General features: G+C 43.5%; 3 protein-coding genes across 4 annotated transcripts; 2 read left to right on the forward strand and 1 right to left on the reverse strand.

The window, feature by feature from the left end:
• Window positions 1–14,494: 14,494 nt before the first annotated feature.
• WWTR1 (WW domain containing transcription regulator 1) lies at window positions 14,495–138,264 on the forward strand. 2 transcript variants are annotated; one of them, XM_058551126.1, is made up of 7 exons: window positions 14,495–14,760; window positions 15,191–15,624; window positions 91,199–91,335; window positions 116,988–117,190; window positions 129,133–129,266; window positions 130,719–130,831; window positions 134,826–138,264. In XM_058551126.1, the coding sequence occupies exons 2-7, from the start codon at window positions 15,194–15,196 to the stop codon at window positions 135,008–135,010; spliced, it is 1,203 nt and encodes a 400-aa protein (XP_058407109.1). In that variant the 5' UTR covers window positions 14,495–14,760; window positions 15,191–15,193; the 3' UTR covers window positions 135,011–138,264. The 2 variants fall into 2 exon arrangements, with proteins under 2 accessions (XP_058407109.1, XP_058407116.1); XM_058551133.1 differs by lacking the exon at window positions 14,495–14,760 and adding an exon at window positions 14,871–14,933.
• Window positions 138,265–157,032: 18,768 nt separating this feature from the next.
• Window positions 157,033–178,450, reverse strand: TM4SF4 (transmembrane 4 L six family member 4). The gene is made up of 5 exons (XM_058550197.1): window positions 178,277–178,450; window positions 177,492–177,581; window positions 165,726–165,862; window positions 157,442–157,631; window positions 157,033–157,044 (listed from the first exon to the last, which is right to left on the reverse strand). Exons 1-5 carry the CDS (start codon window positions 178,448–178,450, stop codon window positions 157,033–157,035), a joined length of 603 nt encoding a protein of 200 aa, XP_058406180.1.
• An 86,103-nt stretch (window positions 178,451–264,553) lies between these two features.
• On the forward strand, window positions 264,554–272,112 carry TM4SF1 (transmembrane 4 L six family member 1). The gene is made up of 5 exons (XM_058551145.1): window positions 264,554–264,828; window positions 266,260–266,349; window positions 266,437–266,582; window positions 269,192–269,372; window positions 271,229–272,112. Exons 1-5 carry the CDS (start codon window positions 264,652–264,654, stop codon window positions 271,241–271,243), a joined length of 609 nt encoding a protein of 202 aa, XP_058407128.1. The 5' UTR covers window positions 264,554–264,651; the 3' UTR covers window positions 271,244–272,112.
• Window positions 272,113–288,358: the final 16,246 nt, after the last annotated feature.

Raw genomic sequence — 288,358 nt, forward strand, 5'->3', positions numbered from 1 at the left:
GGAACCAGGACTCAGATCAAGAAGCAAAACATCCCCAGTACCCAGAAGCCCCCCTCCCTCACTTCCTCCTAGTCACTGGTCTCCTGCCAAATGATGACCCTCTTGACTTCAAACAGCACAGATTTGCTTTTCCTGCTTTTGTAATTTATATGACTGTAATTATACTGTGCACTCTTGAGTGTTTCTCTTCTTTCGCTCAGTGTTTTACATGTAAGGTTTATCCATACTGTGTTTGTGGTTGTAGCTCGTTCATTCCATATTCTGGTGCTGCAATAGTGCCTCATCGTTAATTTATTCAGTCTACACTCTAACGGTACTTGGGTACTTCCAATTTGGAGCTTTTACTGCTATAAACTATGAATATTCTAGCACATGTCTTTGGATGAACATATGTAAACATTTCTGTTTGGTTTGTACCTATAAGCGGAAGTTCATGGCTTTAAATATTTTGGGCTATTAAGTAAGATTGCCTTTTAAATGAGTCACCTTTGACATTTAATGATAGCATTTAAAATATTCCATAGTCTTCTTCACATTCTCAGTGTTGTTCATAACCTGAAGAGTGCTGCTTAACATCTACAATCAGAATAAGGCAAGAAGGAAGGAGTAGGAGGCTGAGACTGGTCGCCCCAATAAAAAGTTACCATCCCTTGCTCAGTTCCCGGGTCTGAGCCAATTATCAGTCAGGAAGCCATTGACTGAAGGGGTGGCCAGGTCCTCAGAAGTGGGGACTCTGGAACACCACGGCAAGTAATGCTGTCAGCGCTCTCAGTCATTTCCAAAGATATCTATGGCTGTTTTCTTGGGTGACTGTACAATGGAGGAGGGAGAATACTGACATTTCAAGGACTACCGGATACAGGTTCTGAGTTGCTATTGACATTTGGAGACCTGAAGCACTGTCATGTCCCTTTCCTACAGAGTGGGGGATATGCAGACCAGATAAATGAAATGGAGTTCTGGCTAAAGTCTGACTTAACGGTGAATTCCCTGAGTCTGCAGACCTATCTGGTGGCCTTTTCCTCAGTCTCTGGGTATATAATTAGGATTGACCCACTTCGCAGTTGGCCTAGTTCCCCCATTGGCCCTTGGCCTGTGGGGTGAGAGTTCTCACAGTGGGGAAGGTCAAGTAGAAGCCTCTGAAATGGCACCCTGCCAAACTGCCTGCCCCCAGCAAGATAGCAAATCTAAACCAATATTTCCTCCCGGGGAGAGGGTGTGAGTGGGGGCAGGAGAGATCAGTGCCGCCATTAAAGACCTGAAGGATGCAGGGGATTGATGGTCCCTATCATATTGCTGTTTAATTCACCAGTCTGGAACACAGAAAATGACTATAGACTACTGTGAGCCCAACCAAGTAGTAGTCACGATTACAGCTGCTGTGCCAGCCATGTCATCCTTGCCAGAGCAAATTAAGAAGGCCTCGGGTACTTGGTATGAGGTGGTTGATTTGGCAAATGAGTTATTTTCCATTCCAATTAGAAAATAGGATCAGAAACAGTTTGCATTCATGTGGAACGGACAATATTTATCTATAGTTTTGCCCCAGGGATACGTTGACTGTCCTACCCTCTGTTATATATAGTTCAGATATAGATCTGGACGATCTAAATGTCCCAGAGAACGTCCCCCTGATCCATTACATCCATGACACTGTGCTGGTCAGGCAGAATGAGCAAGATGTGGCTAGTGTACAGGAAGCCCTGGTAGGAGACATGCCCCCCAGAGGATGGAAGACAACCCCATGAAGATTCAGGGATCTGCCACTTCAGTAGGCAGGGCTATCCTGGGACAACCTCTCCGAAGTAAAATACCAAGTGCTGCATTTTGCATCTCCTGCTATAACGAGGGAAACACAATGTCTGGTGGCCTCTTCGGGTACTGGCGGCAACATATTCCATACTCAGGAATATTACTGTAGCCCAAATACCAGGTGACATTGAAGGCTGCTGTCTTGGAGTGAGGCCTAGAGCACAAAAGTTCTCTACAGCAAGTATAGATTATGGTGCAAGCAGCCCCGTTACCTGACCATACCACCTGGCAGAGCCTATAGTGTTGGAGGTGGGAAGAGATACAGTGTGGGATTTATAGCAAGCCCCAGTGGGAGAATCACAACACAGGGCCTAGGACTTCTAGAGCAAGGCCAAGCCATCTCTAGCAGAGAGTTATACCTCTTTGGGAAAGAGCTCCTGGTATGTTACCAGGCCCTGATAGAGATGGAGCACTTGGCTATAGGGTACCAAGTGAGCTTGCATTTAGAATTGCCTATTAGGAGTTGTGTTCTATTGGATCCACCACGTCACAAAGTCGGACAGGCCCAAGAGCAGTCCTTCATGAAAGGGAAATGGTACGTCCAGGATTGAGCCTCAGCAGGAGCAGAGGGCATAAGTAAGCTGCACGAGCAGGTATCCCAGACCCCCATGTCATCCACCATGGATACACCAGCTGCCTTCACTCTCTGTAGGCTCCTAACCAGCTGAGGGTGGGGGGGAGCCAAAGCTTGGTTTATGGATAGGTTGGCTCAGCATGTGGGTGAAAAGCAAAAATGGATGGTGCTCAGAAACTTCCCAGTGTGTTGAGTTTCAAGCACTGCAATGTCATTCACTTTGTGTGGAAGGAGAAGTGACTGCTTGAGTTGCAAATATATACACTTTCCTGTGCAGTGACCCTGAAAGGGAAAGGACTGGAAGACTGGAGACAAGGGGTCAGAAGCAGAGGCAGGTAGATGGATGTGAGTGGAGGCGAGTGGAGTGGAGGCGAAGCATGAAGATTTTGTGTTAGCTATTAATGCCCACCCAAAAGTACTCACCATTGAAGAGGCACTAAAAAACCAAGTAGACAAAATAGACTTGGCCAGTCGATGTTAGCCAGTCTTTGCCATCAACCACACCAGAACTGACACAACGGACAAAAGAAAGGTGACAGAGACAGAGGCTGTGCATGGGCCCAACATTCTAAAATTAGCTAAACTGATAGAGAAAAGGCACAGGTGGAGTGCCAGCTTGTAAGCAATACTCTGCAGGGAGGAGGTGCCGTCCTTCAGGGTGCAGTGTATACACCAAATCAGAGACCTATATGTATTATGTCACTTACAGGAAGAATGCATGGGTCCAAGAACAAAGGGGTGGATGCAAGAGTGGGCCCATTTCACATCACTCCTCTCATTGGGGAACTTTGTGCTTCTCATCCTCACAACTTTCGGCTTTGTAGGGGTAGAGGTCCAGGTCCCCAAAGGGAGTGCACTTGTGCTAGGGGACATAACCACGGTACCACTGAACTATAATCTATGAAATGCTGAGTAGGCACTTTAGACTCCTGTGTCCAGGGACCAACAGGTGAGATGAGTCATCATCATTCTGGCCAGAATTAATGACCCTGAGCAGTGGGAGGAGCTAAGGCTGCTATTGCACAAGGAGGGCAGGCAGGGAGGAATGTGCACAACCGGGTGATCTACTTGGTACCTCTGGGGATTCTCTCTCCCAGTTATAACTGTGGATGGACATACACAGCAGCCCCAGTCTGAGAAGGGTATGATTCCAAGGGCTTGGGTCCCTTTGGAGTGAAGGTTCGAGTTACACCATCAGGTAAGCAAGCCATCAACACCTGCGAGGTGATAGCGTAGGATGTGGAGACTCTAGAGTGGATGGTGGAGGAGAGAGAAGAGAAATACAAGTTGTGGCCTCGAGACCAACTGCAGCAACAGGGGCTGTGGTTTGTTCCACTAACCTCCCTCTTCTAAGTTTCCCCTCAGGAGGAGAGGTCCGTGGGAACCCTGGACGAACTGCACCCTGAAATGGATGGAGAAGTCAGTCTCTGTGATGCAGTCTGGATAGACTATGCTGGAAGCCATGTGGGTTCCCTGCCTAGGGCTCCCTGCCATAATGAATCCGCTGTGAGGAGAGCAGCAGGCTGACAGCCGCAGCTGCTGCGTCTGTGAAATTGACTGCACTGTTCACACAGAAGGCCACACTCTCTCGCGCTGCCAATGATGGAGCACAGCCGGGTGCTAAAGCTGAGCATTCCCGCCCACCCAGGACACCTCTACCAGTCAGTCATTGGACTTCCTCATCAGCCTGGCTAGGACCTTCTCAGAGCTGCACCGAAGTCTGAGGCTCCTCCTACCTGATCCTCCTTCCTTCTGTTCTCCTCTCCTAGGGTCCTGCCTGCGCTGCAATCTGAAGACTGCCCTGGCTGCCTGTTCTCTCTCCCCTTTATTCTTTACAGGCATCTCCTTCAGTATGTCTCTTGCTCATCTAATTCCATCTTGGTGGCATCTGCTTCCTGGTGGATCTGAACTACCCACAAACCATGCTTGCTAGTTCTTTTCCAAGTAACCATCTGTTTTTCTCAAATTTTTTTTTCTTCATGGAGAGTTTGAACACTGAAGGTTAAACAGACACCTACCTTATAAGTACAGGTATCTGTGCTGGCCAATGTACTATAATTTAACTCTGCAGAGGAGCTACAGGATGTGTTAGTGTCTTCTAGAGCTTGTACCAAGGAAACAGATGTCTATTTTGTGTGTTTGCAGAAGGGCAAGTTCACCTTCAAAGTCTTCCTGGATTTCTTTTCTGGTTCCCTCCCTCCCCTCCCACTGGACTCTAGTGGTAGGGACGCTGTTTGTCTCCTTTAAGCCACAGGACTGCAAATTCAAATGTAATGACATTTCCAGAAGAATAGAAATTCCTGATTTAAGTGAGGCCCTTTCTAGTTCAGATGGATGTGTGATAATGGAAAGAAAGAGCACTCTTGTCCCCAGACCCGCTCACACTGCTGCCCAAGCTGCGGATTAATGGAGCTGGCACAGGAGTAAACTGGGTTGGGATTTTCCTTGATGGAATTTTGTGGCCACCGAGGAGGTTCTGTTGCAAGCAAATAAGTCTTATAGGAAAACACCTGTATGTGGGGTTCTTACTGACTCTTCTACAAAAACAGACTCCTGGCAGTGGTGAAATAAAAAAGATTGACTGAAGGCAAAAACTCGGACTCTGTGCAAAGGCCTTGGGTGATTGGAGGTAAAATGGGCTGGGTCTCTCCCGTTCCATTGGCTTGATGTGGAGGCTGTAAAGTTTGGCCTCCAAACTCATTTGGCCGAGCTGCCCAGAAAGTCTAAGGGAGAATTCATTAGCGAGGATGAAACTTACCACCAGCTTACATCTGTCTTTCCAGCTAAACAGACCAAGACTTATTTCTTGGCAGTCTCTTTGTGGGGTCTTCAAATGCTAACACAAGAAGTTTTGGAACCCATGTGATGTTTTTTGTGAGTAGAGTGTCTAAGGGAACTTATGTGGAGGAATCGATATACCTATTGCTCCAGAGTTGTCACAGAATTCATCAAAAGGGTCCCCCTCTATTGGTGACTAATTTTGTTCTAAGAATGGGATCTATCAGTTCTAACTTAAGACCTCGGCTTCTGACGTGAAGTAAGGAAGCATCAGCTCTTGGACACCTCGATACCTATCCCCAGGGCAGATAGAAGAGAGAGATTTCTCACCCACGGTGTATTTAAATCAACATCAGACAGAGAACTTTGTCCTTCCTCATTGAATGGAACGAGTTGCCATATTTAATTGAATGAGGCAGTCTTTTAACAATTACAAGAGAAGTGGAAGACTAAAAATCTAGAAGATTTTTCTTTGAACCCGTTAATCAGTTTTATTTTTATAGGTGCAACGCCAACTAGCCAGACTGAATTACACGATCATCTCTGACACTGAACACCGGGCCGTGCAATCTCTGCCAGGAAGAGCCTTGACTGACACTTTCAGAGACAGTAGTTACAGTACTTTTAGTAATATTTTAGTAAGGCGGTAGCTACATCTCAGGGATCTTCTCATTCAGTTTTTCTTTGGCATTCCATCAAGGTGTTTTAAGTCTCTGTTCAAATTTCTTCAGATTCTTTTCCCTCCTGTGAAACACAAAAATGATGTCAGGTGGAAGGAAATTCACAGAATGAACAACAAAATGTCTCTTGCCTGAAATCTTTGCCCCCAAAATAGGAGATGATGATTTAGTAGAACTACAACGTGTAGCCCCTAGGTTAGTGCCCTTGTAGTCCTAAAATTGTTTGGTTGCCAAACAGCATCATGTGATACTTCCGAGTATGTTAATGATCTATTTCTAACAGGCAAATGGCTGAAAGACTTGTGTTCATTCTAAGAAATACCAAGCATATGAATATCAGTAGCTATTCCATCTCTGGGGTTCTCTGCCTGGGCCCTCTTCCCTGGAGATCCCTGCTCTTCAGGGCCACACTCATTGTGCTTATTCTTGACCTTGCTCTCCCTCCTCTCCCATCATCAAAGGTGATTAGTCCAAAGACGGACACCTGATTCAAGCTAAACCAATCAGAGACCTTTCCCTGGGAATTTAGACCTGAGGCAAAAGTCCCTTTCCTTTTAAGAGGAACTGCATATAATATGTGAAACTGTAAGGCGTAGACGACCATGTGCCACGTGGATTGAAGAGCAGAAAAAAACTGGATCCAGACGGAAGAATGAAGTAGATATGCAAAGAGAAGCAGAGAAAAGTGAGAGAGAGAGAGGGAGAGAGATGTGAGTGGAGACTCGCTTGGATTCCACGTAGTATCCTCATAACTGCTCCTTTTGCTTCAGTGAACGTAACTTTTTACCTGCAGCCAAGAGGAGTCGTAACCACTTTTCCTCCCTCTCCTCAAGAATGTATAACACAGCAAATGTGAATTTCCCAATCAAGTAGTCCTAGACTCACAGGAAACACTGTGATCCTACAGGAACCTCCTTTCGCTGCTAGTGTGGAAGAAATTTGCCTGCTCTCTGCACTCTCCTTCCCCACACCAGTCCTCTAAGGCTCTCCAAAGACTCAACCTGAGGATCAGGACAGACTGAGGTTTTGGGCTCCCAAGGATTTGGAGCTGTGTTAGAAGCCCTAGTTAGATGGCTAGGCTGGGGTGCCTAGCCATCATTTGTAATATATTTTTTCTCTAACAAAGCATGTTCTGAGTTCCAAATGACCAATTTACAAAATAACTTTAGGAATACAACCCTTAAAAAAAATAGAGACCGCTGTTCCATATTAATTAGCAGTGATTCACATCACTGAGGAGTTCTTTAATACACACAAGTGTTCCATTAATCAGGGTTTGATTGCATTTTAAGTACCTCTGACACATTTGAGTTTTCATTTATTTAATGAGAAGGAGGAGACAACTAAACTTCAATTTAAATTTTAGGAGCATCAGTGCACTGAATGGCCATTAGATGACAAAGAATTTGTGAAATGATACTGTCAGTGGAGAAAAAAACAACTTACACATCCTTTCTCTCTCCCGCTCTCTTTTTTTTTTGAGGAAGAGACAGAATTCTGTACCCTCACAAAGGAGGAAGCAATTAAGACTGACTCACTTAAGAAGTTGTAAGAGAAACATAATTTGAAAGCCTGGAGGCACTAAAGGGTCTGAGTTCTGGCTTTTTTGCTACAAGGGGATGACCTTTGGCCAGGCAGGAACTTCTCTGAACCTTTATTTTCTTATCTGTAAAATGGGAGTTCTAGTAAGCCTGCCAATTCTCAGAGTTCCTGTGAGATTCTGTGTGATTACACATGTGAAATGGTTTTGTAGTCTGTAGAATATTATGTAAATATTGTTTACTATCACTGTGATAACTGAAACCCTAACAACTTTTAATGACCATGACTCGGTGAATATGTCTACAGCCACAAGGTCAAATTAGGATTTTTTGTATGGCAGACATTGCCTGAGAATAAGTTCACCCTCCTATCTAAGATTATCTGCAAACATCTATTTTTAAAGGAAACTTGTTGTTCTTAAGCATGTTGAGTTGCACTCGCCCACAGCGTCAGCTCTCTTGTGGAGCAGAACTGGAGTCCCGGCCCTGTCTCCCCCCTATCTGCATGTGGCTGGTCCTCTCCTCTTCTCCTTGGCTCCAAACCACGAACTGACCTTTCTTGACCAGGCACAAATAGTGGCCTCACTTGAGGCTGGACAATGCTGAAACAGGGAGATAATAGAGGAGCTTGCATGTGCTTGACTCCTGTCAACATGACAAATAAGACAGGCGAAGAGGAGTGGCTTGAACAGCTGGTGTAACCAGATCTGGGACTTACTTGGGTAGAAGGAGGAGCTGAATGACATGTCAACCAATGAATGTCCTATCAGGTGGCAACCTCTTCCAAGCTCTGCTGGAAAGACCACTTCTGGTCTTGCACACAGTGGGCACTCAAAATATACATATAGTTCTTGAATGTATGGACAATACCGAGCACCTTGAAATTTCCCCCCAAACACCGCTAGTTAGTTCTCTCATCACACCCAAAATGATATTAATAATATGATTCAGGCTTCTGAGAGTGATGATTCAATTTCTCTATCATGTTAGACATTTATAGATTTACACAGATCTAAGTTCATAGAGAGAAACATTTATCTTTTTTATTTTTACATAGGTATTTTATTTTTTGGTATTATTTTAGCATCTTACTTTTCATTCATTTTTTCCCCCTGTTTTTGAACAAAGTTGTAGTTATGTTGTTCATAGATATCTGTTTCTGGATTTTTTTTCATCAAAAATATAAAAAATATCTTTTTCACAGTGGTACCTTGTCTTCATAAGTACTATTTCAGCTAGCTACCAAAAACTCCATTGGATATGTTAAACTGTCATATATATTTAGTCAATCTCTTGTTAAATGTTTAGGGAACTTCTAATCTTCCCCTACTATACATTACGCTGCAATTGACAACTTTGCAATACAGCCTGACAGCTAACCTCTAAACCACACTTTATGTTGTTAAGCATTTCCAAAAGTGTATTTTTCTTTTCTAAGAAAATATATATTAATTATTTATTTCCATTTAAAAATATTTTCCCTAGTCAAAAAAAAAATAGTGAAAATACTAAAGGGTAAACAACTTGCACACAGTACCCAAGTAAAGACTAAATCTCAGAAATTCCTTTTTCCTCTGGTCCAACTGCATTGCTGAAGCAATAGATAACGTTAGGCAAAACACAGTCCCATTCACCATCATCATCATCATCATTATCAAAATTATCTTCCTTATGATCACGCCAGTGGTGCATTTATTAGGAACACCAAAGTGAAGTCTGACAGTGAGATCTGCCCCTGAGGAGAGGAAATGCAAAAATGGGTGGCAGCACCAATTCATTCTGATTTAAGTATTTGTAAACTTGCTATATGCTAGACACTTGGGATACGGGAAATTATGAATTCACAAGTGTCATGTTTGATTGGTTAAGGAACTGGTCAACTCTTACCCTCCTGTGGAAATAAAGACTAATCTTATTCAACAGTTTTCTGGACTCTTCATTATTCAAACCCCTCTCTGTTCAAGGTCCTCGTCTGTTTTGCTCCTCTTCAGTTGCTAATGGTGATCCTGCCCTGGAAATTTTCTCCATACTGGCTCAGCAAGTTTAGGCAGGTTCTGCCCTAGGGGCTTCTGGGCCAGAGTCCTCTACAATTTACCTGCCCAGCCAAGTTTCCCACCATTCCACTTAGCTGGACGGGTCACTCAGACCAAGTCAGCAGTTCAAAGGGAGAGGGCTGAGAAAAGCAGCCTGTGGCTTACCTGAGGCAAAAATGGCAGATGACATAGTTGGGACCACAGCCACTGGGCTAGGCGACCACATGTACTGGACACTCCCCTGTGGAGAACACCTCGTTTGGCATGGGAAAAACAAAAAGAAAATGAAGTCCTTTTAGACTTGTCTTCAAAGAGCTTACAGTCCTGTTCAGGATTTGAGTCTGTATGTGCTGCCAAAATTGTAGTGAATTGTGGGAGGATACCTCACACACTGCTGAGAGGACAGCAGTGGGTGCCAGAAGAGGAACGGGCAAAATCCTGTCAGGGTCATCATGCCCTTAACACAGAGTTACGGCCCCAGAGGAGCAATTCTAGCCCTGCAGCTATTTACAATCCAACTGGGGAGGCCGGAGAGCTGAGGGAAAAGTTAAAATATAACATAACGCAGTGTTATGTATGATTACATGTTGAGGGAGTGAAAAAGACAAGAACAACCTGAATTTAGGGGAAAAGAGGGAGAGATTAATGAAGTTTTGACAATGCAGTGTGGAGGGCAGTTCTGCAAGAGACAGATGTGGTGAAGGAACAGGCCAAAGATGCTTGGGTCAGAGCCTGGCTAGAGGGGATGGCAGACACCTTTGTGTAGGAGTCACCGTCAGAAAGCTGTGAAGACGGCAGTTGGTTGGGAGTCTTGGGGGCTAGACGGATAGCTCTAACTTTATTCTCGTGGGCAGTTGTTAAAAGCTTGTGAGCTAGGGAATGGCCTCATGAAAAGGGGAGGCCAGGAATGGAGACTGCAGGCAGAGGAAGCAGTCAGGAGGCCCCTACCAGCATTTTGAGATAAGGTCCTGTTGTTGGAGTGGAAAGGAAGGATAGATCTGAGGGACACCAGAAGAAGGAATCAGTAGTTGGATATGGATGGAGAGGGAGAAGGAGCTGATGACTCAGGGAAGTTTTCTGTAGGAAGGAAGTTTGTGGAGGGGAGGATTTGGAAGCAGGCAGTCAACGTCCGGTGGAAAGTCTTTGCAAGTGGAGAGAAAGATTTCTTTATCAGCAGGAGTGTACTCTCAACTGATTAGCTTATAAAAACTATGGAGAGGCCAGCCTGGTGGTATAGTGGTCAAGTTTGTGCACTCTGCTTCGGCGGCCTGGGGTTCGCAGGCTCGAATCCCGGGTACGGACCTAGGCACCACTTATCAAGCCATGCTGTGGCGGCATTCCACATGCAAAGTAGCAGAAGATGGGCACGGATGTTAGCCCAGGGCCAATCTTCCTCAGCAAAAAGAGGAGGATTGTCAATAGATGTTAGCTCAGGGCTAATCTTCCTCACCAAAAATAAAAAAAATAAAAAATAACTGGCTGTTTATTTTTTTTATAATTTTATTTATTATTTTCCCCCCAAAGCCCCAGTAGATAGTTGTATGTCATAGCTGCACATCCTTCTAGTTGCTGTATGTGGGACGCGGCCTCAGCATGGCCGGAGAAGCGGTGCGTTGGTGCGCGCCCGGGATCCGAATCCTGGCCGCCAGCAGTGGAGCGCGCGCACTTAACCGCTAAGCCACGGGTCCGACCCAATAACTGGCTGTTTAAAAAACAAAACAAAAACTGTGGAGTTCTCTATGAGAAGGCAGGCAGGAGGTATCGCACTGATTTACAGTGAGGATACAGTACCAGGAGCAAGTTCTGGCTCACACAGGATGGGAGAGTGGAAAAAGCACTCTGACCTAGGATTACAAACCCTGGCTGAATCCCAGGTTTTTTCATGAATTCACTGCAGGTACTTGGACAAAATACTTTAAAACTCACTGGGCCAGTTTCCTTATCTGTAAAATGGGAATATATAATGTATCGTCTATTCTTTCGGTCTCCATGAGACTTCAACCACAGCCATTATTTGTTGAATGCTTTAGTTTGTAATGGGATTTGTGTTAAGAACTTTATTTGCATTTTCTTATTAAATCCTTAGAATGCCCATTCTGCATTAAAAAAAATTCCAAAATTTAGTGGCTTAAAACAATATCCATTTTATTTGCTCACAATGCACATGATCTGAGCTGGGCTAGGCTCTGTGGTCCTATTAGTCTTGATGGTGGTCCCTGATGTGTCTGCAGCCAGCTGGTGGCCCGGCTGGGCACTGGACTTCTCCCTCTCCCCACCTATCTCGGGGCCTCTCCCTCTCCATGTGGTTTCTCCAATATGGTGGTTGGACTGCTTTCCTAGTGGCTCAGATCTCCCCAAAGTACAAAAGCAGAAGCTTCCACACCTTCTTAGGAGTTGGGTGGGGAACTGGCCCAGCTCCACTGCTGCGTGTTCCTGGTTAAGGCAAGTCAGCGGCCCAGTCCAGATTTAAGTGGAAGGGACTCCATGAGGGTGTGACTAACAGGAGTGTGGTCCATTGAAGGGCAGCAGTGTCACAGACTATCACAATACTATCTCCTGTTTGTAAATGAACAATCTGTGATTTGGGGAGGCTAAGTTAGTTGCCCAATGCAGAGAGTAGAGCTAGGCACTTCAAAGCCTATGTTCTAAATCACGGGTCAACAGATAAAATCTGTACAGTCTTGTAACCTAGAATCCCATGAGGTGGCTACTGTCATTAATTTACAAAGGAGGAAACCCAGGAACAGAGAGTTTAAGTCTTGCCTCAGGAGACCCCGGCATTTTGCTCCCGAGACTACGCACCTACCCACCACGCTCTGCTGCCTCTACGGGCAGTGCCTGATCCACATGAGGCGCCTGTAAACGTTATTTAATCTGAAGCTATTGTTTGAAGGACTGAAGCAAATCTCTTCAAGCATCCACTACCACATCGTATAGGCTGCTTGGAACCGGGGGGTTTTCCCTGTGAGTTATCCCATGATCAGGGCAATTTCCATTTCAGGCATCAACTCCTCTGCCCTCCACGATCTATTTCTCGAAGCTTGACAAGGAATGAAGACGGCATCCTTGCCATCCAGTCCCAGCCCTGATTCTCATTGGCTGATTAGCGCCAGGGCTCCCTCGGCATTTTCTTCTTCTCTTGTAGCAGCCAGGTACTCTCTACAAAGCAGGACCTTCCTTCTTGGGTGAGGACCTTCCTGGACTAGGCTGGCCTCAAGTTTCCATCCTTCAATTATCAAGTCAGCCGTTTCGCCTCTGAATTAGTAACCGTTTGGTCCCAGTCACTCCCTGCAGTTCTATAGCTGATTTCCCCACTGTCGCAACTGTGGTGGCTTCTGATAACAGCTCACAAAGCTGCTCTTTCTCATGGAGTGAGCTGTGGTAGCTTCCCTCTCCCTCTGCTGGTCCTGTGGGCAGAGGACTTGCTGCGTGGGAAACACTGGGTTCCAGTCACCTGAAAGGAGTCCGGCTCTGCCTACTTTGAAGGCGATGCATGTGGCTGTCTTTCTAAGGCAGCCCTGATTTTTCCCAGTCTGTTGACAGTGTAGAAGCAGAGCCTATCCTCAAGTACAGATAATGGGGGGGGGGGGGGGCGGGCGGGGGCGGGGCTCACTTTGGTGGGCTCTGCTCTATTTTGGGCAGTGACAGGCACCCAGCCATTCCGGGAGTGGCCCCCTAATACTCCTGTCTTTCCGAAGGCAAAACTATGGGGTGGCCCTTCCGGTAAAGTTTTCTCCTTCAAGGCAACTCCAGATTTTAATTTTGACTTTATTTCACCCTTATAAAGATGTTGAGGCACAATACATGCACTTACTACAATTCTATTTTATTTAACAACCAGGTATGTAGGCGGGCTGGGTGCCGTTCAAAGTGTTTCACATGGACTGCCTCGTTGGACTTACTTCCTAAACTTCTTTTTGAATCAAACGGGGTGGGGTAGGGGCTTTCTGAAGCATGACTTATCTCGTAGCCACTCTCCCTTGTCCCGGGATGGAGAGGGAACAAGGGAAAGAAGGAATCGAGCTGCTCCGGAGGGCAAGGCCACCTCCTATTGCCCGCAGCTGTCTTTCCAGGCTGCAACTAGGGCCAGGGGGTCTCCACCCCTGCCCAGATCCAGCCGGTGGGAGGGTGGGCGGTTTTTTCCGGGTCACTGGCGCACCCTCCCTACTCCCAGCCACCTGCTCAGGCTCCGTCCCGGCTCCAGGCTCTCTGGAGGGCGTCAGGGACATTCCAATCCTCCCACTACCCGCGCGGATGTCGCGGGGGAGGGGGCGCGATTGCTCTCCTTTTCCAGCACCCAGCTTTGACCAGGTTTCTGCTCAATCCCTAGTGACCTGAGTCACCCCGGAGTGGACACTCAGGATTTACGAATGGTTTGAAGGTAGTGTGTTTACAACGCACCCGGTGGCGAAGCCGCATCTCTAGCGACAGAGGCACTTTCTGGGCACCGTCTGCGCTCCAGCAGACAATTGAAAGCCAAACAGCCAAGATGCCTCCTCGCCAGACCAAATATGGTCACAAGCGCTAAGCAGCCTCCCGTGGCAAGGCCGGCCCTGTCGGTGTCTCCCGCGCGCGGCGCACCCGGGCCCGCCCTCGGGCAGAACCGTGGACCAGCGCGGGGCCCCGGGCGCTCCCGGCCTCAGCACCCGGCACCACGGGAGGGCGCGGCGCCCAGAACCGGCCTGTCCTCGCCGAGGCCCCGCCGCCGCGCGCCCTCCGCCGCCCCCAGCCTTGGTTTCGGTCCACAAGCCCTTGATTAAACAGGCTCAGGCCACTTTCCCTTTGACCCCGCCCCGAGTCCGTGGTAAACCCAAAGGAATGCAGGGCCAGGGCTCCGCGGGAGAGGTCCGTGCGCGCCGGAGCGGGCGGGGGTCTCCCGTCTCCTCCGACCCCGCAAAGCAGCCAGCACGCCCAGGGGGTTCGGCAGCCGGGGTGGGGGCAGGAGGAGGAGGAGGAGGAAGGGGAGGGACGAGCGGGGGCAGGCAGGCCCGGGACTAGGAGGTCATGCATAATTCAACAGCTCAGCTTTCGGCCCGCCTCTTTCCTGGGAGTGGGAGTTTGCTCCAAACTTTGTTTATGGGACAGTCCGGGAGCCGCGGCGGCCGCGCTGTCTGCTTCTCCTCCGCCTCCTTCCCGCGGAGCGCGAGCGCCTGAGGCCGGTCCGGGGGATGTGAGAGCCGAAGCCCCTCGGCTGCCAGGCACCGCGTCGGCTCGGGATTTGCCAGCCGGGCCCCGGCTCCAGTCCTGCAAGCTCGGACGCACCCGAGCTACCCAGGCCCGACGGCGAGTTCCGGCGGGACGCGGCCGCCGCACGCCCAGACTCGGCTTCGCTGCGCGCCCAGGTAGTGCCCGCCGGCCGGCGCGCGCTCCCCCGCGCCTCCCCGGGGCGCCGCTCCTCGGGCCTCCGCAGGCGAGAGGTCGCGGAGCCGGCTCGGGTGGAGGCTTCTTTGGGGGGCAGCCTGCCCTGGAAAGCTGTGACCTGTCCTTTGCCACCAGCAGTTCAGCAACATCCCGAGTGCGGTTACTCCCCCTCCCCCGCCCTTCCTCCTCCTCCTCCTCCTCCTCCCGGTAACTCCTTGGCTTCAAGAAAGTTGCATAATTCTCGAGGCCAGGAGGGACCCCTCCCCCATCCGGCTGCTCTAACTGCTGAGTGTCTGGGATCCCGAAGCGGACACCTATCCATCTCCTCTTTTTGTTTTCTCTCTCGTCTCCCCCTGTCCCCCTCCTTCGACTCGAAGCAAAAGGCTGATCTGACCTCCTTTCTCCTTGCAGAAGATGAATCCGGCCTCGGCGCCCCCGCCGCTCCCGCCGCCCGGGCAGCAAGTGATCCACGTCACGCAGGACCTAGACACGGACCTCGAAGCCCTCTTCAACTCGGTCATGAACCCCAAGCCCAGCTCGTGGCGGAAGAAGATCCTGCCCGAGTCTTTCTTTAAGGAACCTGACTCCGGCTCGCACTCGCGCCAGTCGAGCACCGACTCGTCCGGGGGCCACCCGGGGCCCCGGCTGGCCGGCGGCGCCCAGCACGTCCGCTCGCACTCGTCGCCCGCGTCCCTGCAGCTGGGCACCGGCGCGGGCGCGGCCGCCAGCCCCGCGCAGCAGCACGCGCACCTCCGCCAGCAGTCCTACGACGTGACCGACGAGCTGCCGCTGCCCCCGGGCTGGGAGATGACCTTCACGGCCACTGGCCAGAGGTACTTCCTCAAGTAAGTCAGCCTGGAGCCAGGGGGGCACAGGGTCACGATGCCCAGGGCGCGCGCGCTGGTGCCTGTGCGTGTGCATGTGCATGAGTGAGATGGTGTGTGTCCTTCCAAGGTTCTTTCCCGGAGATCTGGGAGCTGGCAGTAGGAAGTGAGTCCCTGGGTGTTGGAATTGTGAGGGATCAGAAGCCGCGAGTCTGATGAGGTTCTTCCAGGGGACATGGAAACTCTTTAGAGGTGGGAGAAAAAAAGTAGTTTCGGGAGGATTCTCATGAACCACATAGGTGACTTTGCCCCGCATCTGGAGTATTGATACAGACTCCTGGGCAAAAAAGCCTTCCCCCCTTCCCTGCCCACTCTGTCAGATACCCCGGAGCCTGGTCCATTGGGATGTGACGCCAAGACACATGCAAGAAAAGTTCCGAGGCCGGGGGAGGAGAGGGACTCTCGGTAGTGTAGGTGGTCTGCAGGCTCTCTATTCTCGGGAAAAGCGAGCTGGAAAACTGCCTGGTAGGCCTTACTGCTCCCGCTGGGTGAGGTAATGACCACACAGCACAGTGATGTAATTAACAACTGCTTGTTGAGGTTGTGGGTTGGACAAATAATTGTGTGGAAATTGGGTCAGGAGTTGTATTATGTCGCACTTGGTAACCTGAAGTACCGTGGAATCAGGAGCCTGCTGGTCATTCTTCTTCCCTTCGCATTGTTCTGGCTTTCTGATGTAACGAATTTTACATTAGATTTGAGTTAGATGGTATAGGAAAATACATTCGCAGAGATAAAGAAAATTGTTTCAATTGTGGTACCTTAAGATAATTATATTCCGGAGGAGAAACCAAGCTGGAACTTGAAATGTAACCAGTGAGGTCACAGGGAGTCAGGCTACCAGTGGCCTAGATGGACATTGTGCTAGCTGGACCACTTGGTTCGGAACTGCCTGCACTGGCTGGCCGTTCACTGCCAGAGAGAGAACTCCTCTTCTAAGAACTTGCCTGAGAGTTTATTTTAAAGCCCATATTTCTTTGAGAGTAGCCTTAGTTTAGAAGTTACATTAAGACGTTATATGCTAGTTTTAAAATAAAATCCAGGCTTGCTTTCTTAGTGTTTGATACTTGGATTGCTCTGAGAGGGCCCTAATGAATACGCAGTGGTGGATCGCATTTATGATAGCCAGCTCTTTGACTCATAGTGGTGACCAGTGATTCCTTCCCCATCCCAAAGCTGTTGACATCTTGTGCAAGGAGGAGTTCTTGATTTTGTCTCTGGGGTTGGTGCAATGCTGAGAAGCGCCTATGCTGAAACAGACTCTATGGTCATTTTATCCCACGACTGGTCTTCTCTCGGTTATTGAGTGATAGTGTGGACACGTACTCAGTGCTTTGACTTCCACATGGCTGGTGGAACTCAAGTGTGTGATGTAATGATGTGACATTTTCCTCAACGTGGTGATATTGTTCTAAAGGATGACATTAGTTTCTATAGTACATAAAGGTCCAATAGCTATCATCTTGTATTAAGTTCACTTAGGTAAATGCAGTTTTGAATATTTTATTGTGGCTTTTATAGAGATAGACTTAGTAATAAATACAAATAGAAAAAGACCCAGTAATTTACAATTTGGGATCTTTTTTGTCCCAAAAGATTTTTGAAGTGTGTTTATGAATATACACACACAAATATATACATTTGATCAGGATACTGTGGTTATTAAAAATTTGAAACAAGAGCTGGACTTGCCTAATATCCAAGGAAAGCTAGGAAAAAAAGACCCCCAAACAAAAAAAATCCCTTTTATACCCATGTTTTGAATGATTGGAATAGCTCAGAACTATGGTCGTGAAACCAGGGCAAAAAAGGAAGTTAGCTTTGGGTTCAGAGAAAGTTGCTCTGAGCTGTTGGCCCATCCCCCAACCACAGCTACTGCCCAGCCTGAAGCAGAGCGCATCTTCATTTCGTGTGGGATCGTGTTGGATCTTCAGTGAAGAGGACAGCTGGACAAACCTGTAGATACTAGGCTAGCCTGATCTGATGCTGTCCCTGGAAATTTTTTGGCCAAGTAGCTAAGGGAATTTAAGAAATGAAGTCATGGTGCCTATTGTCTTGCAAGATAACTGATCAGGTGAGAGTCCTCTGAGTTTCTTTTGGAGCTTCGTTTAAAGCTGGGATAAGGTAATTGTTATGTGTCACACTTTGTTACACAGGCTCACAAGGCAGCGTATTTTGGTGGATTAAGAAGAAGCTTGAAAAATGGTGGCAACTGACCCTGAATTAACTTTCATAGAATCTACCCATTACTTTGCTCCACCGTCTGTGAAATGGGGCCAGTAATAGAATCCTGTTCTTGATTCTGTCAGGAGTTGAGGGCTTTACAAATCAGAAATGAAAGTATTTTATAATTGACAAGTGTCAATTTTTTCTTTTTTGGCTGGAAAACTGAGGCCAGGGAAGGGTGATGACATGAAAGTCGTGTGATTATTTAACGGTGGGCCCTGGATGGAACCTCGAATCTGTTGCCGTCTACTTAAGGAACAGTTTTCCGTTGTCACCACTCCCACCTTTATCCCCACGTCACTGCCCCAGCTGAACAATGAGCTTTGTGGGAAACAAAGCCTGGGCATCTAAGAAGCTTTAAAAAGCCTTTGTCATTGTCTCGGGTAAGATTGTTCCTAGGTGTATGAGGTAATCGCTTTCTGGTACCTCTGGAAGGTCACACCTCCCCTGGTGTTCAGGCATTGCTTCAGGGGAACGTGTAATGGAGGAGGGGTCCAATGGTGCAACAGATGGCGGAGGAGAACCACTGCCTCCTTCCTGCTTCCTCCAAAGCTTCTAACTCAGCAGGGGTGTAGGTGTGGGACTCTTAGTAACCTGGCACACCGACTTTGAACATTGATCACATTAAAATTTAAAAAAATTTCTGGTTATAAATGGAATACATGTTTCTTGTACATAAACCAGAAAATAGAGAATTGTAAGGAAGAAAATGATCTGGCTTCATTAGAATTTTCCATTTTTGTAGAAAAATTTTATTGGAATAACATGTTCTATGAGAAAAAATGTTTTAGCCCCACTCTTAAATACAATTCCAGTTGTAACATTCACCTGCCTCTCCCAATTTTTAGTAATAATTTAGTGTTTTGCCTTTTCTGAAATGTGTGGTAGAAAATTATTTTTGTCAAAGTGATCTATGCACTTGGTAACAAATCCAACAGTACAGAAGGACTTTTGTCAAAAAACAGCGGTTTCCTTTACTTCGTCAAGGCTCACAGAGGGAACCTTTTAATTTTTTTTTTAACTGTTTCTGTGTTTAACTCTTAGATTGTTACCTCCTTAACCCTATGTAATATGCTTTTACCACTATTTTTTGATTTATCAACTTTTACCTCCTGATATGAAATTGAGAATATAGCTCCTTAAACTGTTTTTTTCTTTCTCTCTCCAATTTGATATTTATATTATTTTTAGTTTGTCTGTTAGGCCACCTTTGTGATTTTTTGGTCAACTTGGACAGTATTTCTTGACTCTCCGTTTTGTGAGTCTGGGAGGTTCTGGTGGCTGCTGCTTCTGCAATTCACTTTTTGTCTATAACACCTTAACATTCCAAAGCCCTGAACCTATAACTAACAAAGGTTTTGTGCTTTGCCCCCAAATTGACCTTTTTATTCATAAATTATTCTTCAAGTTGAGAATCTGTAGGCAGCATTTACATTATTACAATTCTACAAATATAGTTCATTGCCTTGTTGTATTAAGATTGGATTTTACACTTGCACACTGGGCCTGGTGTCAGGGCTCCTGGGCCAATCAAGGGAGGATACTTCCAGCACCGAAGTCAAACAGATTCTTTTTACTCTCATCGGTTGTTTAAATTTGTCACCTTTTAGTTTCTTCATATTTGGGCCTTGACTTTTTTAAACATTTTTTTTCTAGTATTTCATTTTTTTTTTCTTTTGTGAGGAAGATCAGCCCTGAGCTAACATCCATGCCAGTCCTCCTCTCTTTTTGCTGAGGAAGGCTGGCCCTGAGCTAATATCTATTGCCAGTCCTTCTCCTTTTTTTCCCCAAGGCCCCATTAGATAGTTGTACGTCTTTCTAGTTGCTGTATGTGGGACTCGGCCTCAGCATGGCCGGACAAGCGGTGCGTCGGTGCGCGCCCGGATCCGATGACCCGGGCCGCCAGTAGCAGAGCGCACACACTTAACCGCTAAGCCACGGGGCTGGCCCCATTTTCTAGTATTTCTAATTGCCTTTTTATATGTTTATATATTATTTGCTTTTATTATGATCTCAAAATTTTCTAGGCTCTTAATCCCGTTGGTTCTATCAAGTCTCCTTTCCCTAAGGGTTTATGCCCAGATCCCTTCATCTTTCTGTGCCATTCTGGGTGCTGATTGCTCTCTAGGCCTACAGCAGAGCTGTCATCCTGGGACTTCTCTTGACTTCTTTCCACAGCTGGAAGTGCTGTTTCTTTTTCCCATATCTTCTTCTTTTTTGGTTTATGCCCTCATTTTGCTGGAGTACATACTTGAGTAACTTCTTAAGAAATGTTTGTGGGAGGTAAATTTTTCAAATCTTTTTCAATTTGAAAATATTTATTTTAAAAATTGTTTTAAATATATTTTAAAAAAATGACTGTGGCTTGTTTTTTCTATTTACCATTGGATGACAATATAGTGTAGTGGTTTTCGTGAGGAATCTTTCGTCATTCAAAAAATAGTGCCTGCTGCCTCAGTTTCCTCGTCTGTCAACTGAGGATAGTAATAACTATTTTGTAGTATTTTGAAAGGTTAGATGAGATAACATATTTGAAGTATCTAGCACATAGTAGACTTTCAGTACAAGTTCCTTCTTGCCTCCCCTTGCCACACACACACACACACACACACACACACACACACACACACGCTGTCTACCTGGCCAAAGTCAGATACAGAAACCCTGGCAGGAGAAGGGAGAAGTGATTTTGACTCTGGGTTATAGCTATGGCTCTGAGTGACAACCTAGATCTGGAATTGGAAGCCAGTTTTTAAAATTTAAAATAGGGACTGAGAGTCAATTTTCCTGTTAACAAACCTAAATAGGAATGCCCGCCGTGGGCGCCCTTTTGCTTCAGCATCTTGGGCAGAGGATACCCAACCACTTCTGAGGAGGATCTACTTTTTATTTTTTGGAATCTGGCTTATAGCTGCTGGTGGGGGCGAGTTTGTGTGTCAGCTGAGGGGTGGAGGGGAGATGTCAGCGCTTCCTGGAGAGGCAGCCCCAGAGTCACCGTGGAGCAGGCTCCCCACCCTTGTGTATGGAAACTCTTTTCATACCCCTAGGTGCTTTCGCATATAGTCTTTGTTACAACCCTCACAGTGACCCTGTGAACAGGTACATATTATTATCTCATTTTACTCTTGAGGAAACTGAGGCTGAATGAGGTTGAGTAAATAGCCCAGAGTCACATAGCAGGTGAGTGGCAGAGATGGGATTAGGATTGTGTGATTCTAAAATCTGTGCTCCTGCCCTTGCGCCATGCTGCTTCATGCCAATTACATGCCCATAATTAGCCTTGTGATTAGGTATCCTTGGTGACCCGATGACTCTGGAGTGGCGGATGGAGCAGTAGAGTTTGCTTCTGAACTCAGTCTGGGGGATCAGATTTGGAACTCTCAGTGCTGGAGAGAGAGATATGATGAGACAAACAAACAAACCAGAAATGGGTAGTATACCTAGTTTATATTTTATTCTCGAGATTTCCATCATTAATAAATCCATACCATTTTATGGGGAACACAGATGTGACATGGAGGGTGGATGACCTAATTTATGTCAGGATTAGGGATGTTGCTGAGGACTTGTTGAAAGGTTAATTAGATAATGTTAGTAAAGTAGTTTAAAGGAAAAAACGCCAGGTTGCTTCCCATTGCCCTTATAATTGTGGAAATTGATTAGAAATAAATTGCTTAGAGGTTTAAGGCAGCATTGGGTCTCAATTTTTTTTTTTTAATTGATGTTTTAATGGTTTTTAACATTGTGAAATTTTGGGTTGTGCATTTTTGTTTGTCCATCACCATATATATGACTCCCTTCACCCCTTGTGCCCACCCCCCACCCCCACTGCCCCTGGTAACCACAGTACAGTTTTCTCTGTCCGTGTGTTGGTTTATATTCCACATATGAGTGAGATCATACAGGGTTTGTCTTTCTCTTCCTGGCTTATTTCACTTAACATAATATGCTCCAGGCCCATCCATGTTGTTGCAAATGGGACGATTTTATCTTTTTTTATGGCTGAGTGGTATTCCATTGTATATATATACCACATTTTCTTAATCCAGTCGTCAGACGAGGGACACTTAGGTTGCTTCCACTTCTTGGCTATGGTGAATAATGCTGCAATGAACATAGGGGTGCATAAGCCTCTTTGGATTGTTGATTTCAGGTTCGTTGGATAGATTCCCAGTAGTGGGATGGCTGGGTCATAGGGCATCTCTATTTTTAATTCTTTGAGGAATCTCCATACCGTTTTCCATAGAGGCTGCACCAGTTTGCATTCCCACCAGCTGTGTATGAGGGTTCCTGTTTCTCTACATCCTCTCCAACACTTGTTGTTTTTTGTCTTGGTGATTATAGCCATTCTAACGGGCGTGAGGTGGTATCTTAGTGTTGTTTTGATTTGCATTTCCCTGATGATTAGTGATGTTGAACATCTTTTCATGTGCCTATTGGCCATCTGTATATCTTCCTTGGAGAAGTGTCTGTTCATTTCCTCTGCCCATTTTTTGATCGGGTTGTTTGTTTTTTTGTTGTTCAGTTGTGTGAGTTCTTTATATATTATGGAGATCAACCCCTTGTCCGATGTATGTTTTGCAAATATTCTCTCCCAGCTGGTTGGTTGTCTGTTCATCTTGATTCTGGTTTCATTTGTCTTATAAAAGCTCTTTAATCTGATAAAGTCCCACTTGTTTATTTTTTCTTTAGTTTCCCTAGTCTGGCTAGGCATGTCATCCGAAAAGATTCCTTTAAAACCAATGTCAAATAGTGTGTTGCCTATATTTTTTTCTATGAGTTTTATAGTTTCAGGTCTCACCTTCAGGTCTTTGATCCATTTTGAGTTAATTTTTGTGAATGGCGATAGCAGATGGTCCACTTTCATTCTTTTGCATGTGGCTGTCCAGTTTTCCCAACACCATTTATTGAAGAGACTTTCCTTTCTCCATTGTATGTTCTTAGCACCTTTGTCGAAAATTAGCTGTCCGTATATGTGTGGTTTTATTTTTGACCAGTTGAATCAAGTCTTGTAGGAATCACAGCCTTATATATCACCCCCTCTTTTCCCTTCCTCTGTCAGTTAAATATCTAACCACAGGAAGGGTTATGGAAGTAAAAGAATCAAGCAATCCAGGGGACCGTTTTTCTTTTAAAGGGTGATTGGGAAGATTGAGGCCTGAAGTATGATTAGCTTACTGTAGAAGGGCAAATTCTGAGGGGATGGCCCTCCTGCTGGTCTGTGGGGGACCATGATTGTTTTAGGGTATTGAGATATCAGTAAAGCAGTGTTTCCCAAAGTGTATTCTTTGGGACTCTCATCCATTCAGATCCTTTGTGAACAAAGTGTTCCTGGACCAATAGGTTTGGGATATGTTGCATGCTCTATCCCTTTCTTGGAATTTCATGATATACATTAAATACTACAAAGTGACTTATTAGAAAAACTAGTTTATTTTTGTTTAAGCCAATATTTCACAAACATTTGATTTTTGAACATTTTTATTCCATCTATCGTCTATTACCATCCACTCAGGAATGTTCTATAGACCACACTCTGGGAAACCTTTTTGTGACCTATTCTTAGAGTTCAGAGTTTCATGTTTGCATTAAGTTATAGTTTTTCTTTTCCATGTGCTTTGTGTATATGTGCTATATTTTTATTTATATTTCTTGATTTATTTATTTTTTAAATTTTATTTATTTATTTTCCCCCAAAGCCCCAGCAGATAGTTGTATGTCATAGTTGCACATCCTTCTAGTTGCTGTATGTGGGACGCGGCCTCAGCATGGCCGGAGAAGCGGTGTGTCGGTGCGCGCCCGGATCCGAACCCCGGTCGCCAGCAGCAGAGCGCGTGCACTTAACCTCTAAGCCACGGGGCCGGCCCTATATTTCTTACCAATGTCACTTACCAACGCTTAGAGAAAAGGAATGGCCCTGAATATCAGACAGGTGCGATATAGCACAAGAAATCCAACAATTACACTACAGTGTGATAGTTTCATACTCCTGATTTTATTTTAAAAAATGTGTGTGTGTGTGTGTGTGTGTGTCTGATAGAAGGATACATACCAAAATGTTTATAATGGTCGTTTCTGGGATTATGGATGATTTTTGTTGTCTACTTTCTGCCTTTCTGTATATTCCAAATGTCCTACGATAAACACATATATGTTTAGATACGTGGGGTGTTAACGGCAACTGCAGGAGAAGGCAAGCAAGGAAGCAAGTGGAGGTGGAGTGGCGGGTGGGGCGCATGGGGGAGCTCCTAGCCGTGGCTCAGCACCTGAAGCCTGGAGCTCACGTTACTAAAGGATGCTCTTTGGGAGCTGTTTGTGTTTTTCTTGTTTTGGGTTATTTTCTCTAGAAATGACCTGCCACAGTAATTGCTAAAATCTTAACCCGGAGTTCTCCGTAAAAGCCGCCTCGGGGTAAGCAGTAGGCTTTGGCAAATCTTAGGTCCTGTGGATTTCCTTAGCTTATTCTTTATTTGCGTGCTCCTTCCTGGACTTCTAGCTTTGCTTAATGTTCTGTCTGGACACAGCAGATGATAAGGAAGAAAGGAAAGAATGATGTTCACTTGTTCCGCGCTGTTAGATGAGGTGAAATTAGAAAATGTATGCAAAGTGCTTAGGGCTGTGCCTGGCACTTACCGTAAGCACCGTAGAATGTTCATTTATTACTGTTACTATTCCTGGTTTAGACGGCGATGGGGCTGCGACCTCCTGGGGCCCCTCCTTCGTGCCGCCTAAAGGATCTGTAGCTGTTGTTAGCATTTACAACTAAAAGTCCCTGAGCTCCTCCTGGGAGCTGGCCGAGGGTGGGCAGAGTGCCAGGGAGAAGCGCGATGTAGGTGTCCTGCCCTTGAGCAGCTGACCGTCCAGCTGGGGAGACAGGGAGAACACAAGCAGAACCGCGAAAGTAGCTGCCTTCTGACCCCGGTGGCGGTGCAGACGAGGGCAGCTGTGCTCCGGTGGTGGAGGCCCTTGAGAGGTGTGCATAGTAAGGCATCATTTCTGTACAGGTCTGAAACCTGCTGCCGTGCTGAACGGCTTTGGGTTTCTCCCATTGGCTACGCTCCTTCTGGCCTCAGGGACTCGGCACAAGCTGTTATCTGTGCCTGGATCATGATTTCTCTGCCATGTGCCTGGTTAACTCCTACGCTCCCCTCAGGCATAAGCTTAGATGGCAGCCCTGCAGGAGGACTTCCCTGACTCACAGCCCCGCACGCTGGCTTAGGTGGCCCTGCTGGGTCCTTCCCTAGCCCCTCTGTCATAGCACTACTGCCTACTGCCGTGTTTCTGTTTAAGTATTTCTCCTTCTCACTGCACTGTAACCTCCCTGAGGGCAAGATTGATGTTTGTCCTGCTTGTCATTTATTTATTTATTTATTTATTTTTAAAAGATTTTATTTGTTTATTTTTCCCCCCAAAGCCCCAGTAGATAGTTGTATGCCATAGCTGCACATCCTTCTAGTTGCTGTATGTGGGACGTGGCCTCAGCATGGCCGGAGAAGCGGTGTGTTGGTGCGTGCCTGGGATCCGAACCCGGGCCGCCAGCAGTGGAGCGTGCGCACCTAACCGCTAAGCCACAGGGCCGGCCCATGCTTGTCATTTAGAACCTGAGCACAGTGCCTGGCACGTAGGGGGTGCTTGATAAGGAAGGAATCCTGTCATCTTTTCTTTTAGCTATTTGCATCGCAAGCTCATGGACTGGAATTCCTCCTCATAGGAATCTGACATTCTTGGGAATGTAATTCTGTCATGTCTGTGCCCCTTGGATTGCAAGTTGAGAATCATAGCTCCACATACTAAATGCAGCGGAGAGGAAGATAGATGAAGGGTGGGTGTTCAGAGAAGTCTCTGTAGAGGTCGTTGGACATAAATGGAACCTTGAAAAAGGGAAAAATGTGGGTAGGTGAGCAAAGAGGCCTTCCAGGAAAGGATGCTAAGGATGTTTTAGAGGCCAGGAAGAACCTGGCTGGACTTGGGTTAAAAGATGAGTGTTGGTTGGTAGATGACTGGTTGTCCCATTGAGGCTTTGGAACCTCAGCTAGGATGGGCACACCGACCTTTCGCTAGTAAATGTCAACTTCCTCATCCCTTAATCTTGAGATATACCAGTCCTGGCTTTATTTGAATGTAGCATAAGACCCCACCGTTGTCCCCTATGTTGGGATCTTCCTAGTTGTACAGAAAATAAGCATTTTATGGGGCCGGCCCTGTGGCTTAGCGATTAAGTGTGCGCGCTCCGCTGCTGGTGGTCCGGGTTCGGATCCCGGGCATGCACTGACACACCGCTTCTCCGGCCTCATGGCCGCGTCCCACATACAGCAACTAGAAGGATGTGCAGCTATGACATACAACTATCTACTGGGGCTTTGGGGGAAAAAAATGTAAATAAATAAAATTATAAAGAAAAGAAAATAAGCATTTTATACTAAAAGAGTCTGAAATGATAGCGCCTTTCATAAGGCGCTGTCTATCCATCCATCTGTCTATCCGTGGATCCACCCATCTGTCATACATTCAATTCAGCATGTGTAGCTCCACAGTAGTGGGTGGTCTTCACTTTCTAAGTTAGTAGGACACAAGGCTACTCTTGACTCAGACCCACCCCCACTGAATCTGCCATTTCTGCTTGTAAATGAATAGCTTGTGGGTCTGGTTGTTCCCAGAATACTCCCTTGTGGTTTTGAATAGTTTCTCAGTTCCTCTTAGGCTGATCAACTGGGCACAGACAATACTGAGATTCTAGAACCACAGTCATCCCACCAAGGCCCACCTAGGCCCTGTCCTCTGAGGATGCCTGGCCCGAGAAGCCAGTGGCCTCCTTCTCAGGGAGTTTCTCAGACTTTCTAAACTCTCGGTGGAGCGCATTGAGAGCCTTTTCATACTAAGTCACAATGCTGAATCACATGTTAATGTTTTCAGAAGACTTCTTTAATTAAAAAAAAAAAGCTTTTGAATAAGTGATACATACATGTAAGTGACAAAAAATTCAAATAGTACCAGAGCATATACTACAAGAAGTCTCTCTTTCACCCTCCCCCAGTCATCCGGTCCCCTCTTTTGTCTTTCCAGAGAAACTCTGTGTGAGTACAAGCCTGCATATGTATATATAAATTAACTATCTGTACCCCCCTGGACTGTTTTCGCTACAGGACAAATGGTCCACTCTATTCTGCACCTGCATGTTTTCACTTAATATATCTTGGTGTTCGTTCCTCTTCTGTACATAAATATCTGCCTTATTTCTTTAAGGACAACGTACTCTAATTTTTTTTTAACTGATATCCTATTGATGGACATTTGGATTGTTTCTTTCTCTTTTTAATTATGAAAATAATATCTGATCAAACACTACTGGAGAGAGGGAAATGGAAAATAAATTCTTCTGATCTTCCCTGGATCCCTACATTGTTAATGCTTTGTCCAGAGATATTCTTCACACAAAGAGCAGCTCTCTGGCTCCAATCTAGCTGATTATCGATCTAGCTTGTCTGTTATCTAATTTATCTATCATCTACTGTTCTACCTATGAATCAATATTCCTACCCTTCTTATAGGGTGATACATGGTCTGGCAAATGCACTGGCCAGTTAGATGGATGCTCAGCCAATCCGAATGAATGGTATACCAGTGTGAAGTAGCTGATCACGTATCTCACTGTTACTCAAAGTGTAGTCCAACGACTGACACCAGTGTGCAAATGTAACTGGCACATGATGAGCTAGATATGGAAGTTGAGACTGTTTAGAAATTTTTATAGCAAAATGACATTGCTGTGACATCTAAGCACATGATCGGCGGGATCGTCTTGTGGAACAGGGTAGTTTGGGTGTGTCAAACTTGTGTGGTGAGTCACATGTGGTCCAAGCTACATACAAGCCATCCACAATAGGACCATGTACTGCTCTTGACAGAGTGAAAACCAAAAACACTGGTCCTTTACCACAGATAGTTTGAGAAGCACCGATCTATCTATTTTTCTCCCTCTCTTAATTCTGTCATCTCTCTATCTATCCATTTATCTCTTCACCCATCCATTTACCTACCTATCATTTTATTTTTCCATCTATCCTTATAACTGTCTTTTATGTATCAACCAACCAACCAATCAGTCATACCTCTCATTAACTTAACAAGAATAATCAATCTAAGATGTTGAATAATGAGCTTCAATATGGAAACAAATTCTATGGCACAAAGGTTGTATATAATCTGTTTTCCAGTACATAATATATTTTATGTCTTTGTGGGCCCCTCACTAACTGATTGTTTTAAAAATATGCTTTGGCACACTTCAATTCTGAACACTGTAGATAGATCCAAATTCTGTGCTTTTTTCGTGACTAATCTACCTTCAAGCATTGCCAGCTACAGACTCAGTAATCAAAACATGGTGACTAAAGAAAAATATGCATGCTGGATTGTTTATTAAAAATATATATTCCTTTGTGGTGGCTTTTCTGCAAATAGAAAGATACTGAATATTTGTCTTTCTCCCAATTTGTCCATAGAAAACATTTTTTGGCCTAGGTTTTCAAAGACTGAGGACGTGACTATGGTAACCCATCAAAAAGTAGAAACTGTAATTAAATGATACGTGTAATTAAGATGAACAGACATAACTTTTACTGATTTGATTTTACTTTGGGGTTTATTTTTAAAAGCTGACTTTTTAACATACTCTTCTCGAAAAATAAAAGGAGAACCAAAGGATATAGAGTGAAAAGTAAGCGTCCTGCACCCACTGGTCTGCTCCTCAGAGTAACCACTGTTCACCATGGCGTGGTATCTCCCCGGGGTTTGTTTTCCATCGACATGACTTGATTTATGGCGGCGTCTGTCAGTTGTGTTGGCCTCGTGTTGACCACAGCTGCGGTGGGCTTTGTTTCTGGTTGACCCTCACACAGCCTCGGGACTGAGCAGAGTACAGCTATGGATTGAATTTTGGAGAACTAGATGTCACCTGATGGGGACGTCTCAGCATGCAGAGCTTTGTTGGGGTAACTGTGGTTCAGAGACGAGGATTTGCCTGTGTGGTTCAGGAAATTGATGTCCTCGGTGCTCCAAAACTGATCTGGGCTTTGAGGACTGTCTGATGTGGGCCGGCCGGGATGAGGTGGGATAGAAATTTTAACTGCCGTTTCCGACTGCACAAGCAGTGACTTGATGTTCTGCCCCTCTGGAATGAAGGTATCATAGAGTGAGTTAATCGCGGGAAGTGGCTTTGCTGGGGCTGGAGAAGGGAAGGAGGGAAATCATTTGAGGGGGAGTGGAGTCATTTAAGGGATATTAAGGAGGTAAACTGGACAGGATTTGGTGATGGATTAGATAAGGGCAGTGAGGGAAAGAGGTGAAAGGGGAGATTTGCAGGTTGCTGGCTGTATAACGGCATGAACGGTGGTGACTGTAATGTAAGCAGTACTGGAAGGTTTAGAAGAGGTTGAGAGACTTTAACCTGTTGAGTTTGAGGTGACTTTAAGATATCCAAGGGGCCGGCCCCGGGGCTTAGCGGTTAAGTGTGCGCACTCTGCTGCTGGTGGCCTGGGTTCGGATCCCCGGCGCGCACTGACGCACCGCTTGTCAGGCCATGCTGTGGTGGCGTCCCATATAAAGTAGAGGAAGATGGGCACGGATGTTAGCCCAGGGCCAATCTTCCTCAGCAAAAAAGAGGAGGATTGGCATGGATGTTAGCTCAGGGCTGATCTTCCTCACCAAAAAAAAAAAAAGAAAGAAAAGATATCCAAGGGAGATATATATATATATTCCAGACAACTATATCTATATCTAACTGTATATCTCTGTATATAACTATAATAATCATATATATATGATTATTCAAATCCAGGTGTGGATAAGATCCCTTAGAGAGAGGTTCAGGCAGAGTGAGAAGAAAGGAGTGAAGTCCCAACAGAGCATGTAAAGGAGGTGAAGAAACAGCCGGATATATAGGAGGAAATCCAGAAAGTAGTGCATGAAACCCAGGGAAGAAAGTGTTTCCAAGAAGGAGGAATGGTTAATTCCATGGCATGTTTCTCAGAGGTCAAGGAAGAGGAGAACTGAAAAATGTCCAGTGAATGGTTTTTCCACCGAGGCCACTTTCTTTCCTCAGGGTAGGTCAGGGCAGGGGCCTGGGGTGCTACTTCATATAATCTAGTTTTTGAAGAGGGAAAAATGAAGAAAATAAGGATCTCAATTAGATAAGGTGTGCCCCACAAATTCCCATATGCTCTGTGGTGTTTCTGCCAAGGAGCCCGGTCCTCTCATTATGCAGAGCCAGAGCCCTATAAAAGGACCACACATTTGCTTATTTGAACATCCTGTTAAAACGAGGTCTGAAATCAGTGTTTTATGACTAATCGAGATACATTATAAGACTTGGGTAAAAAAATGACTCTAATTGGTATGACAGTCACTTGCAGTGAGGAAAATGACAGTTTCCGGTCCTCGCTGTGGTAAAACCCTTGTTACAGTTTGTGGCTCCCAGGACTGTTACTGCTGGGATGCGTCACACTTAATTGTAGCCATAAAAATAGCAGATTATGTTTGGAGAGTATCAGTTAAAAATTTATGGTTCAGAATATTATGTAACTGTAGTTTCAGATAAACGTGTATCTTTTTTCTATCTGTGTTTCTCCATTTGCCGGAACTGATTTTGATCCCCTGGCAAAGGGGATTCTGAAATTAATGCAGGTAAAGGCCCCAGGCCAGTTTACCCTTTCACAATATAAGGTAAATAAAACAAGCTTGGTTCTATCAAACTGGCTTGAGTTTGGATACATTTTGTAGTTACAGCAGTTTGCTAATTTGGGAGCACCTGGTTTGGGATTGCATCAACATGTGAATTTAGTAGGAGAGATTAAGAATCATAAAAGGAGCAGTCAACTTCAGTGCTGTTTATGCAATTACTTATGTTTCTGAAGATGCACTTTCTAGCGCAGTTGTACCCACTTTTATGGTTCTTTGTCTTATGTCCTATGTGAAATATAAACCTGTGCATATAGAACTTTCGGCAAATGTGGATTCTTACATAATTTTATCATCCAACATATGTTTGGCTATTTGTGCGTTTTAACATAAAATCCAACCATAAATATGTATTGTAGAAAACCCTGAAGGAAGGAAAGACAGGAAAGAAGAAAGGATCAGCTGTACCCAAGTGTGTTTTTAAAATATAATCTCCTTTTTCCTTAGGCTTTTAAAAATGTTTATCTATGTTCTGAAAAAAGTTAAACTTGAGTTTTTTGATCTTGTGTTTCTGTAAGTATGGAGATGGTAAGGGCTCTGCCTTGGGCTTCAGGAAGCTCAGTTCTCAAGGGAAAGTCCAGGGCTGTGGCCCGCACGGTGCACAGTGGAGCCATTCTTCTTTGCATTGTCTGTTGCTTACATTTTAATAACTATTGAGTGGCTGGTGATTATTAACAGGTGCCTCACAGTAGGAGCAGTGGAGACTGCAGGGTCAGGACGGACCATTTGGAGTGTCAGCATTAAAGACATGCTTTTGAACATTAGATCCGGAAGAGGTGAAGCTTTTGCCTGCAGCTTTGGCAGGTGAGCAGAGCAGCGGATGGACCAGCACAGCCTCTTTCAATTATTAGCCATGGTGAAGCGAGTCAAGTTTTGCCACAGTGCTTTTCATTTAACCTAATAATTGGCCGGCCGTAGGTAATTGGTTGAGAACCATTAAAGAACTCGGACTTCCCAGTTGCACATGCATTGGAATGTCCAGTGTATTACCTCAGGTGTGTGAATAGAGCGCCCACGGCCCGGCTAATTGAGCAAGTTGTCCAGACTCCCCGTAAAGCAAAGCGTCAGTAACAAGTTAAGTTTTAAGAGTTCTCGGCAGGTCCTGCTGAGCCTGGTAAACATCTTGGTGACTGGGACGTTATCTGTTCGGGGTCCAGTTTTGAGAGCTGCTGAAAAAGAGTATTATAAACTTCAAGTGAGCATGGAGGTGTAAGCTGATGCCATGGAGTTGCTTCAGCTGTAGTGAAAGATCAGATTTACTGACACTAATTACAAATGGGTTTTTAAAACATGTCTGTTTTGTACAGTGAGAGTAAAATCTACCGAGTCAAAATGAAAAAGTTATAGTATGGACCAAGGTAAAAGGACATTGCATAATAAATAATATCTAATACTATTAAAATATAAGGTTTCTTTTCCAGCCTGTAAATATGAGTTTCTAAATGAATGTTTTAAAAATCTGATTTTACTTTGATTTGTCCAGTGACTTGATACCTAAAGTGATTATGGCTCCAAATATATCCAGATCTGGACTACTACAATAAATAATTACATCTGTAGAGCTTGTAAAAGATAAATCAACCTCAAATAATGTGTGTTTTAGTGAGAGTGTAGAAATTGTTTTGTTTTTTTTTTTTTGGTGAGGGAAATTGGCCCTGAGCTAACATCTGTTGCCAATCTTCCTCGTTTTGCTTGAGGAAGATTGTCCCTGAGCTAACGTCTATGCTGATCTTCCACTGTTTGCTATGTGGGATGCCACCACAGCATGGCTTGATGAGCAGTGTGTAGGTCCACACCTGGGATCCAAACCCGTGAACCCCGGGCCACCTAAGCAGAGCACAGGAACTTAACCACTACACCACCGGGCTGGCCCCCAAATTGTTTTTTATTATAATAGATCAAAAGCGGGTCATTGGCAGTAAGCAAAATGTTTTCATCTGTTGGTTTCTAAGACTAGAATAATATACCTGATCCAGACTGTATTGATTCTAACCTTGATCCACAAACAAAATCGTTGGTCTGTGAAAATCAGCGAGGGAACCTAGGCCGAGGGCCAAGCTATGGGAACATTCGATAAGTCCTTCAAGGTGCGAGGGTGGGGGTCTGAAAAGTAGTTCAGGTTGTTTTGCTCTTGCCTTGAATGGATTTTGAACACGAGGAGAGATTGCATGGAGTTAAAAATTATTGTTTTTTTAAAAATTTCTGATCCTGGTGGAGAGGCATTTATCTGAATGCAGTGGGGAGGACCAAAAATGCTGCTTAAAGGGATTTTGTAAGAAAGGGAGGCACAGTTCTTGTGCGAAGTGGACTACCTGAAAAAGGGAGGTCCTCTTAGTGCCTTGTGCAGTTATAATATTTCAAAGGTGAACTTTGGGAGGTGGTTTGTTGAGAGGTGGGGGACGACAATGGGAGAAGTTGAACAGGTGTCCAGAAAGATAAGGGTTTATAAAAGACCTTGAGATATTTGTAGATGTCCTTTGCTATAGGGCAAGCCCAGAAATGTTGCCCGGGTTGTTTATAGGAAGACAGAAGAGGTAACTTTAGTCTACTCGGAATAACAAAGAATGAGTTATTCATTTTAAAGAGCAGCCTTTGGAGACCACCAGTAGCACTTTTGGAATGGGCTGACTTGAAAACAGAGAAAATTAACCTTTAAGCGACACTGGGTGGTGGCTTTTCACAGCAGCCCAAAGACGAAGTATCTGACCTCAGTCAGACCTGCTGGGCGTGCGGAGATGCCCAGATCTCATTCCAGCTAGTGCTCCAGGGTTTCTGCTCTCAGGCCTGCTGGTCGAGTGGCCGGCTTTGATTTGCTTCCTGCCCGAAGCCTGCTTTGGGTGAATTTAAAAACCTGTTTGTTTCGCCCGTCCTCTGGCTGAGCCTTACCCATAATTCCTGCACTTTGATTATGGGGGTTATTGTAGGACAAGAGCTTCTTTGTAAGAGCATCTGTTTAATACTCTGGGGTCTAGCGTGACTAGTGGATATAAATTGTATGGAAGCAATTAAACTCGAAGGAAATGTCATGTGGGCTGAATTTAAACATAAAAAGTTGTGGCATTGATTTTTTTTTTTTTTTAAACTTACACAGAGATGGGTGGGGAGAGAAGAATAAAGGAAGTGAGAAGAGAAATAGGCTAAGAGAGTGAGGGGAGCACACACAGAGACAAGAGAAAACGAGTCGTTTTTAACATTTGGTTAAAAATCCCAAGTCTGGAGCCAGTGTGATGCCCATGTCATTGCCCTTCACAGGAACTCGAAAAATACAAATGTCAGGGTTACCCCCAGCATGGGGGCTTGTATCCCTTTCCAGTCAGTCACCTTGTCTCAAGGCCTGTGTGTGTGTAACAGTGCAGTGATTGTTTTGGGTTGTGTTAATGAACAGGCCTGAAGGGAGCCCATAATAATGGTGAAGGTGCTTCTCTTTCCAGTTTTCTCTCCATTCTATGCTCACGGCCTCTGCCTCTTCCATACAGAATGGCTCGTCTTTGGGCTTCTGATTAAGAGGAGTGTATCATTTCTCTCAGTGGCCTGGAATGTCCTCCATTTCTCCTTTCGGATCTCGCCCGGGATCCGAACCCGGGCCGCCAGAAGCAGAGCGCAGACATGTAACCGCTAAGCCACGGGGCCGGCCCATTCCCATAGTAATTTGATCTGTATGAGTAATCTGGCAGTTGATCTTTCCTATTGTCCGTTAAAATGTCGTGTAAGGCTTGTTGTTAAATGAATGGGTTTATTTCATTTCCCCAACTTGTCAACTCTTAGAATATGGACCTGGTGCTGTATGTGTTGTCCTTCATGCCTGGCACATATTGGCACCCGGGAATGTTTGTTGAGATCAATGCTGATGTTGAACATGCTGTTGGAATAATCAGAATGTTACTGGGTGGTCAGAAGCAGAAAAGGATGCTTTTAGATTAGAGGTAATGGTACAACAGGTTTGATTTGAAACTGAGCGTTAGAAATAATAGACAACCTTGAGGGCTGGCCCGTGGCTTAGCGGTTAAGTGCGCGCGCTCCGCTGCTGGCGGCCCCGGTTCGGATCCCGGGCGCACAGCGACGCACCGCTTCTCCGGCCATGCTGAGGCCGCGTCCCACATACAGCAACTAGAAGGATGTGCAACTATGATGTACAACTATCTACTGGGGCTTTGGGGGAAAAACAATAAATAAATAAAATTATAAAAAAAAAGTAATAGACAACCTTGATTATTTGCTCCAATGGAGAGTGATTGTGCCTTATTTTCATTCTTATTACTGTGAACTCCGAAGGACGAAACCCAAATCTTAGCCCACTTGTACCTCTCAGTGCCAGGCCCAATGCCTGGCACGTAGGAGTTCATTTAATATTTGCTAAAAGAAATAGAAATGGTTTTTTATTCCTCCATTATTTAGATCATCTGGTGCTTCTTTCCTGTGCAATAAGCCAGGAGATATTTATTGAGTACATACAGTGTGCCAGGTACTGGTACTGTGCTTAGTGTAGGGCACACATGAAGTATATTACACTTAGGAGTATATTTTATTCTTTGTATTTAATTATTAATCTGACTATAAATTCTAAGAAATCACTTCCTCCAGTAGAACATTAGTGATCCAAGAGAGGAAAAGTTGGTGGGAATAATCCAGTATTTTTATCTATTCCCAGATTATTTGCACATTCCACTCCACTGGAAATACAGCACCCCCACTCTGCCCCCCAGCCCCAAATGATCCTAAGATTGTAACCTTTCCAAACAGAGCTGGAGAGGTAGTTGACTGTTTAGGTCTCAAAGGACTTTTCAGGATGCAAAGTAAATACGGGGAATTTCAGATATCAACAAAACTGTAATTAAGCAGATTAACTGTGTCAATAGTGAGTCCAGAGATGTCAGAGGAGCTAGGTAGTGGCAAGTGTTTAAACACAGCCTCAAGTTCATTCTCAGTGGTATCACCGTCATCCACAAACAAGCTTGAAGGGAAGTTTAGCTAGATAAACCCAGAAGAAATGATTCTCCTGGGAACATCACATTCTAAATCGTACATCCCTTATTAATAAATTTAGTTTAAATTTTGGCGTGGACTCTTTTATTCTTTACATGTCTGTCCCTTGAGGTCACACAGAACGAGGATTTAATGTTATCATCTTTTCAGATCTTCTTAGAGCGGGAACTGAGCCCCTTCCTGACCAGAATAAAGGGAAGAAGAATTTAAAGTTATAAACCAGATTTACTTTACTCGTAGATGGTCATATATTTAAATGCAACAGTATCTATTTTCTTTTTTTTTTTTAAGACTGCCCAAGTTATACATGAGTGCATTTTGTTTTGAGAAATCCAGCCAGAGACAGTCTCAGCCCCCAATCCTGCTCATCCCCAGAGGCTGAGCCCCTTCTCAGATCAGGGTCTGTCCCTCAGACATACAGACGTGTGTGTGTGGAAACCTGCGGTTCAGATTTTGTTTTAACACGTTATACTTTAATGTCCTTTTTTTCCCCACTTAAAAGTATGTTTTCCATGATGGTAGATCGAGATCTACTGTAATATATTATTCCATCGTTTGGCTGTACTACAGTTTATTTACTCATTCTCCTAATAATGGTACTGTAATGTTATTGAAACCTCATCTCAAAGACCCGGTATAAATTGAATTCTCACTCCATTAGAGTTTTTTGTCATTTTGTAGGGAAATTTTTAGTAATTATCCAAAGATATGAGACTCAAGTCCAATTACTAAATATACATTGCATTTACGTGATAGTTTAACTTTCTTTGAAATGTGGGCAGTGTACCTCCAGGAGTCTTGTGAGTTTGCACGATGGGGGTGGGCTGGGGTGGGGAGACACCACACTTGATCACAACCTTGTGAAGGTGAAGGTCGAGCAGAGCCCTGCTCTCCTGATTTCTGACCGTGCAGGGCTCTTTGGTCAAGATCACAGAATGGGTTCTGCCTCCCCTGCAGGACAGGCCAGGGTCCCTCCTCTCGTCTCTGGTCTACACGCCCTGCCCAGAGCTTTCTGGCCAGCATCGTTGATTCACGGTTTGGCCTCAGAGTCTTTGATTTAAGCTGTGAGGGGGCAGGCGTGGTAAGGAGCTGCTGTGGCGAGGCCCGGGGGCTGAGCAGGGCAGGGAAGAGGCTCAGTGGTCCCGGGTCTGAGGCAGTGCCTGGAAAGGGCAGTCTCGGGTGGAAGGGTGAAGACCGGCTGAGCGTTACCGCAGGGCTCCGCCGCCTGCAGGACACCAGACTGTCTGGTCCTGGGTCTTTCACTTGCTTCTTTGGCTGCTCACCAAGCATTTACTGTCACGGATCTTGGTTGAGAATACTCACTCTTCTTCTCTCTGGTCTATTTTCCCAGAAGGCCCACCCTCAAGGGCAGGGAGCATGTTTTATTCTTCCTAGAACTTAGAACCTAGGGGTAAATGAAGCAGGAAAAGAGAGTGAAACAGGAAGCTTGATTGGAGATAATGGGGCTTTTCCTCATTGCTGCTGTTGTCTCCAGAAGTGGGGCCACAGCGATCTTAAAATGCATCTACATGTATTTATTTACCCAACAGTGCACGGCACGTCCTCAGAGCCAGGCGTTGTCCTAAGCACTGTCCACATTTTTTTTTTTTTTTTTGAGGAGGATCGGCCCTGAGCTAGCATCTGCCAATCCTCCTCTTTTTGCTGAGGAAGACTGGCCCTGGGCTAACATCCATGCCCATCTTCCTCTGCTTTATGTGGGACGCCGCCACAGCATGTCTTGACAAGCGGTGCGTTGGTGTGCGCCCGGGATCCGAGCTGGCGAACCCCAGGCTGCCACAGCTGAGCGCTCGCACTTAACCGCTTGCGCCACCAGGCCGGCCCCAGCGCTGTCCACATTTCGTTCTCCCACCTGTTTGACAGAAACCATATTTTTATCTCTGCTTTACTCAGGAAACTGAGGCACAGAGCATTTAAGTAACTTGACCAAAGTCACACAGCTAGTAGGCGTCTCAACCCGGGTAGTCTGGGCCCTGGTTGTCCCTCTATTCCCTCCCACAGGTCCTGACATGGTTGAGTCTGATTGTTTTTCTCCTTCATGATCTTTCTTCCTTCCTTCTCTCCATTCCTTTGGCCCCAACCCTAGTGTGTGTCTTGAAACTGCATTTACAAATTACAACATGCTGGCCTCTGACCTCGGTCCCCTGCACACCATAGCCAGGCTAGTCTTCTGAAGGACAGCTCTCATCCTGTCCTTCCTGGCTTCAGAGCTCCCCCAGCACCGTGTCCTGCCGGGGCTGAACTCCGGCGTCTTTACCCATTCTCCTAGGAGTGGGGCTGTACTGTTATTTAGACCTCATCTGAAGACCGGGTGTAAATTGAATTCTCACTTGGCAGTGCCTGTCTCCCTTCCTGGGAGTGACCTCACATCTCTTCTCTGGCCGTCCACCCAGTTCATTCAGCCCCGAAGGCCCATCTCAGGCCTCATCTCCTGCCTGACTCCTCAGCTCCTATGGTCTTCGCCTCCTCTGAACTCAGGGCTACAGGCTGTTGGATAGAACTTCATTGTTTCAGGCTTGAAACAGCCCAACTACCTGTACACTCCTCTGGGGCTGGGACGAGGGTCTCCTGTGATCCATGGCCTGGCATGAGTCTCGCGCCCAGGGAACACTGAGTAGTGGTACTAGCAGGCAGAGCACATTGGGACACTGATTTAGACCCTAATGTTGGACTCATTGCTAGGTTTCCTCACCTTTAAAAGAGGAATTTGAAGGAGATAATAGCCAAAGTCTCTTTAATTTGCTTAACTGATGACACTTACTTTTCTCAACAGATTTATTGAGATACAATTTAATGCTGTACACGTCACCCATTTAAATTGTATGATTCAGTGGTTTTTAGTATATTCACAGATATGTGTAACCATCACCGCAGTCAATTTTAGAACATTTTCATCACCACAGAGAGAATCCCTTACTAGCTAGATAGCTGTTAGCTATCGCCCCCCGCCACCCTCCCATAACCCCCTACTCCCCAGCCTTAAGCAACCACTAATCTACTTTATGTCTCTCTAGGTTTGCCTATTCTGGATATTTCATATAAAAGGAGTCATATATCATATAGGCTTTTGTGACTGATTTCTTTTACTTGGCTTAGTGTTTTCAAGGTTCATCCATGTTGTGGCATGTATCAGTACTTCATTCCTTTTTATGGCTGAGTAATATTCCATTGTATAGATATACCATATTTTGTTTATCCATTTATCTGTTGATGCACCTTTGACTTGTTTCCACCTTTTGGCTAATTACACTTGTTTTTGAGGGGAAAATGGCCTTCCCTGCCTTGGTTTCTACAGCTGCCAAGAGCAGTTTCCCCCTGCTGCTTTTTTTTTTTTTTTTTTTTTTTGCTGAGGAACATTCACCCTGAGCTAACATCTGTTGCCAATCTTCCTCTTTTTGTATGTGAGCTGCTGCCACAGCATGACCACTGACAGATGAGTGGTGTAGGTCTGCGCCCGGGAACCAAACCCAGGCCGCTGAAGTGGAGCATGCCGAACTCAACCACTAGGCCACCAGGGCTGGCCCATCCCTCTGCTACTTTAAAGATGGGAATCTAGGCCTGATGGCTGTGTTTGTGCAGTATGGATGGACAGGTGCTTGGGTACTTGGTCATCACGGGCAAGGGGCAGTCAGAGGGGGGACTCGTGAGCTTTGTAGTCAGGCATGCTGGTTTGAATCACGGCTCTGCCACTTCCTGAGCTTGCGTGACTTCAGCAAGCTCTGGTCTCCTCGTTTGTGCAATGGAAACTACCTTGCCTGCTACCTTAGAGTCGGGGTCACGCAGGAAAGGGTGTGCAGCCTGGGGCAGCTCTGCCAGCGCAGAGGGACCTCATTATGGCGATAAAAATAAATAAGTGACAGTAAAAGTTATGAAAAATAAGTGCTTCAAGTTGTCAGTTTTGTAGGTGCGGTGTCTCGCTGCCTCCCTACCAAGCGTGGAGCCTGGGGCCATCATCGGCTGCAGTTGCTGGCATGGACCTGCTCAGTCTTGTTGGGGCAATTAGATGTCTTCTCTTGCATGTGTTAATGGCCTTTCTTGCTCTTGGGTGTAGTTTTGTGCTCTGGTCGCTGCTCCATCAGGCCGTTTGAGAAGAATGACTATAGAGGGTGAGAGATTTTCCGCTCTTTGAGAAGAAGATACAGAGGGAGTGAATTTCACTCTTTGTGGGATGGGCGAGGAAGATGGAGTGCTTCCTGTGGAGGCTTTACCTGAAGGTTGTTGTCAGAGTTTAGCTGTGTTTATGGTTGTTAAATATCTGTTGGCTCTTATATTTGGGGTTTGTACATAAAGACTGAAAATGCCTTTTTTTGGTAACTGGGTGAATAAGAGATGAAATGTTAGTATGATCCAAACTTTGTTTGGCAGAGGTGTTCATAACAGTATCACTGATTTGGCTAGTGTTGTTATTAAGAATCAGGGAACCCTACAGTTTTGGATTTTAGGCAAGGCCTGCCTCCACAGCTAGAATAACAAAAATATTTTTATTCTTTAAACTAAGTAGGTTTTAGAGACATACAACTCTTACTTTCACGACAATAGGTCTTTTGAGAGAGTGGAAAGTAAGTCATTTTTCTCATTCAAACTTGGCTTCTGCCCCTGTGAACTTGGTGGGAGGTGGAGAAACTCGACTGTAGGGCATGTATGAATCTTCACTTCCATCTTCTGTTCTGGCCCCAGGTGAGTGGGCACGGGTCTTGCCTGGCATCCTTGCCACGAGTCTGAGCTGTGCACAGCAGTTGTGAACAGGTCAACATTTCCAGGCCGACACAATGACCAGATTTTGTGTGGAAGATCTTGACAAAAGAATGTTTGTTTCCGGGGGACTGACACTCATTTTTTTTCCATTAAATCTGACCTTTCCGTCATTAGATCGTGACTCTTTTCAGAATTAAGTAGAGCTTAGAAACAAGGAAGGAATGAATAAAGGAAATGTAATTTGCTGCATCCAAATGCAAACTGTGCAATACCAAATGGATGAGGTAAGAATGGACATCATTCCTGGGGTGTGACCTCAGGGCCCACCACCCTGGAAAAGGAGCCTTTAAACATGTGCCTTACGAGCTCTTTTCATGGCCTTCGGCATTGTGACCCTGCTTCGTGTTGGTCCTGGGGCCAAGGTGCCCTGACTCACATGCTGACTTCTTCTGTTGGCCAGCCCAGGAGGCTGGGAGGGCGTGGACGTGTGACCTGGGGCTCACCTGAAGCGCGGGCCTTGGCTCTGTGTTTGTGGCTCACGGCTGCCTGGAAAATACAGTGAGCTGAGCAGGCTTGAGCTGGTCTGGAGGAAGAGCTAGAAGAAATTCTGATCACCTGTCTCCAAGTGGAGGCGCATCCCGTCTGTGAGGTGGCCAGACAGGAGTGTGAAGGCGGTAAATGACCTCTGAAGTTTGTAGATCTTTGTCTTCGTCTATTGGTCTGAGACAGTTGCTGATTTTCTTTTGTCCTGCGTAAAAAACCTTTTTTCTGTCTCTTCCTGTTCGTGCTAGAGCTGGAGGCAGAAGCAAAATGAAAGACTTTCATTTTATACAAGTCATCTTGGGACCTCCACTCATGACTATGGTTCACTTAAATATTAGAATATTGCTTATTGCAAAAATAATTTATAATGATAATTAGAAATTTTTACAGAAGAACGACTCATGGAAAATCTCATCACCCTAAGAACCTTACATTTTTTCCTCTATGCTTGTATATATGCTTTTCATATTGTTATATGCTTTCATAATCAGATATTCCAGAGCAGATGGGTTGGCTGACTTGAAAGGTTTTTTTTTTTGAATTCCTCTAATATGTGCTATTACCCTATTTAAAACTCATGGGGGCTTTTAATGCATTATTCAGGGTCAGTTATGTCTAAGACAAAAGATATTTATCCCAGATTATTGTGGTAGAGAAGGGTATCTTCATGGCTGTGTCAGACCTCACCAAGATACTGGACAAGTTACTGGTGTTTGGAAAATAGACGAGAGAGACTATTTTCTTCAAATTCAGAAATGACGAAGCACAGGAGTGAAGTTGGGGAAACCACAGGGTTCAATGGAAGGAGTCTTTGGAGGTTGGGGTTAGCTTGGCTTAGCGGGTTCCCTAACCTAAGAGGTATTGAACTAGTTCTTAGAAGATCTCTGAGGTCCTTCTCTGTAAGGGTATAAATATCCTAAATAAACAGGCCAGAAGTGCAAATATAAGTTCTTTTATGAGCCTGAGGGACTCTGCTGTTAAGATCAAAGACAGATATTTTAGTTTGATTGAGAAAGGAGTGAAACAGTTTTTGACAAACGGCATGACTTGTTTAAGTGGGGAGGCTCAGGCCTGCCCAGGCTTCAGGCTTTTGAAAGTGCTGCAGGAGCTGGGAAGAATTTTTTCTTTTAAACCTACATGCACAATTAAGGAAAAATGTTTTCTTTTAATCGTTCCTTAAAATATTTGGCAGAGATTACTGCTAGAAGAATGACCTGTACGACTTGTATCATCGGATTAGAATTTTTCCTTGTGCTAAAGTCTGAAATAGTTGGACTTGACTTAGATGGTCATTTTTCCAAACCTCTTAAAGCCCACCTTGCCGTTCCTGTTGGCAGGGGTACACACGCTCCGTCGTGTGGGAACAGAGACTCCTGGGGAGGAATTAGCTCGTCACACAAAGCAGTGGACAATACCGAGAACCAAAACTGGACTTCAGCGGGAGCTATTTGTTAGAGTAGTGTTTGTTCGTTTGGGTTTCCCTGTTGCAAAGCAGAGTGCCCAAACTGGCTTAATAATGAGAGTTTTTTATGCCTTCAGAATTGTTTTTAAAGCAATACTTTCTTAAAAAAAAAAAAAAAAAAAAGACCGTTCTAGGCTACACTATACAAAGAAAGGGGATGACCTATCTTAGAGAGCTTTGTAAACCTCATCAATGGATAAAGGACCCTGGAGTCTCATGGACCATACGGCATGGATGTCTCTGGTTGGTTTAGTACAGATTTTGGCCACTTTGATTTCGGAATGCCCGTTGTAGCCACAGCACACTCTCTTCAGCTCTCACCACCCATCCCTCCTTCGTGGTGTCTCTGGCATTTCAGAGAGGGGCAGGGAAGGGCTTGGTTGAAGGCAGCTGGCATACCTTCCTTTCTCTCAAGCTTCCTCACTCCTAAGAGAATAAAGTGTAGTCTTTTCCCATTAAAACTTGGTGTTCCTCTGCGTACTGCATTTCACTGCTCAGCATAAATTCAGGGTTAACTACTCTATGTGACACCCCACATGGCCGAAAATGGGGGCCGGTGTTTCCCAGGAAATTTAGATTATAATCAGGAAAGAACTGGGAATAGATGATGGGGGGTCCACAACAGATGTTTAGCCTGAGTAGGGCTGACAGATAAAATCCAAATGTCCAGTTAAATTTGAATTTCAGATAAATTTTTAGTATAAGCATATCTCAATATTGCATGAGATGTACCATACTAAAATTATTTGTTGTTTATCTAAAATTTAGATTTAACTGGGTACCTTGCCTTTTTATTTGCTAAATCTGGCAACCCTAAGTCTGTGAGATACTTCTCATGTCTCATTTCACGTTTTTTGTTGGCCTCTAGCTTGCCTGGCCTAGGATTTCTTTGCTGTAGAGAGGTGCTGGGAGTGTTAACTCGTGTGAGCTAAGCGAGGGTGGGGCAGGGCGTAAATAAAGTGTTGGCCAAGCAGCCGCTTGGTGGCCTCAGGACAGTGTGGGTGTTCAACTACCTATTTACTATATGCCAAGGTTGGGCAACACCTTGTTTTTGATACTATTCTTGGATGCACCCCTGTGGTCTAGGTATTTCATCACCCCATCTGCACACATGCAGTGTGGGCCATTTTCCAACTGTTGTCCTTTTGAAGTCTTCTTGGGCAAACACCTCCAGTACCTTCTCTTGAGATCTGGAAAAAGAGGAGTAGAATTTTGTCTCCAACCAGTAATACTGACTCTGCTTTTGGTGTTTTAATACAAATTATTTAAATAAGGTAAAAATTATTTTCATTTGTATGCTGAACATCACAGTGCTTCTGCTCAATGGGTTTTTTTTTTTTTTTTTCACATGCTAAAGGACATATATATGGTTGTACACAAATTTTAAATTCTGGTTCAAACAAGAGAAGTTATTATCTTTGTTTTGTATAGTGACTGATTTCAACTGGTTGGATTTTAAGAGAGAAAAAGAACCATAGGACATATGATCATGAGGCATAAAGGATGCTTATCCACGCGGCCGGCCCCATGGCTTAGCGGTTAAGTGCGCGCGCTCCGCTGCTGGCGGCCCGGGTTCGCATCCCGGGCGTGCACCGACGCACCGCTTCTCCGGCCATGCTGAGGCCGTGTCCCACATACAGCAACTAGAAAGATGTGTAGCTGTGACATACAACTATCTACTGGGGCTTGGGGGAAAAAAATAAATAAATAAAAAAAAAAAATTATAAAGGATGCTTATCCAACCTGGTCTGCCCCCAGATGTGGCATGACTGACTGTCTCTTGGGTTTTTGGGCACCCTTTTTGGAGGCTCTGTTGTTAGTGAGTAGATTCCAGTAATCAACATAGAGGATTGATAGCATGGGATTGACTTGTTTACAGCTGTTTCCTACTGAAATCCTCATATGCACAACTTCCCTAATTTAAGACCTGTCCCTGGTACCTTGGTTTGACTCAACACTATCTGTGATGTTTTTATTTCCTGGACCCTACAGGAAAACTCATGTGTCATGAGTGACAATTACTTTGCAGTCATCACTATGTGGTTGCAGCATATTCATTGCTAGGAATGGTTTATGAGTATCACCTTGATCCCTGAGCTTAACTGGGTGTCAGACATCTAGGAAGGGAGAGACTTGGGAGTTACTTAAATGGGGAACTCAAGGTGCTGCGTGGAGGTGTATTAGTGATTACAGAACGGTGGCATTTGGTTTGAGTCAGGGCTTTTAGTGCTGTGCTTAGAACAACTCATGTCTTCCTTATGAGAAAACACTTGTTTGCATGTGGTCCTAATTTCTGCTTCATTAAAAACAAACAAACAGAAAAACCGAGTCACTATAACTCTGTCAGAGAAGGCAGGGATTTAAAAAGGGCAGAGTGGTCTATTTCATCAACAGCAACTTTTCCTGAGAAGAGACTTCCTATGAAGATTGAGTGATTGAGATTTATTTTTCTAAATTTCGTAAGAAACAGAACGAACCAGTTCCTTCTCCTTAGCACAAGCACTCGTATTCTAGAAGGATGCAGCAAACTGGATCTTGTGTGACCCATACCTCCAAGGTGATAACCCGGTTACGCGGAGGGCTTGGAGAGCAGAGATTGGACCTTTTGGCCGTGAAGACAACACAGAATGTCGAGTCCTGTCTCTGGCTTGTGTGAGTGAGAATGGACCTTTCAGGACTGTTCCAGCTGAAAGTGACAGATGTCCAATTCACACTAGCTGGTGCATGTACCAAGTAGGGCCAAGGTTGACTCCAGATCCAGGGACTACATCAGTGTCGTTTGGACTCCTCTCTGTTTCCTTGGCATCTTTCTTCCCCTTGGCCACATCTCATCTCCTGTTGGCAGGAGTGTGGCCTCAGGCGGATCTGAGTTTCCCATATCCCAGGTGAGCAACGTCAGAGGGACGAGAGGGCTTCCTTCTACCCCCAGCCTCAGTGTAGGCCAGCATCTGCTTACTTGCCCTCAGAGCCCACCAAAGCAGGACACTGGATTGATCACTACCCTAGAAACACATAGTTGGAATGGAGAAAGGGCAGTTTCTCAATGGAAGTGGTCATGGTGGTGGTGGTGGGGTAGAAGGTTCTGTGGCAAGAGGAGGGGAAGAGATGCCAGTCAGACAAGAACCACATACTTTCACTACAGTGGGAGACAAGGACCCTAGCATTAACCATGTAGGCTGACTGGAGAGCTAACAGGCATACATGGGGAAGAGCATGGCATTGCCCAAACTACATAAAGGTAATGAGGAGATGCAGAGTTAAGTGTGATCAGCGTGAACTGAGGTCATTCAGAGAGGATTGTGAAATTTTAGCGTTGTGAGCAACTTCCCATACGTTGCATAAGTAGTAGCCCTACAGTTTGTTCATCAGGATTTTACATCTCTTTTCTCTATGGACACATAGTGGGTAATTAGTCCTGAAAGCAATTATATCATTTCTGCTTATGCAGATCTGTACTTCCGCATAGAAGTTATTTCTGCTGTGTTCAGGTAAGATGTCTGAATGCAAGTTCATGAAAGTGATGTCATCCAGGGGATGTAGGCTTTAATTCATAAAAAGGAAAGACCACATATTTTGCAAACTTAAATGATTTGGGATACCTTTCACAACTCTTGGTGTCATAGCATGACTTTTAGTGGCTTTCCAACATTACATTCATGGATGTATGTTCATTTATTCATCTGGCCCCCATTACTGCTTATTTAGATAGTTTCCTCTTTTCACACTTTAAATAAGGCATGTGATAAACATTATAGATTTTTTTTTTTTTTTTTTTGTGAGGAAGATCACCCCTGAGCTAACATCCATGCCAACCCTCCTCTTTTTGGTGAGCAAGACTGGCCCTGAGCTAACATCTATTGCCAATCCTCCTCCTTTTTTTTCCCTTTTTCTCCCCAAAGCCCCAGTAGATAGTTGTATGTCATAGTTGCACATCCTTCTAGTTGCTGTATGTGGGACGCTGCCTCAGCATGGCTGGACAAGCAGTGCGTTGGTGTGTGTCTGGATCCGAACCCGGGACGCCAGAAGCAGAGTGCGCGCACTTAACTGCTGAGCCACGGCATATATCTGTGATTGCTTCATTAGAATTAATTCTTAGAAACACAATTATTGGATCCAAGGTTATTACTGCCATGGATTTTAATGGGGATAGTGGGGAAGAATGATGATCAACTCCGAACTCTTGCAGTTGGTTATTGAATCAAGTACAGTAATTCTTTATTTTCTTTTACTATGTGGGAAAATAGAATTTGGTAGTAAATACCCAAAGATTATCGTTATTGTATATTATTCATATTTTATATTATATCATTAGTAAAAACTCATTAATTAATGTCCCTAATAAATTGACAATTGGTGGTATTTTCATGGTTTTTGAAAAGCAAGTCTATTATTCAAATAATAACAATGTGATAGAAGAAATACTAGCACTTGGGAAAATAACAACAACATCCTAAATTTGCTTTAATCAACCTGGCTGTAACTAAAACATCGTTGTCAGAGAAACATCTCATTGAAAGGCTGGGCTAAAACAAGCCCTTTGCTGTTTTTGAGATGAATGGTTTTATATTCATGAAGAAATAGTTATTACTAAATATGTCATAACGTGGGGGGTGCAGTGAGCAGTAGCAGATAGGCTTATTATTTTTGCAGGGGAAGGGTGTGGGATATGGATTCATGATTTCTACCAAAATGCTTTTTAGATAAAGGTGAGTGAGTGCGAGTTGAAAGAATAAAGATAAGGAAAGTTAAATGATTGATTGAGACATTTTGACTCTCTGGGACCCAGAGCACACATCCTTATAGCGCCAGAGAAAAACCTCATGCCCATTTTGAAACTGTGCCAGCAACATGTTGAAATGATAGTAGAGGAATTCAACGAGTTTAGCATTAGGTCACTGGTCTATCTTCCATGTAAAACTTTTTGAGAACTCCTGCAGTGCATAACATCAGACAACAGAACATATGTAGTTCTTTAAAAATAAATCTGTAACATAATTGGGCATGGGCCATACAGTATGACTTCTGTCTTCTACTGAATTGAGTGTTTGTTTGAATTTCTTCCACTCCTCCTTAGTTTTTGTTCCTCTTATATTTTTTCTTTCTATCATCTTTAGCAAAAGATTGCCAGTGAAAGGAGTTGCACCTGGTTCCTTTGGTTAACACATCAAGAGAGCTGGAAAACCTGGTTGCTAGTCCCCAGATAGTCCTGGCCATGGTGACACACAACAGGCTCCTGTGGTGCCATGGTTCTTTTTCTGTGGGGCCTTATTTCTCGCAGCACTTGCTACCAGCATTAGTCACTTCTGTTTGGGCGCTGTGGTTTTCTGCTTCCTTCCAATAACATTACTTGAGTTAAAAAAAAAAAAATCACGGAAATATAGTTTCACAAAGGCTTCTGTGATTAGAATTACCGTCTGGAATTTTTAAAAGTAGACAGCGAAGAAGCAAATTTAAGCTTGAAAAGTTTAAAAACAAGGACTGTTTCTTCATTAGAGAAACCTAGAAGCTGTTGGGTTAGTGTTTTTTGCCCTTTAAAATGCCATATTTAGTATACCTCAAAACGGTTCAAGCGAGGCGAAAGCCGGGGTAGAAAAGCTTGTCATTCTGTGACATTTTCAGGACCATAAAGTGAGAATGGCAGCAAATTTATTTTCAGGGATCTGTGGTTCATTCAGCAAAATTAATCCCAGTACAGAATTGTTCCTACCGAGGGTGACATGGACTCTTTTATGATGCTCCAGGTTTCTGGCAGTTTGCACTCTCTCCACTTGGGTCGTTCTGAGCAAAGAGAGTGTTGGGAGGCACTGCAGTAAAAAGCTGCCATTCTTACGTAAAGGGTGATGTGTGTGGTCTCCACAGCCTGGAGGTGTGGTTTATTCCTGGATGCATGCGGGGCAGACATAGTTGTAACTTTTTACAGTGGAAATGCTGTTAGTCGAATTAGACAGATGGAGTGTGAGCTGGAACTTGAGGTGTAGATAGATAGAATCTAGATAAAAATGATATAGACATTTGTTTCAGCTCCTATAGAAGCATTCTCTGTCACGTTGAGAGGATAAGTTACTCTGTGTGGTTTAAAAGAAGTCTTTGACAAAGGTAGATTGTGTGGGTGTGTGTATGTGGTGCAGGAAGTATGCAGGAGAACATGATAGATGGTTGCTTGAGATTCAGCTCCCCAAAGGGTCTTCTTTAAGGCACTTGGAACTGGATTTGAAGGCAGCTGATCCCTGAATACTCTCCTTCATCCAAACCCGTCAGTCCAGCTGAGCTCTGTGGTCGGACTCGCTATCATCTTGAAAGGTGAATTCTGTTGCTTCAATTTGAGGGCTGACCAAACAGGTTCATAGAAGACTCAGTTACATCCTTGGGACTCATACCACTGAGGTTAGGATGTCCACGCATGACCTTGTGCCTCTGTTTATGCCCCACATGCCATGCTTCCATTTGTGAGTACCTTATTTAAAATAGAAAGAAACTAAGTCGCCCTAAACCCTCTGTAGAGGAGGTGGTCTAGTGCAGCGGGTGGGAGTACAGGTTCTAGTGGCAGAATGTTTGGGTTCAGTTCTCGACTTTGCCTCTCAGGAACAGTGTAATCCTGGGCACATTACTTAATTTCTCTGTCTCAATTTCTTTGTGTCTCAGTTTCTTCATCTCTAAAGAGAGAGGATAACAAAAGCATCTATTCAACAAGGCTGTTTTCAGGATTAAGAGAGCCAGTTTATGTAAAATACTTAGGTAAGTGCTCAAGGGCGCCATGTGATGGAGGCCAGGACCAGAAAATTTAAAAAATCCAACTGTGTAGATGTTAAATGGAGCCAAGTCCCTAATCGGGCGCCTAAAGGAAGGTGTGATAGTGGAATCCCCAGTGCTTCCAAAGGACCACCAATTTGGAAAACAAAATTTAGAAATCAGCTCCCTGAGATCTTGAGAGAAGCAGACCATTGGTGTGATATGATCGTCAGGTTCAGCCTGTTTTTAGGATTAACCAGCAACCCAAGCGGGTGGTGTTGCCGGACCATCGCATCTTCGGCAATAGAGGTAAACTATGGTCCTCCCTTCGGCAGTCCAAGCCCAGAGTAAGAAGCTTGAACAGAAGTACCTTTGTTGTGCTCCAATAAAGAGAGTATGGGGATTGAAGAAGTCGTCAGCCAGTGCTATGTACCCGATTTCTTTGTTAATAATAGTGCTGACAAACCCGCCCTCATAGCAACTCTTGCCAATTAGCATGAGAGTTTGAGGAGAAGGGGTGCTGTTTTTCATTCTTTGAGAAGTTGCAGGGGCCCATAGGATTGCCCTCAGGAGAGTCCCTGCTCCCCAGCAGAGAGGTGTGACTGATGGTGAATTTCATCTCTTCCTGAAAGGTGCCATGGAAACAGAGCAGAGCTTTTCCTCTTTGCCATTGTTTCTGTCTGTCTCCCAGCAGGATGAGGTCATGGCAGAGTGGCAGGTTTATCTTGGATTTCCTTGTTTGGCCAGCAGCCTAAACATCTCTGGGTTGGATGTCTCTGGGTATCACGCAGATGTCAATGGCTGGGAGGTGATGTTGGCTGCTGCGTTGCCTCTTTTTGGAACCCAGGTGGTACTTGGGGGGAGGGGAGAGGGCGAGGGGACAGGTTTGCACTTGTCAGGTAACTGTCTCCTCAGTTGGCACTTCCTCTGCCTTTCCAGGCTCCTGCAGCTTGGAGAGGCAGCCTAATACAGTCCAAAGCGCAAAAACTTTAGGTCCAGATGGAACTAGTTCAAATCCCACCTCTGTCCTTTATCAGGTTTCTGTGCTCTACATTCTTGAATCCCTTGTCCTTAACCCTTCCCTAATGTTCCTCACACCTGACATCACGTATCCCTGGCTTTTTTCTCCATTGGTCTGTAAGCTCCACATATGTAGGGACCACATCTTTGCATTCCATTGGTTTACAGCACTTTCTGGAGCCTGACTTACCTGGCTTCAAACCCTGGCTCTGCCGTTTTCTGGCTGTGTGACCTTGGGCAAGTTATCTAGCTTCTTGCTTGCCTTGGGTGTCATTGTGAGGATTAGAGATAAGCATGTGTGGGGCCTCTGGCACCAAGACCGGCACAGATGGATGCTCAGAGATGTTGGTCCACCCACCCCAGCTTGGTACTAGCGCCTCAATGTCTGCCGACCCCACCAGCACGCCCGGACGTATCTGTTGGCTGCATGACATTGTAGCCCCAGGCTTGTGGCCAACTTGGGCAGGCAGCCTATTGGCTCGAGGAGCCCCTCATACCATTCTTCAGTGTACAAAAGAACATGCCTGCTGAGGCACAGACTTTGTCTTTGGAATCTCTTGTTTTAGTCCATCCCTAAGAACTTGATAGTAGCCTTTAGAAAGTAACTCTTAAAAATTATTTCAAAAGTAATTATAGTTCTTTGTTAACTAAAGGGGGAAAAACTCCCATAATCTTTCATTTGAATATCCACTGTCCACTGTGGTATATATCCTTCCAAGTTTTTCTATGTGCGTGTACCATAATAAGTTATTTTCTTTTATCCAATGGTGGAATATTCTGCATTTTATTTTTATATTCATGGGAGAGGTTTTTAGAGTTCATGAGTAGTGTTGATATGATTTATGGAATTTTAAAGGGCTCCAAGTAAATCCTTTGTTAGATTGAGGCCAGCTAGAAATAATGAAAGCAGCTAATTCATGGAACCCATAAGCCTCTAGTAGTAGTGAACGTGAAGAAGCACAGTGGAGTGGCATTGTGTGTGTTGGATGCACTCACTTGCAACTGTGTGAGCCTGGAGAGAGAGGGGCAGAGAGAAAGTGAAGATGGCTTGTGTAGTGCTCCACTCTGGCTCTGGCAGCGTATGCCTGGAATGAGTGTGAAATGAGATGTGAGTCTGTTTTTCCTTCTGCTCATCTTGGTTCCAAGGAGACTCTCAGAGTGTGACCACAGTATGGCACCTAAGTGCAAGCCAGTTATCTTCCCAGCTGTCTGTCCTAACTGGAGGGAACACTGGGTATGCTGATTTTATTAAGAGATAAAATGTCTAAAAATGGCACAGCAAACTTAATATTCAGTTAGATTTTCAAGACCAATTTTCCTACATCAGTTTTACCTTTGCTTGGTGACTTATATTAGACTCATCTCTGGCCTGTATGTATAAAGCAATATTTCCTCCCTCCCTCCTTCTTCCTTCTCCTTCCACATTGAGCTTCTACTGTGTGCTGGGACTGTGGGATGTAATAATGATAGATACATGGCCTTTGTTCTAAATAATCAACACTGAATTTTAGAGAGGAATATGAAAATTACTTATTGTAATACATGGCGATTGAAGGAAATTTGTTAAAGGAGACGACAGCCATTTTATTAGGCAGGTACAGAGGAAGAAACTTGTTCCAGCCAGGGGATTACATGGGGTCACAGAGGAGGGTGCTCCCTGAGCTGGGTTGTTATAGGTAGAGTAGAGTTTTGATAGGCAGAAGAGAGGGGCCTGGAGAGGGCATCTCAGTTAAGGGGAAAAATAAGAGACGTTTATGGAAGCTTTAAAGCCAGAGCCATTTGAGGGAATAGAGTTCATGGAACGAATCTGAGATGAGACAGGAAAAGCCTACACCAGCTGTCAGAATTCCAGTTCGTGAGTGCAGAGTAGCTTCACTGAACGGTGTGGGTGTTTATGCTTGTTTGAACCCCGTTGGAATATTCCTGGTTTGTTTTATGAAGGGATGTCTCTCACTGAGGATACTGACTCAGAGACGTTTCCTTTTACAGTCAGGATGGCCTCCATCAGACCAATATTGTTCTCGGGCCTTTTTGTTTTGTTTTGTTATCTTGGATAAACAGAGAGAGGCTGATTCATTTTTCTAGAAAAACAGGATGCACTAAAATACTGCAAGTGACAATGAAACAGACATGCTCACGTACAATAATACTTACAAAGGGACCAAACAATATGTGCAGCAGACACCTCCATGGTGTGGCTTTCTCCCTCCCCCGTCTCAACTGCCTTCAGTCCTTGGCTAAGTTGCCTCTTTCTTTGGGTCTCACTTTCCTCAGATATCATGTCAGGACCGACAACACCTACTGAGCAGGCATGTCATGAGGGACAGAAGAGTATAAAGTGCCAAGAACAGCGCTGGGCACAGAGTAGCCACTCCAGTAAAGCTTATTAATCTTTATGCTGGGTATGAAAGATTTATTCATGATAGGAGCAATATATTCACAGTGATTTAAAAAAAAAACTTTGTATTATGGAAATGTTCAAATATACATAAAAGTAGAGAGAATAGTGTAATAAATTCCCATGTACCCTTTATCACCCAGCTTCAACAGTTATCAACATTCTGCCGCTCTTGTTCATCGATCCGCTTCCTCTTTTAAAAATGTTTTAAAATTTGTAATGATTAATTGCTAGCTAAATTATTTTATTTTATTTTTTTGAATATTTATAGCATGTATTATTATTATTTTTTATTTATTTATTTATTTTTTGTGAGGAAGATCAGCCCTGAGCTAACATCCATGCCAATCCTCCTCTTTTTGCTGAGGAAGACCAGCTCTGAGCTAACATCTATTGCCAATCCTCCTCCTTTTTTTTCCCCAAAGCCCAATAGATAGTTGTATGTCATAGTTGTACATCCTTCTAGTTGCTGTATGTGGGGTGTGGCCTCAGCATGGCCGGAGAAGCGGTGCGTCGGTGCGCACCCGGAATCTGAACCCGGGCCGCCCCTAGCGGAGCGCGCACGCTTAACCACTAAGCCACGGGGCCGGCCCCTAGCTAAATTATTTTAAAGCATATTCCAGATAGCATATAATTTTGTGCATAGTTTATAAGAGTCTGAGAAATCAGTGGGCCGAAGAAGAAACTCTTAAAAATGGTAGAAATCAATATTTTAGGCCCAGTTTTCACAGCCGAGTTTTAGGGGTTTCTGCATTAAATGAGAAGGTGTTCACAAATATTTTATTGAAGAGTGGCACTTTGAAAGTACAAAGTATTGTTTGTTTCATTCAATAAGTACTACACATATTGGACTGCACATAAACCAACACTTGGGTGCATGTGCCAAGCATTTTTTATAGTGGACGATGTCAGACACGCCCCAACACTAGCAGAGTAGTATAGTCAACCCCCATACCCATCGCCTGAGCTGTCACTCTGATGTCTCCTTTTGAAAGATGTTCATGTTGTTTGTAAAAGACTTCTTGGGTCAAAATGGCCTTATTAATTTGGAAAAAGGGATAGAATCAAACATTTTTTTACACTAAATGGAAAGAAATCCTTAGTCATCAATGCTGTTGCCTTTGAGAATTTTGTCAGTGATAACTCTCAGAAGAACTGATTTTTTCCAGATGGAATAAAGTAAAATCAGATGTTGGAAAGCAGTTTAAGACCCCCTCAAAAGACATGTAAGCAAGAACAAGTTTGGAAGGCAATACTGAAATGTTAGCGATGGGTTCTCTGGGTTGGGAAATTATGGATTTTCTTCTCTTCTTTTTTTCCTTCCGTCCAACTCTCTCTCTCATTTTTGTGTATCTGTGTTTAATAGTTTTTTTCACCATGAGCCTAGATTATTTGATTGTGAAAAAAGGAATAAAAGAATATAAGTTACCAGAATAAATGAAGGCATGCAGGGAGTAGAGGGTGGCTATATTGAGGTGAAGATGTCTGGGGAAGCAGATACTTTTTCTTAACTACAAGTTTTTACCCTTAGTCTTGCTGCTTATCTTCAACTGTATCCTTGGTTTCTGGCTCTGGGCACTGTTTCCTTGTTACTGATGGTAGGGAGTGGTGCTCACCTTCATGACATCTCATTAGGCCAGGTGGGAAGACAGTTGACCATGCTTCCTAGGCCCCTAAGCTGTGTTTAGGTTTCATACTTGATTCTGTTCTGTTCTCTGCCTTTACGTTTCCTGATTTGCCTTCTGAGGCTGCCCCGGCTTCAAGAGATGGTATTGGAAAAGGCTAGGAGGTGGTGGATGCTGGGAGACAGGACATTAGCAGAATGACTGGGACAGGGACCTCAGAGAGCAGATGTAGTCCCTCTTCCAAGCCAGAAAGCATAAAAATGCCTCTTTGCTCCGCTGCCAGCCTACCCACCTCTACTTTGAAAGAAGAGTTATTATATTTCTCAAAATAATTTTCAGATCTGCTTTGGAACTATATCTGTTCTGAAGTTAACTATAATGGAAATAATTTAGTTATAGAGGTCTCTAGACAGGCTGTGTAAGGTAAGCAGTTAAAGGAATAAAACAATAAAAATTGTGCAGGAAGAGATGTTTTGAGGGATCAGTGGTGGGATGTGAGCGGAGAGACATGGGGATGGAGTTGCGAGGAGACAGCTTCCGTGGTTAAAGAAGCCGTTTGTACAAACTTGGTGACTGTGGAAACTCTGACCTCCGGAATGACAAATGGTGGGAGTAACTCCTGTTTTCCATGCTAATTTACTCATCACACTGAATATCCTGCTGGTGGAGAAATTCAGTGCCCCAGCCTCATATCCTCTGGCATAGGAAATACTTAGCGACCCAAGGTATTAGAATCTCTTTTATGGCACTTCCCTGAGAAGAAGATATTACTCAATTGGCAGGCAACTGAGGTTTCTCAGGGACTCATTCAAACCCTGTTTATTGTGTAGTTGCCAGTACAGAGGGGCAGGGGAATTCATTGCTAACAATGCCTTTCTCTTATGGATCCTGTTTTCCAGTGCAGAATAAAGATGATCCAACTGCCAAGATGTATATAGGTAGGTGGGTTTTGTTTTCGTCTGTCATGGATTCAAGTTAATCCATGCGAACGTTTACCTGGTGCCTGTTGTAACAAAACGGTGCGTATTCACCAGCGCTCGGGGAAGCAGAGTGAACTTACCTCAAGCTCTTGGTCTTTGATCTGGATTTTGAGTAGCACTAAGCTTTAGCTAATGGAGCGATCAGGCCACAGTTCATGTTTGGCAAAGATGTGTCAAAAAAAGCATTTCTGTTTGATTATTTGGTGTTTGATTATCGGAGTTTCTAGTCTTGAATGTAGTCTGTGTGGCAGCGCCTCCAGTCTGAGTGTCTTCCTAGAGTGAGTCATGGGATGGAGTGGAGAGTGCAGGGTTCCAGGCCAGCGGCTTGCCCCTAACTCCAGATGGGACATAAGGTAAGTCTCCCAGTTTTCCTTATTTGCCAAATGGAATTAATAATGTCTGCCATGATTGAGGATTAAATGTAAGTCTAGGCAATAATGTAAATAAGCGTTTTTGAAATTAAACTCACATGCAAATTTATGATTGAATATAGTAATCAATTGGTGAATAGACATTTTTTGAGCTCTCGTAATGCACCCTGGCCTTCGCTGGGTCCTGATGAGGTTTGCCGTAAATGTCAAGGGAACTAGAGGAAAGGCAGTAACGTTGCCAGTAAGTTAGCGAACACCGGGACTGTGTTATTAACAGTTAAAACGTGGGGTCTCAGTCAGCGCTGTCAGCCACTTGCCACAACTCCCCTCTCGTATACGGCACCCCGTTCAAATTGGGTCCATTCCTTGCTCAAACTCTTCTCATCTTGGCCGCTTTGTCCCTCACAATATTCTTTTCCCATTTCTTTTGAAACTCGCTATATTCCTCAAGGCTCAAACCAAATACCAGCCCTTTCCTGTAGTCTCTTCTCATTACCCCAGCTGGACGCAATCCCTCTGGCATATTCAGGGGTTGGCAAACTTTTTCTGAAAAGGGTCAGATAGTGGCTATTTCAGCTTCTCGGACTCCATGGTCTCTGTTGTAGCACGAGAGCATTCATAGACAATACGTAAATGAGTGGGGGTGGCCATATTCCAATAAAGCTTTATTTACAAAAACAAGCTGCCAGCTGGATTTGGCCCGCAGGCTCTAGTTAGCCACCCCTGGCATATGTCATTGTCCACTGTGTAGCTTTATTGGTTCTGCGCACATTTTTTCCTTCTTTGCATGTCAGTAGGCTCTTCAGGGCAGAGTCCAGGCCTTTTTGCTCTTTGGGATCCCCTGGACGTTGTACAGGTGGGAGGGTATTCAGCTGATGTTCAGCAGATGAGTGAACAGCGACTAAATGGCGGCTGATTTCAGGCGTTGGCTACTTCAGTGTCCTTGTGGACAGCTGAGGTCTTCCAGACTTCTGGCATCCTGTCCCCTCTCCCTGGTCTGGTGGAAAGGGAAGGGAGAGGCCCTCCGAGCTTTATGTCCATCTCGTCTCTGTTTTTCTCAGCCAGCTTTCCACCACTTTGAGCAACTACTATTTACAACTCAAAGAATTCTTTATTTATATAGTGTTGGAGACTGTTTACCCATGTTGAACTAACATTAGGTTTTTTTAAATGTGCTATTAAAACCAAGAGTGGCCATTTGTAACTTTGGGAGCATAACAGCTGGGGTCATGATGTAAGTGAACATAGACACCCTTACAGTTATTTCCAGAGGCCCCGGGAACAGGATTTTTCCTGGTTTATGCGTTATAAGGCAGTACTTTATATGCTGGTAGAGGAAAGTAATGTGAAACAAAATCAAACAAAAAACTTTATTACGTCTTAAAAATCATTCTGCAACACTGAGCAGATATGAATTTGGTACTTTGTTTTCATCTGGAAAACTGGGAAGTTGAAAATTTTAGTATGGATATTATGATTTTCAATTTTCAGAAGATGTGTATTATATAAGGACATTTTTCACATTTTGATATTAGAAGAATAGCATCTCAAAGGGAGAGAAAAATGCTTTCAGTTCTAGATAATAAACCTTCTTTCTTTTTCTTGGGGTAAATTCAATTTTGCTAACCTAGCTGTTTGTGTTTTTCTCTGCCTGAGCCCTTCACTGGAAAAGTGAACCGCTGGAGTCCTCTGAGTTCAGTTGGGGAAAATGACACAGACAAACTTGAGAGTGAAGTGTTGCTTTTAATTTCACTGGAAATGAGGCAGATGAGGACCTTGGAAAAGGAGGGTTATTATTTCCTTTGTGGAAACTTTTATCTTTGTTTTCTGAGTGACTGGTAAAAACAATAGTTTGCTGTGGAGTTTCAATAATCAAAGAAAAGGAAATAGCATGTGAGTGACTGCAGCTGGTTGGCAGGGATGGGGCTGGCTCTTTGGGGAAGGTGAAATTGACCAAAGTCACATTAACCATCTTCTGCTGCAGGGTGGGAGACATTTTCTGTAAAGGGCCAGATAAAATAAATATTTTAGACTTTGCAGGCTGTGTAGTCTCCTGTGGCGACTGTTCAGCTCTGCTGTTGGGGCAGGAAGGCAGACAGAGAATACATAAACCAAAGAGTGTGGCTGTGTTCCAATAAAACTTTATGTATGGACTTTGAATTTTCATGTGTCACAAAATATTATTCTTTTAGTTTGTTTCAATTATTTAACAATGTAAAAACCATTCTTAGCTTGCTGACTGTCCAGTGGTGGGTGGGAGTTGGCTGCAGGCTGTGATTTGCTGACCCCTATCCTAGTGAATTAGTATGATAATTTTCTTGGGGGCCGGGAGGGTGTAGTGGTGAACACATTGCATATGCAGTACTTTTTTAGATGATTGATTTACATTAGTTAATGCAAACTTGTGAAGAGAATCCCCAGTGGAGTATGGATGACTCCCCAGGATCTGGCGCCCTTGTGCTTGCCCCATTAGTACAGTTGAGTGGCATTTGGACCTTGGTTACCCATCTGCTGTATGATACGGTCGGAGGAGATGACTTCAAAGGCTTCATGTAGATCTTAACATTTTAGACCCTTCACCACTTGTGTGTCAGTTCTTTTTCTGATGATAATTCTTGCAATTTACCTTCCTACAAGTTATTTAGATATTTATTGAGAAACAAAAATGTTCTAACTGTACAAGACTTGGTAGTGATGATGGTTGTGTGTGTAGAGGGGGATGGTGGGGTAGTCAGAATACAAAAATGTACATTTCAGTGTTCCAAATGAAAATTTTTTATATATTGTGAAAAATAGAGAAATAGTCTTTCTTATAGTTATAAAAACAATATAATGGGTTACTATATATTTAAAATATATTTATTCAAAATAATAAAATTACCTGAATAATTCAAAATTCAGCAAGAATATCAGTTATCAATATTTGCATTGTTATGTAGTTCCTCAATTACTCATTCAGGCAACACATATTTATTGAGCACCTACTGTGTACTGGTCTAGGCATCGAGGACCAAAGAAAGCTTAGATTCTTTTATTTATTTATTTATTTATTTATTAGAATATCAAGCTTATATTCTAATGGGAACCTTTTGTTGAAGCTGAAGGGGGATGGTTTTATTTGTACTTTTCACAAGAGGTCTGCTTACTCACTACTTGTTTCTCATGTTTTTTGTTTCAGTTATCTCTTGGCAAATCTCTGAGTCATGTTTTTGAATTATCAGAGGAAATATTATAGTCACACGGGTCTTTGTTGACTCTCCCAGTCTCCTAAAGTTGTTAATCATTGAAGATAACTCTGATTCCTCCCTGACAGAGAATGAATTCACTTTTTTAAGTTATATGAGCTAGTTTGGAAAGCACTTCAGTCAACTTAAAACTTAAGGGAGGGTCAATCAAATCAGTAATTAGTAATTAGAAAATTACTGTGTCAGGTTCTTGAGGGACACTTAAGTTAATCCATACTGTCAGCCTTCTCAGCAATGATAGTGGGTTTATATTTGTGTTGACGTCATGTGCATATTCCACATGCATTTATTCATTGAATACTAACAAAAATTAGGGGCAAAGAAAAGCCACTGAAAATACTTAATAATACCTGTTAAAGCTGTCTCACGGCTTTGCCTTGATGTCACAAATTTTGTTTATTTTTGTAAGAGGGTGGCGTGCTTGGACTTTACAACTAGAAAAAAATCCCATTATAATAATAGTATTCTAACAGTAACAATGATACATAACCCAAGGATGGTGAAGGCTGGTGCTCCCATCCCTCCCCTACAGACCACTCCCCCTCTGCTCCCCTCTGGTCAGAGTGGTCACTACTCAATTTTTCTTTTTTTTTGTGAGGAAGATCAGCCCTGAGCTAACATCTATGCCAATCCTCCTCTTTTTGCTGAGAAAGACCGGCCCTCAGCTAACATCTATTGCCAATCTTCCTCCTTTTTTCCCCTTTTTCTCCCCAAAGCCCCAGTGGATAGTTGTATGCCATAGTTGCACATCCTGCTAGTTGCTGTATGTGGGACGCCGCCTCAGCATGGCCTGACAAGCAGTGCATCGGTGCGCGTCCGGATCAGAACCCGGGCTGCCAGTGGCCGAGTGCGCGCACTTAAGTGCTGATCCACGGGGCCGGCCCCCTCAGTTTTTCTAATAAAATAAAGTTAAATCTGGCCTCAGACGTGTCACACATTCATTTGATGCTCCTTGGGATCCCCCCCACCAACCCCACCACCTGGTTAATTCATGATAAATCTCGCCTTGAAAGGCCCCCTCTTCAGTGAAGTGTTCCCTGACCTTCCTGGGGACAGAAGGCTCCCCTTTATCTGCCCTGTAGTATCCTGCCCTTCTTCAGAGCAACTGTAATTGATTATTTGTGTCATTATCTGACGGTAAGCTGGGTGAAAGTGTAGTCTCCGCTGCCTGTCGCTCTATTCTAGCACTTGGTATGAATGGACTTGTTAGTTATCTGTGTCCATCCTCCCCTCACAGAGGAGGCTTTTGAGGCACAGAGAGGTCAAGTAACTTGCCTGAGGCGGAGCTGGGATGCCAGCCCAGGTGTGTGCGACCCCAGAGCCTGCCCCTCACCTGGGCACTTAAGTTAGAGAATTATCAGTGTCAGTTGCTGCTCATGTGATTCAGTGAGAAATCTTGATGTTTCCTCCTCCCGTGGTCCTGTGTGTCCTTTTTGGGCCTCAGTCTGTCATGACTTATATATTTAATTTTAATGTTTGCTGACTAGATTTTTTCAATTACTGTTTGAGGAGATGTTGGATTTTTTAAAGAAAATTTAATGGCACAAGAATGCATAGAGCCAGAATATTTGGAATCAGGACTGCCTTGGAAAAACCGGGGCATATCCCAGGCACCACTTTGTCTTTACACAGCTTAAAGGTGGGCAAGACAGGGAAATACATATGCCTGAAATAATTAGTATGCAGCCAATGACAGTGTCTTTCTGTCTGTCTGTCCACGTGCCTGATCTTTCCCCCACGGTATCCCAGTAATATTGTGCAGGCTGTTAAGTTCAGGAGAGGAGTTCAGAGCAGGAACTGGAAAGCAGCTTCGTGGAGTGGTTGGGGCTTTAGGGGGGTCTCAAAGGCCTGGCCACATTGCAGTAGCTAGAGAAAAGATTTCAGCAACTGTGTGCAGACAAGTCCTGGGTCTAAACCTCCAGCTGAAATCTCTCTTTTCAGTTCCAGACCCTTATAGCCATTTGTCCATTAGACACGTCGTCTCGTGTGTGCCATAGTCACCTCCAAGGCAGCGTGTCCAAAGGGAATTCATTATCTCACTCCCAAACATGCTTCTCTTCCATCGTTTTGGAACTAGGAAATGTTGCTCAACTGGAACCTCACCCATCATTTCTCCTCACCCATCGCATCCAGTCCTTCTCCAGGTCCTCTCAGGTCCAGCCCGTGAGTTTCCTTTCCCTGCGTCCCTGAGGCTGGGTCACCATCATGTCTTGCCCGGCCTCCTGCAGTAGTCTTCTGACTGGTCTCCCTCCTCATCTACCGCCTTACTCTCCTCTGAGTCATTGTCATGCTGAGACCGGAGTGATTTTCTTAAAAGACAAATGTCAATATCCTGCCATCTGCTGTAAAGCTTCTCATCTGGCTTTAGGATGAGGTTCAAGTGTCCTAGCTGAGCTTAGCAGGCCTTATGACCTAGCCCCGCTTCCAGCCGTTTGAGACTTCATACAGTGCCTCCTGCACACTGTGTTTTGTCCAGCCTCTGGACACAGGCCTGGAAGCCTTTCCATGAACCTCAATACCCTGAAATCCTGGAATAAGGAATAAGGCGACTGTGAACCTCAGCAACTCAAGCCTTCGTTGACGTTTCTCCCGCTTTGCTTGGTGGTACGAATGCGGAAAGTATGGCCTCAGTTTCTGCGTGGGCCTTTCTCTGTGCCTGGTTTCTCCTGGCACCCGTCCTCACACCTGTCTTCTGGCCTGCCAGTGTGTCTGATCTAGGAGACTGGGGAGGGTGAGGGTTGGTCAGCAGAGCCTCAGCAGGAGGCAGCACGTGGAGGACCGGGAGCCCTGGGCTTGCGCGACGTCTGCCCCCACACTCTCGCCACAGAAGTGCCGAGCAGCTGGTCAGCGTGTGGGCTGGGAGGAATGGGGCTGGGCTCAGCACTGGGGATTAAGGCAGCCCTTGTAGCAGCAGCTGTGACACAGGGAGCACCTGGCCCTCCTGGAAGTCCCAGGCTCTTTCTCTGACCTCCCTCCTTCACTTCCTGCATTTTCTGAATTGCAGCTAAACGTTGAGGAGACAGAACCTAGAAGTAAACCAGGCTTCAGGTGTGATTTCCTAGACTGGCCTCCCTTTTAGCTCAGCAGCTCCCCTGGGTGATGAGTAGAGGTGGAAGCCTACTTGGTGCTCTTGCAGAGCCCCTCGGCAAACCCCTCCCCAGGGTGCCCTGGGCCTTGCACGCTGTGAGCCCTGATGAGGGGTCCATCCCAGGGCTGGGTCTCAGCCATCGTCTAGCAGCATGATTTTAGGCAAATAGCTTCCAATTCTGTTTCTTCATCTGTAAAGTGAGGCTGATAATACTTATCTTCCAGGGCTAGAGCATGAAATAAATATTAGGAGAATCAAAAGCAAAAATGCTTTGCATATTATGAAATGTGAAAATACTTTGCATATGTTAGTTATTTATAGTGTTATTACTAGTAATAAATTATTATTACTGCTTGTGAAGTTTAGAGAAATTCTGCCCTTTGCATAGATTTCATGAATTCACAGCCTTTCTAGTTATCCCTGTGTATCATGAATGCAACATCAAATCCACGACTGTGGTGGAATACCACCACTGACCTTGGATGTGGGAAACGTGTGCCTCACTGAGATCTGTGTGCTTCACATGCTGGTTTTTTGTGTGACATTTACGTAGCACCAGTAAAGCATTTTACCGTGACAGCATTTTTTTTTTTCATTGACATTATCTCATAATCCAATCATAACTGGGAGAAAATGTCAGTTGATTTTCTGCAGTCCTAAGAACATGAACAAAGAGAACCGTGTAACACAAGACTTTCTATGTGGAAGGAGAAATCTAATCCCGCTCATGATTTCACCAGTGGGTAGTTCACAGCTTTAGGGCGGGCTGATGGGCCCCGCCACTTCAGAGGGCCCCTAGAAGGAAGAGATGGGCGGGTGCAGTGGGGGATGGGAACATAATTAGAGTAGAGAACAGGAAAAAAACCCTTCACAATTCAATTATTAGGATTGTTATGAAGGAACTGTCTTTTGAATTGTGTTTAAGCTAAAGAACTCATGAAACAGTATCTTATGGGGCCATTTCCCCTTGCATGGGAGGTTTATATGCCAAAAATTCTTCATAAATCTTCATTAAGATGTCAGAATTCCTTGTGAGGCCTGCCTTCATTTGCATTCCCCTGTACAGTTATTAACAAAAGACCCTTTATGTCTGCACCCAGCTTGATTTCAGTCATGAACTCCACTTTCCTTTCATTTTTTCGTAGAATCTGGTTACTTGACTGATCTTAGTAAATCGCTTCTTGAGGACTTGGTGGGAAGCCAGAGCGCGGTGGTGATGAGGGCAGTTTGTGAGCCCACGGCCGTGGGGACCAGAGGAGAGGTCACCATTGACACTGGCTCCTCGAAGTAAGAGGAGCCCCATTATTACCTCAGAATCTCTTCTTGTCAGATTTAAAAATTCTTGCCCAAAGTTAATATTTTTTGTAGTTTGAAAATAGATTTCTACAGTTGGAGCCTAGAGTTAGATGAAGCCTGGTTATTATGATTATTATTAGGCTTTAAAAGTAGGCTTTTCTTATAAGTTGTTTGAACATCAGCATGATCAGTTTGTAAACATGGATGAAAATATGAGCTGTTTAAGGGGTTTAGTGACCATTTAAAAGTTGTGTCCAGGGGCGGGCCCGGTGGCGCCAGCAAAGTGCGCGCGCTCTGCTGCGGTGGCCCGGGGTTTGCTGGTTCGGATCCTGCGCGCGCACCGACGCACCGCTTGTCGAGCCATGCTGTGGCGGCGTCCCATATAAAGTGGAGGAAGATGGGCATGGATGTTAGCCCAGGGCCAATCTTCCTCAGGAAAAAAAAAACAAGAGGAGGATTGGCATCAGATGTTAGCTCAGGGCTGATCTCCTCACCAAAAAATATATATATATATATATATCCTTTTATGCTGTGACTTTGGGGATGAAAAATTCTAACTGAACTTTACCTTGACTTTTCCTAACATTCCTTCTGAACCCTACATAGGTTCATTTTTCTCCTGTGGGAAAATTTTTTTCCTCATTCCACCTCCCCCCCACCCCCGCCACCTGCCAGGACTGTTTGAGTGCCTGCAAAATGCATGTTGATAGTTTTTCTAGTGGGGCCTGGTTTGTGGTTGTTAGAGGTGAATATGAAGATTAGATGTGGTCCAAGCTCAAAAGGAGTTTAAAATCTGATAGAAATAAGACCCACCACAACCATTAGCGTAAATCTCTGTGGATAAAAGTAACTGCAAGTGTAATGCCCCCGTCTTACATGTTGCTTCCATTGACTCCCTTCTATAGGGAGGCAGCCACTCCACCCCATATGATTCGTGCCTGCTCACTTGCTATACTGTCTTCAGGACTATTTTCTGGGTGTTATAAATATGCCCATCTTACTTCTCAAGGAGACTAGAGGATGCTTAAAAGGTGTGCAAGGAACAAGATCTTGAAAAAAAAAAATCTACAAAAAATTTTTTTTCGTATCTTAGGTCATGCTACTTTGTTTACGATGACATGGTAGGATGAAGAATTGGGAGATCTGTTGGGTTGGGGGTATTTGGGCTCGTCGTTAACTAGAGAAGTATTGGGTATTAACTATGGGAGGGCTCTCTGGAGCATTGAGCTTGCCGTTTCAAGGAAAGGAGAAATAGTCATGCCTGGTCATTTTTTGAACTTTGTTGCTTCTTTTGAAATGTGTACATACCTCTTAAAATTTGTGTATTTGGAGTTCAGAAATGTTGATTAATTAGAACCTGAGCATGGCTATAGTGCTTTACTGAAATGTGATTTTTAAAAATTTTTTTGTTTTGGCTTAAAACATCAGTCATGTATTTTGCTCTCAGATGTGCAAGTTAGACAGAACGTGGCAGGGACAGCTTCTCTCTGCTCCACTTTGTGTCGGTTGGAGTGGCTTGACAGGGGGCTAGGGGATCATTTTCAAGGCAGCTCACGCCCATCACTATCAAGTTGGTGTTGGCTGTCTGCTGGGCCTCAGCTTCTTTCCTTGTGGGTCTCCCTGTTGACTGCTCACGCTTCCTTACGGCGCGGCGGCTGGGTTTCAAGAAGGAGCATTCCAAGAGACAGAAAGTGGAAGCTGTAAGTTTCTTAAGATTTGAGCCTGGAAACGGGCACCATATTCTTTTGGTCGGGCAGCTGACAGTGTGAATTTTAAATAGGCAATTTCATGACTTCTGGAAATACTTTATTTGAACATCATTTAATGTATCAAATGGGTACCCCAGGGTGGCTCCTGCCTTGAGGAAGGTGGCCTTATTCCTACCAAAGAGTAAAGGGAGGTGCCAAGTCCCTGAGGTACAGTTAATGCCTATTATAAGGTGTGGTTTACTGTTCCCATTCAGGTGAGTGCAGTGTCAGGGACAGAGGACTGGATCCCAGCTTGAGCTTCTTGGAGGGATGAGGAGGGCACACCTGCATTAGGATCGGGTGAGGAGGTTGGCAGGCTTCTCTCTTCCCTCTTGGCCCTGTGACTTTAGTAGCTCAGCTAATACTTACATAGTGCTTACTCTGTACCAGGCACTTGACATGTAGTAACTCAATTATATTCCCATAGAGACTGTGTTACGGGTAGAATCTTAGCGTATTGATACTGATTCTTAATAATGACCTTGCCTTTGGAAGAGATTATTGCTAATGATCCCTGGCCCTGTTTGATTACTCTGTAGAATATACACCTTGCTGCTCTTTAAAGATATCCTAGGGCCGGCCCCGTGGCTTAGCGGTTAAGTGCGTGCGCTCCGCTACTGGCGGCCCGGGTTCGGATCCCGGGCGCGCACCAACGCACCGCTTCTCTGGCCATGCTGAGGCCGCGTCCCACATACAGCAACTAGAAGGACGTGCAACTATGACATACAACTATCTACTGGGGCTTTGGGGCGGGGGGGAAGGAGGAGGATTGGCAATAGATGTTAGCTCAGAGCCAGTCTTCCTCAGCAAAAAGAGGGGCATTAGCATGGATGTTAGCTCGGGGCTGATCTTCCTCACACACATACAAAAAAAGATATCCTAAAGATAGTCTGAAAATTCTTGGAATTTTGATGCTTTTGAACATGTACCTAAATCCTTCCTCATATTATTGTAGTTTCTCTTAACATTAGAATAGATACTATCTTGGTATGTGTTACTTTTAAGTTAAAAAAAATCTGATTGAATGAGAATCTGAGGGTTTTAGATTGGGATATTAGCACACTGTCAGAGCTGGCAGGGTCTTCTCTTGATTGAGTCTTATTTCCACTCAACACCATGTAGTAGTATTGAGATTGAATATAATGAGCACCAGTGCGGGACTGTCCCCTCTTTTCAGCCGAGGTCAGTTGGCAGCCGGCATACACTGTTTCTTTATTTTGGACAGGTTTTGCCTGGGCAAAGACTCACTTTTTTTAACCAAATCCTGCTTTTCATCTGTTTTTGATGGCAGTGGACCATATTTCCCAGCCATTTGCAAACAGTGCCTGTCTGGCGGGATTTCCTGGACACAGAGCCCTTGACGACCACTACCGGCCAACTTTTTTTGAACTTCAGTGATTAACCTGGTTATTTGTTCTGCATTTTCTGCCATGGGAAACCAATAAGCTTATCTTTTTGAAACTAGCACAGGATCCAAGAATAATCCATTTGCTAATTAGACCCATTGTTTTCCCCAGCCTGTTAACTTGGATGGATCAAATCTTCCTCCCAATATCCAGCTGTTAATCTGCAAGTCAGTACTGTGCAGAGTGATGTTAATTTCTGAACAAGCTTCCTGTGGTAGACCTTGGTCACTGCAGTTTTGGAATCCTTACCTTATAGACTGATGTAATCCAAATGTGGCAGGAACAGAATATAGTAGAGTATGATTAGAAATTGGTTGGTCAATTAAAGGTAATTTTATAGTGCAGATATCATTAAAAAGCTCTTATGCACAAATAATAATTTTAAAAGTCCATATGTAATGAGTTATCCTCAATAATAAGATGATCATTTTTTCACCCTGTAAAAATATGCAGAAGATCAAACTTGGTTGCTGCCACTGGTTGACTGTTGCGAGTGCCAGTCCTCAACAGGGGGAACGAAGCTCTCTAATAATGGAAGACTGGAGAGGCCCACTGGGCTAGGACCCAGAAAAATGACACCCATGCCCAAGTCATTTCTCTCTGCTCCGTGGGTGGGTTGAGATGGTCTGTGAGATGTGTGTGGTTCTAGTGCTTCTTGCTGTGACTTAGGAATGTGGCACAGTGAAGCAGAAGACAGATTAACAAGGAAGTTAGATTAGATGGTGTCTGTTTTTTCCATTTCTTACCATCCCAGGTGTGCATAGAGCGATGCATGCATTTTTGTCTCCTAGGAATAAGCTCTTTGATCCTAATGCACACGAAAGAAAAAAAGGTGCTTTGATTTAAAAAGTTGTGTCTGATAACAGCTTTTCAGAAGCACAGGCTTTCTGACAAGTGATGGATATATACATGTTACTGGATGCTGTTGATGATGAAACCATTTATTCAGTGAAGTGAGCCTGCCCTGAAGGTATCTGCAAACCTGGTCTGCTCTGTAGGCTGCCTGAGGGCTTATGTAACACAGGCAGCTTGAGGAACACAGGACTTCTATTTGGAAAAGTTACTTACATATTGTAGTAGATGCTGTATGATTTATGATCGTGGTAATCAGTGATTAGACCATTGCTAGAGATATCTGGGATGTAGTTGGGGTGAGTATTAAAGAATCCTGATGTTTCAATTATCAATATATTTACTCAGTTACACAAAACTTGATGGGAGTGGGGCAGGCTGATCTATTTTTGAACATGATAACACTGCATTTGGAGGTGTAACTGTTAGTCCTTATAGAAAAGTCTGTTTAAATGTGTTTTTCCCTCAAGGGCTCAAAAGTTAAGTATAGAAAGGCTGAGACTCTTGGCTTTGATGCTCATAAGTGTCACTAAAATGTCAAGAAATTTATCAACATTTTACTCATTTTTGTTTAGCGAGCCTACTTCTTGTCTGTACAAAACTATGGGGACAGTACAGGCAAAGGTGTCACGCAGCCTCACCCCTCTCGCCCCCTCCCTGAGAGGTTGCACCTGCCGCTGCAGGTCACAGTGGTTAAAAACACCACCTCTATTTATTTTGCTAAAAGCAATTCCTGGATGATTCTGCTCCTAGCAGTTTTCCTCTTTCAGTTGAGTTTTATCTCCTTGAAGAGATCTGGGAAGAAAGCCTACCAGTTGGGTGGTGAAAGAGAACAAAAATTTGGAAAACACAAATTTATCTAAATGCAGGTTTTAGAAATTCACAGAGGCTGCAGCTAAAAGCACGGATTACTTTTCTTGAACTGAAGCTCCACTTCCACTGCTTTTCTCCCCCTTGAAGCTCAGCGGTGGAATCACATTCTTCACTGAGAGGGGAGTGCTTCCCCCTGTTTCTACCCCCATGTCCCCCCTCCCTGTCTCTCTCTCTCTCTCTCTCTGTCTCTCTTTTAATACCTCATCAGCCTCCCCAGGTGTGATTGAACCTAAGAATGTTAATCTCCAAGTTATGAGCTGGCCCAGGACAGCCAGGAGGAGAGCAGAGCCCACGGTCACCATTGTGGTGCCTGCTGCGAACCAAGCAAGAGGTGACGTGCACAGAAGCCAGCCGCAGGGCCGGGGACTCCAGCGGCCTGCATTTGTTTGGAAAGTGATGTCTTGCTCTGCACAGAGCCCACGGGGGAATTCTTAAACTCGACTGGGCTTAATTCTTTAAAATATTTTATTTTCTTTTAATTTTGGATTCAGATTCTTAAGATTTTGAGTACCATCTTGTTTTTTCTTCCAAGGGACCCTAACAAGAAGATTAAAGAAAGTTTCAGGAGTGCCTGGCCTTCATGCCAGGCGGACCTGGGTCCAAATTCCTACACTATTTATGAGCTATGGGGCTTCAGGCAAATCTCTTAAACTTTTTGAACCTCCATTTCCTCATTCATAAAATGAAGATAATAATTTCTCTTTGCAGTATTATTGTGAGTATTAAATGAGGTAATGATGCAAGTCAAATTCTTGACATTCTTGAGGAGACCAGCAGCAGGGTGGTAGCCAGTACTAATAGCTTCAAGAAGGCGCCCTCCATTGTATTCTTGACTTGGGCATTGAACTGTGATTTTTGCACTGTTAGCTCCTCATATGACATGCTACTGAGAAACAGAGATGCTAGGAAACATCTACTGGGAGAATGTGCCTTTGTGGCTTTTCTGGTCCACTAGAGGTCGAGCACCAACACCTGTGCTAGGCACTGTCATATGGTCAGGGACCATCACTCTCTCCCTGAGAAGGACCAACACCACCCGCCTGTAGGCATGCGTGCTCTTGAATATAGATGCTAATTATTTTCAGTTAAACAGATACAAAAAAATCTGTATCTGCAATAACATTGATAAAGGGAGGGGGGCTTATTTAGGAAAAATATTGACTCACTTTTCAAAAAGATTTGCAACAAAATTATTTTTCACAGGGAGCTCTTTCTGTGCATTTAAAGTGTGGTGAAAACAAACTGAACGGAAAAGGATTTCAGCGTCAACTTTCAGTGAGTGGCACAGGGTGAAGTGCACTATGTCCAAGCTAGACGATTCCTTTTCTTCCAGGCATCTTTCTCAGGCCTGTCATCCATTGTTCCCATCACGTACTGTTTTATATTTTAGACTTAGCTGCAGAGTGCTTGCGCTCACACTCATGAGTACATCTTCAGATGCTGTTTTAGTTTTGCTCTCTCCTTCGTAGTGGATCTTGGAGGCATGGAGAATTCTAGAGGCGGTGTGGAGTAGAAGTCGTCGTCAGCACGCAGCAGAGGGAAAGTCATTGAGTCTTTTTGATCCTCTGTTTCCTCATTAGTAAAATACTACTATTGGCATTGCTTCCCTAACAGAGGTATTGTGAAGCCCAATAATAATAGTAGACATTTATAAACAGTTATGATGTGCCAGGCACTATGCTAAGAGCTTTACATGCCTTAGTAACTTTAGTTTCAAGATAACTTTATTGGGCAGGTAATTTTTTTTTTTTTTTTTTTTTGGTGAGGAAGGTTGACCCTGAGCTAACATCTGTGCCAGTCTTCCTCTACTTTATATGTGGGACGCTGCCGCAGCATAGCTTGATGAGCGGTGCCTAGATCTATGTCTGGGATCCAAACCACTGAACCCCGGGCTGCAGAAGTGGAGCGTGTGAACGTACCCACTATGCCACTGGGCCGGCCCCTGGGGCGGATGCTTTTGTCCTAATAATAATGATGGTAGCTAACGCTGGTTGACGGCTTTCCACCTGCCAGGCTTTGTTTTAAGATCTTCGTATGTCGTGGTTATTGGTGGAAAACTGAGACACAGAGATTAAGTAACTTGCCCGAGTTAATACACGTAGTAAGTGTAGGAGCTAGCTTTGGAACATAGTCTGGCACCACACCTTTTTTTTTTATAACAGTAAAAAATTTTTTTTAATTAAAAAATTTTTCCAGTTTTATTGAGATGTAATTGACATATATCATTGTATAAGTTTAAGGTGTACAACATAATGATTTGATATATGTAGAGATTGCAAAATGATTACCTCACTAAGTTTAGTTAACATCCATCACCTCACATAGTTGCAAATGTTTTTTCTCGTGATGAGAACTTTTAAGATTGACTCTTCTAGCAACTTTCACATACACAATACAGTATTGTTAACTATAGTCACCATGCTGTCCAGGACATCCCCAGGACTTATCTGTGTTATAACTGGAAATTTGTACCTTTTGACCCCCTTCACCCATTTCCCCCACCCCTCAGCCCTCCTGGCCTCTTAACACTTGATATCTCCATTTTATAGATAGAGAAACTGAGAAATAGAGAGAGGCTGAGTAACTTGTTGGAGGTCACACAGCTCGTAAGCGGCAGAGCTGCCCTTCACACTCGCTTCTTTCTGACTCTGCTGCCTACACTCTTGCGTGTTGTGCAGTACGGTCCCCGAGGCTGAGGCTCTGGGATCAGGGGCTTCTCTGAGGGCTTTGCCCTCTGCTGTCATCACAGCAGAGAAAATGCATATTAGGGGCAGGACCCCCTCAAAGGCCACTGCACTAGAGCTGTTGCCTTGTGTTTTAAAATCTAAAATTTCTTGCTTCCCGAGGTCAGAGAGCCATGGAGAAGTGGGCTCTCCTTTTCTAAGAAGTTACCCGGTGCACTGACCTGGCAGCAGGTTCCAAAGTGATTTTCTTGGAGAGCTGTGGTGCCAAGGCTTGCCTGGGGTCCAGCAAGGGCGTTAGAAGTGCCAGAGCTAATTCCACAGTGGGGAATGGTCCAGAAGAAGAAAATGAATTCCTGAAGGCTGTTGTGTTACCAGTGACAGCGTCTGAGAGCAGGGCAGGAATATGATGGCTTTGGAAAACAGCCCAATAAATTTCAGGTTTCAGAACAGATTTCAGTACTTCTCTTGGGACACTTGCCATCCCCTCCCCTAATTATTGTTCTAACTGGAGTGGAGAGGGAAGTGTGCCATTTGACTTTCTTTACAAACAATCAGAATTCTAGGTCCACTGAGCTAAGGATGTCTCCCCATGCTCTACCAATTTATGGAGAACTTTGAAAATTAATTGGGGAGAAATTCTATGGAAATTTATTTTGATAACTTGAGACCAGAAAGACTTGGGAAGGATTTTATTGTAAAAGAGAGATGAAATATTACAACACTTGCTATTTTTGACATTTTAGTATACAAAATTTCATACACTCAAGTAGAGAAAATAGTATAATGACCCGCCATATACCCCTCACCTAGATTTAAGAATGGTTAACATTTGCCATATGTTTCATATATTTTTTTAATGGAAGTATTTCAAGCGAGTAATAGATTTGATATTTTAACCCTAAACACTTCAATAGGTCTCTCTAAAACATAAGGATATTTTCCTACATAACAAAATTACCATTTTCTTACTAACAAAATTTAAAATAATTGATTTTTCTCTTCATTTTGAACATTTTTAAACCTGAAGTAGTATTGAAAAAGTGTACTCTTCATCTAGATTCGATAATTCTTGACATTTTGCCATATTTCTCTCTGTGTGTGTTCCTTTCTTTTTTTTCCTAAACCATTTGAAAGCAGGTTATAGGCACCATGAGATTCACCCGAAACACTTCAGCAGCCATCTCCTGAGAATAAGGACGTTCTTTTACGCAGTAACAAATACCATGATTGCACCCAAGGTTAACCTTAGTTAAATAATGGAACCTAACGTGCAGCCCTTCACATTCTCTCAGTTCTGAACCATCTTTTGCAGCCGTGTGTGTGTGTGTGTGTGTTTGGGTGTCTAAGGGTGTGTGTGTGTGTGTGTGTGTGTGTGTGTGTATGTCCGGGATCCAGTAAGGGTTCGCATATTGTACTTAGTTATGATGTCCCTCTTTTGATCCAAAACAGTGCCCCTCTCCCTCTTACTATTTAGTTTCTTTTTCACAACGTTAACTTTTTTTAAAGACTTTAGACCACTATCCCACATGGGTTCTTTATGATTAAATTAGGTTAAAAATTTGACAAAAATACAACATAAATCATTTCGTGAATTTCTTATTGGATCACATCAAGAAACAAACAGTAATTTCTTTTTTTTGAGGAAGATTGGCCCTCCGCTACCATCTTGTTGCCAGTCTTCCTCTTGTTTCTTTTTTCTGCCCAAAGCCCCAGTACGTAGTTGTGTATCATAGTTGTCGAGTTGTAGCTCTTCTATGTGGGACGCTGCCTTGGCTTCGCTTGATGAGTGGTGAGTAGGTCCATGCCCAGGATCTAAACCAGTGAACCCTGGGCCGCCAAAGCGGAACGCACGAACTTAACTGCTACACCACCAGGCCAGCCCCAATAATTTCTTAATATCATCGATTACCCAGTACATACTCAAATTTTCCCAGTTGTTGCGGATGTGTTTTTTTACATTGGTTTGTTCAAACCAAATATTGTGCACCGTTTTTTAAAAAAGCAAAGTAGAAAAATAAACTACAGTCTTAACTCTATTCCTTGTAAACACTTTAGATTGTTATGCTTCTGCTAGATGGCAACTACATCCCTTTCTCTTTTATAGAAACTACTTCTAAAAACTGAAGTAATTTCTCTTAATTACTTTTTAAAATGTATAATTTTTGTAGAAAAGTATACAAATCTTAAGTATACTGCTTGATGAATTTTCACAAATTGAACACACCCCCGTGAGCAGCCTTCAAGAAACAGGACACTCCCAACTCCAAGAAGGGCTCCTCCTGCCCTGCTTAGGCCCTCTGGCCCCGGAGGGTACCACTCTCCTGATGTCAGGTGTCATGGGTTCGTTTGCCTGCTCAAAATTACTTCTAAAAGAGGGAGCACAAATTAGAAAAGCCGTAAAAGGTATGTATATTTTAGTTGCGAATTACGAAAGCCCACCCTCAATCAAAGACATTTTAAGTGATATGCTGTATATATTTTCACACAAAATCATTCCCACAACAATATTTTACATAATAGTTCCATTCAGTGGCTCCCCCTGCTTCCCGAGAAGTGGGATTTCGTCCAAAACGCTAAAGGTTAAGTTATCAATAGAACTCAAAGGGCATTTTGTTTCCATTTGTATAAGTCGTTTAATGTTTTTTAAGTCGTTGCATATGTTCACAATGGAGGCAGTCAATTACAGGGGAGCTTAGCAAGGCAAGGCATTCCTGGAGTTCTCCTCCATGGGGAGCAGCGTCCAGGCGAATTCAGGAAAAGAGCAGCTCTTTCCACAAGGAAATTATTTTAATTAGTAACTTTTAAAGGATAATAAACAGTCAGATAATTCTGAAATCTCCTGGCTTTGGGACAAATAATTACAATGAGCATGCAGTTAAAAGAAAAGAAGGAAAACTAGGATGGGGACATGGATAATCAATTAAACGCAAGTAATTACCTTGTGAGGGCTTCATGACAATTTTATGGCACATTAACGGTGTGGAAAAGCGTGCATCCTGCATTCTAGTAAGAAAGCCGGCAAATGGCACGGCGTATGTGCGAGTCTCTTGACTGAAGTTGGTGTTCATGGTCTTCTGGACTCAAGGCTGTTGGGTTCTGCAGCTGCTAGTGGGTAACTTTCTAAGGAGCTAAACTGAGGGGAGAGATAGAGGCCTGCTGGTTTATGGTGTCCAGGGAAGCCCTCCTAGCTCACTGATATGCTCCTCGTGTTAGGGCGTGTGGGTCCTTGCGTCCTGCATCTGGATGACACTGCAGTAGGCACCTGAGTGTGACTGCCCTGTGTGCTTGGAGTTTTTTAGTGGGGGTGGGAATCTGCGTTCATTGGTGTGGTTGTCACTGTGCATGCCCTGGTGACATGAGTCACAAAGTGACCTGCTAAAGTTAGAAAGTGAGATTGAACAGCTGGGTTGATGGCCTGGCGCTCAGTTGCCACCAGTTGTTTCCAGGGGATGGAGCGGAGTCACCCAGAGTGCTTTGCAGCAGCTGTGACCCTGAGCCGAGGGAAGCTATGTTTTGAAAGCACACTAAGAATAGACACCCGCAGGCTCCCGATTTTAAAGTAAGGAGGAAGGTTAAAAGCTTCTGGGCGCAAACAGCCCAGTTCACTTTTATTTATTTATTTATTTATTCATTCATTCATTCATTCATTCATTCATTCAGAAGATTAGCCCTGAGCTAACATCCGATGCCAATCTTCCTCTATTGCTAAGGAAGATTGACCCTGGGCTAACATCCATGCCCATCTTCCTCTACTTTATATGAGACGCCACCACAGCATGGCTTGACAAGTGTTGTGTAGGTCTGCGCCTGGGATCTGAACCTGCGAACCCCAGGTCACTGGAAGCGGACGTGTGAACTTAACCGCTATGCTACCGGGCCGGCCCCCAGTTCACTTTTTAAAAACGCAAGTTTAATTTCAATCTTTCATATACTGAAATATATACACATGTACATATACGTAAGAAAGCTTGAAATTAAACCTGTGTTTAATATGTATGTGTACACATGTACATACGTATACATGCCTATATATGCCTCCCTGTGTCTGACCAGTGTTAACTCCACTTTGGATGAAGTTCGTCACTGGGATGCTTTGGCATCAGAGCTTCGTAGCACACTCACATTTGCCCAGGGACCCTCGGTAGGAACTGCCTGTATGTTTTAGTTCTGGTCAGTTGGGTGTAAAAATGTTGCTGTAACGTCTGAGGAGTATTGCGTGTTCAGATGCTGCTGCTGAGCTGACTTGGAATAAATACCACAAATGGCATATTCTAATTCCTAAAGTGTATCCTACAGCACATTAATAAAGTGAAAAAAGAGTAACCTAAAATAAATTAGAGAAATAATGAGTTAAGCTAATTTAAATGCAGAGCCCTTTTATTCTAATGCATATGTATTGTGTCAATTTTAGGAGGGAAATATAACATTCAGTGTGTCCCAAACTTCTTTCATCACAAAGCTGTTTTGGGTGTGGGTGTGGGGGCATTATCTTCTGGGACTAATGTCCCGTAGAACATACCTGAGCTTATCCTGCCGGTAGCTGTATCTCCTCACAGACAGTGTGACTGAATCCAAAAGTCTTTGTACCTGAGAAGCAGATTTAGGGTTGAAATGCTAGAGGAGGTCCATCCACGTGGCGATGCGATGGGCAGATTCAGAAGTGTGGCTCACAGGGACATCGTATTGATTACCCCCCAGACCCCCACTTTAGCACACACTTTCATTTTCATCTTTTTGTCAAGATATTATGGGAATTTTCCAGACTGAAGCTCAGTTGCCTGGCTTACCTTAGCCTCCTTTGTTGTAGGACCATGTTGACAAAGATTTAGTGTTCAAGGACCATTTTGGAGCAAACTAAGAAAATACAGATGGTTCGTTTAGATAGTCGTATAAAGTCAAGTTTCTATCATTTTCCTCTTGATTTCATTTCAATGTAATAATAGGCTTCTACCCTTTTCTCACATCAGGCAACATATGATAACTAACATTTGTACATTTTCCTGCTCTTTTGTATCAATATTGTGTTTATTATGTGTCTGAGTATGCAAACATGAACCTTTCTCAGGAAGTCATTTAAAATGAATGCAAATCCTGGGGCCAGCCCAGTGGCATAGTGGTTAAGCTCAGCACTCTTCGCTTTGGCGGCCTGGGTTCATGGGTTTGGATCCTGGGCGCAGACCTACACCACTCATCAAGCCATGCTGTGGCGGCATCCCACATACAAAATAGAGGAAGATGGGCACAGATGTTAGCTCAGGGCCAATCTTCCTCAGCAAAAAAAAAAACAAAACAAAAAAATTAAGAATGCAAATCGTAACCCTGAATGAACTGTTTCTTCTAAGATAACTATTTTTATTTCAGATAACATCACAAAAATGTACTTTGTGTAAATGTTAAAAATGTAAAATGTTATTATAAAGAGCTAAAAGGTGGTAGCTTAGGAAAATTGGAATTAGCTTTATTTTTTTTTTTTAACAGTTTTATTTTATTTATTTATTTTTTTGTGAGGAAGATCAGCCCTGAGCTAACATCCATGCTAATCTTCCTCTTTTTGCTGAGGAAGACCGGCTCTGAGCTAACATCTATTGCCAATCATCCTCCTTCCCCCCCCTCCAAAGCCCCAGTAGATAGTTGTATGTCATAGTTGCACATCCTTATAGTCGCTGTAGGTGGGACGTGGCCTCAGCATGGCCGGAGAAGCGGTGCGTTGGTGCGCGCCCAGGATCCGAACCCCGGGCCACCGGTAGCGCAGCACGCACTTAACCGGTAAGCCATGGGGCCAGCCCTGGAATTAACTTTAATACCTCTTTTTCTTCCTTGAAAAAAATTAAGAAACATTAATGTACATGTTGAATTTCAGTTAAGTAATTGTAGTTATCATCAATGATAAAGGCTAGAAGCCTAACATATTATAGAATGAACACATTTACTTTGTGGAGCATCAACCCTATTCGAATATTTTTTCTAGTAATTAACATTAATAAAAACTAAAGACAAGTCAGGCTGAAACTGTTATTTCAGAGACTGGCTTCCCGGGAGGCAGGGCCTTCAAAGTCACACCTGCAGCTCTGGCTCACTCTCCAGCAATGCCTGTGGCAGGCACATCCAGTTGTTAGCTTTGCATCTCCAGGTCCATCTTCAGAATCCTTTTACCTCTTCCTTTTAAGTCACAGAAGAGAGTTTGGCTTCTGCTTTGTAATTGGTTTATGTTTTTAAAGTAGTATTTGTATTTCTTCCCTCCTCTCTCCCTCCATCAGTGACAGGATTGCAGGGAGCTCATTTGTTTTGCTGTCACGAGCGTCCCGTTTCTTGACGGGATGGGCCTGATTAAAACCAAGCAGTCAGAAGGTCACCTTCGCAGGAAAGTTTACACACTGCGTGACTCCAGGGCTTCGGGGGGACGAGGAGGGGTGCTGGTGTGTGACTGAAGCAAGATGGGGAAGAATCTGTCTTGTGGGCCCTTTCCTCTGAAGGAGCAAGGCTGTGGGAGATGTGGTTGCAGGACAGTCAGGCTTCAGCAGCACCGCCCGTCCGTACCCTCTTTCCTCTTTCCTTCCTGATTGTCCCGGTTATGCACACCCGCCTGTTGGGGTTCACAAGGCAGTATCCTGTCATGGGAAGAGCCCCAGATCTGACTGTGAGAGCAAGATTGGACTCTCTGCTGTGTCACACAGAACCTCAAAGAACTTGTTAAGTCATTTAACTTCTCCCAACTCAGTTTCTGGATCTTAAAAATGGAGATTATTAAATCTGTTATGTGAGGATCAAATTAAGATAATTTTTGAAGCTATAAAATGCTATATAAATGTCCACTGTTACTATCAGACATTATTATTACCATTGTTATTGTGAATATTATGATGATGACTAATATGAATCATTATTATCATGACTATCATTAATGAATATTAGTACCAATTGGTTCATTCATTCATTCGACAAACATTTACTGAGTGTCTGCTATATGCCAGAGGTGGGGTACTTTCAGGGCCCATGATGGGTGCACCTGGGAGAGGCTCAGTCGACCAGTTTGCTGAATTGAACAGGAGTGAATGATAACATTTTCATTTGTTTTAGAGGATGTTGCTGCATTCTCTAGCATTCTTGTCCTTCGGGGGCAAGTAAAGAACAAATCTTCCTGGATGAGTTTTTTGAGTACTTTATAGATAAAGCTATATAAGATATGCATACGATTCATTTAATGCAGATGCTGAGAAGCAAAATGATTTGCTAAAGGAAACCCATTAAATATATTCATTTATTCATTCCTTTTTTTAGTCATTTATTTCATGAGTAGTTTTTGAATATCTGCTGTGTGTCAGGCCTTCTACTGAGAAGTTGGAAGCATATTTAAAGTCTCCTTCAATTTCAACACCATTTTAAAAAGTCTCGTGGAAAGGAAAAATTTAAATGCATCCTGTAAAGAAAATACCATTTCCTCTGACAATTATTATGATCTATATCCTGCTTCATTCCCTGCGCAGAGTTCCTCTCCAAGTCAATGGGAATTGCGTAAAGCGACTGAAGGCAGGATGTGCCTCAGAGTGGGATGAGAAGGAGCCTTGTGACTGGTCATCAGACTAAATTTAAACCATTATTTGGAGTGAAAATATAATTAACGTGGGGGTTAAACATGAAAAATACAGCTGCAAGGGTAGGTTTCTTTAATAAAAAAAGAAAAAAGGGAGTAAACACAGCTACGAGGCACACATTCTCTTTCATAAGGGCAATCAAAGATGGGTTCCTCCTGATCTTTCTAGAGACAAGGAACGCCTCTCCCTTCTGGATTAGGCAGATGACAGCAATAACAGTACCGCAGCCAGGAGTCTGCGAGGCTGACAGGTGCTGGATCTGAGATGCCCGACTGTCCTGTGAAGTGTAGCCGGTGCTCCGGATGATGGGCCCGCTTGATCTGCCCAAGGAGAGAGCTGCTCCCGTCTCTTGACGCCCCGTTTGGAGTCTCCCCCTCACTCAAACAGCTGCCAGGGGCAGCCATAGAATACTGCTTAATTACAGCGTTTCCCTTGATCCTTTCTATCCCTTCCTCCTACGGTTTCCCCCCGTTTCGTGCCCCCCTCATGAGTGTTACGATGGCGCCTGTTTCAACTCACAGTTAAGGGTTGGACAAGATTTTCAGCCTTATACTCTAGCTGTGGAGTCATCCTCAGAGGCTGTAATTAGCAGTTACAGGTTCAAATGTGGAATGCAACATTATTTTTTAAGCAGGAAGTGAGTTCATTTGGGGGAAGGACAGCTTTCCTTATTTTCTTTTTTTTTCTGATTGATAAAGTGATGCTTATTGTACAAAATGAAGAAAATACAAAGAAATCTAAAGATATAAGTAAGGCCTACTTTCCCCTCATTCATATGTATGTGTATTAACCCACATGAGATTATGTTCACTTACCAAGGTATTGTGAACATCTTTCCATTTTAACAATATAGAGCGATGTCATTTATATTGTCTGTTCGGTCTGCCATTGTCTGACTGAACTAAGTTATTTAACACATTTAAGGTATAAACAAAGCTGCAGTGGGCATCCTTGCACATACATTTTGCATATTTGATGTCTTAGTTTGGGATTATGTTTGTGATTAACAAGGATGTGAAATGAGATTGTTTATTTATCTCTAACATTAAAGAAATCTGAAGTAAGGCAGTCAACGGCTGGTTTGATGGCTCCACATGCACTTTTTTCTACTTTGTTGTTCTCACTGAGTAGCTTCCATTCCTCATGATTCAAGAGGGCTGCTTGGCTCTAGCAATCATGTCCACATTCCAGGCTGGAGGAAAGAAGAAGGGCGGAAAGCAGAAAGCTCTGTGTATCCCTTCCATTTAAAGAACCTCCAGAGTCCCACATAGCGCTTCTGCTTATTGTCTACAGAACTCAGTCTCTTGGCCATACCTGACCCCTAGAGGAAGGGGAGAGAGAGATGCAGAAGCCCGGCCACCTCTGCCATGTCTACCTAATGGTTTCCTTGGTGCAGGCTTCCTGGAACCAGAGGTGCTGGATCAAAACTTTTTCAAGGATTTTGTTACGTGTTGACAAACTACCCTCCAAAAAGGTGGTACTTCAACCAGGTTAAGTCTAGTGATAGGCAAGAGTGACGCTTCGTAAGGCTCTGGGTTCTTTTGTGAGTATTTTATGGGTGTTTTTAAAGCTATATTTTGTCTCTTGCTTAAATCAAACATTCTGCAGGGGCGATGTGGGGATTTTTGATATATTTACAATTTTTTCTTCAAAATTTATGTCTGTACAAGAGAGCGTTCATTCCAAATATTGGAAGGACATTTGCCTAAGAATGTAAATGTTATTCACACATATTTTCTCCACTTCTAAGAAAACTTATTTGGAGGTTGAATTAATAAACTAACCAAACTAAGGTGGCTGTCTCCCAGTTTGAAAAATCTCCCTGCCAATTCAGTAAAAGGCACAGTGAGAACACTGCTCAAGTCAGCGTTTAGACGTAAATGCTTGATCCGCAGCGCCAGATATAAAGGAATCATCTTCCTGTGGTCCCCTCCTCTTGGGTGGGGCTGTTTTCTGCTTCAGTGAAAGGATATTAAGGGTCATCATTATTGCCATATTTTTCTTGCTTTGTAGTTGTTAACAGATTTGATGTCACTCTCTTGATTTGGTTATTCAGATGGGTCATCTTAGCCTTTTTTCCGTCTTTCTTTATCTTGCTCATGTTATGGGATAAAATCCACTTCTCTCCAGAGTTAGAAGAGCGACCCACCGAAGTCTTACTGTCACCAGGGGATCACATGAAAACCGATGATTGTCCCACTGCTACTTTTCAGTCAGAACTAACTTTGAAAAAAAGAGGACAGTTGCTGAATCAGTAGATGGGAGCACCTTGTATATTCTTACAAGTTTCCTGTAGGTTTAAAATCATATCAAAATTAAAAGTTACATACACATAAGTAGATGCTTATTTTTTTTAATATGAGAATTAATACCAGCTATTTTGGTGAAGAACAGTGGGGTTTGGATGGGGAAATAAGTCATACAAAATTGAAACAGATACATGTTTCTCTTCTTTGTTAAATAAAGAAGATTAAAGCAATAGTGTATTTTTATTAACATCTACCTGTGGGCACAAAGCTAACTATTTGGAGTTTCCATAAAACTTTGTATAAAACTCTAGTGCTTTTTAGGCTAAATTTGTCTTCGCATTCATTGAGTCACAGAAGCTTCAAGTCTTCCTGCAGTTCTGTACCTGATCTGTGCCTCTGCATTTTGGGGTGAATTGTCACCTTGTAAATGATGAAAAAACTAAATTAGCCTAAAACTGCTTGAGCATTTCTGTTAGGAGAAATGGAAAGCCATGAGATACTCTTTTTCTAGTATTCAGTCTTATCACGCTCTTCACTTCAAGCTGAAATCCCTTTCTACGTAAACATGAGGCTCACAGCCCGCCCTTGTCTTACGCTGGATCTGAGAGTTGTTATTATTAGAATGAGCAGAAAAGGAAGGAGGTGGAGGAACCACCTGGGGGCTTCTGGCTAGGGGGCTGGGGGCTAGCTGGCTCTTTGGTGCTTCGAGAATGTTTCTGTCTCCAGATTCATTATTGCTTAGCTGCTCTGAGCGTGTGAGATCAAGTACATCTATAATCTTGTAGTGAGTTGGTGTCCACTGTTATTTCCCGGGTCCATTGTACCATCGGGTTCTTGCTGAGTTTTTGCATTTGGGTTCCTTGGATCCCTTTCACCAGCTGGGGTCGATTTTCGTAGGGAAAGGAGGGCATCACTGTGCGTGTCTGGTGCTGTGAGGTGCTTTACTTTTGTTGTTGGAGGAAACAATCCAAACAACCTCACGAAACGGTGTTCTTATGCCTATTTTTCAGTGGAGGAAACTGAGGTTGGAGATGCTAAGTGAAGTTACTGTGGTCTCTTGACTGGTTAATAGCAGAGGCAGAGTTCAAAACCTGCACCACTCTGCCTGATTTGGGTGACTCTTTCAACCAGACATGCCAAAAAATACCTGTAAAGAAACGTTGTGGGCTGGGTTAAAACATGAAACATAAGCAGTGTTGCCCGGAGATTATCTTCAAGGTCCCCACTGTCCCTCCGCCCTCCCTGTCCTGGAAGCCTCCCTCCATCCCTTTGAATGCCTCAGTTTTTGTCTTCCATCCGCCAGATCACTCATGTCTTGTGAAATGGGACCCTGGCTCTGAAAAGCACCTCTGGTCTGTCTCCAGACTGGGGTTGGGGTTCATGCCAGCCTTTTCTCTGGTTCCAGTTGTGTCATGTCTTTCAAACATGTGCAGGAGTGACTGATGACCAGAGCCCAGGGTGGCTCATCTTCTTCCCGGAATTAAAAAAAAAAAAAAAAAACCAACAAAAAGGAATTGAATCTCTTCACATGAATAGAGCAGAAGCTAGACTAACCCAAAAGAATTTTTGGTTTTAAGGAGGCTTTGCCCTCTTTCTTGGGGCCAGTGACATTTAAGTCATTTGGCCCTGTTAGAAAGTAGAGAAAGGAGGGCGGCCCCAGTCTTAGCTTGGAGATATTTTACGTTGGAGAGGCTTACGAGCAGGCAGGCAGTGTGACAGTGTCCCATTTAAGAACAACTGGAAAAACAACACAGTGAAACATGTGTTGGGCACAGAGAACCTGAAAAAGCAATTTTCAAAGTATTTTCGCATTTAGAGTAGCTCGGTGGCTTAAAAACAAACTTCTTGTAAAAAGCGATTTCGAGATTAAAGCTGCTTCCCAGCTGTCAGATGCAGCTGATATGCAGAGCGGATATAACATGCAGCTATCGAGAGTCTCAGGCTTTGGACCATGTATATAATGGTAAAAATAGGGTCTGTGCTCTGTTAACCTGCACACTACTCAGTATTTCACTGCCATCGCCTCCCCACCGATTTACTGCCAGCTCCTAGGGCCCACGCCAGGTCATCTTCTGTTACGTCCATCCGGAGCAGAAGACACCAGGCACTCCGGACCATGTGCCTATTTAAGTGGCGTGAATTCAACACCACCTGTCCAGCAAATCCCAACCTAAGTAGCTGGGGACAGAGTCACTTTGTCTGGAGCTCGGCCGTAGAAACAGTACCAGATCCTAACCCTGGAAGGAACCGGCTGCGTCGGACTTACTGAAAGACAGTACAACCCACACAAAGCCTAATAGACTGTACAATATGGGCCATTTAAAGGATTTTTGGTGGTAATTTTCACCACCCTCCACATTTGCCAAAACTGATTTTGGAACTGGATCCCCGTGAAGATACGGCCTCGCTGTAAATACTTGTTGAATGAATAAATGGATGAGTGCATTCCACTGCCTACTGATAATTCTAGAATTCACCATTCATAAAGAGCCTCAACCTTTCTCGACTTCTCCTCATTCCCATCCCATGTTTCGGTTTGTGAAAAAGGGGAAAGTGGGAAAATATGTACATACTTTATACTTGATGTCTGGAAATAATAAAACATAGTGAAATAAACTCTTATGTTGTTTGGTTGCAACACAAGAAACAACGTGATTTATAAATCTTTTCATAGCATTATTGATTCTAAGGTGATAAGAGAAAAAAAATGCCGAGTGTTGATAGTAAAATTGTGACAGCCAAAGTTCTTTAATGGGGCTGTTGGCCTGAGGCAGACTAGCAAACAAAACCCCGAGTCCTTTTCTTTTGCTTCGTGCTTCCTTAGGGACTAGGAAGAATGAGGTGAAGCAAGAGTTTAGCTGGGTTTGCAGAGGCCAAGTCAGGTTCGCCTGTTGGGTGACGTTGGCGACCTCAGCAGGGATGACGGTGCCTCTAACACAATGGCTTGCCCTCCGAAGTGAGCCACCCCTCGGGGCTGTGTCGATGAGTCACCGGCTTCCGGAAGTGGTTTTCTCCAGAAGTGGCACGTTCAGTGGTGTGCCCTTCTTTCCCGCCCCAGGGAGGGAGCGCTGGGAAATAACCCCTTGCAGCAACTGCGGAGGTTTCAGGCTCACGCGGGCTGCCAGCAGCTCTGCCTGACTCAGCGTCGCCTGACGGAGCAGGTTCAGGAGTGAGTCTGCAGAAGACTCGGGGGTGCTCAGTGGAAAGGAGTGAGCAGATGGATCCCCACAGCTGGCCCTGCGGAAGTGCTGGGAGACCTTCCACACTGCGGCTGCTGCCGCTGCTAATTTAAACAAGTGAGCTTCTTGGCGCGCCTGTCATGGAAGTTCAGGATTAGAGCCTGGTAGTTAAAAATACAATCCCTGCCATTCATTCGGAATTCCAGAGAACTCTGAAATTTTTTGAATTGGCAAGTGAATGGCAGAGACCGGAAGCGTGCACCAAAATAAAGCCTCTAGTCCCCTATCATCTTTTATTAGAGGATCCTAAAAAAAAAATCCCCTATTTATATATGAGTTATTATTCCTGTGTCATAGACTGCAGCTATGTTTGATGAGCTGCCTGAGTGAAAATCTGACCGGAACCTTTTAACTATAAATTCCTTGTGGTTTCAAAGAAGGATGAGCTTTCTCATCCAACACACTTTTGCTGTGTGAACAGTCACCTTTATTGTATGGCAGGAGAGAGTGAGTTTTTATAGCTTTGGGATTTAATCTATGAATGGCAGGCATGTTTTGCTAATGGGTGTGTCAGCTCTGTACATTTGCGGCCTGACCTTTACCCCTTTGTATCTTATATTCGAATGCATTGGACTCACCAGAGATGGTGCTGTTTAGGATTTGGGCAGAACAGAAAAAGAACTGTAACCAATTATAGTGTTAGGAAAGCTGCTTTGGGACAAAGAATCCTCAATTGGATTTACCGTAGGAAGGACAACAACTCGGGAGGGAGATGCCTTTAGAAATAAAATAAAACATTAGCTGTGTGTCTCTTCAGCCAGGTGAAGAGAGCGCTATGTTTCTGATTGTCAGTGAAGTGATGTTCAGATGCTGACTCCCCGGTATCCAACTGGACACATCGGGTTAGGCAGAGGGAACAGTTTACTGGATGGCTGCGAATCCGGTTGGGTTGCCAGTTTAGGTGCGGGCTGTGACCTGCTCTGGGGCTCCCACTGTGATCAGCTCCCACCAGCACGTTCTGGCTCTGGGTGACAGCAGAGGAACTATCTGGAGAAAGAGTGTGCATCTGGGCCTGGGAGAATTAGTGAGTGTGTCTGCCATCTGTCTTTGTTCTTGTGGTGAGGACCCACCTCTGCTGTCAGGTGGAAGAGATAAGTACCACTGGCACAAAACGGAACAAAACAAACAAAAGGCTCCACTCAAAGAAATGCAAGATATGGGTAAGATATGATGCATCATTTCCCAGGTCTGGAAATTTAAATAAGAACACACTGCCAACATATTTAATTTAATTGAAACACAGGCAACATTGATCCCTGAAATACAACAAAAGTCAACCAGCTTTTGCATATTTATGTTTTAATTCTAATTGGGGAAAATTTCAAAACTTTAATGTGAGTCTTGGGCAAGTCTTCTCGCCGGCTGGTGCGGGCTTAAACTTTGGCGCAGCATTTGTTGGCTGCTGACAGTGGGTCAGATTTACTTGGCAAACCCTACCTGGGAAATTATCAACCTTATGGATTTGCATGAGGTTGGAAATGGAAAGCTTCACTTTCCATTTCTAACACTGATGGGTTTAACTGAATGGGTTCACAACAAGCATGTTGCAAAGCTATCTCATTTAGCAGTTTTTAAGCAGATCATCTTCAGTGTACATACATGTGTTACAACATTAAGAGGGTGATGAATTGGCCTAGTAAATCAAAAAAGTTTACAATGCCTGATTTAAAAAATAAGACAATGTACTTATGCCCTAAATTGGGCTTGTGAATATTATGGGAGTTGCAGGAGTATTGTTTTTTAAATGCCAACTATGTGCAGAACACTATACTATAGGGTAATTTATACCTAGGGTAATACTATACTGTATTACTATAGGGTAATTTCTGTCATCCAAAGAGCTTATGTTTCATTGGAAGAGAAATATTAGCACCCCCCCAAAAAGAGAGAGTGAAGGGAGAGCTTAAAGAGAAACTGAGATGGGGGTGGGGAATGAAGCCAAGGAGCACTGAATGAGTTGAGTTTTGATCCAGTCAGCCTTGGTTTTATGCCCCCAGGCTGCCTTTACATTCCCTCCTCCTTGATGTGGTTCCTTAACTGCTGAGCTAGGTTGTAATGGAAAAGAAGACACGGTGTGGTTCCTTAACTGCTGAGCTAGGTTGTAATGGAAAAGAAGACACGGGTTGGAGGCTGCTTCTGGGTCTGTGCTAGCAGCTCTGGTGTTGGGAGGGAGCCGTGAGTAATGTCTGACACTGATGTGAAACTCTAACAGATTGAAGAAGTGAGGGCGGAGAGGAGGGGAGTAAAAAGGCAAAACTCTTATATTTGAAGATGTAATCTTTGCCCATAGAAATAAGCAAGCAGCTTATGTTGTAAGAACTCTAAATTTTGTAATCATTCCTATTTTTATATCTTTGTATGCTTCCAGCAATACAAAATGTATGACATAGGCCTTCTCTATTTCAGAAAGTCTTTGTTGTGTGGCCTCCTTCCATAAAGTTAGTGTAATAGGTCATGAACTTGAGGGTAAATTGATCCAAAAACACCAGGCCTTTTCCTGGGCTGTCAGAAGCCGGTGGATTCTATTTTTACAGATAAGATTTTATCTTTGCTTTGAACGGTTCTGCTGCTAGTCAGGGTTTTTTTTTTGTTGTTTTTTTAATAATTTTATTTATTTATTTTTTCCCCCAAAGCCCCAGTAGATAGTTGTATGCCACAGCTGCACATCCTTCCAGTCGCTGTACGCGGGACACCGCCTCAGCATGGCCGTAGAAGCAGCGCGTCGTTTCGCGCCCGGGATCCGAACCCGGGCCACCAGCAGCGGAGCGCGCGCACTTAACCACTAAGCCACGGGGCTGGCCCTAGTCAGGGTTTTTTATTTACTAAATGCTTTTCATTTCTTTGCCTACCTTGTGCATCGTACACAATAGGTGTGCAGTCCACGCTTGTTGAATAAACTTGAACTAAATATTGCCAGCCTTGGGCCTGAGGCCAGAGCTGCCTTCCATGCCCTCACTGCTGAGGCCGTGAGCTCGAAGCCCAGTGAACTGGTCGTGAAATCTGCAGGGGACTTTGGCGGTCGTAAGTTTCCCAGAACAGACCTGTTTTACCCTCACAACAAGGAACCAATGCGATCGTTAGCTTTTTTACCCCTGTCGTGGACATGAGTCTGAGACTAGGTAGGTTAAATGGACTGTCCAGTCAGGTCACACGGGGTCAGAGCTCACATTAACACTCAGCTATGTGTGACTCCAAAACTGTGGTCTTTCCAGGCCCACAGTGTCTCACAGTAGGCTGTCTGTCTGGAAGACGCCTCTGTGAGTAGCCCTTTTATTTCGTGGGCAGTGGGGCTCAGAGACCCAGGGGTGACTTAGATTCCAGCTGTCCTTGGGATGAGAGTCTGGAGGTGGGATAGAGAACGACTGTCAGAGAGGTGGGGGAAGAGATGGAGGAAGGGAAGCCTGGAGCCCATTGTGCTCATCAAGGTGAAAGGTCATGCAGGTGGCTGGAGTGGAGGAACTAGGAGCTAAATTAACAATCCCCTGGAGGCTGATGGGAGGGGGGCCAGGCCCAGAGGGGAGGGTGACTGGGAGGGTGATAATGCTCCCCCCCATTTCAATGACATTTTAACTCCAAACACAGAATTTCCCTAATAAATAAAATGGCTTTCTAAATTTGTGTCTTTATTAAAGAACATATTGATCCAAGAAGGAAAAATTATTTCGCACAGCACGGTTTTCCATAAGCTACCGGTTCCAGCCAGATATCTTCTCAGAGGAGTGCTGACCTTCCTTGCCCCTGGGCCAACCACGGGCCCTGGAGCTGAGGCAGCTCTCTGGGCAGAGACTCCTGACGGGGTGGAGGCCACGAGCTGGTGTGTTCTCTCTGCGACTGTGGAAGAAGCAGCCAGTCTGGGAAGCCGTGGTCCAGGGGCCCCCACAGGAAGTGGAGAAGACCACCCCTGTTACCTTTGCTACAGCACCCTACCCCACCCAGGGCCTCCATGGGAAAACGTGGCAGGCCTTTTTTCTTTTTAGTCCAGGAAAAAACCTTTTTTTTTGGTGTCAAGAAAAGTTTTCCTTTCGCTTAGGAAGTCGTGTTTTTTTCTTTATAAATGAGTCCATGTCCCTTCTTGCTCTGGCCACACAAAGATACGAACCAGTTTATCTTCACTTCCTTCTTTGTACCCTGTGACCCTGTCCATGCCTCATTTTCCTTCTTGTCTCTTTGTCCTTGCATGAGTATTTTTGTTTTTACTGGCTATGGAAACAGTACATAGTGTCATTAAAAACCTGGAAAGTACAGAAGAGTTGAGATGGGAAAAAAAGAAGCACCTGTGAGCCTATCACTTAGATATATCACCGTAAATAGTTTGGTATCTTTTTTCCTTTTTCGTTGCATTTTCAAATATGAAACCTGTACAGAATTCATAGAATACACCTGTATAGGCAGATTAAATATCTGTGTAAATTTTCAAGAGAAATTAGACTTTTAAAAACGGGAGAGAGAGATTTTGTTGAAGTGGACTCAGCAAGGGAGGGCGATCAGGAAAGAGTGGGAGTTCAGGGGGTGCGTGTGGATTAATCCAGCTCAACTGTGGGTCCTGGCAGATGGAAAGGTTACACTGAGAAATCCGAGAAAGGAAATGACTCAGGGACCCTGAGAGGGAGCCTAGATGAGACAGCAGCATGAAAGAGCGAGTGGTTTAGCCCGAGTTTGGGAACGGGTAAGGGGAGCTAAGTGGTCTGAACAATAGGAGAATTGCGTTTTCAAATTCAGTCATCAGCGACATATTAAGTTCCTGTGAGCAGTGCCCTTGCTTTTGGCATTCAGACGGGGAGCCACCCTGGACGTCACAGAAGCCAAGCCTTGGAGCAAAGCTGACGTGGGCTGGACTGGTCCGCAGAGGCTGGGAATTTGAGTGGCTTTCTTCTCCGAGTTGTTTCAGGGCGATGAGAACTGCTTACTTAAGAAAGGCTCCCTCTCGTCCTCGAGGTTTTGGGGAATACAGTGAGTGACACTTTAATTAACAAATCCACTGGGAATAAAACCCCTTTAAGAGCCTTGGCTGGGTGTGGAGCTGGAAGGGTGGGCTGCAGAGGCTCTCATGGTCCTGGGGGGCTTCTGGGATTTGAAGCCACGGCTGAGTTGTACATCTTTGGGGTCAGACCTATTGGGATAAGGGCCAGAGTGTCTGCCCAGAAAGCTCCACCCTTGGTCCCAGGGAATGGAGGCTCCCAGCCGAGGTGGCAGTCCTTAGGCAAGCTGGGCTCATCTTCCACTTCGGATGCTGCGAGCCTCTGTGCTCTCCCCAGATTCAGGAGCCACAGCCCACTGGTTCAGCGTGGGAGGGGAGAGCAGGGGACCAGCGTTTGGGAGTGCATCATTCCAGCTCCCGTGTTGTTCTACTGACTGGTCGCTGAGTGTCTGACCACAGCAGTGTCCTTAAATGTCTCCCACCGTAGGATGTCTGTCACTCCATCTCCCCAGGGCTGTGCTCGTGCTGGTTCTAGGACAGCATCAACACCCATGGTGTCAGACGGTCTCAGAAAGGATCCTGGAAGAGAGTAGCATCCCTTGCCTTCTGGTCCCATAGTGGAAAGTATTTCTGTAGGACATGTCTACCCTGGAAAACATGTTTTAATAGTATGGTTCCTGGAGGAATAGTTAGTCAAAGGGTTTCTTAGCTCTAATTACTTTCCTAAAGGGAGTTTATTTAACCCTGACATGCTCATCAATTGATTCCTCACTCTGAAGTCCTGTGACAAACCCCTGAGGCTGGCTATGAGTTTCCGCATGACCAAAAGGATTTTATGAAAGCTTTAAACAGAACTGCAGCTGTTAAACTGGAGGTGTAACTAAGACGATTGTTTCTTTCTTTTTCATTTTTTTATGTTTAGATAATTGATTCCCATCACTTTATTTCAGTCTTTTCGTCCTCTATTTGTGTTTTTCTTAACAAGACAGGGCTTGGTTCTTTTATTTTTATTTCTCCCAGTTCATTTTTGATTATTTTTTGAAGACCGCCGATGTCTCCTAAAGTATTGAGACTCAACAGTTAAATTTAATTTCGCCTTCTTTACTGAGGCTGACTTTTTTTTTAAATCATGCTCATTTAAAGGCCTTCTTGGGAAGACATCCAAGTTTTCACTCAAGGCAGTGGATGAGTTCCCCATGGCAATAACTTCCAGTCTGGGGTGAAGAAATCTGAAGAATTTCAGCAGTGGCAGCATTTGAATGTGAGGAAACAGAAGCAAAAGAAAAGACACACAACTCCAGTGGAAGGGACTGCATGAGTTAAGGTTAAACCTAATGATAGTAATGGTGGTTTCCTATACTAAAGATTCAAAGGAGGCCAGTGTTATTCAAAATTAGGGTGTGTTTAGCAGAAAGAGCAGTCATGCTCCTTTTCCTGTGGAGCTAGGAGGGTCCGTACTGTATGGGGGTTGACATTGCCAGTTGGTTTGGGAGAGGCAGACCTTGCAAGGCCTAGAATAAAGGGCTGACATTCAGTTTCTGCTCTTGGAGTTTGTCGTCTTTGATACATTTAGAAGCGCTCTGATACAGTTCGTAAAACAGAGTTGTGGCACCAGATGAATATGCTCATCTAAAAAGATAGAGCTTATGGAGTGGCACAGGATCTCTAAGGCACAGAATGACTTGAGGTGTGGTTTGGAAGGATTGGGCAAGCAAAGCTAGAGGTCTCGTACATCTTCCTAAGGACACATCGGAGACTCTGGGCAGAAGATTATGTTGTGCTGTCATCTCTGAGATTAAGTTGTAATAACAAGTACTGGAAGTTGTAGATGAGCAAAACTCATGTCTTCTCCCTCAGAAATCTTCATGCCTGAGCATCTGGGTCTCTCCATGATCTGGCACATGCCTCCCTTTCTGCTCCTCTGTCCTCCAGCTACACAGTTGTCACCTTGCATCGTAGAACACAAGCTTCTCGAGGGTTTTGTGTGTTGCCTATGTGGACCTCACAGTGCCTGACCCTTAGTAAGAGCTCAGGAATGTCATGTTTACGAGGCTGGTTTCAAGGGCCCTGTCTTTGGCTAGCACAGGCGGAGGTGTCCTCATTATGTCAATTACATGAGCTGGGAGAGTGTGGGAGGGCTGGCCGGCAGCAGAGCCCCGTCCTGCTTCGGGAGACACCGTGGTGTCCCAGCGATGGGGTGGCAGTGAAGCAGTGGAGGAGCTGAGGAATTCGGGTTCCTTGGGCTGTGGGGGGCTGGGCTTGTCTGTCCTGGTAAGGCAGAAAACCCTTAGGAGGGCTTTTGCTCATAGGGGCAGCTGGGACAGCTAAGTCATGGGCTTGTGTTCAGAGAGTCCCCTGCAAAATCCCCAGTGTGGCCCAGTTTGGTGGAGGGTAAGTGGGCATGCCTGACCTTGGATGAAAACAAGCAGTGTGTCAGCCACTTGCAAGCAGATCCTAAGGGAAGGAGAGCCAGCGTCATTTACTGTTGTGCTGTTACTGGGGGCGGTGCTAATGATACTGATGCTGACAATTAAAAAGGTAATTGTTTTCCTTCTTTTAGTCACATAGAAAAAATCACCACGTGGCAAGACCCTAGGAAGGCGATGAATCAGCCCCTGAATCATATGAACCTCCACCCTGCCGCCACTTCCACACCAGCGCCCCCGAGGTCCATGGCGGTGTCCCAGCCAAATCTCGGTAAGCCCAAACCTTTGACTCGGAGCGGAATGAACAGTGTTCAGCCAAGGGGCTCTGGAGCTCAGAAGCAGCTCTGGTGGCCTCGGTCCTGCTCATGCACGCTGGTTGTGTTTTTCCTCCCTCTTGGCTGCGTTACCCTTCGCCACCCTCTCCTCCTTTCTTGGCCTCTGTGCCCCGAAGTTCACGACACTGCTGCCTGGGGGTCACCATGCAGCGCTGGCATCCCCTCCAACCGCCTTTACTAAAGTTCTTTAAAAGATCACCTAGCCTCCTGTCTTCATCCAGACGGAGACAGGTAGGGCACAGAGCCCCTTTCTGTGAAATTGGTCCCTAAAGTCTGCCAAAGGGTTCAATTCTGGCCTCAGATCTCTTTCCTTCCTTTTTTTTTTTTGCTTAACGTGTGACTGACACCAGACCAGGCGTTTTCTTGTCTCATCTCGTTAAATCCTCACAACAATCCTACAAGGAGTGACAGCATTCCAGTTTCATAGATGTGGAAACTTTCCCCAAGTCACACAGCTCGTTGGACAGCAGGGCTGGAGTTTGAACGAGGTGGCTCTGATTTTAGACTGCATCCAGCCATTACGTAATCTGCAGGTGGCTTCTCCCCCTTCCTGTCCTGGGATAGTATGGCCCACTTTTCACTTCATTTACCGTGTTTAAGTGTGACTTGAGACTTGAGAAGAGATTATTTTCTGCTAATTGCCTTTACTTCAGAAGAACTAAAATTCTGCCCACTAGAGATAATCAGGTGTGAATTAATACACTAATCAGCTTTTGTTGTAGTCGTTCTCCCCCACCCCCAAAGGCTGAAAATAAGAGGTCCAAATTTTAAAGTTATGTAAAAGATGGTGCCATTTTCAGATACCATTTCCATTTAAGATCAGATATCCAGATACTGCTTTTACACAGAACAGTTAATTTTAGAGAGTGAAAAGAATCTCCTGTTGGATTTTCAGGAATGAACAGGATAAAAATGGAAGCATTTTTTCTAGACACCCTGCCCTCGTACTGTGGCTTAGCCAGAGTGAGGATGAACTCAAGTAGACCCGAGTCAGCTTCAAGTAAATATACTCTTTGTTCTTCCAGGAAGTCTGGACCTACCATTTTAAAGCTTGCAGATGTAAAGTGTATCCCAAAAGCAAATAACTTGGAATAACCTCTGTTGTGTTCCTTATCTAAAGGGCAGATCAAGGAAAATGGAACCAAAGCTTCTTCTAGCAGTGGTAAACCAAAACTTCCCATGAGTCATCCACCCCAGTATAGAAGAGCTCCAGTAGAAAGCAGATGTCCGTGTAGTAAAGAAACCACAAATTAGGTAGCGTAGACGAGTTTCAAGGTTTCTTTAACTGTTTAATTTTCATTAAAAATTCTAAAAATTATTAAGGTATTAACTGTATAATGGATTATAATTGGAAGAAATCTTTCATGGACCTGGTTAAAAAAAGGCAAACACTTTTTCGAAGGGATGTTCACAAAGTAAGCCTTCCTCTGATCCCCATCCCTCAGTCTCTTGCTCGTTGCCTGGAGTCAACCAGTGTTTCCAGTCACGTGTGTGTGTTTCTTCACACAAATGCCAGCATATCACACCCACTGTTCTGCACTTTGCTTTTTCCACTTCTATGTCTGTACATACAGAGCTGCCTCATTCTTTTAAAAAATGGCCTAACAGTCTGACATATTGATGTGCTGTAATTGGTTTAACTAGCCCCATCTGATGGATATTTAGGTTGTTACTAGAGTGTTGCCAGTACACACAATATTGGAGTGAATATCCTTGTTTATGCTCTTTTATGTACTTTCCTTCGTTCTTAAAACTTATGCAACAGGTAGGAAGTGGACAACTAAATTAAAAGGACCTTGAATGCTTGAAACTTGATATTGAAGGCACATGTAAATCTGACTGCACACACACACACACACACCCCAGTTGCTAGCAAAGTATATCTAAAGAAATTGCAACTTGAATGTCTGAAACAAGTTTACTTGTGGCTGAATAAAATACCTTACTTTCCAAATTTCTAATAAATTGGAGCAGTAAATTTCTCAAGACGTGCGTTCTGGGGTTTTTCCAACAACGTTTGAGTATTTGCCCATTATAAAGTGTGTTGCTAGCCTATAGAGAATCATAGATGTGTCCCAAGGATGGAAATATGACAGGGAACGCAGAGTGAGCTCCAAAGACCGGGGATAATTTAGAGTCACAATGTGGTCCTAATAATAAATGATTTACTCATAATATTTTATTTTAAGCTATAGCTCTGCTGTAGTTTATGCTCTGTATTATCAATCTTTAAAAATATCAAGAGCAGGTCCTTCTCCTCCTCCTATGTCTGTTTCTTTTTAAAGATTTAGAATGTGGTATTTTATTTTCATTATTTTAGAAATAATAGGTATACATTAGTGTTTTTATATGCTGTATATAATAGACCAGTGTCATATACATTAGCAGATATAAAAACATATATATGTGTGTATATATATATAAAGTCAGTATTTTGAATATAATTCAAAATTTCTATGTCTGTTTTACATCAAATGCATTTTTTTTTTCTTTTTACCTTTTGACCAGAACAGATTCTTCTCCTCCTCCTCCTTAAATCTAGAATTTTGGTCTCTTCAATGGAATGAATGTAGCTGACGAATAAGTGAACTTGAGTGATATGTCCCCTTCACTGGGAAGTATTCATGTACATGCAAAAATGATGTCAAAATATAGTTAATAACATTGCTATCAGATGATAGAATTAGTACCTTCTATAAGCTAATGTTATGTATTTCTAGAGCTGTGATATAATCAGTGACATAGCTAAATACATTTGGCAGTAAATCTCCTTTTATTGGGATCCTGTGTTTTCCTGTAGTTTGGGAACATGGACTAGGGAGTCAGAATTTGAATCCTGGCTCTAGCCATTACTAACTTGGTGACCCTGTTAAGTTACTTAATCGTGCCTCAACTTCCCCGTGTGTAAAATGAAGTTATTTTTATAGTGTGAGGAGATTATGTGAGTGTAAAGTGCGTAGATCTGTTCCTGGCGCATAATAAACTAAAAATAGGTGTTTATTCTTATTATCATCATTATTCTTTGTGGAAAGAAAAGTTTTGTTTATATTTTATTTAATTATAGAATGTTAGATTTGAAGACAGTTTCACGGTTCATCATAAATGCTCTCAAGGAAAAAAATGATTTGTTTTGGGATGGTTGGAGTGCGAAGTGCTTTAAATTAGGCACACTTTATTCTTTCAGTGAGGATAGCGCCCTCTGGTGGAACTGTTTCAGTCCCCCTTCCCCAAGAAACTTCTTACCAGTGGATATCCAGTTTTTTCAGTAGATCTGTTCCCGAAATGTGGCTTATAAGTCAGACCATATTTTACTTGGGAGAGAAGACACCTATATCTTCAAGGCTTTGTAGAAACAGAGCATACTTTTGTCAGGCTGCATCAGCAGCCAATGAAAAGGTGTCTCTTGTAGGACAGCAGATGTGCTGTGTGTCCAAACTCACTGACCTTCCAAATGCCTGAGGAAGAGGAAATAGACTTTGCAGGGCAAAAACGCAAACAAAATTTTTTTGCACCTTATTTCAAATAACCATGTCCAGCTTGGTCTAGTTTTAACTGAAATTTTTGTTTTTGTATTTGCCAAATTAGGTTGTCTGTTAGGTTTTATCCAATTTGATTCTGTCTGAGCAGATTGGTACCTGAGTCCCCAGAGGGACTCCACAGGGAACAGAAGGAGAAAGGGAGACCTCAGAGGACTTTAGATAGGAGAGAGAAGAGGTTACTCCTGCGTGGAAGCCCGGTCACTTGGGGGCTGCCACCTTGATTGGAATCCTCACTTTTATATGTCACACAGTGAAGGGGGAAAATTACTCTACATGTAAAAGTTGATTTTTTTCATAACACAAACTGGATAGGATCTCAGATCTTTAAGTGGGTCGTTAGTATGATTAATTACTATTAATACCCACTAGAGTTTTTGGAAGGAAGAAAAAAAAAGAAACAAAACAAAGACTCTGCACAGGCCCTATTATACCATATAGAACAATGGGCTTGGGGAGAGGGGAGCCTGCTGGGGAGAAGGGCCAGGGTGTTAGTGGGGCGGGGCTGGGTGGAGGCGGGGACCTCTGTGTAGCTGGGCCCTGGGAAGAACTTGGAGTCAGAACTGAGTCTCTCTCGGACATCTGCAGTTGTGTTTGTTCTGTAACCTCTCTGAGGCTCATTTTCCTTGTCTGTAAAGTGGTGATAATGATGGTACCCGTCTCATAAAAGTTGTTTTGAGTATTTAGGTCGTTCGCGCCTGGGCACCTGGCGTGGCAGGGAAAGCCCCCGGAGACACGTGTTGTCGTCACTGTCATCGTTGGCTGGTGGCCTGGTTTCCCCGCGCGTCTGGCCCCCGGTACTCAGAGGAAGCGCCTGCGGTGCGCTCCTCCCGCGGGGACGCCCAGCGGGCGCCTGCAGCGTCCGTCCCCCGGGCGCTTCTGCTCCCGCAGCGCATCGCGCAGGCGACCCCGAAGCCTCCCTGCTGGCGACTGTGAGAAGATCCAGAGCCGCGCCGCCCGGCCCCGCCACCGGGGGGTCCTCGACAGAGGGGTGCGTGGGGGCGGGCGGCTTGCGGTTCCACGAGAAGAACGCTTCTCCCTCTGCAAGCGAGACAGTGTCAAGGTCTTCCCATTTCTCAGCACACGAGTACTGGAGTCATGCACCCGCTTAAAACGTCCTCCTATTTGGAAATGTTTTTGCCGACAGAAAGTGACAAGCCGTTTCGCCTCTTTAGTGATCCTCTTGGCGCTCATAAACCGTGGTGTGCTGGGCCCCTGGCACTCATTAACGGACCTGTGTTGGAATGAGGCCGCCACCTGGGCTGCCAGCATCCTCCCAGACAGGACAGGAAAAATAAAGACTGTGTAACAGCTTCACCAGACTGCCAGCGCTGGCCGGGCCGGTTCAGAAACTTTTGGTAAAGTGCAGCCAGAGTGTATTTTTAATGCTATAGGAATTTTTAAATAAGATCTCACACAGACGCACACACGCTCCGCCTTTTGAAGATATGCCATCCACCAGGCCAGAGTCAAAGTCCTCCAGGTCTGTCTTGATCTGTACTTCAAATTATAAACACATGTGTGGGTTCTGTTTTTTGCAGGGCATGCTCTTCAAGACAAGAGGGAAAATCTTGTCTGTGCTCAGTTGCTAAATTGGCTCATTCTTCCCTCTGGGAAGTGTACAAAGGCACCTAAAAACATTTTATCAAAAGCAAATAAAATAGCTCAGGGACACCGCAGCCTTGTGTGGCTTAAAGCATGTAGAAAGGTATCCTGAGAGTTTGCTAAAAATCAGGTTTCTATGTAGGCTATCTTATTTTTTTCTTTTTCCAGTGGTTTTTTTTTCAGTCACATTTATGTGGTTAGTTCATGGCAGATACATCTGGCTACTGTGATTTTTCCGACTGTGATGTTCTCACTACTTTTTGAACTTTGTGGTTTGTGCCGTGTAAATTAGCCTAACGTACACAGCACATACACACACAAACCCAAAGAGAAGCTGAAAACCCCCACCCTTGATGCGGGAGGTGGAGGGATGGGGCGTTGGTGGGACTGATGTGCTGGAAAGACGGTGTGTGTGGAAGGGAGGGAAGACTGGCGGGAAAAGGGGAAGGGGTTCTGGTTAGAAAGGTTTTTCTTTTTAATTGATTATAAAAAGAAGGAACAATTTCCTAAACACTATAGAAAATTAATATTATTTTCTTCTTAGATTTGGGGAAGCCATCAATTGTCAAAATTCACTCTATTTAATCAACGTTATTGAAGTCTGCTCTTCTTTGGGGTTTCCAAAAGGAGATTCATTATGTTCATTTCTTTTAAGGCTTTCAAAGAATAGATGAAATGGGGAGTGAAAACAAATTATTAAATCAACTGATTCCTCTTGTGCAGTAAAGTGGGACATGATAGTATATGAAGAAATGAACCTTGTGTTTTCATGGATATAACCCATTTATCCTAATGTGGATGAATCTCTTATCTAGATCAGTGTTCATTTATCTGGATGTACTAAGATTAGGTGATGAGATATGTAGTGTGAAATTTAGGTAGAAAAATCTCTTTGATAAGAAGTCTCAAGAGCCATGAAAAATATTTGATGCCACAATTTTCCTAAGAAAATATTCTCCAAGATGAAATTCATAAGTAGTATGCTAGATGAACACTTTGGAAAACTGTGCACACAAAGATGTGTTATTTATAGTATAGCTCCCCCCCAATTAAATGCTTGCAGTATGAAAATAAATTTATTTGTAGCCATTAAAATAATAGTTATAAGGACTGTGTGGCACATGGAAAACTGTTATATCAATCTAATTTTATAAAACAGGCAAATTGTTTATGCTATGATTATAATTTTTTTTGTGTGTGTGTGTGAGGAGATCAGCCCTGTGCTAACATCTGCCAATCCTCCTCTTTTTTTGCTGAGGAAGACTGGCCCTGTGCTAACAACCATGCCCGTTTTCCTCCACTTTATATAGGACGCCGCCACAGCATGGCTTGACGAGCAGTGCGTTGGTGTGCGCCCGGGATCCGAACCGGCGAAGCCTGGGCCGCACGGAGCACGTGCACTTAACCACTTGCGCCACCGGGCCAGCCCCTATAATTTTGTTTTTTAAAAGAGACTTTGTTTAGATTCTCTTTTCCACAAGGCTTTGCTCTCCATCTGTGTATTTCTAGCCCCTGGTCAAGTGCATTATGCATTTCAGGTGCACCGTTTTGTAGAGTAAGTGTATTGAGTAAATCAGTTATGTGTTTTTAAGTGTTAATAATGATTATAATAAGGCTTTTGGGTTGGGGTGATTCCCTTTATTTTTTCTGTAATATGGCTATATTACTTTTATAATAGCAAAAAGACAAAAAAAGGAGAACTACTTGGTGCCTTGAGCTTTTTGTGGTGGGAGAGGAGGATGGGTGTTGGGAGGCCCCTCGTGTAATACAGACAAAACCATGAATCATCCAGCTTCTGCAGTGGACCGAGTTTACCTGTGGCAAACGAGTTATCCTCTGGTCTCTAGGATCAGTGTTTCTGCAGGTGGGGGTCCAGGCCTAGCACTAGTCGGATCCCTGGGGGCATCTGTTGAGATACATCTTCGGAATCCAGAGTCTCATTGCTCCCGAAGGACAGTCACGGGTCGCTCCTGGGAGGGGTGCTGCCTGGGCCCCACCGCTGGGAGATCCTGCTTTAAGTGATATAGGGTGGCCGCTAGGAATGTGTGCTGGTTTCAAGTGGATGAGTCTGGTCATCAGCCAGGTGTAGGGGCCACAACAGAATTGTGTGTTTAGCACAGTGATTGGAGAATGCCATTCAGATAAATGGCAAAAACCCACTCAGATATCCAGGCTTTAACTTGACTTACCTGAAAAGAACTGTGAGCATGCTCACCAACTTTTCGACTGGGTTCTTTGTCCAAAAAAGACAGTTGCTGTGGCATTGACGTTGTCCTTTTGGCACTTGTTGTTGTTAGTGCACACATGAGCACTGGGTACGTGAAGCCACTTTCCAGAGAGTTTTGACCCCACTCATGCCAAGTAAGCTTCAAAATCTAGGGGAAACGTTGTAGTTTGGGATCGAGATGGTTGAACTGTGTTGTCTAGATTCACAGGGTCAGTGTCTGAGCCCACCTTGAACTCTTCTTGCTGAGAGTTGCCCAGACAGTCAGGCCTCTGCAGGCCTAAACCCCTAAAACATTCCAGAGGGGTGCCTCAAATCCTGAACAAGAGCAGAGCCTCTTAGGAAGGCTCTTAGGAAGGTGGTCAAGGCCAAGGTCAAGCTCTTCCTTTGTCCCTTCTTTGTGTGTACTGCCTTCATTTACTTATTTACTTTTAGTGGAGTCTAATCTCTTCACCAAGCTGCGGGCCTCTATTGAGAGTTGTAAACATAATTTTGACAGTTTTAGTACTGTCTGCTGGCTGACTTCCAATAGTTGACCCTCAGGAACTTCGTTGCTTCAAGTTAGAGGCAAAGAGATTCTGGGATGGTTTGTCATTGGCCCACTTGTTCCAAATTGGTAAGTGCCGAGTGACATGTGGACGCTTTTCTTTGATCTCCTCTTTGGGCCCCGGTGATGTTGCCCCGCCTGTGTGTGATCATCACCTCCCCCACCCCGTGTCAGCTGGAAGATCGATTTCTTCTTCCTTTCTGGAAGTCTAAATTTATTCCCTGGGTGTTTTGCAGTTGCTGGTGGTCGGAGGCAGCTGTTCTGCCACGCTTGGCTCAATAATTCTCTGTGATGAAGTCAGCAAAATAATACCATAAGAGAAGCCAGGAAAACAAAAGCCTTCGTAGTCTTTTCTCATTAAGTGCTGAAGAGAGGGAGATCACCCCCTCCCTGGTTTAAAAAAAAAAAGACAAGAAAAAATAAGGTCCTAAACATATTTGAGGCAGCAAGATTCAAGAATGTTCTTTTCCCTCATATGGTATAATTACTATTTGGTCCTCGTAGAAAATGCTGATCAGCAAAACATGAGAAAATAAAAAAACACTGTAATCTGACCATTCAGAATCACACTAACATTTTCTCATATATTTGTCTTCTTTCAATACAAACGTAAACACAAAAGGTTGGAAAAATCCTCCATATTCTTTTTCGTAGGCTGGTTTTTTTTCACTTAATATATCATGAGCATCTTTTCATTTCAATAAATATTTTTTTACAATATTTTTTGATTGGCTGTTTTTATTGGAAAAGTAGCACAAACATGGCAAAAATATTCGAACAGTTCCAAAGAATATTCGTGAGAAGTAAGTCTCCTCCACAGCAGGACCCCCAGCCCTTCTCTCCTCCTCAGCGAAACCACTGCTAGCTGCTTCCTTAGTGCTCGAGAAATACTCCACATACATGTGCGTGCTTGGGCGCTTATGTCTTTTTTAAACTTAACGTATCTTAAAGAGCTTTCTAAACTAGTATTTATAGATGTATTCATTCTTCGTCAGCAATGTACAATATTCCACTCTATCGATGCACCATAATTTGTTTAACCCATCCCCTAGGCTGCATAGTTAGGCTCCTTTCTGATTGTTTGCTATTAAATGATGCTGCAGTGTCCATCCCTGTACATAAATCCTTGTGCCATATGCAGTTTCTGTACAGGATAGTTTTGCAGAGCTGGAATTCCTGGTAGAGGTTTACAACAATTTACACTCCTGCCAGCAGTGTATCAAAGTGCTTCTTTCTCCCACTCTGGCCAAGAAAGTCCATTATCAGACTCTTTAGTCTTTGTAATTCTGATAGGTACAAACCAGAATCTATATACTTTTTAAAGTTCTTAATGGACTTGGGCATATTTCCGTTTATAAACGATTACATCATGTTAATGGCGGTACAATATTCCATTCTGTGACTCTACTACCATAATTTATTTAACCAGTTCTTCTACTGAAAGACATATAGGTTGATTCTTTTTTTTTGTCTTTATAAATGATGTTACAGTACATATTCTTGTACATAAATTTTTGTGCCTTCCTTTAATTCTCTTTTTTTCCAGTTTCTTTGGAATGTTTATTTGTTAGTAAAGTATAAGAATTCCTTAAAAAATACAATTTTGACATGGTTTGCTTTGATCAAACTAAACACGTAATTGTCTGCAGAGCCACTGTGTGTGTTGGGGGGGTTTGGGGTGCTGCTTTTGTTTACAAAAAATGATTAAATGTTACCACAAAAAGTGTCTTTTAAGCAGGCACCTTGCTTTCCCCCAGCTCTGCTTTTTGGCTTGCATCTCCACGTTTGTGACTAAGCCGTGGATGGAAGTTTCACTGGAAGTTATTTTGCTTCCCAGTACGTGTCACGCATTTCATTCCATATTATTTTCGTCCTTTCCCCTTCCAGTGTTATATGTCTCAGACATGAGTGAAGACTGAGTTGTGAGTTTTCAGTTTTGCCAAGAGTTAAATATTTGCAGAGCTGGAAAAAAATAAAGTAAAAAAAAATTATAATGTGCCTGATTTAGGCCTGGCTCTCAAGACTTTCATTTAGCTGCTTCAAAGCTCACATTTTAAATGTCAAGAAAAATATTCTATTTCCACCCTTATCAACCGCCATAATGCCTGAATTAATTAGAATGGAACTCTAATTTCTCCTCAGATGGAAGTGGATCATTCCATTCTAACAAACTGAATGCCCAGGGCAGCTGCAGATGGAAGGTTTCTGGACTTCTAGCCTCCATTGTTGATGTTATTTTTCAGTTGCTACTGCTTGAGACACTGCAAACGAGGGATAGTCCCCTGGAGACCCCACTTCTCTGATCTACATGTTTCATTTGCTTGTGTGTCTCCTCTGTCTCTACTCTAGTTTTAAGCACAATCCTTTTTTCCCTGCAATTTGAGGGAATCCAGGGTCCAAACTGTATTAAAATAGGATGGCTTTGGCCTGAGACATTCCTTTTGGAAACATGCTTCCCTGTGTTTGCATTCGCTAGTTCCTTCTCTAGCCTCAGCTCTGCCCGCTTAGCTTCTGTCAAGAAGGCCAAAGGAGATCAGTGACTTCTGCTATGACCCTGGGAGTGGAGGCCTTTCACCTCAGGGCCTCCAGATTAACGGTCAACTAACTCTCTTGGAGCCCAGGCTCCCGCAAGAAAACTTGTAACTCTTTAGACCAAGGTCTTGTCATGAGTTGCCCAGAGCTGTTTCTTCTGAAAGACCTTCCCAACCAGTCCCATAGGGCAACTCTTTGTCCTGCCTTCCCAGGCTCTCTGTTTTTTGAAAGTGAGATTTTTCTCTCTCTCTTTTTTTTTTTGCTGAGGAAGAGTTGCCCTAAGCTAACATCCATTGCCAGTCCTCCTCTTTTTTTGCTTGAGGAAGATTAGTCCTGAGCTGACATCTGTGCCAGTCTTCCTCTACTTTGTATGTGGGTCACTGCCACAGCATGGCTGGTGAGTGGAGTAGGTCTGCGCCTGAGATCCAAACCCATGAACCTGGGCCACCGAAGCAGAGTGCGTGGAACTTTAACCACTCGGCCATGGGGCTGGGCCCCTCTTTTTTTTTAATTGAGATATAGTTGACATATAACATTATGTAGTTTCAGGTGTACAACATAATGATTCCATATTTGTATATGTTGTGACATGATCACCACATAAGTCTAGTTAACATCCATCACCTCACATAGTTACAAAACTTTTTTTTCTTGTGATGAGAGCTTTTAAGATGTCTCTCAGCAACTTGCAACTATGCAATACAGTGTTGTTAACTATAGTCACCATGTTATACATTACATCCCCAGGACTTATTCATTTGATACCTGGAAGTTTGTACCTTTTGACTCCCTTCACCCAGAATTATTTCTAAGTAACTGTTGGAGTTGGGAGTAGAGGTGGGAGGCTGGGAAGAATGGTGAGTTAGAGGTATCAGAATCACATAGCACGTATTACAACCTGGGCGCTCTCCCCTCCAAACCCCCGGTCAGTTCTCAAAGCCATTGTTTAGTAGGGTAGTTCTCAGCGATAAATAATGCCCCAGGACAATGGCCTGTGTGTGGCCCAGTTTCTCTGGACCCGGCCAGACTGAGAATTTTCAATCTCCAGGGAGTTCAGGGTGTGTATCAGGAAATTTTTTCTTTCTTTTTTTTTTTTATTATGTCACTTCTTATTTTGAAATAATCTTGAACCTACAGAAGAGTTTCAAGTATAGGACAAAGGGCTCCCATGTACCCTTTGCCCAGATTTGTCTTTGTTAATTGTTTATGACATGCCACATTTGCTTCTCTCTCTTTCCCTGTATGTAGATATATATTTTTTCTTTTTTTTCTGAACTGTTTGAGACTGAGTTGGAGACATCATGCTCTTTCACCCCTAAATACTTCAGATTGTATTTTCTAGAAGGATATATTCTTACATAAGCACAGTATAGGTACCCAAATCAGGAAATTTAATGTTGGCACAGTACTATTGTCTAATCCACATCCCATATTTGAAATTTCTTCACTTGCCACCGTAATGTCCTTGATGGCTTTCTTGGTTTCTGGTCCAGGATCCATCAAGGATCATGCATTGCATTGAGTTATCTTGTCCCCTTGATCTCTGTTTACCTAGAACAATTCCTCAGCCATGTGTTTCTGGACCTTGATGTTTTTGAAGAGTATCCGTCAGTTACAGTGTAGATTGTTTTCTAATTTGGATTTGTCTGGTGTTTCCTTGTGATTTCGATTTAGGTTATACATTTTTGGCAGGCACACCACAGAAGTGGTGTGTTCTTCTCACTGCGTGCCCGCAGGAGGCTCATGATGTCAGCTGTCCGGTGTGGGTGATGTTGCTTCGGTTGCTTGCCTGAGGTGGAGTCGTGGAAGGTGGGGGAGGGCAGTTTGCTGGGGTCAGCTGGCTCCTCTCATGAGTGTGTTGCGTAAAGACAACACGACATGAGGAAGAGCTTTTTGGTCCACCGGGTCTCTGCAAGGTGTGGCCTCAGGTCACGTACACCCTTCTCCTTGGGGTGACGCACGAATGCCATTGCCAGCGTGCTCAGTTAAGCTTCGCGGAGCATTATTTAATTAACAAATAATAGATCTGTGTGGCTGTACACACAGAGATATAGTTTTAAAATGAACCCGCGATGCTTCCTTCCATTTATTCCGTACTCTTGCCTCTTACAAAACACGTCATTCCAAAGGATACATTGAGTTAAGTTGGGGTAAAGGGAGACCATGGCTGAGAAAATAATAAAGCCAGGGAGGAAAGTGCATACCACAGGCCCTGTGTGGTGCGAGACGCGCCTGCAGACTTGGCTTTGCGACTTGGGGGCTCCTGCAAAGAAAGCGACATGTTCAGTCACAGGAGCAGTGTCGGGAGGTGAAGCCTGGCCTGGTGTTGAGGAGAAACATAGTTTTTCCAGGTATAGACACCTAAGAGGGGTTTTTCCCTCTAACTCCCCGTAAGTGATCTAGACACTGTGGTCTAGGGGCCAGTCCTCAGAATATCTCCCAGCAGTGACCCCCAGGAGTGTTAGAGGTTTCTACAGCCCTGCTCACTGGGTGGGCGACCATCTGAGAGCACAGCCCAGAATCGCTGAGGCCAGAGCAAGGGCATGCCACACCCATTTGATTCAAAGATAAAACTCAGAAAATCCAGATGGTAGCTTTTGTTGTTGTTGCATGTTTTGTTTTGTTTTTGTTTTTAAGAGTAGAACCCTTTGGCACACCCTCCCAGATAGAATTGAGAGGTCTAGGTTTGTGGTTTGTTTTCCTTGGGACTAGAGTCTCCTCTTGTAGATGTTTAAAAGTGGAGCTGATTTGGTTCTGGTCCCCCCACCCCCCACACCGACGTTGATCCCGGGGACTGGACCCCCAGCACTTCCCCATCTCTGGGTTTCTTCAGGATTTTTACTTGACCACAGTATAATAGTCGGGCAGTTTCCAAGCCCTTATCCCTAGAATTATACTGTGTATTTGCTGTTGTCTGTCTCCCGAGACTGTAACCTCCCGAAGGCCAGGGCCTCTCCATCCTGTTCATCCGTCTCTCCAGCACCTAGAATCAGTGCCTTGCACCTCCTTGGGGCTCAGGAGATGTTTGGTGAGTGAATAGTTAAATGAAAAAGTCATCCATAGTCCTACCATCCAGACACCACCACTAATAGTATTTTCATACTTTTTCATTTCAAAGGTAATTAACCTTTGGGGAGTCACTAGAAATCCTGTAAGATCTAGGGATACAATCCTTAAAATGCATAAATATACACAAGTTCCCTAAATTTGACATGTAATTTTACCAGATTTCCTAATCCTGCCACCCCTGGTTAAATTCTTGTTTTGTTTTTTTCCTGAAAAGTCCTGGCAAAACACCACATCATGTTATTATCTTTGCTAATTTGATTGCTGAAAAATAGCTCTTACTTTAGTTTGCATTTCTCTGATTCCTTGTGAAGCTGACAATTTTTCCATGTTGATTACTAATTGCATGTTCTCTTTCATAAATCGTTCAAGTCCTTTGACTATCTCTTGGAGTGTCTGTTGTGTGTCTGTTTGATAAAGATGTTTACTAAAATGGCACGTTACAAAAAGAAAACAGATTAAAAACTAGCAGCCCACACTGGCACTTTTTCTCCACTTCTTGTGGAACAGCTGTGGATCTGTTTTCTGGTATTTAGCCTGGGTTGCCACACTTTGCACCTGGAGTAGTTTTAAAATCATTCAGGAAAGCTAACCACTAAAAAGCTACAGAAAACTCTCTCCTGACTAATGAAAATAAATTCGTGAATCAGAGTTTCCATTTCCTGCTGGGATGAAAGTATACCTATTGTCTGAAGATAATAAAACAGTTTTGGTTTTGCTGCTATTGCCAGGCCATGGAATTAAATTCAAAGACACAAAGATAACTTTGTGAAGCAGTGTAGTGAAGTGCCCAATTTCCTCTTTTTCCCAAGTTAGGTCATTATTTGCCTAAATTCACTAGCTTCATAGATGTGCTTCCTGACACATGGCTACTTTTGATAAATCTTGAGACATCCGAGAAATCAGATGGGATCTGAGTAGCACACGCTGGTGCTGCTTTAGGTGAAAGCAATGTGATTTCCTTACAGCAAAAGGATCCAGAAGAAATCAACATGCCAGAAAGAGTGATTTCTTTTCTAGCTTGTTCTGGGTATATTATAATGATGAAAACTCATCTCTAAATCCTTTAAATGCCCATAAAAATAGACATTTTAGGTAATGCATTTGCTAGGAAAACGTAAGAGGCAGTGTTACGGGCATTTCCATCTGCACACCGAGGAGAGCAGAGCTGCCCAGGGACTCACACACTGGTGTGTCGCCTAGATTACTGTTTGGATGGGCAGACAGCGTAGCAAGTAGGAAAAGCCCTTCCTGATGCTAACAAGTCAGGTTTTCCTGTGAAGTAAATGCAGCTTGGGTCACAAGTCGGAAACCAGAGGAGCCGGGGGCGTCTGGGAAACCTAAGTCCACCTGTCAAGTTTTGGGGCACCTGGAAGTGGTTTTAAGGCTTGAAATGGTGAAGCCAGGAAAGTGTGGCTGAACCACAAGTATCCCAGAGCCCTGGGCCTTATCAGCTGAGGTGCTGAGAAATTTCCTTATAGCTGTTCTCACCCAGAATTGGAATAAAGGGCCCAGTGTGAAGTGGGGATAGTGCAACTTCTTGGTTTAATACTTTACAGATTTTTGGAACCAAATGCACCCTGAAGTGAAAAGCTGCTTTTTTTTTGCTGACCTTGTTGGATGGCTAACACTGTTTCTGGGAAATAAGAGAAACAAGCGGCTCATTGTTGGCAGGAGCTGAGAGAGACACAAGAAGGGCGAGAGACGCGTCTGCAGCCCTCTTTCCCCTCCATTGTGTCGTGGCTGAGTCAAGGCTGGACTGCGGCTGGGTTTTTCTTTCTACCTCTTAGACATGTGTTTCCCATCAGACAGGCCTGCGTGACACCTGACGTTGGCCAGCGCACATGAGTTAAGCCGTGTACGGCCCATAAACAGAGAGGGAGAGACCCGCAGCTGCGCCAGAGCTCGTGATGCTGGGGTGTTTTGAAGCTCGCTGTCGCAGGGTCTGCACGTATGTCAGAAACGATTTACACCTGTGTGTTTTGGCTTCCTCCCGTTGCATGTCATTACTTCCCGAAAGCCGCTGTGGCCAGAAGGTCTGGCATTGCCTCAGGAGCAGCTCTTCTCATTTAAACCATCCTGAATTATGAAATGTAACTTTTCAAACTTAACTGATTTTGTCTCCTTTTTTAGGGACTGAAGAAGAAAGCCCTATGCCATTTTCTGTAAAACCAGATCACACAAACAGGGTATCATCCTAACGTGATTTATGTTGATTTCATCATTTTATAGCAGTAAATAAGTTAAATTAGTCTGCATTAAGCTTTTTCATGAAGTAGGGGACAGGAAACACTTCTTATCCTTGTCACCAAATTTAACTCAATAACTATATTTTGATGACTGAGGGTGGGCAGGACAGGACAGCAAGTGGTGATCAGTGTGGCTGGCACAGCCACGGCGTTCTAGCATATTCCCTGGGCTTCCTAGGCTTTTCACAGTCTATGCCTGTGATTTGTACTGAGTCCTTTAACCTTCCAAGTTACCTCATCTCTAAAATGAGTGAATTGGCCTAAATCATTGGTTTTAAATTGTGTCCCAAGGTCCCATGCCAGGGTTTCAGGGGGATGTGAGCCGAAGCTAAGCTTGGTTAGTATCCAGTCTCCAAAAGCTGTGTCCAACCAATTTAAAAAATTTAATATTTTGACACAAGAGTTGAGAAACACCTGTAGGGAAAGCACAGTGAATGCGAGATGAAGAGAGTTTAGAGCAGACAGCCCAGGGGTCGCGGTGTTAGTGCTCACTCACCCACTGGCCCCAGCGCCCTAGGCCTGCTTCCAGTGGACACCCACGTGAGGGTTGCCTCTGCTTCTGCTGTCTTTCGGGCTCTGGAGGAAGATCCTACTGCTGAAGAAAAGTCTGAGAACGGTGGTCTGAATGACTAAGGCCCCTTCCAGCCCGAACTTCTCTGGCGATGGTATGAAATAGGGTGAATACAGGGCCCCATCTGTACTGAGTGTGGTGGGAAGTGGGTTGGTCAACCACTAATGATAAAACAGAGCAGAATGAGATGGAACTGTGCTCTGGAAGTGAAGAGGAAGCAGCAACAGAAATCTAGCGTTCGTTGAATATTCGCTTAGAAGCTTATGGGAGCCACGGCGAAAATACGGCCTCGAGAGAAAGCGTTTTGTCTGTGTGTCCGGGGGGAGCATGATGGGTTCTGATTTTTCTTCTTTGTTACATTTTTTTTAAATTAGAAAATGTCTATGGTGATCATCTCCTTATAAATGATACTGACATTTTATTACCAATTTCTGACCCACAGACCCTGAAGCTCAGCTCGGGGGGATGTATTTAGTGCCCACAGTGTGCCTCAGCAAGTCAGATTTGAGATGGACTGGATTATTTGTGTTCTGTCTATGAGGAAGAGCCATACCTGTGGGCTGGTTCCAGGGGCAGGGAGGCTCAGAGCACAAATCAGCCCTCGGGAAGAGGAATTAGTTCAGATCACAGGAGGAGGACGGTCCGTGTTTCTGGAAAGAGCCTCTCCTCAGTGTGTGCGGCTCAGCCAGGAATAAGACAGGAACAGTGTCCTGACTCTCAGACTTAGCCCAGTGCATGTTTACACATGCTGCAATGTCATAGATAGGGCTTGATTTCCTTAAAAAGTTACAGTGCTGGAGGAGTAAGATTCCCTCTCTGAGGATCAAGTAATGTGGGTACAGAAGCACAACCAGCTAGTTGTAATTGTGGAGGACACACCAAGAGCTGATCTGGGCAGCCTGACTGGTTGGAGTGTCACATGGTTCCTTCATGCTGGCTCTGCTTCTCTTTGTGAGGGAACACACCAGGGTGACGTAGGAAACGGGCTCTGCCTGAGTTAACTCAGCGGCCAGGCCAGGACAGGCACAGGCCTCAGGGGACCACGCACCCCATTTGCCTGGGGCTCTCCTGGATTTAGCTGTGAAGTCCCGTGTCCCAGGAACCCCCTTGGGCCCTGACAATTGGTCGCCCTCTGTGACGGACCTCAGTCTCAGCCTCTGTAGAGTGAGGATAGAGAGGGAAGTGGTCGCTCAGCTTTCAGTTCTGACTGTCCCTGATTCAGGGGCTCTTGTGCGCCCTTCTCCTGGGGTGTTTAGGTTTCTGGAAGGTGTTTCTGATGCAATTTATATAAACTTATTAGCCCAAACATAAACCTGAATTAAACACCTGTTCCACGAGGGAGGAGGACGTTTCCCAGATCCCAAATCACGGGTGTCCCCCAGGCGTGTCTTTGAATGTGCACTGTCGTCTGCTTTGGGGAAACTGCAACCAGGTTTTCAAAACAGTAAGTCAGCCTCTTCGAAGCTCCTCCCACTCTCAAGGGATGATGTTAGAAGGATACTTTGGAATACTTAATGTTGTTTTATGATAGAAGCAAGTAAAAAAAAAAAAGAAACTAAACCAAAAGATAGGTTATTTTGAATATATGGAATGAAAGTTAGTTTAGCAAGTTTCTGCTCGCCAGCTGTGAAAACTGATATGCAAGTTAAACCGTCTTTGAAATTTTCCTAAGTCAGTATTTGCATTTGCTTATGGAGAACTTCTGCAGATATTGGAGCAGTCTCTATAACCCGTGCTTTCCCTGTTTTGTTTTGCTGTGTTTTTCTGTTACTTTGTATCTTGAACAGCGTGGGTACCTCTAGGCACATGAACCACTTCAACATCTTCCGGGGGGCTCGGTTCCCTTCTCTGGCTCCGTGTGGCTGCTTAATTGACTTTAAAGAGTTTACCTAGCACATAGTAGGAGCTTAATAAATATTAATTCATTTTCAGTTCAGTTCATAATTCAGGGCTGCCAAGACGTCTGCTGAGCTGCAGTAAACCAGCATTTCCCGGTATTCCGACTCAGGAGAACACTGCTTCCAAGTCTGAGAAGTGCTGCATTTTATATCTCACTCTTGGAAAGTCTCAGTGTCTGTTAGTGGATTAAAAGCTCTGAGAAATCTTGCCATGTAATAAATTCTTGTAACTATGTTTATCCCAAAATTTCCCAATCTTATTTGACCATGGAACACTTCTGGAAGCAGCTATTTTTTTTTGTTTAATTTTAGCTTAATATCTATTTACTCCCATGGAACACACTATAGACCATGTTTTCTTTTGAATATTACCCATTTTGTATATACCCTATAAAAACTAATTAATGGTGAGTATTGAAGAGACAGTGCCCAGCACAGTTCCTGGTGTTTGTTGAAGACATGGTTATACACACACACATGCACACACAGTTTTTGTAGAACAAAACTTTAAGACTTTAAGAAAAATTGAATAAGAGTTCCCATATACCCCCTCACCCAATTTCCCATAATATTAACATCTTACATTAGTATTCTACATTTGTTATAATTAATGAACCAATGTTGATACATCATTATTAGCTAAAATCCATGCTTTATTTGGATGTCCTTAGTTTTTACTTAATGTCTGTTTCTGTTCCTGGAGCTCCTACAGAATACCACGGTGCGTTTCCTGTTCGTGTCTCCTTAGCTGTCCTTGGCTGTGACAGTTTCTTAGACTTTCCTTGTTCTTGATGACCTTGATAGTTTTGAGGAGTACTGCTTAGGAATTTTGTAGGATTCCCCTCTATGGGAACTTGTCTGATGTTTTTCTCCAATTAGGCTGGGATGATGGGTTTTTGGGAGGAAGACCAGAGAGGTGAAGTGCCGGTTTTATCCTGTCACATCACCGTGGCGGAGCCCTGTAGATGCTGACCTCGAGCTGACACACAAGATCCCTCCCTGGAAAGTTACCGCCCTCTCCGCCCCCCATTCAATACTGTCCTCCTGGGAGGAGGTCACTGTGCACAGTCCACGCTTCAGGAGAGGGAGTTTTTGCTCCCCGTCCTTGAGGACACTGTGTCTACATTAAATTATTTGGAATTCTGTACAGGAAATTTGTCTCTTCTCCCCCTATTTATTTATTCATTTAATCATTTGTTTATATGAGTGTAAACTCGTGGATATTATGTTTTTATTAAACTAACGAACCATAGTCGACAACACGTGGAACTTTCTCCCTTACCGGTAGAACAGAAGTGTAGTTGGGATGGTGCTGGGAAAAGCCATGGGGGGCTTGGGGAGGCCTCGCTTACTCACTGAACGCAATTGTGCCTCTGACATGTTGACAAAACCACGCATTTTTAAAAGTTCAGCTCAAAGTGCCCGGTGTCGAGATACCTCAGCTGAGAAGTTTGTTGTTAGAGGGAGAAAGGAGGCGGAGAACAAGGCGAGAAATGTGGAACCAGCTACAGGTGTCCCGCTTTGCCCTCCCCGGATTCACATGTGAATTGAGAAAGAGGGATTTGAAGGGAATAAAGTCACTTCTCTGTCTTTCTAGGGCTTAAGTGTGGCTTCTAGCCATTGGCGCACTGGTTGTCTTTCCGTAACCCACTCAGAGCCAGCCTCCTGCAGGCCCTGGATGGGTTTTGCAGTTGAGCCTAACCTTACGGTTTTGTTTTCTCCACTTGGCGTTGTGTGTGTGTGTGTGAGAGTGTGTAACCAAAGTCTATTTTAAAAATGAGGGAAGCAAGCCCAGGACACAGAAAAGCAAGCCACTGAACCTCTCCGAGGCCAAAAAGACATTTGTCAAACAGGCCAGGCGGTGCACTGGGCAGCCTCTGATTCCCTGGCCTTGCTCGTCGTCTGCAGCTCCTGGCCTGGGGAGGCTGCAAAGCCCTTTCTCTGTGAGCCATCGCTCTCTGTTCCCTGGTGCTGCAACAGGCAAAAGTTCAGGAGGGAAGACTTGACCTTTTCCATGTTTGCTGCTGCTGCTTCTTTTTTTTTTTTTTTTTGCGAGGAAGATCGGCCCTGAGCTAACATCTGCCAATCCTCCTCATTTTTGCTGAGGAAGACTGGCCCTGGGCTAACATCCGTGCCCATCTTCCTCCACTTTATATGGGACGCTGCCACAGCATGGCTTGCCAAGCGGTGCATCAGTGCACGCCTGGGATCCAAACCCGCGGACCCCGGGCCACCGCAGCGGAGCGCGCACTTAACTGCTTGTGCCACCGGGCCAGCCCCTCCATGTTTGCTTCTTAAATAGCAAGTGATATGCGGGCTTAGAACCAATCCAGGGACCTTCGTGGCCCTGAGCCTGCTCTTGGGGCTCTGTAGCAGAAGTGACCAAGTGTGTTTGCTAGAACGGGTCAGAGGTGCCTCAGTGTACCTTGTCCCAGGCAGCATTAACCAGAGGGTCATGTCCAACAAGGAGACTCACCCCTGCCACACTCCATTCCCATGTTGACCCTTTGCTTCACCAGGGACACAGTCATTGAGTCAAAGGGTGTTCCACTCTCAGATGCTGTGGAGTTGTCCTTCTTGGTGTTTTCTCTTATAGTGAATAATAGCAATGAAATGTTTCTGGTCACATATCTGCAGAGCATGGTTATATTGATTTCCAAACACAGAAGAGAAAGCCAATTATTGAAGGAAAAAAAGAAAAAAGGAGATGAAAACAATGAAAAAGATAAATGTAGATTTGAATTTAAATTCTAACTCTCTTGGAAGAAAAAAGATGTCTCTGCTTTCGTTTTGATGCATTCCTGCTTCAACAGAGAAATCTTCTGTTTGGGTTATTCCTTTCTGTGGGGACTGGCGAGAGTCTAGAACTGATGCGGAGTTTAGCCTTCCTGAGGCATTTAATGGCAGTCTGCCCTTTACTGATTTGGCCTCAGATACTGCATTGGCGATACTCTGCCTTTTTTTTTTTTTTTTTTGTGAGGAAGATCAGCCCTGTGCTAACATCTGCCAATCCTCTTTTTTTTTTTTTTTTTTTGCTGAGGAAGACTGGCTCTGGGCTAACATCCATGCCCATCTTCCTCCACCTCATATGGGATGCTGCCACAGCATGGCTTGCCAAGCGGTGCGTCGGTGTGCGCCCGGGATCCGAACCTGCGAACCCCGGGCCACCGCAGCAGAGCGCGCGCACTTAACCGCTGCACCACCAGGCTGGCCCCTGCTTTTTTTTTTTTAACTGACCTATTGTTCTCTCCCTAGCGTGTTCTGGAATATTATCCCAAGGAATATTTTGTTCATCGCTAATTTAAATGTTTTGCCTTCCCTTGCTCTCCTGAGGACTTCCTCTCTGTTTATGTCTGCCTTGGGCCTCCTCTGCCCCGTTGTCTCTGGGCGGCTAACAAAAGCCATGGTTTTAAAGAACCTCAACCTTCAGTGAAGTTCATGAGCTCCAGTCTCAGAGAAGGCTCAATGACAGTTCGAAATGAAATGACTCCGGAGCGGCAGGTTGAGCCATGGGCTGGGTTGAATCAGGACACCTGGCTTCTAGGCCCCTGACTGTTTTATGACCCTGACCAAATGCACTGTTTCTCTGGGTACGGTTTCCTTATCTCTGCAAGGAAGATGCACCAAGTCGGCTGTCAGTTTGGACAATCTGGATTATATTCTAAGCCTTATTTGTTGTTTTTCAAATAATTTCAGGGTTACCTCCTTTCTACCAAGAAAATACTGAGTTTGATGCATGCATGACCATGTTTTTGTTTTATGTTTTTTACTTTTATATTTTTACATTTTACGTAAGCAATAAATGCACATAGGAAAACGTTAAACAGTATAGAAGAGGAAAGGAAAGATATCCTCCCTTCCCTGATACCCAGTTTCCACTCCAGAGGCACCCACTGTTACCAGTTCCTTGTGCATCCTTCTAGAGAGATTGGCTGTGTGTGTATAACATGTGTCCCCCCCGCCCCCCTTTTCTGACTATAAATAGTAGCATGCTCATACATATAGTTCTGTCCCTTGGATTTTTTTACCCTCTGGACAATGTTTCTTAGAGATTGTTGCGTGTAAGTACCTACAGAGCTCCCTCATTCTGTGCAATACTTCGTGGAATTCCTCTGAGTGGATGGATCATAATCTCCCATGGGTGGACCTCATTTTTAGTCTTTGGCTGTTACAGACAATCCTGCAGTAAGTATTCCCACACAGATTTCTCTGCTGGTGTGTTGTGCTTTACTTTGAAAACAAAGCCATTGTCTAAGTTCCACTCTTTTCCAGTTTCTGTAGTTAGTAACTGGAGATGTTTAGTCTGAATGGTCAAATGTCCATTAAGTGGAGGGAAGCAGCCTCTCCACCACTCCTCCCTGTGGGTGTCTGGTGCTGGTGCTTTGAAGACCAGCAGGGTGTGGTTGGGAAGAGCTCTCCAAGTCAGACTGCCCCAGATAAGGATGCAGGCATTAGTGAAATCTGCCGAGCAGCGTCTGGGTGCTGTGTGGGGTGGAGTAACAAAGTCCACTATGGGTGAACCCAGCGCAGAGCTTGTACACTGACAGGCGGTCTCCCAAGTCACTGAAGAGAGTCCTGTGCCAATTTTGTCATGTCAGTAAGTTACCAGACTCCAGTCAGTTTTTAAAATTTTTTGAAGTATCTGAGTTATAAAAATTAACGTAGAGTTAATAGCCTCTGAGTTGCCAACAAAAAAAATTAACCTTTTCAAGCCTCTTTTTCCTAATGTGGGGATTTCTGATATTAGAAATATTCAGTTTACACATTTCTCTTATAGACACAATTGGGCATCTTTTTTGTCTGTAGTCGTTACATCGGAAAAATAGGAGCATCCTCTTTTAGGAGGTTCAGAAATGACTGTCTCGGGCCGGCCCCGTGGCTTGGCGGTTAAGTGCGCGCTCCGCTGCTGGCGGCCTGGGTTTGGATCCCGGGCGCGCACTGGCGCACCGCTTGTCCAGCTACGCTGAGGCCGCGTCCCACATACAGCAACTAGAAGGATGTGCAGCTATGACATACAACTATCTACTGGGGCTTTGGGGGAAAAAAAAATAAATAAAATTATAAAAAAAAAAAAGAAACAACTGTCTCTGGAAATAATCACTATTCTTCCGTCTAAGCTTCCTCTTCCCAGCCTGAAAGAGGTCTTATGAGTTTCGCCTTTCTGGATACCTGGACTTTGTCTACTTGAATCTGTATTTAAGAGAACTTTTCCCTGTAACACAGTGTGCGCTCATTCCCTGACCTCCACCCAGACCTTCAAATTGAGATTGTAATTACGCTCGAACAAGCCGTAGAAGTGAAATACTCATTTTAGTTGTTTTGGAATCAACGCGACTGTGCTTTTCGCCTGTTCTCAAACTCAGAACATAAGAAACGCCCAGCTGGCTTCCTCCATTAATCCAAGCTTCCCTCTGTGCCAAGGTGGGACCAGTTCCTTGGGCTGGGCTTAATTCGGGAGGGGAACCTGAACTGTTCGGGCAGAATTCTCCAAGAATTCTTACCTTCCTCTTGGGCAGCTCGGTGCAGAGCAGAGTTGTCAGTCTATCCAGACCCTCCTGGAACCTTCCTGTTCGTACCCTTTGGGCCCAGGTCCCTGATTTGATGACTGCTGTTTAAGGGGTACTGCCTTGTGGTGGAAGGCAAACTGTGTTTAGAGGGTTGCTCTCAGGCTCAGCCGCATTCCTGTTCTTCAGTAAGGCATGGCAGAGGGCGGCCAGGGACGGTGGAGAGGGCAGGAGCACGGGTGTCGGGGCTCGAGAACCAGAGCCTGCCCTGCGCCTCTCAGGGTTCCAGTCTTTCTTCCATGAAATAAAGGGGTGGACTAGATAATCTGCAAGAATCCTGCGAAGCCTCACATTGTAGCCACACATCCGCACAGAACAATCCACCTCATTTCTTCACACGTTCCTTTTAGCGGCCCGTTAGTTCCCTTGAGGGCAGGAGCCACTTATCCAGCTACGAACCCAGTGCCTCGCCCCGTGGGAAGGCCAATAAAGTTTTCAGAGAGTTATAAATAAATTTTAAAAAAAGAATGTTTCTACCCCACCTCTACCCATATCCAGAGGAAGTTCCTGCCATGGAATTAGTTGTTCCTTGAGGAAACCAATTCTTCTGTAGAAAATTTTTAGTATCGGTACTATCTTTTGAATGTGTATGTGTGTGTGTGGTCTACATATACATTTTTAATAGTTATTAGGCTACTTTAAATTCGTTTAAGAAAATTTAGATATGAACATGTTGCCACATGATGTCGATAGCAAACTGAAGATCTAAAATATTTAACTTTTCGACTTTAAGTGAAATATGTCAATAATTTTATATTTTAAAGGTAATGATACCAAATATAGCAAAAATTGAGAGTTTTTTCCTCAGAAATGAAGTAAGTATATAAAATTATAAGTTGTTGCCTTTGGTCCTGACCTATGAGCAAATAGAATGAATAGCATGGTTTTCATTATTACAGGATAGTGCCCAGGCAGAAGTTAAGCAAATTTGACTGGGAAACCGTTTTGAGAAAAACTAACACTTTTTAAAATGCGTTTTTTGTGGGAATGCCAATTTTAGAATTTATTAAAGGATTTTTCAGTTCTTTTCTAACGTGAAGTACTACATGCTAAAATTTAAAATGTTGGTAAATGCAGATAAAAGGAAAATCCTTAAAAAGTGGAAAACACTTCTAGGGCCTTTATCTAATCACAAACACAGTTAGCACTTTTATGTAATGTCTTCCTCACTAATTTTTCCCTTTGCAAAAATTGAAATGTTTTTTCTCGGTCAGTTATTTGTTCCTTAGCTCATGCTTCTTTGGAGCACCCTTTTTGACGAAGTATTGATGGGGTCCTACTTGTGTGCAGTTCCTGGATCCACGTGCTGTGTTTTGCATGTTGCTTGTCAATTCACTTGTCCGTCCTAGATATCACGTACCCCCTACGTGTGTCTGTGGTCGCACGCCCTCCCTAGTTTGCCATGAACCTACAGGTTGTCTGAGAAAGTGCACACATACCCAGATGTCCTGGTGAATTATCTCGTACGTTGTGGTAACCTTTGTGGAATTTACTTTTGGCCACTGTGTTCTATGAGAGGCTTAAAATGTATTCTGGACACAGGGCAGGTGTGAAATAAGACTTTTAACAGGGCACAAAAGCCGAGACTAGATGAGTCAGGAGTGGGGCCGGTATCTAAGCCTCCATGAATTGAATTAAGGTAATAATTACTTAAACAGTAATGATTAACAGGCAAGTACTTTGGAAGGAATCTCAGGAATCTATACTCCAAAGCACAAAGCATTCTGATGGTCTCTTTTTGATAAGGTGTTGTTGGCCCTGGTCATGAATCTCCTTTATGTTCTTCCCTCCTGTAGTGATGAGTCACCAACACCAGCAGCAGATGGCACCCAGTACCCTGAGCCAGCAGAACCACCCTACTCAGAACCCGCCAGCGGGGCTCATGAGTATGCCCAATGCGCTGACCACTCAACAGCAGCAGCAGCAGAAACTTCGGCTTCAGAGGATCCAGATGGAGAGAGAGAGGATTAGAATGCGCCAAGAGGAGCTCATGAGGCAGGTACGGCCTTCCGTGGTGCTGGTGGAGGCTCCGTGGTCTTTGGTACCAAGGCTAGTGGGTAGGTAGCTGCTAGCCATCAGGGTAAATCTTCCTCTAGAAGCATTCAAGGCCCAAAGTCCTACTCCAGCCTCGTGAGTGGCATCCAGTTTCTTCTTCATCATCTGTCTGCACTGTCTTCAGAGCCAACCTTATGAGTACAAGGACTAGCTATATTAGCATGGCTGCCTTGGGCGTCTACCGCCAGTCTTAAGAAGGAGAGAAAGAATATGTTCCAATTATCTATTTTTGTGTAACAAATTATTCCAAAACTTATTGGCTGAAAATAATAGCTATTTTATTCTACCACGCCATTTTATGGGTCAGGAATTTGGGCAGGGCTCAGCTGGGCAGTTCTTCTGCTCCACAGGGTACTGACTGAGCTCACTTGGTGGTATTCAGCTGGTGGGTGGGCTGCTCTGGAGGGTCCAAGATGGCTTTACTCAAGTGAGTGCACCATAGTGAGGACAGCTAGGCTTAGCTGGGGCTAAAACCTGGTGCATCTACACTGGTGTCTCTAGCAGGACAGTCTCAGAGTAGGGGACATATTACACAGCAGCTTAGGTCTCTCTGAGAGAATGTTCCAAGAGACAGGAAATGGAAGCTGCCACTGTCTTAGGGTCTGGCCCTGGAAACTGTCACACAGTCACTTCTGCCATATTCTCTCGGTCAGGAAGTCACAGAGCTCCCCAGATTAAAGCAGATAGCGGAGGGGATGTTCCGTGGAAGAAATGACAGAGAATCTTCAACCATCTTTCATCTACCATGGAGCATGAAAAAGAGTTAGGGAAAATTGAAGGAGAGTGAGAAAGGAAGATGGTTTGCATGTGGACTCTGATAGAGTGGTCTGCAAAACTGCCTAGGCATCGATCGGGCACCTTTGTGCCATCTTCCATTCATTCCTTCGTTTGTTCGTTCATTCATTCAGTCAACAGGATGTTGCTGTATGTTCTCTGTGGGTCAGGCTCTGTGCTGCGCTGCAGAAAATGAATACAAGTGAATCCCTGAAGGAACCCACAGTTTCTCCCGGCTCCAGCAGCTTGTTCTATGCAAGAGCAGAACTCTCTTCTGTGTTGCTAAACCAACGTAGCCCATGTTTGTGGGTCTCATAAATTTTGCTGGCTACATTTTGCGGAGGAAAGTTTATTGTTCTAATTCTTCAGACTTTGTTTTATGACTCACATGAAGCAAGATACATGGGTAGCTTCCTTTCACTCATTTAAGGAAATAAGTAGTTTTAACTGTTTTGGAGAACTTTCTTGCAGGGGGCTGGGGATGTTAAGGTAAATATTGTTTTTTCTTTTAGTTACATCTGATACTTTCAAAAATATACATTGACTTCCGTAAATGAATAATGTATTTCTTATCAAATAAATTCTAGGATTATAAAGTATCCTGTGTGAGGTTTAAAAAACATGATGAATTAAAATACTTCCTTAGACGTCCTGTTTGAAAATGAGGGAAATAAATATAAATTGTGCTTTGTTGTTTAGTTGAACTATCCTCTAAATTTGAGGACTATAACTTTATAATATAGCTACAGTTGTGCCTCTTACCCTGAGGATTTGTGTCTGAACTTCATGGTTATTTCAGGGTGACAGTTGTTTATACTGTTTTTAGATATTCAGTGTCATGTTTCTTAGCAGGGAAAACCGTATTATTGTTTTCTGTCTTTGGATAATAATTCCATTTGGAATAATTTTTCTATTTTAAAATGTAGAGTAAATTAAACAACATTCTGGTAGCATTTATAAGTTTTCTCTTGGTTTTTTATTTAAATGAATTTTGTTTTTTTTTTTTAACACAAAGCTATGACCGTTCTGCAAAGCATGGCTTGTTTCTCAGTTTCTTTCTCTTTCTGTGTTTCTCTTTTGCTTTGCCCCACCACCTTCTTTCCCACAGAAAGTATTTCTGAAAAGGGGTGGAGATAAGAGCCCCAGATTGTTTCCTTTATTCCAACGGTAGGTGCCTTTCAACCAGAATGTAGTACTGATGGTTCATATTACAGAAATGCCAACCAAGTTCCTTAAATGCTGATCCCTAGAGACGTGGACTTGCAGGATTTTGCTGCCTCACAGTGTGTGATTCCACTGTAGGGGACAGCAGGGAGAAATGCCATCCAGATTTGCTCCCAGAAGCTCACTTATTTCAGCTTTGACTGTGTGTGTGTGTGTGTGTGTGTGTGTGTGTGTGTGTGTTCGTGCGTGTGTAGTTAGGAGGAGGAGAGGGGATGGAATGGATAGTTCTGATGTCTTTTTATTTTTATTATGGAATATAGGAAAAAAGGTCTAAAGACACTTTTTAATCATGGAAGATTTTTTTCCCTATCCAGAAGCAGACTGCTCCTCGGTGTCAGTGCCATACGATAGATGGTGTTGGAGTGTTCCCTGATAGTTTTCTGGGGTGTTTGCCAAGATGCCTGGTTGTCAGGTGTGGGTTATGTGTTGTATATTATTGGTGGGTTTTCACTTCTTTCTTCTGGTGATTTTCTGCCTCCCTGTGTGCATGTAAGCCAGGACAGGGGCAGGGAATTGGACTGGCAGTAAAAGTGACATTTGGCTCACCTGTTTAGCTGCCTTCCAGCCGCTGGTAGACACTATACAGAGGGAGAAAACGGTGGTCCTGCTGAGGTCTGAAGGTTATCTGTCGACTTCGTTCGTTCATTCAGTCCCACCCCCATGTGCTCATAGTCCACGGCTGCCTGACTGTCCTCTGCTCACTGGGCAGTTTGTGACTCCCCTGGCTCTCCTCTCGCCTGCAGGAGGGCCCTGGTTGTGCAGCCTATCTCCCCAAGGTCCTTGCCCTGCAGGCAGGCCTCGACCTTCCTGCAACTGTATCAAGGGAGGATTTCCAGGAGAGGCCCCATCCTCTGTTTTATCTCTGTAGTAGGAAGGGAGGTTGGTAAAATTTAGTAAGTAGTTGAATTTATTACCTAATTCTTGGGAAATCATCACTGCTCTGTATGTTTTTTTTTATCATTCTTAAATATATGATAAATATGAAAGCTCCTTATAAATTATATGCTATAGAAATATTCAGTTTCATTTCTTCTTCCTTCTCTCATGCCATTATTTCTCTAGGCATACAGTCTGATGATGTTGTGCCGTGGAGCAAACAACTCCTCAGCCCTCGTTACACAATCTGACCTCCCCTCCAACCCCCTCAATGCCAAGGACTCAAGTGTTAACTCATTGTCACTGAAATCACACCAGGATATTAACAAATGGATTTGAGGACGTTTGATTACAGATCTAAAGTGAACCTCCATTATTTCAGGATGGAAAGTTACTTTTTTTGTTTCTTCCATCCTTTATCTCCTCATTTAACCAACATTTATGTAGTGGAAAATAATAAAAAGATAAATGGGATATGGCTGCCCTCAGATAACTTATATTTTAGCAGAGGAGACAAAATGATGAAATGTAATCCAAATTGGTGGCCAGAGGGTAAATCCAAACCATTCCCTACTCCATGGGGGCCCACTGCTGCCATCTTTGACTTTCATTGTTGGAGTGGAGACCAGACGCGCCAGAGCTCAGTCCTATGAAAGTGAGCATAAGATGCTGCTTTATTTCTTTTCAGTGGCCCCTCTGGCCAACGAGTTGCATAGCTACAGAATTAGAATCCAAAGGGCTGGTGAGGTTTGGTATCTCCCCCTATTAGGAATCTCCTGAAGTAGGAAATTCGTTCAAGATGGTCCCTACCATTTAGCATTGGCTGCTGTAGCAACAGAGCTGAACTACTTGTATCTGATCACTGATGAATGGTCTCGGGATGTGGGGGCTCCGAGTGGAGGGCGCCACGAGCACGAGGGGACCCCGGCCAGGTCTGCAGCACACAGCCTCATCAGGAAAGTGGATCTTTCTCTGCTTTCAGCTGACCTTGTGGAGACTGAATTTTTGTGAAAGACATTCTCCATTTTGTGAAAGACTGTTCGTGATAATAAGTTTTATTTTTGCCAAATTTCCCAAAAGGCCGTGAAGGTTCGTCAGAGAAATGATGACCCTAGAAAAGAGAGGGAGCTCAGTGGAAGGTATACTTCCTGGTGTCTAAATATTTTTAAAAAAGAAATTAGAATTCAGCTTGTAGAATTTTTTTCTTTTTAAGTAGAAAAATTGTTTTTAATTTTTAAAAGTATAATTGACTAGATTTTTTTTTTTCTCACTAAGATAAAAGAAAGCATTTTGCTAAGTGAAAGAAGCCAGACCCAGAAAGGCTACATCCTGTGTGATTCCATTTATGTGACATTCTGGAAAAGGCAGAACTATAGGGACAGAGCACAGATAAGTGGTTGCCAGGGTTGGGGGTGGAGGGGCAACATGAGGAATTTGGGGGCTAATGGTGCTGTTCTGTGTCCTGGGTGGGGTGGCTGTTTCACAACTGTGTGTGTTCTAAAACTCAGAAGTGTACACGACGGAATGAATTTTTCTCTGTGTAAATTAAAATAATAATAAAGTAAGATTATCACACAAAAAAACAAAACAGGCATTCAATGTAGAAAATTTTTTAAATACTCAGAAACAAGAACATTATAATTGCTCATATTCTTACCTTGAGAGAGTGGCTCTAAAGATGGTGATTTCTTTCCCGTCTTTCACAAGACACAATGTGTGCTGTGGTTTTTAAAACAAAATTGGGGGGCCGGCCCCGTGGCTTAGCGGTTAAGCGCGTGCGCTCCGCTACTGGCGGCCCGGGTTCGGATCCCGGGCGCGCACCGACGCACTGCTTGTCCGGCCATGCTGAGGCGGCGTCCCACATACAGCAAGTAGCAGGATGTGCAGCTATGACATACAGCTATCTACTGGGGCTTTGGGGAGAAAAAGGGGAAAAAAAAAAAAGGAGGAGGATTGGCAATAGATGTTAGCTCAGGGCCGGTCTTCCTCAGCCAAAAAGAGGAGGATTGGCATGGATGTTAGCTCAGGGCTGATCTTCCTCACCAAAAAAAAAAAAAAAAAAAAAAATTGGTAGCGTATCATAGCCCTGTGTGTTCCCTCTTCCTCATAATGTGCTGGGAAGTCGGTGGTTTATCTCTGTCAGCCCCGGGAGCCAGGCCGTGACTTTGGATGTATCTGTTCGACGCTGCTTGGAATCCTTTCTACAGCAGGGCTGGGTGTAAATATTCAAAGGCCGTGAGCCACACAGGCCCACAAGGACCACAGAATATTCTGTTACAGCTTAAAAGTCAAGACAGTGTTTGCTCAGTATCATAAAGGGCATGTTTGCAACTTTGCTCGATGAAATGGAAAATTTTAGTAACTGGTAAGAAATTGAGAAACAGGCCTCTCAGTCCTGTTTACACATCTAACAGGACAATTCCTTGACATGAAAACAGACTCATGGCTTTATCTGAGGAGAGTATTTCTTTTCATGGGTATTATTCATTTCACTCTGAAGCTGGGGGCCCTGCTGCCTCCCAGATCTTAACCTCGAGGACTTCCTATCAGCCCCCAGGGCCTGGAAGGCTCTTCAGTGGAGAAGCCTGTGCCCCCTGCCCCTTCCCCAGGCTGCGCCGTGGAGAAACCATTACTACTCCAGGCACAGTCAGCTCTGCTTCCCTACTCCTGCCCTTAATCAGGGCTGGGTAGACAGGAGAATGCAGTTGTCCAGCAAAATTGCTGACTAAGCCTGGCCTCTGGTTGCCAGGGCAACCGGGACGAGGACAGAGGGCTGGGCGGGAGGCCGCGGAATGCTGCTGGCAGGGCTCCCCGGTTCTGTGGGGCCTGACAGCCACTGCCGGCCGCCGGGCCAGCTGGCCGGCCTCTGCAGCCGTGCCTGACCGCGGGCCCCGGGGACCCGCCCGGCGCTGTGCAGCACTGGGCTGGGGAAGGTTCTGAGCTCTGCTTTCTGTCCTGTGAACAATAGCTGTTTAGAGAGGTTACAAAGTGTCATATCAGAGCAGATCATGAAGCATACGTGGTGGCTATTTCATAGAGAGTCTTTCCTTCAGCACATGGGGCTGTAATTTAACTTTTAGAAAAGCATTTCATAGAAGTCGGTTCAGGGTTGACTAGGATATCAGTGGTCCTGCCGTCCAGCCAATACATAAATACTTCAACGTAAATGTTGAAGTTCTTCCCTCACGTGTTCAGCAAACGCTCCAGGCGCTGAATGTCCAGCAATGAGCAGACGGATTTGGTCCCCACCCTCGCAGGGCTTCCACTCTAGCTTTCATCAGTGTTTATTTCTCTGCAAGTCCCAGAAGTAATCCCTTCTCTAAAATGTCCCGGTGTCCCCATGTTGTTGAGGAATAATTTCAATTCAAGCCTTTTTACAAGGACCCTTTTGAAAAGTGCTATAAATTGAACACATTTTTTCAATGGAGGTTCACCAAATTTGCACAAAGGAAAAGCGGCTTCTTAGTTCTGATTTTAATAACATCACCAAGGTGGGAAGAAACATTCCATTTCAAAATCCATTCAGCTTTATTTTTTAAGTGAAGAGAGAAGAATATCTAAATTATAACGTTTTCCTTAATGTGACTCTAAGGGACAACAGAGATTATAGAATAACACAAGATTGTTATGTGCATCCTGAATTGAAAGAGCAGCCGTGCATAATAATTATGGACTCAACAAATGTCTTCCCAGAAGTGTCAGAGTTTCCACTGTTCTTTCCTAGCGACAGTCTGGCAGCTGAGCATGTGTGATGAGGTGTTTCCAAAAGGGAGGCTCCAGGAAATGGGACAATGAATTTCTAGAATCCCTTGGCACATAGTTAAAAAGAAATTTATATCGAGAATGTTTTTTGCTTGTTTTTTTTTTTTCCTGTAAAGAAGGTAAATAACTCAGCATTCTGCCTCTGAAGTCCCTCAGGGTTTTGACAGAGAGAACAACCTCTCTGCACCAGAATAACTATTTTAATGTTAGGATTTCAAAATATTGTCTTTATTTTATTTTTTTCATTTGTTTCTACTCACCCCACCCTTTATAATTGAAACAATCCAATCTTCCATTTTTGTAGAGCTCCTGGCTGCACACACATCAAGCAGAGCAGCCTCAGAAGAGGGTACTGTCACTCTTCTCTCTTTGAGGTGCATTCCGGTGAGGGCAGGAGCTGGCTGGCGGGAGGCTCCCTCAGCCGAGGACAGACAGACGGGGCTGCAGGATGCTTTTAACTGCTGTTTACTTTCTCACCTCCTCTGTTGACTTATTCCACAGGCAAGCTGCAGGCCAAGGGGGCTGGAAGGAAAGGAGGTTTGAGGTTTGCTTCCAGGGACGCCTTCAACTTACAGCTCAGCATTTGTCTTCCACATCCCTCACCCTCACAGCTATTTCACACGCCACCTCTCCCGCAGCTGCTAGGAGAGGGTGTTGTTTTAACCCATACATAATTGTTCGTTTCAGGGAGCTGGACGGACGACCACAAACTCCGAAAGAGGTTCTCAAGCCCTTATTTTGCAGCAGCGTTTCCACCCCCAGCTTGGATCTAGAGAAAAAATAAAGTTGCAGTGGAGGAGGGTAGGGGTGGGGTGACTAGGGGCAGCTTTCCAGATCTTTCTGAAACTGGCCTTTAAAATCTGAGCTTATAACTTTACTTGATGGGTTGTGAATTCCCAGGACGCTAGCTCCACCCGTATACGTTGAAAAGGATGGTAGAATGCTTCCAGTTCAGCCTCTCTCCCAATTCTAGGAGGGAAACTGTGTTCAGGACAGTTAAACAGGCTGTTTCGTTGAATCCTCCTCTAAACTGTCTGAAGGAAGGGGGTTAGTATTTCCATTTTATAGCTGAGAAAACAGGCTCAGAGAAATGACATAGCTTGTCTAAGTCCCACAGCCAGTAGGTGGAAGGGACAAAAGTTTGAGGTCTGCCAACCTCCACCCTCGGTTTCCTCTCTCTGCCACAATCTGTGTGGTGGCTCCAAGAACAGACTCTGGAGCCAGGTCTTGGGAAAGTTACTTAACTTCTCTCTGCCTCAGTTTCCTCATCTGTAAAATGGAGACAATTGGGTTGTCACGAGGATGAAATGGAATAACACATGAAAATGCTTAGAACGGTGTTTCACACATAGTAAGCGACATGCAAGTGTTAGCTAATATCTCTGCCTCCTAAAATATTTCACACTATCAGTAGCTCATTCTACCAGCTGCCCACTGTTCCAGGTTCTTTATAAACATGCTTTTTAATCTTTATAACAGCCCAGCAAGATGAGTCTTATAAGCTGTTTCTTTTCGGATGAACAAACTGAAGAAAGGTTAAGAATTTAGTCCAAGGTGTTGTAGCGAGGAAGTAGCTGAGCTGGGATTTGAACTCCAGTCTTTCCGATTCCACAGACACATTTTCTCCTGTGTCAGGCTGCCTTTTCTGTCCCTGAACATGACTCATAGCATTTAACCTTCAACAACTGCTTGGGAATTCCAGTGGCCAGTAGCTTAGAGAGTTGAGAAGAGCCAGTTCCACCGCTGAATGGACTGCTGACTAGGAAGCTCTTCGGCATATCTGCCTCAAATCTGGGGTAGAAGGACTCTTCCTTCTTTCATGTGATAGTCCATTAATAGTTTGAGAGGTAAGGTGTGCCTCTCAAGTCTCTCTTCTGGTTAAACAGTCCCCTGCCTCTTCGTAGGACATGACACTCAGACCCCTCCCGTCCTGATTTTTCTCCTCTGGTCACTCTTTATAAAGACCTCAGCAAAGTGTGGAACAGAGACCTGGACGCAACCTTCCACGTGGAGGTTGACTGGAGGTAGGCAGGCCAGTTGGAATATCTAGAGAAGCAATGCTGTTCTGAAACTCAAGATGGGAAGGAGCCTTGGAGCATGGAGATATCAGGGAGATGGAAGCCACAAGGCTTGGCCCTCGTCCATCGTTATTTGTTATAGTCTGCCTCCCCCTGCAGAATTCTCCATGAGGTAGGGCACTATCTGTGTTGTTCATTGCTGTGTCCCTGCTGCTGAGAACAGTACCTGCATCTTGTAGTCTCCATAGTATTTTAAAAAAATAAATACAGTTATGAATGAATGAATTGTTGTGGGGGCTGAGGGAGTCAGTTGACTCAGATTTTGAGCTGGGAGAGGTGGTGACGGCATGAAGAGAACGCTTGAAGTTAGTAGGAAGGGCTGCTTTGGGGCCAGGTGAGGAGTGCGTTGTGAGACGTGGGGTTTCACACCCCAGCTGGACACGTTTATTTAGGAGTTCGGGGCTGGGAGAGGGGGACGGTGGTGGCTTGCTGTGGTTATGGTGGTCAGGGGAGGCATCTGGAAAACAGATGTAACAGAACCGCTGAGGGTGGGTGAAGTAGGACTAGGTGAGGGAGGACTGGAAGTACTGAGGAGTCTGGGAAACTGAAGACCTGTTTGGGAGGACGGGGTGGTGGGCGTGGAGGGACACTGGGAAGAGGTCTGTGAATAGACCTGGGGAACAGGAGCAGAGTTGGGCGATGAGAAACAGACCGAGGGGCTTGGATGTGCCTCCTGCTTGGCGTTGGCTGTCCTGCCTGGGCTAGAGGGAGCTGGGATGGAGCGCGGGCTGCGGGCAGCTGCACCACCAGCTCTCCGAGTGGAGACCTGAGTCCCGCCCTGGCCCAGCCCTGGCTGGCTGTCCCCCTCTTACTAGCTGGCTTACCTGGTCCGGTGCCCCATCTTCTGTCTCTGCTCCAGCTCTCTTACTACTATCAGTCTTGACCGCTGCTTCTCCATCAAACGAAAAGTCAGGTGTTTGCTTTCATTCTTCTGCCGTGCAAGGGCAGCAGATGTCCTGTGGCCGCCAAAATCAGACTGAGTCTGGGGATTAATTTTGTACCTAAATTTAGTTGTTCCTTTTTTTTTTTTTAAATCCTCCCTGGTGGATGGGAATGTGTTAGTGAGGTTACTTCTTTTATTTCCAAACCTTAGATTTTGTATTGCTTTTTTTCTTCTTCAATTCATGAGCAGAAATAGGAAAATATTTTCATTCAAAAAAAGGCTAGGCTTTTAAAAATTCTGAATATAGAACTATCATAAAGTATAATTGGGATGAAACTTCTCACCACTCTCCCTTTATGATGAAAACTAATTTTATGTTATAAGAAAAGGTTTACAAACCTCTCCTAGTTAAAAAAAGAAATCGTTTCCTTAGCGGTGCTGCCTCATGATGAATTTCACACTTTGGTTTATTTCCTCCAAGGTGACAGCTGACCAGGAAGAAGTGTCAGCCCACTCAAAGTGGGTCAGAACTCCTCCCCCCGGGTTCAATACTGTTTTTCTTCCCTATGAGACCTTCAGGTCAGCTTTGGTTCGAGAATAAGGTTTCTTTCTTTTTTTTTTTGTGAGGAGATCAGCCCTGTGCTAACATCTGCCAGTCCTCCTCTTTTTTTGCTGAGGAAGACTGGCCCTGGGCTAACATCTGTGCCCATCTTCCTCCACTTTATATGGGACACCGCCACAGCATGGCTTGCCAAGCAGTGCGTCGGTGCGCACCCGGGATCCGAACCTGCGAACCCCGGGCCACCGCAGCGGAGCGCGCACACTTAACCGCTTGCGCCGCCAGGCCGGCCCCAAGAATAAGGTTTCTAATGCACACTGCCTGCCATGTAAAAAACAACTATAAGGAAATAATTCAGTTTTTCTCGATTTATTCAGAAGGTACTTCGAAGATTGGGATTACGGACTAAAATCTTTTTGTTTGCTTTTTATGGATTAGTGAATAAAATTTATGTTAACTAAGTATTCTGATTATTTGCAATCTGGATGAACAGAAGTGAACCAGGAGCCCTTTCTAGACAGGGTATTTATTTCAGTCCAAGTTAACAATGCAGTCTCTTATCAATCAGCTCTCTCATGGTTTATGAGAGCCACGCTACCATAACTCCTAGTAACAGTACAACGAACTCGAGTAACCCAAAGTTTTTATAGCCGATGACTTCACTAGACTTGTCTAGACAGCAGTTACTCTCTAAAATCATAGTGTGTTAGGGCTGGGAGAGATCTAACGAAGATACTGTAACTTAGATGACCTAAATATTCTGTTTGCCGTTGTAGCCATGGATTTGGGGTTTGCGGGATGGTGAGACCAATGACTTCAGCCTGGAAAGTGGGAAAGTGATAGGCATAAATATGGGACGGGCCTCACTTGGGTTTTGGATACAAGTACAAACATACAAAAGTATTCTCTGGAAACAGCAGCAAATTTGAAAGAAATTTGATGTCTGGTCATGTTTGTCAAAATGGGAAAGACTCTCTGAAGGTTGTACCTAGAGAAAGTAATTGCAGTCAAATTCGTAACCTTTTGGATGGACTCCCCTTGGCAAAGCAATGCTAGCTTAAAAAAAATAAAGCTAGCATTCTAATTTTTGCTAATGAAGTCCAGATGCTATCAAACAGTCGTCAGTGGGTTTGGATTGGATCTGCATGGCCCCCAACCTTCAGCCATTTTAGTCCAGTTAACAAAAAAATTAGTCAAATAGAAAAACTGATTGACTAACAAACATTTTAACTGATTGTTTTGCTCTCCTGGCTGTTGACAAAAAACTGCCAGATGTGATTTAGTGTCGAGCCTGAAGTCTGCAATCCCACAGCATTACTGGCCTCTGAGTGGCAGAGACCAAAATGTACCTGCTAGTCCAGAGGAGTCCAGTCATTTCCATTGACTTAGATTTGGTCTGAGCACCTGGGATAAAAATAGCCTAGTCTCTGAGAAAGTGTCTTGAGAGGCCTTTGTATGATTTGGATATTTAAACAATTGGGTGGGTGGGACAGTTGCTACGTCAGTGCCCTGAGGGCAAATGTTAGCTGAGCTTCTCATTAACCTTGTGAATGTGAGAAAGTGACTTTCTTCAGAGAAAGAACACTAATGATTTCCTGGTGATGTTGACTTACTGGGAGTAAACATACAGTGTTTTGTCTTCGGTGTAAGTTTTCACGTGAAGTATACTTTGGTCCAGTCTGACAATGAGTGAAGAACTCTTGCCTCTCCCTGCGTCTGTCTTTCTGTAGGAAGCCGCCCTCTGTAGACAGCTCCCCATGGAAGGTGAGACTCTGGCCTCGGTTCAGGCTGCCGTCAACCCGCCCGCCATGACCCCAGACATGAGATCCATTACTAATAATAGCTCAGATCCTTTCCTCAATGGGTAAGTTACCGTTTTGAGGCCACTCATTTTTGCTTTCTTTATTGTGTGGTCTAGAGTGTGATGGGTCTTTGTTTAGGTTGGGAAAAGATGGGGAGCTTGGAGGTTGGGGTGAGGATAGATGGAGGAAGAGGAGGAAAGTGACAGAAAAAGGAAAGCAGAGGAAGTTATCTACCTTTTTTTGTTTTTAATCTCAAATTTAAATATTGATGATATAGCATGGAGTGAACCTCTAGTCAATCATTTGAAAATGGGAATGAACTTATCATTTCAGTGGGATGGCGGTGTGTAGCAATTATTTGAAAGAATCTTGTGGTTTTAGGTAGCCAACAGGGGGATAAAAGCATGTCATGTGACAAATAGAGAGCAAAACAATTAAGAGATGATGTTTATGGTGAAATGTGAGTAAGGTCAATAGTTCCGTTAATAGTGTTATACAATGGTGATTTCCTGGTGTTGATAATTGACCTACGGTTATGTAATGTGTCCTCAGGGAAGCTGGGTGCACAGAACTCTGAACTCTTTTTACATCTTCTCTGCAAGTCTAAAATTATTTCACAATAAAGAAATTAATTAAAACAAAGAGATGATGTTTTAAAATATGAAACATATGAGCAGAAGGAAAAAGATAATTTAGCCAGAAATGTCTTCATGAGTAGAAGTAGTCAACCTTAATTATAGCCTTTTAAAGCCAAACAAAGGGCAGTTCTCTGTTTCCTGTGTCTTTCCTGCCCCTGCAGAGGCTTCTGGCAAACAAATAAATACAATTATGAAAGTTATTGAAAATAGAGAGAGAGATGAAAACAAACAGTAACCAAATAATGAAGGAAAGGAGTTTTTAAATTGTTGATTTAAAAGTATTTCAAATATACAGAAAAGTATAAAGAATAACATAAGATTTATCCATGTACCCAGCACCCAGATTTGCCATATTTCCATTGGTCTTATTTTTTTAAACAATATGCATTACAATTAATATTTAAACCTATCCCAACCACCACTGAAATCTGTTTCTTTCCCTTCTTCCCTCCCTAGTGGTAGCCACTATTTGGAAATTGGTGTGTGTCCATTACATGTATTTTTATACTTCTCATTGCCTGTCAGTGTGTGCATCCAGAAGCAATATTCAGCATTGTTTTCTGTTTTTTAAAATTGATATAAATGGTATCCTACTCTGTGTGTAGAAGAGTGTTCAGATTGTTTTGAGATGAAAAGGAAATCAATGTCAATTTACTATGAATGGCCAGTTTTATTAGCTTACAGTTTATTAATCTCATTGACATTGGGATGTATGTCTCAAAATTAAAAGGAGATGCAGAGTCGGCCTCTCTTCATTTCCTGCGAAGTTGGGCAGAAATGAGAGAACTGCGCCAGTTTAGGGTTTTCGTGACTGTATTTTAATTTCACCCTCTCCTTCGTGCGCTCACTCTGAAGTGTCTGTCCTTTGCTCTCCAGAGGGCCGTATCATTCAAGGGAGCAGAGCACTGACAGTGGCCTGGGCTTAGGATGCTACAGCGTGCCAACGACCCCGGAGGACTTTCTCAGCAACGTGGACGAGATGGACACAGGTAGGGGCACAGCCCTCGAGGACGTGCAGTGTGTTTGCGGTTTTAAATCATCTCTTTAGTCATCTCAGTGTGAGATCCAACCAGAAACACTTCCCAACATCACATGACACCTGAAAAACTGCCCAAACCCCAGGCACTGTTAATGAACTCTAGTCCTTTCCCCATGGTTTACACAAGTATAGTGTTATATGGGCACAGGATTGTAAATTCTGCTTTTCTCTGGTTTTTTTTTTGCTCGTCCTTGCTTCACATAGCCTTTCCTCACAACTGCGTTAATGTACCATCTGCTTTGTCATTCTTCCGCAATGGAATATCTATGCTGTTCTAGCTTCTGGTTGTAATGGATGGGCCACTTTTTCTCTTGAGGAGGAGTGCTGGTTTTCAGTCCCACCAATGTGCAGATTTTTTTCACGTCATTCACTGCATTTGGGAAGCAACTGGTCATTTGGAAAGGCAGGCAGCTCAGAGGATTCTAAATTGTCGGCTCCAAGTCCCAGTGTGGCGACAGTGTCCTCCCTCAGCAATTAATGAGGAGAGTCAGAGTGACTCAGCCTTCAGGCCAGGCCTCCGCTGGCTGCCTGTTACCTCTCCTTTTCTCCTCTTCTCCAGGAGTGAGGCTTCCAATTGCAAAAACCAAATTTGGTCTTATTTGCCGAATCTAGACTTAATTAGCAAAGTCCTAAACTCCCAGAAGGTATTCTACAACCAAAAATAAATGTCAGCTGAGGCGTCCACTCTGTGGAGTTTTTCATCCAAGTTTCTCCTCCATCATCCCTGACAATAGAGAATTAATGGTTCTGTGATGAAATAATTGCTTTCCCCAACGTCGTGGCCAGTGGTGCCTGTGTTCGTTACCCTCTGCTCCTAGATGACCGCTCTTCGTGCTCTGAACCTGAATTATCGGTCAGACGAGAGTCAGGCTGAGCTGGGGCTCTCATGAGTGCAGTGTGTACGTTAGAGCAGCTGCTCCGGGGTCTCTTCGCAGGCCGTCCTCTACGTGTCTGGAGGATCGCACAGACTGTCTTAGGAGGAGTCATACAGGAATGGTTTGAATGTTTGTTTTGTTTTTCTTCAATTTATTACTTCAGTTTTCCCCCTCCCTTCCTGCCTCCCTCCCTCTCTTTCTTCATCTCTCTTTTGACTTTTTGGTGTGAGATTTGTCTTACCCTTTTTGGAACAGCCTTATGAAGTGGCTCCTTCCCTTGTTTAATAATTGTTTGCTTTCATCTTTTAAACACTGGGAAGCCAGGAAAGATAAAGACTCAGGAGATCTAAATCTAAGCTTGACATTTAAAAAATATGTATATTCTGTTCTTTGGCTTTTTAAAATGACCTCGAGTGGGTAAAAAGAGAATGTTTTGAAGCCAAAATGTGGAATTAAGTGGTGTCCTGAAAAGAACATAGTCCTTGCAGACCGGCAGCTAAGTTGAATCTTCGCTTCTCCACTCCCTTGTGGTGACTCTGGGAAAGTGGTGTACCTCCGGGGCCTCAGACTTCTCACCTGCAAGGTGGGCTAAGGTGCTCACTTCACAGAGTTGTGAGGAGTTACGAGATCACAGAGCTTGGCACCGAGTTCTCTTCTCCTCCTCCTAAGAAGGCTGAAGGAATGTACAAATTGGACTCGATAAATGTTAGGGTTCCAAGTTAACCTGGTTAAATGAGTGTCAGCCCATTGAATTTGGGGTCACGTCTGTGAACTCTTTGTAGGAAGTGGGCATAAATCCTCTCAAGGGGGGAAATGTAATTGTTCGGCAACAAGATGAGGAAAAGCTGGGAGTGGGCAGAGCTAACGTCTGGCTAGGAAAGGCCTCTTAGACCCACTGACCACGTGCTGAATGGGAACAACCAGCTGAGCACTCCCTCTGCCAAACACACATGGAGACAACGGCTGGACGTGGTGCGAGGGTGAAGCCAGGGAACAGCAAGAGCAAAGGCTGGGAAGTCGCCGTCCTCCCATAATATTCTGCAACAATCACACCCTCTACAGAATTGCCTGGTTGTTGTCTCTCCCACGTTTTAATGGCTAAAACTGCAAATACCAAAAAGATGACTGTGAGATTGCAGAGTTGCTCCATAGAGAGATATTTTAAGGTTATTAACCTTAAGGAAGAACCTCAACTAGTCTCCTCGTACTTTCGATGTCTGAGGAGAAAGGAAAAGAGGAATTCTCTGAAACAGAGAGATTTTGTTTGGCTAAAAAATGTATTCTTGAGTTGTTAGAAAGTTAAAATGGGAAATCAGTAGAAATGAATGATTCTAACTGGAGATGAAGAAAAAAGACATCCTTTAGGTAAGATAATTTTTCAAGGCAGACAATTTTTTTAAGCCTCGTGTCCATCTGTCATACTCTAGTGTGTAGGAAAAAGTTATTTTGGATTTTCTCTTCTATTTTGGTTTTTCAGTATCAGTATGACACTCTATTGAGGGCATGTTGTTGAACTTGATTTAATTTTTCAAATTACTGCCTTTTGCAATGAAAATCCTATAGAATATTGCCAAGAGTCATTGATACTTTTGAGTTATAGAGAAGCCACTAAGCTTTGCTGTCACCAAAATGCAAGTTTGATATGTTTTCCTATCACTCGGAGAGATGCCTACGATCTCCTTGGAAAATGCATGTGGTTAAAATGAGTTTTCTCTGGTTTTGCTCAGAATAGTGAGATTTCTATGCATGCTTTTCAGCATGGCTACTGTACTTGTAAGAGACAAACGCTAGTTTAACAAGTTTCTTAAAAATGATTCTGTGGTGGAAACTGGCTTTAGTTAGCAGTGCTTCTCAGTCTTGAGGGATATTTTACCCCTTCAGAAAATTGATGGGGCCATTTGAATTAACTGGCCGTTCTGATCTTGTGTAATTCACAGTGATTGAGGTCCTAGTCTTTTCTTTCTCTCGGCACAATCAACCAACGTCTACTGTATTTTTGTCTTTGTGTGAGTTTGTATGTATGAATGATGCCTGGAGCCGTGGATGTGTGGCAGGCGTTATATGGTGCCATTCTCCAATTTGTGAAGAAGGTACTATAATCCCAATTTCAGATGGGTAAACTGAAGGTCAGAGGTCACACAGCTAAAAAGCTCTGTCTCCTGGCACAAAGGTCAGCACATGTTCTCTTGTACTGTTACTCGTCAAGGACGTGCAGCCTCCACGTCATATCCCAGCCACTTAACTTGCCTCTCAAACAGCCTTTTCTCAGCTATGTTCTTCAGACTCTAGTTCTGTTAGGATATAAATTCTGCCAAAACAGGATTAGATGATTAAATAAGTTTAGGTAATAATGACTTAAACAAAATAAAACAGATTCCTTTACTACAAGACTTCTCAGCACCTTGCTGTGCTCCCATGCCTTGTGACTCAGGCATTGTGAGAAAGATAGATCGTTGTGGGGTGTATGTGTGTGTGAAGGGAGGGGGACGATCTGCAGAGCCCACTTTATAAAATACTTTGAAAATGATCCCTAGAGCCATCAATGAAGACAGCTTTTTAATAACATGGTTAAAAGAAACTCCTCACTACTATCTTTGAACATAAAGAGGGATGATATGGGTAAATATAAGCTTACAGTTAAATCCTTAGATTATAGCTCTGTGATAAGGTGTTTATTACAGGCAGGGCGTCTCTACTCTTTCACCAAACAGCTCTTCATGCGGCTGTCACGAGAAGGCACAGACTGTAGGTCAGATCCACAGTGCCTTCGTAGGCTCCTTTCCTGTCTCCCTGGACCTGTCCATTCTGGACCACATCTACCCAGAACAATTAAAGATTCACCCAGCATCTCTGCATCCCTTACGGGTGAGCATCACCAACTCAGTTTCAGTCATGTGGTGGCTGAAATTTTGCACAGAGATGAAATATTTTAGACCTGCAGCAATATAATCTTTTTTAAATGCAGGAGAAGTGGAAATGAGGATGAGAGTTATGTTAACACTTGAACTGTCTCTCTTTCAAGAGCTTAAAAAAGAGGAAATAAAATGGTTTCCTTTCATTCTGTTATAGGAGAAAATGCAGGACAGACGCCCATGAACATCAATCCTCAGCAGACCCGCTTCCCTGATTTTCTTGACTGCCTTCCGGGAACAAACGTTGACCTAGGAACTTTGGAATCTGAAGATCTGATCCCCCTCTTCAATGATGTCGAGTCTGCTCTGAACAAAAGCGAGCCCTTTCTAACCTGGCTGTAATCAGCACCATTGTAACGTGGGTGCAGCTGTGACCTGGCGTTCCCGGGGCCTGTTGGAAAAAGCCATGGAGTAGAGTGAGTCGCAGGTGTACCACTCTGCCTCCCTAACTCATGCTCCCTCCTTTCCATGCGGCCAGTTGAATCATTGCCTGGATTTGATTGACAGTAACTTAAGTTAAACATAAATAAATATTCTATTTTCATTTTCTGCAAGCCTGCACGCCTGTGATGGGTTATGCAGATTTGTTTCTGCAGAATTGATTATGCAGAATTGCTTCTCCATTTTTCTCTCTGCTGCCCCATGGCTAAGCTTTATGAATGCTAGTTGAAATTTCTACATCAGTTGATTATAAACCATAAAAAGCTGACCACAGGCAGTGACTTCTGACAGGTGGCTCGGTCCCGGAAACGTACACAAAATGAGATCTGATTTCCAGTTTCAAAAACCGTATTGATGACAGTAGTACCAAATGCTTTAAAAAATATTTAACTTGAGCTTTAAAAATCATTGTATGGATAGTAACATTCTGCTGTATGGAATACAATGTAGTTTTGAATCCATGCTGGTTCTGATGGTTCTTGTTACTCTGTATTTACAAAGGCACACACAGTCCTATTGTAGTTTACCCTGCATCATTTTACTGCATAGCATCTAGACAACTAGTCCTTCCAGCGGGAGAGGAGCAGCAGCCTTAGAGACAGTTCCTACGCTACAGATCTTATGAAAGAGACCAGTTTGGTATTAATCATGAGCATTTATTAAACAAATCTTTTTAAAATTGCAAGTTGAATTTTTTAAAAATTGCAGCTTAGAATTTGATGTTTGTTTTATAAAGCACTGTAATTTTGTAGCTGACGACAAAGGGCGGCCAAATGTTTTTGATAAATCTGTGGCAACTGTTTTTGTCTTTTGAAACTGTTCTGAACACATCAGGACAACACAGCTTCAGCCTGAGGGCATACACAGTGAGCTTTATAAATTCTGAAGCGTTGTCAGCTTTGCTTTCAAGATTTTAAGTGTTTAAAATAATCTTATCTATGAAACTGTTTGAAGGATGAAGCAGATCTCTGACTGACGTAAAAAATACCCTCTGAGGGTGTATGGTGGAGACATGTTTCTGAATTCAGTAAAATTGATTCCTAAATATATTATCCTAACCCTCTTTGCTACAGTTGGTATAAAAAGGTATGAAATATGTACTCGATACCTCTTATGTAACCAAAAACGTTTTTCTTAGCTTTTAAGGACTGAGAGAGAGGTCAGGGTCCCCTGGCACACACTCTGCCTGCATTGCCAATGAAGTCCTCAACTGTTTAATATTTTGAACTGACATTATTTATAATCTATGAATTTAATATCTTTTTTGAAAGACACTAATAATTCAGGTCTCTGAGAGGAACCTTTCATTCCCACGGGGGCTCATTTTGGGGGGGATCTTAAATAAGATCCTTTTCGATCTACCAGAATGTAGACAGGCAGTATACATTTTATCTTGTTGGAAAGGAGGCAAGTGAAAAGGTCAGAGGTGAAGTAGTGAAGTTATGGAATCTAGTGGAAAGGATACTAGTTGTGAAATGGAAATAGACAAGTTAGAGAACGCCGAAAGCAAGACAAGCAGGAGGATGAGAGGTGACCCAAAAGAACAAAGCAACAATTTTCTCCTACAACCTTTACACCAAAAGACTGTTGTAGAAGAAAAGAGGCTTCGGTGCACTTTATGTGGGAGGGGGAGGGGCAGGGCCTGTGCTGCCCTATCCACGCTGATGCTGAGCAGGTAGGCAGGCAGGAGCAGAAACCTGCTTTTGCTTCCAATACAATGAAGTGATTTCTTTTTCCTGAAGGACCCACAGTTTATGTTCCTCTGATTCCTTCTCTCTCTAGGCGCTCTGAGAGAGATGGGGGTAGATGTTTATGTTGCTACTAAATTGAAGGGAGCACTATTTCTTTTTCTCTTTTGTTAGCAATAATTGCAAAAAGAGTTGTACATTCTTTCTAAGGAAAAAAAAAAAAACAAAAAAACAAGGGACCTAACAAAACTGAGCAGTGTTACTGTATTTTTTAAATAATATTTTTATAGACTCATTTGCAGGTTATTAAACATAAAAGAAACAGATACCCCTCTTTTTTTTTAAGTAGTTAAAGCATCGATGATTTGTATTATCGATTTTTAGAAGTAATGTCCTAGTAAGCTTGTGGTATTAGAAAACACTAGATGATTCTTTTTAGTGAAATTAGCTGGAACATTTATTAATGAACATAACAAATATTTTTCGAGAATTAAATACGGACCCTGACTACATGTTTACTAATAGATAAAGCCAGATATACTTTTTTTGTTTGTTTTTAAGGCCATAAAATATGGCCTTTGTTAAAGAACACTAAAGGTAGAAATTTAAAGTAAAAACAACTTTTTAGAAGATATTTCCTATGATTGTAGATGTTAAAACCCCTGCAGAATTCATGATAAGGTGCTATTTATACTATATTTCTTATTATGAAACAACTGCCAGGATATCTTGTCTTTTTAGTCCTAAATGAATCAATCAATTTCAACATTTCATCCAATAATTTTCCCATAGAAAAGGCATATGAAAAATTGAAATTGAAAAATAATTTCAGAGATCTTTCTTTCAAGGTATCTTTTTCCTCATAAAACACATTTTCTTCAAGTAAATACATTGTCAAAACCTATTTGCAGCTCTATTAAGTCTAAGTAATTGTTAGTGTTTCACCATAATATTTAGGATGTGAAATGCCATTTCTTTCACTGATTATACCCTATACGAGAAGCACGTAAAACAGAGTGAAAAATTTAGTGTGCTGGTGACCCTTGCATGGTGGAAAAGCTCTCTGTAGAAGGTGGTGAGCTGGAGTGAGAGAAGTTGCTAATTACAAATTGTGTTCTCATGATGTAATTAGAAAGTAACTTCAGCAAGTACAACTTTTATGAAAAAAATAAGCTGTTAAAAAGAAAATTGTAGATTAATTTTATTGGGAAAATGGGCGATTGACAGAGACCGTTTCCCTAACACACTACATCGTTTATGTGCTAGGACTTTTAACTTGTAAAAAACTTCCTTCTACATTTTGTAATATGACCTACGTGTGTGTTTATTTTTAACTTAGAATGCTGTTTGTATGGAAAATAGGCAGCCAAGTCGATCAGATCAAACCATTTTGCCTGGAGTTTGGTACTGGTTTTACTTCTCTGATTCTGTATAAGAAAAATAAATACAACTGAATTTCCACTCGGAGCCTTTGTCTTTTCATGATTTGTGTGTGTTCCTTCTGCCGAGGGCTCTGGGTGGGACTGAGGAGAGGCTTATGTAACCCTCCTGGCAGACAATGAAAGGAAGAAAATTATGTAGGCAAACATTTTTTTGGCTCAAATGCCTGGTCTTCAATATTCTAGATATCCACAGTGTTCTGGTTTCCACTTTAGTTGAAGTAACCCACTGAGTTTTTTTTTTTTAAGTATATATATATATGTACATTTAAAAAATCACACTGTCCTTCCAACACCCTCACCGATTTGACTGAGACATCGTCAGAGCTATAAGGTTGTCTTTCTTCTGTGATTAACAGTATGGCACAGCTTCTTGTTGTCAAAACTGAAAACAGCTCATCGTTCTTTCTGAGTGTGGGCTGGTGACAGAATATCTTCTCTGTCTGAGTCGCTCGATCCTCACTGTCACGATACCTCTGTCCACTCCACAGAGACCCTAGGTGACAGCACTCTTAGCAAAAGCGTGTTTTTAAACAGATGCTTTCAGCTAAACGGCAGAAAGAGGAGATGCTGGTGGAAACAACTTACACTCCAGAGTCCAAGTCACGCGCATCTTTTTAAAAACCACGTTTCGTCGTCACTTTTAAGGTAACACGCTCAATGTTGAAACTGTTATAAATACCAGCATGTATTAAGTAAAAAGGGAAAGTTCTCTATCCCCTAAATCTCAGACTTTTAAAAAATATGTATGTTAGATTTTTTTTTCCTATGGTATAGGTTGGATTTTTTTAACAAAAGCAGTTATTCATGCTGTTTTGAAGCTTTCGTTTTTTCCCTCTAACAATAACAATGATATTACTAATACTTATAGAGCATTTATTGTGTGCCAGGCCCTATGTAAAAAACTTGATATGTATTATCTCATTTAATCTGCATGGAGACCCTATTACTTCAGTAATATTATCCTCGCTTTACAGATGAAGAAATTGAGGTTGAGAGAAGGTAAGCAACTTGCATGAGGTCACACAGCAAGCAGCAAATCTCTCCAGTATCTCACAGTCATCTTCCTATCCCGCTGAGTTGAATACTTCATTATTTTTAACGACAAAGAGTATTCTCTTGTGTGGACGTCCCCTGTTGGTAGCTAGTTGGTTATTTTCAGTTTTTGCCTTTACAAATAGTGCTGCAGACACAGCCTGCTCCTGCATGAATATGGCTGGAGGATAAATTCTTGGGAAAGAAATTGCTGCATCAAAAGGTAGGTGATCTTAAATTTTGATAGATTCTGTCAAATATTTTTGAGAGAAAAGGGCCATACCAATTTATATTTCCAGCAACAACGTACGCAGAGGGCTGTTTCCCTTTTGCCAACCTAGAGCTGGACAGTGCCTACCTCTTGTTTTTGAAGATTGAGAAATTTTACTACAGACATGCAGTTTCAAAAGAAATAGTCAAATTTGGGTTGTGTAAACATTAACATCTTTTGCTTTTTTCCTTCTTATACATTCCACAAAATATCCAGGAAGATATGTGGAATATATAAATAAAGTTCAAAAGTGGAATGAAAAATATATTTTCTATTTCTATTAATAATATACAATACAAATTAGTTTCTTTTTTCTGTTTTGGTTTTTTCCCCAGCTTTATTGAGATATAATTGATATACTGTGTAAGTTTAAGGTGTACAGTGTAGTGATTTTGTATCTGTAGGTATTGCAACCTCATTACACAATAAGGTTAGTTGATACACACATCACCTCACATAGTACCAAAAAATGTTTTTCTGTGGTGAGAACTTTTGACTAACTCTTAAATCTTTGTAAATGTGATAGGTAGAAAATATCTTACTGTCATAGTCTGTATTTCTTGAATTAATAGTGAAATTGAGTGATCTTTCCACAATACTATTGTCTATGGTGGGTGGTATCAGTTCTCCACCCAGATCACCTTAGATTCCTTTTGACTGTTTTTGTGCATCCACTTCCCTCCTGGTGTCTCTTTGGTTCCAACAGCTAACATCTGTGGCTCTGTTTAAAAAGATTGCTGGAGTCACTTTGTGCCCACGCACAGAGAGAGCTAGAAATGCGTAGGAATTCACATCCTACAACGTGACCTTTAGCCAATGACAGGTGGGTCCAGCGTCCCCTGGGATTAGGCAGATACGACCTTCTGCAGGACTTTGCCTGAGAGCACACTCTTGCTTTGTTTCCTCCCATTTCCCGTCCTGCTTCCCCCACTCTCTTACCAGTTTCCCCTATAAATATCTACTTTCTTGATAAATCCTTTCTTAAATTAATGCTTCTTCAGTGAATCACTTGTACACGAGTCCTTGTAGCAGGATCTGCTTCTGGGAACTAGACCTAAGATAGTATACAGAATATGTGACAAACTCCTGCAAATCAATAAGAAAAACAAACAGTCCAATAGAAATATGGGCCAAGGATATGAACTGAAAATATATGAGAGGAAACTGTTACCCAGTAAAAGGGCTCACTGCCTGATGAGTGTAGAAGACAATACTACGCACAGGCTTTTCGGAAAAGAAGAAGCTTTATTGTGAGGTTGACAGGCAATGAGATGGGAGGCAAGGCTCTCAAATCTGTCTCCCCAGTCCAAGGTTCAGGACAAAATTTAAGGAGTTAGGGGCTACTAAGCTACAGCTGGGCCCATGTAAGCTGATTGGCTAGTCCAAATCAGTCCATCTATGGTAATCAAGCTCCTTAGGCTGCTGGAAGCTAGATTTTCCTTATTGAAGGAAGATTCTTGGTTCCAGGGTCATCCTGGGGCTATGGGTTCCCGCCTGGCACATGCTCAGTGCTGTTATTGAGCAAGGTTTGATTAATCAACGACCCTTTTTAAGGAAGCAAAACTAGTTTAAGCTGATCAATCTTTTATGTGCTGTTTCAAAACTGGGTGCCAAATAATTTGCCAACTTCATTGCTAATCAGAAAAATGGAAATTAGATAGTAATGACATACCATTTATTTCACTTCTATCAAACTGCAAAATTAAGAAGACTGATAACACCAAGTGTTGGCTAAGACGTGGGGAAGTGGGAACATTTAATGTGCTGGTGGTAGCAGTGTAAATTGATACAGGTGCTTTGTAACCTCCATTGACCTGGCAACTTGGTCTGTTTTTGACCATTATATTCCAGTCCCCTAGCCCAGAAAAGAGCATAGTAGATACCCAGTAAATGTTTGTTGAGTGAATTAATGTTTTGGCACACTGGATTCCCCACAGAAGTGAGTAGTCTCGGAGAGGACGCACCGAGAAGAGTGTTTGCCAAACAGGGGAGAAGGAACTTCCCAGACAATTTAGTTGATTAAACAAATCTGTCACCAGTCGATGGCTGACAGGTATTGCAGCCAAGCGTGTTCATGTAGTTGATCAATCTAGTTGATAAGTCAATCTGTGACAGGCAGTACAGCCAAACCAGTTCCGAGCTGGGACCTGTACATTTATAGTGTATTCAATTTCTTTCTTTCTTTTTTTTTTTAGGATTGTAATCTATTGAAAATTCATATGTTGGTATTTCCCATTAAAAAATTGCAACCACTGTAGTTTAGGTTTTTCCCTGGGGCACTGGTGTTTTAAAATTATGATTAAATATTGTGTGGACATCAAAGCTCCTGGATATATGATTTACTTGACTTCCATTGAGAGTCATATGAAGGTATTGTAGGTGTTAGGTTAAAATCTGGAGAAGCTATGACATCTGCCTTGCTGCCCAGAGTAATTAAACATATGTAGTGTATTAAAGTGAATACAGAATCAAGATCAGACCCATGATGTCATGTTAGGAAGACTTTTTGGATGAGTTTCTGGTCACTGGAGTGAGAAGAGTCTATGAATTCTGGCCCTAAAACAAAATGGATTTATTCCAGGGATGCCTCAAGGTCTGGTACATTCAGGTCCTCAAAGCAGAACTTCTTAGAACTTTCTCTGGAATGTCCCCAAATTTCAAGGTTCAAAACTGTTAACCAATGCATTGTACTTTTTCATGGTCACTAGACTTTGGGAAACTGACCAAAGCTTTAGATGTTGTTCACAGAAAGATGCGCACACACACGTTTTACACCTAATTCCAGATGGTGCACAGACTCACTGAGGCCCTTGCATTGAGCTTAGACTCTGCAGCTTTTTTCTATCGGCTGTCCTTTGAAATAGGTCCCTTGTAACTTAAAAGTGTGAGTTGATAAAGCCTTGAACTGTGGTTAACAGAGATCTATAAGTTGTGTTTAGAAATATTAATTTGTAGGGGTCACAGATAGAGTTTACCATAGAGTTTTATACACCCTAAATGGACTCCTCTGCCTGTAAGTCATTAGGTCATATTATTAATTGAAGAAAGTGACACATGCCTCTTATGTTTGCAGTTTGAGGACCAGAAGTAGGGTGACCAATTGTCCTGGTTTGCCTGGGACAGAAGGGTTTCCCAAAACTCAGAACTTTTGGTATTAAAACTGAGAAAGTCCCAGCAAACTGGGAAAAGATGGGACATGTGCATGATGTACTCATGTATACATAATTTGTGGGACCCAGTGCAAAATGAAAATGGGTCCCTTGCTCAAATTTATTAAGAATTTCAAGATGATGGCATTAGAGCATTAAACCAAATGTGGGGCTCTTGTGAGCATAGGGCTCTGTGCAGCTGCACGGGAAACATGTCCATGAAGCCAGCCCTGCTCATTGCAATCCCACAAATCAAAGGATTTTGTGTGCTAGTGTATCTTTGTGTAAGAGTAAGAAAGAAGAGGCTGACATAAAGAAATTCATTAGAAAAAAGAAATAATTACAAGAAGCAAGCCTTGAATTACTAACATTTTCTTCTGAAATAACCTCTCAGCAAATCTTCCCAATGTCCGGCTGTTTCCAGTAGTAGGAGAGAGTTAGGTGAATTTGAGGCCCCTGGTCCTAAGACAAAGAATGTAAGACTCTTAGGATCTTCTTTAATATCTCCCAACATTCCCAGGCCCACTAATATCAAACAGCCTGCAAACATATATTGAGCCTATTCATTCATTTACTCATCACTCTGTACTCGCTGAGCCCTCGCCATGTTGAAGGCACTGAATAGGCATTGAAGTGCAAGGATGAAGAAAACTCCATCCTCTCTCTAGAGGAGCTTACAGTTTAATTGGGGCCATAGATTATGGGCAAAGAGTATTGGGAGCTCCAAGAAGGGAAGGAAGAAGAGGAGTGAACAGCCTCAAATAGGCCATGGTGTCTGGGCCCTCAATTCAAGGAATTTCCCAGGCATTTCAGGTAAAGGAAACAGCATACACGAAAGCACAGAATTTTGAGAGGAGTGGTGAGAAGGTCCACGGCCCTGGGGGGGGGGGCAATGAGGCAGAAATAAGGTGAGGCCAAATAAAATAGATGGAGAATAATCCTTGAAGAGCTCACGTGCTTTGCTCTAGAGTTGGAGTTTTTCCTGCACAACTGAAGCCACAGGAAGACTTCCAGCCATAGAGTGACTTAAGGAAAACAGGCAGAAGAGCGAAGACAAACCAAAATGGAGAGAAGTGGGTGGCTCTCTCCGAGTACAAGGGCCTATTTTGTGCCATGAGGATAGGATGAAATTGAAATCATGGTCTCTACCTTCAAGAAGATAATACACTGTTATGTGTTTAGCACCAAATGGATGCTGACATAGTTCAGGAGAGAGAGGTCATTTGGGGCCTGGTGGTGAGGTAAGATGAGAGGGACAGGCAGAGCATTCTGGGGCCGTGGAACTGGTAAACAGAAGCCTGGAAGCAGAAACAGAAGGAAAACAGTATATACTGACAACCTGCGTGTTCCAGGAGTGAGGCATTGTTAGTTCCTTGGTGTGTGTGTGTTTATTGGAACAGCATTACACTTTTAGTCATTTAGGCAGAATTAACATCTTTATAATATTGAGTCTTTTTTCATTCTGTTTTCTTAACATCCTCAAAGAAGGAGAGTTGAAGATGGGGAGACAAAAAAACAAACAAAAGCAAATGACAGAGGTAACTGTAGTCTCTGGAAATCCACTTACCTTTCTGGGTCTCATTTCTTACTCTCCTTGTCTATAAAATGCTCACTTTCTCGTGGCACTAAAATTCTCCCATTCTATAATCTTCCTTAGTGTTTGAACAGATTTTCTACGTTCAGATAGATGGATTTGTGTCATGGACACAAACAAACTCTCTTTTTCTTACAGCATTTTTGAGAGTCCGATAGTTATAACAGACTGGAGGGTGAGAACCTGGTATTTTAACTATGACTCTAATCCCTAAATGACATAATTTCGGCAGGCATGTTCATGCTGCCCAACCACAGGGCCTGACATTTCCACCATTAGGATTAAGGACTGTTTCCAGAAAAAGGCCCCACTCAAACATCTTACCTGGGTAATGATGATGTGACTAATTGGGCTATAAATGGAGAAAATTAGTTTATGGGATTAGCAGAGATTCACAGTCACAAACCCCTTGCACTCTAGAGAGAGAATCCATGTACAGAATTGGCATAGAGTAAAAGGAGTGTTTTAGAGAATGAGAAAAAGGGGCAACATTAATGGGGAAAGGTGAGGCCCGGAACATTCCACGCAGCATGGCAAGTCCTGCAGAAGGAGGGTGTGTCAGCGTTAGAAAGGGCATGTGTGGGCAGTCTCCTTTACAAATCTGCCCTGGGCTTCGTTCCTACAACTAGTCAAGAAGTCCAGCTCAGTGCAGCTATTAATTAACACCATGGCCCTAGCCAAGTCTCTTCAAGTTTGGGAACTTCAGTTTCCTTACATGTAAAATTGGCCATTATAATAAGAAAGGGGGTTCAAGGAAAGGGTGGTGAGGATTCAGAGAAGTGACTCACGTAGAGGACCCAGTTTTTCACAGTTGGTCGATGAATGTCCCTTCCTCCTTTTTGGTGAGCCGTCCCCTCTCTTCTTCCCAGGCATGTTTTTCTCCGCGGCAGGTACCACCATCTAACAGTGAGAGAACTCCTTCGTACCAGCCTGCAGCGCTGTGCGCGCTGGACTTCTGCTTGTTCTGTATCTAGCACCTTGAACAATGCCTGGTACACTGTTCAAAAATAGTTTCAAAACATCTGTTGGATGAACGAATATGTTTGTGAGAATGTCGTCTTTCACGCTGGGACCTTCCTTTGGGCGGCGCCGACTTGGGTTGACTTTTCTCACACTTTCATGTCTTGAATTAACGAGGCTTTTGGAAAATGTTCCTTGATGGGGAGATATTAGAGAAAAATTGGTTTCTTTAGAAAGATGTTCAAACCTAGAGGAATTACCTGCTGAGTGACGGGCTGGGCCGAGCCGCCATTAGTGGGCAGCAGACGGCTTTGCCCCCGTGCGGTGACAAGCAGGCCAGGCCAGGGAAGGGCTGGGGCATTGGGGTGGGGAAACAGATGTGCAGAATACCGATATTTTTGTGTCCTTCTTTGCACTCACCTGTATATCCTTTGCCAGGGAGATCTGCCGCTTTTGAGTGAGAATAAAGTTATTTTTAAGTACAGAGAAAAAAAGGAAAAAGACATTCTCAGAGCAAGGTTCATAGCAGAGTCAGTGGGTTACCTGCCTCAGAACATCCTAAGATGTTAGTGCAAAATGTGAATTTCTCTGACTTCCTGAATCTGAACGAGGCTGAAGGCTGGGAATCTGCATTATTTAGCAAGCTTCCGGGTGATTCTGGTGCACTTTTAGGTTTGAGGACCACCTCACCTGATGAGTAGTCTCCCAACTTTTTTATCATGGAGCCCCAGTGCATGTATGTTTGCTTGTTTATTTCTTTATTTATAAATTATATACATAGGTGACTGGTCTAATGTATTGTGTACATTATAAAACATTCACAAAGATAGAAATTTTAAAAGAATGAAAAAACATATATGTGAAAGTTTATATATGAACTTCCCATGCCACATTCTGGAGGAGAGGCTGAGGCTAATTCATGTGGATGAAATGTTATTTGACTGATCCTCGGGGCAACTGTGATGCACCACATCCATTTTCTCAAGTTGATGGCCCACCACCAATGGGCGTGAGGCAGCTTGACTATTTGTAGAGGTTTTCTTTCTGCTTCAATAGTGTCCCTGGAATTCTCTCTCTCTCTGTCTCCACCTCCCCACAAAATCCCCATTTGATGTGTTCAAAAAAGTTGTTGTGTTTAACCTCTTCCTCAGCCTGATGCCCCAAGTGCACTTTCTAGGGAGGAAACTGAGTGTGGACTGGCCAGTGTGTTGGCATCGTAGAGCCTGGCAATGCCCAGGGACTTACACACATGCACACATGCGTGAACACACACACACGTGCACACACACACTGTGGAACTACTTCAAGACTGAACAAGTTGCACAATCTTCTGCTATGGAACCCTGCCTACAAAAAGCTTTAAATTCATTTAGACCTTCAATCTGGCTCTTAACCTTTCTGGGGTCATGGGTCTCTGAGAATCTAATGAAATCTATGAACTTTCTCTCCAGAGCAGGAAAAAATACTCATCTGACCGTATACACCGTTGCAGAGCGGGTGAAAACCTGTGGCGTTCTCCAAGTGTGGACTCTGAGCCAACAGCATCAGCATTTCCTGGGAACTTACCAGAAATGCCCCACCCCCAAGCTACTGAATCAGAAACTTTGGGGTGGGAATAAGCCCGCCAGGTATTTTTGATGAATACTCAACTTTGAGAACACTCCAGAGCAGTGGTTCTCAGACCTGCCTCCTTGGTAGAATCACCCTGCGAGTTAAAAACAAAAAGCACTGATGTCTGAGCTCCAGGCTCCTTCAATTAAATCAGTATCTGGAGGTGGGGCCTGCACACTGGGATTTTTAAAAGCTCTCCAAAGGAGCGAAACTCTGGACCCGGATTTTAATAACCCAGGCTACCTCTGACGGTCCCAAACTAGGGCATGATAGCACTAGGGAGGAACTTAGCACCAGCCTGACTCATCACTTTCATTTATAGGGGAGAAAACTGAGGCCTGGAGACTGAGAAGTTTTCCAAGGCCACACAGTTACTGACTGTCTAAGGCAGCCTTCAGTTCTCCTGCTTTTGTGTGTGTGTGTGTGTGTGTGAGGAAGATCAGCCCTGAGCTAACATCCGTTGCCAATCCTCCTTTTTTTGCCGAGGAAGACTGGCCCTGGCTAACATCTGTGCTCATCTTCCTCTACTTTATATGGGACGCCGCCACAGCATGGCTTGACAAGCAGTGAGTCGGTGCGTGCCAGGGATCCGAACCTGCGAACCCCGGGCCGCTGCAGCGGAGCGCGCGCACCTCATGGCTACGCCGCTGGGCCGGCCCCAGTTCTCCTGCTTTCTGTTCCAGGAAGCACTGCACACTGAAATAGTGAACCTGAAGCATTCCTGAAGAAGCCTGGAAAGCGAAGACACGCGCGTTTAAAAGTAGCTTAGATCCCGGCATGCCTAGCTGCGGGTCTTCGCCATCAGCTCCCAGTGGTTTTTCCTCTTTGGCCCAATGTCTGCAGCGCCTGCTGCTCATTTTCACTGAACTTGGTTCCTGGAGCTTTCTTGAGAATGAGCTTAACCTATGCCTGGAAAGGAGCAGAGCTACAGTGGGACAGTCTTTGTGTTGTCACGTGGGGGGACAGGGCAGGAGAGTCTGGTGGGGGTGGAGGAAGCTCAGGCTCTGGAGCCAGGTGTCCTGGGTTTAATGCCAGCTCTGCCACCAGCTCCTTCTGTGACCTTGGGCGTCATGCTCAATCTCTTAGTGCCTCAGTTTCTTCACCTTTCATATAAGGGTGACAGTAACACCACAACCACCCTGAGGGTTGGGACTGTTGCAGGAGTTTGAAGCACGTGGAGCCTGATGGCCACCAGAGTGTGTGCTCTGCAGGTGTCAGCTCTCAGTGGGGGGCAGGCACAAGCTACGGGGAGGCCTGCTTGCTGCTGCAGGAGGCGCAGAGAGCTTAGCAATCTTTTCTGTCTTCTTTTTTAACCTTGAGGAATATCGAAATCGGCCTCTGCATTCTGGCTTCCTCCACGCAGAGCGGATAAAATCATTAAGTAGAAATAATAAGCATAGGAGTGAGCAACCAGGGAGACTGTATGTGGTTGTCTTTATGTATCATGTTGAAAGATGATATAAAAATACTGATTTTATTATAATATTTTAATTGATAATTTTCAGGTTAGCATGCATTAATGAACAGTATAAATTATGACATTAAAACAAATAACAAAATTTTAGTATTTTCAGTTTTATATATGAACTTTAAATGAGCATAACGACGTATCCCTTCCTATGTGCTTTTAGAAGAATTCGTGAGGTATGTATAGCACAGTAGCTGAGTGTGGACTCACCCTCAAACAGTCACACTGTCTGGGTTTGGATCCTGGATTTCCCATTTGCTGTTTATGGGCCCCTTTATGGGGCCCTGGGAAAGTTATTTATTTTTTCTAAGCCTCACTTTACTCTTATGTGAAATGTGCTGATCATAGTTTCTAAATCATAGGGTTGTGTCGAATGAAAACAAACCCAGACTTCGATAAGGAGAAAATTTATTCAAAAAGACTGTTGCAAACAGGAGAGTCTCCAATCTCAGGAATCTGCAGGTAGCTCAAAAGCAATTGGAAAAGGCTTTTCTTTTATGGGGAGGGATAAGCAAACCTTAGCAGCAATGGGAAGTCGGGCAAGCAAGGGGGCATGGTCGCCGGGATCTGACAGGAGACGTGTCTTGCTGTGGCCAGCCCCTACCCCGGGTAGGCTGATACAGGGACGTGTTAGAGCCTGCTCAGGCCTGGGGTGAGCAGAGGTCAGGGGCCCGTGGGGCGAGAGAGGCCCCACTGAACTCTGGTCAAGACAAAGCAGCAGGTAAGACACGGGCAATTGTGAACACTTGGTCAGTTGTTTTGAGGATTAAGTGAAATTACCCGTGTGTATCACTCATCAAGGTTTCTGGGTATTAACAATAAATGCTGGGGTTATTTTTTATTACAAGTGCTTGATTCTAAAGTGCTCGAGAGTAGCTTTTTCTTTCTCTCGAGGGGAATAATTCAGTCACACCACCACCGCAATGATAACCTTCCATTCAGTGAGCATTTACTGTGGTCCAGGCCAGTGCTGGGAAGAGGTACAGACACTGGTGAGAGAATTTCTGAGCTCGAGGAGTTCTCAGTCCAGAGGGAAAGAGGGAAGTGTCATGTGATACAACGTGAAGAGGGCCAGCAGTCTGACATGCGCGGGATGTTGTGGGAGGACGTGATGGGGTTGTCAGTTAGCTGGGGGAACTACGGTGAAGGAAGAAGCTGGGCAAGGTGAGCCCTGCCCCGAGTCTTGAAGGAGGAGAAGCAGGGTTGGAAGGAGCGTATGGGGCGTCAAGGACGACCGGCAGTTACTGGATGCCCGAGTTCTGGGCAGGGCGACGCTGGATCTGCAGAAGCCAGGAGGGGCTGGGCGATGGAAGCCATCGAAGGGAAGGACCGTGGTAAGTTTTGTGTTTAGGACAGTCATCTAGGATCACGCCTGTGGTTCTGTGTCTACTTAATGCAGATAGGACAAGCCCTGAGACAAGGATTTCAGGAGAAGCAGGCACGGAGGCACTGGGAGAGTTCAGCTGAGAAGTGCTGCTTTGAGGTGCCAATGAGAAATTCACAAACAGAGAGTTAGCAGGCAGGGCAGTTGTCTGGGCTGGAGACAAAGATATGGGAGCCGTGAACATGGTCTTTAAACCACAGCAGTGAAGATCATCTGGGAGAGTACTTAGACCAAGAAAAGCAGCGCTCTGCAGTCACAGCACGAACATTTAAGGGGCAGAGTGCCTTCTTTAAAGGCACGCATGTCACTTTGGTAATAGGTAAACATTTGGTTATGCACATACGTGTGCATTCAACCAATAATTACTGAGCACTTTCTACGTGCAAAACACTGTGTTGGTTTCCAGGATAAAGAACTAATGGTCCTTTTCCTCAAGCAGCACACGATCTAGACCAGCGACTCTCAACCACAGCTGAGTTTTCCCCACAGGGGACATTTGGCCATATCTGGCAACATTTTTGGTCGTCACAACTGAAGAGGAGAGGTTGCTATTAGCATCTAGTAGGTAGAGGCCAAGGATGCTGCTAAACTTCCTTCAGTGCACAGGACAGCTCTCCCCACCCTCAACAGAGAATCGTCTGGTCCCAAATGTCAGTGGTGTAGAGGTTGGGAAACTCTGGTCTACACTAAGAAATAATACATGTACACACACAAGAAAACTAAAAAAAACATTCTCTTTTCCAAGTCGAGTATGGTGGCTTTGTAATGTGTCAACTTGGCTAGGCTGAACTACATTTCCCAAAGTCCCCTTTCCTGTGTGTTTCCTGTTAGGGTGCACCACAGAGAGATTCCTGTGAGCTTCGGAGGGCAGGTGGGGAGCAGTGGTGCTTTGTAGCTTATGCACACTGCTCTGATCTGCTGCCTCACCTCATGGACACAGGCAGCAGCTAGGCCCACAGCTGCTCACCTTCCCAGGATCTCCTTCAGCTTCTCCCACCCCTGGGCCAGGGAGTGTGCATTTAGCCCTATGGGAAAGGGTTCCAGCTTCCGCAGGACACCCAGACCATCGAAGCCAGAGGCAACAAGAACTGACATGGGTTTCAGTCCATCCTCGTGGGCTTCAGCTCGTGCTTGTGGGTTCCAGTGTGTTCCTGCTCTCTCACACTTTACATCCATTTTCCCTTGCTGCCTGCCGACCCTGTGGACCTCAGGCTCCAGCATCAGACATGAAGACAACAGTCTTTCAGAGACTGCCTAACTGCTTGCCACAGTTACTAAGGGCAAATCCTTGAAATATATACACACGCAGATATTCGATCACCGATTAAACTCTGACTGATATGTTGGGTTAAGGTCAAGGTCAGCCTATTAGTGTTTCTAACACAGGACAAAGCAATTTTGTAGAAAGCAGAGTTTTTTCCTCTCTGGGACCAATCTCAATGGTCCTCTCCCATGAATTGTTCTAAACCCTGGACCTATTCTTTCCTTTTTTCTTTCTCCCCTTCTTCTTCTCCTCCTCCTCCACCTCTTCCTCCTCCTCTTTCTTCTCTCTCTCTCTCTCTCTCTTTGTCTTGTCTCACCTTTTGGGTGAATATATTCGGATGAATATATGGATTAGCACCCACAGATTACAACATGTACTAGAATTCTCTCTCCTGCATTTCAAGGGTGTGTGCCAGGACAACTGTTCCTTGGTTTGTAGACTAAATTTGAGTGTACTTCGTGTGTTCTTTTCATGAGATCAGTGCAAAGTCTTCAGTCATATCTGCTGCCACCTGGGTCTTTTTGGATTAAAGAACTACGAAGTCTGTCTTGGGGTATTCCATGTGACCATGTGTGTTGTTTTGCCTCCATCTGGAGATCCTCCAGAGTCCTGCGTCTTCCTTAAACTGCCCAGGGCGGAGCTGTCCTCAATCCTGGGCAGACACCCACCAGGGTTTGGACAGTGGCGGAGAAGCTGGGTGTTACTTATGTTTACTCTGTTTACACTCTGTTATAACGTCTTCTTGCCGACAACTCTATCTGCGACGGGCATGTTTGGGTAAAACCTGGAAATTCGTTCCTTCGATCATCACTAATAGCCCAGGTCCATCAGCATGTGATGTGTATGTAGCTGGGTAACATTTTGAGAGAATAATTGAGGCTTTGTCTTGTTCTTCCTGGTGTTTCTCCTCTCTCTTTCCCCCATTCAAGTGGGCCTCTGGCCTGGTGTCATGGCCTGTAGAATGCTGGCAGGGTCAGAAACTAAATGCAGTTATTGAAAAGAGAGTTTTAACTTTTATACGCACAGATCTGTGTCCTGAGATCACTTCAGCCCCTTGTCAATTGTAACAGAGATGCTCCCCTCCTACTTTTTTGACTACTCAGTTTTGAAATCTTTGAGCCAGGGACCTCACTCAGTCTGAGGGTCCAGGAGACAGAGAAATGGGCTCCAGGCACCTCCACTGACACCACCAATTTATTGATTGCCTACTATGTGCTAGGTCCCCCGTTAGGCACTGGGGTGTAGACTTGAATCAGATATTGTCCTTGCCTCAAAGAATTTGTAGTCCAAAGTGCAGAGAAATAAGTCATGTCCTCAAGAAAGCAACACAAAGTTGGCCACTCTGAGGAGAGAAGTTAACCTTGGGAGTGTGTATGTAGGACAATCTACCAAGGGAGGGGGCCTTTATCTTTATCCTTTGTTTCCTGTCTCTTGCTTTTAAGACCTCTTATCCATACTAAGCTACTTTCCCTAACTTTATGGTAACTAGATTTGAGAAATGGTATTTTGTGTGAAAACTTGTCAAAGACTTGTTTTAGTTCTTCATCTATAAAATAATGAGATCAGATTTGATAAAGACTACAATTCCTTCATTTCTAAAATTCTGACTCAACAGAAACCCTAAATAAGTAATTGCTGCCTCTTACCCGCATTCGTATTTCCTCCTCAAAGAACTCAGTCCTAATGGCCTGATGTCTCTGAACTCCTGCTACATCACCATTGGTGTCACCCGTTAGGATTCAGCATGTCCTACATCGTATTATCTGTTGAGTGTGAGCTCCCGATGGGCTGTAATGGGATCTGACTCATTTCCCTCCTTGGTGCCTGCCAGTCTGTGGTCTAAGTCAATGTTTGCTCAAGGAGGCCGGTTTTTAGCAGCACCTGGTGAGCTTTAAAAACTAAGTAACAAGACAAGATGGACTTCGAAGCCTCATGCCTTGATTTCCAGATGCAGCTGGTCTAGGCTGGGGCTCAAGAATCTGTAATTTTAGTACGTTTCCTGGGTGATTCTGATGATCAGCCATGTTTGAGAACCAACGGTCTAAACTGAATTGAAACACTGTGTCCATGCATCTGTGTGTGTGTGTTAACGTGTGTGCGTATTTATATAGTTCCCCAACAAGATCTTAAGTGTCTATCTGCCTACCTTGCTTCCTTCTGCGTAAGTGCCAGGTGCCATCTCTGATCTCAGTGCTCTCATCACAGTGAGGGCGAAATCAGAGCATGTAACTCTTCGTGCCTTCAGTGCTCAGCCTCTGGCGGCCAGCGCTCAGTAGGTGACTGGTAATTGCTCTGTTGATGACTATGAGAAACCCAGTGTTCAGGGGCCTATCGGCTTGGCAGGCGCAGAAGTGAGACTCTCTGGCTTGTAGCTCCATCTGAGACCCCCTTATAGTACATCAGTCATGTTGACGAGCCCACCGGCCTCCTTATTTCCCCCCTGGGGGATTTCAACATTTCTTGCATGATTGACTGTCTTTCAACAGTCCTTTTACAGACTGAGACTTAGAAAGCAAGTTTCCCAGGATCCCCAAGCTGGTATGTGGTGGAGTTGGGGTTTGAACTCAGATCAACAGAATGGATTTGGTTGATATTAGTGCCTGACTCATAAAACCAAAGTTAATGTCTTAATATAACACATAGAATTAATAATACCTATTACCTTAATCCTGGACCATAGGCTGACAAAATTATTACCCAAATCAACTTTTTAAAAACACTGTTTTTTGTTTGATCAAAAGAAGCATTTGTAAAAAGGTGAAAATAGGGTGTTATTTGTTTAATCTTTTGCCCCTCTCTCCCAAAACATGCACAATCTTTATTATTATATTATCTCTGAATTCTGATTTTAATTTAGTGTACATAAGGAAATCCTAGTAAATGATGGCAGGCTCAGAAGACTAGTCACAGGTTATTCAAACATGTTAGCCCAAAAGACACCAAATACAAATTATTTGTGATACATCAGTCATTCTTTTTTCCCATAAATCTTGAAAATAAAAATTGCCTTTAGCTTCTCATTTTTAATGTGCTTTCCTCCTTTGAATTATGTAAAAGTTCCAAAGATATAAACAACTCTATATACAAAGAAGCAGTGTGGCTGTATTTGTGACACCATACATTTTTCACTCTTAAAGAAAAAATTATGAAAAACTTGCTTTGAACCACTCTTCAATTCTAAAGGAAGTTAATTTAAAAGATTTATAAATCTAACTTGTTAAGTAGCCAAACTATGTTTTATTTGAAAATAACATAAAATTACAAGCTGAGCTAAGCTGGCTGGACAGGAGAAGGAATGACTCTGCCTTCCCTAAGCTTCACAGCTGGGAAGCGGGTAGGAACTGACAAGCCAGAAGAAAAGAATCAGTTTAACGCATCTTCCCACACGGCGTGGAGTCAGAGCTGGGCATTGCAGAGGTTTAAACGGTTCCCTCTCCCTAGAAGGTGGAAATGGTAATTAATTATGATATCATTCTCTTTTTTTTTTTTCTATCTTCTCCCCTCTCATTCCCCCTCCCCATCACTCCTGCCCCTTACTAGTCCCCCACTGAATGTTTTCTCATTTTGTTTCTCAGCTTTATTCTGTTACTTAGCTGTGTTTAGGTTATAGGAGTTGAAACTTCATTTTATTTTGCATCATTTATTGTTGAAAATAATTTTGATAAGAAGCACAGAAAGCTCAAGGGATGTCTCTAAAGCCACAGCCAATAAGGCTCCAGTAAGAGGAGCCTGGAACTGAACCCCAGGAGACTGAACCCCAAGGTTGGGCTCCTTTCCTTGGAGCTATGCTGCCTTGCGGATTTCCATACTCTCAGTAAACAACAATCGGTACAAAGTCCTGAGTCTTCTAATTGTTGAAATGGATACATATTTATCACCCCATGTTAGACAGTCAGAAACCTTAGGAGGTAGGTTTAATAACCACATTTTACAGACAGAGTTGAGGGCAACTGACGTGGCCAAGACGGCACAGCTGGCATCCACCCCCACCTCAGAGCTTGTGTTTGAAGGCACGTTTCCATCTACTACCTCATTCAAGGACTGTGCCAGGCCCAGGAACCTCTCCAGGAGTACTTCCTGCCTGAATGGATGGATGTTGATCTGCACACTCGCTGTACAAGTTAGGCAGGAGGCAGCTGGGGTAATGAAGATTCGGGAAGTTAGGCGCTTGCTCAGGTCACTCAGCTAGTAAGTAACTAGGCCGAGAGCCCCAGTCTTTCCACAGTGTCCTCCTGGGGCAGGAGTGCTGACCAGCTGTGTGAGAGGCAAGCTGCCGACAAGGAAGGACTCCTCAGCAGACTGATTTTTAAAATATGCAGCTCTCATATACTGAAATATTCAGTAGTGAGGTTTCATGATGTCTGCAAATGACTTTCCAATGGTTCAGAAAGAGAGAGAGTGAGCCAATATTAACAACTTGTGGATCTAGGTGAAAATATACAGATGGTCACTGTACTGTTCTTTTAAATTTTATGCGGATTTGAAGTTTTCCACATAAAAAGTTAGAAAAGAAAAGAGGAAGGAAGGGAGGGAGGAAGAAGAGAATTCTGGTGGGTCCATTCGCCCTCTGTGACTCTCTGGTGCCCGTGCACTGACCACTGTGCGGTCCATCTACTGTCTTTTGACTATCAAGTGATTTATTCATTAAAATTTCCAAAATATGGTATCTGAATAGATGACTCACTGAAAAGAGTTAATGTTCTGGCACCTATGGGTATATGTTTAAATTTATAGATAATCCTCAGATTTAGTAACCTACTTTCTTCGATTTGAGGAGCAGTTGCATTTCCAATAATGTTGTATTTGTTTTTGCAATGAAAATTTGCTAACTAAAAACTATAACTGTCTTCTGTGAAAGCAGAAAAAGAAATAATATCGGTGTTTGAAATAGATTAGCTGACTTAGCAAGCATGAGTTCATTTTGGATGAATTACAAAATTCAAATGCTCAATATTCTTAACTGCTATCATAAAAATAATTTTTACAGATTACTAACTAGTAGTTTTCTTTTCTTCCCAATTGTGTTTCAAGACCCCCAACTTTAAATCCAGCACAATAGAATTGAAAATTTATAGAACAAAGACTCAATAATCAGTGAAATTTATTTGTAATATGTGCATTTTACAGTTGCTTTTTTAGAACTTTTTATTTATATTTTAAAATATATGGTTGTTAAACTTTTTGTGAATAATATAAGTTAGAAGTAAGGAAAAAAAATTGAAGCCTTCTTACCCACAGACAACTGTCATTTAACATTTTGGTTGGATTTCCTTTAGGTCTTTTTTCTATTCATAGTGTTTGTTATTCTTATTTATATAATTGTATATTCTATATACATTTTTTACATCTTTCTCTTTTTAAATAACACTATTTCATAAGCATTTTCTGTATTATTACAGTTTGGAAAAAAAATCCTTTTAAGGTAGGCGAATGAAAACAATAAAAAGAAATCCTGGGAGGGCAATTAAGAAATTCCAGCCCTGTCCCTGGGAGGAATGGAAGACAAGGGCAGGACATAGACTTTCCATCTGAACACCTCTGTGTATTTCTGTGTGTGTGTACACACACACACACACACACACACTTTTTGACCTATGTATGCATAATGCTTGTTAGAAATTTAAAGAAAATTATCTGAATCATGTAAAATTTGGGCATAGTATTAAGTAGATAGACCTTTATTTACATTTATTTACATAATTCCCCAATTAGGGAACTCTCAGGTTCTGTTTAATTTTGTTCCTCATATGTCAATCTGTGTTTTTAAATAACTTTGTGTGTGTATGAATAATTGCCTGATGTCATGTGGTCATTAGTTGAAATAATCACACTGTCTTACTGTCCACAGGTTTATTTTTAGTTTTTATATTGTTCTTGATAATTTACAATCCTATTTAGAGACTACATCCTCAGTGATTTCCTTTTTTCCCCCCACTTAAGAGCTATTTCTCTCTTTATCAGAAATCTCATCAAAATATAGGCTTTGAATTGGTGTGTGCAGTTCTTTTCCATGGAAAAGGAAAATACACTGAAGCATGCTCCATATCTTACTTGGCACCTTTAGCCCCCTGACTAGATGTAGGAAAGGGCGAGAACATGAAGGTCCAGACCGTGACGTGTTATTGCTGACAGTGTGTGCATCTGACCAGTGCCGCTTCCCGGGGACCTTCATGTAGACGTTATTGTGAACTTCTGTATGGACGTGGAGTCCTTTGCCTCCAAGACTGTGGTCAACTGTGAGGTTGGTCACCTTCAGCCTGCGTATGTTAACAAGCAGAGAGCAGAACTTCTGGGCTCCAGCAACACAATGTCACTGTATCCCTGAGCTGATGCAGGGGCTGCCTGGACATTCCGGCCTGGCTCTGGTTTTCTGCAGCCACCACCCACTCCACACTCTCATTCCATTAGCGCTGGGGGCCTGCCTTGGCCTCTTGCGTGCTGAGAAGAAAGGACAAAGACCTCAACTCACCCCACAGCAGCCACAACTCTGGCAGTCTCCGCACAGGGTCCCCAGAAGGCCGTTGATCACCTGGATGGCGCAGAGAAGCATCTGAATGATTCCTATGACCAGCAGGATGGAGAAGAGGCTCAGGTTCCAGGGAATCACGTTGGCAGGCTCTTGGCACTTGCTCCATAAGGCTTTGTCACTCAGGTAATCCCTGCCGGGGACATGGGAAAGAAAGGAGACATCTGTAAGAAGTAAGCAATACCTGGGACTAGAAGTCACCATAGTGGTTTTTCTTTTGCAATAGTTTCCATCCAAAACATAAGCTTCATAAGAAGAATATTCCATAATAACAACACTTTTAAAAATAATACCTCACATTTTATTGAGTATAGACTATGTGCCAGACCCTGTTCTAAACATCTTACGGATATTCACTCATTTATTTCTCATAGAAACCTTATGGTTCTTTTCTTCATTTCACAAATAAAGACACTGAGGTACAGAGAGGTTAGGTGACTTGCCCCTACGTCACACAGCAGCTAAGTGATAGAGTGATATTTGGGAGCTGACCAAGAGGATGGGTAAATTTAATACCTATTACGGGTCCAGGAAAATGAAGACACTCGAGGAGTAGACTCTCACTCATGTGTGTGGCCTTTATCCTACCCACTGTCATCAGAGACTTTTGACAAGTTACCTCTTAAGGCTAGCAGCCATCTGAAGCCATGAAGTACAATCGTGGCTAGAGTGAGAGGGAAGGGCTTGATTTTTTTAAGGCTTAATTCTAGCCAAATTGTGAATTTGACTCAACTATATTCTTGTTAACATGTAGGGATTCCACATGCAAGAAAGATTTAATTAATTAAAAGGAAGAAATAATCTGCTGCCTTAATACATATTTTACAAAAACCTTGAAATAGGAGAAACTGCAATACATTTATAAAATATACATATGAGGAGTCCACCGCAATATAAAGTGCACTGTTCCTTGAAGGAGAAATGCAAAGGATGCTATCTTTAGTTGAAACAAAGACGAGAGTAAAGTGGGAAATCCTGTGGGTTATTACGATTCCTTCTCACATTCTTAGAGCCACAGACCAGTCTCTTCCTCTTCCTTTGTGCATCTTCTGTCCTTCCAAGGCATCAATGGGAAACTCTCCATCTGGCTACTAAATTCACATCCGCCTTCTTGTTTTTAGGTCTTTTTGACAACCCCTGTTTCTGATGAATTCTCCAGTGCGTCAGTGCACACTTATTTTAAAGACATCCTGTGTTACGATTTTGACAAATCTTTGAAATGGAGGAAGATGCCCTGGAGTTTAACAGAGCAGAAGGAATGACGGAAGGACTGAGCATTTTGCTCTTGATGTAAAAATTAAAGGTTGTTTATAGCATCGATTCACCTTCCAATAGAGCACGTGCTCTCCTGCTCACCGGCTGTGTGACTGGGGCACTTCTCTGATGGGACTGACCTTCTCTATCAAGTCCCAGGTTATGTGAAGATTGAACGTTAATACTAGTCAAGTGCGGAGAACAGCGGGCAGCATATAGCAAGTGCTTGGTGGACGCTGGCATTGTCCTTATTTTACTTAATCAGAGCAGTGTGGTCTGAAGGAAAGGGGCTGGTATTTTGGATTCAGATGGACCTGGGTTTGAATCCAAGCATCCTCTTACTAGCTGTGTACTCCGCCTACAAGTTACCCCCCAGCATCCGTTTCCTCATCTATAAAATGGGCTGAGCACAATCTCACAACTGTGAGAGTTTGCTGAGATAATAAACTCTATGTGTTGTTCTGTAAGTCCTCTTTACAGTACTGATTATTTTTAAACACTCATCTTTCTGTTCTGCATTTTTCCATGCAGTCCTTTCTATCTTTACAACTTTTAACTTGATGATTGTAAGAGTTTATAAAGAGATAATACTTTCCAGGCACATTTTAGAAAGAAAAGATCCTAAGACGAAGTAATTGGCAGTCCTAGGTCCTCCTGCCTCTGAAGTTTGTACAGCGATGGGACGACAGCACCTCCTGGTGGTGAGACTGTGAAGCGCTCACGGGGACTTGGAGCAGGGATTGGGTTTGGCTGCCTGGAGAAATCCTCTCAGGCGCACTCGTGCTGCTGCCTCACCCCTCACAAACCGCCACGGATAGCCGTTCCAGGCCCTTCTTCTACCCCCGCAAACTCAGGTTCTGAGACTCTCAGAGATCCCGACAATGAATGCTGCGTCCAACCCTCCAACCTCAGCGGGGAGGAGCCCTAATTTTTCACCGATGGGGTAGCTAATCATGTTTCTACATTCTGTGAAGCAGGGAGAGCTGAGACGGTTTAAACCCACTTAACCAGGGTTTTAAAGCATCCCGTTGCTGCGAAGGGCCTTTTCCCCAGTGCTGCAGTAATGCCATCACCATCGGGGTAGAAAGCCATGGATTTCATGAAACTTACTTCTTGCCAGCAACAGAGGCAGCTGCAGGAAGAAAGAGGGGAGTCTGAAGGCTTTGCCTGGCTCACTCCGCCCGGCCAACTCAGGGGCCACCTCCTCCGGGACAGACTCCCTGATGCTCCTCCTGCCCTCCGCAGACTTTGGTACCCTTCTGTGCTTCCCGGCACTGTGCTCCCTCTGGGACGGAGGGCCCAGGGCTCTGTGCTGTCAGCGTCTGTCCATTTGTCTATCTTCTCTTCGAGACTGAACACCCACGAGGCAAAGACCATGTCCCCTCTCTCTGTCCCCAGTTCCGGCACAGGGAGAGTTCAATAAATCACAGCCCCTTTCGTGGTCGGGGTCCTGCCCCTGTGCCCGGCACTCACCAGCTGCTTTATGTCATCTTTCCCAATCCCACAAGGAGGTGCTTCTTTACTTGAACAATGCCTGGCACAGAGTCACCTTCAGGAAACATTCACCGAGTGAATGAACATACACCCATACACAGGTTAAGAAGTTAAGGCTAGTAAATGAGAGTGCCTGGATTTCATCTTAGTTCTGTCTGACTCCAAAGCCAATGCTCTGAATCATTACACAACTCTCTCCATTTGAGCAATTACATCCCTTTAGGATATTTGAAATATGATTTCTTTATGAAATTTGATTGACACACTACCTCTGTAATAGTACATCAGTCAAGGTTGACCTACACCATGGTAAAGAGATTATTCTCTTTGAACCTTCAGGTGGCTGGTTGAATAGATTGAAGTTAGATCATGAAATCATTATAAAAGCATAACATTCTAGAAGGTTCTAACATATGATAATAAATTCCACTCACGGTAGTGAGTTATAATCATGAAAATGAAGAATGAGGCTGAATGTTTAGCAGGCATTGCTTGGCAGTCATTGTGCCATGTGCTGTAGGTACATCATGTTATTTCACTCTTGCCTGAACCTGACCGTGCTGTTACCCCATCTCACGGAGGAAGAGCTGAGAGATCACACCACTGGTGTGGGGCAGAGGTGGGAATGGACCCTAAGTCCGGTCGGGCCAAGGGCAAAGCTGGTTCTAACATCTGTGAGTGTTTCTTGCTTCCCGAAAGCTGGGAACATGTGGTCAATCCCGTCTGACCCGATGGATGTGGCTACCAGCTCGAGGGAATGGGGCTCCTGCTAACAAGTAACATTTTAAGTGTGGGTACAAATGGTCTTCACTGAAAGTCCAGGCTGAACACTGAACTGTATTCAGGCCTGCGTCTCGGTGGGACAGTGCTCCCCTCAACGCCCAACTCCTTCCTTCCCCAGGGAGCAGGGAGGGAGGTGCTGCCCGGCCTGGGCGTGCTGTGGCCCTGGCCCTCCCCCACTGAGGGACCTCCTTGGGCTTCCTCCAGCTTTCCCTCCCGCAGCTGTCCCAGGGCCCTGCAAGCTGCTTCCCTTCCAGCAGCTCAGGGTCAAGGCAGAGGTGGGCATTGTCTCAGAAAGGAAGACCTTGGATGGCGGAGGTCCTACATCAAAGAAGCCACGAGGGTGTATCCCAGAATGTCCCGGCTTTCTTTTTTCTTCTGGGATATGCTTCCTTAGTATGGTTCTCACAGAGAAAAAGTTAAGCGTCTTTGATCCTTTAATATGGTCGCCAACAAACATTTCTGTGGAAAACAGAGCTAAATTCTATGGCATTGAAAAGCCCTGGGTTTGTGCCCCCCGCTGGAATCGCAGGGTCCACCTTAACAACATCCCCCTTCCTCCTCACGCCTGATCCTGAGGATTCTGTCTCACACAGTCTCTGAGGTGTCTCCTTCTTTTGAGCTCCAATCCTCTCCCTGCAGACGCTCATGGTCTCATCTGGATTATTCCTCCAACCTCCTGCTTGGCTCTCCCTTCAGCTACTGGGCCCTTCTGTCCATCCTCCGTGTCGCGGCCGTCACGGTGGTTCTCGAGCTCCCAAATGGTCGTGGCATGTCCTGCTTGACCACGACGTCCTGCCATTCCCCGATGTCCTGAATCCAGGCTGCCTCTCAGTCCCCCCTCACGTGGCGTCCCCTTCAGCTCCTCTCCCCGACCTTCGCCCTGAGCTTCGAGCCGCACAGCGTCCTGACATCCTCCCAGCAGGTCCGGCCTGTCCGAGGTGCCTCAGCACTTGCCGCTCTCTCTGCCTGAAATGGGCTTCCCCTCCTCCTGCTCGTCCTCCAGAACCTGCCCGCGTCGCTTTCTCGGAGAAGCTCCCCTCACGGTCCTCCATTTCATCCCTTTCTGCACGGCGAGCATCTGTCCTGTGTTGTCACCCTAACCAGTCTTGTGCTCATGGGGCAGGGACCAGTCTGTCCTTCTTTGCTCCGTGTTTGGGACAGGCTTCAGCACAAAGCAGGGTACTGCCAAGTGTTTTGTTTTTGATTCTCCTTCTACTAATTACTAGCTGTGGAGCCAGGGGCAAATTAACCTTTTTGAACTTCATTTTTCTACTCCAGGGATATGAATTCTTCTCAGATTTGTTAGAAAGATTAAGTAAGATAAAGCCTGCAAAACACTCAGCCCTTAATCATTAAGAGGAGGAGGAAGAGGAAGGAGAATAGGAGGGGGAGGAGGGGGAGGGAGGAGCAGCTGTCACTGCTGCCACCTGGTCAAGGAAGACAGTCACTGTCCCGAGTCCTCCCGTTGGGCTCACACAAGCGATTCATCCTCTACTCACTGCGGAGCTGTGTACGTGCGTTAGGTTTGCAGCTGCGAGGACAACGGCTGCAATGCTGGCCCCCGGGGCTCCCACGGAGAAGGAGTCCGTGCTGTAGCAAAGGAGACTGGAGACAGAGGCCCCTGGGCTTTGCTAGGTGGAGTGGACGCAAAAGCAGATAGTGCGAATCAATAGAAATTGTGTTCTAGATAAAGCGCTGTGCCTTGAAGTCAGACAACGTGGACTCGAGCTTCGGCCATTAAGAAACAGGATTCTTTGGGACAAGTCACTTGTGCTCTCTGGGCCTTGCTGTCTTAGCCTGGAGGAGAGTTAACTAAGCTCACAAGCTCTTTGTGAGGACCGAATGGACAGTGTAGCTGAAAGCACTTTGTTGACTGACCACACAAGCCACAGGAGGCTCGGTTATTGTCACTAGAGAGTCCAGGCGAGCTCCTGGATCAGGGAAGGTCTGGAGCTGGCAGCAGGAGATGAAGGCAAAAAGGGATGTGAGTTGTTGTCTCAGAAAACAGGAGGCAGGATGTTGGAGAAGACGGAACGCTGAGGAATGTGCCAGGTGGCGAGGACGCAGGGAGACCACTGCCCTGGGCCCCTCCCCCTGAGAGCGCCCCTGTGGAGCCGGGGCCTGTTTCCCACCGTGCCTGAGAGTGGACTTGCACCTTGGGTGGGAGTGAATTCTACGGTCAGGGCCTGAGGGAAAAAGCCAGGAATGGTCAAAATCACTCATCCTCTACGTCCCCTGGGAAGTGGTATCTATGATTTTGTAATTCGCCCCATGCAGGGATTTTTGATCATATGATAGTTTGAAGCCACTATGCAGATGTCTAAGTATTCAAACCTTCCTCCCCTCAGATAATTATCAAAGCCATACAGTGAACAGAGGATGGAGAATTCTGGAATGTTCCTGCTTGCCTGCAAAGTTTATTCTGTTTTTATTATTAACCCTCTCTAATCTGATACCCGTTAGTGGATGGGTGAGTTGTGACGAGTAGACTAAATAACATACACAGAAGCATCCATCACAGAGAAATGTGCAGTACGTGGCTGTGATGTGAATGGAAACTTGTTCAACCAGAAGGACGAATGCAGAGAACTTTGAAAAGCAGTTTCCTGTCCTCCCCTCAAGCTGGCATTTCCTGTGCTGACCCTCAGCCCAGCAGTCACCCTACTGACCCTGGGCATTGGTCCCTCCCATTCCATTCAGGGCGTGCATATGCCAGACCCTCACGCCAGCACACAGGCGACCGCCGTACGGCCGTGAAGGGTTACTTGGCATCTGCCACGTTTCCTTTCGCCCTCCTTCATTTGGGGCTTAGATTTATTCTCCTTAAGTTCATCAAGGGTAGTATCATTCACATAAGAGAACAGATAGAAAACATGTTTAACATTGCACTGAGGCCGTTGATGGAAATAATAGGAGAAGGGTCCTTGAAAGAAGACGTAGTCTATAGCGTCACAGACGCAGCCCCAGGTGGGTGAGAGTGAGCTATCGGACGGACCTCAGGAGATGGCTCAGCCCTCTGATGTCTAAGTTCTGTGCTCTAGCAAGCAACCCCGTGGCAGTGGAGCCCCAGCAGTCCTCTGTAAGATGAGAGGCCCTTCCACAGCAAAATAAGTACCTTTGGGAATCACTGCCTGTGATGTGAAGATGTTAGAGGGCTTGTACAGCACAGGGTGGGGATGATATTTTTTGTGAACAAACCGAGACCTTGTGTTATAGCAGAACCAGTACTCTCTAAAGCCTGCTCTTAGAGTTATTTATATTTATTTCTTTATTTCTTTATGAGGAAGATTAGCCATGAGCTAACACCTGTTGCCAATCCTCCTCTTTTTTTGCTGAGGATGATTGGCCCTGGGCTAACATCCGTGCCCATCTTCCTCTACTTTGTGTGGGACGCCCGCCACCGCGTGGCTAGATGAGCAGTGTGTAGGTCTGCGCCGGGAATCCAAACCTGTGAAGCCTGGGCCGCCAAAGCGGAGCACAGGAACTTAACTGCTACACCGCCGGGCCCGCCCCTAGGGGTTCTTTAGACTCTCACTATAAATTAATAAATAGGGTTTGAGTTAATAAATTGGTGCCCTATAGATTTTTTAGGCATAGACCCATCATCCATGTGCAGGAGTACCCAACAACCATATTTCCTGGCCCCCTAGATGTGTCTGTCACTGTGCCAGGCAGAGGGGCTGCGACGGTGAACAACACAGAAGCGGCCCCAGCCCTCCTGGAGGTGTGAGTCCAGCACAGAACACTCTAATAGACTGTCTGCGGTGATGAAATGTCCTATGTCTGAGGTATGCAACGCACTCACCAACAGCCACGTGTGGCTACTGAGTACTTGAAATACGGCTAGTGTGACTGAGGAATTGTTAACTTATGCATTTAAATGAACTGAAGTTTAAATAGCCGCATATGGGGGTCCTGGCTACTGGATGGGACAGTGCAGTCTGGGGGCAGAAGCACGTGTAACACAAAGAGACGAAGACTTGAGGTCAGAAGCCAGGAGGCTGAGCCCTGCATCTGCTCCCAGCTAGCTGTGTGGCTTTGAGCAAGTCATACTTACACCTGCCTTGGCATGGAGTGACCACCTCCCAAGGGTGCTGCGGAGATTCAATTACAAATTGGTTAAAAAAAAAAAAAAGGTTCTTCATAAACTACAAAGTACCATGAAAATATCAAGTGTTATTTTAATGAGTTCTGTTAACATTAACTCTCATGGAGAACCTACAATGTTTTCGATGTCCTCTTCCATAAATTTGCTTTCTGTAAAGGCTTATTTAGTTATACACCGTTTGAGGTGTTAGTGAGAGCCTTTGAGCTCTATCAGTGAGTAGTCATCCTTGGTTTCCAGTATAAGATTTGCAACGGAAGCCACTGCTCGCTGTTTATAAGTATTATTAGTTGCTTCCTGTTGCTGCTAACGAATGTTTGTGTGCGAGTGTTGACACCACAAATCTCCTTCCCTCGGGCCAGCTGACATGCCCAATTTCAATTATTTCCCCTGGCGCCTGTCAAAGAGCAATTAGAGGTGAGACCTTATGCAACTTCATTCCACTCCACAACTCCGGCTCTGCCTCAAAAGAGCAACATGCCAGAGACTTGCAACACGAAGGCGACAGGACGTGAGCAGTGTCTCCCCTCGGGCTACTGACGTGCCTGTGCCCCTTGGGGTGACACCTGGGCGTTGCAGGGTGTGTCTTACCCGTTGTCGAAGGGGTAGCCCCAGGTGCTGTTGTCCGTGAGACATTTAGGACCCTTGTTGATCGAGACAGCCGAGATGATAAACGAGTATCCGGCACCCAAGAATCCAACTGCAGCAAATATTGTGGAGCTGAACATCTGGAAGAGGAGAGAGACAGCCAGGTTCTTCAGTGGTCCAGAGGTCACACAGAGCACACCTAACCAGCCTGTGGTTGAGCGTGGTGACTGCAGGGAAGTTACGATGTAGGAGCCGGTCTTTATGGCAGGTGGGGCCTGCGGGGTCTCCTAGAAGGTGTTTTGGTGTCTCATGTCCCCTTCGTCACCCTCACTCCCATATCTTTTTTACCTATTCTTTGATGACTGAAGTGCTGGTTTTAGTTTGATACCTTTGAACCATGGTTTTTAACCTTGTTAAGCATAGAATCTCCTCCATGGGGCTAATATGGAAGGCCAGTCTATTATGGAATCAAAGAATCTTAGAATTGGAAGTGATCTTTTAAAAATTTTCTGGTCCAATTATCTCACAGAGGCTAAGTCACTGTGAGGTCTCAGGTGGTAGGCAGGTTCTGCTCATGAGAACGAGGAGAAGTCTAGAACTTCTCCCCATTGGTCCTGGTTACATTCCTTGAGGTAAAAAAGATTAAGTCCAACCTCTTTTCCATGTGGTAGCATCCTTTAAAATATCTGAAGATATTTTATGTCTTACATAAAAATATTTTATATTTTACATCATCTCCACTCCTTCCACCCTCTGAAAGGTTTCTCTTCTTCAGGTTACACAGCCCTAACAATTCCAGTTCTTTTACATTTTTTTTTTCCTGAGGAGGATTAGCCCTGAGCTAACGTCTGTTGCCAATCTTCCTCTTTTTTTTTTTTTTGAGAAACATTGGCCCTGAGCTAACATCTGTTGCCAATCTTCCTCTTTTTCCTTCTTTTCTCCCCCAAGCCCCAATACATAGTTGTATATCATAGTTGTAGAGTTGTAGCTCTTCTATGTGGGGCGCCACTTCGGTATGGCTTGACGAGCAGTGAGTAGGTCCGTGCCCAGGATCCGAACCGGCGAACCCCGGGCCGCTGAAGCAGAACACGCGAACTTAACCACTACACCACTTGGCTGGCCCCAATCTTCTTCTTTTTTTTTGCTTGGGGAAGATTAGCCCTGAGCTAACATCCGTGCCGAGCTTCCCCCACTTCATACGTGGGTCACCGCCACAGCATGGCTCACAAGTGGTGTGGGTCTGCGTCCAGGATCTGAACCCGCAAACCCAGGCCACAGAAGTGGAGCGCAATGAACTTAACCACTATGCGACGGGGCCAGCCCCTAAATATTTTTATGTGAAGAGATTAATTAGTGAAAAATAGATTGTACTAACATATTTTTTATTTTAAATTATAAAATCAAAATAGAATTATAGAATATGAAAGGCAGAAACATTCCTGGAGCCCATTCAGGCTAACTCCCTCTTACAGATGAAAAACCTGGGCCCCGAGATGCAACGTCCATTCTAAACAGTAATTAGAGAGTAGCATGGAAGCATCAATAAATTTGGAAGTAGAGGAAGTATCACCTTTATTACTTTGGTGACATGAAGGTGTAACGCAAAGCACAGGGGTTTGAAAGTCAGCAGATGCATGCTCAGGTCTCAGCTTTGCTACTTTTCTCTCTGTCACGACTCTGCACAATGGATGTATCCTCAGAGTCTTAGTTTCCTCATCCATAAAATGGGCAGGATAAGGCCTACCTACAAGGTCTGCTGTGAAAATCAGATATGATGAACTAAGTTAAACGTCAAGGAGTCCTCTTTCCTCTTCCTGTCTTACTAACCATCCCATCACAGTAGACACTCAGGTGGTGAAGACCTGACTGTGCCTGGGCGATCGGGATCTATGGAATAATGGAGTTCCACTTTAGCCGGCATCCATTTTCATACGGTGTATAAATGTATTTTTGGTGAAACTTTCCAAGACTGAGCTCTGGCACCCCATGCCTCACGAAGCCTTGTCTGACTTTCCACGTAGACTGACCATTCGCTACTTCTGTCCCCTGGACTGTATAAATTTCTGTCACAGCACAGTGCCTACAGCACCTGAATGCATCATGTTTTATGTCTGTCTTCCCCAACCAGAGCGCAAGCTTCTTGAAGCCGAGGACAGCGAGTTGTTTGAGGACAGTTAGGACAGAGCTCCGCCCCCACCACCGTCTGTGTGGCTTTTCTTCTTCCTAGCTTACGAAAGGCGCTGGATCACTGCCTGTTGGATGTTTTCAAAGACTGAGGTTTCATCTTAATCATTATTTACATTTTTCCCGTGAATTTTTTTTTTTTTGTGAGGAAGATCAGCCCTGAGCTAACATCCGTGCTAATCCTTCTCTTTTTTTGCTGAGACAGACCGGCTCTGAGCTAACATCTATTGCCAATCCTCCTCCTTTTTTTCCCCAAAGCCCCAGTAGATAGTTGTATGTCATAGTTGCACATCCTTCTAGCTGCTGTATGTGGGATGCGGCCTCAGCGTGGCTGGAGAAGCGGTGTGCCGGTGCGCGCCCGGGATCCAAACCCGGGCCGCCCGTAGCGGAGCACGCGCACTTAACCGCTAAGCCACTGGCCGGCCCTTTCCCGTTAATTTTTATGTCTAGGTTATCCCAGATCCATTTTCACCATCAAGAACATTTGTGAATATAATCTAGGTCACAAGTAAATGAAAATTTTGGTCAATTTATCATGTTAGAACAGGCAATCTCTTTTCCAAAGGATGTCTTGTTGAATAATTTCATAAATTGCTGAATTATATAAAGTTAAATAGGTTTCATTCCTGTTGTATTTCTAAGTATCTTTGTGATATGCTAATGTGTGTGAACCACCAAGAAGGGGACATACTCTGTATGCGTGAATATTAGGAAAATTATTAGCTCTCAAATTATCCTTCAGAAGTGAGGGAATTGCCTTAGAGTTGAGTCCTTATTCCATATATTGGAAATAGGACACTTTCTCAAATACTTTATTTGAATAACCAAGTACTGTGTAGGGAAGACATTAGTCAGAAATAACTAATGTTAGACGACGAAATTGTTTAAAAGTTTTTTTCGCAACACAGATTTATTAATTATTCTAGAAAAGTTGACCTCACAATTCCTAGTTCTGGATATTATGGTTAACAAGCCTTTTAAAGGGCATTCCACAATGAGCACACGCAGTGCTTGCAGCTATGAGGATCATTAACATATATACCTGCAAGAGAAATGTTTGAATACTGTCTTTGTCTTATGTGAATTGACATTTGTGACTAAGGGTGAAATTTCCACTGACTGGATCATACATGGATACAAAAATGTCCGCCCAAACTTAAAAGGAAGAGAAGATGTGCTGTGGGAAACTTGTGATAGCTCAAAAGGTGTCTTTAGTAGCAGCAAAGACACTGAGGTCAAAGACGCATGAATACATTTAAAAATAAATGAGTGGGGAGGAGTAATATTTCAAAATCAGTATATTAAAATTATTTCATATTTTATACATGTGATTTTAAATATGCATATATATTAATGTTAGTCAAGGGCTTTTTTTGAAACTTCTTTATGGGGAAATAAGAGATTATTTTATGTTAAGTATTGCCTTATATTTGGGTATTTATGGTGATTTGCAGAGTTTTCCAATCTCAGGAGCCTATAGCTTTTTTCCATGAGTTCTTGCAAGAACACACTTTGGGAAACGCCGCTTCAGTTTAGCGAGAGCTTATCTCAGTTCCCTGTCTCTGAGCCCCCTCCACGCTGCAACCAAATTGCTGTTCAGATGGACGCAGCTAGCATAACTCTAGGAAGGGCCAGCATGTTCCAGCACAGCCATGGGAAGCTTACACTCAGGCCAGTTTCTTCTGACGCTACCTCTTGTCCTTTCAGAGCGAGGCTCTGAGTGGTCTGGACACATTTGTTGACATGGGGTCCTTCGTGCTAGAGTGGGTTGTCTCAATGAAAAACAGATTCTGTGAAGGAAAAGTTTCTCACGTCTTAAAACTGGTTAACAGTCTTCAAAAGCCAGAATTTCCACTAGATAAATGGTTAAATATTCTTATAGTTATATTTTTGTTAAAAAAAAATCTCAAAAAACACGGAATACAATCATCTCACTTTCTAGCTAATAAAACTTGCTCCAAACTATGAGAGCCTTAGGTGCATTATCTCATTTAATTCTCTTAACAAACCTGTGAAGTGGGTATTATTATCTACATACCCAGACAGGAAACTGAGACTACTAGAAATTAAGATAATTTCTCTAAGTCAAACAGATAGTAAAGCGGTAGGACTGGGATCAATCTGCGGCCACTTGCTGCCAAAGCTCTTGCTCTTGTGCCTTCCTCAAGTCGCACATCTAGAAGGTGCCTGAGGAAGGTGAAGAACCGAGGTCTCCTCCCTCCCAGTCCAGGGTCCTGTACCTTCCATCTCTACCAATACACACACACACTGTGTGGATTTCAAATATACAGTGACACACACATACTGTGTGTATTTCAAATACACAGTGACACACACATACTTTATGTATTTATTTCAAATACACAGTGACACATATACTGTGTGTATTTATTTCAAATACACAGTGACACACACATACTGTGTGTATTTCAAATACACAGTGACATGGTGCCACTAGCACCAGATACTGTTATTTGCAATTTTCCTTGTGAATGCCGTTGGTTCTCTCACAGAAATAAAACAACATATAAGGAAAAAATATCTTTTTGCTTGCTTGACTTTCTTATCTTGAGTTATTATTAGTCAGGAATCATTAAACTACTGATTAAGAACATAAGAGTATCTGAAATTACTGTAACGAAAAAGAAAGACTGCATTTTCAGGAGGGCAATTTGGAAGTCTGAGGAAACCTAGGTTCCCCCCCTTGGAGTCACTGAGGCCCCCACCGCTCTAGCCTCAGCTTCCTGTGTGAAGAGAAGAAGGGGCGGGCGGTTCTAGAAGGTCCCTTCCACTAAAACTGCCCAAGATTTCACGCTCCATTGGTTGGTAGTGAGAGGAGAAATCTGACGCGTGCCATTCCTGCTCTGTGAGCTGAGTAAAGGATTTTAGACATCACTCCCGGAACATTTTAGCAGGCAAATGTTTAAAGACACAAAAAATGAGTACAAATGCAAACATTCCTCACTTTAGGCAAGTCTGAGTAAATGAAAAACTGGGTCACATAAAATATCAATGAGATGATTTTTCTTGTTACAAAGAGCCCCCACTGTAAGCACCTGTCCAGTGGAAATGTAATGCGAGCCATATATGGAATTTAGAATTTTCTGGTAACCACCATTAAAAAAGTAAAAAACAAAAACAAGTGAGATTAATTTGAATAATATATTTTCTTTAACTCAACATATCCAAAATATCATTTCAACATATAATCAATACAAAAATTACAAATGAGATATTTTATATTCTTCTTCTTGTACTAATTCTTTGAAATCTGGTGTGTATTTTATGCACATGATACATCTTGATTTAGATTTGCCACATTCCGCAATGTGCTCAATGGCCACACGTGGATAGTGGTCACTGTATTGGACAGCATAGTCTAGAAAAGTCCATTTGAAAAATGGATTTTTGGTAGTTAAAGTTTAAAACGTGCATGGATATTGTCTGCACTGAATTCATGATTACGATTATTCTTAGGAGGGATGGAAATGTGATAGAAAAGAGGAACAGTGCCTCACTTGAATCAATGATATTCTATTTCTTTACAAAACTCTGAAGAAAAAATGACATCAGGTTACAATTTCTTAAAGCTACAGGTGGTCTGTTCAGTTTTTGCATTCAAATTTGAAATATCTCTCCTCAAAATAAATAAAACAAACACCCCAATCTGATTTTTTGTAACTTTTCCACAATGGATGAACCACATGAAGCAAAGTACACTTTATGTTACTTTGCTTTAAACAATTTCACAGTCAGAAGTTTTAAAAAATTGCCAAATTTACTACTCAGAGATATTATCAGTCTTTTTTTTGGAGGAAGATTGGCCCTCAAATTGTTGCCAATCTTCCTCCTTTTTTCCTTTTTTCTCCCCAAAGCCCCAGTAGGTAGTTGTATGTCATAGCTGTACATGCTTCTAGTTGCTCTATGTGGGACACTGCCACAGCACGGCTTGATGAGCAGTGCGTGGGTGCGCGCCCAGGATCCAAACCGGCGAAGCCCGGGCCGCTGAAGCAGAGCGCATGATCTTAACCGCTATGCCGCTGGGCCGGCCCATATCAGTCTTAAAACCAGTATGGAATAATTTTAACTTATTGGGTTTCATGATACAAAATTTTTCATGTTAAAAATTACTGAGCTCAAGTTGAATATGTTAGACAGTAGACGCTCTACCTCAGTGTTATTTCAGTAACCAGGCAGAAGGCCGGACTACCTCTGGAGGAGACACAGTAACTGGGAACAGTGCTGAGCTCTGTGAGAGGAGCCGCCAGACTTGAGTAAGGAACGAGAGGCTCCCTCTGTAGTTCGTGTGCTGTGGACACGCCAGCCCTAGTCTACACGAGGAAAGAGGAGAGAGGGCGCTGTTCTGCATGGTCAAAGGCATGGGTTACCGGCAGACCGATCTGGGTCTGAGTCCTGGTTCCTCCCTGATGACCTTGGGAAGCGACCTTTCTAAGATTCCCATTTCCTCTGCTGTAAAATAAGCCTCAATCACAAGTACCCGCCTCAGGGAGATCATAATACATGAGAGAGCCTAATCAACAGGCAACAGGGAATCAAAGGTACACATCTCTAGAAAATCGATGACCCCAGGTGGGGTAGGCTGTGAGATAATGCCCAGCACCTCATTGATAGGACACCCAGAAATCTCTTTTGCCTGTTTCCAAGTTTTGGAGAATTTCCCATGACATTAACAGGCACTTGATAAATGTCATTATTATATTGCAATATTTTAGTTGTCATATCCTCACACGCTCTTACTTTCCATGCACACAGGAAGCATAACTGGGCAGAAAAATATGAGTAAGCAGAGGAACTCCCTCACGCTTGCTAGCACACGTGTCCTGTTCACACTGCTAAAGAAACGTGTGTTATGTGCACGCTGCAGACGCTTCCCTTGAAATGGAAGGTAGTGCTGCCTGTGATCCGAGGCCCTCTGATCCACTGTTTGTCAACTTGAAGACCTCCTCTCTGTTGCCCTTTGGAGGCAGACAACGTGGGTTGGGACCCCAGCTCTGCCGCTGTCTGAGGTGTGTCCTCAGCAGGTGTGTATTAACGTCCCCTCATAAGCTGGAGGAAGCACTGGGGGCTGGGAAGGCAGGAAAAGCAGGTGGTTTGGGGGCAGGGTTTTCAGAGATTTGGGTAGTAGCAGCATGTTGGGAAACGTCTCTGGTGGGCATGAAGGGTCCTCCTCAGCAGGTATTCTAGGAGACATATGGAGATTATCTGAAGTGTTTTTTCCCTTAAAACGTTAACGTCCTGTACTTTCTGTCTGGGGTGGTGGGGGGTGTGGTGGTCAGAAGCTTAACTTGCGTGCGCCTCAGTTTCCTTATTTATAAAACAGGGAGTTTAATGCCTGACTCAAAGGGGTATTGAGAGAATTGAGCCTGAGGTAGTAGGGAGTCAGCTGAAACCCCTCCTGTGTGTTCATGCACTTCATTCATCCAACGAGCACTTATCGAGGACCACGTGTCCTCAGTACCCCAGGCACTAGGTTCTCCTCGCCCCCTCCCTGCACGCTAATGCTTGCAACATCTTCCCCCGTCCCCTCAGTGCCCTTACGAAAGGTAGCAACTGCCACGATCCATTTTTCAGCAGAGGATTTTGAAGCATAATCAACATTTATTGAAGATATGGGGCTCCATACTTTATTTCTTCTTTCAAGATAATCTATTATTTCAAAAGAACCGTATTTCTTAAATGTCGCTCAAACTTGCTGTCATTCCAAGGAACGCAGAGTTAAATGTCGGGGAGTCCCTGCCTTCCGCCTCTGAAGTGCCCCCTGCAGAAGAGCTCACACCGTAGGCGTCCCTAGGGGGCACTGGTGAGCCAGGCACAGGAGGAAGTGCTGACTACAAGGAATCGACTAATTTATGACCCGACCAACATCTTCCTTCTAAACAGGTCTGTCAACCATCTGGCCCTGCCTGTGGGTGCGGTGGGTCTTTATCTACCTGATATGCTGTAAGGATGCTGAAATGCCTGGCTGCCCTCCGTATGTCCTTTATCAATCTGCCTTCAGTCTCATTATTAAAGACACTCCTTTGAGTCAAGTTCAACATCTTCAAAAGGCTCTTACTGAAGCACATACTTAACAGGAATGAGTTGATAAAATTAATTTGCTGTGCTGTTGGACCCTGAGAGATCAATGTTTTTTAAAGGATTAGAGGGCAGGAAACCCTGACCAGCTACGGACAAGCTGCCAGGGGTCCACTGAGAACCTCCCGTATGGGAGGAAGAGGTTGAGACCTTAAAACAAACCCAGGTAAGGGTTTTCAAAGCCCATCTTGGAAGTCACTTTCCTCTTGCAGTTTTTGCCCCAGGGTTCATTTTTCTTAACTCTTGTTCAGCTTAATTTACTTAAAAGAGTGCAGACCCCTGGGGCTGGGCTTCAGTGTGCTCTGCCTCAGAGGGGAGCTTACTGCCATCTTCTAGTTTCACCATGAAGCTGTCAATCAGGTGATCTCAAGATTTTTTCCAGCTCACTGTCGTGCTATATTTCTACAGCCACCATATCCTCTTCTTCTATTGATTCTTGTGTCCTGATTTTACTGCCCAAGGAAAGGGAAGAGAGTGATGTAGCTGCCTTCTGGGGAATATTCCAGAAAGACACAGCAAAGAAGAAAGGAGAGGGCGTGGCCAGGAAACAAGTGATAGAGAGCAAGGCCCTGAAGTTGGCAGCAGGAGTTAGCCCACCAGCTTGGCCTAGTCTGTATCTGTCTCACAGGCCCGGCTACCCAGCAGGATTTCTTAATGTGCCACAGAAGCCCAGTGTCCCTTAAACACCTGGAGGGGAACCCTGTGAGCATCTGGAAAAATAATTCAAATCTTAAGCATTATAGTACCTATCAAATCATGCTCTTTCTTTTCTTTTTTTCTGACAAAATGTTTGTAAATACTTTTCTTTAAAAAATGACTAATGCTTTGTGCTCCAGATCTTCAGAACAGTAAGGAAAAATGGCTCTAGAGCAGAGACATGAGCTCAGCGGCCCCCAGGGGCAGCGACCCTACAGGAAGAGCTCAGCCATGCCCAGCGCAGCCACTGTGTGACAAAATACAGGCCCGGGAGCGACAGGTTAATTTTTAATTTTTTGAAAAAGAAGTAAGAGATCTAGATACTTTTTGTGAAATCTCTCCATTTTTAACAGTTGGCAGGTGATTAAAAAACAAACAAACCAGACACGAGCAATCCTCTGCTGTCTACCTGGAGTGTGGTCACCCGTGGTCCAGGGCCGCTGTCGCTGGTTGCCTTGGTTTAAAGTCTGGCGTGGCTGGTCCTCTGGCGGACACTGCCCTTCTGGAGGGTCAGCCAGTCGTTTGGAGGAGTCCTCTTCAACTCACGCCAAGGGCAGACCCCACTTGTGGGTTAGGGAGCCCGGATGGACAATCGGAATGGGCAGACCAAATGTTTCAGGTCCTGTTGATTCAACTGTGCTGGTAAAAACATGACTTTTCTGGGGCCGGCTCGGTGGCACAGTGGTTAAGTGCGTGCACATCCTTCGGCGGCTCGGGGTTCGCAGACTTGGACCCCGGGCATGGACTGATGCATCGCTTGTCAAGCCATGATGTGGCAGTGTCCCATATAAAGTAGAGGCAGATGGGCATGGATGTTAGCCCAGGGCCAATCTTCCTCAGCAAAAAGAGGAGGATTGGCATCAGATGTTAGCTCAGGGCTAATCTTCCCCACAAAAAAAGAAAGACTTTTCTGACTTCCTCTCTGACTTCACTTAAATCTAATTAAGAAACAAGTTTTGCACAATACTTTGAGTATTAATTCACTTTTCACTGTGGTTATATATAAACCTAAAAACAAAAAATAAACAAAACCTTTGTTTTACACATGCTAATCTTCTGCCTTCTACTCAGCACCAGGGAATGAGGTTAGATTTCTAAGCAATGACTCTTTTTTCTTTTCATCCAAGTTCCTTAATTGCTAATTTTTTTCAAATTTCATCTCCAACTAATGCCCTGAAAGTCTACAAGGTGTAACAGAATTACACTTCAAGGGGAAAATGAGTTCTAATGTCTCCCTTTCCTTTATAAGCAATTATATAAAAGTATCGTATTAGATATGGCATATGTTACATAATTATATCAGATTAATTGTAGTTAATTTTCTTTGTAAATGATGATTTTAAATGTTACAATAATAATCATCAATGTTTCCTTGGGAGTGAGGATGGTGTTAAGAAGGTGAGAACATTCTCTTTGAATGATCTTTGATTTCACATGGAAAACTGTAACCTTATGCACAGTGCCCAGCGTCAGCCCTTCATATGTACTCAAGAAATATTTTTTGATTTGATAAATGAGCAAATAACGATGAGAAAAATGTTATAAATGATTGTGTTTCCGAATGGATAGCTACACCTTTCCCTTAAAGAAGTCAAGGTAAGTGTGTCCAGTTTGTTATCGGAGATCGTGAGTCTCTTAGATGGACAATCGGACCTTGGAGATGAGAGCAGAAGCTGGCCTTACTCATCATTCAGCCAGAATTTCAGTTCTATCTTCTTCATTTTTGCCATATTAACGTATCTGGACTCTTAATATTTTTCTTTAAGTAAACTCTCTATTTTATTCATTTATATCACCAATATGCATGAAAAACCAGAATTATTAGCAAACACAACCACAACATGATTGACTTTTTTGTTACTGTCACTCGCATTCCTGGAGCCCGAGACTCTTTCCTCCTTTGTTAGAAAAGGAGATTATGAAGCATTAGACGTAGTAAAGACTTATTTCCATCAAAATAAGATTTTCTTTCTTGATAGAATCAAAAAGATTGAAGGGGAATTGAAAAGGGAATAACTTTCTATGTTATTGAAAGAGACAGCCCATCTGTGTACCAGCAGAGCTTGTCCTAAGCTCGGGAAAATCGGATCTGGTCCAACTTCCTCATTTTACAGATGAGAGAAGGGAGGCAAGAGCAGCACAGGGACACACAGTTGCGGAAAGGGGACCTGCCGCTGTGTCCCGGCAGTCTTCCCACTCCGCCCTGGAATGGTGATGCCCTGTCTCTCTGGCTCACCTACAAGAAGGATGGCACATGAAAAAGAAAGGAAACAGAAGCCCTGAGGCAAATTCTGGGGCGGCGTGGAGAAGTGCTGGACCTCTGAGGCCGAGACCCTGGCAGTGGTTGGAGGGGGAGCTGAGGGGAATACTGGTGAGAGGAGGTTCCCATCTGCTGTCCTGTCCCAACCCCCCTTTACAGGTGAGGCACTGCAGAGCCAGAGAAAGGAAAGCACTTGCCTGGACTCTCAGCAGAGGGAGAGGTACAGCCCACCTCAGCCCTCCAAGCCTGCATTCTACATATGGCATCACTCCAGTTTTGCAGCTTTGACATCCTGCCTGTTTGTAAAATCTAGAATGGTACTCATACCCTGCAAATTTCAGGGCTATGGTGTTTTAAAATTGTATTATATTGTTACTTTGCACCAGCAAGAATCCCATCTTTGTGCCTGCACCTGCTGCTCCCAGAGTCCTGCCTCGGGTTAGCAACTCATCCCCACCCGCAGATGCCAGCACAAGGAGACAATGCACCCTGGAGGTGTTCTGGTGGCTGCCCCCTCCCCCCAGGTGACTCACCGCGCATCGCTTCCCGCAGCTCTGGTTGCCACAGCACCCACAGCAGTCGTTGTTCTTCAGGCCCAAGAACACCACCACAGGGAGGATCATCTACCGGCAAGAGAAGCACCTCAGAGTGGGCCTGGGCTGTGAGAGGAGCCACATGCGCAATGTGGGATGTGGTGGCCAGATGGCATGGCAAGGACAGAGCAGGGCTGGTGGGTCGATGAGGGTTAGTGAGTACTTAGGTGCTATTAGCTTCAGTGAGGCAAGATTTCAAGCCCTGACACCCTAAGTTTCCATTTAGATGGTGGGTTAGGACACGGAAAAGAAAGTTGTCCTCAACTGTCGTGAAAAGTGAGTCTCTCTCTCTCTTAACATGAGGTTCCCACACTCTTTTGGAAACGGGTAAAGAACTCATTAGTGCCCGAGTGGAGGGATCCACTGACACCTGCTCTATGGGTGGTCTTCAGTCAATCAATTTGCTAGAAAGTGTGGGTCTGCCCCACCACCCAGCACTGTGATATAGAATAAAGAAATCACGTGGCCCTCAGTTTGGTTCGTGGAATTGAACTGACCCCTGAGAACCTCCAGCCCAAGCTTGGGGATTTGTTACTTAGTAAATTTAGTGGACATGTCCTGTCGGGTCCTAATAGAGAAGGGGAAGAATTAAGGCACTGACTTCATATCATGCAATGCTTAGGCTTTTGTTAGCAACTAAATACCTTCCCTGTCAATGAATACTTGATCTTAAAAGGATGGGATGAAAATCTCCTTCAGAGGGATTTCAAGGCTTCCCTACTCACCAAGACCCCGCTTCCTAATATTCCTCCGAAAAACCAGACCTCATCCGAAAGATTGTCGTTGTCGTCTATCACTCTTCCTCCAGGGAAAAAGAGCAGGACGTTAGCCAGGAAGCCAAACACGGTGAAGGGAATGAGGGTGCCCCCCAGGCACTTGGCACAGCTCCCAGTGCACATGCTGCCAGGGGCAGGGCCGAGCTGCGATCAAAGGCCTTGCTGCCTCCTTCACGGGTCTCTGCTAAGAGTGTCCTGGTGGTTGTCCCCAGTTCTATCCGTATGCTGGAGGTGAGGAGCCAATCAGCCTGTGAACTGTGTCCTTGGAGCTGTTTCTGCTTTTCTGCTTTTCAGATATAGCAGAACCTCGATGACGGTGGACATTTATACATTCTCCCTGAGCTGAAGTCCTTTTTTTTTTTTGCACCCCCATAAATGAGATTATGTTCAGAGCAATCACTTTGCCATGGAGACCAGTAACCTCTGTTAATCATCCACCAGCACAGACAAGACATACACATTGCTGCAATAGAGCACAGAGCTGGAACAAACAGCATTTGGAACTCCTGCACCTTCCGTCTGACAGTGCCCCTGCCCAGACAAAGAAACATTTTCCCCAGGCTCCTTGTAAATCACTGTATAACTGAGTTACATCCCAGCTAAAATCATGTCTCCCAAGTACTTAATGGTCTACAGCGTGTCTGTCTTTTCTGCTGACAGCCTGGAATGCAAAAGAGTTATCTAAAAGAGCTTCTGTTTTCCTTAATATGAAAATAACAATTTGATAGTCTGTTTGGATATCACTGAGCTTGGGCCTACAGGAATTTTTTTCAAGGATAAAATCAGAATAACTATTCGTTTTATTGCCTGATTGGTATATTTCTGTGCGTGTGACTCCATTAAGTCTATCATCTCCTTCCTTATGTGGTATGAGGGAATTAGCAAAAGCAGTGTTCCCAATCTGCTTGTTCAGCTACATCTTCCACGCAGGAATAAAAACCTCCACCTTGATAAAGGGTCAGAGGAAAGAAGGCTGGTGCAGGGTAGAGGCACGGAAGGGTGCTGCTGAGTCTCCTGGAGGCAGAGCTGACAGAGTCAGAGGAGCAGTGAGGGTGCAGGAGTCAGGGAGGGGACCTCTATTGGACGTGTTGCCAACTGCCAGGGACATGATTCGGGTACTAATTTGCTTTGTGTCACTTAAGAAGGTTTCTGCCATGCCTAGACCAACCTCTACATTATGCAATGACCCTGCTTGGTGCTGGTGTTGATGTACAGCTGAAGACTATGGGGTGGAGCAGGAAGCCTGCTAATTCTTCATTGAGAGTCAAGAGGTTAGAATTAAGAACAATAGGTAGAATTTCATAGGGAGTCGAATTTTAGCTAAATAAAAAGCAAGTAACATCATTATCATGGTGATACCTGTCCTACCATCGAGTCGGCCATCTGCTCCCAGGGAAGCAGTGGGCTGCATTGTGCCAAAACTCAGGGACCCTGGGCCAGGGAAGCTGTGGACAGGATTCTGGAGAAGTCAGATTGAATGGGTGCTGAGTTTCCTTCTAAAGATTCTAGGAAATGTGTACTGGCTGCTTTATAAAGCTTCTTTCCGAGATCTCAGGGTTGGGGTGAGAAGAAAAATAGCCAATGTTAATTGAGCATGCATAATATAGTAAGCACAAAAGAGCCTTCTAAATGCTCCCCACGCTTCTGTGATGAAGGTGTTAGGCCCCCTCTACAGGTGAAGACACTACGGCTCAGAGAGGTTAAGTACATTTTGCAAGGTCATTCCAGCATAATAAGGGGAGCAGCTAAGATTTTAAATCAAGACTGTGTTACCAAAACCTGGGCTAGGGTCTCCCTAATAGATTTTCCCTTTTAGAAATTAAAAAAATCATCTTTTCAATATAAATAATAGAATGACGCTATGTGTGAAGTATATGGATACAGCGGGGCATACTTCTTTCTGAGCAACGACAAACAATTGTGCTTTTCTTCCTTATTACAAAATAATAGGGACTTTTTTTTTGTAGAAAAGTCAGATAGACAGCAGAAGGAAGAAAAGGAAAACCGTGTGTTCCCCCCACGAGCAGATAAGGACTATCATCACTTTGCTGGCAACACTCCCAGCAGGTGCAAATGAGGTTTATTTATAACCCATGAGCTTGGACAGAGAGTCTGGGCCATGGTTCAGGGATATGACGGTTGAGGTGATCAGAGTAGATGCCCCCCTGGAGTGAGGCAGCTTCCTTTTTATCTTTCTCCAGGTCCTTTTGCCCCTAGAAGTTACCACCGTGGTATCAGAATAACACTGGTCAACACAGCCCTGCTGTCCTCGACCTTTCAGACTGACGGCTGGATTTGCCAACCTATACTATCGGAGTGAATAGGCGGAAGTAAAGGATACTGTGGACCACACTTCAGTTTTCCTCCAGGACTTTTAAGAAGATGTGGTACGTGAGTAATGGTGAGGGAGAGGCCTGGGGTCATTTATTTCCTGTGTGGAGAAGGGGAAACATGGACAGACAGTCACCCTTCTGGAATGCCCTGACCACCTGAGCTTCAGTCACTTCGAGGGTGACTAACTCGTTTATCGTTCAACTATTAACTGCGCCTCAGACCTTCAAGCAGGAAGTGGAACACCTAATCTGGAGACAAGGGCTGGTGGCGGAGGGAGGCTTGGTGAAATTCACCCTCAGGAAGGGGTGGGGTCACCAACAGACTGCTTGAGACTCTAGAGAACCTTCTGTGAGATTCTGGAACTTGTTCTAGTGACGGCCAGGCTTGATGGTCTGCTGCTCGCTCTCAGTTCAGCAGTGAAGCCCTTAAACCAAAAGGGCTAGAGCCCTCTTCTCAGAGACAGCAGGAGGAGGTGCTGAGGCTGAGCCCCACCTTGGATCCTGTCCTGTACGAAGAAGACCTCAGAAGTGAGAGCAGATGGCAGCTCTGGAAGGGACAGAAAGACAAGGATCCCCTCGAGAAGAACAAAGGAAGAATGCAAACGTGGTGGCTGTCCTCCTGGACCGCACCGTCTCGGAGGTGTGACCGCAGGGGAAGAAGCAGCAGGAAGTCCGGGGCTCCTCCCTGCAATGCAGACACTTCACTCCTGAGCCATCAGCACACGCGGAGGAGATGTTTTCCAGGTGACTCTGATCACCTGCTGGGGCGTGCACAGCACTTGAGCGAAGCTTACTGCTGTTTCTCAGCCTACCAAACTTCTTGGCCCTGCAATGGGTGGAGAATCAGCAATTCAGTGCAATGCAACGCAATGAACAAGTGTGTCTGAAGCACCCCCAATGTGTCCACCAATGTGCCAACTGCTGTCCTAGTGAGCAAAAGTAAATCTGACTTACTTTCTCCCCAGCGGCACTACAACCTCTGACTTGTGACAGGAGACAAGGGAAACCATGCGCACAGGTTAAATGAGCTGACTGCTCCTTAGCAGAAGAACTAGGATCACTCTCATGTTTATCCAGAACATCAGGGAGAAGATGAGGGGCCTTGTCACAGATTCAGGTGTTAGTAAGTTCAGGTCCCCATCTTTGCTTGCGCAGAAAAGCTGTCTAAAAGTGATTTCCAAAAGGAAGAAAAAATAATAGAAAATATCAGTGGGCATTTCAGGTAACAAGAATAAGAGCCGTTCTTTGAAACTTTTGCAATGTGTCGTATGTAGATACTGGGTAATAACACAACAGCTTTGTTTACTATAGGTCTGCAATAGAAAAATAAAGCTCAAAAGCATTTAGTGAGAGTTAGTGTTCTTTATAAGGTGCAAATCTGATCTTTTATGCTCTTGCGGAAAGCCCTCAGGAGTCGCCCACGGCCCTCAGATCTTAAACTCAACACTTTTTGATTTGCCAATCAAGTCGACCATCTTCCTGCTTCCTTCTCCGCCCCACTTCCCTCTTCCAGGCCCCAGGACTCAGCTCAGTGGTCGTGAGACAGAACAGGGACGAGATTCTGCCCCTCAGCCTTAACCACCAGGTCTGGCACCTCCCAGTCCAGCTATTTCTGAAGTCAAGATAAGAACCTTCCAAGCACAAAACTTCCCCCAGGCAGTTGACCCCGACTCCCGCATGCACACAAAGACTCAAGATGACGCTATACGACCCCCGATGCACACAAAGCCTCGAGATGACCCTACACGACCTTCCTGGGGCCGTGGGAGTGAGCAACACTGCCAACACTGCCTACCGGCCAGGTGCAAGGACTACAACCCCGACGGGGCGTGTGGAGACGACACCCCCAGGAAGAGGGAGGCAGAAAGCCTCTGGAGGAGAAGCATGAAACCAGTCCACTCCCATCACCCCATAGAAGACTCAGGACGGCTCCCTTCTGCCAACCAGCCAGAGAGCCTCTTCTCCTGTGCTGTCTCTCTTGTGCTCGAGCATAAGCCCCAGTAAAACCGTGTCTGAATCTTTGTTTGGGCCTCTTGTCAATTTCTAGTACGCAGAGAGCCTAAGACCCTAGGGTTGGTATCAGTCACTCCTTCCAAGAAATCGTGTTTTACAAGAAAAGTTTTCTCAGTCAAGATATGTTTGTGAAAATCTGGATAATACAAAGTTAAATAGACTTCTGAAAGATAAAACTTTTTAGGGCTTTTAATTTACCAGTGCTCTTGTGATTATCGAAGGAAAGTGAGCAACTACAGAGTCCAGTATTTCCCAAACTTCCGTGTCCACACAACTCTGTTATAGCTCATCTTTGAGGACTAGGGTTCCCTAGCACACTCTTTGGGAAACTTGGAGCCTGCTGATTTCTCAAGCGCTTGTGAGGGAATGGGTGATGGCAGAGAGAAGATGAGTGGTCATTTGAGGCAAAGGAAATGTAACAAGAGTGAAGTCTGAAGATGGGCTGAAGCATGATTTGGGGAGATTTGAGGAGCTGGACGCATGCTGAGGGTGGTGAGCTGGGAGCAGGGCTGGGAGCCAGCCCAGCCTCCACTGACCTGAAGAATGGGAGCTATCTGGCCTGAGGGAAGGAGTAGCTGTTCTGAGGGAGAATAGTGACCTCCAATGCTTCGTGACCGGCCCCTCCGCACCTGGGTCATTTCAGCATGAGTGTTCCACAAGAGGCGACTGTCCTGGGAGAGGCTGGACTACAAGAGGACCAAGTGGCCGGGAGAATCAGAGACTCAGCCCACGCTCAGACTTCTCCATCTCAGGATCTAACCCGAGTGTCATCCAAGCCCAAAAGGAGACAGCGTTGACGGAGCACTTGCTCTATGCCAGGCACCGGTCTAAGGGTCTATGGCACTAACTCAGTTAATCCTTAGAGCAATCCGAGGAGGCAGGGACTGTAAATAGCGTCCCCATTTTAGAGATGAGGAAACCAAAGCAACTAGTAAGTGTCATTCTGGTTATCTATCGACATATCATAAACCACCTTAAGACTCTGTATTTAGAACAGCAACCATTTTATTATATATCATGATTTGTGGGCTGAGAATTTGAGTAGAGACCAGCTGGGTGATTCTCCTGCCTCAGATCGTCTTGATGTGATTATTCGCTCTTGTTCAGCCAGTGGCCACGTTGCACTGGTTTGTAGAGTGCAAGATGGCTTCACTCACGTGCAGGTACTGTGATGGGAGCGGCTGTAAGTCTGGGCTCCGCTGGGCCCTCTCTCCCCACCTGCAGTCTCAGGGCCCTCCATGTGGCCTCTGCAGCAGTGTGGTTGGATTTTACAGGGTGGTTCAAGGTTCCGAGAGACAAGGAGTAGAAGCTGCCAGTTTCTTAAGGCCTGGGCCAGAAACTGGGACAGGGCCACTTTTGTCATATTCCCTTGGCCAGAGTTGTCACAGAGTCATCTCAGATTCAAGGGGAGGGGCATAGACCTCACCTCTGCATGAGAAGAGTGTCAAAGAATTGGTGGCCCTCTTGAACCTGCTACCGTGGCAGAGGTAGGATTTGAACCCAGGGATCCTGGCTCCAGAGACTGCTCTGAACTACCACAGTGTAATGCCTCAGTAATCTGAAGCTGGTATTTCCCCCTCGATCAACACAGGGAGGGCTGCTTCCATGCATTTAGCTTCAAATCAAGGGCCTTTCTCAGCCACAGGCTGATAATCTGGATCATTCCATCTATTTTATGTGAGTGGACACAGCCTGAGTTAGGATTTAGACTGGAGGATCCCACAAGCACCATCAACACCCGAGAGTCACCATCTCTAGTTGTTTTCACAATCAGAATGAGCAATGCAAGCGTGCCCTACCTCATGACACAGAGGGGAGTTGGATGGCCCTCCCTACCCCGGGTCTCAGTACAAAAGGGCACAGCTTGACCCCTCTGGGAGGCCTGAGCCCGGCTGATATACCCGCCCTTGGCCATCTGCCCAACTATCGACTGGCTTTAGTGTTCTTTCATGTTGCTATGGTTATAGGTGAAGAGTTAACTTTCAGCAGGAACTCAGCCCCCACCCACTCCCCTTGAAGCAGAACATTGCTGATGAGGTTCTGCATCCTCTTTTTAAAATTAAATACATTCATGAGTTCTAAAGTAGCCTAAGTTTAGAAACTCATGTTATGGTTTTAAAAGGCAGGGAAATTTTAGCACTGCCTTTGTTTCTTATATTTATAAATCTGACTTTATGAAATTATCATTCTTTTGGTCTATGCCTTTGCACAGGTATTTCCCCAATTATTTTTTAAATTATTTTTCCCTGGTCACTTTTGCTTTTAAGAAATTCACAAACATATTAGAAAACAATTCAAAAACAAAAGGAGAACAAGTACAATTTGGAAAATAATATTGAAATGGCTTGAAGCATTTATTATGTCAATTAACATTTGTGGGGTCAATTTTAGCTTTCATACATTTATTCTTTTAGTAAATTAACCTAGCCCTTATAGATCAGGCACTGGTCTAGGTGGTGGAGACATGTGAAATGGATAGAGTTTATAAGAAAAGGAAGATAGATATTAATAATACCAATAATAGGAAACACATCTAGTATTTATTAAATGCCAAGCAATATACTTTAATTCTCATAACAACTGTGTAAATTAGGTTCTATTACTAATATGCATTTTTCTGATGAGGAAACTGAGGCACAAAGGAGTTGAGTAACTTGCCCAAGATCTCACAATTAGTAAAAAGAGCTCGGATTTGATCCCATGCAGCCTGGGTCTAAAAAAAAAAGAAGACCTGTACTTTTAACTGCTATTCTCTATTGCCCCTCGTTAATCAGGTAGTCTGTGCCGTGGAAGGGAGGGAAGTCGTGAAGCTGTGTGTGGTGATGGGGGGATTCAAGTGGGGCAGAGAAGCTCCTCTGAGAATATTATGCTCCTTTGAAACTTTGTTCATTGTCAAGCATAACATTTAATAGAATTATATTAAATAGTTAATGTTTACTGTAGCTTGTTACATGCTAGGTGTGGCTTTAATGCTTTTCATTACTAGCTCATTTTATCTGCACAATGTCCCTCTGGGGTGGGTACAGTAACTCCCTCTTTCCCACGTGGGAAGAGGTTGAGGCTCAGAGGAGGAAGGGGCTTGCCCAAGACCAGGCAGCTGGAAAGCATCAAGTCAGCATTTGAACCCAAGCCCACACCCTACTTGTCCTAATGAACGGGAAAGGCAGTGCCGGGGAGATGGGAGGGCTCACGTCATTCCTCTGCCCAAGGACGCTCTCGTTGACTTTGAAGACTGAATCCAAGTTGCAGAAGGGCTGAGCAAAGAGAGCAAAACTATGGGTGGACACACACGTGTTCTAGGATCACACAGTGAGGTTGTACACATTTATTAGCATATTTATTTTGGGTCAAATAGATGCCCTCCCTCTGCCTTCCCACTGCATCTGCCCTTTATGGAATGTTTCAGACAGTTGCTGCTTGCTCTAGGAAACTTCCTATGCCCCTCCCCTTGAATCTTGAGACAGCCTCTGCCAGCTTGGGGGTGTGGGTAATAAACTCCCAGGTAACCACCAACTAACTTCAGTCATTATCAAAGTTTGCCGCCTGGAAACATCTTCCCTTGGCACTACTCCTTCCCTCTGCTACCACCCTACTTCTTGGTTTCCTTTTGTGACCAAGTGCCTCTCTCCAATCCCTGGTCCCCTCTGATTTGTTAACCTCTCGCCATCCAGTTCCTGTCCAGGTCTCGCTGGAGGAAGTTCATCGGTGACGTTTTCCACGACTGGATCTGGTGGCCATTTCTCAGGCCTCGTTCTTCCGCAGCATTCCACTCCTCCTGAGGCCCTTCCCGCCGAGCACCTGGAGCCACACCTGTTGTCTGCTGAAGGACTTTGGAAGTCAAGACTGTGGCTTCCTCCCTGGGACTTTCAGGGCTACGTCTATTTGCCAAGATGTCAAAACCTTTAATCTTACCTCTGTCCCACTCCTTAAAGACAGTGACTGTAGCTACTAGAAAGTAAAGTCCTTGGCTGTACCTAGCACGGTGCCTTCACGTAATCGAGGCACCATAAACTAGTAACTGATAATGGTGATGGCGCTGGTAATGACTGCCACCCCACGCCCCTATAAACCAGCCTGTGGAAGACACAAGACGGCATCATTTGTCTGATTCTTGAACCCGTGGTTTTGATCCCCCCTTGAGTTAATCATACAGCTAATTGCCTAAGCTTCGTGAGGCTGGGGTGTCCATGCTTTTGTGCTTTCTGCGTAATTTTGAATGCATTTTAAAATTTAAATTGACACTTCAGAATATCCGTTCATCACTTGCTCACAATTGAATTGAGAGCCCTCACATGTAGAAGAGAAACTGGCAAGATGAATTGGTCGGGAGCTTGGGGGGAGGGGGCAGGGGGAAGAGAAGAGGTTATCCTGTCTGATTTAAGCATGATATTTTCTCCTCTCCCAAAAATAAACACCTGAAAAATGGCATCATGTCAAACATTTCCTGGCAAACAGTTTAGACAGTTGGGTTTTAGACAGAGGTGTGAATCACAGAAACATCAGCCACACACTGGCTGAGAGTCGCCATGTGGGCCACACTCTCCCAGCCACTGTGACCCACAGGGCCTCCCTCTGCCAACACCCAGGACACTGCTAGTCTTCCCATTCCCTGTGAGTTCAGCTTCCGGTGCCTGCAGGAGCTGCCACAAGCCTCATGGTTCACCTACCACTTGCAGGGCAAGCAAACAAAACCAAAAAGTTCCCCCAAAGCTCCCCAGCTGAAGGGGTCTGTGCTCTGAATTTTATCTTTGTTCTTGTGAAGACGCCTGGGCATCATCCCGAGTGAAGCTACTTCTCAGAGTTGCTGGTGAGCCTGTGACTCTGAGGCTGGCCTGCCTTCAATTATGTTTAGAAACCTCACTGGGATATACAGGAAAGAGCCCATAAGGATGAGTTCTGGCTCCACTGCTGAATAACTGTGGCCTTTGAGAAATTCCTTAGCCTCTCAGAGCCTCAGTCCCCTCATCTGTGACGTGGGATAATTGGCTAAAGGGTTAAAGGAGATGACGTAGGCAGAGGACCTGGCACAGAGCAGCTGCTCATTCACCGATGTGCCCACAGATATGGTGGTCGGGATTCAGTGGTGAACCACCCTGCTCTTGGGGAGCTCACCTGCTAGTGGGAGTCAGTCATATGTCAGTCCCCCTTCCCATTTTCACTCCTTCCTTTTTCTTACTCAGAGCAAGGACATCTACAATTGTGTCAAATATACAATATTTTAGAAAAGCTGCTGCTTTTGATGTTCCAGCCAAACCTAGAACTGCCTCTTTGACCGAGTCAAGGTAAGGAATCATTTTTTTCCAGAGGAGTAGAAAATAATCTGGTTCATTGACTCACAACCCTTATTCCTCTGGCAGAAAGAGGAGACTAGATAACTCATACCAGAAGGCAAATCACGTCACTTGTACCCAACTTCCAGGCCTAGGATCCCTGCCCAATTTTAGGCGTCAGCTCTTGGTAGTACACCCGAGGGTGGGTCCAGGGTACTAAGAACACTGAGCCTCTCTGGAGGCAACAGGACTAACAGGGGAGATGTGCATGGGCAGCTAAGAAGGCCGAGGCTGTGTGTGCAGAATGCTTAATATTTGTAATTGGGTGGGGGACAGGGCAGGGAATAGAGGATGCATTGTTTTACAATCAGAATAAGACTTTTATTTATCTTATAAAATAAAATCCAGCTATTTAGCATCATATAGACCAAACACAGACATTTTTTTTCTTTTTTGCTGAGGAAGATTCGCCCTGAGCTAACATCTGTGCCAGTCTTCCTCTATTTTGTCTGTGGGTCACTGCCACAGCATGGCCACGGATGAGTAGTGTAAGTCCACGCCCAGGAATTGAACCCAGGCCGCCAAAGTGGAGTGCGCCAAACTGCACTAGGCCACGGGGTCAGCCCCAGACTTTTTTTATTAACTGAATTTCTGAAGTTTGATCAGACGTTTTAAATAGCCCAGACAAAACCAGAGTGTGATCTGCCGAGGCTCCTCACGGCATCATGTCATCTCATGCACGTGACTACCTTTCAGTCTTCAACTTTCGTTCATATCATCATCTCACTCGATCCCGCCAGTGAAGTGGCCGGTCATACTATCACAGCCATGTTTTTTAATGGGCGAGGAACTGAGGCTGGAGAAGTCAAGAGAGTTGCCAAAGTTCACGCGGCCGGCAAGTTGCAGCACCAGAATCAGAGAAAACACACCCTAGGCTAGGGCTCCGGCTGCTGCCATACAGGGAGAAAGTCTACCAGCACATAACCCCAAATTCCTGCTCTAAGCACGCAGGGCCAGGCTCCCTGCGCGTTCAGCCTCCTTCTTCTCCTTCACACCCCCCTCCACCCTAGGGGGAAGTAAACTCGAGCAATATATGTAACGGACTTAATTATTACATGTATTAAATGTTGGTTTTGCTGGGAGAATATTATCTAATATCAAGATTAGAGATTATCCATTTTCTTCTGTATCAGTTAGTGATTGTTGTGTCACAAACCACCCCAAAACTCAAAGATTTAAAACGGTAAGTGCTTTTGATTGTTTATAAACCTACAGGTCTTCTGGACTGTTCTTTGGCTCTTAGTTGGGCCCTCTCATGTGTCTGAGGCCAGTTGGCAGGTTGGCTAGGAGCAGACTGGTCTAGGGTGGCCTAGGCTGGGACAACTGGACTCTCCTCCAGATGGTCTCTCATCCTCCTGCAAGTACGTAGACTTGTTTACGTGACAATGGCAGAGTTTCAAGAGAGACACTGGGTGTGTGCAAGGTCTCATTTTGCTGTATTTTATTGATCAAAGCAAGTCACCAGGCCTGCCCAGATTGAAGGGGTGGCGAAATAGACTTCTCTAGAGGAGAGGACCTGCAAAGTCAGATTGCAAAGGGAGGTCATGGATTGTGGTCATCACTTCAGTCAGTCTGAGGATTCCAACGTGTGGCTACCACGAGGAACTGTGGGCCTGAGGCTGTTACACTTCCACGTCTGTCAAAGAAAGTTGGAAATCATATAAAATATTCCAATTTGAGAGTGATTGGAAACTAAATAAAAAATTTCAGAAACATTGTGTGGGGGACACTGCCTACTGCATGAACTTTGGAATTAGAACTTGAAGTTCTGTTGATTCATTTGCTGTAGTGACCCGGTAGCTATGGGTACTGTACTTATTTTGACTGAATGTGGAATGACCAAATGGCAAAATCAATATTCATCCAAAATTGAGGCCCAAACCAAATATTAGCTTCATAGAATAAAGATGAGGGATGCAAGAATGAACCTGAAACTTTACCAACAAACTTATGATTGTAGTTTTATTATTTGAACTTGTAGTAGTTGGAATTCAGCATCAGATCAATAATTACTCAGCACCGCCTGCTGTAGGACTGCTGCTGCAGCCAGCATTCTGCCTGTGTACGACTCTAAATAGATGCTCATTTTAACTGGAACTGGTGGAGAAACAAGATATTTGGGGATATCTATTACCTAATATTTTCTTTTTTCTTCACATCATTTCTTTTTTTTTTAAGTCAAAATTGTATATATTTAAGTGGACGACATGATGACTTTATATATTTATACATACAGTGAAATGATGACTACAATCGAGCTAAAGCCAATTAACATATCATCTCCTCACATAGCTATCATTTTTTTTGGCCATACGAGCACTTGAAGTCTACTCTTTTAGTAAATTTCCAGTGTTCAATATAGTAATATTACTGTAGTTATCATGTTGTGCATTAGCTCTCTGCTCATCCTACATAACTGCAACTTTGTACCCTTTGACCAATGTCTCCCCATTTCCCTCACCTGCCCAGCCCCTGGTAACCATCATTCTACTCTCCACTTCTGTGTATTTGACTTTTTTAGATTTCACATATAAGTGAGATCATGCAGTGTTTTTTTTCTGTCTGGCTTATTTCACTCAGCATAGTGCCCTCCAGGTTCATCCATGTTGTTGCAAATGGCATGATCGCCTTCTTTTTTAAGGCTGAATAATATCCCATTGTATATATATTCACAATAGCTTAGATATGGAATTATAGCATTATCTTGTCTAGACCAAAGATAATTTATCACAGATGTCATTGTATGATTTTGGAGTTTCTCTTGCTCATAACCTTTTGAAGTGGTTAAAGTTATCTTTATGCTTTTAATTCATCCTCCCAATATGTAAAGAATTTCCAAATAGGACTTTTACTTGAAAGATGCATGGCCTAAATGGAATTTAAATAACCAAAAATGAAATATAATTCTGAAAGATTATTTTATTTAATGTTATGAAAGTTAATACACCAATCCATTCACAAAGGCTAGAATTATTGCATAAGCTGTCAATTGATTTCCTTATTGATCTATTTAGTAGTTTTTAATAATTGTTTTTGCATATAAAATAAACCGCTTTCACAATCATAATTAATTATTTCGACATTTACCTTTACAGTTGTAAATGTATACATTTACATTTTAGCTGTCCAATAGAACGTTAATGAAAAGAGCACTCAAGGAGATTCTTCATTCCAAGTTATATCTGGAATGTTCACCTATATTGGAATGTGACTATTCAGATATAAGATATCTAAATGATATGATAGGCTGTGGTAGATTGCACTTTCTAAAGATGACTGTGCCAGTGTAAATCCCATCTCACACGCTCTTCTCACAATGGGACAAAGTTGGGTCAGGTCTGTGTTCCTTCTCCTTGAACTGGGTGGAAACGGCACTGAGGCAACATGACCTCCACCCTGTTCTCTCTCGGGACTCCAGCCCTTGGACCCCAGCTACTCTGCTGTAAGGAAGTCCACATGTGAACACTCCAGCCAACAGCCATGCCGCGCTGACAGCCAGCATCAACGGCCCGATGCACGCATGAACAAGATTGTGGATGATTCTGGGCCTCGATCTCCCAGTCTTCCAGCTGAGGCCCCAGACATTGTGAAGGAGAAACAGCAGAAGCTGTCCCGCATGCTCCGTCTGAATTCCTGACCCATAGGTAGTACGAGACATAATAAACTATTATTTTACATAATAGTTTAGGCCCCTAAGTTTTATTCTGCAGCCAGAGTAACTGGAACACAAGCCTTGTCATTAAGGTTGCCTGATAAAACACAGGACACCAAGTTCAATTAGAATTTCAGGTAAACAATGAGTTTCTTTTAGTATAAGTATGTTCCCCGCAGTATCTGGGACATAGTCATACTAAAAATTACTCATTTTTTATTCAAAATTAGAATTTAACTGGGCGTCCTGTGTTTTTATTACTGAATCTGGCAACCCTTCTTGGAATATGAACCTCTCTGGAATCTGCGCTGCCGCCTTCATGGATCACCCACGACGTTGGGGAGGCCAGAAACGACCCGCAGACCAGGCATGAGCCTCCCAAGGCCGGGGCCCGAGCAGAGGAGCAGACTCTGCAGACGGAACTGACCTTCCCCGTCCTGCTGCTCACCTGTTCTCTCTGACTCCCAGGCCCATTCAGATGGATTGCTTCAGTTAGATCTGGGAAATGGCCACAGAAAACTATTTTTGAATGCAAAGAGTACTTCGGAAAAAATTACGTCTTTCCTTTTTTTTTTTCACTATGCAACTGGGCATCACGCCCCTTAAAACCACTTCTGCTAAAACATGTCTATTTGCAGTCACACAATTAAATGAAGACTGTTTCTCTTTAAATTTTTATATTTGAGCAAATGTGACATTGTGGGGCTCCAAATTTAAAAATTGTCCCTTTCTTTTTTCGTTTTTTCCAGTGAGGAAAAACAGATGAACCGAGATGTTGTCTGGAGATCTGCTTTAAAGTAGCCACTGGTGTGGATGGGTGTAGACATAGCATGGGCCAGTGCTGGGAATTTCGTGGCTGGGAAGCTGGTGATGGCTGCATGGGGGTTTGTTTTACTATTCTCTCTACTTTTATACAGATTTGAAGTTTTCCATGATAAAAAGTTAGAAGGAAGGAAGGAGATTTATATCAAGTTCTAGAACCAGAGACTGAGGGAGCTAGAAAGTCCTCCAGCCGCGACTAGTACCTTGTAGGTGAGATGATGCAGCCCCATGAGACAGTGACCAGATCGAAGCCACACGAATGCAGCTCTCGAACACAAGCATCCCGAATTCCAGGCCAGTGTTCCATTCGGCTCATGGTGTGCTGTGTTCTTTAGTCTTTGCTGTCTCATACTTCATAATTTTACCATCATCCAAAGTTTGGAAACTATTTTTAAACAACTATGTTCCCATGGATCTCAATAGGAACCCAGACCAAGAGAAAAATGCTTGATTTATTTAGGTCACAAAGGAAAAACTTATCCACATTTAAAATACAACTTTGTAAACAAAAAGGGCAAAATATACAACAAATGCACGTGCTTTACATATAATGTACATAGTCAGGACATATTTTAAAAATGTAATGGTGTATAACTTTCTCTGATGAGTTCTTCCCCTTCCCCCACACACACATGCATGCATCACACATGCACTCACTGACACACACACACACTCACTCACTCATATACACGTACAAGTTTGGTTAAGTCTTTCTTGACTCTAAATTCAAACAGCACACTTATTTTTCTGGCACTTATCACTTCCTACTTTGTATTTGATTTACTCATTTGCCTTATATACCTGTTTGTTTATTCATTCAACACATATTTTGTTGAGTGCCAATTCTGTGCCCAGCAGCGCTGGGTTTACAGTAGTAAATAAAACCAGTCTTGATCCACGCCTTTGTGGGGCTTAACGGGAGACATATAGTGGGCAAACACAAAGAAAATTTTAAAAATGGAGATAAGATCTGTCGAGGAACCAAACAGAATAGGAAGATAGAGAATGATGAGGTGAGCAGGAGTGCTGAGGGACGCCCAGCATGGCTAGGATGTCCAGGACGTTTACAAGGAGATGGGGAGGGTGGCAGTGAGACTGTCATTCCCTGCAGGAGGAACAGAGTGTCAGAGACCCCGGTGGGAAAAGCCTCACCCCAGTGTGGCTGGAGGACAGTGAGCTAAGGCAGAGCTGGCACTGTTGTTGGACAGAGGGCAGGGGCCAGCCATGTGGGGCCTTGAAACCATGGTCAGAAGCTGAGGTTTTAGTTCAAGTTCAGTGGGAGGCCACTGGAAGGTTTTAAGCAGAAGAGTGACACCACTCTTCTTGATTTTTTTCTTTCTGTTAAGATCACTTGGTTTCTGTGTGAGGAATGGATTATAGCAAGACAAAGAAAGAAGTCAGGAGACCAGACAGAGGCCATGGCAGTGGCCCAGTGAGTCATGTTGAGGTTAGTCGTGGCGGAGAAGTGGCAGATTTGAGATATGATTTGAAGGTAAACATGACAAAGTCTGGATGAGGGGACACAGTGAAAAAGAAAAGCCAAGAATATTTCCCAGGTTTTAGGCTGGAGTAACTGTGTCTATGGTAACTCTGTAGATGAAGATAACTCAGGGAAGAAAAAGTTGATTTCTTTTTTTGCTCCTCAGGGGTGGGGTGTGGGCAAAGGGTGGTCTGGTAGGAGAACTTCCTTGCTAAACAATGAGCATCTCGTAGGCCCAGGATCAAATCCCTCATCACTGTATTCTGAGAACGTAGCTTGGGGTAGCCCAGCACGCAGGTAGCGTTGAATAAGGTTCACTAACTGTGTGTGCAAACAAGCAGAACCCCAGGTAGGGAGCAGTGCCTGAGGGATTTCCCTAGGACACAGGATTGAAAAAGCACAAAAATTCTAAATAATTCTTGGTTGTCTTTATTTACGTTTTATTTAAGTATTGAGGGCCTATGCCCTTTTAAAAATTACAGGAGAATATACATAACATAAAATTTACCATTTTAGCTATTTTTAAATGTACAGTTCAGAGGCATTAAGTATATTCACATTGTTATGCAACCATCACCACCATCTATCTCCAGATGTTTTTCATCTTTCCCAAGGGAAACTGTACCCATTAAAGACTAACTCCCCATGCCCACCTCCTCCCAACCCCCAGTAATCACTATTTTACTTTCTGTCTCTGTGAATCTGACTACTCTAGGGACCTCATGTAAATGCAGTCATACAATATTTGTTCTTTTGTGTCAGGCTTATTTCTCTTAGCATATTGTCTTCAAGGTTCATCCATGTCGTAGCGTGTGTCAGATTTCCTTCCTTTTTAAGGGGCCCAAGCTCTTTTATAGCAGATGAAACAACAAAGCTTAGCAAGAATGGTTAGTTAAAATTGAAGTGCTTTCCTCAAGTGAATGGCAGATACTGGCTCAACAATCTCCACTGGGAAGGACGGTGCCCATTCTGGCAGGGCTGGGCAGTCCCCGGATGCCACTCCACTCTTGCCAAGGTGCTTTCTCTGGTCACGTCCCTCAGCAGGGCCCCACTAACCTCCAGCCTGGTAGTGCCCCCTCTTTTGTTGATCTCCATCACCCCCACCCACCCCGCACCCCAGGCTTTACATCCCGAAGTGTTCAGCCTGGTCCTACTACTCTTCTCTTCTTTAGTCTCTAATCTATTGCTGATGAACAAATGTCTTGATCTCTTTGGCTCTTCATATTCAAAGCCAAGTTTATGTCTACTTTTGATGCTGAGTTTAAAATCTTCATTCAGAATCTCAATTTATTCTGCCGTGGCAGATTTGAGCCCTTTCTTCTTTATGGCAAATGGAAGAGCCAGGAAGCGATAAAGAACGATGCTGACAGTGGTGAGGGTGGAAATGGGGAGTCAGCAAGGAAAGATCACGTTTGACACATATCTCCAAATGTCATCCTTCTACACTCGTTTCTCCCATCTAAGCCTTTGGGCAGGTGGAAGACAGGTCATTCTTCTTGACAAGTAGTGGAATGCAGTTCTTGTGTGTTGATAATTAAGGGCTAAACTTGCTTTAAAATCCAGTTGTGAGAGACCTGATGCATAATGGAGACACACACCCAACACAGGTTATCTCTGCATGGGGATAGCCATGGGGATAGCCAAAAAAGTAGTAAGAGGCAGGGCCAAAATTTCTCTCCACGAATAATTTGTTGTGTTCTATGCCATTCAACATTCACCATGATTGCCATCATTTTAGGCAGGAAAGATTTTTAAATGATTGTTACCAAACACCCACCACGGTTTTAAAAAGACAACAACAACATCAATATCAGTTCAGTGAAGTATCTATAAATATTTTATTTTGTGCCAAGTCCCTTCCTAGTGCCAAGTCAGTTTTTCAAACTACAAGTTGAGATCCATTAGGAGGTCATGAAATCAATTTAGAGGGTCAGTATTTAATTTTTTAAATGAAATAAAATAGAAAATATTGACGTATATCACAATTAGGAAGAAAAAGTATTGTTTTGTAGAATTTTGAGTTTGGTAAGCTGTCTGTGTGTGTGATGTGTATTTTGTGGTGGAAGTTGTTTTGTGTGTGTAAGGAAGATTAGCCCTGAGCTAATCTTTTTGCTGAGGAAGATTGGCCCTGGGCTAACATCCATGCCCATCTTCCTCTACTTTATATGTGGGATGCCTGTCACAGCATGGCTTGATAAGTGGCGCATATGTCTGCACCTGGGATCTGACACTGCGAACCCTGGGCCCCCGAAGCGGAGCACGCGAGCTTAAGCACTGGGCTGGCCCCTTGTGGTGCACTTTTTATTGACTACAAGGTACTTTGTACTGAGGGTCCCAGTGAGGGAGAAAAAGTTTGAGAAAATTGCCCTAGTTAACTGAGCGAGTTGATTGTAATGTAGGCCTGGTTACTGCCCTATGCAAATAAAATGTTGTTGAATGTCTACCCAAAATGAGTTTAATAGATAGCAGGGCTAGTTTTACATATTCAAACATTCATTCAAACATGAATTCATTTTTCTTCTCCAGAAAAAGATCTAAGGATTTCTATAAACAGTTGGATATAATATAATAGAACACACACACATACACACTAATAAATAATGAGTGATAAAAATGACATAAAAGGAGAAGTGGGGGCCAGCCTGGTGGTGTAGTGGTTAAGTTCATGCCATCCACTTCAGTGGCCCGGGGTTCACTGGTTCGGATCCTGGGCGTGGACCTACTCACCACTCATCAAGCTGTGCTGAGGTGGCGTCCCACGTAGAAGAACTAGAAGGACCTACAACTAGGATACACAACTATGTACTGGGGGCTTTGGGGAGAAAAAAGAAAAAAAAAGAGGAAGATTGGCAACAGACGTTAGCTCAGGGCCAATCTTCCTCAAAACAAACAAAAAAAAGAATTTACTTAAAAAAAAAAGAGACAAGTGGGTTCAAAAAGATGAAGGAACCAGGACTAAAGATAGTAGTGTTCAGTGAACTCATGTACCCTAGAAAGTGGTAGGATAATAAGATATCCAGAACGGATTTGACATTCACAGCTAGACATCAATATTATTACAAGATGGTCTGATGCCCCCAGCGTCATTTTGTTCTCCTGTTGTACAGAAACAGTCTTACAGAATATCTACATCAAATGAGGTCACTCTCAGACCATGACCAAGGGAGATAAAAACAACGTCACTGTGCAACACAAAATACCAAACGTATCCCTTGCTCGCTGAGTGGGTGACTGTGGCTTCTTCGCCAATGACAGATTTAACCTCTCTCTAGTCTGTCGTTCTACAGAAAAGATGTATTGAGCTATCCAGTCATAGAAATGTCTCCACTTTCTGATGACACCCAAGCCAGAGTGAGCTCCTTACTCTGGCCTTAGATTTTCCCCCAAATTCCCCAACCGAAATCCAAATCCTTTCTTAGCTTCTTTCTGACAGTCTCTTACTGAGATGCTCCACGGTTCCCCCATGATGTGTGTTCCCCTTACTGCAACGTGTCAAAAACCCAACTTGCTCAGCTACAGGTGTTCCTGGTGGTCTTTTTCTGAAGAACATGGATAAAATCAAAGCCGATAGTCTGTTAGTGCCATGTCTTACATGGGACAATAAGGGATGTCATGGGAAATGCGTATCTTTCTAGACATCAGAGAGTGCGTATTGGTGTTCATTTGTGGAGTAGTTGGGGAGGACAGTAGTAGAGGAGGGCTAACCTCATGGAGATTTATTGTGTCAGTATCTTTCGGACTGAAAATTAGTAGTTACTGACAATTAAGAGTGGCCAGAGTATTTTTAGGTGTGATAATGTATTTTAGTTGTGTTTTTTAAAGTACTTATCTTTTGGAGATGGATACTGAAATCCATCCAAGGGTGAGGGGAAGTGGGTGAGGATGTGGATGGAAAAAGACTGGTCATGAGTTGATAATAATTAAAGCTGGGTGATGAGTATATCAAAGTTTATTATAGTATTTTCTTTACCTTAAAAGTTTTCCATAAGAAAAGGTAAGAATAAAAAGATTCCTGGAGTCCAGTTGCTCGTCTGTGTTTCTAGTTTGGTGAGTCCCAAAGCTAAAGGAGGCTGTGTCTGAATATGTTGAGAATTAGGGTACTGGAATTTAGTAGAGGATTCCAGAGTTGTATATGGGTGTGGAGGTGAGATAGGACAGGCTTTTGAAAGATGTTATCTAAGGCAATCAGGGAGTTCAGGAGGATTTTAAGCCAAATCGACACTACAACTGTAACATCTATCAGAGGAAGTTGGGTAACCAGGTATGAGGCAACTGGGAAAGAATTTGAGATGCGGGAACAGGGCAGGAGGGTCTGGAATGGTAAGTGGGAGTTGAAACCTAGAAACATTTCTTTAGCAGAGCCTAGTGTGCCTGAGGTCATACCTGCTGCTGTGGACAGGTTCTTAAAGAAAACTTTGTACTGCTTGAGTCACAGAATCCAATAATCTCACTTTTCTTAAGTTAGACGTCAAGATTTCTAAGGTCTAACACTTAAAAATCACACACTATGCTTTTGAAAACAATTTTTAAAAGTTCTTTCCATTTTAATGGTGTTGACTTTTTTTCTGCGTTAAATAGTTCTGGAAAGAAGGAACTATTCATGCATTCACAGAATATTATTGAGTATATACAAACACAGACCTATATGCTGGAGACAAATGATACCTGGCTATATAAAGCTTAGGGTTTAGTGAGGAAGATAGAAATTAATCCAACAACCTCAGAAATGCAAATTTACAAACGAAGGTAAGTGCTTTGAAGTACAAGGAGCTATTAAAGGATATGACTTATTCTAGTTGGAAAAATTACTTGAGTCACTAGTACTTACTGGAAGCCATGATTAATGGGAAAATAGAATGATGTAAGTCAGAATCAAGAGATGGAAGTAAGAGCAGGCTGTGGTCTAACTGATCAGAAGCCTTGGTTTTTACTCTTAAGACAGAACAATGAATTGCAAAGTGACATGCTCACATGGAGGATGAACTTTGTGAGTAAAAAAAGTCCCAAGGTGACAAAGCCCTCTTAGCCAACAGGAAAATGTCATGATCTGATGTATTCACTGAATTTGCCCTTCATTGAGGAATCATTCTCACTGGTAGGAACTCAGAAGCCTGAGGCATGTGGTGAGTGGTGCTTATCACACACTTGGATGAAAAACTAACAGCTCAAAAAATGACACCAGTAAATATCTTGTGTTTATATCCACCTGGAAACTCATGTATCGTATCCATTGGTGGAAGCTTGTCTCCAAAGATGTCCACCATCAACCAATTCCTTCTGTTTGTGTAATATGTGCTACTCCCCTGTTGAGAGGTAGAGTCTGTTCCTCTTCTTGAATCTGGGCTGGCCTCTAGTGGCTTTGTCGTCAGAATATGGAAGGAGACACTCTGGGCCATTTCTAGGCTCAGGTTTAAGATTATTGGCAGTTTCTGCTTCCTTTCTCTTGGAGCCTTAAGCCACCTTGTAAGAAGTCTAGACTGCTCTGTTGGAGAAAGATGCCATATAGAGCAGCACGGGACACCAGATAAGTTAGTGAAGAAGGCTTCTTGGATGCCCAGCCAGACAAGCATTCAGATGACTCAGCTCTAACTTAGCGCCACTGTGTGAGAACAAGCCAGCTAGGCCGAGTCAACCCACAGAACCACGAGAGTCAATAAAACATTATTGTTTTAAGACACTATGTTTTGGAGTGGTTTCAGCAATAGGGAACCTGAGATCATCTTTAACTACCAATACCTACAAGGAGCATAGCTTGTGCTCCACAAATGTTTCTTCAGCCAAATTTGAGTTAACTGTTCTTTGCAGAACACACCAGATCTCTCCAAAATTCAAGATGGCTTTTAGTAAGGGGCAATGGAGAAAATTAGAAGGGTGGGGTGAGTTGTCCTGCATGCTGCTAATGGATGTATGTGAAATGACAGTGATCAGGGGAAGACTAATATTTACTGAGGCTCTATTATGAGCACAGGACAGTACCAGGGACAGAATGCGTTTCATTCTCAAAATAGCCATTCAAAGGAGGTGATATCATCATCCCATTTTAGAGATGAGAAAACTGAGGGCAGAAAGTTGCCGAATGGCAGAGCCTAGCTGATAGATTTGTTTGATTTCAATGCCTGTTACCTTGCCTAGAATGTGCACCTCCATCTGGAGGAAATTCCACAGAAGTCACCTATGGAAATTACTGAAAAGTTCCTATCATGCAGTGGCAAATTCTTAGCAATTGTCCCTCCGAGCCTGACCCGGCTCTCTGATGTTCAGTCTTCTTTGTGCGAGTGTGGGGAGAGATATATTTGAGAGTGGAGGGGATATGATATTGGCTATATTGAAATTCACCGGTGCTCCTTGCGATAACAGCCTGGTACTGGCCCCTCCTTGCTATTCACAGACATGCTCCCTGGCATTCTGTATCACCCAGGTCAGAGCTGCAGGAGGTTCTACCAACTGCTTGGAAGCTAGAACGTTCCCAGATCTTGGGGGAGGCCAACAGAAACAGTCATGCTGTGTGGAGAAGGAGGAGGCCAGAGAGAAGTGACCCGCCGCATTCCTTCCAGTCAGGCCTCCAATCTAGCAGGAGGTACGTTCCCTGAACACCACTCCCAAACTACTCACGTAGAACAGTCTCCACCCTCTGCCTAGAGGCTTCCCCTGGGGGGTGAAGTCATTCCAGGTGAAAAGCTCTGGTCTCATCAATCCTCCCCGTAGCTTTAGATGCTAAGAGATCAGTTTTGCCACGCCGTGGCTTAGACTTCTGCCACCTCAGCGTTCTTCAGTACAGAATTGCCGGTATCATCCTACTTTAGGGCTTGCAGAGGGGAGGTGTGCTGAATGTGCTTAAGACATTCTTCAGACGTCTCCTTCCTCCCTGGGCTTTATGGTCTTTTTCCCTTCTGAGGGCTTAGCCTCCCGCTTCCTGCTTTTAGTCGTCTTTTTACCTTTCTTTCCACAATTAGGTTTAGGAAAGAAAAACAGAGAAAGACCCGTTCCATCTTGTGGTTTTGGGGAATCTCCTTGGGAAAAGTCTTGAAAGGAGGAACTCAGCATATGCTGACTGAATTAAGGTGATGTTGCCCATCTGGAAGGAGCAGTGAAACCATCATCACCAGGGCTCAGAACACCCCTGCAGACCAGGGAAGCCAATACTGAGCATCTACTGTGTCCCAAGTATTACACTAAATATATTGGTTCAGTTCTCACAAAATTCTGTGAGGTGTTACTTTATTTCCATTTTACAGATTAAGAAACTGAGGATCAAGAAGTTAAATAATTTCTAAGTAGCCTGTGGTAGTTCTTTAGTCATCTTTCAATCTACTATGTGGTCACTGTATATTTTGGTTTTCCATTTCTTCTTGGGCCAATTTCAGTTACTTATATTTACTAGGAACCTGTTCATTTCCTACACATTTAAAAAACTTGCTGCCATAGACTTATATGTTGTATTTGCTTTGGGATTTATTTTTTTAACTTTGCAAATCAATTTAATTGAGGTATAATTTGCATATGATAAAATATACCTATATACCTATTTTAAGTGTGTAGTTCAGTGGGTTATAACAAAGGTACAACCATGAGTCTATATTGGCACTATCAAGATGGAGAAGCTTTCCATCACCCAGAAGTTTCCTTTGCTCCTTTGCAGTCAACCCCCATCTCCTGGCCCTGGACAACCACTGATCTGCTCTTTGTCACTGTAAAAATATTTTGTCTTTTCTAGACTCATTTAAATGAAATCATAACGTATGTTCTTTTTTGTTTACTGTTTGTTTCGACAAGTTTAATGGTTTTAGACTCATTCATGTTGTTGCGTGTATCAGAAGTTTGTTTCTTTTGATTGCCAAGTAACATTCCATTGTATGGATATACCACATTATTTGTCATTTTCCTGTTGTTTTCAGTTTTTGACTACTATGAATACGTATTAGTTATGTATTGCTGTGTAACAAATTACCACAAAACTTAGTGATTTAGACAAGAAACATTTCTTATATCACAGTTTCTGCAGGTCAGGAATTTGGGTCTATCTTAGCCAGGTGCTTCTGCCTCAAAGTCTCTCAAGAAGCTGTAATCAAGATATAATCTGCTGCTTGTTCCCATGCTCACAGCTTTTGGCAGGATTCAGTTCCTTTGGGCTATGGGACCGAGAGCCTCGGTTCCTCCCTGGCTGTTGACGAGAGGCCTCCCTCAATTCCTCTTCAGAGGAAGTTCATAACGTGCACACTGACTTCATCAGACCGAGCAAGAGAGAGAACAAGAGAGAGCAAACAATATGAAAACCAGTCTTTTTGTAGCCTAATCTTAGATGTGGCATCTCATCCCTTTTGCCATATTCTCTTTGTTAGAGGTAAGTCACTAAGTTCCGCCCCCACTCAAGGAAAGAGTACTACACAGAGTTACGTATTCTAGGAGGTGGGCATCACTGGGATCCGTGCTGGAGGCTGCCTGTCACAGAATACCACTGCTATGAACATTTATGTACAAGTCTCTGTGTGGACATGTTTTCATTTCTCTTGGGTAAACACCTAGGAAAGGAGCTGTTGGGTCATAGGGACACTTTGTAAGAAATCACCAAATTATTTTCCCTAGTGGTTGTATCATACACTCTCATCAGCAATGATGAGAATTCCAGTTGCTCTACAGGCTCGGCAACACCTTGCATTGTGAGTCTTTTTTTGTGTGTGTGTGTGAGGAAGATCGGCCCTGAGCTAACATCCGCCAATCCTCCTCTTTTTGCTGAGGAAGACTGGCTCTGGGCTAACATCCATGCCCGTCTTCCTCCACTTTATATGGGACGCCGCCACAGCATGGCCTGACAAGTGGTGTGTCAGTGCGCGACCGGGATCCGAACCGGCGAACCCCGGGCCGCCACAGCAGAGCACACGCACTCAACCGCTTGCACCACCGGGCCGGCTCCGCATTGCAAGTCTTTTTAATTGCACCCACTCTAAAGGATATGAAGTGGTGTATCCTTGTGGTTTTACTGTGCATTTCCCTGATGATTAATAACGTTGAGCATCTTTGTATGTGCTTATTGGCCATTTGCATATATCTTCTTTTGTGAAGTATCTGTTCAGATCTTTTGCCCATTTTCTATTCAGTTGTCTTCTTATTACTGAATTGCAAGAATTCTTTATATATTCAAGGTCTAAGTCATATATATATGTATATGTATTGTGTATGTACACATATACATACATGTCTGTGTGTATACACACACACACACATATACATATAGGTATATATGTATTTGCTTTGGGAAGTTTTAAAGGACAAAGTCATCACCCCCAGGGCTGGAGAACTTCTCTTGGCTATTAACATGTGGATACGGGGCTTTTTCTGTAGCTTAGCTGAGGGTCGCCCTCTGAGCTAGTGGAGCACGCAGCAAGGTCTCAGTATAAAGCAAGCTGGAGGTCATGTCTGGGCTAGTAATCCAGCCAGAGGGCAAGTCTTGGAGGCCTTTCACTGAGTCCTGTTGACTCACGGGCTTCTGTCAGGCAAATCGCTTCTGGTCAACTCTCTATAAGATAGCAGGATCAAGCTCAAGGGTCTGAGGCATGATGAAATTAATGTGTCTGAAATCATTAATTCTGAAATTGAGCAGGCTAGTTCATGTGAAGATTAAAAAATAGTATGCTGTGTTGGTTTGATTTTTATTTCTTGTTTCGTCACCATTGAACCACAGGGCATTTTTACACAGGGCATTTTGTATTTTTACAAAATGATTTATGTGTCTTAGTCACCCTTCACAAAAACATCATTAGGTAGAATAATATGGAGAGGAAGGAGGAGGAGGAAGGAGGAAGTGGGGAGGGGTCCCTAAGGAGCTATGTGACTTAGGTAAGTCATAGGTAAGTCAGAACTGAAGGGGAGGGCAGACTGTGACCTGGAAGTTTGAGTCTCCTCAGCAGGAACACTGCAAGTGTCTTCCTGAAGCATGGTAGCATCGCCACACAGTCGCTGATTGAGAAGTTCAGCTATTCAGGTCAGGTGCTTCCTTGGACTGGGGAGATGTGGAGGTCCGGAGGCCCTTCCATTTCCTATGTCCCACTCCTGAAGCTTGGCCCAGTGGTCGCATTGCTTTAAACTACCTTTAAATCAAATACAAATTTTAGTCTCCATTGTTTTAGAAACCTAAGTGCCTCTGCCTGTCCTGCCTTTTAGAATCCTCCCCCTACCCACAGGCCTTCTCAAACAGCCTCCTCCTGCCGCTCCTGCCCCCCTGGTTAGAACCTCAATAATAGCTGGTGAATACCTATTCCCTAGCACTTATCAGCCTCCTCCAGGTGGCAGAGTTATTTACGCATTTCAAATAGTTATTTACGTAGTTATGGTCACCACAAATCTCTGTCCTTCCAAATAATATTAACCAGGATTTATTTGGTTCTTAAAGGTCTCAATCATTGTTCTAAGTGCTTGATATGGATTACATCACTTAGTTACTAACAACCCTGTGAGCTAGAAAATATTATTATACCCTTGGTATAGATGTGGAAATATAGGCACAGAAACGCGCCCCGGGTCAGCTTGTAGGATGTGGTAGGCTGGGGTTCAAGCCCAGGCAGACCCATTCCAGAATCTTTAGTCTCTTGTGATATTCTGCCTTCCCAATACAGAGTGAGCCCCTGTGTCATCATCACTGAGTTAAAATAATATCTATGGAATTGAATTAAATGAGAATTTGTGAGAAAGAATGTAGGCCACTGATAACTACAGCAAATTTTCATCTTATAGTGATTGGGCTGTGATTTCAGGAAAATATTTGCAAATGAGACACGTGGGCAAATAACCAAAGGTGAGAAAAGCCAGGTATAGTGGAAAGAACTCCGAGTTTAGAGTCCAAAATTGACTTAAAGTCCCACCCATGGCACTTAGCAGCTCGGAGTCCTCAGATAAGGGACGTGGGCTGGGTGAGCCCCCATTTTCTCATCTCTCAAAGAGGACTAATATTTATACCCACTTCAAAAGGTCGTTGTGAAGATTAAATGAGATAATACATGTAATGTGTGTTTTATAAACTATACAGCATTATAAATATTTGCTTTAGTTTAAAATAAAATTATAGGAGCTATACTTTTTTAAAAAAAAGATTTACTAGAAAAAATGGAATGGAAAAAGAAAAACACTTTGTCCCCCAGATTGAAAATATAATGTCAATTCCAAGGATAGTGTCTTTGCGAGTCTTCAGCAGGATTTGATTTTATATGTCAGATCTCTAGTACAGTTTTCAACTTATCAATTAGACTCAGAATTCAGATTTCAACTGCAGTTTTATTTCAGTGGGCCATTTGAAGAGGATGAGTTGAAAGTAGCTTTTGTAACTCCCCTCTATGACCCAATATTTTAGTTTTGATTTATTTAATCATGGTCATGTTTAAACAAAACTGTGCTCATGTAGAAAAGACCCACTGTCTGATTGCCCCGTATCTGTGAGAAAGTTACCTTGAAAATATTTCATTTGGCCATGGGTCTCAAGGGGAAAATTTTCCGCTCTTAGAGAGGGAGCAAAGAGTAGAAAAGCCATAACTTTTACACAGATCTCATCTCCACCCAAAGAATTGTTAGGACCAAAATGGCATTCTCTCTACAACAGACAATTTTTTTTCTTTTTCAATTTCTTTTCTCCACCAGGAAAGTGATCATTTCAGATACTGTGAAGTATTAAAGGGAAAGTATATTAGAACTATCATGAAGTAGAGATATTTCTTCATGGTCTGGGACAGGCAATCGATATGTGCCTGAGGAAGTTAAGAACATATGCAGTCCCACAAACAATGAGGAAGAACAGATAGTAATGGGTTCTTAAGAAGTGTTACAAGATGAACAAAATGTAACCTGTGTGGCAGGGTGCCTCTCTTTTCCAGCCTGGAGTAGTGGGCCATTCCTAGGCCTTGTCTCTCTCTCCATCTCTCTCACTCCCCTCCAAATGTGATCCCACACAAAAGAGCAAATATATGCTGGAGTGTTTCAGAACGCCTTTCTCCATCAAGGCTTGAAATTAATGATGGGAATCACACTAGTCTTATCTTGGTCATCTTCCAGCAGGGCGCGCACACACACCCACACACGCCCATGCGCATTAGAATGCACACACAGCGAAGTCTCAGCATAAATCCCTTTTACTAAAGGGGTTCTCCTACACGTGGCAGATGGGAAGCCCTTTAAACTACTGGAGGCCGTAATTATAGTGATCAGGCAAAGGATGCAGTCAAGCCCCACACAGTCCGTGCAGGTGGGAAAAGCCCATGGAGAAAATGTGCACATGACCTTAATCAAACATGTGAACTGCTTTATATTTAAGAAATCTCATATCCTCTGTGTTATGGGAGATTTAGGCGATTTTCAAGGTAAATTTTGAATATAAGCAATTTTCATCTAATGTGCTGACTTTAGAAATCAGTCTGCCCCTCCCCATCTCCAATCCCCATCCGTCTTTACTTCCTCCGCCCATGCCCTACCCCACTGTATCTTTATTAAAGAGGCAGGTAAGTAACCAAAGGACTTTCCAGAACAGGAAAAATAAACACCAAAATGCTTGCAGCCTGAGAGATCTTTTGTGCCTTAGAAAAAACGAGCCCTTCTAGGGCTCTTCAATGTCTTCAGAGGCTGCATGTCCCAGGAACCTGCCTGTCCTCCCATCTACTTCCTCTCCACAGTCTCTCCCTCAAGCCCACATACAGCTCTTCTCCCCTTCACGTCTCTCATTCGAATGATACCACTTTGTCCCTCAGATAACTCCACTGTGCCCACCCCTCCATCCCCCCAGCAATGCCTCAGCATTTCTCTGCATGCCTGTTGCTTGTCCCCAAAGGATGTGGCCTCGTGCCATGAATGAGGATGAATGCTGGTCCTCTCACTCCAGTTCAGATGCCCCCCAAATCAGAATGTTCCCCATGGTGCAAAGTATTACATTTCTATGGAGGTATTTATTGGCCTTAGTGGCACAGGTTTAACCTGGTCCTTCAGGAACCCTAGGGACCCCCTTCCTCACCAACGGACCAAGATATGGCCTTGCCTGGCCAGGTCACATGGGAAGCCTCATGAGCTGTCAGTGGTTGTTCTCTTTGCCACCCTTTCTGATTGATGCCAGCTCCCATATGCCAATTTCAATTAGATTGCTTTGATTATCAGTCTTTTAATAGAACTGACTGTCCTGTGTGTGTCTGTGTCTTCCACACACCGAGGCCCATCTAACCCACCGGAGTCCACTGCGATTCTGGGAGACTCCTCTGGCCACTCCGTAGGAAATTACTGCTGTCTCTCCCATGTCTGATGCAGGGCTGTCTCTCTCCCCGCTGAAATGCCTTCCCCACCTGCCACACAAACTCCATCTTTTCTGAGGCTTCCTGAAACTGAAGTCTTGGCTTGCATGACACCTTTTTGGGATGATGGTCTGAGTGGTTTCCCCAATCTAGAGCACCAGCCATCCCACTGCCCTCTCTACCTTGGTATCTGGGTCCCATCTACTCCTGCCCTCCTTGACCCTACAGGCAGCGTCCCTCCTCAGGACCTAATGACCACCAAAGGGAGGCCTCTGCCACCCCAGGGTTGAACAGGAGGGCTGGTCGTGACTAGGAGTTTCCCCCTTTGGTGACAGAGGATCTACTAGGCCTGGAGGAGGGACGTGACATCATGAGTGTTACTCACCACCTCTCGATTATGTTTTGGGCCTGGCATGGTAATTAAGGGTCCATATCACACCGCTTCCTGTAACCTTTGTTCCGTTCTTGACATTTATCACAGGCTTTCTTTTTCCAACTCAGATAAGAACCTATGACACATGTATTTGTAAGGTAAAGTTCTTTTTGAAAAAGAGCTTGTGATGCCATCGAAGAAGAACTCAATCCACAGGAAATCAATTTTAAGTACTCAAAAGAGAGGAACTGTCTCTCTTCTGTTACATTGTAGAAAAATGTTGTTTTGTTACATTGCAGAAAAATGTAACAATGTTTTCTAACTGTGTTTACAATGGGAAGTTAGAGATTAGAGACCTTAACTGGAAGTTTAGGATCGTAGTTATCACAAAGTTCGGAGCACAAGGGGGTGTCTTCTTATAAGGATGCAGTGTCAGATGAGGCCAGAGAGACCACAGTGCTGGGCAGCGTTTGCTGTTGCACAGTAGGGTCTGGACCCCGAATCAGAGAAGACAGTCGGGGAAGCTGACTTCCTCAAAGATTCCATTTTATATCCACATCACACAGACTTTTGGAAGGAAAAATAAAAAATGAACAAACTTCATTTTCCCCATATGCATTGCTGCTCTTTGCCTACACAAATCTCCACTGTGGAAAATACTTTAGATACCAAGAAGGCCTACGAACACATAGGCAATGGCAACATATGAGGAGAGATGTGTTTTATTGCTGCTAAAAATAAGCAGAGCAAGATACCTCAAGATGACGAGGAACCACGGAGTCTAGTCATCTCAATGTTCTCTAATAAAAGCTAATGACTGCCTTCTCTTTAATTACTTATTTATTTGTAGCCTTCACTTATTGCTGAAGATTGGATGTAAAAACGTCATGGGGCTTGGCTGGCAGAATGCACCACGTGAAATAAGACGGTTTGGATGGAAAAACCTCCTAAGACCTAAGAGAAAAATGTGTCTAAAGCTGAGGCAGACACAACTGGCAGCTTTTGATCCCAAAGAGTCACATAAGTTAAGACTTTAGCTTATTACTGAGTGATTTGAATGCAGTTTTAAAAGCTAAAATCTTTATTTAGTTTTCTTTGGGGGGAGATGGTACTGCTTTTAATAAAACTCTGAATAATCTTTGATCCTCTTACTCCTGGTTGAGAAGCTTGAATGTGCTGTTCAACAGAATCAAAGTAGACACATTAAAATGTTAAGATGCGAGGATTTTTTGTTTTGACTTTATACTTTCCAGTAGTGGAATCTTCTTGTCACATTTATTCTGTGTTACTCCCAAAGGAAAATCCATAGGAAGTTAATAATGTGGAAAATCATGGTTACACTCATCAAAATAGGCATACAAAATTACTACCATATATTTTCAATATCTTCAGAAGATTTATTGTGCATGGCAGATTCAATTATCGGTAACATAAGGCTACTTGCTGTGAGCTAATCATATACCTGCATGCCAACTAATAGTAAACCATAATTTCCAGAGCTGAAAATCTGGTGCTCCAGAGGCTGAGCTTTGTGACTACTGCAACCTTCGCATTGGGCAGTGCCGTGGTTTGGTCTGTAATGATGGCACTATGTGTGAGTCATGCACTGGAAAGTAGCCGGTCCTCCCAACCAGCGTGGAAGTCCATTACATTTTACAGTACATAGGAGGGACTAGGGAAGAACGAAATGAAAAATTAAATGAGTAACAACATCTATAAGAAAAGATAAAAGGGGCTGGGATGGTCAGGTTCGGAGATGAGAAAGCTAAACAGGAAGTTCCATTTTATGAAGGCTCCACCATTTTGTTGTTGTCTTCGTTGGAGCAGCCACTTTATCTTTCTAGAACTTATGCCTCCTGAAAGTCATGGCTCAGGGAAACCACCATCTTGCTCTGTGGCAGATAGTGATAGCTATGCTATATTGTGACATCAAGTGCCAAGAACGATGGGGCCTTACTATGCAAGAGTAGATATAAAGCAATCTATTACTTGAATAATGATTGCGTAGTGGCTTAATGGATTTCATGTCTAAGTTTGAGTTGTTTTATATTCATTATAATCGGTATTTCTGGGTACCAACTAAGTGCATGGCATTTGGGCAACGTCCTACTGTCATTTAGCCATCCATTAAATGAATGTATTGAAGGAATATACATAATGCCAACATTTATTGAGGATTTTTGTTTATGTTTTGCACTTTACGTATATTAACCCATTTAATCAATGTAGTTGCCTTGCAAAGTAGGTACTATTATTATTCACATTTTACAGGTGAAAAACTGTAAAGGCTAAGTAGCTTAAATAACCAAATTACTAAAAATGGCTAAATTACTTCCCTAAAGTCACGTGAAGCAAATGGCATAATCTGGATTCAAACCCGGGCATTCTAGGTGTAACACTTATGGTCTTAACAACTCAGCTATGTATAATTAAAAAAAATATATATATAGAGAGAGAGAGAGAGCAAGAGAGAGTCATTTATTTATCTTTATTTTTACTTTTTTGAGAGAATCGTTTAAAACACTGCACATGGAATTTGATAAAGTGTAGATGAACTGTAGATGACTGTTCTAAAGGCTGATGTTAATAATTGCCATGAGGATACAATCTGTGAATTATCTCCTTAATAACCAACAATTACCTACTTCTTTTTTTTTTCCAAAACTTTTGTGACTTTTGTTTTACTTGTGAGACATAGCCTTCATGTTTTGAAATGAAGCATCTCTCCTCTACTTGTTTTAAAGCTGGGCAATGACTATCACTGTAAATGTTGTTGAACTTTGAAGTGTTACTGATGTGGTGGGGATGGCTCTGGTTCTAATGTAAAACCACAATAGGCACTTGACTTCCGGGATGATAAGGTGTAGAGATAAGACTTCAGAAGAACATGTTTTAGATAGGAATTCAGATGGTTATAACAAATTGTGACATTACTCAGTACCATCTGGTTTTAGAAATCCTTCTCACTTTTCTACTATCATCGTCTGTGGCCTTCTCCCATGTTGACCTCCCCGGGCTGTTAAAGCAGTACTAAGGAAAAAAAAAAATTCAAACCATATAAAATATAAGCAGATATCCAATAAAAATAAAAGTTCGGGGCCGGCCCGGTGGCGCAAGCGGTTAAGTGCGCGCGCTCCGCTGCGGCGGCCCGGGGTTCGCTGGTTCGGATCCCGGGCGCGCACCGACGCACTGCTTGGTAAGCCATGCTGTGGCGGCGTCCCATATAAAGTGGAGGAAGATAGGCACCGATGTTAGCCCAGGGCCGTCTTCCTCAGCGAAAAAAAAAGAGGAGGATTGGCGGATGTTAGCTCAGGGCTGATCTCCTCACAAAAAAAAAAAAAATAAAAAATAAAAAAAATAAAAAAATAAAAGTTCACGTTGTGCCATATATGTTTAAGTTTCTTGTTTGTTTTGGGAATGAAATAAAACTTTACGAATAAAATTGCAATCCCTTTTTACCTTTCCCCAGTCCTAATTCCCCTCTTCCCTCTCCAGAGTAAACACTATCACAAATCTGGTGTGCATCTTTTAAATCTATGTTTTCATATATTTTTTCTTTTTTCATATGTGATAACAAACAATATATATGATATTCTTTCTTGTGATTTTTAACAGTATTACATAAATATTATATTGTACATATTTTTGCATCTTTTTCATTCAATATTGCTTTTTAAGATCTGATCATGATGACATAGATATAGTTCATTCATTTTAACTGTTGTATGAAATTACCACGTGAATAAAACACCTTTTATTAATTCATTCCTAACCATGGCTATATAGAATGTTTCTAATTTCTCTCTTTTTTAAAAAACAATTGTGTTTATAAACATCTTTGCCCTGATTTTTTTACTTTTTTTTTTTTTGGTGAGGAAGATTGGCTCTGAGCTAACATCCATTGCCAATCTTCCTCTGAGCTTTTATCCTTATGCACACATGAGACAATTTTTCTAGAGTATATACCTAGAAATGGATCTGCTGGAGAATAAGATATGTGCATTCTCAATCTTACTAGAAATTGGCAAATTATTTTCCCGAGAGGCTGATCTAATTTACACTCCTATCACAAGTATATGAAAATTCTCAGTTATCCACCAGTACTCAGATTTTTAAGATTTTGTCAATCTGATGGATAAAAATGGTATCTCTGAACTTAACTTCATTCTAAAGTGAATATAAAACCACTGCATAATCAACACTATCCTATTTATAAAGCTTTGTGAGGTGAGAACTTAGAATTTCAATTCTCTCTTGCTCAGATCTTCCTATGCTTTATATTCTAATGATTTTTGGCAAACTACCAGGAAATATATTAATTTTCTGCTAAGAATATCTGTGACTATTCAGCTAGATATAGTAGCAAGTAAACTGTCTAGCATAAAACTTAAAATTTTTTTCTAATGAAATAAAGTAAATATGTTCATTGTAGAAATATGAGAAAATGCAGAATGTGATAAAGAGGAAAATGGAAATCACTCATAACCCCTCCATCCGAGATAAGCACTGGGAGCATTGTCAGTTTTCTTTTTCTATGCGTATAAATACATGGAGAAGTGTTTTTTTCCCTCACAAAATTGATGTCATGAGCATGTTCTTTTTAAACCAATATTTTCAATTGAACAATGTATTGTGAGTTGTGAGCATTTCTCATGTCATTAAATACTCTTATAAAACATTGTCTTTAATGACTGCATACTTCTCCATCAGAGGAAGGTAACATATTTTATGTAGTGAATCCCCTAGTGTTAGACATCTCTGCTTTTTCTTTAGGATGAATTCCTAGAAGTGGCATTCCTGGGGTAAAGAGGGTGAGTGGCTTAAAGGAGGAGTGGGTGAACTTTTTCTGTAAAAGGCCAGTAAATATCTTAGGCTTTCTGGGGCGCGTGGTCTCTGCCATAGCTATTGTAACAGGAAAGCAGCCATGGATAATATGGAAGTGAATGAGCATGCCTGTGTTCCAATAAAACGTTATTACGGACACTGATATTTGAATTTTTTGTAATTTTCACGTCACAAAATGTTATACACTTTTGACTTTTTTTCAACCATTTAAAAATGTAAAAACCATTCTTAGCTCATGGGCTGTACAGAAATAGTGGTGGCTGTGGTTTGCCAGAGATCTTAATCTCAGATTCTAATAGAATATCAGAACTGGATGAGCCCTTATGAATGAAGAATTAGTACAACCTCTTCCTTTTAAATATTAGAAAATGGGGACTAGAGGGTGTAAGTAGTTGACCAAGTTATCTGCACTCTTCATGTACACACAGAGCATCAATAGTATAGCGTCAGAAGAAAATAATTTCGTCACCTAATTGAAAAGAACAGCAACCCCAAAACACTTAAAAAGATATGTTTAAACTTGGTAAAGCGTATGCAGGATTTCTCTGTTATTTCCTACTACTGCACATGAATCTACAATTATCTGAAGAAAAATCTCAATTAAAAAAAGATATGTTTAAGCTAAAGAAAATCAAATTTTCTAGAAACCACATCCTGCTCTAGGAAGAAATCAGGAAACAATCTTTCCTTCCAAATAGCATTTCAGAATGTTTCATTAGCAATCATTTATAATTTCTTGATATAGAAACCAATGCCTGTAAGACTTAACCACATAGATGCCACAATACCTAAGACAGGCCAAACAAATTCACATCCACTTAGAAAGAAGTGTGCATAGAACTTGCAGTGACTCAAGTCACTACCCTTTATAAAGTCCGTTACAGGGAAGTTTTACAGCTGACTCTTCATTAAGGATAAACCCGGTCAACAAGGCCCATTCCCAGGGCTCTTGGAGCCAACAGGGAAATCTCTGCACTGTTGTCGCTGTTAGAGTCACGACAGTATTTTGCACTGCAATAAAACACTCTGTGACCATTTTCATTTTATGTGGCATAGGCAAAGAGAGAAGACTCCTCAGACCCTGTAGAAACGCAGTCGTGTCCACAATGGGGCCCACCCCAATTCCAAACCATCTGTAATGGGAATGAAATACCAGATGCCTCATCCCTGTTGGTGAGTCTTTTGTAGAACATATAGGTCTGTATTGGGGCTCCTAATGGGCCCATATACTATGGAATTTTAAAATAATACACCAAGGCAGCATGTACAAAAGGAAGACTTCATACATTGGCTAGAGAGTCTGACGGTTTCCTGGAATCTAAAAATGGATTTAAGAATGGATTGATTGATTGATATATTCGTCAATTGAATGATTGGTTCACTCATCACTCAACATTCTCTGAAAACCATCCATGAACCTTGCCCTGGGCCAAGAGATTGAGTTGGAATAACTTATTTTAGGAAGACGTGGAAGTATTTGAAGTTCTGGCTCTTAAAGTGGCTGGGACACATCCACTTGCCACAACCCAACATTCACTCATTAGTTCAACAGGAATGAGATGGTGTAAAGTAATCCAAATATGTCTTGAAGCTCTCGAAAGCCTTCCAAAACTGTATGCATAGTCTTTTCTGTTAGGATTCCCTATATGGATAGAAGGACAGTCTGTGTCTGTACAGAGGCGCAGACTTTTAAATAGAGTTTTACAAGTCACCTCACTGAAACCTCTCAACCCTCTCTTAGGTAGTCTTGTAGAATGGATGTTGCTTAACATATTTAACATATTTAGGAAAAGTAGACCTGTGGAAGTTCAGGGACTTGCCCATGCTTACCAAGTTGGTGAGGCAACCAGCCATTTCAGAGAGCAGTAAAAACAATACGTGCACTTTGGGTTCAAACCACCCTGATTTCAAATTCTGTGACTGCGTTTGTAACCAAGGCAACTTGAGCAAATTACTCAGCCTTCTTGAGGTCTGGTTTTCTTGTCTTTAAGCGAGAATCACACCCATCGCATTGAGTTGTGAGTATTAAATGAGATTATATGTGACAAATGCTCGGTTCACAGCAGCGAATTGAGAAAATGTCAGCTTCTGTGCCCTCGCTTTTTCTCCTGTCTCATACAAGGAGAGCGCTGAAGTTGCAGGTTTTCTATTTTTGTAGCCAAATGAATGAATTTATGCTTTGCGTTGTGCCCACGGGACACGATTTTGTGGGGAAGGTGGAGGAAGAGGGCTGTGGGGTGGGGATCTCAGCGTCCAGTTGCACAGGTTTCATTCCATCCTCTTCTTTGCAGTGTCTGCCTCTATCTTCAACTGCACCTGCCATCCCCCCAGTCCAGACACCTGTTTTCTTTCTCTAGAGCAGTGCTGTCCAATGGAAATTTCTACAATGTTGGAGATGTTGTACATCTGTGCTTTCCTATACGATAGTCACTACACACATGAGGATTTTGAACACCTGAAATGTGACTATTGTCACTGAGGACGTTCAATTTTATTTAATTTTAACTAGTTAAAAGTTAAATTTTAATTAGCGGCATGTGGCTAGTGGCTACCCCACTGGACAGCTCAGCTCCAGAGAATTAGCTTCGAGTTGGGGCTGGGTAAATTCAATTTGCTAGTGCTTCCACAGCTTTGATCCCAGCCTGCTTATTTGAGTCTGGCCTCTTCACCTCACCTCCAGAGACAGCGGGTGACGTATGTTTGTGGGAATTTGGGAGATTCTGTGGTATAAAGTGCTTTGGATCTCAACTTTCCCACTGCAAGCTCAGTGTTATGGGTTGAATTGTGTCCTCCCAAATTTCATATGTTGAAGTCTTACCTCCAGTATCTCAGAATGTGATCTTATTTGGAAATTGAGTCTTTGTGGATATAATTAGTTAAGATGAGGTCATTAGGGTGGGCCCTAATCCAACGTGACTGGTGTCCTCATAAACAGGGGATACTTGTACACAGAGACATGCATGCAGGGAGAACACCATGTGAAGATGAAGGAAGAGAGTGGGTGATGCTTCCACAAGCCAAGGAATGCCTAAGATTGCCAGCAACTTCCAGAAGCTAGGAGAGGGGCACAGATTATTCTTCACAGCTCTCAGAAAGAACCAGCCTTGCCCACATCTTGATCTTGGACTTCTGGCCTCAGAACTGTGTGAAGATAAAAGTTTCTGTTGTTTAAGCCACCCAGTCTGTGGTACTTTGTACAGTGGCCCTAGCACACTCACAAGCTTGGAATTCGGCTTTCTCCTCTCTACAACTCAGTTGCCACTTGTCCTGAGTTAGAGCTCTTATATTTTTGTTGCTGTTGTCTCCTCTCCCGTTCTCCACATTTTTGTGGGCGTATGCCTTAACATACAAACAAACAAAAAACAACCCCTTTCCTGTCCTGTGAGGGAGGATTTGGGAGGGATGAGACTAGGTGTTTGTGTTTCACTTGCCGTCTTTCCTGGAAGTCTGGATTTTATAGGCCATTTTTTTTTCCAGTTTTGGATTTTAAACCTTCTTATTTGCAATCATGAGTTCTTCCTTTTCCCCTCAGTATTTCCTTAGAGAAACAAGATGCCTTTGTTGAGAAAACAAATTAAAAATTCTGTGTGGGAAGAAAAGCACATCACTTTTAGGGGAGAGATGTCTCCACTCACATCTTTCTTCTGTTTAAAATACACACAGGAAGTTAAAACTCCAGATGAATACGGGTGGCGAAGTGAGAGGGAGTTGGAATATTCCTATCTTTGTCTAGAGGAGATGCTCATATCACCCAGGAAGGAGGTCTGGGCCTGTAGCTCTGAAAAGTGATGGCTGCAATGTCTATTTAGACAGCAGTTACCCAAAATAGCAAGTCAGGAAGAAAAGCAAGGATGTGACAAGACGTGGATTTAACAGCCATCTGATGGAGGCAGGGTTCCAGGTTGAATAAGAAACAAGTGATTGAATGGCTCGGGTTTCATCTTGGGGATTTCAACAATCAGAGCAGCAAGGATTTCCCAGCTTGGAATTAATGGAAGTTATTTTTCATCTTAAAAATGGAAATCCATGAAGGATTAAAGAGAATTTTCCTCACCATCCCATCTTTGTTCCCATTTCCCGTATAGCAAACAGGTTTCCTTTGCATTTTGTCTAAATAAATATCATTATCCTTTATAGAGTCTTCTGAATAATAGTAATAATGATAATAAAAGATTATATTTATTGACCATTAACATGTGACAACGTTTTAGTTGTGTACAGCTGAGTAACAAACCACTCCAAAACATAGTGGCTTACAACAACGTAAATTATTACATCTCACAATTCTGAATATTGACTGGGCAGCCGTTTTGCTGGTCCTGCCTGGAATTTCTCACGTGGCTGCATTCGGCTGGCAGATTGGCTAGGCACTGGGCTCAGCAGAGGCTGACGGCCAGGGCATCTCAGTTCTCCATGTGGCTAACTTGGGCTTCCTCAGAGCACAGCAGTCTCAAGCATCCCACGAGGGGTCATTTGAACAGCAGAGAAGCAGAAGCTGCCAGTCCTCTTAACGCTTCCGGGCTTAGACATCCCAGACTGTCATTTTCACTGCATTCTGTCCATCATAGGTAAGTCACACTTAAAATTTCCTCAGTCGATCTTAATACTTGCTGAAGGTCATCTCTATAGTTAGATTTCGGTAGATTCACCATCTATAAATTCATATATCAATATTTTTCTTGTTATTCTTTTCTTTTTGGTGAGGAAGATTAGCCCTGAGCTAACATCCGATGCCAATACTCCTCTTTTGGCTGAGGAAGATTGGCCCTGGACTAACATCCATGCCCATCTTCCTCTACTTTATATGGGATGCCGCTACAGCATGGCTTGACAAGCAGTGCATCGGTCTGCACCTGGGATCTGAACCTGCAAACCCCAGGCCACCAAAGCTGAGTGAAGAACTTAACTGCTACACCACGGGGCCGGCCCCGCCAATCCTCCTCTTTTTGCTGAGGAAGATTGGCCCTGGGCTAACATCCATGCCCATCTTCCTCTATTTTATATGTGGGACGCCTGCCACAGCATGGCTTGATAAGCAGTGCACAGGTCCACGCCTGGGATCCGAACCTGCAAACCCCCGGCCGCCAAAGCAGAGCTCCTGAACTTAACCACTAGGCCACTGGGCGGGCCCCTCTTGTTATTCTTAATAAGGGAAAAAAAGCATTTCCAGTTCCGTAATTATGGAGATTATTTAGAAGTATTGTTCTTAATAAGTTTGTCAGCCAAATTAATAATTTCTACAACAATAACCAAACATGCCACTTGCCTCCCACCAGAGTTTAAAAAATGCCCTCATACGAATTTTAGAAATGGTGGGGAGAAAGTCACAGCTGGCCCAGATTCAAGGGGAGGGAAATGGACCCCACAGCTTGGTGTGAGGAGCAGCTTGTACAGGGACGGGAGGAATTATCTGGAGGCCGTATTTGGCCTCCTACCACGGACAGGCACTGTGCTTATCGCTTCAAATGTATTATCTGATTTAATCCTCACAGAGACCCTATCAGATAATAATTCTTTTTGCTACTTAGTAGTGCCAGACTTGACACTACTTGCCTCTAATTCTTACTGCCTCCCATCCTAACGCTCATCCAAAGCCAGGGCTTCTCTCAGACCAAATTTTGCTCTTTTCGCCAACTTGGAAAGTAGAAAGAACTCCAGATATAGTTAACTAGCTGTGGGTCTGAATCTGGCGCGATTATTTGCTGGGAGCGTTTCTCATCTTTCCTTCTAGAATACTTCATCTGTGAAGTAAGAATTGTAGTGTCTTTCTTAAAGGGTTCTGGCAAGGATTAAAATATAACATAGAAACTAAATGTATAGGGTTGGGAAAGAGGGCCAGTGGTTTTAAAAATTGGGATAAAGGAATCAAGAATACTTTTATATGCCTTTCACAGGCATTTCTGGTAATGAATCATATCCACTGGAACATAGTTTATAAAAAAGACAAACATCGAGGGTGCTTTAGAAAGCCCACTCCAGTTATCTGTTGCCTCGTAAGAAACCACTCCAAAGGCCATGGCTTAAAACGATCGTTTATCACCCCTCACAGATCTGTGGATTTACTGGGTCAAGAACTCCTTAAGGATTTATTGTGTGGTTATCTTTGGAAAATACCCTCTGCCACAAAGTCCTGTCTAGATTCTTTATAATTAATACCCCAAAGTGGCATTTTTGTGACCCCCTTTCCCTGTTGTCTCACTTTAGTTTTATGGGCAGATTCCATCACCTGTTATATTTTTGACAGGGAAACCTTCTGAGAATCAAAAGGGGTCCTGTGTCCCAATATCACAGTGATCAATCTCTCTGAGATGCCTACAGACTTTCACAGAAGAGATTGGCTGACTGACTGACGTCTACTTCAGAAACCTGCCCCTAACTCCCTGTGTGTCCTTGGGAAAATCTCTAGGCCTCCCTCCACTTCAGCTTGTTTCTCTGGAAAACTGAAGAGGGAGGGTTGGACTAGCCTGTCTCTCAAGTGCATTCCATAGCTGACATTCTATGATTTCAAAAAGATCAGGAGGCACGAGGAGAAAATATTTCATAATCAAATTTTTGCAGAATCCATAAAGGTTAGAAAAATATATGTTGAGAACCATATTCTATGACAAAAACATGCACATGGTGTAAATTGATGTCTTGGGTTAGTATAGCACCTAAACAACTTTGTGATTTGTGCTACTTTAATTTGATAAAAAATATCCGAATAATATATATTAGGAAATAAGATAATTTGTAATCATCTCTTTCTAGTTCTAAAAGCTTGATCCATGTTAAACTTTGACTTACATCTAGAGACTATTTAAAAAAATTTTTTTAGATACTAAATTATAATCAGTTGTACAGAGCAGGAGGGCAAGAATTAAAGTGATATCCTTTCTGTACTGCAAGCCATTTTGTAGAAGGAGAAATAAGGAGCCAGAGAGAGGTGTTTTGTTAGAAATACCACGTGTGATTACGTCTAACAGAGAATGGTCAAAAGAATGAGGAGCTTAGAAATTACAGTAAATGAGTGGTTGAAGGAACCGGAACGGTGGCTTAGAGAATTTAGAGAGCTCTACTGTCAGTAAAAATTTAAAAGGATGTCGACCGCTGAGAAAGACGTTTTGGGGAGCTCCATCTGATGGAAATGGGTAGAAGTTACTAAATTCAATATAAAGACTTTAGGTGAGTGTGAGACTTCTTCCGATAATTACAGGCCGTATTCAGGGCTGATGACCCTGAAATAGTGAAGTTTCTATTCCTAGGAATGTTTAAACAGAAGCCAGACAGCATCTTGGCGGAGATGGGACAGCGGTGATTCATGCAAAGTACTGAAGTACAGGGATGACGCAGGACTGGAGGACTCTGGGAGGGTGTTTAACTTCAGATTTCTTCTTTTTTTTTTTTCTTTCAATGACTTTCTAAGCCTCCTGACAGCGCTAAGATTCTACCAAACACCAATGGGAAAAATACTTGCCACATATCTAACAAAGGTTCATTTAAATCTTCCAGAAAAAACACTATGATTTTAACTGATGAATGTCCAAAGGCCAGGAACAGACAGTGCACAAAAGAGGCAATATGAATAATTCATAAGCTCATGAAAAAATGTTCAACCCCACTGGTAAGAAAGAAATGCAAATTCAAATGTCAATAAGATACCATTTTTCATTTATTAAATTGGTGAAGTTAAGAGAAATAATACACAATTTCGATGAAGGTGCAGTGAGAGGTCAGTCTCAAACATGGTTGGTGAAAATATAAATTTGTTTAGACCTTCCAGAAAGTAGTTTAACAGTGTGTACCCAAAGTTTTAAAAATGTTTAAACCACTCTATATGGATATTTGGCCATATTAAAGAATTATTATTATTATCAGGCGTAATTATGGTATTGTAGTTAAGGTAAAAAAAGGGTTTTTATATTTTAGAGTACTGTAAATATTGAAGTATTTACAGATGAAATAATGATGTCTGGAGTTTCCTTCAAAACTATCCATTGGAGATTGGCTGTGCCTGCACGGGAGGGTGGATGGAAAGTGACTGGTTATATATCAATCGCTGTTGAAGCTGGGAAATAATTCCATGGGGATTCATTTGGCTATTCTCTCCATTTTTTACATGTGTAAAACTTTCCATAACAAAAGTAAAAACAACAGCAAAAAAGCTGCTTCACATCCTCTGACCTAAATAATTTTCCATTTAGGAATATATCCTGATGAAGTAATCTGAATGGCATGCAAAGCTTTACGCAGAAAGATAATTTCAGAATGTCCCCAGGCTCACTATTCCGCCGTATCATTCGCCTATGTAAAACCATTCAGTGGCAGCCGATTGCTGTCAGGATTAAAACCAAAAACTTGAACCCATCTGCAAGGCCTGTGTTGTCTGACCTCTGCTTATCTCAACTTGCCAGTTGTCCCAAAGCACTCTGTGACCCACCACTTTGACCTTCTCTCAGAGAATACCCTCCCCTGCCCACTACTCTCTCTCTGGTCAACTCCTGCTCCTGCTCCAAAACCCAGCTCAATCGTGCTTCTTCAGGGAGGATTTCTGCATTTCCCAGAGGGAGGCAGGCCCTCTGCCACATGCTCTCACAGCACTGCGTGCAGCTTTCTTAATTCTAACTAAATAACTAATTATATAGTTATATACTCTCTGTGTAATGACTCCCCGTCAGTGACCTCCACTCTCTTACTTATAGCTGTATCTTCCAGAATTCCCAAATATAGCGAGAATTCAATAAACATGGGTGGAGTTAATTAACTAATAAAAGTAATCTAAACCAAACTCTATGATTAACTCAACCCTCTTCCTTGGTTATATTTCTGAGTGTTAAAATGGCAAATTTTTAACCTTCCAAAGATAACGGTGAATGAGAGGCTTAAAATGAAGTGTACCTCGTGCTCTTTTCTCTACCTTAGACTTCTGATGGGAAATATATTTTAGAACTAATGGGTGCCTCCGTTGCCTCATGGGATAACCACATCTCAAACTTCTCCCAAATAAAAATCACCTTCTTTCTATAGCTAGGACCACTTTGCATCTTGTCAGGTAAGGAGTGCTTGAGAGGGACAAGGCACTTAGGAGTAAAAAAGAGAGAACTTCAAATTGCACAGTGTGACTCTGGCTTCTGTTTCTTTCGCTCGGGAATATATGTTCTAGGGACAGCTGCATTCTCTTAGTTCTTGTCTAAGATAATGAAGTCAACAAATTTTAATCAAGGAGACATGTTCCTGTTAATTAGGTAATGAATGAGACTTTGCCATGCTCTATATTAAATTAGTTTAATTTTCAGAACAAAAGAGTCTACTTCCTGGCTAGGTCACTTTCATGATCTAGACAATGGAAATGGGAGGCAATAGAAAAAATGTCATCTTGAAAGTCTGCTGCCATTCCTCGTGTTCACACAGACGTGCTGCTCATTTTTGAACCGTCCAGGCCAGAATGCCCCTCAATCTGGGTTTGTCTGATTGTGTCTCACAATGAGATTCAGATGATATAATTTTTGGTGGAAATTCTACGTAGATGACCGCAGGAGACATGTGATGTCACTTTGGTCTCCACCCCCATCCCTCACCCCACTACACACACACTTTAAAAATAGGCCACACTAGGGAGCCAGCCTGGTGGCTCAGCAGTTAAGTGTGCGCCCGGATCCCGGGTGGGCACTAACGCACTGCTTGTTGAGCCATGCTGTGGTGGCGTCCCATATAAAGTAGAGGAAGATGGGCATGGATGTTAGCCCAGGGCCAATCTTCCTCAAGAAAAAAGGGGAGGATTGGCATCGGATGTTAGCTCAGGGCTGATCTTCCTCACCAAAAAAAAAAAAAAAAAATAGGCCACACTCAAGCAACCCTATGAGGCTAGGCCTTTGGGAATTCAAATTTTATTCTTTTATATTCTGACTAGGCCAGATACTCAAAGACTTTGTTTATTCTGAATAAACAAAGATCTGGGCTCACCATTGACTAGCTTTTTCAATTAAACCCCATAAATGTCAGCTAAAGACCCTGGACATGCTCACCATAAAATCTCCAAGGCACTTTTATAATTTTTATTTATTTATTTTTCTTCCCCCAAAGCCCCACTAGATAGTCGTATGTCATAGCTGCACATCCTTCTAGTTGCTGTACGTGGGACACGGCCTCAGCATGGCCAAAGAAGCAGTGTGTCAGTGCGCGCCCGGGATCCGAACCCAGGCCGCCAGCAGCAGAGCGCGCTCACTTAACCGCTAAGCCACGAGGCCAGCCCCTCCAAGGCACTTTTAAAGACTTCCCTGAATAGGGAGCCGACAATTTGTTTGGAAGAGTTGCCCAAGGGTTGCACATAGGGAAAGCTTAGATAAGGAAAGAAAGACACATAGACAAATGGACATTCTCAATATAGAGCGGCTTTCTTGTTGAACAGAGAGTTTTCATTTGCTTTCATTCATTCAAACAAATAATTACTGAGCCAAGCACTGTTCTACGTGCTGGGTTATAGCCGTGAACTAAACCAACAAACCATCCTTCTTCTCTTACTCTAACAAGAGTTTTGCCTCTTTTTTAAAAAGTAAATATTTGTGGCAGATTAGAAGATGTTTCCTTTTGAAAATACATCATTGCTATTCCTGTACTTATAGACATAAATAAGTACATATTAAAAAGAGCTCCTGGAAAGATATGCCAGAATGTTGGTGCTGGTTGTCTGTTACTCGTGGGTAGCAAGGCAGTGGCTTCAGAGTTCATATATCATCTTCTGTGTTTTCCATGAGCTACCATGTTTCTGTGTATCTATGAACTTGTGTTGTTTTTTTTTTACCTGAAAAACGAAAATCCCTGCTCTCAAGAGCCCTGCCCCAGGCGAGGTCTCCAACGCCCAGAGGCACTGGCCTGAGGCTGACTGTGTGGAATAAAGGAAAACCCCAGTATTCACAGGGGAGGGGGTGAGCAAGGGCTGGCTTTGAAGCAAAGGCCTTCTGTGGAGGTCCTGTGAGAGAGGAGAGATAAGGATGGGTGCAGAGATGGACAAATATCCTCGGACTCTAGTCCGAGCGAATCCCACAAAGATGCCATTGAAATTCTTATTTCAATTTGTCAGTGAGCCACTATCTTTAGCTTTTTCTTTGTTGAACAACTGAAGGCATGAAGGTACCCCAGTTTAGCTCTGTATTTATGCATTTTCTGAGAAATTCTAGTATGGAGTAGTACCACACTCCTCCACGGGCTCCCATTCACCCTCCTGGGGACCCCATGAGAGAGAGTCGGTGGACTAAAGGGCCTGCGCTGAGCGTGCCTGCAGAAATTTCAAGTATGGGTCCCCATCAAATACAAAGGGGACCCAGCATGAAAAGGGGAGGGCCAGTATGGAGATCATTGATTTGAACTGTCAGCTTACCTTCGAAGGTGTCTCAGTCAACAGTGCGCCTGGAGGAGATACACTGGGCACCTGCCTTGTGCCCAGCCCGAGCTGGGTGCTGGGGAGTGTGGTGCTGAGGCCTCTGCCCTGACCTCACAGAACTTACATTCCAGGAAAGGAGAAGATGATACATGTGTACAACACAAATAAGAGATTAAGAATGTGTTAAATATCGGAACCAAGCAGGAAGTGAGAGAAAGCGATGGTCAGGGAACTAATTAGAACAGTCAGGAAGGCTTGTGAGACGAGACCGTCCTGGTGAGGTGACAGTTAGAGGGTGAGAATGAGCCACCATTTGTACGTGGACCACCAGGAACCACGGTGCAGTTTAGAGATGACTTTTGTTTCTTCAGAAAGATCCAGATTTTGCCTGCTATTTCTATTTTCTAGATTCTAAAAGTGGGCAGGGAGTAATCTCTTTTACTCTAAAAATTTGAAAAGTTGAGAAAAGGGAGAATAAATATTGTTTTAAACTCTAATTAGTACCATTTTAAATCACCGAAAGAATTCAAATCAAGCTGCTAACCAGAATCTGGTTACTAATTTCTGTATTTTAAGCGACCACAGTGTGCCATGAAACATCTAATGCTGGGTTTTTACAAGGAAAAGGTGCTTCTCCATCCATTAGCAATTGCTATGGGGATCCCAGATTTTTGTCTTCCCCATCTCGTGGACAGATGAAAGCAACTGTTCTGTTGTATTTTTATTTCCCCATACCCATCCACGCCTAAGTTCCTTTGGTATCTTTCAATATTTAGAAGTTCATCATGCGAACACTGCCTTATTGGATCACAGTAACACCTTTTTCTGATTTTGTTGTTAAATGGATGGTCAATCACTTTATCTAGGTCCCTCATCAGAAAAACTAGGCAGATGACTAGAAAATAATTGCCTTCTGGTTCTCCTTGTACTATTTTATCACAGTTCCATAAAGGATCAAAGTTAAGTTTACACAGAACAGAATTTAAGGGGGCTCATAGTAGTAAGGATTTTATGAAGATGCTTGGAAAGCAGAATCACATTAAAACAGCGTATCACGACATCGGGAGGTCCTCTCTGCAACGGCATCACGTTCACTGAACGCCAGAATGGAACATTTATGGGGTACTTGCCATGTGTCAGACCTGGAACTAAACACTCCAGCTGCATCCTTTCCTTTAACTCTCACAAAAACCCTGCAAGACCGGGTATTCCCATTTTACAGAGAGAGAAACTGAAACTCAGAGAGGAAGCGTGGCGCATGGACACATGGCCAGCTAGTGATCAGGTAGCATTGGCTTTCTGACCTCAAAGCCTGAAACCACTCTTAATTCCTGTGAAATGATGCTTTTCCTCTCATTTTAAGTCACTGAAAGAGTTGGACATTTCAAAGAAAAGCAACACAGCTCATCTGCTGCTCACATTTCAACTCTTGGCATTCCATGAAGAAATCAACTTTTCATTGGCATTAGTGAAATGCCATACAATAATAATAATTGGAAATCTGTAACTCAAGTGAAAAATAAGGAAAAGAATATCTGGAGTAAATACTGAGGCATGAAATAATAATGATGATGATAACAATAATGCCTGCTGGCATTTAAAACATGGTCAACAAAGAACATAATATAAATATTTGCAAATATTGTCATTCATCACTTTTCAATACCTGCAACATGCTATTTAGAGGTTTAGCTATTCCTATAAAAAAATTTTTTAAATTAAAAACATGTGAGGGCCGGCCCTGCGGCTTAGCGGTTAAGTGCACACGCTCCCCTACTGGCAGCTGGGTTTGGATCCTGGGCGCGCACTGACGCACCGCTTCTCGGGCCATGCTGAGGTCGTGTCCCACATACAGCAACTAGAAGGATGTGCAACTATGACCTACAACTATCTGCTGGGGCTTTCGGGGGGAAAAAAAAGGAGGAGGACTGGCAATAGATGTTAGCTCAGAGCCGGTCTTCCTCAGCAAAAAAAAAAAAAAAAAAGAGGAGGATTAGCATGGATGTTAGCTCAGGGCTGATCTTTCTCACAAAATACATAAATAAATAAAACTGTTTAAAAATAAATAAATAAATAAAAAACCTGTGATAAGGATGGCAGGTAAATATTGATGTATTTCATATTTCAAAAATTATTTCAAGTTAATAAAAGCATGATTATCATAATAAACAAAAGAACAAAAGATGTGATTATTCAAAATGGAAATATATATGACTAATAAACCCATAAAAATGGCTAACCTTGAAAACAATTAAATAAGTGCAAATTAAAATCAATAACTCTACACCCTATTTTCCTTATCAAATTGGCCATGATGAAAAACATTGATAACACCACAGCTTGTAAGAGTTTGGTGAAGTGAGACTGATATGTCCCTGATGGGAAGGAAATTGATCTAATTTTTCTGGAAAGTAATCTGAAACTATGTTTCACTAGCCCTAAAAATGTAGCATCTACATGAGGGATTATTAGGTACTAACATATTACTTTAAAATGATATTGAATGACATGATAAAATGCTATAATATTAAGTGAAAAAGATCACATTACAAAATGATGATGAGTTTTGTAATGAGAACGCTTTACATAAATACGTGGAAACCAGACTAGGAGCAGAAGCTGAAAATGTCAGAGGGATTATCCACAGGCCATGGACGATGGAGAGATGTTATTTGTTTCCTGGAGTCTGGCTTCCCCTCTCTGCAGGCCCCAGTCTTCTCAGCCCTAACGCATCTGAGACATCCCAGATGGAACCCACGCTCCCTCTTCCAGGCTCTTTTCCCCAGGGCTATAAACAGGCACAAGAAGCCCCAACTTGCAAAACTCTCCTACAGGCGCCTCTAGCCATGACTCGATGTCCTTTCTGCCCTTTAATCCCAAACTCCTTCATTTTACTTCTTAAATAATTTTCCTATTAAAGAAAAAATTTAGAGGGCCTGCCAGTGGCATAGCAGTTAAGGTTGCACGCTCCACTTTGGCAGCCTGGGGTTTGCAGGTTCAGATCCCGGGCGTGGACAGACACACCACTTGTCAAGCTGTGCTGTGGCGGTGTCTCATGTAAAGTAGAGGAAGATAGGCGCGGATGTTAGCCCAGGGCCAGTCTTCCTCAGCAGAAAGAGGAGGATCAGCATTGGATGTTAGCTCAAGGCTGGTCTTCCTCAAAAAAAAGAAAAAATTTAGTCAATGCATGTTCACTTTTTAAAGTTGAAATTAAACATTTTTTTTTAAGATACTGAACGTTCTTTTTAGTTTCCATAGCTCATCTGCCCCTGAGTGAGGGTATGACCACAGTTGATCTCCTTCTCACATCTAGCACGAGCTACATGAGGCAAACACTGCTCCCCACAACTTGCCTCTTCTGGAGCCCTGCCCCTCTCAGCTAAAACACTTTAAGACTTTTAAAGTGCATTCTTTTTTTTTTTTCGTGAGGAAGAGTGGCCCTGAGCTAACATCTGTGCCCATCTTTCTCTATTTTGTATGTGGGACGCGGCCACAGCATGGCTTGATGTGTGGCATAGGTCTGTGCCCGGAATCCGGGCCCATGAACCCCAGGCCGCCAAAGCAGAGCGGGCAAGCTTAACCACTATGCCACCAGGCCGGCCCCCTTAAAGTGCATTCTGCAGCCTGAGAGAGAAAAAAGGAGCCAGGAAATGAAAGTTACCTATAGTCCCACTACGCAAAGATGAGCGCAGTTAACATTTTGGCACATACATTTCCAGATATATTTTGTCATAGCTGAGCCTCTTGGAAAACTGGTCTTCACTCGCTGTCTCTACCTCCTCATCTCTCCAGTTCTCAGTCTGCAGAAACTGGACCTCTCTCTCCACCTTCCTGGCTAAGGTAAAAAATTATCCCCCTTCTGCCAAATTCAGCAGATAATTTATCTTACTAGAGCTCTCTGCTGTGTTTAGATGTACTCCTCTGGCAATTCAACCTGCTTAGTTTATAAAATTCTTGTCTCTCCCGGTTCTCCTTGACCCTCTCTGACTCTCAAGGCCTTTTCATCCACTGCCCATCTTTTAAAACAGGAACACAGCTCCATCTTTGGCCAAATATCCTCCTCTCTCTGCTTGCTTTCCGTGGGAAATCTAAAACAAATTTTCATTTCAAATCATTATCTCCAACTCTGACCTGTGATTCAACTCAGGTCCTACTGCCTGTGGGTATAAATCCACTCAGCAGACACCAGCACATAGTTGGAAAGAACAAAGGCTTTGGAGTAAAATGTGCCTGAGTTTAAAACCCAGATCTGCCCTTCATCACCTGTGTAATTAATGAAAAATTATTTAATGGCTCTGTGACTCAGTTTGCTCATTTACAAATGGGTACGATAACAGTAATTCCCTCATGGGATGTTGTTGGATTAAATTAAATACTGCATATAAGCACTGGTGTAGAGTAAATGCACCACAGATGTGGTCACCATTATTGTATTGTTCCAAAGACATTTCAAACTCAACATTTCTAAAACTAGAATCGGTGAATTACATTACTCCTGTCCAATCCTCCAAGCCAGAGACTTGGGGAAGTCATCTTCCTACAGTAAGAATGACACACAGATTCCTGGGTCCCACCCCAGACATATTAAATCAGAAACTCCAGGGAAGGGCTGGGAATTCTGTATGTCTACCAGGCTCCCAGGTCGTTCTTAGCAAAGAAGATTGGGAAATTTCTTGATCATCTCCTTTTCCTTCTCCACCCAACACCATCTCATACCGATTGGCCTACAGTTTACCCCATCCTCTCCATCCCTACCGCTAATTGTCCTAATTCAGGCCTCCAGCATCTCCAGGCTGGAACGAGTCTAGGGTTAACCCTCACTCTGATAGATGTGCCACTGAGAGTGAGTGGAAGTGGTCATCAAGGGGTCTCTTTCTCTCTCTTGCTTTCGCCCTCGCACAGCCACCCTCTTCAGGAACAAGTACCACTTTGAACCTCAGCCCTGCGGCCTGGTTGGTACCCCAACCTAACTGTTCCCACTCTCCCTTTCTGAGCCTGGCCCCAGCCCCTGAATCCCACCAACTGGGGTCCTATAAAGTAAGGAGGGGTGTGTTAGTATCAGGTCAACCCCCCACTGACTTCCAGGTATGTAACTGCCCCTGCGTTCTGCACTGCTCACTCTGGGCTGCCTGCCTGTTGGGACAATCTCAGATCCAACCCACATCCCAGGCTACCTTTATGACTGGGCTCTGCAGCTTGTGACACCCTTGTCACCCCCACTTCCCCACCAAGTAATGGACCCAACTGCCTCCCCCTCATTGGGAAAATGCTTTAGATATACTGTTAGTGAGAAAAAACAAAGATTCAAATTTATATACAATAAAATTACTGTTGAGAAAAGAAAAATACTGTATTTATTCATATAAAAATATTAAATAAAATCCTATTGCCCTCAGTGATCAATATGTTACCTATGGGTGATGGTATTTCACAAATGTTATAGATTGGGTATTTATTTATTTATTTGTTTTGTACTTAAAAATAATCAGTGAATAATAAATGAGGTGGGGTGATCAATTGAAACCCCCTCGGTTTGTCCTGTCTTCCACCCCCTACCCCGATTTCCAGCTCAGAATTGGGCTTTGTAATTCCTGCCTCAGGAATTTTGGAGGAAGACATCCACCTTTCATAACTGAAAAACCCCAGGAAATGAAGTTATGTAAGGTCAGTGGTTCTCAAACTTCCTTGTGCAACAGGGTTACCTGGCGGGCTAGTTAAAACACATGAGGGGGAGGGAAAAGGGGGGAGGGAAGAATATCCGTATATGTCGCTCCCTACAACAAAAACCAACAAAAGCCTGTTAACGTTGGTGACCGCCGGGGAGTGGCCAGAAATGGCAGGGGCAGAACCCGGGCTTTCCACCATGTACCCTTCGGTATTTTTAAATATGTGCCATGTGAATATATTACTTCAAAAATATAAGATTTTATTTTAGATATACAAAAAGAATTGTATTTATGTATATATAATAATTATATACTATATATTAACTATATATAATATATGTATGTAAATAATTGAGTGACTTGAATCTCTGGAAACACAGACTCCAGCCAATTTTGTCACTTAACTTAGTCATATATGTTTTTTGTTTTTTCTTTCCCAGAAACCAGGTCTGTGACTTTGGCAAACAGCAGATTGCACTAGTAAATGCTGAACTCACATAAGAGGTGGGCACAGCCTGGGAAGTGAGGAGTCCACAGAATTTTTAGCCATGAATTTAAAACAATGAATGCATACTTCAAGTATTTGAGTGTTTGACCCTCGATCATGAGAACTGATCTCATTAGACATGATAAGGGCATAAACTGCTTGAAAACTGTGTATTTCCTTCACAGTGGGAAATCATTGCTGAGGAAAACTGATTTATAACTGCTGGCATCCTCTTGAATGACAAGACTCACTATGAATTTAGAATCGTGGAGCAAAACATTGCTTCTTAGTCTGCTCTATTTTTTAATACTTTATTGATGTATAATTGACATACGAATAAGCTGCATATATTTAAAGTACAGTTCGATAAGTCTTGACACATGTATACACCCACCGAACCATCACCATAATCAAGATAACAAATATTTCTATTACCCCAGGGTCTCCCTGTGTTCCTTTGTAGTCCCTCCCTCTCACCCCTCCCCTGCATCCCTCACCAGGCAACCACTGATTGCTTTCTGTACTATATTAGTTTTCTTTTTGCGGAATTTTGTAAAAATGATTCACACAGTGTGTGCACTTTTGTATCTGGCTTTTTTAACTCAGTATAATGATTCTGAGTTTTATCCATGTTGTGCGTATCAAGAGTTAATTCCTTTTTGTTGCTGAATAATATTCCATCCTGTAGGGATGGAATAATATTCCCTGTAGGGAAACTACAATTTCTCTACGCGTTCATCTGCCTGTGGACGTTGGGTAGTTTCTGACAAACCACTGACATTATTTCCTTGCAATCATCTCACAAGTCATTCTTTCTCCCCATTTTACAGATGAAGAAATGGAGCCTCAGAGAGGCCAAGAAACCTGTCCAAGGTACACACACAGTGGTGGGAGCATCGAACCTTAAATTGTTGGAATGTGTGAGCTGAAAGGGCCGTTAGGGCACGTCTCTCTTTTCTTATGCAACTGCTTGATGCCGAGCTTTCAATTGAGATTGACAAGAATTAAGCACTTCTCTTTATTTGGGGTAAAGTTAGCAGGTCCTTTTTTGCCAGCTAAATGTGGATACTCCTTTATTCTTTTTTTCTTTCTTTCTTTTTTTTTTTTTTGTGAGGAAGATCAGCCCTGAGCTAACATCCATGCTAATCCCCCTCTTTTTGCTGAGGAAGACCAGCTCTGAGCTAACATCTATTGCCAATCCTCCTCCTTTTTTTCCCCAAAGCCCCAGTAGATAGTTGTACGTCATAGTTGCACATTCTTCTAGTTGCTGTATGTGGGACGCGGCCTCAGCGTGGCTGGAGAAGCGGTGCGTCTTTGCGCTCCCGGGATCCGAACCCGGGCCGCCAGCAGCGGAGCTCGCGCACTTCACCGCTAAGCCACGGGGCTGGCCCGATACTCCTTTATTCTTAACATGCTTCTACCATAGGGAAATATTCTGGGATGTTCTGTCAACATACAGTGACCCTCTCTTCCCATAAAAGCAGGAATGTGCTAGAGCTGACTTGTACAGGCTCACAAGAGCTGATTGTTAAATTTTCAGGAGTTAAACACTGTTATTATGAAAATTAAATAATATAAATTTGCCTCTATCTGGAATGCATGACCACCAGAGCCCTTCCTACCCTCCTTCAGCTCTGGTTTCCTGACCTCCTACATCTGGATCAGGTGCCCTTCCTATGGGCCTCCCAAATGTCCCCATCATAGCATTGCCATTGTCAGGTCATGGAGAGGACACTGTTTATGTCTCTTTCACACTTGTTTCCCAAGCCCTCAATAAATGTTTAGGGAATGAGTGAATGAATGAATTACCTCTGAGGCAATAAGGAGAGAAAAAACAAACTGAGTGTACTAGGGCCAGGCGGATCTTTACCTACATCCTCTCCATTGGTCTTCACCACAATTCTATGAGACTGGAATTATTATTCCCATTCTGCTAGCTCAGGGGGCTAAATGGTGCTGGAACCCAATGCTGGCAGACCCAAAAAACTTTCTCTCTGTCCCCCCATAATATCACTCCTTCCCCAGTGCAATGGCAAACACTGGTTGACAATTACTGTGGCCAGCCCCTGGTGTGTGTATTATCTTATTCATCCTCACAAACCGCTCTAAGAAGTAGACGGTGTCACCATTTGCAGATAAGGAAATGAGGACGACCAGAGGAGAAGTGAGTTGTTAAAAAGTGCTGTAAATTTCCAAAAATGAAAGAACCACCGCGAGCTGGAATAGGCTGAGAAAACTTGATCGTGGAGGGCAGATTGGAGCTGATACTTGAAGAAAGGGTAGTATTCGACAGAATTAAAGTTGTCAGGAGCAGGGTTTCCAGCTGGGGAAAGAGACGGGACGTGAGCGTCTGACAAGCAGCCAGGAAACCAGATTACAAGAGTGAAACCTTAGGGCGGCCCCGCGGCTCAGCGGTTAGGGGCGCGCGCTCCGCTGCTGGCGGCCTGGGTTCGGATCCCGGGCGCACCAACGCACCGCTTCTCCCGCCGTGCTGAGGCCGCGTCCCACGTACAGCAACTAGAAGGACGTGCAGCTATGACATACAACTATCTACTGGGGCTTTGGGGGCAAAAAAAAAAAGGAGGAGGATTGGCAATAGATGTTAGCTCAGAGCCGGTCTTCCTCAGCAAGAAGAGGAGGATTAGCACGGATGTTAGCTCAGGGCCGATCTTCCTCACAAAAAAAAAAAAAAGAGTGAAAGCTTAGGATTAGGAATTAGGAGAACACAGAGGTGGAGAAGTGGGTTGGGCCATATGATGGAAAGCTTGGAAAAAGAGTGTCTAAGAGGTTGTATCCTGAAGGAATTTGGAATAATTTTGTAGACGTGACATGATAAGGGGTGTATTTGATTTTTCCTGTCCTTTTAAGATAGGATTTATATGTGATTTATCTAACTTGCTTGAATATTTAGCTTTAGCTAATTTTTTTTCTCCTTGATAGGAATCATAACCCACTTATCCTGTAGTTTCCACCTCTGAGAGACAGAGACGGTGAGAAATGCAAAGTCTAGGAACTTTGCACTCTGCTATATCAGGGTGGACAGGACGTACCTTTCCACTCTGTGGAAGAAGACTTGCTGACTTTGTGTAGTTGAGGAAACGTGGGAGTCAGATGTGATTCGTGGAGCAAGACCTTTGAGTAAATCATATGGCTTATGAGGGACATTGTTTCCCTTGCTCTCCTTAATCGCTTTCAAACTCAGTTTAGAAACTCTCAGCAGGGGTCAACAACAAGCTCCCAAGATTAACTTTTTTTCTTATATTTAGCCTTTCTTTCAAAATGTTTTTTGGTCAGTGTTTTCAAAGCAGCGTTTTTGTGGGATTCTTGTCTGTTTTTCACCAGCATACTTTCTCCCATTCTCCTTCCATAGGAAAGCCGACACAGGAAGGGCAGACCTGCCCACCACTTGCACTTTGATTAGCGAGGGACTCAGGGTTGTGGGACCTACGTCTTCTGCCGCTTGAGAATCCAGCCTTGGAGAGATAAAGGTTGATCAGTATTTGTCAAGCTCATCTTGTGAAAGAGCCACGGACCAAGGGAAGCTTGAGTTGGGGGATGGTTTAAATTCAGAAGACCTCAGAGCAGGTAGGGGCTGAGCATTTATGCTCCTGAGGCTTGACTTCCATGGATGGGCTCCCAGCTGGCTTGGGCACCCAGAAATTTCAGTCCCTCTGTGTTAGACTTATTGCTGCAGGGAGACACTGCCCTAACTAGGGTGACCATATAATTTATCATACAGACCAGGACATTTTCAAGAATAAACAAGATTGTTAAAAATAATTAAAATTATGTAGTTTTAAAATATTTTTTGAATGACAAATTAGTTTTATTATATTATTGAACCTATAAGGTAGTTCTAGTCAAAAACTATTTTCAAAAATAAAATTGCTTCCAAAAATAAAAATAGCATGTCCAGACACATTAAAGCAAAATTTTAAAAAACCAACTTCTTTGTAGTGATTATTTGAGCAACAAAAAATAACACAAGAAGAATAAGTATTCTTGGTACATAGTATAATAATAAGTTTCTTGTATATACTCTGTCTCTAACACCATAGGGTTTTTTTTTTCTGAAGCTATATTCTTTTCAATAAGGTCTTTTTAATTTTTCCATAAAGCTACCTGAAATCACCTTCAAATTGGCATTTTATAGTTAATTAATTTGAAATTGTTAGCACCTTTTTTTTCTGTAGATAGTTATATTCCAAATTGAAAAATTAAAAATTTTAAGGTCTACATAATACCTGGTAAGCTCAGAACAAAGTGGAAGAGAGTTTCAATTCTGATTTTATTTTTTTGCATTAAAATATATATATATTTAAATCCAAATATTTCCACAGGTAGTGTCTTTTTTGCCTCATTTGATTATCAGTTTTGCAATTTTGCTTGACAAGTATTTTTTAAAAGGCAAAAATCATCAAAGAGTTCTCTACATTATGAGCCTGTTGAGTGTGGGAGTACAGGTGGAAACTGGGACTTGTGGACAAACCGGGACACGTGATCACCAAACCCTGACCAATTTTTTCTGGTTGGATTTGGCTACATGATGCTATCAATTTCCTGAGTTATCATTAAATGGACCCTCTGATGTTTTTATTCTTAAAATAAAACAATTCGTTGACTTTTGAGTTTATTTAACTTCTGGAACAGACCCTTTAGTAAAATATTGTTACAAACGTTGTGCTTTGCCTCCCACTCCAAAAAAAAAATCCAGGTTTCTACCTGGCCCACCAGGCCTTGCGTAAGAGCCACCTCCCCATCTCTTCAGCCTCGTCGTGTTCCGCCCCTCCTACGTCACCACGCTCTGCCGTGCTCGTCTTCCTTCAGTTCTTCAGGTGGGCTAATCTTGTCTGTCTCCAGAGCCCCTGGAGGCTGCTCCCTCTGCTTGGAATGTCCTTCCTCCCACACTCCCCAGCTCCGCTCAGCTGAAGCTTCACCTCCTGAGAGAGTTCCTCCTGGCTGCCTACCTAGAGGAGGTCTCCCTTGGTTTTTCTCTGTCTCAGCTCGTATACGTTTCCTTCATAGCACTTCTTGCTTTTTGTTACAATTAGTTTATGTATTGGCTCATTTATTTCATTGACAGCCCCACCATGAGAATGTGAGACCATCCCTTTTCATCTTCATATCTGTAGAGCTGAAAGGGTGTTTGGCACCAAGCACTGAATAAATATTTGTTAAATGAATGAATAAATAACGTGAATTAATATCGTGTTTAAGGTGCAAAATACATATCAAAAGATTTATAAATGGTTGGGTCAAATTTAATATATATATGAAGACGTTGATTGTATTATCAAGTTTCTAAAAATGTCTTATTTTCATAATGATTTCTATTATTCATTTAGCAAGTTAGCCCCAAGGGCACCACTCTGCTCACTACAGAAGAACTTCCCAGACCCTCCAAGTCTTCAAACAAATGGGCAGAGCCTGAGCTGCTCAGGTCCCACTGCCTGAGACAGTGCTGTTGCCATCAGCATCCCTCCAAGTGCATAGGGTTTTCTCAACACTGTCGGAAACTGGGAATTGAAGCCTATGAACTTCCTTTCAGCTTTGTACCTTCATGAACTTGGCCTTGCATGGAATTGTGGTTTCTGAACAGATGGTTGAAATGGCTTTGTTAAATGCAAGAGTTCGCTACGTTGTTTTCATAAGCTACAAACCACTGATAACTTTATTTGCATTATTTGATAAACACGCTCCATTTCTCTCTGCATTTCTGCTCTGCAGATCTTCCGGTTTCTGGAAAAATTTATTCAGACTCTATTATACTGTCTGTAAAATAAAATGAACATCTCATAGTTTAACATTTAAAAAGATAATCCCTTCAATTTGGTTTTAAAGTATGCTAATTCTTTTAGTTCCAATTAATGTCATAATCATGAGCAAATAATTTGCAAAATATTTTTCATGCACTGCATTTTTGTCAGTTGCTCATTGGTAACAACGGTCTTCTTTGTAACTACAATATTCCATGTATGATTTTGGCTGGGGGAGATGCCTTGGGCTGTGAGAGAGCAAGGAGAACTGTGTTAGCTGTCTATGGATGAGGTGGGACTCAAAGGCAAAGAAACTGGCATCTCAAGTCACACACAAAACCCATCTCATTATTATAGTCCTTGTGTTTTCAACTCTCAACAAGAACTCTGCATGCCTAAATACCCAACAGTAAGGGATCAACTGGACAAATTATCATATATCCATGCTCTGGAGTAAATTCAGCACTAAATACCACATTGTAGAAGAATATTTAATGACGTGAAAAACTGTGATGTATTAGGTGAAAAAGCAGGCGATATAAGCGCAACATGATACCTATTTTTTTAATTTTAAAAGGCAGAGAAATATTTATGCAGAGAAAAAAGACTAGACAGTATATCAACATACCAAAGTATTAACCCAAAACATTAACGATGATTTTCCCTGAGTGGTGGGAATAAGAGTGAGCCTTCCTTCTTTATTTCCTTCCTTGCTTTCTTATTAAGATGAATGAAGAAAAAGGAGTAGGATAGGAAACAATTAGAATTAGCAAACAGTTAATTTTCTCCATTAAAAAAAAAATACATTAACATGGTTTAAAAAATTGAAAAAGTGCAAGAGGAGATATGAGCGGGAGAGTGTAAATATCCCTTCCACTCATATCTCCCTGCCCTCCAACTTTCTTCCCCAGAGACAACCTCTAACACCTTTTTATATTTAAATATATAATTTGCATGAACAAATATATATGTGTATTTGTGTATGTATATATTTCTTTCTCTTTTTTACACAAATGCTAGCATAATCATTTTGCACCTTTATTAACAACTTATCATGAAGATTTTTCCATATATATCCCTATGTAGACCATCTTCAGTACTCTCTGCAGTTGCTCAGTGTTCCATTGTCTGAATGTACTATAATTTATATAACTTTTCCCTGGTGATGGATATTTAGGTTGCTTCCAATATTTGCTACTATTAACATTTCTGCATTGAGCACACCTCAACATACGTTTATGTGCACATGTGAGTATATTTGTGGGTTAAAGTCTTAGAATGGAATCGCTGAGTCAAAGCGCATGGGCACTGAAACTCTGCTATTTTTTGTCCTAAGGAATCGGACCAGTTTATACACCCACCAAAATCTGTGTGAGGCCTCCTTCCCCACAAGCTCACCCATGCTTTTTAACCTTTGCCAATGTGTAGGTAAAAAAGTGGTCCTGTGGTTTTAATTTAATTTCTCTTATGAACTAACCATAATATTCTAGCTGTAATATTTTAAAAGGTATCTAGATGATTGTTTTCAAGTCCTCACAGGAAGGAAGGGTGTTACAAGGATGAAGTTCTGTTGGGCATGGGTGCATGAATAGCCAGCGTATGGACAACAGCTAGGTTAGGGAGAGCAGACACAGAGCATGAGTACTGCTCCGCCCCCTTCATGTCAGTAGTCCTCTATGTTTTGCTTCGCTTCTGAGCGTGGATGAAGCCTCAGAATCCTTCGCAACACAACTCTAGGGCGTTGCTGTGCTCAATCACAATTGACATGTTAGCTTATACTACTTGCCACAGTTGTTTTTGAAAGCATATAACTAGGTAAAATAAAGGGACAAAAACCCAAGCTGTAGCATTCCAAGTGACACCGATTTAGAAGAGAGAATTCCTCTGCGGTGAATCTCTGTCATGTGGCACGGTAGGCTGATTTTTTTTTCTTTTCTCACAGAATTATGAGAGGTGTACTAAGCTCCAGTACTGCAGAGCAGCGGTGGGCTCGCTCACGCACCTTTCCTGGGCTACCTCGTTCCCGGCTCTGCTCCCCTTTGTCTCCGAGTGTTCCAGTCTCCTCCCAGATACACTGCTTGCATCCGTGTTGCAGATCTCTCTGGGAACTGTATCGTATTTAATCTCATAATGCTCTGGGAAGCTGGTGTTAACTCCATTCTACAGGCGAGGAAACTGAGAGTTAGGTAACTGAGTCAAGATAGAGAATGGCGGGGAAGATTCTAACTCAGGTAGACTTGTGCTTTTTTCTTTTTTTTAATCCCTTGCTGTAGTTCTTGCTCCGAGTAATTACCAGCATCTAACTTGAGGGAGTGCAAAGCTGGGGTCAGGGCCTGGCTGGAAAGCGAGGCCTAATCCTGATTGTGGGGGAGCAAACACTTAGAGACATCACCCTTTGCCATGGTCCCAGGCCCCTCTTTCACCCTCCTTGCTGTCTCATCTTTTTATCATAACTTTTGCAAATGTCACATCAAAGTAATTCCTTAAAGACATTAAACCTTTTAAGATGTGCAACATTTGTTTTAAAAAATTTGTTTTTAAAAATGTGCAACTTTTGGAAACGCCATTCAGGGGTAGTTACCAGACCCCTGCCCTCCATGCACACATCTAGTCTCCTTCAAAAAAAATGACCACAACTCTCCCTGCCTAAGCTGATTGGCTTATGGCTTTGCAGCTGCTCTGGTGGTCCGCTGTCTACCTTCTCTCATCACTCAGGTATTGACAACTGGGAAAAGGCACACACCTGCTGACTGATGAGGACCCAGGAACAAAGATAGAGAAGCAAACTCGGCTCCAATAGACTTTTCTTTCCCACCTCCTTACACATCCAAGGAACTTTTGCTCTGAAAATCTTGCTAAGGGTGAGCATAGGTGTTGCCTGGGTAGGTTCTCTCTAGGGCCTCCCATACCTTCCTGCCTGAACCCCACCTCACACCTGTGTTGCACTTAGTGGAGTAACTCCTTCAGACACAGTCAGCAGACAGTATAAATAGTATGTTATTACTTTATTTTTACAGTGGTTGAATTTCATGGCTTTTATAATCTGCTCTTCCTAAGGGCCTCAGAACATTAGACGCCTCTAAATATGGAGTTATGAAGACTCCCTCACAACCCTTTACCCACAATCAAGGAATAATGGAGGCAATACTCATAGGAAAAGTGCCTGAGACACTGGGAAATTGAACAATTTCCTACAATTTCCTAAGTGTGAAGTGATTCAAATATTTTGGAATGATAAACTACTTTGGGGATAATCACATCACCATAATAAATGGATTTAAATCATCTAAACACACATTGTGTTTCCATGCATGTAGGCCTTTGTTGTCCAAGATTATTCCACTATGTCTCAAAAACATTACACATACACACACACACACACATATATAATCTTAGAGGAAATACCTCTGATAGATCGAAGACTAACAGACATGACTATATATCAAATGATTTGAAAATAGTCATTGTTACAAGTAGCCCAAGAAAATAATATTATTTGATAGGTAATATCAAGTGTAGAAAATGTGTGGTGTACTAAATATTATAGGCAGACCATCAACAGGTTCTTAAATTTTAACTTTTATGGAAAAGCCAAAGGAAAAATACAGATAGAATCTCTTTTTTTTGTGTGTGTGTGAGGAAAATAAGCCCTGAGCTAACATCTGCCAATCCTCCTCTTTTTGCTGAGGAAGACTGGCTCTGGGTTAACATCTGTGCCTATCTTCCTCTGCTTTATATGGGACGCTGCCACAGCATGGCTTGCCAAGCAGTGCATCAGTGTGCACCCAGGATCCAAACCGGTGAACCCGGGCGCCGCAGTGGAGCGCGTGCACTTAACTGCTTGCGCCACCGGGCCGGCCCCCAGATAGAATCATTTTTACATTGAAAAGGTGTCAAAGGGAGAAAAGCTAGTTGGTTAATCATTCAGTCTTCCAGAATATATATATTCATCAGTAGGGCCCCAGGACGAGCCCACTGATGAACATAAATATTTGTTATTGTTTTATGTGAGGAAGATTAGCCCTGAGCTAACATCCGATGCCAATCCTCCTCTTTTTGCTGAGGAAGATTGGCACTGGGCTAACATGCGTGCTCAACTACCTCTACTTTATATGGGACGCCGCCACAGCATGGCTTGACAAGTGCTGTGTCAGTGCACACCTGGGATCCGAACCTGCAACCCCGGGCCACCGAAGCGGAGTGCGCACACTTAACTGCTATGCCACCAGGCCGGACCCTGAACATAACTATTTCTTGATGGTGTGTTTGCATTTTCAAAAACTCCATTAGTTATTTTCATGTTACTCAAGGGAAATCAAACTCTGATGGAACTGGCTTGTACTAAATAAATTCACAAGAGCTTGATTGATAAACCAGATTGCCAGATAACTAATTTGGAGTGGAAAAAATGGAGTTGTTAAGGGGTCTGGAATATTCATGTTCTCAGGTCAGTATTTTCTCTCACTTCTGGGAAAGTCAGCCTGGAAGGTCAAATCATTATTGAAAAGTTGCTTGCTAAAAACCAAGTCAGAATAAAGAGAACTGGATCATCTTAATGAGAGGCATCATTATAAAGAAATAACTAAAGTTGAAATGATTTGGATAAAATGTCTCTTTTTCAGAGGTTCAGACCATGTATTCTCAGTGGAATTTTAAAACTTCTCTTTTCAGTAAGTAATAATTCTGGTAATAGTGCTCAAGTCCCCACAGAAAAACTCACCTCTAAATTACATTTTAAAGGTCATTGTCAGTGATTCATTTTCAAGAGCTGGCTGTTTTGGTCTAAATTTTGGTGTGGCTTGACTCATTTCTTTCATAACAAAGTCCTACCAGTACAATTAAGAGAGGTTTCCCTCATAATATTTTTCTGTCCGCTTTCACTTCTGTCTTTAAACACTGTTGTCTACTTCCCCTGCCACTGACCTTTGCCCGTATGTCATTCGTGTCATTTGGATCCTTATGCCACAGACTGGAGGCTTTGGGAAAGCTGAAATATTGCACTCCCCGCAGTCACAATGTGTTAGCTCCGTGCTGCTGGCACTCGCTACTTGAACTCTTCATGAGCAAACAAGTTGAACTGAAGAACAAGATTTCTGCCTGGTGGATCCTCCACCAATTTTTTTTTTAATTATAAGAATCAAGTTAAGGAGGGATACTGAACAAACTGAACTTGCCACATTTTCTATGGATAGAATTTGAGAGTTCAACATCTTGGTTAAATTTATTAGCAATATTAGATTCATCAGGAACAAGATAGCATGTTCTCTCTTTTAATCTTCACGTCTTTAGCATCTCTCAGAGTGTAGGGTAGAGAATAAGTATTGGGAGACGATTCTCTGTGGGTTTCTCATATTCTACATGTCTTTCGAGTAGAGGCATTGACTGCCTTTGTTCTGGACTATTTTTCAAGGATGTTTGTATAGGAAACTGCCTTGGAAGAGCAAGGAAGTGTCTCCCTCAAGAGCAATGAGCAGGCATGCTTACCATTCAGTATAAAAGATTCCATAAGCTCAGAGTTCCTCTCAAATGCTCACACTGGCTGCTGCTACTGCTGTAAGCAATCAAGCACTTGGTCTCTGACCTAGGAGTCTCACGACTTCTGCCAGCTTCTATGGAACTGCGGCATGCTAACTTGTTAACTGGAAAGTAGGGTAAGATCTCATATCCTTCACAGTTCTTGAGAATAAGTGCTCAAAAAAACAAAAAGTTTGTTGAATGAATTAATTTAAAAAAGTTTAGGAGGCTTATCATTCTTCTGACTAATCAACAGAGAAAAGGGCCAGAGAAAAGGCCCAAGAACTTCTCTTGGCAAGGAGCTATTTCACAATATATTTTCATTAACGTACCAGTGTGTGTTAGTCAGTCTGTGTTTATTTTAGATATCAGTGTTGACTTAAAAATGTTGGCGGCAGTACATTGGACTAGGCTAAACGCTGAGCTGTGTGATGGGAACCGACTATTTATTTAAGCATTACCTAGTTATGCAGGAACTACAGACTTTGGATAGTTTCTGCTTGCTTCTGCATCAGTGTCCCTAATGGATGAGGCCATAGTTTTGGTAACAGAGCTGAAATTTTATTCTCTCTTTCTAAAAGTAACAACTAATTATCTTCAGAATGACGTTTCCATTTGGAACACAAAATACTGACTTTGGTGTTTATTTTTCCATTTGCTTCAGAGGTGGATGTGTTTTTCTGTCTGTTTTAGGATGCCCAACAAATCTGAGCCTGGAAACCCTTCACCAAAAGGAAGTGACCCAGTCTTTCTGCATGGCAGATGGTCAAGCTGCCACATGTTACCACCTGTTAATCATGCTCCAAGAGCCTGGGCAGAGGGGTGGTGCCAGGCAGGTGGGGATCCGAGGAAAAAACGCTTTCCAAAGGTAAACAAGTGATTTAAGGTCAATCATCACTCCTAGCCATCCTAGAAACTGCATGGCATGTCAGGAGGAAGAAGTGCTGGGATCCAGGGGACAGAGCTTTGCTTCCGGTCTTGCCCCTTTTTCTGTGATCCTGGGTGTTTGACCTTCCTGAGCCCTAGTTTTCCCAGTTGTAAAATGGTAATGATAATACCTGCTCTGCTTGTATCATAACATTGTTTTGAACATCAAATGAAATAGCTCAGTTCTGGTCAGTAGACGTAACAATCACATAGCCCTTGTCTCAGCATTTTGGTTATGAATTTAGAAGGGCTGTGAAGACATAAGTGAGGTATTCTTAGTAGGGAGTATACCCACCAAACAATACTTTTGAGCTTTTGCTTCACTTTTTTCTGCACTGAGGAAAATGTCACTCTAAGGAATCAAGCAAATACAGCCTTGAACCTCTGCACACGTGATTGAAATACTGAGATCATGGCAAAACCGACTCGTTTTTTGGGACACATTTAATGTGATAAACTGAATGAAAGCAATCAAAACCAAAACAGAATCAAATCAGAATTTGATAAAGATGTGGAAGTTGTAGTTTCTTTCATTAGATTTTCTTAAAAGAGTTATACTTGGGCAACCATCCTTGACTCGATTTGCCCCGGTAAGACCCTGAACAGGATAAGGAAGGGCTGTCTAACAGCTTGTCAAGTTCTGTCATGAAGCAGCCCCCTGGGTGGTGCAGAAAGACTGTTCCCAATTGTCAGAGAAGAGAGACTGATCACACAGGGAGCTGGTCTTTGTGGTGGCAAGTCACTATTGCTGTGATCAAAACTCGCGTGTTTTCACACAGAATGGGAGAAGATGAGTTAATACAATATTCATTTTTTAGTTTTTATTGTACAGCATAATATAATCTTAAGATCTGTTTTCATGGAAATGTGGAATAAAATTTGTAAATGTATATTCATAGAGATATTTATTAAATGACAGAAGGAATAAATATTCCTTTTTTATAACTTGAATAACAACATGCAGAAACTTACTCATTTCCTTTTGATTTTAGCAGTCACTCCTAAATGTGATATAGTTGTCCTAATATAAATTGTAATGATACTGAGGAAAGTGGAAATGGAACAACCTCTAGAGGAGCATTTTTTAAACTTCTTCAGATTTCATCTTTAGGATTGTCTGTAAATCGATTATTGCTATTTTTAACTGTGTTGCCTTAATGAACTGTAATCACCAGTTTCATGTTCTTATGAGATAATCCTTTTCATAATGGATCCATGGCTTGGTTATGAGATAAAGTAGTGAACTATTTGTGTAAAGATACATTATCTCAAACTGATTCATTTGTGACTTGCTGTGGAGAGACATCTTTGTAGTACTGAGGCTGCCGTCCGTGCTCCCGTACTGAAGACAAGCTGACTCCCTACAGCACTCAGTAAATAGTACTGTGTCTCCATTACGATCTCCGTTAAATGTACACTATATATTTTTGACACAAGACCCTTAAATTGATCACTTGTTGATCACCCTTACACATTTTCAGAATAAACAGCTATTCTAGTCTTTTACAATAAAAGACTGGAAAACATTTGAACAGATATAATTGGAGGATATCCTGATTGGCAGTCAGATCCGTCTAGTTGAAAAAGGTGCAGATGGAGCAAAAAAAAAAAATCATACTTTATGTGTTTCCCTGCCTAATGTAATGTTTACTGTTATCATCTGTAACATAGTAGCATTGATATTGATAAAAGAGATTTTACAACGACCTAAGGTGCATAGCACCCATCTCTCCAGATGACCCTGATGGAATCTAAATGTTCTGATATATGAATTCACTTTAATTAATTAATTAATTCATTCATTCATTTCCACTAATTTAACATAAATATGGAATACCTTTGTTTTCCCTTTTTTACAGGTAAAGCTTTTAAATACCTTTACAATGGAAAAATTCAAACATATACAAAGGTAGAAAGAATAGTGTAATAAAACCCCATGCACCCATCAGGTAGCTTCAACAAATATTAACACGTGGCCAATCTCGATTTATCTGTACCTCATATCATTTAATCCAAAAATACTTCAGTGTGTTTCTCTAAAAGATATGTATAAATCTTAAAATAATAACCATTCACATAAAATGGGATATGTTTTCAGTGTTAGCAGAGTTTGGCACAGTATAGGCTGAAGAGTGAGAAATGTGAACTGGGACTTCACAAAATGCCCACAAATATTTGCAGGTTTAAATATTTATTTAAAAACAGAAGGGCCATTGTATTCCCTGATGGCTCTACAATTCTGGTTGGTTGGCACCTGCAAGCTATTTCTAACATTCTTTCACAGCTATTAGCGGGTGGATGGATGGATACACTGGTGATTGGAGCAAACCCGGGAAACTTTTCGTGTTCTTCTTGTGGGCGGCTGGGGCCGCAGGCTGGTTTTATACAGCCACGAAGTAGCAGAGAAAGAAGCTCTGAGACCTTCCAAGGTCTACTCTCTACTTTTCTCATGCTCTGTACCAGTCTCAAGTCAGGGACACCTCTTCCTTAGTGTGCTGTCCTTGACTTTGCCTTCGTCTGGCCCCCTGGTCTTGTACAAGAGTGAGAAAAAGACACAGGGGAGAGCCGGGCCTCTATGAATACGTAGTGGACTTCTGCAGTGTTTGAACAGCTTGTCGTAGCTTACAAAGCATTTCATAGGTGTTGTCACCTTTAAACCTCACCATAACACTGCCAGGTAGGTATTATTGTGCCTGTTTATGGTGAGCGAGCCAAGGATCAAAGTTAAGGGACTCACCAAGGTCACGCAGGAGCTGAAGCTGGGGTCCAGGGGCCCTCTGGCAGGCTCACGGTTGTTTTGTTTTTCTGGGCTCTCTCTGGGCTAAAGCATTTTTTTTTTTTTTAAATAAATTCTGAAATTATAAAGGATTAAGGAATCAGTGTGGAATGAGTTTACAGTGTTTAAGAGTTTATAAACGCAGAGTTTAGGTGTACAGAGTTTAAAGGGACAACGCAGCAGTAGATTTCTTCTTCCTTTTCACCTCTCCTAATTGGGAATGAAGATGCCCCTTGCCTGCTCCTGGAGGGATGAGTCTCATTAGGGTGATCTCCTATGAACAGTAGAAATGGAGTCAATGTGTTGCTCCCAGGCACCTGTAAAACAAAGCTTCTTTGTCTGGGTCCAAGGACAGAATTCAGCAGTCCATGGCCTTGGATGAAGAAAAAATTCCTCTTTTTAATTTTCCTGAACCTCTAGCACTTCCCTCAATTATGAATGTAGATTCCAAACCATAGGCATTGTTAACTGTTCCTATGAGTCTGTCACCAAGAGAAAGAAAAGATATTTGCCTATCACATCACTATTGTTATGGGTATCTTGAGAATATCCTTTACACTCATCTCCACTTCAAAATATGGCAGCTACTAGATTCTTGCAGCTAGGTCTTATCATTTAACGTGTTAATAAAGACACACACATTACGGTATCACCAAGTCTTAAAAGCCATTTTGGCAATTATATTTCTATATAATAATCTATTTGAATTGTCATCATATGTATTTTATTTTATGCATTTAAAAACATTGCTCTGGGAAGGGATATGGGTAACACCAGGCCGTCACAGGGGCCCAAGGTACAAATGAAAGTTTAAAAAGCTTGCTCTAAAGGAACATTGACTGAAAATCTTAAATTTTTCCCAAGGAACAAAATTTTCAAAACTTTTCTTTTTAAGGAAGGAACTAAGTTGAGGCAACAGTTCCTTAATCTCATCATCTCTTCCATCTCTCTACTTGGTCCACTAACTCCTGACAAGCAGTGTGTATGCCGCAAACACTCATAGAAAACGATGCCCCTTTTTATTCTTGGAAAAAATGAGCAAGCTGCTAAAAATATACTGAGTTTGGTTCAGGGGACACTTCCTGAAAGGAGAGATGGCTTAAGATGGAGAGTAAAGTGGAAGGAGAAGGAATATCTGCATTGAGGAATTAGCAGAGGACAAGATCTTACTTTGAAGAAAACATTCTGCATTGAGCCTCAAAACAGCATTTATCTTTATGTGGAAAATTATGCCCTGTACTAACCTTTCTGTATCTTCTCAACCATCAGTAAGCAATTTATGCATGAAATAATTTAACAATTTTATTTTCAGCTGACAAGCACTAAATTATATGTTAAATCCGTTCACATGAGGGAAGATATTTGTTGCAGTAACATCTGCTAATAGGTGCTGTTCTCAGAAAACCATTCTGAGAACCATATTGCAATTCTCAATCTAGGTACAGAATGAAAACCTCTAAGCATTTGACTAATATATTTTGATTATTCACATATATCAGGAGGAGTTCAGAACTTCCATATCATTTGTCTGATAAAACTCTCCCAATAGTCTTGTCTTCTACTTTGCTGCTAGAAATGATTTTGCTTGGTTTGCTGTTTCTTCTTACATTTATCCACACTGGGCAAAATCTTTGAGGAATTAGATGATGGTCAAGGGCAGTATGTAATGTTTAGAAACAGCAGTAGGCAGAAAGAATGTGTGGTTGTTCTTCTCACAGCTTGTATTTTTACAATGCCAAACTCTGTACTTCATGGAGTTTGATGTCCCCAAGTATATACCCTGGCTGATCTGTCTCCCTGGACTGTTCCTCCTGTTCCCATTCTCTCTCTGCAACCTCAAGATTTGCTAAGTCATCATTTTCTTGCAAAAACTTAGCCTGACCCCTCCTCTCACTCCAGATTGGGTTAACTGCCCCTCTGTACTGCTCGGTCCTCTGTCCTCCTTCTAGGGTCATGAACTGCTCTCACTTCCCCCCCATTCATACCCTCCCACTCTCTACTCAACACCATGCTCTAGACTTCGAACATCTTGAGACTGGAATTATGCCTTTGAGTTACAGGCAAAAATTAGGCCCTCAAGATTTTCTGTAGAACTAATGAAATGAATAAGTGAATGAAACCAACAAATAAAAGAAGGCTAATGTGACAGGTAACATGAAGACTGAAGGAGACGTAAGGAAGGATGGGGAGGCAAGCTGGTCCCAGGCAGTCGCTACCAAGATGTTGATAGAAGTGTGTGTGTGTGTGTGTGTGTGTGTGTGTGTGTTTGCATGGAAGTAGTGGTAGTGCAGGGACGTGAGCTTTATACCTGACTGTATATAAGTATTTTCAATGTGGCAAGTCTGAATGTCACCCTGCCACTCTCTGATATATAAATGCTACATTTCTCTAAATCAGAGAAATTGGTTCTGTACTTTCACCCACATGACTGGCAGAAAATTCAACCTCAATCATGTTTGGGGAATTCTCTCTTATCCTCCGGCGGTTCATTCAAGGATTTCCTAGTATTTGGGATGCCTAAGCCTGCAGAGAACTTATCAGCTACTCCATCTGCCGTGGCTCACCAGTTTCCCAAGGCACTGCTCAGGCAGTGTTTTCCAGGAAGAGCAGAGGTGCCTCTGAAGGTGGTCCACTCCTCTACCACACACTGGCTCACAGAGACCCTCGGGGCCTCGGAATCTCCTGTGAGCTTGGAGCTAAGTCTTGAGCCTCTAATGGGCATCCCGAAATAATTGCTGCTAGGCACTTACATGCAAGGGCACCCAAGACCCAGGTCCTTCCAAAAACCTTCCTGGTTCCTGTGCACATGCCCTCTCCCAGCCCGAGGAAAACTAACCTTCCTCGATTGGGTAACTTCTGCGGCTTCAGCTCAAAAACCTTAACCTCCATGCTCTCCTCAGGGGAACACAATCTAGGGAAATTTTTGTACTGGGTGTCATGGGTGGAAAAAGAGCTGGAAATACGAGTTATTTCTCTCTTAACAACTCCCCTTGTTACACAGGTCTTCAGAGGTAACAGGAAGTTTTATCTCCCTGCTCCCGACGTCCCTCACCCCCTGGCAGCCCTGCACGTCGCCACAGTTCCAGCCGCTATTTGGCTTTGCAGCGTGGAAAGCTCAAAGCACGGAGTCTGGGCAGTCGTCCCAGTTTTCTTCTTCCTGTTCATGACTGCAAGGAAAACACGTTTCTGACTCAAAAACAAGCTGGAGGTTTCTGTTGAGACCTCAGATATTTTCCCAGAGTACACCATAAAAATAATGTGATGTTTTAATTTTAAATGATTTGTTCACGTTCTTGTGGTAAGACTAAGCTATAGTTTTGTTTATCATACAAAGAACTTCGAGTCTGCCTCCAAACAAAATATTTTCCAAAAATAAAGCAGGCTTCCCTCTGTTAACCCAAATCTCAAGAAGAGTCAGCATTTGTTATCATAAAGCTCCAAACAAATATTCATAAACACTTAAAATTGTTTTGCAAGTGGCATAATTTTGGCAACCATTACTCACGATAGCAGTGTGACTCAGAAGCCAGCATTAATGTTTCCTTCACAATATTTTACTGTAGTAGTATAAACGTGCCCTATATTGCCGAAGACCAATTGAACAAGTGTGGTCATCAATATACTGAAATTTGGCTTCATTTTTGAAACAGTAGGAAATTCATGAGAGGAGTTTTGGGAAGGAGAAATATTTTAGTGAACTAATCTCATAATACTTATGTTCTCTTACAAATAGTAGTAACTAGGCCTCACTTTAATAACAAAACTAAAAATCTGCCCCATTCTATGAATAAGACTTCATTTTAAAATAAACATATTATGAAAATAGGAACAAACAATACTGGAGACAATAAATGCTTAACTTGTGAATATTCACATACTTCCCTTCACTGCCCATTGAGAATAATTCCACCCGTGTCAACTTGGTTTGTGAGTATTTGTGATGCAACGAAAGTGGAGGCAAGGTGGGAGCGTGTTTGCTTCGTATGGGAATAGGCTAGATTTCACTTCTGGAAGAGAAAAAGCCAAAGGTGTACGGAAAGGCAAGAGCCAAAGAAGTCTCAGAGAGAGATTTTTTTCCTGGGGGTTAGGACAGAGTAGGGGGTGAGATTAGAACCTCAGGGCCCCTGCACGACAGACTGTGGTTCCAAGGTGGAGACTGGACTCTCGGAGTGTTGCCATGGGCTGTGTATTCATCCCCTGGCCAGACTCTAGTAAGGAGTTTTTAAATGTTAGATTTTATTTAATTTTTGAATAGTTTGTACATTCACACAGTTCAAAATTTTAAATGTACTATGAGGTTTATCAGGAAAAAGTCTCCCTAACACTCCAGGCCCCACTCACCCACTTCTCATCCCTGGAGGCCGCCAGTATTACCAGCTGCTTGCCTACCTTCCAGAGGCATTTTGTGCACATACAAGCAGAGGGACATTTATATTATATATCCCCCCTCACTTTTTACACACGTGGTGGCACACTACACAGATTCTTTACATGCCGCTTTACTGTCTTTTCAATATCTGGGATATTGTTTCGTTTTATTAGACAAAAAGATTCCTCATTCTTTCTTTGCAGGTGCAGCGTGTTCCAGTGTAGCAACATACAAATATTTTTTAGCCAGTCCACTCTTTTGGCTGCTTCCAATCACTTTCTATTACATACATGATGCTATGAATTATCCTAGTCTTAACTTATTTTGTGCCATGCACCCCTTTGGCAGTCTGGTAAAGCTGACGAATTTCTTCTCACCTTCATGTTTTCAGGTGTATAAAACAAAATCCTTGGGATTAAAAGGAAACCAATTATTCTGAAATGTAGTTATGAAAATATTTTTTATTTAGAAATATATGTGCTTATTTATTAATGAATCAAATCACAAGATCTGGCAGCGGGTCTAATAACTACCGTAATAGTATGGATGAGCATAAATGATATTTCAAAATATCTGCACCAACTGCTAAGATGATGTAAAAGATCAGATTTTTGTTGTTAACAAAGGCATAGGCTGACACTATTGTGGTTTCCTGCCTACTTACATAATTAAAGGAAATGATCAATTTCAGTTAGAGTTTAGTGAAAACAAAAACACAATTTTTTTCCCATCGAAGTTGATGAATCTACTAAATGTTTCTGTGCAGCCCTCATTAAGAAGCCTGCCTTACATACACTTCATTTTTTAAACATTCAAGTATATTTGTATATACTTGTAAATTCTTGGAAGTGTTTTGAATTAGCAAGTGCTAATACATTTGTAATTGAATGCACTTTGTCAAACTGCCAGAAATACAGTCATTCTACCAGCGTCGTATGCGGGCGTGTCAGCCAGCACTTTAATCTGCCAATCCGAGGGATGAAAAATAGTATCTTTGTGTAGTTTTATTTTGCATTTGTCTCATTAAAAGCAAACTTGAGCATCTTTCCATATTTTCAGAGTCACTTTTTTGCATGTTCATGTCTTTGCTGTTGTCCTATTGGTCTGTGGGCAGATGGTTTGTGCTGCAACCACCAACGGGCACCGATCACGGAGACTGCCATGCGAACAGCACCCCCTGGAGCTGGCTGCATGGAGGCCCTGCCTGTAGGTCCCAGCGAGGATTTAAATTGCTTCCATTGTATTTTTACCTCAGATTACTGTTTCTTTGAATCATCCAAACAGATTAAAATAGAATGTGGTGTCCTTGGGGCACTAGTTTTATTTAGGTAACTATTGTCTAAGACCAAGTCTGGAAGAATTCCCCACCAATTGATAAATTATCTTCTGGCAGGGAAGTCGTGTGGGAAGCGTGTGAAAGAATTTTTACTTTGACTTTTTTCCAACTCTGAATTTATGTATTATTCGTATGGCATAATTAAATAAAAAGAATGAATACACGTGAGAAAAATTCAAATAAGACAGAAGGGTATAAAAAGAACAGAGAAAAATTCCTTTTCCAACCTTCTCCCAACATAGGATTTTCTTTTGTAATTAGTGAGGATGCCTCCTTGAGCCCATATTGTGGTTGTGAAATGCCTTTTCCCACTACAAAGAACCAGTGCTGCTTAGAGAAATAACTGATTCCAGGTCCAGGGGGCAGGAAATGTACAAGATGAGTCTGGTACGTCTTGTTACTCAGGTAGCAAGGATGTTACCAGACACCACTAGGGCTAGGGCAAGAAGACTCAGGGTCCAGCCTGAGGAGGCTTCCACTGACCAGAGAGCATCCTGAGCCTCAGTAAGGACAGTACCTGCAATGGCCTGATGTACACTATGAACTCCGTGAGTTCATAGTGATAGTAAATGAAATAAAAATTAATTGATCATACTGGGAGGATGCTGGGAAACCAACTCATTATTTTGAACACTGGTAAATCAAGAGAAAGAATCTCACATTTATCCTAACTTTCTTATTCAAACTGTGCCCTTGGGTCACCAAACAATAGACAAGGAGAAGGTTCTCCTCTTAAAAAGTAGTGCAGCTAATCAATGAAGATGCAATGATAGAATGTAACTCTTTGTAGCTCCTCAGGTATTATTTATCTAGGCCTTGATCGTCAACAGCTGGGAGCATCACCAAACGGGAAACAACCAGACCTGAGGTGCCTCCTTGTGAAAGAACACAATCCCACGTAAGAAGTCGTTTTGCCAAAAAAAAAACAAAAAAAGGAACCTGAATCTGATGAAGCCTTCAGGTCCAACTGACAATTTACAGGAAATACAGCCAAGTGTGTTAAACAACACAGTTTCCAGGCTGTGGGGAACTCTACAGCTTTCTTCAACAAAGAATCTAGAAAGGAGGAAACAAAAGAGGTGGAGGGGACCCTTTGGAAACATACTGGCCAATCATATGTGTAGATTGTGGGAGGTCAAAATTGGCCACCTCAAAATATGTCTCTTTACCTTGATTATTTTCTCCGAAGGACATTTGAACTTCCCTTCCCAAACTGCCTAAAGAATTTAACACAGAAGGCCTGTTCCAGGAAGGAGCCCCTGCCACATGATAGCTGTAGTATAATGTAAAATTGCTGCGATAAGGAAGGCACCAACAAGCCCATCTTATCAAAAATTCTGTCTCTCCAGCCACATTCTCTGTAGGTGGCCCTGTAAAGAGTTGTCTGACAAATATTTACATTTCCATCTCCATGTGAATTGTCTTCTTCCCCTCTGAAATCCCAAACCACTACCCCAGCACCCTCCTTATCTTGAGCTGAAAAATACTTAAGCGAGCAACTTAGTCAGAATGACGAGTCACTCAGTTTCTATTTTCTGAGTCTCTCCCATGTATACATGTTATAAAGCTTTGTTTGATTTTCTCCTGCTTTTCAGTCTCATGTCAATTTAATTTGTAGCCCAGCCAGAAAGGACCCCGAGTGGGTGGAGGATAGCCTTCCTCCCCTTTGAGACCTCATCTGGATCTTGATTCAAACATACAAACTGTACAAATGAAGCAAAACAACTTTTATAACATTTATGAGACAGCTGGAAATTTGAACCCTGGAAGTGAATTTGATGATAGTAAAGAATTATTGTTACTAACCATAATATTTTACATAATGCTGTGGTAGTTATGTTTTTAAAAGAGTCATTCTCTTTTAAAGATATATACTGAAAACCTACAAGTAAAATAATATGATGTGTAGAATATACTTCAAATAATACAAAAGACAAGGAGTAGACGAGGTATTGACCTGGCAAGATTGCCCGTGGGTAATTGTTGGAGCTGGGTGAGGTGATCTGCAGGGCCCTTGTATTATATTATTCTGTCTAATTTTGTTCATGTTTTAAAATTTTAAAGTAAACAAAATGACTGGAGATCAATTTTTCCCAAATGAGAAAATTGTGGCATGAGAGAGGCTAACACCTCGTTTCTATCAGGTTCTATTGCCACAGTGTTTAAAAAAAGAATCAGAATTTTAAGATTCATGCTCTTTCTGGGTCAGAATGTTCCTCTCTGTATTCCAGGGGAAGGACCAGCTCTGCAGTTGGGCAGCCTAGTGTTAGGGAGGCAGGTCATGGGGTCTGGAAAGGGCGTGTGCTGAAGATCAGCCTGCCCAGGAACAGGCTCCGGGTGGAGATCAGCCTGCAGGGAGTTTCCTAGGGAGTGCTTTCAGGGTCCTCACCAGGTGAGGGGAGGGAGGGAGGCAGGACTGGGCAACAGGAGAAGTTGAACTACGATACAATTACAGCAGGGACCTCGGCCAGTCTCACAGGGAGCTCTGGAGTGGGGTGGCCCTTCTGAGTCGTCCCAGTTGAAGCAAGGAGGTAGGACTATTCCTCCTCGTCAGTCATCAGAAGTGGGGTTGCCCTCAGGAGGGGCCATAACTTGGGTGAGGCAGCTTCCTCAGGCCGAGAACAATTCCCAGAGAGAGCCTCAGCTATGGAGGTTCACCCTCCCAGCACACCCTCAGCAGAAGGGGAACAAGGGGCTCAGGCCTGAAGGGAATCTGGGCAGTGCCCCTCAGAGTCCACTGCATGTCACCACACCAAGTTTACTGCCCACTAATCCAAGCATGACTGCTCCTGGGTGAATAACATGTGAGAATTACTCACAAAGGGCAAGTCTCTACAGCAAATTCCTGACAACACACCAAACCCATATAAAGTGATAAAAGGTTTTGTATTATTCACACTCTTTATACCTATGTGACACTAGTAGTGAGTATCTTATACAACAGAGGTCCCCTAGTCCCCTGGGGTTCACAAAGTGGCAATAGGGCCCTTTGAATGATTTCTAGCACAATTTTAAGGTGAAACACAACATTAAACATTTCAAATTTTTTTTATTTTGAAATAATTTCAAATTTGCTAAAAAGTTGCAAGAGTAGTGCCAAATACTCCTATATATTCTTTATCCAGATTCACCAATTTTTAATACTTTACCATATTCACTTTATCATTTTCTTATATAACCACCATATAATGATTAAAATCAGGAAATTCAATATTTCTACAATGCTATTATCTAATCCACGGTCCATTCTCAAATTTCACCAACTGTCCCAATAATGTCTCTAGTAGCAATATTTTTCCCTCTGGCCCAGGATCCAATCCAAGATTGTACCCTGCATTTAGTTGCTCTGCATCCTTAGTCTCCTTCCATCCAGCCGGTTCCCTCAGTCTTTCCTTATTTTCATCACCTTGACACTTGAAGACTGCAGGCGTCTTTGGCCAGAATATTACAGAAGTGACTGTATTAGTTTTCTATATGGCACAATAAATTACCACAAATTTAGCCACTTAAAACAACACACGTTTACTCTCTCACAGTTTCTGTGGGTCGGGACTCTGGGCACAGTGCAGTGCTCTAAGAGGCTGTAGTCAAGCTGCAATCGAGGGCTGAGTTCTCATCTCCTGGCTCTACTGGGGAAGGATCCACTTCCAAACTCACTGGGGTTGTTGGCAGGTTTTATTTCCTTGTGGTTGTAGAACTCATGCTTCTTCAAAGGCAGCAGGGAGAGCAAGACCCTTGAGTGAGTCTGCTACCAGACAGAGTCTGATGTAACGTAAGGTAATCACAGGATGACATCCCATTGCCTTTGTCATATTCCATTGATAGAAGCAGGTCACACACTCAAGATGAGGGGGTTACACAAGGACGTGAATACCAGGAGGTGGGGATCATGGGGGCCACATTAAGGTGCACCACAGTGATGCTGTGTTCTCCTTGCATCCTATCAGGGGGTTCACGATATCCATTAGTCTCCCTACCGGTGATGTGAACTTGGTCTCTTAATTAAGGTGGTGTCCAGCAGGCTTCTCCAGTTACTCGTTTCTCCTTTATAAACAGTAAGCATTTTGTGGGGAGATACTTTGAGACAATGTCAATATTGCATTTTCATCAAACTTTTACTTAATTAATATCTCTATGAACTTGGGAATTCCTATTGTATTCAACAAGTAGCAATCCATTACTAATGATCAAATAGCTTCCGGTTTGGCCTGTGAAAGCCCTTTAAAACTGGCCTCTGTGTACTTCTAACAGGGAGCCATCATTCCCTAAGCACTTCCTTACTTTCTGGCTGTACTGCTTATATTTTTATTTTCTGTATATTATGATTTTTTTAGTAAGGTAACATTGGTCTATAACATTATATAAATTTCGGGTGTACATCATTATATTTTGATTTCTGTGTAGACTACATCATGTTCACCACCCAGAGTCTAATTGCCATCTATCACTATACACATGTTCCCCCGTTCCCCTTGTGCCCTCCCCTCGCCCCCATATAGTATGATGTTTTGACGTCTGAAAAGCCTTTCTAGCTGGGGAGATACTACCTGGGGCTAGCCAATTCTTAGAGATAGTAAAGGCCCAGCTGAGAGCATGCCTTTGGTATGCAAACCCATCAATCCGGAGCCAGACCTCCACTGTGGGCCCATGACCCCAGGAGGCAATATTCCTCTGCCTTAGTCAACCCAGGGCCAAATGCCAGGCTGCTCGGAACCTACAGCTTAGAGCCCACGAAATTATTCAAACTAGCCAATTCTACATTGTTCACCCTGCTCTGCTTTGCCTTTCCCTGGAAACTCCAATAAAGGTGGCCTAGACTCTTCTCTCACTCCTGCCCCTTCTGCCTCCTGACCACCCTGGGGTTTTTTCCACGTGGCCCTGAGTGGCATGCTGTGCCTCCTGTTTTTAGGATTGTAACTATAACACATTTTGTTTTCCCACGTTTCTCCTATGTCTCCTCTTGTGGCCACACCTGACTGACCATCATATGAAAGAACACAGAACACTGGCACAAGATATTCCAGAATTATCTTGTATTTTCCTTGCTTCAGCCCTGGAATCAGCCATTTCTCCAAAGAGTCGTGGTTCCTTTTATTGGAAAATGGTATTTAGACACCAATCTCTGAACGCTACTTGTAATGGTATTCACACTGTGACAATACTTGTTCTCATCTCACCCAGCCCCCTGGGTTGGAGGCAACATGGTGTAGCAGTTAAGAGGGTGGGATCTGGATCCAGACTGCCTGAATTCAAATCCTGGCCACACGGACAAGTTGTAAGGCCTTGGGAGGGTCACTTAAGCTCTTACAATTTGATCCCCTGTGTGATGGCGTATAATGGTGCCCACCTCAAAAGGTTGTGGTGAGAATTTAGTGAGATAGATGTGTAAGATATTTAGACTCATGCCTGGCACACAGTAATTGCTCAGTAAATATTTGTTACATGCCTGATGGAAGAATCAAAAGGAGGGGAAAACCCTTGTCTACATCCTTTTCAGAAAATAAAAAGTGAATTTGCCAGAGATCTTCATCCTCTTGTAGGAATATTTTTCTTTAAGAATTCCCTACAATAGTTTTTAAATAGTCTTTAATATGTTGTGAGAAGCTAGAGGACATCCCTGTGAAATGTCATATATGTGATCCTAGGAAAAAAATGCCTTCCCCTTGTTTATGTTCACGTTCTTTCTTCTTCATTGAAAAAAAAAAAGTCAGAAAGGAACTCACACAAGCCTGGTGGCCAACCTAGATGTGACTGCGTCTGGGACTCTGATTCCTAAAAACATCAAATCATCACAGAAGACACCCAGACCATTCAGAAGACAGTCAGGATGTCAGAGGAGGAGATCGAGGAGGACAAGGCCGTGCAATCATTCTCCCCTGATGTTCTCGTGAGGGGGCGTGGGAACCGCCAGAAGCCGCATCTGCAAAGGAAGATGCAAGGCAAAGCCGGGGTTCCCCACCCAGAGCTTGCTTCAGTGGTGTCTTCTCCCCAAAGGGCATCTCCAGCCCGGGGTCCTGGTGTAATTACTCGTAGGGACAGCTCTCTGGAAAGGTCTAACCAAAGAAGCTTATTTGGTTCCTATTGAGCAAAGAATAAACACGTTAGAAATATTCTAGATAATTTTTATGTTTCAAATTGGTATTTCAGTCCCTTTGTAATTCTTGCTCAAATTTTTCCCTCACCTTCTGAGTCTGAAAAAGTACTTTCCAAATCACCTTCAAGGCATTGTTGAAGAATCATGATCTGCAGAGTCGCTTAGTCATTTGAAACAGGCCAGGCTAACAGTTTAACTTGGAAATAGAGTGGATTTCCCATCAGGGTTCCCATAGTATGTGGCTGTGTTTTTGTAATCTGACACAATGAAGGGAGTTGTCACTGGTGATTCGGCTGGCTGGAATCTCAACTCTCCTTCTGGGGAGGAAATCTGAGGCGTGGTGTTTGCTTTGGATGCTAGCGTGATGCTTACTTGGACTTCATTTCTCCCGTATCAATGCCAGGCAGGGACCGTGAACAGGGAGGTAGGAAGTCAGGTCAACCGTCCTCCAGAACTGAGCCTCATGGCCAGCCCAAATCTGTCATGTTTCTGTGGTGTCTGTCTGTCTGTCTGTCTGTCTCTCTCCCTCTCTCTCTCACACACACACACACACACACACACTAAGTCTCAACTGCTCCACTGTTGTAAGGCCCTTCTCGGTGAAATTCCCTAGGGCAAAATCAACAGTAACTGAGTTTTCAGCTCATTTAGTATCAGTGGGGAGTTTGACTGACAGCCACAGAACCAGTTTGACTGAGAGTGGTGAGGCCCTGAGGTTGGTTGGGTGGAGGATTAACTCACAAACTTGGAAGGATTGCTCGGAGAACGCTCACATGGCCTCCTATTTATGCTTCAGTCTAAATCTCAGAGAGCACAGAAGCTAAAGAAATGGCTAAGCAAATGGACAGCAGGAAGATTTTTTTATTCAGAATTCAGCTACAAGTAAAGCTCCTCTGTCGCCAGAGATCCCTGGAAAGTGGTGTCTAAAAATCAGCTCTGAGCCAACCGCCCTGGCTTCTCTTCCCTGTGCGAGGGTCAAAGGCCAGCTGGGGGGTCCTTTTACACATCAGACCAGAGTAAAGGAAATGATCATAGGCTGTAGTATTTCTCTCCTATACTGAATCTGGGAAAAAATTAATAACTCCTTTTTTTTCACTTTTGATTGTGCACATATCTTGATTGTTGACAGTTCTATTTTGCTACAATAAAACCAACTTTATTGAATACCGGCCAGAAACTTAGTACTGTGCTGTCCACCAGAGTTCTGACCATTTGACCCACGTTGGTGGAATGTCTTCTTATTTGAAAAACACCAGGTTAACCTTAAAATCATTTTTATAATTAAAGTAGAATCCAAATGATTAATGTTTTGAAATTATGTTACTCAGAAATGCCAAATAAAAAGTCCTTGAGTCTGGTCCACGTTTTTCATCAGAGAGGGTAGTGTGAAGTGGTTCAAATAAGCCAAACATGTGCAGGGAAGAGCACGGGAGTCTGAGACAGGGAGGCCCCGAGTGGGAGGCATCCAGAGTGTGTCACTCCCCAGCCTTGTAGCTTCAGCCTGCATGCTTAACCCCCAAGAGCCTGATTTCCTCATGCGGAAACAGCCCACACAGGAGGCTGTAAAGTCCAGTTACGACATGGAGGGACTGGCACGTGTCTACTTTGCACACTATTTAATTGTCCCTCCCACCTTCCCCTAAATGGACAGAAACTGGATAACGGTTTTTGTCATCCTCCCCAAAGGCAGCTGGGATCTGGAGAAGGGAAAGAGAACCACGTGACTGATCAGGTTCAAAATACACAAACAGATGAATTCATCAGTTTTAGTTTTTTAGGGTTTGTTTTTATTTTAATTTAATCTGTGGTTATTCTTCTAACTGAAATTAACCCCTCTGGACCTCAGTGGCCTCACTTATAAAACTAGAAAGTTGGACCACCTACATCAGCGGATTTCAACTGTGGCTGTGCATTAGAATCACTTGGGGAGCTTTCCTAAAATGCAGATCCCTGGCCCCATCTTCAGAGTGTTCCTGTTTCCCTTGGGTTGAATCAGTGGGTGCGATCTTAGAAACCCACAGGCCGTCCTCCATTGAGACTCAGGTGGTCTTTGAAGCCCTCCACCATTTCACACTTCAGGTTCTATCACAAGACTGAAGGAAATGATACTCAAATCAGAAAACAAGAATCCTACTCCCTTAAAGTATCTGTGCACTGGTCGTCACATGCACGCCCTGGACGCCCTCAGCTAGCGCATCCCTCAAGGGGGCAGGCCAGCTCTTCCGAGCAGCCAGCCCTCGGGAAGGGAGAGCCAGACCCATATTCTGAGCTTCAGATCATGGAGCAGGAGTCCCAGGAGGTTCCCTGTCTGAAAATGGCAATGAGGCCTTGGAGGTTCCCTGGCTTGATAAGGGGGTAAGATGACCCTTCGAGATGTTGAACTAAAATTACCAGATGGGGAAAGGGGAATGGAGGAGTAAGGGGATGAGGGGAAAGATGAACTCTGGTGTAATCTTAGGCCAAGAAGCTTATTTTCAACCCAAGAATTGATTGAGCTACAATCTAAAGTGAGGGAAAGCCAGGAGGCTGTGGGCAAGATGGCTTAACACTGCTCCTTCCCTCTGTCCACTGTTACAGTGGCTGTCTGCCCTGATTGTGGTTTCACATACAGGACAGCTCCTGGCTTCTCCACCTGGCCCTGCGCTCACCTTTTCCTGAGAATGACTGCTCCGCCATCTACATGCTGCAGCAGTGTTGACTCAGGGCCCACATGTGTGGGCACAAGGCCCAGTCTTGTCCAATGTAGCTCCCTTCCCTCAGAATCTGGGGTTGGGATGGGTGTCTTGAACAGAGAAAAATGTAAACCTGGGAACTGTCAGTAGCCGTATTCTTTTGTACACACTGTGAAAGAGAGAAAAACGAGTCTGCATTAAGAAGAATGAAGTTATGGATAGAAGAGTCAAAGAAGCAAGATGGAGAACGAGAAGGACATTCTGGATTTCCTGCAGATTTGATTCCCCTTGTCAATGAGTCCCATCGTCCCATCTGCATCCCTACATTTGGAGTTCATGCCCCTTTGGTTAACGTAGCTGGAACTGGCTTCTGTTATTTATGATCAAAAAAGCTCTAATGAGTGTGGTTACTATGTATAAATCATTACATTTTTCATGTTCAAATGAGTGAGAAACTAGGGCTTTCCCAATAAGGAAGGCAAAATATATGTGGAAACAACCAGGAGGCAGGAGATCTGAGTTCAAATCCTCCTCTTAGAATCCCACAACCACATAGAATCATAGATCATTGACATGAGTTCTTAAAGGCAACTCATTTCCATTGCCCACCAGCTAGACGATATTGGGCTGAGTTTTTAACTCCTGTGGGTTTGACTATAAAATGGCCCTAAAGATTCTGTGAAGGGGTGGGAGCTTAACCATTCACTCTATTGAGGGTTCTTCCAACATTAAAATCTAAACTTATATGGCACTCAACACTATCAAAAGGAGTTTCCCCCGGAATTATTCTTGAAGCCACCTTCTGCACGTCAAATGGTTAGGAGAGCCAACCAAAGGAGCACACACCAGCTGCTCATGTGAATGATAAGATAAACTGAAATCTTTCAAATTCAAATATAACAAATGCCAATTTTGTCTAACTTTTCATAAGATGTTTTAGCTTTGCTTAAAAGCAAATAACCTGAGAATGGAACATACTCAACTCCTCTATTCATTTAAATAAAATTTAGCAAATATTCATTGAGAACCAACTAAACGCCTGACCCTGGACCAGCTGTTGTGCTCTCAAACAAGAAAAGGTAGCCTGCTCTCTGGGTCCTCAGCAGAGCCGGGGAGTCTGACGAGGACACGCATCAGTGCATCGTGGTCTGATTGGGGCAGCATGGGGGGTGTGTTCAAAGACAAAATGGCGATGATGAGCAGGTCTGGGAGGCAGGCACGGGTGTGATGGAAGGTCATGGAAAAAGTAATAAGTTCAGTCAAAGGAACAAAGCTGGGTGGGGTGGAGTAGGGCGGGAAGGAAGAACAGGGCCTTTCTGGCAGTGGGACAGCACATCCAGCACGTGAGGTTGACACATGGGGTTGACATGCGGGGTGTCTGGGGCTCAGGGACCTGCAGGTCTCTGGGGAAGGAAAGACCACTCTTCCCAAAGGTGTTCATGGATCCAGGCTGATTCCAGAGGGACTGAGGGAGATAAAAGTGAGCTTGTAATGTAACTGTGGGAACTCCATTATCTAAAAATTAGTCACAAAAAGTGATAAAGTGATCCTATGTATATTGGAGTGATGGAATCCCAGAGAAGTAGATATAATGAGTCATGAACAGAGTGGAGACACTTGGCCTGGAACAGTGGGCTGCTGGAAACACTAAGTAGTAATCAGTAACATTTATGGAGGGATTGCTAAACGCCAGGTGCTTCGGGCTTTACCCACGCTGACTCACTGCACACATCACAGCTCCGTGCTGTAGGGCCTCTCCCTCTTCACCTGCTCGCCGTTCCTGCGCTCACTGCCATCGAATACACGATGCGTTTTGTTTATTTAGTATGATTTTTCATTTGTCTCTCTCCTTCTGAGAGAATGGACTCTCCTTAAGGGCAAGGATTTTTGTTTGTTTACTGCGGGAGACTCAGGACTTAGAAAACACTGTAGAAGCTCAATAAATACTGGTGACGAATGAATGATAGGAACTGAGGTGCACGATGGCGAATAATTTGCCCCAAACCAAACAGCCAGGCAGTGGTGGGACCGGGAGCAATGGTGTGAACAGCTAGGAGGGCTTTTCAGTGAGATGGTGGACTCAGAGAGGAGTGATGGAATTGAGGGTGGGGGGCCTGGAGCTTCAGCCTGCTGAGAATAGGCTGAAAAATTCATTGATCCACGTATGTATTTGTTCAACTATTCATCAAATATTTTCTGAGCACCTACTGGGTGCCAGGCATTGTTCCAGGCGCTAGGGAACAAGGGTAGACGAGGTAGAAAGGGTGCTGTGCTAAGAGACGACGGGAGCGGAGACAGATGGCAGGAAAAGAAACAAGTGAACACAGAGAATAATTTCAGGGATGATAGATTCTGGGATGATAACAGAACAGGGTGGTGTGATGGGAGAGGGGGCAGAGCATCATTTGACGGGTCCTGGGAGGAGGCCGCTTCGAGGGATGTATGAGCAGAATCCTGCAGCTTGAAGCTCTGGGAGAAGACAAGGTTCAGAACAAGGAAGACGATGGGGAAGCAGAGGTTGGTGAGGACCAGGGGTGGTGGTTGGAGAGTGGAATGAAATCCAGAAAGAGTCCGTGAGATGGCAGCTCTGCACAGGGAACTGAAAGTTCAAAGCCAGGAGAAAGGCCAGGCCCATCTGTTGGGCAAAATCTGGCAGGACCAGATCAAGAGGTTAAAGAAACTGTCCAGAAAAGCATATCTGGTCTTAAACCAGAAAAGATACCGGCCCAAACCAGAAAAGACTCTACTTTAAGTTACCAGCTGGGGGGTAGAAGCAGAGGGTGCCATATGGAATGACCGGAGGGTGGGCAGGGGGAGGGACTCCATTTACAGGAGAATTTTCAGCTTAAGCCTGAAAGTGCCTCACACCAATCCCAATGTGTCCCCCACAATTCGTGCACCCACTGAATGTCTGGCCAGAGCAGAAGAGCCATTGGAGGTGAGAGTGCCCTCAGAGTACGTCTAATACCAATGATACTTACCTGGGCTGTGCACCAGGCAGTTGACCCCCAAACCTCAGTGAACACAAGACTCGTTTGAAGTGTTCATAAAAAAATGCAGACGACTGGGCCTCACCCCCAGAAATTCCTACTCATTATGTCAAGGGTGGGAGCAGAAATCTGCATCTGTGATGTCAGTGGTCTCCAGACAGTCCACACTGGGAGAAATGTGGAGGAGGATCCACTAATGGCTTCAGGGAGTCCATGAGCCCCCAGAAATTGAGCAAAAAATGTGTGGGTTTGTGTATATACACATTTCTTTTTCCGGGGACAGGGTCCATATCATTACAAGACTCTCAGAAACTTAAGAACCACTGGGCTAGTCTGGCCCCTTGTATTAGAGAGTAGGAAACAGGGTCCCAGGAACGGAGGCGACGTGCCAGGTCCACGAAGCTGGAAGACAGCAGCGTCAGGCTGTCACTCCAGACTCTCCTTCCAAGTCCCTCACTCTCTTCTCCCTGCCCTGCGGACCATAGGGGTGGGGGAGAGGGACAAATGGGATTGAGCACTTGCAAGCAAAGGCCCCCATTTTGGCCCCAGGTGGGACAGACCAGCAGAGTGGAGGGTTAGAGTGATGATGCCTCCACCAAGGCCCGTCACTCACCTGTACTGCCCCCCTGAGGCCCTGATACCGTGGAATCCTGTCTCCAGTAGGACTTGAAGCCAGGACAGAGGGCACACATGCCCTGTTGCTGGATGTATGGTAGTGATGGAGTGACGTGCGTGGGGAGATCTTCCTCCCTATATCTGAGCAGGTGGGCCGTCCCAGGCTTCCCTGGCAGAGCTCAGTTTCCCACCCATCTGTTTCCTCAGGCCTGTCTGGATGATGACTCACCCGTTAGTACGCTCAGGCCACACTGCCTCTTGGGTCCTCCTCCCACTGGAGCCCCAGCTGCTCCTCAAATTTGCTGTGTGTCTGCCCTCTCATTTGGGCCCAAATCCTTCCGACTCTGGCCTCAGCCTGCGCTTCTGGATTCACCAGCCCCACTCACCTTCCTTTCCTGAGCTGACCACTCTCCGTCTTGGCCTCTTTTCTGTACTAGTTATTGTGTCCTAGTGACAGGGCCCTCCAGTTCTGGCCCCACCTAGCCACCCTGTCCTCCCCCCACCCAGCTGGCTAGTGCCACCTGCTACTCAAGGGTTACACTTATTCGGAGTCCAATCCCTCCTTCCAAAAGATAACCACACGGGAAAGTTCGTCTAACATCCTTTCTCTGCCTTTACGGGGCGAGCCTGCAGCAGCTCGTCTCAGGGTCTGGCTGGGTAGACACCGTTCACCCTGTGCCCTGATTGGCGCCTTGGGACTCTGTCATTCCAGGTCCTCTCAGTCTGGTTTCCTCCTCTGCTTGCCACATCCCTTTCTCTTCTCTTCCTTTCTCTTTTCCTTTCCACTTCTTCTTTTTATCCTTCTCCCATGCTTGAGGCCTCCCTTGGCCCTCCCTGGCATCGCTTTGCTGACAGCAATACTCAGGAATGAAAAGGTGCCTGAGCCCCTTGTGTTGACCACAAGGGGTCAACGCCACCTTTGTTTTGGAGCCAGATTTGTTTTTGAGGCAGATGTCCAGGAAGGCTGGACGTAGGCTTGGTCCTGCAGAGCTCGGCCTAGGCAGAGGGGAGAAGGCTGCCCTGTCATTCTCCCCACAGCCTCCTCGAACCCACGGGTGATGGCCAGACACCTGGCCTTTAACAGACCAGGGAGCGAGCTCAGAGCTCAGGAGACTTGCCTCTGGGATGAAATCAGGGCAGAGGTGGAAGCGAACACAGAGCCCTCAGACTGGAAGCTGTCCAACAGCTGCACGGAGCGGGATCACAGCCCGCCGTCTTTCAAAGCCTCAACCAGGGCAGTCACGCCGTGGATACTTGACAGTTACTGGAAACTGTAAGTATTAGACTTTCCTGTCGACTCTTTACCCATGAAGGAGTTGCACAGTGAATTCCTTGTTGAGGATTACTCATTTTCTCTCTTGCCTATGACTGAGGCTGTTTCTGACGTCCTGCCCCTGGTTTCGCCCGTCCCAAGGATTTCATTTGAAGGGTGGGTCACTCCCCCCACTTCCCCCACCCCAACCGGAGCCTGTGACCAGGACCAATGAAAGCAAAGGACCTCATCCTCCCGGTGACTCAGAACTCAGAGTATTTAAGCGGTTGCAGCAATGGGCTGAAAATTACTTTTGCTTTCGCCACTGACGGGCACTCTCTCATCGGATCTGGGGCATCGCTGAGCTGCAGTGAAGGGGCAAGAGACCTCCCAGACCCCTCGCCGCCATGTGCTACGGCCAATGCGCTCGATGCATCGGGCGTTCTCTGCTGCTGTTTGCCATCCTCTGCATTGTGGCTAATATTCTGCTTTACTTTCCCAACGGGGAAACCAAGTATGCCTCTGAGAACCACCTCAGCCGCTTCGTGTGGTTCTTTTCTGGCATCGCAGGAGGGGGCTTGATGGTAAGTCGTTCAGAATTATTACAACCTTAAAAAATTCTCTCCTGTTCACCAGATGTTTTCACGGAAAGTTTTCTATAATGCATATTTCCAAATCCAGTTATTTTTGTTCATTCTCCTTTTGAAAGCAAATTATACACAAGTTGAGATCAGTCTAGTGTGTTAATTTTATTAGGTGTTGTTTTACAAAATCCTCCTTCGACTAAAAGTGAGCTACTTTTTTGCTAAACTCTTACTTCAAAGCTAGAAAACAGGTATTGGCTTCTAAATCAGATTTGAGAGACTATGGAGTTTCTAGTCCTGGAGCAGGTAGCCATTTAACATTTGCTCTGGGAGTTGGGAAGAGTGGCTGGTTCTCTGTCTGAATCAACAGAGTTTTGGATCTGAATTGTCTGCTGTTTATTCTCAGGCATCTGTAACAGAAAAAAATAATGAATTGTGAGTGCACTGCTATTTAGAAAGAACTATAAATTTTCTCCCTTGTGTAATCCTAGGGTGTGGTGTCTAGGAAAAAATCCTACAGTCAGCAGCAGATCAGTGTCTGAAGCTAATAGTGGAATGTGTTGTTTTTTCCAAAGTTTGTTTTTAGTTGAAGTGAGAGTAATTTGCTTGCCAACCTGGGAGCCGAAAGTATTAGCTTCAACCACAGCATGGAAAAAATGTGGACAAACTTGAGTTTACTACCTTAGAACGCTGGGATTGAGAAGTTTAAAGAGAAGTTTTATGGAATTGCTAATATCATACAAAACATTTTTCTTTGTCAAGTAAAGAATACTAAAACATTTAAACCTTAATACACTAATTATGATATGGTAAATCTGTTTTGAATCTAAGCATTACTATCATGTTAGCATAATCATTTGTTCTTAACATAACATTGCACTTGTTTAAGCTTCTTTTGATCGCAAACTCAAAGTATTTCATACTTACCTTTTTAAAAGGCTTTATTGTAAAGCTACAACTATCGTACCTTCGAAGAAGCAGTTCACAATTATTACACAGAGCTTTCATCATTCCTATTTACAAAAGAGTTTTAGTTATTCTGTTAAAGATTTGTTGGTATCTTCTATGTTTTACAACGAAAAAAAAAATCAGTTTTAAAGACAGGGTTTAATAGTTCCAAGACAGAGTTTGCCTCTGGGACTACCCTATGAACTCTCGTGGAATAAACAGTTACAGGTAATTATTTTACCCCTCCCCTGCTACACCCTCATCCTAAAGAACGCTTTCACACATTACACGAAAACAAGCAGAGAGCATGCTGAGAATTTTTTCTCTCCTCGTCGTTTTACAGTCTATGAGATACTTGGTCAATCTAACCCAAAGCCATTCAACAATGTCAGAAAGAAATATATGTTTACCAAAAGCTGCTTAGCCCGACTCTTATGGACCTGGGGAAAGGCAATGACTTTAATTTTCTTGTTTTCGAACCAGATTTTCCTGCCCGCGTTTGTCTTCATGGGGCTAGAGGAGGAGGACTGTTGCGGCTGCTGCGGCCACGAAAACTGCGGCAAGAGATGCGCGGTAGGTGCTGCGGCGCGGGTGGGGGCAGCGGTTCCCGAGAGGCAGCCGTGACACTCGGTGGCTCACTTCTGCTTCTCCCCTCCCAAGATGCTTTCGTCTATACTGGCCGCTGTCATCGGCCTTGCGGGATCTGGCTACTGCGTCATCGTGGCAGCCCTGGGCTTAGCGGAAGGGCCACTGTGTCGTGGTGCTGCCGGCAGCTGGAACTACACCTTTGCCAACACTGACGGAGAGTAAGTAGCTGTCCCTTGTCAGGCCGCGCATTCTTACCCACCACACGGTATAGTGGCAAACTAAATAGGCATCACCCACCCTCTCGTCCATCCACCGAGCCGGGTTTATTGGCACTGACGCAGGCATGGTTTAGGCAATGGTGTCAGAGGACAGACGCCCAGTCCCCGACCTGGAGAAGGTCTCAGTGCTTTGTAATGGATTCACTGATTCAGTCTTCATGGTAACCCTGTGAAGTGACTTCCACTATTGCTCCCATTTATAGATGAGGAAACTGAGGCACAGAGAGAGGAAGTAACTTACCCAAAGTCACATTGCTAGGACATAACAGTCAGGATTTGAACCCAGACAGCCTGGCTGTAGAGTTTGTGTTCATATAGTGTGTACACTATACCAGAGCAATTGATTGATTTTACTATTTTATAAGAAAATATTATAGAGTCCTTATATAATGTGAATGGAAACTATATGAATTTAACTAAAGCCCAGGGTAAATCATACTACTCCCATACACACATATTCACATATAACACAACAACACATACAACTCACCCTTTATTTAAAGTCTCAGGCTGTATAAAACAGGGATTATTCACCGCTTTAACATCAGGATAATCTAAGAGGCTCTGTTGTTTTATGTTGATATTTATTTCTTATCCATTATTGAGAAAAGAACAGAAATAGCTGATAGAAACTGATGTACATGAAGATAAATGAGCGACATCCTTCTTTGAATTTTGGGAGATTTAGTAATGAGATTCATGAGTGAAAATAATATGAATAATGAATTTGAATTGCCCTTATATTTTCAATAATGTTTGTCCCCCATGAATTGTGCAGCATGTAGTGATGTCATAAGATCATAAGTATGGAATTAGGTGGACCCTGATTCCATCCCAGCTCTGCACTTACTCTCTAAGTAACCAGGAAAAAGTGAATTGAGCCCTGTGCATCTCAGTTACTTCATCTGTAAAAGAAAACCAGTGGCAGTTGTCAGGAAGATTAATGAGCTACTCTATGCAAATGTTTGTCACAGAAGCTGACACACTGTGAACACTGCCACTGTGAGCAGTTAATATTATCTACTTGCTTACAATGAATACAGTCCCATGGTAGCCTCTGAGGGGAAATCAGCACTCTGAGGGGAAATTATAGGAGTTTGAAATTTTGGTGTTCAAAATTGTTATGGGTGGTGATTCATCTTTATTCAGAACATACTGAATGTACTAGTACAGATTGGCTATTCATGTATGCACAAACATACCAACACCTGCACAAACCCACCTCTGAAAAACGTCACGGTTAATGCGGCTGGAATGCAAGGAGGGGCGAGAGTATCACCACTCTTTTTATAGCTGTTTGATTGCGTGCCTCTCCCGTGATTCACCCCAGCTTCCACAAGAACCTTCCGCTTCTGTATCATTCCTCATTTCACCCTGTCCAGGGATTTCCATATGGGAAATATTGGGAATAACTAATGGTCACAAGCCAGTGATTAGTGGCTCAATAGCCAAGTGGAGCCAAATAATTTCCTTACATCATGTCCTGAAATTATGGATTTTTGTTCCACTGACGTGCAGAAAGACAGGGCCGGAAGGACAGAACTTTTTGTAATCGAGTTGAATTTCTGATTGGCGCAATGAACTGTTCCAAAGTTAGGTCTCTAATTCCCAGCCCCTTTGTTCTGTTGTGGCAGGAAGAAGTGATAAGGAAAGAACTACACCAGACCTCTTTGTGGCATTAAGTCAATCCTAGATTTTCCCACATGATTGAACCCTATTTCATTAAGAATTCAAATACCCCATGATGTAGCAAAGGCTGAAATTCTAGGAGAGTAATCAGAGAGAATTTTTCAGACTGTGAGAATAGCCAGGTGTTTGGAAAATCTACTAAGTGATTATCTATCTATCTATCTATCTATCTATCTATCTATCTATCTATCTATCTATATTTATCTATCTATCTGTCTGTCTGTCTGTCTGTCTATCTATCTATCCATCTATTCAGATATGACCTCACCATGGTTTGCTAACATTTCACAAAGTGGCTTCAGATTGTTATTTATCATTCAATTACCTTTAAAATGTATTGAGTACCTACTAATGCCAGATACTAGTCTAGAGGCTGGATACACAATGATGAATAGCTTTGGTTCCTACCTTCCTGGAGCTCAGACTTGTGGGATAGATACCTATGCAGGTGTCCTCCCTGGCCTCGGTTAGTTGTCCCTCCTCTGTGGCTCTTTCTCTCTCCCTTTGCCTGATTAGCGAGCTTGTTGCCTTGAGGTTACCTATTGTCTCTCCCTTAAGCTAAGCTTTCTGGGCGAGAGCCCCCTCTGGGCTCACTATTCTAACCCCAGCCCTGGCACTATGTCTAACTCACATTGACTGCTCGATAATCTTTGTTGGATTTTGTGTCTATCATTGCAACAAGATCTGGGCTAAATTCCTCGTTTTGTGGAATGACTTGGATTGAAAGAATTTGATATAGGCCATTGAATTAATTCATTTCTTTTTTTCTGAATGAAAAAACACCACACTTTAAAAAAGCACTTGATGAGACACCCCATTAGGTGCGGTCATGTATCAGAAGTTTCTCTTTTTATCCACAGATACCTTCTGAATAGGTCCACATGGTCCCAGTGCATTGAACCCAAGCATGTCGTGGAATGGAATGTCACTCTGTTTTCTATCCTTTTGGCACTTGGTGGCATTGAATTCATCTTGTGTGTCATTCAAGTAATAAATGGAATACTTGGAGGCATATGTGGCTTTTGCAACTCTCGCCAACAGGTAAGAACCAGTGTGAAAATGTCATCACCTGGCCCTTGTGTATTCCGTTACTATAATGCACCATTGGTTTCATCATGGAGAAAAAAGGCAGAATCAAACAATGCTCAATCTACCGGCAATTATTCCCACATTATCTTTGTGGCAAAGCATTTACAGCATTCCGTTTTGCTCTTAATAGTAAGCTTCCTTGAATGTCACAGTCACTGGATTGTCTTGGTTCTTTGTTCTTGGCTCTGTGTACGTAGGAAAATGCCCCTTCAGGATGTAACCCACTGCCCCTTTCGCTACCCCTGCTCTGGCTGCAGAGACACACAAGAAATGTCTTCTCTTTGCTGCTCTCATGTTCCCAATCAGTATACACAAATAATAGCCAACATTCATTGTACTGGGCACCGCGCTCAGTGCGTATTTCAGATGAGACTATGCCTCAGAGATTAAGCAATGTGTCTAAGTCACCTAGTCAGGAGGTAACAGGCTTCAATCCTGGGTCATTTGATACCTTGGCTCCTGTTCCTAATCTTTTGGCGATGCTTGCTGTTCTGTTGGGTTTTCTACAATTCCTTCCTAATCAGGAGGCACAAATATGCCCAAACAGCTAAGAGTGGAGAATCACTAGTAGTCTTTGAATAGCAGCTCATGAAAAGCCTTTCACTGTGAAAGAAAGCCAGGAAGCACTTGTTTCCTGGAGATATGATTTCAGCGAGAAATATGCATTTGTTAGTAGCAGGGAAAGTTTTTGTTTCTATATCCTCCTAAAAAACATATATTATTGAATTGATGGAAGTCCAGCTTTGGTCCAATTTTGGAGGGTTTGTTTTATGTCTTATTCTGTAAAACAGGATTAGGTAAGCAGAAACTTATTAAATTATATTTTTCTAACGAATTACTCCTCTGGTTCAAGGTCTTTTAACTTTCTTTTAAAATAAGACAAAACTTAATGAAAACTAACAGCCCATTGCTACCATGAAAAACTTTGCTGTAAATACATGGAAACTTTCTACAATTTTTGAGGGGAAGTTAAATTAAAAATCTAGTTTCCGTTATCAGGCAAGTACAGCAAGATTAAGAATTCCTTGGGAACCTGCCAAATTTCCAAGAAAAGAACAGAGTGGGAAACCTTCAATATGGACTTGTTTCCAGGCAATCTGTTTGGCAAGAGGCAGAGAAGAATCCTCTCGGGACTTCTATAATATAACCCATCTTTAGCCTTGAATTTCCTACAAGCAGAGTTTAAATTGGGCGAGGCCCCCTGGACTTCAGCACTCGTGCATCTTGGGGACAGCATGATATGTCCATGACCAAAATCTCTGTAGTGGTTGGCAGAGTGACGCTCCCCTGAGTGGGGGAAGCAAACGGTCCCACTGGGTTTCCCATCTGAGCCACAGCAGGGATGGCTTCCTCCCAGACACCGCAGTGCAGATCTGTTACCTTTGTGTGTGAGACAAAAGACACTTTCAGAGGGCAAGGTTTTTAGCAGAGATGAGTCAAGCTGTAACTTGGTAGCATTGAATGGGAAAGGTTACCCACAATGAGCCTATTCCTGTGTGAAACTCCCAGGCATTATCTCTTAAATCCCTTGGATTAAAAACCCACCCCAAACACATTCAAAGCCAACCAAGCCGCAGTTTCCATGGCCCCTTTCTGCAGCTTTTACTCAGGAAGGACAACGGATCTGGCTTGTTTAGGAAACATTTCGGGAGCACCGTCTAAGCTCTCTGTGTTGTTGCCCAAAGCTCTTCTGAAGATGAGATCACTCTGCTCTATGTTTGCTTAAAACAAGGATTTAAAGGACTGAAATATCACCAGTGTTTGTTTAGCCTGATCACAGCCTAATGCATATTTCATTTTCTTTACAGCGATACGACTGTTAAAAGAACCGTCCCAGGACAGAACCACAATCTTCCTCTATTTCACTGTAATTTATATATTTTTTCTTGTATTAATTTGTAAAACTTTGTACTAGTGTATCATACTCCACATATTCTACTTTTATAAATGTGTATAAAGACTAGCATCTTCACATGATGTCAGTGTTTGAACTGAGCAAACAAACATTTCTTTAGGGATGAGAAAATAAACCACACTCTGGAGATTATTTACAGACTGGATGACGGTCCTCAGCATATCTGAGATAAACTGTGGCCTGAAGTAATGCTTTTGAGAAGCATTATAAGGATAAATATCACATTCCAATTACTGTTGTATATATGTATATCTGCATGTGTTTATTAAATGAAAGACAGATTTCTAGTTGCTTTTTTTAAGACCATGAAGGAGAAAAATTCAAAAACCTGAAAAGATGTGTTTTTTCACTGTTTATATGGTGTTTCCCATTTGTACACCTGCGAATCTCTAACAAGAGGCCTTTTGGAATTGTTTGGTGTTCTGTGAAAGACAGATGCTTGCCTGAAGTTGGGAGGGCTGATTGAGAATGCTCCAAGACCAATGAATTGAGTCAAAACTCGCAGTGCTGCTGGTTGGTTCGAGTACCGCCAGGTCCTACATCTTCCTAACACCTGGAAATCTTTTTGTTCTTCAAAGACAAGCACTAAGGATCATGTATTTAAAAAGACAAAGGCCTGGATAATTGGTCAAGAAGAAAGATGGGGAACGGAATAAAGCAGTTGATCAGCATCGTTAGAAAATGGGGGAGGAGGGGGAGGGGCAGGAACACCAGAAGGAAATACCCCCAAAACGTCCTTGTTTAAATACAACAAAATAAAGTATTCTCTACCATTGTTTTCTTGTGTGGTTTCATTGTCCTTGTTTAACGTTCCTCCTCTTTTCTCCCTGTTTTTTCCCCAGCCTGCAGGTTGGGCAGCCCGCATTGCTAGGGGCCTTGTGTTTTCAGGTTTCTTGATCCCACATTCTCCCCTCATCCTCTCCCTCCTCCTCTGCCTCCCTCTGCTATCCAGGCATTGCTGTTGCTCTGCCATCCCTTGGGGTCGTCACCCTAGTTAGGTAACTTTCCTTTCTGCTGGGTGCTCCAGACATCAGGCTTCTGGGGGTATTTCCTCTCTTGATATTTTATATCTGTTGTACAGAGTTAGGCTCTTTCAAGTGACAGAGTCCTCTGGCCTATTGGGAACTGTCTACAGAAATTGTCTGCTTTTGGTGTTTCTTGGCCTCTGAAACAGACAAGCAAGTTAATAAAGAAGCTCACCGGCCGTTAGACAGCCGAGCTCCTCCTGCGTGCAAGGCGCCAGGCAGTGGTTTCCGGATGGAAGGCTTTGGACCTTTTTTTGTGTCTCCGTCCCTCTGGCAGTCTGGTGAAGCCTACAGACTCCTTCGAGGAATACTGTTTTAAAATGCATAAAATAAGTACAAAGTAAATCAATATGGGAATATTTTTGAAAATTATAATATAGTTGTTTTGATAGCCCACTCCATCACACCCACATCTGCAGACGGGAGACAGCGATCCCTGGGGATCTCACAGTGGTCTGATGAGGGGGTCTAAGAATATCGTACTTCTGAAATACGACTCCAGTTGAAATGATATGTTGAGGTACCTGCAACAATTTTAACGTGACGTGAAAAGATATGTAACTTTGTGTTGTTGTTTAATGTATGATTGGTATTGCTGATACTACTGTGACTTGCGTGCAGGCATCATAAAGAAAATACTAAATTTTCATTAGAGGTTACTATAAACAATGGCACTTTTATTTCCCCATCTGAGTTTAACACCCGTGCTCCCAGATATCTATCCATGGGCTTCTCGGGAGTTCTTGGATACCAGGTTAAGAACCCTTGCAAGAGAGGATCCAAAAAAGAGGCATAATGATCAGTCACCAGCACCTTTTTTCCCCTAAATCTATCTTCAAAGGAAATGGCAATAATCATTATTAGCCACGTCAGTAATCATAGCAGCCCTTTATTGAGTTCCTTCAATGTGTCAGTTACTGTATTTAGTTTCTACTCATATTAATTCACTGAAACCTCTCAACAGCCCTAGAAGGTGGCGCTTGTCTCCATTTTATAGAGTCAAAGCTCAGAGAGGTTAAGCCATCTGCCCAAGACCACATCTTCAGCAAGTGACAAACCTAAGATTCAAATCCAGGTCGGTCTCGCATGGAAACCCAGGCTTCCCCGCTTCCGCTCGGCCCCTCCACCTCCTCTGCCATCCGGGTACAGGTGCTGGGGCCTCGTCTCCTCCAGCACTGACTCAGCCTCTCCGCCCGCTCATGGGGGCTTGGCCAGACCCCTGTGACCCTCAGTCATCCCCCACATAGCCCAAATCTGAGTGACTCAAAGTTTCCCCTGGTTTGGAAATTCTATAATAGCTGGACATTGCCATCGCCCAGAGGAAATAGCTTACACAAATCGCCTTCTATCCCGGTTCATTTCTATTTATAGCTCACACTCTGGGTCTGTAATAGTCTAAACCCCTCAATTTGGCTGGAAATTCCCTCAAGGAATGTACCAAACGAAACAGCCCATTATCTCCTGGCAACGTAAAAGCAATAAAAATTACTGTAGAATCTGAATCACCTGAATGGCCTCAAGGTTAGATAGTTCCCTCTGAGTATTGATTTACCATAGTTACCAAATTTATAAATAACCACCTGCATAAAAGAAATCTCTTGAACTGAAATCTGAAAAAATTGATGGAATGCTACCTTCACTCCAATTTACGTGTGTGAGATCTCTTAGATTATGTTTCCTCTGACGCTTACCCATGGTAGGAACAGATGTGGGATTTGGTGCAATTTTTCTGAAAAGCAACAATCTATAAAGTCTGCACATCCTTTTTAACCCAATATTTTTACTTTTAAAAATTTATTTTAAGAGAATCATCAAGGATGTTCAGTTTCCAGGGATAATTTTGGGAGTATCGTTTATACCAAGAAAGATGGCAAGAGCCTAAATGTCCAACAACAAGGACCTGGTTCGATAAAATATTGTCAGCACAATAAATATTATGCATATTTATATTTATAACATAAATATATACACTAAAAAGTAATTTGGATCAGATTCTGGGTGATTTTTGTCGATTCATTTTGCTTATCTATATTTATTGAAGTCTCTACAGTAAACATGTACCACTTTTGGAAAGAAAATGAAAATCAGAAAAGAAAGATTCAGTTCTAAAATCTTTCAGGGAGTGGTCCACAGTGTTTAAAAGAAGCTCCCAAGTGTATGAGAAAACCATTGTTCTTGTGGGCGAGCAGAAGAGTCACTCTGAGTAAACCCTGGAGCTTAATGGTGCCTGCGATTGGGCGGAGGGACGGGCTGGGCGAGGCAGGCAGGCACTGCAGGCTAAAAATGTTATGGGGAGGCCATAATTCCCACCCTGTGTTTGGGAAATAGAAGCACGAGGTATTACTTAGTCTTGCTACTAAATAAGATTTTTGTAACTATCAACTATGTACCTGTTTTTCCATTTTAAAAATGGAAGTAATGAAATATCTGTCCTTTGAGCAGTGGCCGTTTGTCAGGGCTTCTTGTCACAGCCTGAATGTGCCTCATTTTACTTTTCTGAGATGAGAGGAGAGTTCACAACGGCACGGGTCTACAGGACTGGGCCCAGCTTGGTGTGTGGAAATGATCCGACGTGCCTCGACAAGTAGGGAAATTCAGTCAGCCAGCCTAGGCTACTACAAATTGTTCCTCCTTCCCTTTAACATGAAATATTTTTGTGTGCACATGTCTTTGTCAATTTAGATACTTATTTTAATTACTGCAGTTAAAGAAGCCCGCGAGGCCTTTCTGGAGTTGGATTTCATGTTAGTCCCTGGAATCCGTCAGTCAATCAATCAATATCTCATGCACACACACACGCACCACACATATACACGCATTTTCCTACTATACAACAATTAAAAAGAACAAACTACTGCTACATGAGACAACATGGGCGAATTTCACAAATAGTAAGAATAGAAGCCATCTACACTGTCCCCTCCTCCAATTTTGGTGACACAATTCTGCATGTAATCTTAACTAATGTAGCTAAATCCTGAAAACAGAGAAACGGGGGTGAGTCCCCTTATGCAACATTTCACACACCAGGTTTTCATAGGAACAACACTGTAGTCCCCCAAGAGGGCCTGTTTCGAGACGTCTGTATTCCCAAGTTGTATTCTGCAGGGGGAGGACTCTGTGAAGCATTCCACTTGCTAATTCTCACCACACCCTTCTCTGTTACTCATGTACCAAGATCACTGACTCATGTGCAGGGCTCAGGGCCAATTGCAAAGGACGCTGGCATTTCAGATGTGGACGATATCCAGAAGGGTTGGAAAGTAAAGCCAAGGTGGCCAAGTTGGGGTCTCTCTGAATACCTAACTCCGTATTGTTTAAGGCAATCCCTTGACAGTCAGCTCTCCCAGTAATCTCGGACACCCATTAAATTTTTAACCTTAAAAAGAATTTTTTTAACCTTTTTTTAAATTACATTTTACAGGCAGCAAAATGCACACAAAAACGTACAGCTCAATGAATTTTTACGTATGTTCATACCATGTTACCACCATCTAGATCAAGATATAGGACACTTCCAGCACCAGAAAACTCTCTTATGTCCTCTCCCAGGCAATACGCATCCGTCCCACTACACGTTCCGTAGTAACGATGGTTCTGATTTCTATCACCATGGTTTAGTTTTGTTTGCTCTTGAACTTAATATAAATTGATTCCTAAAGCATATTCTCCTTTGTGTCTGGTTTTTCTCACTAAACATTATGTGGTTGAATCCTGGCTCCCGAATTATCACCAGAACAATCTATTCTTAAGGCAGAGCTGCCATCAGGGAGAACATCACCTTGCAAGAGCTTTGGTAGCGTGCTGGAAGAAGAAAGAAAAAGTTGAATTTGAGATTTTGATTCTGGTTTAAGGTGAGTCTTTCAGTGTGAAGGCTGACTAGGATTGTTAAGGATTATGGTATCCTTAGGATTGGTGGGAACAGCAAGGCGAGGATTTCGAGGGGAGAGGTTCAAAGACTCTTGAGATGTAAACTGTCAATGTTCTCTATTAAAGAGATGATGGGTCTTTCAGGAAGTTCCTATAATGAAAAATAAAGTTATTTGCCTGAGCAAGAGTATCCTGGAATAGTAAAGCCATGCTAATGAAGGCTGGGGAATAATAAAATGGTGGTAATGTAGACAGTGAGCTGTGGAGCCTGTTGGTCTACTCGTCAAGATCTGGTGCCACTGGGCCCGGGTTCACGTCCTGCTCAGGGAACCACACCACCCTTCTGTCGGTTGTCGTGCTGTGGCAGCTGTGTGTTTCTGTGATGCTGGTAGCTATGCCACTGGTATTTCAAATGCCAGTAGGGTCATCCATGGTGGACAGGTTTCAGCGGAGCTTCCAGATTAAGACAGACTGGGAAGAAGGACCTGGCCACGCACTTCTGAACAGCAGCAGAGCATTGTCTGACGTAGCCTCGGAAGGTGAGGGGATGGTGCAAAAAGACCAGGCAGGGTTTTGCTCTGCTGTCGCAGGGTCACCAGGAGTCGGAATTGACTGGAGGGCACTAACAACTGCAAAGCTGTGGAGCGGTTTATGGTTTCAGTTCTCAGTGTCCAAGCTGGAGGTGGGGGGTGGGGGGTGGGACGGGGCGTGGTTTCAGTTTGCAAAGTTTTGAGATTTTTCTGTGTTGTCTCATGCGGCAGTAGTTTGCTCTTTTCCTTTGTTGTGTAGTGTTCCACTGGTTGAATATACTACAGTTCATCTACCCATTATTCTATTAATGGATTTTTGGGTTGTTTCCAGTTTTTGCATCTTAGGAAATATGTTGCTATGATCATTCTTGTACATGTTTTTGATGCATATGAGAACTCACTGGTGTTGGTTTGTTTGTTTTTGCTTTGTTAAGGAATCAAACAGCCAGTGGAAATTCTTTTATTGTGCTTTAGTTAGCATCCCAGGGGGCCAGAGTTTCTCCCTGGCCCAGCACCCCCAAGGCTTGGCTCATTTCTTCCCGCCTGAGGGCCTGTCAGCCCCTCACTGGTGCAGTACTTCTGGATTGCCCATTGTGCACCTGGGCAGGCTGCTGCACAAAGTGCTGAGGACACAGCTGTGAACAAAATTTTCCAAGCTCCATGAGGCAGAGTCCTCGACTGTGTTGCTCACCATGGTATTCTCAGCTCCTAGAATGGTACCCGTCACGCAGTAGGTGCTCAAGGATCAGGGGGCAGAAAACTATGGTCCATGGGCCAAATCTGATCTGCTGCCTGTTGTTGTAAATAAAGTTTTATGGAAACACAGCCATGCTCGTTTGTTTACGTCCTGTCTATGGTCGCTTTCCTGCTACAGTGGCAGAATTGAGTAGTCGTGGCATATGTCCCACAAGGCCTGAAATATTTACTGTCTGGCCCTTTATGGAAAGAGTATGCTGACCTCTAGTCAGCTGGCCATTTGCCTGGCTAAAAATTGATACTTCTATTACAATGGCAGAGGAGAAGAATGGGTATTTTTGTTATTTTGAAGCTTATTATAGAAATTTTCAAATATATATTTTTTAAAAGAAGTAGAGGGAGAAAAAATAAATCTGATTTACCTACTACCCAGCTAGAAGAAGGGATATGAGGGGATATATAAGTTTCCTAGGGCTGCTGTAACAAAGTACCACAAACTGGGTAGCTTAGAACAACAGAAATTTATTGTCTCTCTGTTCTGGAGACCAGAAGTCTGATATTAAGGTGTCAGCAGGGCCATGCTCCCTCTGAAGGTGCTAGAGAAGGGTCTATTCCAGGCCTCCATCTTAGCTTCTGGTAGCATCAGGCATTCCTTGGCTTGTAGAAGGCCACCTTCTCTCTTTGTATCTCTTCACATCATCTTTCCTTTGTGCATGCCTGTCACTGTGTCCAAATTTCCCTTTTTTTAATAAGGACACCATTCATATTGCATTAGGGCCTGCCCTAATGACTTCATTTTAACTTGATTACCTCTGTAAAGACCATATTTCCAAATAAGGTTACATTCTTAGCTACTGGATATTAGGAATTCAAAATATCTTTTTTGAGGGGACATGACTCAACCCGTAACAGAGGAACAGATAGCAATCTCTGTCTGAGACTTCATCAACATCTTCTAAATAGATGTCCTATGAAATGCTCTCAAAAAAGTCTGGGAAATAGCACACACAGTACAAACCTTCCTGAAGATTCACCACAAACATTAACATTCCATAAGCTCTGAGAAGTCTTGTAAAAACCTGTTTAACTCAAAACTTCCCAAATTATTTAACTATCATTCCCTAGGGCTGCAGCTTTGGGAAAAAAGTGAACAGCAGATGAGAAGAAAAGCACAGAGCTGAAAATATGGTAAACTCATTAAATGACGATACGTAGAGAGTAGAGGAGTCCTTCAGTGATGACCAGGAACTTAGGATGAAAGAAGAAAATTCTCAGTATGATATGGTGCTGCCTGTTCAATGGACAGGAACTCTGATGTGCTTTGTGCATATCTTCTGTTCTCAAACAGGTATGCAGGGTTACCACCCTTGTGAATCTGGCTCAATTCTCTAGGAGAGTATTATGTGCCCTTTAAGCAATCCAGCTTCCTAGGTTCTGAGGGGAGTCCTGATTTCCAATGTCACAATTTTGGAGAAAAAAAATTTTTATTACAGCTATCTTGGTCTCTAGGTTGGGGGAGGACTCTCTCAGCAGGGGAGACAACAGAATTTCAGAGATACAAATAACCCAATTATAAGACATTTCATCCTTCCATAATTTATGGTCAAGCCGGTCCTCCCACCAACTCCATTTCTGAGTCCCAATGTGTTTTCACGGGGTGTGCTTGTATGTAAGTGTGGGCAGTGTATACGTAACCTACAAGCTGCTGCAATGGTTGAGAAGTAACTTCCATCTGCATTTGCCTGTATATCCTCTTGTGTATGGGTGTAGAGGTAAGGGGGGCAAGGACACACCATGAATGTAGGGCAGGCAAAGTTTGAGGTTGGAAAGAGACAGAAATGAAATGATGCATTAGTAACTAGTTTCTGCAAAGGCAAGCTGTGATTCAATCTTCAATGTCTCTGTCTAGAGGGCCAAGGTGCCCTGTGAGACAGGTAACCTGTGAGCGATTGGGTGTTTCTTTGGCTCAGGGATGCATCGCACTAGAGGCAATGATGAGTCTCATCTTGTATGATAAGAGAAGTATTCATGTCCATGTTGTCAAGGCTCCCTATGCAGGTGAGGGCATCAGGGTTTGATGGTTTGTGATGTGCCAAATGGGAGAATGGGGCTCAGGTATACAGAGAGAGAATGAGGGAGGCTGCAGAGGCTCTCTTGACCCTCCCTGAGTACCACGCCTTTTATGGCTCCACACCTTAAACCCTCCCATCAGCTCTGCTTCTGAAGGTAAAGCAAACTAAATGGTTTCCGTAGAGCAGAGGTAGCTGGTTCTCTCCTTTGCCTTTTTGAAGATTCTTTTCTTTTTTCTTTGGAAGTCGTTCCCCCTTTAACGTCACAGGGAATTAAATGACTACTGGACTCTTATTTGGTAAGCACGTTTGAGTAACTGAAGAACCATAGAAATTTGAGTAGCTGAAGAATCATAAAAAGGGTGCTGGGTTTCATTCAGGAACCCTGGATTTCGGTTATGGTTGTTGATCTTGGACAAGTCAAGATCAACAGGCTCTCTGAGCCTCAATTTCCTGACCTGTAAATTGGAGATAATAATATTATTTCCAACTGTGTACCATGATTTGGATGGTTAAATTAAATCCTATATGAAAATTTATTGTAAACTACAAAGTTTTGTGTCACATATTATTATTTTGTCCATGAATAAAAAACAGTAGTTCTATTATATTACCACTCTAATAAATTCTTGCCTCATCTTCCTCTTCCTCACCCAGGTCATGAACTCTGGAATTTGATAGCCATCCAACATGTGAAGAACTGGTATATGAAGAACATTCTTTCTTCTTCCTTTCAGCCCTTAGAACAGAGACTTTTAACACTGACTATGTGTTAAAATCACCTGGTGACTACAGACCAATATCTCTCATGAACATAGATGCAGAAATCCTCAAAAATATGTTAGCAAATCAAAATCAACAATGTATAAAAAGAATTATATGGGGCCGCCCTGTGGCGTAGTGGTTAAGTGCACATGCTCCGCTGCTGGCAGCCCAGGTTCGGATCCTGGGCACGCACCAATGCACCACTTGTCAGGCCATGCTGTGGCAGTGTCCCATATAAAGTGGAGGAAGATAGGCACGGATGTTAGCTCAGGGCCAGTCTCCCTCAGCAAAAAAAAAAGGAGGAAGGATTGGCATGAATGTTAGTTCAGGGCTGATCTTCCTCACACACACAAAAAAAGAATTATACATCAGAACTAAGTGGGATTTGTCCCATGTATGTAATGCTGGTTCAACATTTAAAAATCAATTAATGTAATCCACCACATCAACAGATTAAAAAATAAAAAAGCCCACATGATCATGTCAATAGATGGACAAAATCCAACACCCATTCATAACAAAACCTCTCATCAACTAAGAATAGAGGAAACTTCTTCAACTTGATACAGAAAATCTACAAAAATCTACAGCTAACATCATACTTAACGGTGAGTAACTAGAAGCTTTCCTGCCAAGATCAAGAACAAGGAAAGTATGCCTCCTCTCACCATTCATTTTCAACATCATACTAGAAGTCCTAGCTAATGCAATAAGACAAGAAAAAGTATAAAATGTATACAGATTGAGACAGAAAAAGTAAAATGTCTTTGTTCACAGATGACATAATCATCTCTGTAGAAAATCCAAAAGAATCAACAAAAAAACTCCTAGAACTAATTAGTGATTGTAGTAAGGTTGCAGGATACAAGGTTAATATACAAAAGTCAATTGCTTTCCTCTATACCAGCAATGAGCAAGTGGAATTTGAAATTAAAAACGCAGTACCATTTACATTGGCATCTAAAAAATGAAAGACTTAGGTATAAATCCCACAAAATATGTATAAGATCTATATGAGGAAAACTATAAAATGATGATGAGAGAAATCTAAGAAATCTAAGAAAAACTAAATAAATGGAGGCACATTTTGTGCTCATGAATAGGAAGACTCAATAGTGTCAAGATGTCCATTCTTTCCAATTTGATCTATAGATTCAATCAAATCCCAATCAAAATCAAAGCCAGTTATTTTTTGGATATCAAAAAACTGATTCTATAGTTTATATAGAAAGTAAAAGAACCAGAATAGCCAACGCAATATTGAAGAGGAAAACAAAATCGAAGGACTGAAGCTACCTGACCTCATGACTTACTATAAAGCTACAGTAATCAAGACTGTGGTATTGGCGAAAGAACAGACAAATAGATTGGTAGAACAGAACAGAAAGCCCAGAAATAACCTACATAAATACAATCAACTGATCTCTTACAAAGGAGCAAAGGCAATACAATGGAGCAATGATAATCTTTTCAACAAACGGCACTGAAACAAATGGGCATCCACAAGCGAGAAAAATCAGTCTAGACATAGACCTTACACCCTTCACAAAAATTAACTCAAAATGGATCACAGACCTAAATATAAAATGCAAAACTATAAAACTCCTAGAAGATAACATAGGAGAAAACCTAGATGACCCTGAGTACGGCAATGACTTTTTAGATACAATGTTAAAGGCATAATCTATGAAAGACATAATTGACAAGCTGGACTTGATTAAAATTAAAAACTTCTGCTCCGCAAAGGACACTGTCAAGAGAATGAGAAGACAAGCCACAGACTGGGAGAAAATATTTGAAAACACACATCTGATAAAGGACTATTATCCAAAATACACAAAGAACTCTTAAATCTCAAGAAGAAGAAAACAACCTGATTTAAAATGGATGAAAGACCTGACCAGACACCTCACCAAAAAAGATATACAGATGGCAAACAAGCATATGAAAAGTCACTCAGCATCAGATGTCATTAGAGAATTGCGAATTAAAACAACAAGATACCACAACAAACCTATTAGAATGTCCAAAATCCAGAACAGTGACAACACCAAATACTGATGAGGATGTAGGGCAACAGGAACTCTCGTTCATTTCTGGTGGGAATGCAACTTTGAAAAACAGTTTGGAAGCTTCTTAGAAAACTAAACATACACTTACCATATAATCCAGCAGTTGTACTCTTTGATATTTACCCAAATGAGTTGAAAACTTATATTCTCACAGAAACCTATGTATACATGTTTATAGTAGCTCTATTCATAATTGCCAAAACTTGGAGGCAACTAAGATATCCTGCAGTAAGTCAATGGATAAATATACTGATGCATCCAGACAACGGGATATTATTCAGCACTAAAAAGAAATGAGATATCAAACCATGAAAAGACATGGAAGAACCTTAAATACATATTATTAAGTGAAAGAAGCCCATCTGAAAAGGCTATATACTGTACGATCCCAACTATATGACATTCTGGAAAAGGGAAAACTACGAAGACAGTAAAAAGATCAGTGGTTTCTAGGGGTTAGGGGAAGGGAGGGTTGAATAAGTGGAGCACAGAGGATTTTTAGGGCAGTGAAACTATTCTACATGATACTATAACGATGGACACATGGCATTAGCCATTTGTCCAAACCCATAGAATGTACAACACCAAGAGTGAACCCTAATGTAAGCTATGAACTTTGAATAATTATGATGTGTCAATGTAGGTTCACCATGTGTAACAACGTACCGCTCTGGTGGGGGATGCTGATAATGGGGGAGGCTGTGTGTGCAGGGGAGCAGAGGGTATATGGAAACTGAACTCTGTATTTTTTATTCAGTTTTGCTGTGAACCTAAAACCTCTCTGAAAAATAAAGTCTGTAAAAAAAAAAAATCACCTGGTAGCTTTTGAAATTTCCAATGCCTAGGCCACTCCCCAGATCTGTTAAATCAGGACATATGGGATGCAACCTAGACATCAGTAAATTCCTAATACAACCCATGTAATCCCAATGTATAGTCAAGGCTGAGGACTACTGCCCGAGAAGGTGATAATCTTATAGCAGTGGATCTCAGACCTGGATGCCAGTTAGAATCACCTGGCACTTAAAAAATATATAGATGTATAGGCCCCACTTCTTGAAATTTTGATTCAATTGGTCCAAAATGAGGCCTGGGCACTAGTATTTTTTAAAAGCTCTTCAGATGATTCTAATATGCAGCCAGGGTTCAGAATCACTGATCTGTAGCAAGAAGGGCAAATTCCTGGAATATATGCTCTAAACTCTCCAGTCCTGCACCCATGGCAGACATCACTAACCATTCCCAGAACTCTTTCCCAAAGAGCCCAGACGTGGCCTTAGGATTCTTCTCTACTCAGCCTATCAGGCCCGCATCAATCATTGATCAGAGTTGACAGTGGAATCCCCTTTGGTGTCTCTGCTTTCTAGATTTACTCCATCTCCAGACCGGGGATGGTTTTATTGGACCTGCCTCCCCCCATTCCTGCCTCCATGTCCATGACTTGGAAGGTCTGACATTTTGGAGTCGAGCTTTCCAAGGCTGTGACTCTGTGACAGCTATTCAGGCTTTAGGACAATGCTGTACCTTCATACTGTGCCTATAGTCTGCAAATCTCCAGGACTTCCTGCAAACATTAACTCATTTGTTTGAAGAAGTCTGGGCTACGAGGACTAATGAGATAATGTTTACGAAACACTCTGTGTTCCGGAGATGAAAGACAGCGTGCTGTTCATGTAAAAGGCACATTAGGGGCCACTGAAGACTCTCACAGGAGTCGGTCTTTTATGCTTTGCTGTGGGAATGGTTGAAGGCCAGGAGAGAGGCCACAGCACCGTCTTCAGAGAAGGCGCAGTGATGTGGGAGGGTGGCAGGGAGAACAGCCTGGTGGAACTCCAGCCTTTGTCACTTTCTAGTGTGACACTAGAAAAAATACTTTTTTGTTTCCTTAAGCGAGTTTCCTAATGTCTCTCAGCTTCTCTTTGCTCATATGTCCAGAGGGAAGGGTAATGTCTGGCTTGGATAATGTACGTGAGAACACGGGTGCAGAGTAGAGACTCAACTTCAGCTGTTCTGAGAAGCTGGGAGCCACCTCAGGCTGATGGTAAAGGGTCACATGTGCCGTACATTTGCAGTTCACAAAGGGGACATGTGCTGATTAAGAATTCAGAAAGGAGCCTTCCTTTGACTAACATGAGAGCTTACGTCTCTAAAACATTTCCCATATTGATCTATAATTAAAAACAAGATCAATGCTGAGTCCAGCTTTGCCCTAGAAGTTGTGTTATGTCCGTTCAGACAGCTGACCTCTCTATTCAAAACAAAACCTCTCAAGAGACGTATACTAAGTGCCTGCTCCACACTGAGCTGCATAATGGGGATGAAAAAGAAAGCTTTCACTTCCCCAGTGCATGAGAAGAAACTCCTGCCACAAAAGACAGATAGCACGTTTCATCAATTCTAAGATGCACATTTTTGTCTCACATACCTGAAATGAGTGCATCGCACACCTGAAGGCACATCATAGTTTAATTAACAGCATTTTTCCTCTTTCTTAATGGTTCATAGAATAAATGGGGCATCTTGAAATTGATGGCATCTTAGATTCAGTGAAATATGACAGTAACTATTCCTCAGTGTTCTTTGAGGCTTAACTGAGTAACATTGGAAAAGCTCCTGTATTCATTAATTAATTACTGCTGCATAGCAAGTTACTCCAAAACTTAGCAGTTTAAAGCAGTAAACATTTTTCTTTCTCACGGTTTCTGGGGGCCAGGAAACTCAGATTCTAGCTCAGGCTTGCTCAGGAGGCTGCAGTCAAGGAAGCAGCTGGGTCCGCTGTCATCTGAGTCTTGACTAGAGGTGGAGGATCCACTTCTGAGATCACTCATGTGGCTGTGAGCAGGAGGCTTCAGGCCCTTGCAGTGTGGCCCTCTCCACTGAGCAGTTCACAACAGGCAACTGGCTTCTCCTAGAGGGAGTGATGAGGAAGAGAGTGAGCCCAGGATGGAAGCTGCAGGCTTTTATACCTAATCTTGGAAGTGACATACCATCTCATCCACTGTATTCTATTGGTGATACAGACCAACCCTGCTACAAGATAGGAGGGGACTACGTGGGAGGCAGGGATCACTGGGAGCCACATTGGGAACAGGCTACCACAGCACCCAACACACTGGGTGATGAAAATAGGGTAAGAAATCAATGCTAGCTTCCCCCCTTGCACAGCACTTTCCTTCTTAGCTCATATGCATTTTGTTAGGAGAGATTGAGTCTACACTTAGGTTTGTGCCATCATCAAACTCATGGCTTCAGTTTGCTCAGCAGCATAGCTGGCGCAGCGAATGCAATGAAGGCGGAAGGATGCTGAGAAGAACGTTTTGTGTTTGACTGTTGTGTGTGGCTGGAGATGGAGAGCTTTCCTTCTGGCTTGTGTGCAAAATGGAGAATCTTAGGATTTAATTCATCTCTTTTGAAAGAAATGCATCCAAACTCAAGGCTAGTCACCCAAGAGAACTCGGCCACCTGAGTGCTTCCAACCTTTATAGAGCAGTGGTCTGGCACCAAATGGGAGGTCTACATACAGCAGGAGCTCATGGGACCTCAGACCTAGGCTCTTTCAGTTGGGCACAAGGGGACTAGCTAAGCAAATTATCACCTGCCAACATAATGGAAAGAATAAACAGATGCACTATAAAATTCTGGAGCCATCGAATCCTGATTTCCGAAGCATTGTTGGAAATAAGAAGCCTGGTTATGCTAAGATGAATTGAGGGCAGCCCTGGATCTAGCCCCACATACTCGGAGTCTGTGTTTCTCAAAGTGTGCTCCTGGCCTAGCCTCATCAGCATCACTTGGGAACTGGTTTGAAATGCACATTCTCATCCTCATTCCAGATCTACCGAGCAGCCCACATGTGAGTGGAGCCCAGAGAGCCATCTGTGTTTTAATGAATACTCCAGGTGATTCTGATGCTTACTCAAGCTTGAGAACCGCTGCCCACTGTGAAATCCTCTCCTTTGGTGTGAGACATATCCTTTCCCCAACACACACCACTCTCCCAAAAAAGCAAAACTAAATTATAGTGTTGGGGATACACTGGGGTGATAAAACTATAAAGAGAAGCAAGGAAATAATTACCATAAAGTCAAGACAACGGTTGTCTTTTATGGTCTTTTATGGAAGAGTGAGGAGATGTGGGCTGTAGGGAGGGCCCATGGAGGGGTGCGGGGTGGGGGTGTTACCCACTTGAAGGAGTGGGGAGCAGCCACAGGGGTCTAGCAAGGGCTTCAGGAAGGCATACAATGCAAATTCGATGGCTGGGGTCTGACAGTCTCTCACCCCTGTCCCTAGAACAGAGTGGCTGTGCTTTCTCTTCATAAAAGTAGAGTCTCAAACAAATGCAACCCAGCGTATGTATACTTTGACAAAATATGGGGTGTTTTCCGACACCAACAACTGATTTTCCAATTCTCCGAACACCCACTGGGTGTCCAACAATTCGATTCAATTCTGATACTAACTACTGGGAGTTAGTGTCAGATTCCACAGATTTAAGGGCTCAGTCTCTCAAGACTGCACCTGCTTCAGACACCAGTTGCAAGTCCTGGGCCACTCCACTCATGCTTCTGACCAAATGGCTATAAATCGGGGGTTCTCATGAACCCCTCCTCAGGCTTGATAATTTGCTAGAATGGCTCACAGAACTCAGGGAAGCACTTTACTTATGTTTGCCGGTTTATTATTAGGATATAACTCAGGAACAGCCAAATGTGAGAGATGCCTAGCGTGAGATGTGGGGGATGGGCATGCTCTCTAGGGGCACCACTCTCCCAGCACCTTGGTGTGTTCAGCAACCTGGAAGCTCATCAAATCTTATTGTTCAAGAGTTTAATAAAGCTTAATTTCCAGCCCCACTTCCACTTCCTGGAGGTCAGTGGGTGGGGCTAAGACTTCTAACCTTCTAATCCCTTGGTGTTTCTGGTGACCAGCCCCATCATGAAGCTATCTAGGGGCCTCACCCTAAATCACTTCATTAGCATAAACTCAGGGGTGATCAAAAGGGTCATTATGAATAGCAAAAGATACTCCTATTACTCAGGCAATTCCAAGGGTTTTAGGAGCTCTGTGCCTGGAATAGGGGACAAAGACCAAATATATTTCTTTCTTTCTTTTTTTTTTTTTGGTGAGGAAGATTGGCCCTGAGCCAACATCTGTGCCCATCTTCCTCTATTTTGTATATGGAATGCCACCACAGCATGGCTTGATGAGTGGTGTGTAGGTCTGTGCCCGGGATCTGAACCTGAGAACCCCAGGTAGCCGAAGTGAAGTGCGTGAACGTAACCACTATGCTACCTGGCCGTGCCCCTCTCCCCCAATATATTTCTTATTACTCCACTCAGAGGAAAAGGTCCGATAGGGACAATATGTTAAATGTGCCAGAAACTCAACTCTGATGCCAATGACTTCAAGGGACTACAAGCTTCACCCAATGTTGTCCACACACTTTTGTTCTCTTTCTATCTCCCATCTCCCGCCTCTGCTTCCCCTGGCATGTCGGCCTCACTTCTCTTATTGCCGATGACCTTCCTTCACGTGGCAGCATGGGGCAGAATATATAGTGTAATTCCTCACTTAAATGATTTATCATCTCAGCTTAGTGACCCCCGAGGAAAGAGAGCTTGTCTTTCCCAGTGTCCATAAATAAAACTCCAGGGAAGGGCCCTAACTGCCTTGCTTGGGTCACAAGACCAACTTGCTGTGGCCCTGGAGTTGGGATAATTTGACTGTCTGGGCATAGGACATGTGTTTACACCAGTGGGCAGCTAGGGGTGGCTGGGACAGGACAAACCCACCAAGATCACACGGAATGCTAGAGGGTCGCTTCCCAAGGAAAGCAAAAAGGGATTCCAGTTGGTAAAACAATAATGCATGGTTACCATAAGTAGATTTGATGGGAACCCCACATAGGGGTACTTTGTACCTGGGACGTGGACAGTAGAGAGCAGAGTGAGGCTGCTCCGAAGACCAGCTGCAGTTTGAACTCATCGCTCCCTGGA

The sequence above is a fragment of the Diceros bicornis genome, chromosome 2, assembly GCF_020826845.1.
Source record: "Diceros bicornis minor isolate mBicDic1 chromosome 2, mDicBic1.mat.cur, whole genome shotgun sequence".
NCBI lineage: Eukaryota > Metazoa > Chordata > Mammalia > Perissodactyla > Rhinocerotidae > Diceros > Diceros bicornis.

Bases quoted from the DNA above. Each gene is read 5' to 3' on its own strand.
- WWTR1 (XM_058551126.1), top strand. From the start codon at position 15,194: ATGAATCCGGCCTCGGCGCCCCCGCCGCTCCCGCCGCCCGGGCAGCAA. The intron at 91,336-116,987 runs GTAAGCCCAAAC...TCCCTCCTGTAG, and splicing joins GGTGTCCCAGCCAAATCTCG to TGATGAGTCACCAACACCAG. The intron at 117,191-129,132 runs GTACGGCCTTCC...GTCTTTCTGTAG, and splicing joins AAGAGGAGCTCATGAGGCAG to GAAGCCGCCCTCTGTAGACA.
- TM4SF4 (XM_058550197.1), bottom strand. From the start codon at position 178,450: ATGTGCACTGGGAGCTGTGCCAAGTGCCTGGGGGGCACCCTCATTCCC. The intron at 177,582-178,276 runs GTGAGTAGGGAA...TCTTGCCGGTAG, and splicing joins TATTAGGAAGCGGGGTCTTG to ATGATCCTCCCTGTGGTGGT. The intron at 165,863-177,491 runs GTGAGTCACCTG...CTCCTCTTCCAG, and splicing joins GCTGCGGGAAGCGATGCGCG to ATGTTCAGCTCCACAATATT.
- TM4SF1 (XM_058551145.1), top strand. From the start codon at position 264,652: ATGTGCTACGGCCAATGCGCTCGATGCATCGGGCGTTCTCTGCTGCTG. The intron at 266,350-266,436 runs GTAGGTGCTGCG...TCCCCTCCCAAG, and splicing joins ACTGCGGCAAGAGATGCGCG to ATGCTTTCGTCTATACTGGC. The intron at 266,583-269,191 runs GTAAGTAGCTGT...TTTTATCCACAG, and splicing joins TTTGCCAACACTGACGGAGA to ATACCTTCTGAATAGGTCCA.